General features: G+C 43.7%; 4 protein-coding genes across 9 annotated transcripts; 2 read left to right on the top strand and 2 right to left on the bottom strand.

Annotated features, from left to right (window-relative positions):
• Positions 1-29,880: 29,880 nt before the first annotated feature.
• On the bottom strand, positions 29,881-30,216 carry LOC140740998 (small ribosomal subunit protein uS14-like). Its single transcript, XM_073070635.1, has one exon. It carries the CDS (start codon positions 30,195-30,197, stop codon positions 30,030-30,032), a length of 168 nt encoding a protein of 55 aa, XP_072926736.1. The 5' UTR covers positions 30,198-30,216; the 3' UTR covers positions 29,881-30,029.
• Positions 30,217-47,674: 17,458 nt separating this feature from the next.
• chst6 (carbohydrate sulfotransferase 6) lies at positions 47,675-120,497 on the top strand. 2 transcript variants are annotated; one of them, XM_073070263.1, is made up of 2 exons: positions 47,675-47,981; positions 114,954-120,497. In XM_073070263.1, the coding sequence occupies exon 2, from the start codon at positions 114,983-114,985 to the stop codon at positions 116,168-116,170; it is 1,188 nt and encodes a 395-aa protein (XP_072926364.1). In that variant the 5' UTR covers positions 47,675-47,981; positions 114,954-114,982; the 3' UTR covers positions 116,171-120,497. The 2 variants fall into 2 exon arrangements, with proteins under 2 accessions (XP_072926364.1, XP_072926363.1); XM_073070262.1 differs by lacking the exon at positions 47,675-47,981 and adding an exon at positions 62,881-63,554.
• On the bottom strand, positions 74,423-201,086 carry slc10a3 (solute carrier family 10 member 3). Of its 2 annotated transcripts, XR_012101918.1 has the most exons (2): positions 198,591-201,086; positions 74,423-75,748 (listed from the first exon to the last, which is right to left on the bottom strand). XR_012101918.1 is itself a non-coding variant. In XM_073070261.1 (1 exon), exon 1 carries the CDS (start codon positions 200,396-200,398, stop codon positions 199,016-199,018), a length of 1,383 nt encoding a protein of 460 aa, XP_072926362.1. In that variant the 5' UTR covers positions 200,399-201,086; the 3' UTR covers positions 195,499-199,015. The 2 variants fall into 2 exon arrangements, 1 of the variants encoding a protein (XP_072926362.1); XM_073070261.1 differs by lacking the exon at positions 74,423-75,748 and having other exon boundaries at positions 195,499-201,086.
• Positions 201,087-211,809: 10,723 nt separating this feature from the next.
• ist1 (IST1 factor associated with ESCRT-III) lies at positions 211,810-240,851 on the top strand. 4 transcript variants are annotated; one of them, XM_073070259.1, is made up of 10 exons: positions 211,810-211,894; positions 216,997-217,110; positions 217,388-217,568; positions 219,526-219,613; positions 220,671-220,754; positions 226,579-226,689; positions 230,046-230,219; positions 233,888-234,001; positions 238,425-238,476; positions 238,587-240,851. In XM_073070259.1, exons 2-10 carry the CDS (start codon positions 217,023-217,025, stop codon positions 238,808-238,810), a joined length of 1,116 nt encoding a protein of 371 aa, XP_072926360.1. In that variant the 5' UTR covers positions 211,810-211,894; positions 216,997-217,022; the 3' UTR covers positions 238,811-240,851. The 4 variants fall into 4 exon arrangements, with proteins under 4 accessions (XP_072926360.1, XP_072926357.1, XP_072926359.1 ...); XM_073070256.1 differs by lacking the exon at positions 219,526-219,613 and adding an exon at positions 219,373-219,460; XM_073070258.1 differs by lacking the exon at positions 219,526-219,613 and adding an exon at positions 219,373-219,460 and having other exon boundaries at positions 211,847-211,889.
• Positions 240,852-278,711: the final 37,860 nt, after the last annotated feature.

The following is a 278,711-nucleotide window of genomic DNA, read 5'->3' as shown; positions in this document are numbered from 1 at the left end:
CTCTTCATCCTGTCTGAGGAGCATTGCATCGATAGTAACCTGTCGCTGAAACTGCTTCTCTGTCTCTGGATGGTGCTATGTAGAGGATGTTCAGAGTTTTCCATAATTGACCGTAGCCTACTCAGCGCCCTTCGCTCAGCTACCGATGTTAAACTCTCCAGTACTTTGCCCACGACAGAGCCCGCCTTCCTTACCAGCTTATTAAGACGTGAGGCGTCCCTCCAAGAGTCTTGCCATTAATATTATATTCTGCCATCATATTTGACCTACCAAAATGAACCACCTCTCACTTATCTGGGTTGAACTCCATCTGCCACTTCTCAGCCCAGTCTTGCATCCTATCAATGTCCTGCTGTAACCTTTGACAGCTCTCCACACTATCCACAGCACCCCCAACCTTTGTGTCATCAGCAAATTTACTAACCCATCCCTCCAATTCCTCATCCTGGTCATTTATAAAACTCATGAAGAGAAGGGGTCCAAGAACAGATTCCTGAGGGACACCACTGGTCACCAACCTCCATGCAGAATATGACCTGCCTACAACCACTCTGCTTTCTGTTGGCAAGCCAGTTATAGATCCACAAAGCAAGGTCCCCTTGGATTCCATGCCTCCTTACTTTCTCAATAAGCCTTTCATGGGCTACTTTATCAAATGTCTTGCTGAAATCCATATACACTACATCTACTGCTCTATCTTATTCAATATGTTTAGTCACATCCTCAAAAAATTCAATCAGGTTCATATGGCATGACCTGCCTTTGACAAAGCCATGCTGACTATTCCTAAACATATTATGCTTCTCTAAATGTTCATAAATCCTGCCTCTCAGGATCTTATCTATCAACTTACCAATCACTGAAGTAAGACTCACTGGTCTATAATTTCCTGGGCTATCTCCCTTTCTTGAATAAGGGAACAACATCCACATCCCTCCAATCCTCCGGAACCTCTACCATCCTCATTGATGATGCAAAGATCATCGCCAGAGGCTCAGCAATCTCCTCCCTCGCTTCCCACAGTAGTCTGGGGTACATCTCATCCAGTCCTGGAGACTTATCCAACTTAATGCTTTCCAAAAGCTCCAGCACATCCTCTTTCTTTATGTCTATATACTATATGTTTACTGGATTAATTTAATAATTTACTTTCTCCTTCTACTTTGCTTAGTCATCCTTTGCTGCTTCTAAAAGGATTCCTGATTTTCTGACCTATGCCCACAATATTGTTATGCTTTTCTTATAATTTAATGTTGTCCTTAGCTTAGCCATGGAAGGATCATTTCTTCATGTAGTTTTTATTTACCAATGGAATTTATCTGTTAAAAATAATGACATAGTCCTTAACTATGTGTTATTGCACATCATCTTACCTTTTAATTTATTTTCCCAGTCCATTATTAGCTGATTCTGCCTTCATGCTTGTGTAATTACCTTTATTTAAGATGGCAGTTAAAGACAGAAGTTTCTCACGTTCAAACTGAATCGATCTTCCTGTTAATCTCATTAGAAATTCTATCATATAATTCTTCTCCAGTGGATTGTTTACTATAAGATCAGTGATTAATCCTCCTTCATTGTATGCAGCAGAAGTAAAATAGCTATTTCCAAGACTGTTCCATACGTATTATGTTAAGAAATTTGCTTGAACACAATATGAATGTTGTCAAGGCTGCCACGCTACCATGCTAATCTGACAATTTCTGCTCTGTATGAAGATTAAGGTTGCCAAGGTGTTTTGTTCTTTCTCACAAGTCCCCAATATTTTTTTGCTTTATTGTTTGTCCTTTTTGTAGATACTGGCAGGGAGCCTGGTACTTAATCCATCTAATGACGTTTTTTATCTGTTTTGGTACTCTCTGCATGTTGATACTTAAGCCAAGATCAAATCTCTCTGTTATCTCAGACTTTCCTAAATGATTCTTCCTACTACCTCTCTATCCTGAAATGTCAGTTCTAAATCTTAGTGGCTTGAAAAGAGATATTCTAAATTGTGTGCCATTTCTTGTTTGTTTTAGTTCCCTCAACTCTTCCTCCAGTGCATAAATAGTTGAAACACCCTGGTTTCCTCAGCTGCGTAGGTCTAGGGAAGACAATTTCCAACCCCGCCAAACTTGTGAGATTGAGGCGTGAACCCACCCCAAACCCCCTGTTTGTGTGGATGCTGTGTAATTTGCTACCCTGTTACAAATTAATGCCACAAAATAACCGACAGTACACTGCATACAATTAAAGGAATTATATTTATGAATCTTAACTACAGGGTTAGTAAAGAATAACAAAAATAAAACGGCCCATTCTAATTAAACAGTCAAATGGGCACAAGTTGGGGCTCATCTTGAACTTCTCTATCACTCACACGCTGGACCCTCGGTCAACGTGAAAGCACACACCACCTTCCAAATGTCGCTTGCAATCCATCTCGAACAAACGGGTCTCCCACCAGATCGTATGCTATGACCGGTTCTCCCCAGTGTCTTCTCTTTCTGGCTCCTCTCGAACAGAAGTCCCAAACCCAACCTTAGTGTCCCTCACCAGAGAAACCTCCCCTTAATCCAATCATCCTAATTGGATGGCACACATTTCTCCTCATCTCTTATCTTCAACAATAACCCAAACATAAGCTGAAAATAAGCAGCTCACACAGAACAGCACAAAATGAAATACATACGGCATAACAGTAAAAATATGAACCAGGGCATTACATAATTATAATGATGTTAATCCCTATATTCAAAAAGAACTAAACCCACTTTGAATTCATTGCACTAAAATTGGCTTAGTTTTTTTGTTGTAATTGTGTTTTTTCTTGTAAAAATTATGTTTTTCTTTTGAATGCTGTTATAATGCTTTAAAAAGTAAAGATGAGTTTATTGTCATGTGCATAAGTACATGTTTGCACAGGTGCATGAAATGAAAGCAGCACCCCAAATGTATGGCAATATTCACACCAAAGCAAATATACATTGTACTTTACTTTTAACAAAAGGAAACAGAATAAGAACAAAAGAAAAACAAAATTAATTTTAGTACAAAGTGTTCATAGTGTTGCTGAACTGCAGTGATTAAGGGTTTGCTGCTTGGTTCAAGAAACAAATGGTTAAATGGAATTAACTGTTCTTGAACCTGGTGGTATGCGACTTCAGGCTTCTGTACCTCCTACCTGGGTATCGGGAACTTTGATGATCGATGTTGCCTTCTTTAGGCAGTGTCTCAGTAGATGCTACCAGTCGTGTGGAGGGATGTGCCTGGGACACGTTGCTAAGCTGACTCATTGCCAGCTGCGATTCGTCCAACAACAGTAGTGTTGTCGACAAATTTGAAGACGGCATTGCAGCTGTGCTTAGCCCCTCAGTGATAGGTGTACAGAGAGTAGTGTAGGGAGCTAAGTATGCAATCTCAAGGTGCACCTGTACTGATGAACAATGAAGAGGAGACTTTGTAAGCACTCTCCATTGCAAATGAGGAAGTCAAATGACATGGTGTTCAGTGATGGCCCAAGTGCAGAGGCAGAGACACAGCAGCAGAATGAACAGTTCACTAAGTATTATTAAGATCTGTACTGATCAAAAGGAAAAATAATAAATGCTAGGTCAACAGGGCCACAAACTAAAACTCTCAAACTAAAATCTAGTGTGGCTCAGAAGCTGTAACTTAATACTAAATTAATAGTGCTCCTTTGCAGCGTCAATCTAACTTGTAATCTTACCCAGACGGTGGACTAAGGTAAGCAGAGAGCATTGCAGTCACTATGTTTTGGTCAAGCCTTGGCAAGACTGAAACAAAAGGAAGTGAATTAAATACTATCATAATGAAACACTAATTGGCTGGAATGTGCATATTCATGGGCGTGATCGGCAGTCCTGTTCAGCTGCCCACCTATAAAGAGCAGCCAGACTCTGTGGCAGAGTCCATGGTTGTGACAGGCCCCACCCTCAGGTGCAACTCCTGAGGCGGTGGAGATCTGTGTCCGCTGGAAGTTCCAGATGAGGGACTTGTCCAGGATGTCATGACCCAGGACGTTCCTCAGGGCCATACCCCTCCCAATCCTGCCCCCCACCCAGCGAGATGGCAGGAAGAGCTGCACAGAATAGACCATGGACCCATCCACCAAGCGGAGAGAAAGGAGGGGGAGTGAATGGAGCAAGGGGAGAGGAAGTCATGAGCTTAAGTTGAGAAACATGGAATTTTGGGCGAATCTTCATCGATGATGACAGGCGCAGTCTTTAAGAGACTCTATTGATAGCCTTCTCCATTACGAATGGTCCTGTGCAGAATGGGGCCAACTTGCGGTTCTCATCTTTCAAAGGAAGACCTCTAGATGCGAGCCAGACTTCCTCTTTGTCACCAGAGCTGATCAGCCTGCGGGGTATATCACACCTGTGCGTGCAGCAGAGAAGCCCTGGCCGTCTTCCCCATGCATTCGTAGCGCTGGACCAACTGTTCAACACCAGGAACTCCCATGTCAATCCCTTGGTCAGGTAAGTGTGGTGATTGGAATCCTTTGTGGCATTCAAAGGAGGAAATGCCAGTAGAGGATGACTGGAAGTTATTGTGGGCAATCTCTGCCCAAACCAGTTGGGAACTCCAGGTCATGGAGATGGAAGAGACAAGGAAGTGCAGGGTTGTCTCCAGCTCCTGATTCACTCTCTCAGTCTGGTCATTAGATTGGGGGTGGAGACCAGATGAGAGGCAGGCTGTGGCTGCCAAAAGAGGACAGTGGGCCTTCCAGAACTGTGCTCCTTGTTCAGACACCATGCCCTGATGGAAGCCCTGCAGACTGAACATGTGCTGAACCATCAGAGTGGCATTTTCACAAGCTGTTGGGAGCTTGGGGAGAGCAATGAAGTGGGCAGCTTTGTAGAACCAGTCCACAACTACCAGAATGGTAGTGTTTCCATCTGACAGAGACAGACCAGTAATGTGGTGGGACTAGGGGCAGTCAGGCACTTGCAGTGGGCAGAGAAGACCAGCAGGGCCCTGAGGTGACATCTTGTTCTGGGCACAAGTGGGACAGGCAGAGATGAAGTTGGACATTGGACATCCTGGGACATTGATGGCCACCAATGTCCTTTCTTTATAAATTCCAGATTCTGTTGAATTCCTGAAGGGCAAACCAGATAGGAAGAGTGACCCCACTTTAATACTCTGGGGCACTTGGTGGTGTGGACAAATAGTTGGTTGGGCGGTCCCCCCACCTGACTGTTGGGCAGCCCTCACCTCTGCTTCCATTCCCCAGATCACCAAGACAGCCAGGCATGAGTGAGGAAGGATGGGCTCTGAAGGGGTGTTGTCCTCAGTGATGTCAAACTGGCAGGAGAGAGTATTGGTCTTAGTATTCGTACTGTCAGGATGGTAGGTGAGAGTGAAATTGAACTGAGTGAAGAAGAGAGCCCAACAGGCTTGATGAGAGCTGAGTCTCTTTGCGTCACAGATGCAGGAGAGGTTCTAGTGATCTGTCCATACCAGAAAGAGGAACTCTGCCCCCTCCAGCTAGCGTTGCCATGCCTCCAACGCCTCTGGACTGCCAGAAGTTCTTGGTTTCTGACATCATCATTATACTCTGCAGGAGTGAAGCGATGGGAAAGATTACCTACAGAAGAGCACTGGGAAAGTACAGTTCAAATGCCAACATCAACATGGTGTTGCAGCATAAAAGATGGTCTCAAGGAGTTATCTGAGAACCTGTCAGACTTGCTTGGTGTGTTCCTAACAAGAGTGTGACTAGATAAGAATGTCGTCCAAATGCACAAAAACAAACTGACTCAACATATCCACTCCCACCTCCCCTCCCTCTCCCAACCGTTTTGGTAATTTAAGTTTCTTTTGATAAACATTTCATTTTTTGCCATCGGGATTTTCGTTCCTTTTGGATGGGGAGGGAGAGAGAGTGAGGGAGGGATGAGGAATTTGGGAGGGAAGAGGTGGAGAGGGAAAGAGAGGTAACTGGGAGGGAGGAGGGTTGGGTGGTATGAAGGAAGAGTGGAGGGCGGACGTGGACAGAAGAGGCAGAAGCCACCGGTGGAGTCCAAGGCTTTGGCTTGAGAGATTTCAGCAGTGAGGCACAGGTAAGATCATGTAAGGTTTTATTTTTATAATTACTCATGATGTGCTAAGTCATATGACATAGGCGATCATGGTCTATCCACAACCCTGATTGTTCTTGCCAAATTTTTCTACGGAAGTGGTTTGCCATTGCCTTCTTCTTGGGCAGTGTCTTTACAAGATGGGTGACCCCAGCTGTTACCAATACTCTTCAGAGATTGTCTGCCTGGTGTCGGTGGTCGCATAACCAGGTCTTGCGATATGCACCAGCTGCTCCCACGGCTTCATGTGACCCTGATTGGGGGGGGGGGGGGCAAAGCAGGTGCTTCGCCTTGCCCAAAGTTGATGACTTGGAACCTGAGCTTTGAACACTGTGATGCATCAGGAGAGTTAGATGGGCACTGTGTTTCAGGAGGCGGTCACACCCATTAGATTAACTTCAGAATCAGTCTGTGGCCTGGCTCACGAGGGTGTAACTGAGAGAGAGGCAGGTGGGGGAACCCAGAAGCAGTGCTGAAAGAGACTCAGCCCTTGAGCTTGATCAACAGGTCAGAGATTGTTGCTCCCTGTGAGGATAAGAGAGGGAGCTGTAGGAAGGATGGGCAACCGAATTGTGGCACCGTGGTTCGGAGAGCCATTCAAGAAGGGGGAGAGAAGAGAAATGTAGTGGTAATTGGGGATAGTATAATCAGGATGTAGAAACAAATCTCTTTGTTTCAAGGATTGAGAGTCCTGAAGGCCATTTAGTCTGCCTGGTGCTCAGGTTTGGGACATCTCACCTGACCTGCAGAGGAATTTGGAGTGGGAGGGGAAAGATCTCGTTGTCATGGTCTATGTGGTTACCGACAATGTAGGAAGGACAGGAAAAATAGGATTCAATAGGGTCTTTGAAGAGACTTAGATAGGTACATGGAGCTTAGAAAATAGAGGGCTATGTGGTAGGGAAATTCTAGGTAGTTTCTAGAGTAGGCTGAAGGGCCTGTAATGTGCTGAAGATATGTTCTATGTTCTATATCCTAGTATATCATCATTGACCAATGTCTGGAAAACAACCAGGGTGTTATCCAGACCAAATTAAATCACAAAGTACTTACAGTGGCCAGTGGATGTGCTGAATGCTGTTTTCCACATGCCCCCTTCTCGGATGTGAACCAGGTTGTAAACATTGCGCAGATCTATCTCGGTGAATATGGTTGCTCCCTGGAGATGATCAAATGACAGAGGCAAGCAGGGGAAGAGGGCAGCAGTTCTTTGCCATGATGTCTAGTGGCTGATAATCAATGCAGGGACAGAGCTTACCACCTTTCTTGCTCACAAAAAGAAGCCCACCCCTGCTGGCAAGGTTGACGGATAGATAAATCCCAAGACCAGATCTTCCTTGATGTATTCTTTCATAGCCACTGTTTCAAGATGAGAAAGAGTAAAGATCTGGCCCCAGGGAGGATGAGTACCGGGTAAGAGGTCAATGTCACAGTCACATGGCCAGTGAGGAGGTAGGAGGTGGCCGCCTTCTTACCAAAGACCTCAAGAAAGTTACCATATCCAGTGGGAACATGAGACAGGTTCACGCTGGCAATTGGCACAGGAGGGGAAACATTGACAGGGTGTTGAGCTGGACCCAGACAAGTAGACAAGCATGCTGGTCTCCACTCTTGGAGCACCTTTAGGGACAAATAGCTCAGATTGTTGTGATAAGAGATAGCCAGGGAAGGCCAAGCACCAGTGGCAATTCAAGCGAATCAACCAAATTGAAGTAGAGCTGTTCCCTTTGGTTGCCTTATAGCACAAGTTGGAGGGGTATGGTGGAAAGGTGGATCTTTCCTGTGCCAAGAGGCCGACCATCCAGAGCCTTAACATCGATATTCTCTCAATAGTTGAGTCAGAACACCCCATCTTTGAGCCAGAGAGATATCCTTGAGGTTCCTGGCTGCCTCGGAGTCAATAAATGCCTGAAGCTCAAGGGTCTAAGACCCCACAACAAGGAAGCTGGGAGCATTATGCCATTAGGAGATGTTTGCAGTGAGAATCAATCCATCAGAATTACCCTTCCTACTGACAGGTATCATCTTTTACTGGGCGCTTGGAACATGATATCCGTAAGTGCCCCAGAGCAGAGGCGGAAATCTGTTCTTTTGCACTGATCTCATTCCTCTTGAGATAGATACATTCTCGCCACCTGCATAGTCTCCTCTGCGGACTGTGTGCCAGGTGATGAGAGAGGGGGTGAAGACAGATGGTGATCTACTGAGTTGGAATCTCAGTGCCTTTGCTCTCTGCTCCACTCAGTTGGCAGGTTGTTAATTCAACTGACCAGATTTATCAGGTCACCTAGACTGTCCTGTTCGTCACGCACTGCGATCTCATGTTGAACCCCTGTGCTCAGCCCACGCTAGAAAGCCGTGATGAGGGATCTCTCCTTTCACCCCGAGTCAACCGCAAGCGTGAAAAACTTTTCTGTGTACAGGTCCAGGAGTCTGTGGGCTGCCTCCTAACCCCGTACTGGAAGATCAAACACTCTCTAGAACTCAACCATGAATTGTTGGAAAGCCTGGGCTGCATAGGGAACCTTGTTCTCGAAGAGTGTCGAACGGGCCGAGTGAGGGGCCATCTAAGAGATTCACCATTTAAGCCAGTTTACACACATCTTCACTGAACTGACCTAGCTGGGTTTGGGAAGCCGGCTCACAATGGGTAACCATCGGAGTCATAGGAGTATCTGCTGGGTGGAGGATACTTGATTCTGATCCAGAAACTGCTGAGGGAATCTGGGTGATGCTGGCTAATGCTGTTGAGGCTGCTGAGGAGGATGTGCGAGGTGCTGGGAGCGGGACAGTCCTGGCTGAAGGCTGCTGAATTGTTGCAGCAAGGATAGCAATGGCAGGCACCTGATTCTGGATTCAGGCCGTTGTTAGGGAGCTGCTGAACCAGAGCAGTGAGAGCAGGAAAGGCTGCCACTTGATTCTGGCTGTCTGTGGAGTTGCGAATGTTGACACTTATTCTTCCTGTATGGACTCAGCTTGCTATACTGAAAGCAGTTGTCGCACTGTGCAAGCCTTTTCTGCCAGCCCAGACTCCACTGACTTCAGCTTCTCCTCCATTTGAGCAACAAACTTTGGTTTGGGCTGGGCTTGCCACTCCGAAAGTAGATGTGGCACTGCATGAGCCACTTCTGCCAACCCAGCCTCCACTGACTTTGGCTTCTCTCCTACAGCCCAACAAAATTTAGGACCAAGGTCAGCTGTTCTCTTCCCACTGGGCCTGTTTTAAAGGTCAAGTCTTGCCCAAGTGCGGAGGGAGAGATGCAGCAGCGAAATGAACAGGTCACTGCGTATCAATAAGAACTGTACAGAAGAAAAGGAAAAATAATAAATGCTAGGCTAGGCCAACAAGGCCGCTAACTAAAGCTTTCAAACTAAAATCTAATGCCATCACTGTGGCTTGGAAGCAGTAACATAATAATAAACTAATACTGCTCCTTTGCAGCATCAATTTAAATTGTAATCTTCTTTCCAGGAATGAGGACCAAGGTAAGCAGGGAGTGTTGGCATTGCTATGCTTCAGCCAAGGCTTAAAAAGACCGAAATGAAAGGAAGAGAGTTCAATATATGCAACAATGAAACACGAATTGGCTGGAATGTGTGTACTCACAAGCATAATGGCTGACTTCGTTCAACTTCCCGCTTGCGAGGGATCCCAGACTCCGCGGCAGAGTCTGTGGCTGTGATACTCAAGTAGCCAGTTGCAGAAGGAGGTACAGAGTGCCTGTAATGCTGCTACAAGTAAGTTTTTCGATGTATCTGCATATGACAATGAACTCTGACTTTAAACTTGAACTTGGACATTACTTTGGCTGCTAATATATACTCCAACACCCTAGGCCAAAGTAGCGTAATATATATTAGCAGCCAAAGTAATGAAATGTCCAAGTTCAAGGGGTTGCTGAAGAGATTGTGGAGGCATTGGTAATGATCTTTCAAGAATCACTAGATTCTGGAATGGTTCCTGAGGACTGGAAAATTACAATTGTCACTTTAAGAAGCAGAAGAAAGGACATTATAGGTCAGTTAACCTGACTCCAGCAGCTGGAAAGATGTTGGAGTCAATTGTTAAGGATGATGTTCCGAGGTACTTGGAGATGAAATCTTGCCTGACAGTCTGTTGGAATCCTTTGAGGAAATAACAGGCAGAATAGATAAAGGAGATTCAGTGAATGTTGTAGATTTAGTGGGTGTTGTTTAATTGTATTTTCAGAAGGTTTCTGGCAAGGTGTCACGCGTGAGGCATCTTAATAAGGTAAGAGCCCATGGTGTGATAGTAAGGTTACTAGCTGGAGGCAAAATGTGGGAATAAAGGAGGCCTACTCTGGTTGGATGCTGATGACTAGTGGTGTTCTGCAGAGTCGGTACTGGGACCATATCTTTTCATGTTACATGCCAACAATTTTTGATGATGGAATTGATGGCTTTGTAGCCAAGTTTGCAGATGATATAAAGATCGGTGGAGGAGCAGGTAATGTTGAGGAAGCAGGGACTCTGTAGAAGGACTTAAACACAAATTCTGCAGATGCTGGAAATCCAAAGCAACACACACAAAATGCTTGAGGATCTCAGCCAGTCAGGCAGCATCCATGGAAATAAACAAACAGTCAATGTTTTGGGCCGAGACCCTTCTTCAGGACTGGAAAGGAAGGGAGAAGATGCCAGAGAAGAAGTAAAGGATCAGAGTAGGGAATAGAGGAGTGGGGGGGGGGGGGGTGGAATTTTGTTGACCGGAAGGGGAAATCAATATTCATGCCATCAGGTTGGAGGCCATCTAGACAGAATATAAGGTGATGCTCCTCCACCCTGAGGGTGGCCTTTTCATGGCACAAGAAGTTGCCTTGGACTGACATGCTGGAACAGTAATGGAAATCTGAATTAAAATGTTTGGCCGCCAGGAAGATCCACTTTTGGCAGATGAGCAGAGGTGCTTGACGAAGTGGTCCCCCAATTTATGATGCGTATAACCAGTAGATCACATCAGATACAATAGCTGACCCCAGCAGATTCACAGGTGGAAGGTCTGTTTAGGGGCCTGAATGGAGGTGAGGGAGGAGGTGAATGGACAGGTGTAACACTTTGGCTGTTTGCAGGCGTACGTGTTGGGGAGGAGAGTAGTGGGGAGGGACAAGTGGACCAGGGAATCACAGAGGGAGCCATCCCTGAAGAAAGCAGAGCAAGGGCTGAGGTGAAGATGTGTTTGCTGATAGGGACCCTTTGGAGACGGCAGAAGTTGTGGAGAATTATGTGCACTGGGATAAGTGCTGGGAGGGACGAATGGACAGATCAGGAGAATGGGCAAAGAAATGGCAGATGGAATACAGTGTAGGGAAGTGGATGGTCATCACTTTGGTAAAGAAATAAACTGTTTCCTAACTGAGGAGAAAATCAAAAGATCAGAGGTACACAAGGACTTGGGAGTCCTTGTGCAGGATTCCCAAAAGGTTAACTTGCAGGTTGAGTCAGTGGTGAGGAAGGCAAATGCAACGTTAGGACTAGGACTAGAATGAAATAGCAAAGATGTGATGCTGAGGCTTTATAAGGCATTAGTCAGACTGCGCTTGGAGTATTATTGGCAGTTTTGGGCCCCTTGTCTAAGAAAAGTTGTGCTGGTGTTGAAGAGGGTACAGAGGAGGCTCACGAGAATGATTCCAGGAATGAAGGGGTTAATGTAAGAGGAGTATTTAATGACACTGGGCCTGTACTCACTGGAGTTTGTGAGAATGAGGGGAGATCTCATTGAAACCTACCGAATATTTAAAGGCCTCGTTAGAGTGGATGTGGAGGGGATGCTTCTTATAGTGGTGAGTCTAGGACCAAAGGGTACAGCATAAGTACAGAGGGTTGCCGATTCAGAACAGAGATTAAAATGAATTTATTTATCCAGATGGTGGAATTCATTGCCGGGGTGGCTATAAAAGCCAAGTCATTGAGTATCTTTAAAGCAGAAGTTGATACATTTTTGGTTAGTCAGGGCATTACAGGGAGAAGGCAGGAGAACGGGGTTGAGAGGTATAATAAATCAGCCATGATGGAATGGTGGAACAGACTTAATGGGACAAATAGCCTAATTCTGCTTCTATATCTTTTGGTCTTAAACGGTACAGTTATTGAACACCCTGCTTGCTCGTTGCGAGGTTCCTGAGTTAGAAGTGGATGCAACAAATACTCCTTGTGGTTATAGAACCCATTCAGACATGGAAGTTGCTTCACAAAAGTAGAAACTCTGTGAGATGAGGGATGTTGACCAAAAACATGATCACAGAGGTAGGTTTGAAAGAAGAGGGAGGAGCAGACACAATGGGCTAAATAGACTCATTCTGCTCGTATGCCTTATAGCCATTTTCTCATGGTCTATCTCTAACTTTTCCAGAACAGAACTGATGAAGGGTCTCAGCCCAAAATGTTGACATCTTTATTCCCTTCCATAGATGCTGCTTGACTTGTTGAGTCCTTCCAGTATTGTGTGTGTGTGTGTGTTGCTCAAGATTTCAAGCAGCTGCAGAATCTCTCGAATTTCTACTTTTCCCTTTCCTTTCAGGATCTCTGTCTCCATCTCAGAGAAAAGCTAAAGCAGCAAATGTCCTTTAGATAGCCACAAACCCTCACAGCTATCTCTGTCATACTTTCTCCCATCCTGACAGTTCTATCCCAGTTCCTCTGTCCCTGTTGTATCTGCTTTGAATACGAGATGATTTGCACCATTATCTTCTTCCCACGTATTGCTCTCACATCCTCTCCTCTCTGTGAGCACAATACTGTAAGATACACGTTTGTATATGAGCAGAATTAAGCCATTTGGCCCATTGAGTCTGCTCTGCCATTTCATCATGGCCGATCTAATTTTCCTCTCAGGCCCAATCTCCTGGCTTCTCCCGATATCCCTTCATGCCCTGACCAATCAAGAATCTATCAACCTCTGCCTTAAATATACCAAATAACTTGGCCTCCACAGCCACTGGTGACAACAAATTCCACAGATGTGCCACTCTCTGGCTAAAGGAATTCCTACTCATTTCCATTCTAAAAGAACACCCCTCTATTTTGAGGTTGTGTCCTCTGCTCTTAGACACTCCTACCATTGAAAACATCCTGTTCACATCCAAGGCCTTTCACCTATTCAAAAGGTTTCAATGAGGTCACCCCTGTTTCTTCTGAATTCTAGTGAATACAGGCCCAGAGCCATCAAATGCTCTTCGTATGACAAGCCATTCAATCCTGGAATTGTTTTTGTGAACCTGCTTTGAACCCTCACCATTTCAGCACATCCTTTCTGAGATAAAGGACCTAAAACTGCTCACAATACTCGTCCCAATTGGCAGGAGTGTTCAAGGAGTTTTCAACCCCTCACTGCTATGGTCATCAGTTCTCAGCTGCTTCAAATAGGCAACAATTATACCTGTGCCTAGGAACTGGAGTGTGAGCTGTCTTAATGGCTATTGCCCTGCAGCACTCACATCTACGGTGATGAATGCCTCGAGAGGTTGGACATGGCTGGAATCAACTCCTGCCTCAGCAAGGACCTGGACCCACTGCGATTTTGCCTATCGCCACAACAGGCCTACAGCAGATGCAATCTCAGTGGCTCTTTATATGACCTTAGATCACCTGAACAATACAAGCAGGATGCTATTTGTTGACTATAGCTCAGAGTTTAACACCATCCTGATCGATAAGCTACAGAACCTGGGCCTCTGTACATCCCTCTGCAAATGGATCCTTGATTTCCTAACCGGAAGACCACAATCTGTGCGGATTGGTGATAATATCTCCTCCTTTCTGATGATCAACGCTGGCGCACCTCAGGGATGAGCACATAGCCCACTGCTCCACTCTCTTTATACCCATGATGTATGGCTAGGTATAGCTCAAGTATGATCTATAAAAAAATTTGCTGATGATACAACCATTGTTGGCAGAAACTCAAATGCTATGAGAGGGCATACAGGAATGAGATATACTTGAGTGGTGTTGCAGCAACAATCTTGCACTCAATGTCAGTAAAACCAAAGTGTCGATTGTGGACTTTAAGAAGGGTAAGACAAGGGAACACAAACCAATCCTCATAGAGGGATCAGAAGTGTAGAGAGTGAGCAATTTCAGGTTCCTGCTTGTCAAGATCTCTGAGGATCTAACCTGGTCCTAACATATCAATGCAGCTATAAATAAGGCAAGACAGCGACTAGACTTCATTAGGGGTTTGAGGAGATTTGGTTTGTCACCTGCAACACTTGAAAACTTCTCCAGATATACTGTGGAGAGCATTCTGACAGGCTGCAGCACTGTCTGGTATGGGTGGGGGTGGGGGGGGGGGGAACGGCGGCTACTGCACAGGATTGAAAGAAGCTACAGAAAGTTGTCGAATTATTGGCCTCCATAATATCGTCAAGGAGCGGTGCCTCAGAAAGGCGGTGTCCATCATTAAGTCATAGCCGAAGGGTGGTAGTGGGGACGAGCTCCCACTGCTAAACAAATGCTCTTCACGGCGTGCGTCTCAAACAGCCTCTGACAACCAAGTCCAACTCCTGGCCTTCACGTGTGGCATAGTTCTTATGCCCGGCGGAGCTGTTCTCACTGACAGAAGGTGCAAAGGCGGCCCACTGCTGCCTTAAAACCCATTGCTCCGGGCAGATGGGGCTTGTTAATCATGGATGGTAGCTCATCTAGGAGAGCGCAAACTCCAATTTCAAACCTCCATTGCCTTGCAGCTATACCCGCTCACAGGAAAGGCTTTGGGAGTAAACCCCGAGGAAATATCCAGAGTTGGAGTCCAAAGGCTGCTGACTTCTGTACCCAGCACCGGCATGGCAACTCCTGCGATGCTGCTGACACCAAATTGTATCGACTTCTGTCGTTCCTTTGGACCTGTCATCAGCATGGAGAGGAGGGTCCCACTGCATGGGCAACAGACAGATCTCCATATCAACTTTGCCCTGGCTTGCGCCCTGGAGGGGCCACTCCCCAGTGACTACCAGAGGCGCAGAACCCATGGTCGACCACGACCAACAGAGGCCACGCACGCACGCACGCACGCACGCACGCACGCACGCGCACACGCACACACACACACACACACACACACACACACACACACACACACACACACACACACACACACACACACACACACACACACACACACACACACACACACACGACGTGCCCCCTTCTCATTGTTACAAGCATAAGGAAGGAGGTACAAAAGCTTGAAGGCACACACTCAGCATTTAAGGAACAGCTTTTTCCCCTCTGCCATCCGATTCCTAAATGGATATTTTACCCATGAACACTACCTCACATTTTAAAAAATATTATTTCTGTTTTTGCACTATTTTTAATTTAACTATTTAATATACATATATATGCTTACTGCAATTGATTTACTTTTTTATATATTATTATGTATTGCATTATACTGCTGCTGCTAAATTAACAAATTTCACAACATATGCAGGCGATATTAAACCTGATTCCAATTCTGATTCTGAAATGAGGCTTCACCAGTGTTTTATAAAGTCTGAACATTACATCCTTGGTTTTATATTCTAGTCCTCTTGAAATGAAAACTATCATCTCATTTGCCTTCTTCACCTCAGACTCAACCTCCAAATTAACATTTAGGGAGTCCTGCACAAGGACTCCCCAGTCCCTTTGCACCTCAGTTTTTTGTATTTTCTCTCCATTAAGAAAATAGTCAACCCTTTCATTTCTTCTACCAAAGTGCATAACCATACACTTCCCAACATTGTATTCCATCTGCCCCTCCTTTGTCCATTCTTCTAATCTCTCTAAGTCCTTCTGTAGTCTCTCTACTTCCTCAAAAACTACCTGCCCCTCCACCTATTTTCATATCGGCTGCAAACTTCACACTAAAGCCATCAATTCCATCATCCAAATCATTGGCATATAATGTAAAAAGAATTAGTTGCAACACAGGCCCCTGTAGTACACCACTCGTCACCAGCAGCCAACCGGAAAAGGCTCCCTTTATTCCCACTCTTTACATCCTGCCAATCAGCCACTGCTCTATCCATGCTTGAATCTTCTTTGTAATACCATGGGCTCATAGCTTGTGTGGCACCTAGTCAAAGCCTTCTGAAAATCCAAGTACATAATATCTAACAATTCTCCTTTGCCTATCCTGCTCTTTCTTCAAAGAATCCCAACAGATTTGTCAGGCAAGGTTTTCCCTTGAGGAAACCAAGCTGACTATGTCCTATTTTATCATGTGCCTCCAAGTGCCCAGGGATCTCATCCTTAACAATCAACTCGAACATCTTCCCGACCACTATGGTCAGTCTAAATAGCCTATAGTTTCCTTTCTTCTGTCTCTCTCCCTTCTTGAAGAGTGGAGTGACATTTGCAAATTTCCAAATTTCTAGAACCATTCCAGAATCTAGTGATTCTTAAAAGATCATTACTAATGCCTCCACAATCTCTTCAGCTACCTCTTTCAGAACTCTGGGGTGTACATCTTTGGCCCAGGTGACTTATCTACCTCAGACCTTTCAGTTTCCTAAGAACCCACTCTCTAGTTATGGTAACTTCACACACTTCATGACCCCTGACACTTGGAACTTCTACTATACTGCAGTGAAGACTGATGCAAAATACTTATTCAGTTTATCTGCCATTTCCTTATCTCCCATTACTACCTCTGTAACATGATTTTCTAACAGTTCAGTAGCCACTTTTGCCTCTTTTTTGCACTTCATGTCTCTGAAGAAACTTTTGGTTTCCTCTTTAATATTATTGGCTAGCTTACTTTTGTAATCCATCTTTATACTGAAAGGGAGTTGTTTACATTGAAAAGACATTGAAGTGAGTTGTATACAAACCCTCAAGCCAGCTAACTGTGGCTAAGGTTATTCAGGTATGCGTATATGTCAAACTCAAGGCCCGCGGGCCAAATCCGGCCCGCGATGGAATTATCTTTGGCCCGCGAGATAATATCTAATTACTATTAAAGCTGGCCCCAGTAATCGAAGCGCCTATGGCATATGATATGGCTAATGCTGAGTTTATTCAGGTACCAGGTTTTCAGGGTTTTTAGTGTTTATTCGGCAGTCTTGCTCGGCAGTCTTCTTCATAAGAAACGGAATTTGTAAAGTGAAACACTTTGTAGTTATAGCAGAGACTGAGACACATGAGAGCAGGCTGAAAAAACGGAGGCAACGAAAGCTGCGTTCGCACGCGTCCGACTGATCCGGCCCGCATGAAGCTGCATTTTGTCTCAATCCGGCCCGTGACCTAAAATGAGTTTGACACCCCTGAGGTATGGGAATCTTGCCTAGTTCTTTTCCACAGCAAAGCACCCAGACCTGGTTATTTTTCTATAATCAAACTGTTAAAACTAAATGTTGTAGAGTATATTCATTCACTAATCCACAACTTTGGCAAGTATTCTGGAAAAATATCCATTGCTATCTGCCAAAGCTATGGTCGGAACAGTAAACATAACTGAGTACAAACACTGCTGTAACTATATTTCAATTACTTAAGTGTTAATGGAATGAAGACATGAGATCATTTACAGTAGAAAATCCAGTTATTCACAACTAGTTGTTGGAAAATCTAGTCTCAGACAACAGACTGATAAATAATTTCTCTTAAAACTATACTATTTGTTGCATAACACTCAAATTTTCTCCTCAGATTTGGTTGGTTGGCATCTATCTCTCTCAAGGGACAATGGGTGATGGTGATCATCATCACAAGCCTGGGTGGAAGGTGTGGAGATCCTGAGATGCCCAGTCATCAAGGTCTCCCTCTTGGCCTCAGCAGTGTAGTCCAAAGGAAAACTTAAGAAGCAATACGTTTGGCACCAGCTTGGCTGCAGGAGCTGCTGGAAGGATGTTCAATGACGTCCAGCTGCCTAGGGGATCCACTCCGGATATGCTGTCTGTGTTTACTCCCGTAGCCTTCGTCTCCCCTGAGACTGCCTGCAAGGCAATGGGGATCCTCAAAATTAAGGGTCTATTTAATGCATAAATTAATTAATTACTGAAGTGTGAAGGGCTTTTCAGCGTATCGACCCTTATCATAAGGCTTGAAGAGCACTTGAACAAGTTATTAGCCTATCTGGCAAAAGTCCTAACTAACCCTTTTGCGTGAATAGTTGCTTCATACTGTCATTTCACTTGGTTCTACTTTATCTTGGGGTCAATATTTAATTTGAGATAGTGCCAACATTTTTACAATTTGAAGGTCCCTTTCCATCACTTTCTGAAAAGGTCTTGCTAATTCAGAATTTTCTTCAACTTGCTTTCTCCTTCAATATTTATGGGGCGTTTACTATATTGCAGCAAGAATTATGTTAGCTGTCTTGTGCAGTGGTGATAAAGGTTAAACACACCATTGTACTGATGTTGAATTCAGTTCTGCATCGGTTTGCTTTATCAATTATTCTTCTGTGAAGACTGCAGTTGGATGTGTTTCTTGTTGATTAGGTTTTTGAGCTTTTTTCATGAGTGGGAACTGCTCTGTATAAGAATTAGGTAATTTAATTCTTGGCTCTCCTGCTGAAATAAGTATGATTGATATCACAATGGGTGGGGAAGGAACTGCAATCAAACAGAAAAATATATGGGATCCAAAAGGATGATCCCTACTTTAGGTTTGATGCTTGAGGATATATGCCAATGGTGGGATGAAAAGGGAGATTTGAGACAAAATTTAACCAATGAGTTCTTGGATTTGGTGGATGCTAAAAGTGACAATATTGACTTTTTCATTTAATCCTAATTCTACAGGCCATTTTGGAGAAATGGATTGTCAAATTCTATATGTTAACAGATCACTGAGAGAGAGTTTTGAACTTATGAAAGTCCATGTTTCCAAATTTTCTGGAACTTTCAACTGGAAAACAGTAGCACTAGAGGTAGGGAGGTGAAGATTTGACAGGCCAATTAGTCAGACCTGGCTGGGAAAAGCTCGCCAATGAGCCAAATAGCTTATTTCTATCTATATCAGCACCATACATGCAGTACAGTAGTATAGATAGTATACCAGTGATTGGGGTTCAATTCTCGCCACTGTCTGTAAGGAGTTTGTACGTTCTCCCCATGACTGTGTGGACTTCCTTCAGGTGCTCTGGTTTCCTCCCACATTCTAAAAACGTACGGGTTAGTGTTAGTAAGTTGTGGGCATGCAATGTTGGTGCTCGAACCATGGCAACACTTGTAAGCTGGCCCCAGTACCTCCTACCTACAGCCTGTCCATATCCTTCTATCCTCCTTATATCCATGTGCCTATCCAAACGTCTCTTAAAAGCCTCTAATGTAATTGCCTCCACCACCATACCAAGCAGCACATTCCAGACATCCACAACTCTCTGAGTAAAAAGTTCACCCCTCACATCCCCCTTAAACCTACCCCCTCTCTCCTTGAATGCATGCCCTCTGGTATTGACCATTTCAACCCGGGGAAACAGATACTCTCTGTTCACTCTATCTATGCCTCTCATAATCTTGTAAACCTCTATGAGATCTCCCCTCAGCTTCTGAGCATCCGGAGAAAACAGCCCAAGATTATACAGCCCTTCCTGATAGCACATGCCCTCTAATCCAGGCAGCATGCTGGTGAACTTCTTCTGCACCCTCTCCAAAGCCCCAACATCCTTCCTATGGTGGGGCAACCACAACTGTATGCAATTTTCCAGATGTGGCCTAACCAGAGTTTTATAAAGTTGCAACACACCTCCTAATTTTTAAACTCAGTGCCTTGACTCATAAAAGTAAACATTCCATAAGCCTTCTTAACCACCTGATTGATCTGGGTAGCCACTTTCCAGGAGCTATGAACTTGGACCCCAAGATCTCTCTGCTCAGCAACACTGTTAAGGACTTTGCCCTAACGGTGTACTGTCTCCCTGCATTTGCCCCACCGATGTGCAACACCTCACATTTATCTGGGTTAAACTCCATCTGCCATTTCTCAGCCCATATCTGCAACTGATCTATATTGTGCTGTGGTCTTTGCCAGTCTTCTAAACTATCCACAACTCCACCAATCATGGTATCATCTGCAAACTATTAACCCACCCATCTACACTTTCATTCCAATCATTTATATACATCACAAACAGCAGAGGTCCCAGCACAGATCACTGCAGAATTCCGCTAATTATTAAAAATCGTTACTCACATTTTAATATATGTTGGTTATTGAATGTGATATATTCACCATCCAAAAAAATATCAGAGTGTATATTATCCTTAGATGCAGAAAAAGCCTTCGATAGGATTGAGTGGAATTATCTTTTTAAGACCTTAGGAAAGTTTAATTTTGGGCCTAATTTATTTGTTGGGTTAAATTAATTTACTTGTTTCCTACCCCTCAGGTTATTACTAACTCTCAAATTTCTAAGCCCTTTAAATTACAGCGGGGAACTAGACAAGGGTTGCCCTCTTAGTCCTTTACTTTTTGCTTTAGCTATAGAACCCTTAGCAATAGCATTTCGAGAATCTAAGGACATTTCTGGTATACTAAGGGAAGGTATGACTCATAAAATTTCGTTATACGCTGATGATATTTTACTTTTTATCTCTAACACTGAAACTTCTTTACCTTCGGTTCTTTCTTTAATTTCCCAGTTTAGTTTTTTTTTCAGGATATAAGCTGAACTTACATAAAAGTGAGCTATTTCCTTTAAATGACCTAACGTCATTAAATGCCAAATTTCCGTTCCAAGTTGTTACAAATCAATTTACATATCTAGGCATAACAATTACTAAAAACTTCAAGAATTTATTTAAAGAAAACTTAAACCCCTTATTGAATTATGTGAAAAAGACGCTTTCTAAATGGTCTCCTCTTTCTTTATCCCTAATTGGCTGAATTAATTCGATTAAAATGAAGATTCTTCCTAAATTTTTATATCTTTTTCAGACTTTGCCTATTTTTATTCCTAAGACCTACTTTTATTCTTTAGATTCAATTTAGTATCTTATATTTGGAATAATAAACAACCTCCACATGTCTGATGTGAACTTGCCAGAGAAAGGGTGTTCCCAATTAATGTTCTTAGTTCTTGCCTAATTCCCTCATAATTTGCCCTGCTCCAATTTAAAATTTTCCCACAAGGACCATACATATCTTTATCTATAGTTATCCTGAAAGATAAGCAGTTGCGGTCACCATTCATCTACTGAAAGGTCAGTCACCTGGCCAGTCTCATGACCCAACAGCAAGTCCAGTATGGCTCTTCCTCTTGTTGGTCTGTCCACATACTGATTCAAGAAACCTTCCTAGATAGACTAAACAAACTCAACCCCATCTAAACTCCTTACACTAGGAAGGTCCCAGTTTATATTAGGGAAGTTGAAATCTCTCAAGGCAACAACCCTCACACACAAAATTCTGGAGGAACTCAGCAAGCTAGGCAACGTCTCTGGAAAAGAGTATCGTTGACGTTTTGGACTGACACTCTTCATCAGGACTGGAGAAAATTAGCTACGGTGTCAAAGTTAGAAGGAGGGGGAGGGGAGGGTGAAGTAAAGAGTTGGAAAGTTGATTGGTGAAAGAGATACACGGCTGGAGAAGGGGGGGGGGTCTGATAGCAGAGGGCAGAAGGCCATGGAAGAAGAAATGGGGGAGGAGGACCAGAGGGAGGTGATGGGTAGGTAAGGAGATAAGGTGAGAGAGGGAAAAGGGAACAGGGAATGGTGAAATAGGGAGCAATACTGGGAGTTCAAGAAATCAATGTTCATGCCATCAGGTTGGAGGCTACCCAGCCGGTATATAAAGTGTTGCTCCTTCAGTCTGAGTGTGGCCTCATTGCAACAGTAGAGGAGGCCGTGGACTGACATGTTGGAATGGGAATGGGAAGTGGAAGTAAAATAAGTGGCCACTGGAAGGTCCCGCTATTTCTGGCAGACAGAGCAGAGGTGCCCGGCAAAGTGGTCTCCCAATCTACATCGGATCTCACCAATATACAGGAGACCACACCGGGAGCACCAGGTACAGTAGATGACCCCTAAATACTCACAGGTGATGTGTTGCCTCACCTGGAAGGACTATCTGGGACCCTGAATGGTAGTGAGGGAGGAGTTTTAGGGGCAGATGTAGCACTTGTTCAGCTTGCAAGGATAAATGCCAGGAGGGAGATCAGTGGGGAGGGGTGAACGAACAAGGGAATTGTGTAGGGAGCAACCTCTGCAGAAACTAGAAATTGCAGGGGAGGGAAAGACGTGCTTGGTGGCGGGATCCTGAAGGAAATGGAGGAAGTTGCAGAGAATTATGTGCTGGAGCTAGAGGCTGGTGGGGTGGTAGGTGAGGACAAGAGGAACCCCATCCCTGGTGGAGTGGTGGGAGGATGGGGTTGATGCACCATCAATAACTCTGAGACGTGAGGCAAGATATCGGCTTTTATTGACTGGAAGAAAGAACAAGCAACAATTGACCACCATGCTACATCCTGGGGACTGAGGGCAGGGCTCAGGCCTCAGTCGCCTTTATACCGGGGTCTGTGGGAGGAGCCACAGGAGCAGTCAGCGGGGGGGCGTGTCCAGACAGGTATATGTAGTTCACCACAGGGGTGAGGACAGACAACTGCAAAATGGAAAAGATGTGGTTGAGGGCAGTGTTGATGGTGGAGGAAAGGAAGCCCCATTCTTTGAAGAAAGAGGACATTTCCTTCATTCTGGAATGAAAAGCCTCATCCTGAGAGCATATCGGTGGTAACGGTGGAATTGAGAGAAGGAGATGTCATTTTTTACAACTAACAGGGTGGGAAGGGATATAGTCCAGGTAGTGGAGAGAGTCAGAGGGTTTATAACAGACATCAGTAGGTAAACTGTTTTCAGAGATAGAGAAAGAGAGATCGAGGAAGGGAAGGGAGGTGTCAGAGATGGACCAGGTAAATTTGAAAACAGGGTGGAAGTTACAGGCAAAATTGATGAAGTTGACAAACTCTGCATGGGTGCAGGAAGCAGCACATCGATGTAGTGTAAGAAAAGTGGAGGACAGCCACCAATGTGGGCTTGAACTGTCACTTGTAACTGACAAAAAGGCAGGCATAGCTGGGACCCATGCCAATGTCCATGGCTATGGCTTTTGTTTGAAGGAAGTTGGAGGAGCCAAAGTTGAAATCATTGAGTGTGAGGACAAGTTCCGCTATATGGAGGAGGGTGGTGGTGGAGGGGAACTGGTTGGGTCTGGTGTCCAAAAAGAAATGGAGAGCTTTGAGACCTTCCTGGCGGGGGATGGAGGTGTATAGGAACTGGATATCCATAGTGAAAATAAGATGCTTGGGGCCAAGGAGCTTGAAATCATTGAAAAGATCAAGAACGTGTGAAGTGTCACAGATGTAGATGGGAAGGGACTGAACTGGGGGGATAAAACTGAGTTGAGGTATGCAGATGTAAGTTCAGTGGGGCTGGAACAAGCAGAATTACTGGGTCTACCTGGTCAGGCAGGTTTGTGGACCTTGGGTAGGAGGTACAAACGGGTGGTGCAGGATGCAGGAACTAAGAGGTTGGTGGTAGTGGATGGTAGATCTCCAGAGTTAATGAGGTTGGTAATGGTGTGGGAGACAAGGGCCTGGTGCTCCTTAGTGGGATCTTGTTTGAGCAGCAAGTAAGAGGTGGTGTCTGAGAGTTGTCGCTGGGCCTCAGCAAGGTAGAGGTCAGACACCTCCTCTTGCTTGTTGCTGAGGGGAATGGTCACAGGGAACCCTGCACTGACTTCTTATTCCCCTAACCTCTCCTGGTGGTCACCCATCTACTGTCCAACTCATTTCACTGTTTGTTTTTATGTACATGTGACAAATTATTGTGTATATTATTATTCTACACTATTATTAGTTAAGTCTGCACACTGCTAAGTGTGCGTTTTTAAATATTGCTGCTGTAACGAAAGAATTTCCCACTTGGGATCAATAAAGTACTACTATTATTATTAATAAATAAAGCTCACCTTTTCATAATTTAAATACTTCTATTAGATTTCCTCCTCATCCCTATTTCAAGAAGAACAAGCCCGCTTCTTCAGTCCCTCTACCAGGGAATTATTTAGTGAAAACTCTTCTGCAGTTCTTCAGATTTTTTTTCTGAGGTATGGGACCAGAACTAGACCGAGTATTCCAGCATATCAAGCATATCCTTCTACCAGCTGCAACAGGTTTCCACCACCCATCTCATCTTCCCCTCTTGACCTCCCTGCACACCCCCCACTGGCCTCAAACAGCTTTCCCTATCGATAACTCTTTGTGATTCCCTGTTGTACTCATCTCCGTCCCACCCTCCCCTGGTACTTTGCCCAGTATCATGGGAGGTGCACAATAGACCCTACACATTCTCCCTCACCAGCACCCAGGGACCCAAACAGCTTTTCCAAGTTAGGCAGAGATTAGTGGAACTGTGTCTCTTGCATTGAGTAATCTTGAAATAGCCTCGCCTCAACTGGCCAAATCAAGCGTGGACTGGGACTCCCACTCTGTCTGCAATGGCCATCTTGAGCCTCTGTTGCACGTCCTTTCAACTGTCCACTCCGTTCTCACTTCAACCTCTTTTCTCAGCCTCACCACTGCCACGAAAGGGCCAAATGCAAACTAGAAAATCAACAATAACTCACGTTCCACTTGGATAGCTTACAGCCCAATGGTATATACATTGAACTTCCCAATTTCAGGTAGTACCCTCTTCCGGTGTTCCCTTCCCCTTCCTATCTGTCTGCCCAGCTTTTCTCCCCCTTTCTTCACTTTCTCCGTTACTCCTCCTTCCCCATTATCATCTCTCACCTTGTTCCTCTTCTGATCATCCACACACCCACATTGCTTTCCTCTCCCATGGTCTACCAGATAGGGTTCCTTTTGTCCCCTCCCTAGTGGTTGCTTCTGCCCATTACCCTTTCCTTACCTAGTTCCATTTATCACCTTTCAGCCTCAGTTGGTACCTTCACCTCTCCCCCCCCAAAGCCCACCTAGCTCCATCTTCCCAACATCCCTCCTGACTTGATTCCACCTATCACCTACCAGCTCTTGTCTTGTCCCTCCCTCTGCCCCTTTTTATACAGGTTAACTTCTCTCTATATCTCAGTCCTGATGCAGTGTCTCAACCTGAAATGCTAACCATCCCTTTGCCTCTGTAGATGCTGTTTGACCCACTGAGATCTTCCAGCAATATTTTTGCCTCATATTCCAGCAACTTGATTCTCTTCTGTCTCAATATTAAAAGCCACTTGTTTTTTTTAATATATAGCCATGTTTCTTTTTTTTTGTAATTTATTTTTTATTGAAGTTCATCATCAAACAAACATTTCCATAAGATGTATTTCAGACATTGTACATATATAGCATATAATCATATATATCACAAATCTCCACAAAGTATTTATCTGAGGTATACACTTATAGAAAAGAGCGGAAAGAAAAAACAAGCAAAAGGAAAAAACTATGTACAAGTAGGGAGTGATTTTTTTACAACAGATTCATTGATTTGTGAGAATAAAATCAGGCCTATGAGGCATTATGTAGTTAAACCATTTTTCCCAGTATGAATCAAATTGTTCCAGCTTATGGTTAACAGATGCTGTTATCTTCTCCATTTTGTAAATGTCCATTGTAATTTCCATCCATGCATTTAAAGTTGGGCTCTCCTGTGATAACCATTTCCTATTAAGAGTCTTTTTACTAGCCACCAACAGTGTATTCATTAAATATTTATCTCTTTTCAACCATTCTTGAGGTATATATCCAAAGTATATGGTCTTACTCTCTAAGGGTATTTCACATTTAAAGATGTCTTGTAGGGCATTGTGTATCCCCCCTCCAATAGTCTTTGATAACAGGGCAGTCCCAAAAAATATGATAATGATTTGCATTTTGATTTCTACAATTTCTCCAGCAAACAGGGAGGTTACTACCTTAATGGGATTTCTGCGAGGGTGTAATAAAATATCTTATCAAGTTTTTCCATCCAAACTCCCTCCATTTCTGTGAACTGGTACACTTCCATTGATACCTCCATATTATTGTCCATTCTTCCTCAGATATAATTATCCCTCCTTCCTTCTCCTATTTTGTTTTAATGTATGACGTTGAATGTGTTTTAAGATTTGACAACCCCTCATACATGCTTGAAATGATTCTACTACCATTATCTGAATTATATGCTTTTCTGAATAGCTCTATCAAGCATGTACTTGCCTTGATTACACTTTTAAGCGTCTTATTAACATATTGTCGCATCTGTAAATACCGATAAAAATCTTGTTTTTCTAATAAGTGTTTCTCTTTAAGCATTTCAAAACTGAACAGTGTTCCTTCTTTCATTATGTTGCAAAGAACTGTTATTCCTTTAGCTGTCCAGTCCTTAAATCTAGCATCCAATTCATTTGGTGTAAAATCCGAGTCATATGCACACCATTTAAGAATTGCAATATCTCCCTCTAGATTATATTCTTTTATAGTAGTTTTCCATATTTTAAGAGTCAATTTCACCCATGGGTTATCAATAGTATTTATGTACCTTTGCAGGTTGTTATCAGCCAAAATTGCTTGTATGAGGATGGGAAGTACCCGCTCCTCAATGTTTCTCCATTGAGTGTCATATGATGGGTTGCACCAACATATCACAGCTCTCAACTGTGCTGCAAAATAATAATCTCTAAGAGAAGGTAGGCCCCATCCCCCCTTTTCCTTTGCTAATTGCAAAGTTTTGAGACAAACTCTAGGCCTTTTACCCCACCAACTATACTTTGATAACATCTTGTTCCATTCATTGAATTGATTTTGATTAATCTCTATTGGTAGGGTCTGAAAGAGATATAACAGTCTGGGCAGTATATTCATTTTAATAGACTCAGTCCTTGAACTGAGACTGAAAAAAGGAATCAGGTTCCATCTTGCCATGTCTTTCTTAATTTTTTTTATATAAAGGCTGATAATTACATTCTGATAATTTTGCCAAACGTTTTGGCATAATGATGCCCAAATGTTTGAAAGACTCTGTTTGCCATGCCCAGGGATATCTACTTTCAATTTCTCTTGGTGGGCTATAGTAATATGAAAGTAATTGGGTTTTATCTATGTTGATATTGTGTCCTCATAATTGACCATATTGTTCAAAGGATTGCATCAATTTAGGTAAAGAGTATGTTGGTTGCCCTAGATAGATCAAAATGTCATCCGCATAACAAGCCAATTTATGCTCTGTCCCTTTAATAGTAATTCCCTTGATATCTTTATTTTGTCTGATACATTGAGCTAATGGTTCCAGATATAATGCAACGAGTAGTGGTGACCATGCACAACCCTGTCTCGTGCCCCTTTCTAGAGTAAGACTATTTGATAAATATCCATTGATTTTAATCCTAGCAGTAGGGTTGTCATATAGTGTCGTCATATAGTGTCTGTATAGTTTTAATAATTGTGTCTTGGAAACCAAATCTATGTAGAACTCTGTATAGAAAATTCCAATTAACCGAATCAAATGCCTTTTCAGCATCCACGCTTATCACTATTGCTTCGATTTTATTGTTTTGTATATGATCCATAATGCGAAGTGTCCTTCATATATTGTCTTGTGTTTGGCATTGTCGTATCATATCAGTATGGGTAGAAACTCCTCTAATTGTTTGGCCATGATGGAGGTAAATAATCTATAATCTACATTAAGAACAGATATTGGTCTAAATAACCTGCATTCCATTTTATCCTTGCCTTCTTTTGGTTTAGCTGAGATTATCGCTTCCTTCCAACTAGGTGGCTATTTGTGCCTTTTTTAGAGCCCAGTTCAGTGTGGGGAGTAAAACAGGAATTAACACATTTTTAAATTCTTTGTACCACTCTGCCGTATACCCATCTGATCCTGGTGACTTGCTTAAATTAAGCCTACTAATTGCAGCTTTTAATTCAACTTCAGTTATGTCAGCAGTCACCGTTCTATTTTGTGCTTTGCTTAAAGTGGGTAACTCTAGAGAATTCAGGAAGGTGTCATTTTGGGTTATGCTTCCCCCTGGAACTTTGGAATATAGAGTTTCGTAAAGTACTTCAAAAGCTTCTTGAATTTCACTTAGCTTATTTTTTATCACTTTTGTTCTTGGGTCCCTAATTCTATGAATTGTATTTTCTGCTATCTTTTTTTTCAGTTTCCATGCCAGTATTTTCATAAATTTTGATCCACTTTCATAATATCTTTGTTTCAGAAACATTAAATTTTTCTTGCGTAGCCAAACTATTAATTTCATTCCTAATTCTTTTAATTTCCCCTAGTGTATCCTGTGCCAAATTCAATTTGTGTTTTCTCTCTAGTTCTTTCAGCCTATTTTGTAATTCCTCTAATGTTTTATTCCTTATTTTTTCTTATATGAAGATATCGCTATAATTTTCCCTCTTAAGACCGCCTTCAGAGTATCCCATAAAATGGGAGGTGAAACCTCTCCATTATCATTAAATTCTAAGTAGAGACCAATTTCTTTTTTTAATCTGTTCCTTAAAGTACTGATCATTGAGTAGACTTGAATTTAGTTTCCAAATAGTATTCTTTGGTTGCAGGTCAAAATCAACAGATAAATATATAGGTGCATGGTCACTTACATCTATTGTCCCAATTCCACCGGTGTTTATTTTGTCTTTGTCTTTTCCAAATGCTATGAAATAGTCTATTCTTGTATATACAGAATGAGGAGCAGAATAATGAGTGTAATCCCTTCTGTTGGGGAAAAGGTCCCTCCATATATCAATTAAACCAGCATCCTCAAAAAGTGTATTAACTTTCTTATGTAAGGATTTTGTTTCATTGGTTTTTCTATTGGAAGAGTCTAAGTTTGGTTGTAATTGTAAATTTAAGTCTCCCCCACATATCAGGAGACCTTCTGTTTCCACTACCATAATATCAGTAATTTTCTGAAAGAAATCAATATCACTTCCCGGGGGTGTATATATATTCAATAGAGTAACTGAATTTCCATCTATATTCCCCCTTACCAGAATATATCTGCCCTCTTTATCTCCCATTTCGAATATTTTCAAAATTTAGCTTACTTGAGATTAGAATAACAACTCCTCTCCTATGTCCTGATTTATAAGAAAAGCAAATTAGTGAAGCCCATTCTCTTTAGTTTTCTATGCTCATTATCATTTAAATGAGTTTCCTGTAAATATACTACATGGGCTTGTTCTTTGTTCATTTTGGATAAAATTCTCTTACGTTTGATTGGATTTAATAGCCCATTTACATTAAAAGAAATGAATTTTACCTTGTCCTTAGCCATCTGTATTTATCTGTCAATGTATCCTTGAAATTAGAATAAAACTTAATCAATCTACTCCCTGAACAAATAAGAACCAAGAAACGCAAATAATAACAAAAATGGCAACGAGCGTGTGATTCCAAGGCTGAGGCCTCTAGTAGATGACCCTGCATTGAGCTAGAAGAAATGTCTAGCTGTGGGGATAACCCCTCCTACTTGTGAGTTGAGGGTCCCCATTGCAGTATTCATAAAAGTCAGTGAACAAATCCATTACACAGAAAAGATTTCCCTGTGTACTCCTATATATATATATACACACACACACACACACACACACATATATATTACATACATACACATATATGCACGCATATATATATATTCCCATTTTGGTGGGGAAAAAGGAGTAAGTGAGCGGATAAAGAATAACAACTAAGTAATATAAAATCCACATTATAATAAGTATTTCTCGAGATAGGTATATCACCGTCTACTTTTGCTTCTGTTTAGCTTCTCAACATTTTTAAAGTTAGCCAAACCTTATGGCTCTTCTGGAGGGGGTGAGGGCTGTCTTTGGAAAACTCCCTGTCTCTTCCTGATATACTTCTTTTTTTTTCTTTTTTTTTCAGCAATAACAACAAGGAACTTTATTTACAAAATTGGAGCATTACAAAACGTTTGCTTCTGTCAGATGATCACAGCTGAGTAGGTCAGGGTTCTTTTTCCTCATTGCAGTCTTGCTCCATTCGTAATTTAGTCCAACTTGATGAAGCCGATGTCCTTGGAATGTCGAAAGCATTGCCAGCACATGTTCAGACCGTACTTCCGGATCAGTCCGTGACGGTTCGTGCACACGCGGCAGGAGCAGGAGCCCTGTCCGAATTTTCGGGGGTGAGACAAGTAGAGCTGCTGATGGCCCATGTCGGCGCGGCGGTGGATCCAAAAGCCATCTTCCTGATATACTTCTCTCGGCCTCCTCCTGTCTCCTGCCTTCTCGATTCTCGCACTATTTCCCAAGCGGAGTGGGATAATTCCTCTGCCAGGCTTTACCTTGGTTTGATCACGCTGACGGGCAACCCTCTAGCCTTCATGTCTGTAGCCGCCTCTTCCACTATCTGATACTGTTGGATCCCATCTCGATAAAACACCCGAAGTTTAGCAGGGCACGGAATTTGAAATCTAATCCTTTCTTGCTTTAGTATTTGCTTTACTTATTTATTTATCTATCTATCTATCTATTTATTTATTTTAGTGTTTTTTACATTTCTGCAGGACCGCAGGGGGTTAATCTTGGTCGAAATATATTAACTTATCGTCTAAAAACACCCTCTTCTTACCCCAGGCCCTTGGTAGAATCTCCACCTTGGTACTGTACTGAAGGAATTTAATTATTATTGAGCGTGGCTTATCTGCTCTATCTTGGGTAGGCTTCGGGACAACCATGCGATGCGCTCTCTCAATTTCCAGGTCCATAGTCGAGGGAAGCACGAGGCACTGTGCTTTGGCAACTTGTATGCTCACTGCGGAACCGCTGATCAACCACTCATCAAATATGTCCAGGAAGACACGAGGGGCCTTCAATCTGGTAAGCTCCCTTTGGCCTTTCATTCCAGCACCATAGCCTGATTCACTCTCTCTATTCTCCTCCACACCCCAATGGCTCTACACGCACAGGAGACTCTGATGGATTCCAGCACAGTGGGCAACTTTCTGGACCGGACTCTGTGTGTGCAGCTTTTACTCCCTGCCAGTGATCACTCCAGTGGATGAATTCAAGCCAGCATGGGTGGCGTGTGTAATATTTGGTGACTGACCAGAGGTGAGGTCTTGGGTGCCGCCCAGTTTCATCTTGGATCCATCACTCATTGAAGAGTTCCACCAGACCCATCCAGATCACCATGGGCCATCAGATATTGGCCATAGGAGGAAGGAGGTCCCGTCGGCCTGCACAGGCAAGCACCTCCCAGTCTCCACACAGCTAACAGGAGTCACTGCCACTTGTTTCTAAATCATCACCTTTTAAATCCAGTTCTCATCCACTATACTTGTTCACTCAAATGGACCAGCCAGCCTCAACCAGTTCAAGTCAAGTCAAGTCACTTTTATTGTCATTTCGACCATAACTGCTGGTACAGCACATAGTAAAAATGAGATAACGTTTTTCAGGACCATGGTGTTACATGACACAGTACAAAAACTAGACTGAACTACGTAAAAAAAAAAACAACACAGAGAAAGCTACACTAGACTACAGACCTACACTGGACTGCATAAAGTGCACAAAAACAGTGCAGGCATTACAATAAATAATAAACAGGACAATAAGGTAAGGTGTCAGTCCAGGCTCTGGGTATTCAGGAGTCTGATAGCTTGGGGGAAGAAACTGTTACATAGTCTGGTTGTGAGAGCCCAAATGCTTCGGTGCCTTTTCCCAGACGGCAGGAGAGAGAAGAGATTGTATGAGGGGTGCATGGGGTCCTTCATAATGCTGTTTCCTTTGCGGATGCAGCGTGTAGTGTAAATGTCCGTGATGGTGGGAAGAGAGACCCCGATGATTTTCTCAGCTGACCTAACTAGCTGCTGCAGGGTCTTTGATCCGAGATGGTGCAATTTCCGAACCAGGCAGTGATGCAGCTGCTCAGGATGCTCTCAATGCAACCCCTGTAGAATGTGATGAGGATGGGGGGTGGGAGATGGACTTTCCTCAGCCTTCGCAGAAAGTTGAGACGCTGCTGGACATACTTTGCTATGGAGCTGGTGTTGCGGGACCAGGTGAGATTCTCCGTCAGGTGAACACCAAGAAATTTGGTGCTCTAGTTGTATCTAGCCTTCAGTTACCGTGTTGCCCTGTTGTGTTAAGTTTCTGTTCTCTCTTATTTTTGTGGCCCCTTGTGGGTTATTATTTTGCAGTTTATTAGTAAAATATGATTTACTGCTGAATTGTCTCTGCTGCTCTGCACCTCGTCTTCTCCTCTCTGAATCATTCACTGCGACCAGCGCGGTTCTAACTCTGAGTGTGTCAATTTTGCAGCGCGCCAGCAGGGAACATCTCTCGAGTTCATGTTGTTGTTGTTGTGGCACCACTCAGCCAGATTTTCAATCTCCCTTCTATTTGCTGATTCATCACCACCTATTTTGAAGTGGTTACTAGGAAAGTTGACGAGGGTAAAGCAGTGGATGTTGTCTATATGGACTTCAGTAAGGCCTTTGACAAGGTTCCACACAGAAGGCTAGTTAGGAAGGTGGATAAAGTGGTGGATAACTGTTTGTCAGGTTGGAGGCCGGGGACTAGTGGTGTGTCTTAGGGATCTGTACTGGGTCCAGTGTTGTTTGTCATATACATTAATGACCTGGATGATGGGGTGGTAAATTGGATTAGTAAGTATGCAGATGATACTAAGATAGGTGGCGTTGTGGATAATGAAGTAGGTTTTCAAAGCTTGCAGAGAGATTTAGGCCAGTTAGAAGAGTGGGCTGAAAGATGGCAGATGGAGTTTAATGCTGATAAGTGTGAGGTGCTACATTTTGGTAGGACTAATCAAAATAGGACGTACATGGTAAATGGTAGGGCATTGAAGAATGCAGTAGAACAGAGTGATCTAGGAATAATGGTGCATAGTTCCCTGAAGGTGGATAGGGTGGTGAAGAAAGCTTTTGGTATGCTGGCCTTTATAAATCAGAGCATTGAGTATAGGAATTGGGATGTAATGTTAAAATTGTACAAGGCATTGGTGAGGCCAAATTTGGAGTATTGTGTACAGTTCTGGTCACCGAATTATAGGAAAGATGTCAACAAAATAGAGAGAGTACAGAGGAGATTTAGTAGAATGTTACCTGGGTTTCAGTACCTAAGTTACAGAGAAAGGTTGAACAAGTTAGGTCTTTATTCTTTGGAGCGAAGAAGGTTGAGGGGGGACTTGATAGAGGTATTTAAAATTATGAGGGGGATAGATAGAGTTGATGTGGATAGGCTTTTTCCATTGAGAGTAGGGGAGATTCAAACAAGAGGACATGAATTGAGAGTTAGGGGGCAAAAGTTTAGTGGTAACATGAGGGGGAACTTCTTTACTCAGAGAGTGGTAGCTGTGTGGAATGAGCTTCCAGTAGAAGTGGTAGAGGCAGGTTTGATTTTGTCATTTAAAAAAAATTGGATAGGTATCTGGACAGGAAAGGAATGGAGGGTTATGGGCTGAGTGCAGGTAGGTGGGACTAGGTGAGAGTAAGCGTTCGGCACGTACTAGAAGGGCCGAGATGGCCTGTTTCTGTGCTGTAATTGTTATATGGTTTAGTTTGGCCAATGACAGTGTCATCAGCTAACTTAAATATGGCATTGTAGCTGTGCTTAGTCACACAATAATAAGGGTAAAGCACAAGGCTGAGCACACAGCCTTGTGATGCACCGGTGTTGATGAAGAGTGTGGAGGAGATATTGCCAATCCAAACTGATGAGGGTCAGCAAGTAAGGAAATGGAGGATCCAATTGCACAAGGAGGTATTGAGGCCAATGTCTTACAGCTTATTGGTAAGTTTTGATGGGATGATGGTATTGAATACTGAGCTGCAGTCAATAAAGAGCATTTGGATGAAAGCACCTTTGCTGGCTAGATGTTCTAAGGTCGAGTGAAGAGCCAACGAAATGTCATCTGTTGTGGACCTCTTGTGTTGGTAGGCAAATTGGAGAAGATCCAAATCAATTCTTAGGCAGGAGTTGATATGTTTCCTCACCAACCTCTCAAAACACTTCATCACTATGGATGTAAGTGCTACTGGACAATAATCATTGAGGCAGGTTACCATTTTCTTCTTAGCCACCGGAGAAATTGAAACCTCCTTGAAGGTTCTGAGGAGACAATGGGGTGAAGTATTATTATAGATAGATGAGAAAGTGGAGTTGATATTACAGTTAAATCAGCCATGAACTTACGAAATAGCTGACCCATATTTCTAATTTGCTTGTTGGTATGAAATGGTAAGACATTGAACAGATTAAAGGCAGCCTAGTGTTGTGACTGTGACAGTAGTCACTGTAGAGATATAGATTGTGTCAAGAGATCCCAGGGGTGCAGGTGAAATACAAATAAGATTGTGAACCAATCAGAATAGACCCAATTAGAACAGAAGAACCACAAAGGTGTGGACTAAAGGATAGTCCGATAGGATCAGTTGTTCTAAAAAAGGACAGATTGTCCACCACTGTAAGACAAATAGATCATAATATCAGAATTCTACCTATCGGGTATTTGAATTTGAGTAAGTTTCAGAGCTGTTGGAGTTTTGATTGATGTGGGGATGGTTGAAGATTTGCTTCTCCATAACCAATAATCTGCAGCATTTTTTATTTCAAAGCTTTAAGGCTTAAGATTCTGGAAGGTGGTTATGAGTGAATGTGCATTTTAAGATTTTCTGCTGACCTAAGACACGAATGGTATGAGTTCGAAAAATGGTTTATGAGCCATGACCACATGTAGGACATGAGAAAGAGAGGGAGGGAGGGAGAGAGAGAGAGAAAATATATGAGTGAGTGTAAAATCTGTTATGTGTTTGAATTGAGGTTCCCACATCTGGAAATAAACAGGCATTTTGGGAAATTGGCAATTTATGTATACTCACACTGGGAATTTAAAATTTATGTTTTTGGAAAGAGATTGGAATTCTTAGGGAGTGATGTGAAACATTGCTTTTCTTAGCAAGAGAAGACTAACATATATGTGCAATTCTGTTCTGGTCACCTAACTATAGGAAGGATATCAGTAAGATTGAAAGAGTGCAGAGAAGATTTACTTGGATGTTGCTGGGTCTTCAGGAGTTGAGTTACAGGGAAAGATTGAACAGGTTAGGACTTTATTCCTTGGAGCATAGAAGAATGAGGGGGGATTTGACAGAGGTTTTGTCATGGTCCCTTCTGGCACTTGGCTGTCTTACTCAGGAATTGGGCCTTTAACACCTCATTTAGTTCCCAATCTATTCCCAGGTTCCAATAATTACGAACACCTGTATTCCATCAGAGTAGTATAAGAATCCTGTGACCACTACTAAGAGGTGCCAGTTCATTGGTTGACTCGTGTATGAGTAATCTCACTCCATGGTGTTTAGGACTATCAGTTCTAAGTCTAGCCTTGTTCCTGAATTATGGACCAAGACCCTGGGTAAACCCCCCCCCCCCCCCGGAACCCTTCCCATGCTTGCTATGATGGTGGTGTCTCCCTACTTGGCCTCCATGCCCATGTTCAGCACTTGGGTTCATTCCACTGCCACATCCTTGCAATAGGTTTACAAAATTATGAGGGGTATAGACAGAGTAAATGCGAGTAGGCTCTTTCCACTTAGACTAGGAGAGAAAATACTAGAGGACATGGCTTTGGGGTGAAAGGGGAAAGGTTTAGGGGGAACATTAGGAGGAACTTCTTCACTCAGAGAGTGGTGGGATTGTTGAACAAGCTGCCATCTGACATGATAAATGTGGGCTCACTCAAGTTTTAAGAATAAATTGGATAGATGCATGGATGGGAGAGGTCTGGACAGTTATGGACTGGGTGCAGGTCAATGGGACTAGCGGAATAAAGTTTCGGCACAGACTAGAAGGGCCGAACAGCCTGTTTTCTGAGCTGTAGTGTTCTATGATTCTATGTAAATTGCAAGCAGGAAATTGAAGGTAGAAGGACACTTTGCAAGTAAACAGACTGGCATTTAGACAAAGAGATCTGAGTTGCAGAATGAGATATTTGCATATGTATCAACCAAACAACAGATAATAGGCTGTTAATTAACCTGCATCACATCAGGCAACATGGGCCAAGTTATTTGCACTATGGCATGACATAAATGTGCATGACATAAAATGAGCACTGTTTTATTTCTCTTCCTCTAATTAGCTTTTCCACCACTGCTATTGTTCCTCTAGTGTTAGTGTGTGGCCAAGTGGCTAAGGTGTTGGTCTAGTGATCTGAAGGTCGGTTGAGCACGGCACTCAACGACACATTGCTCTGTGATGACACTGGTGCCAAGTTGTATCAGCCTAGTGCCCTTCCCTTGGACAACATCGGTGGTGTGGAGAGGGGAGACTTGCAGCATGGGTAACTGCCGGTCTTCCACGAACCTTGCCCGGGCCTCAGTCAACATCGAAATCGATGGACAGCCGAAGAGAAGAAAGAGCTTGTTCCTCTGGGCTCCAGGTCTTTGTCCACTCACCTTTGTCCATTCCCTGTTCAACTTCTCAAGTTTATGGAGAATATACTCGGTGAGTTCTCCCCTTTTCATAATTAAGCCCATGATGTTGTTGTATCTCTTTTAGGTAGAAAATTAGATATTTCTGCACTATCATTCCTCATAGGCATTAATTCTCAGGTTTATATCTCTCTCTCTCTCATATATATATATGAGTGTAAAGTCTTTTGTGTGTCTGTTAAATCTGTATTGGAGGGTGTTTCAATTGCCAGTGTTGGGAAATGTACAATAATGCATTTTGCTAAAAGGAACAATAGTGTGGACTATTATCTAAACGGGGAGAAAGTTCAAACATCAGAGGTGCAGAGGGACTTGGGAGTCCTTGTGCAAGACTCCCAGAAGGTTAATTTACAGGCTGAGTCTGTGGTAAAGAAGGCAAATGCAATGTTGGCATTTATTTCAAGGGGTTTGGAACATAAAAGCAAGGAGATAATACTGAGCCTTTATAAGACACTAGTCAGGCTGCACTTGGAATATTGTCAACAGTCTGGGTCCCTTACTCAAAAAGGATGTGTTGACATTGGAGAGAGTCCAGAGGTGGGTCACAAGGATGTTTTCAGGAAAGAAGGGGTTAACATATGAGCAATGCTTTTCAGGTTTGGGCCTGTACTCACTGACATTTAGAAGAATGCAGGGGGATCTCATTGAAACCTACCGAATGTTGAAAGGACTAGAGAGGGCGGATATGGAGAGAATGTTCCCTATGGTGGGGGTATCCAGAACTAGATGGCACAGCCTCAAAGTGAGGCATGACCTTTTAGAACAGAGGTAAGAATGAAGTTTTTTAGCCAGAGAGTAAAAAATCTGTGGAATGCTCTGCCACAGACTGCAGTGGAGACCAAGTCTGTGCATATATTTAAGTCAGAAGTTGACAGTTTTCTGATTGGTCAGGGCATCAAAGGATATGGTGAGAAGGCAGGTGTATGGGGTTGAGTGGGATCCAGGATCAGTCATGATGGAATGGCGGAGAAGACTCGATAGGCTGAATGGCCCAATTCTGCTCCTATGTCTTATGGTCTTACGTTGTTCAACTTAGGAATGTTGCGTCAGCCAATCAGGATTGTGGAATTGGGAGAAAGTTCTAGTGAATGCTGGGCGGAGAGGTTTTACTGACGGACACTGGTGTGGGTTGAGGCCTCTGACGGGAGCTGGGAGAAGGAGGGAACACAGCTGAAGATGCCATCCCTGTTTCACATGGTGCTTTATGCAGGTGAATGGCTTCAGGAAGGAAGGACCAATGCTTTGGTGGGGGAGCCCGTTTGTTTGAGGTGGATTTCAAGCGATATTTGGAAGGGGGTGTGTGTTTCATGCAGACCCTGGGTTCAGTGTGTGAGTTAAAGACAACTTCAAGATGAGCTCCAGCTTATGTGCACACTTGGACTAGATTAACTGTAATGGGCCCTTTTTTTTCTTTTCTTTTTCCTACTAAATGCTCGATAAAGCTGAAATTTGTAAGTACACTTTCTTTATAACGGTATGCGGTGTATGATCTGTTATTTCTTGCTGATGGCTAATTGCACAAGGGGACAGTATTTACTCAATATTTGCACAGATTGGGTTTGGGTGGTCGAAGCATCCCAGCTTCCCGAGTCATACCAACCCTAAATGTATGGGGCTCGAGAAAGGTGGCTTTCTCACTGCTGAGTCCAGTGGCTGTTAGCGAGGGGCTAACGAGCTGTATCTCTAGAGACAGTTAGTTATGTTGAAGCAAGCATTCAACCATCACCACAGCAACTAAAGTTCTAACACCTTCTGAGCTTTCTTAAATTCAAATCCCTGATAGGTAAAATTCTGATTATATCTATTTGTCTTACAGTCTTTGGCATTGTGTCCTATTGGCTTCATTACAACCTGTGTGATGAGTGTGTGCCGCACATACCCAAATCAAAAGCGGTGGATGCACCAGGAGGTTCGTACTCTGCTGAGGGCTAGGGCTGTAGCATTCAAGTCTGGTGATCCAGGACTACACAGGAAGGCCAGGTATGACTTATGGAGGGCTACCTCTGGAGCAAAGGGACAATTCCAAATGAGGTTAGAGGTGGAATCGGATACATGTCAACTCAGGCCATTACTTCCTACAAAGTGACACCTAACATCATGAATGGCAGCGATGCTTCACTTCCAGATGAGCTTAATGTCTTCTATGCCAACTTTGAAAGGGAGAATATAACTACAGCTGTGAAGATCCCTGCAGTGCCTGGTGACCCTGTGATCTCTGTCATGGAGGCCGATGTCAGGCTGTCTTTAAGGAGGCTGAACTCTCTCAGTGCGGCAGGCCTTGAGGGAGTACCTGGTAAGGCTCTGAAAACTTGTGCCAACCAGCTGGCGGGTGTATTCAAGGACATTTTCAACCTCTCACTGCTATGGTGGGAAATACCCACCTGCTTCAAAAAGGCAACAATTATACCAGTGTCTAGGATGAGCTGCCTAAATGACTATCATCCAGTAGCACTCACACCTATGGTGATGAAGTGCTTTGAGAGGTTGGTAATGGCTAGAATAAACTCCTGCCTAAGCAAGGACCTGGACCCACTGCTATTCACCTATCACCACAATAGGTCAACGGCAGGCGCAATCTCAATGGCTCTCCACACGACCTTAGATCACCTGGACAATACAAACACCTACGTCAGGATACTGTTTGTTGACCATAGGTCAGCATTTAACACCATCATTCCCAGAGTACCAATCAATATGCTACAGAACCTGGGCCTCTGTACCTCCCTCTGCAATTGGATCCTTGACTTCCTAACTGGAAGACACCAATCTGTGCGGATTGGTGATAATATCTCCTCCTTGTTGGTGATCAACACTGACTCCCCTCAGATGAGTGTACCTAGCTCTCTGCTCTACTCCCTCTATACCCATGACTGTGTGGCTAGGTATAGCTCAAATACCATCAATTAATTTGCTGATGATACAACCATTGTTGGTAGAATTTCAGATGGAGATAAAAGGATGTACAGGAGCAAGAGATACTGGCTAGCTAAGTGGTGTCACAGCAACAACCTTCACTCAATGTCAGTGAAATGAAATAGCTGATTGTGGACTTCAGGAAGGTAAGACGAGGGAACACAAACTAATCCTCATAGAGGGATCAGAAATGGAGAGAGTAAGCTATTTCAACTTCCTGACTGTTGATGCACCATCAATAACTCACGCTGAGACTTAGGAAGTGAGATATCGGCTTTTATTGACTGAAGAACAATACTACATCCTGGGAAAATGAGGGAGAGCAGCAGGCCACAGTCGCCTTTATACAGGGGTCTGTGGGAGGAGCCACAGGAGCAGTCAGCAGGGTCTGTGGGAGGAGCCACAGGAGCAGTCAGACAGGTATATCTAGTTCACCACAACTGTCAAGATCTCTGAGGATATAACCTGGTCCAAATATATTGATGTAGCTATAAAGAAAGCAAGATAGTGGCTATACTTCATAAGGAGTTTGAGGAGGTTTGGTTTGCATGGTTCAGGAGGGTTTAAACTAATTTGTCAGGGGGATGGGACCTGGAGCGATAGAGCAGTGAAAGAAGTGCATGGAGTAAATCCAGATCTAACATATATAGAGGCTTTGAGGAAAGAGAAGCAGAATAAAGGGTGTAAAGGTAGTAAGGTAGAAGGGCTAAAGTGTGTGTACTTCAATGCAAGAAGCATCAGGAACAAAGGTGATGAACTGAGAGCTTGGATACATACATGGAATTATGATGTAGTGGCCATTATGGAGACTTGGCTGGCACCAGGGCAGGAATGGATTCTCAATATTCCTGGATTTCAGTGATTTAAAAGGGATAGAGAGGGGGGGAAAGGGGAGGACGGGTGGCATTACTGGTCAGGGATACTATTACAGCTGCAGAAAGGGTGGGTAATGTAGCAGGATCCTCTTTTGAGTCAGTATGGGTGGAAGTCAGGAACAGGAAGGGAGCAGTTACTCTTCTGGGGGTATTCTATAGGCCCCCTGGTAGCAGCAGAGATACCGAGGAGCAGATTGGGAGGCAGATTTTGTAAAAATAATAGGGTTGTTATCATGGGTGACTTTAACTTCCTTAATATTGATTGGCACTTGATTAGTTCCAAGGGTTTAGATGGGGCAGAGTTTGTTAAGTGTGTTCAGAATGGATTCTTGTCACAGTATGTTGGCAGGCCGACTAGGGGTAATGCCATACTAGATCTAGTATTAGGTAACGAACTGGGTCAGGTCACAGATCTGTCAGTGGGTGAGCATCTGGGGGACAGTGATCACTGCTCCCTGACCTTTAGCATTATCATGGAAAAGGATAGAATCAGAGAGGATAAGAAAATCTTTAATTGGGCAAGGGCAAATTATGAGGCTATAAGGCTAGAACTTGCGGGTGTGGATTGGGATGATGTTTTTGCAGGGAAATGTACTATGGACATGTGGTCGATGTTTAAGAATCTCTTGCAGGATGTTAGGGATAAATTTGTCGCGGTGAGGAAGATAAAGAATGATAGGGTGAAGGAACCATGGGTGACAAGTGAAGAGGAAAATCTAGTCTGGTGGAAGAAGACAGCATACATGAGGTTTAGGAAGCAAGGATCAGATGGGTCTATTGAGGAATATAGGGTAGCAAGAAAGGAGCTTAAGAAGGGGCTGAGAAGAGCAAGATGGGGGCATGAGAAGGCCTTGGCGAGTAGGATAAAGGAAAACCCCAAGGCATTCCAATTATGTGAAGAACAAAAGGATGACAGGAGTGAAGGTAGGACCGATTAGAGATAAAAGTGGGAAGATGTGCCTGGAGGCTGTGAAGTGAGCGAGATCCTCAATGAATACTTCTCTTTGATATTCACCAATGAGAGGGAACCTGATGACTATGAGGACAATATGAGTGAGGTTGAAGTTCTGGAGTATGTTGTAATTAAGGGAAAGGAGGTGTTGGAGTTGTTAAAATACATTAGGATGGATAAGTCCCCGGGGCCTGATGGAATATTCCCCAGGCTGCTCCACAAGGCAAGGTAAGAGATTGCTGAACCTCTGGCTAGGATCTTTATGTTGTCCACGGGAGTGGTACCGGAGGATTGGAGGGAGGCAAATGTTGTCCCCTTGTTCAAGAAAGGTAGTAGGGATAGTCCAGATAATTATAGACCAGTGAGCCTTACGTCTGTGGTGGGAAAGCTGTTGGAAAAGATTCTTAGAGATAGGATCTATAGGCATTTAGAGAATCATGGTCTGATCAGGGATAGTCAGCATGGATTTGTGAAGGGCAGATCATGCCTAACAAGCCTGATAGAGTTCTTTGAGGAGGTGACCAGGCATATAGATGAGGGTAGGGCAGTGGATGTGATCTACATGGATTTTAATAAGGCATTTGACAAGGTTCCACATGGTAGGCTTATTCAGAAAGTCAGAAGGCATGGGATCCAGGGAAGTTTGGCCAGGTGGATTCAGAATTGGCTTGCCTGTAGAAGGTAGAGGGTCGTGGTGGAGGGAGTACATTCAGATTGGAGGGTTGTGACTAGTGGTGTCCCACAAGGATCTGTTCTGGGACCTCTACTTCTTGTGATTTTTATTAACGACCTGGATGTGGGGGTAGAAGGGTGGGTTGGCAAGCTTGCAGACAACACAAAGGTTGGTGGTGTTGTAGATAGTGTAGAGGATTGTCAAAGATTGCAGAGAGACATTGATAGGATGCAGAAGTGGGCTGAGAAGTGGCAGATGGAGTTCAACCCGGAGAAGTGTGAGGTGGTACACTTTGGAAGGACAAACTCCAAGGCAGAGTACAAAGTAAATGGCAGGATACTTGGTAGTGTGGAAGAGCAGAGGGATCTGGGGGTACATGTCATGTCCACAGATCCCTGGAAGTTGCCTCACAGGTAGATAGGGTAGTTAAGAAAGCTTATGGGCTGTTAGCTTTCATAAGTCGAGGGATAAAGAGACGCGATGTAATGATGCAGCTCTATTAAACTCTGGTTAGGCCACACTTGGAGTACTGTGTCCTGTTCTGGTTGCCTCACTATAGGAAGGATGTGGAAGCATTGGAAAGGGTACAGAGGAGATTTACCAGGATGCTGCCTGGTTTAGAGAGTATGGATTATGATCAGAGATTAAGGGAGCTAGGGTTTTACTCTTTGGAGAGAAGGAGGATGAGAGGAGTCATGATAGAGGTGTACAAGATATTAAGAAGAATAGATAGAGTGGATAGCCAGTGCCTCTTCCCCAGGGCACCACTGCTCAGTACAAGAGGACTTGTCTTTAAGGTAAGGGGAGGGAAGTTCAAGGGGGATATTAGAGGAAGGTTTTTCACTCAGAGAGTGGTTGGTGCGTGGAATGCACTGCCTGAGTCAGTGGTGGAGGCAGATACACTAGTGAAGTTTAAGAGACTACTAGACAGGTATATGGAGGAATTTAAGGTGGGGGGTTATATGGGAGGCAGGGTTTGAGGGTCGGCACAACATTGTGGGCCGAAGGGCCTGTAATGTGCTGTACTATTCTATGTTCTATATTATTTGTTTTTGCATGATTTTAAATCTAAATACACACACACACATACATACACAGACATGCTGCAATTTATTTATTTATTTATCTTTCTATATTATCATGTATTACATTGAACTGCTGCTGCTAAGTTAACAAATTTCATGACACATGCTAGTGATAATCAACTTGATTCTGATTCTGAAGTGCTTCGAGAGGTCGGTAATGGCTTGAATCAACACCTGTCCCAGTAAGGAGCTGGATGCACTGTGACTAACTATAATAGGTCTACAGTAGATGCAACCTTATTGATTTTTCATGCAACCTTGGATCACCTGGACAATATTAACATTTACTTCAGGTAGTTATTTATTAACTACACCTCAGCGTTTAATATGATCATTCCTACAGGTCTAATAAAATAGTTGCAAAACCTGGTTCTCTGTATCTCCCTCTGCAACTGGATTCTTGATTTCCTCACTGGAAGATCACAGTCTGTGCAGATCGGAAATAACATCTCCATCTCACTGATAATTAACACAGGTTATCAGGATGGGTGCATAGCCCACTGCTCTACTCTCCCTACATCCATGAATGTATCGCTAGGCACAACTCAAATGTAATCTATAAAATTGCTGATGACACAACTATTATTGGCAGAATTTCAGATGGTAATGCGAAGGCGTACAGGAACTAAGTATATCAGCTAGTTGCCAGTTAAACGGTGTAAATAATTTACAATATAAAAGGTTTTACTAAATGTAATTGTGTTGAAATAAGCTTTATGAATTCATAAGCTTTATAAGTGACTACTCTGTGAGGAATATCTGTACACCTGTTCGTTAATACACATATCTTATTAGCAAATCATGTGGCAACAACTCAATGAATGCAAAAAGGCATGCAGACATAGTCAAGAAGCTCAGTTGTTGTTCAGACCAGATATCAGAATGAGGAAGCAATGTGATCTAAGTGACCTAGACAGTGGAATGATTGTTGGTGCCAGAAGGGGTGGTTTCAGTATCTCAGAAACTGCTGATCTTCTTGGATTTTCATGCACAACGGTCTTTAAAGTTTACAAAGAAAGGTGAAACAACAACAACAAAAAAACAGTGAATGGCAGTTTTCTGGGCAAAAAAGTCTTGCTAATGAGAGTGGTCAGAAGAGAATGGCCAGACTGGGTCTCTCTCTCTCTCTCTCGGCCACTTATTGTGATTTTGGTGAAACCCTGCTAATCTGTGCATCAAGTCAGTCCAGCCATACGAAATGCAAGATTTTAGGTGAAAAATCTTTCTGATATACCACAAGAAAACCAAGATCTACTTGATCAAGAAGGCACATCCAAAATTGACAGTGTGCAGTACAGCCCAATGAAGAACATGACTTTCTGAAGGTGCCTCTTTACTCAAGAAAGTACAGCAGCGTCTCTACTTCCTGAGGGGATTGATGTTTTGGGTTGAGATCCCTCTTGAGTCCTGAAGAAGGGTCTTGGACAGAAACGTCAACTGTTCACTCTTTTCTGTAAATACTGTCTGACCTGCTGACTTCCTCTGGCATTTTGTATGTGTTGCTTTGGATTTCCAGCATCTTCAGAATTTGTCATGTTTGTTCAGATGGGATACAGCTTCTACCCCCAGGCTGTGAGTTTACTGAATTCCCTGCCACCACCCAGGTCTCATTGCATATGAAGGGCCAGTGGCTTTTACTTTTTAACATGTTTTACATGTTATGTGTGAGTTAAGTGTAATGTGTTGTGCACCTTGGTCTGTAGGAACATTGTTTCATTCAGTGGTACACATGTATATAGTTGAATGACAATGAACTTGAACTTGATTATAAAGAGGAGGTTTATTCGTCACATGTACATCATCGAAACATACAGTGAAGTGTGGCATCTGTGTCATTGGTTGCGATGTGCTGGGGGCAGCATGCTCACAACGCAGTAACCCTAACAGTATATCTTCGAAACTTGGGAGGAAACTGCAGCACCCAGAGGAAACCCACATGGTCATCAGGAGGATGTACAAGCACCTTACAGAGAGCGGTGGGAATCAAACCCTAATCGATGATTACTCGTGCTGTAAAGAGATTGTGCTAACAATTATGCTAACTTGCAGCCCTTAGGCTTTTAAGCTAAAGCAGCTCCTGAAGGAGTAACAGTAACAAGAATCATGGAGCTGTTGGAAACAATACTCACTCTCTACTTACGAACCAGGTGAGATCTGGTTTTTAAAATTTCTGCAGCTTCTGTTAGACATTAAAGAGGAAGTTGGAACATACTGTGCTGGGCATGTATTCCACAGATAAGATAATAGTCTGTATCAAGTCAAGTCACTTTTTATTGACATTTCGACCATAACTGCTGGTATAGTACACAGTAAAAACGAGACAACATTTTTCAGGACCATGGTGTTACATGAAACAATACAAAAACTACACTGAACTACGTGAAAACAACACAGAAAAAAAACTACACTAGATGACAGACCTACCCAGGACTGCATAAAGTGCACAAAACAGTGCAGGCATTACAATAGATAATAGACAAGACAATAGGCACAGTAGAGGGCAGTAAGTTGGTGTCAGTCCAGGCTCTGGGTAGTGAGGAGTCTGATAGCTTGGGGAAAGAAACTATTACATAGTCTGGTCGTGAGAGCCCGAATGCTTCGGAGCCTTTTCCCAGATGGCAGGAGGGAGAAGAGATTGTATGAGGGGTGCATGGGGTCCTTCATAATGCTGTTTCCTTTGCGGATGCAGCGTGTAGTGTAAATGTCTGTAATGGAGGGAAGAGAGACCCTGATGGTCTTCTCAGCTGACCTCATTATCCGCTACAGAGTCTTGCGATCGGAGATTATGCAATTTCCGTACCAGGCAGTGATGCAGTTGCTCAGGATGCTCTCAATACAACCTCTGTAGAATGTGATGAGGATGGGGGGTGGGAGATGGACTTTCCTCAGTCGTTGCAGAAAGTAGAGTTGCTGTTGGGCTTTCTTTGCTATGGATATGGTGTTGAGGGACCAGGTGAGATTCTCCGCCAGCTGAACACCAGGAAATTCGGTACTCTTAACGATCTCTACCAACGAGCCATCGATGTTCAGCGGAGAGTGGTTGCTCCGTGCCCTCCTGAAGTCAACAACCATCTCTTTTGTTTTGTTCAAGTTCAGAGACAGGTTGTTGGCTTTGCACCAGTCCGTTAGCTGCTGCACCTCCTCTCTGTATGCTGACTCATCGTACTTGCTGATGAGACCCACCACGGTGGTGTCATCAGTGAACTTGATGATATGGTTCGAGCTGTGTGTTGCAGCACAGTCATGGGTCAGCAGAGTGAACAGCAGTGGACTGAGCACACAGCCCTGGGGGCCCCCATGCTCGGTGTGATGGTGTTGGAGATGCTGCCTCCAATCTGGACAGACTGGGGTCCCCCAGTCAGGAAGTCTAGAATCCAGTTGCAGAGGGAGGTGTTCAGGCCCAGTAGGCTCAGCTTTCCAATCAATTTCTGAGGGATGATTGTGTTGAATGCTGCACTGACTGCTGTGGCTTGGGAAAGAGAAAATAAACTGTATTTGCCACTGTCAGACAAGTGTAAAGTAGAAGGGCAAAGCACTTCAGCACCAGTCTTGCCACTTCCTTAAATTTTGTAATTAAAATAAAACATGGAAAGGATGAAATAAACACTAGAGATTCTGCAGATGCTGGAAATCCAGAGTAACACACACAAAATGATCATAACACAAAACACCTAAATACTGTCAATTTACATTGCTGAACTCAAATTACTGTTCAATTTCATATGCAGAAGTAACTTTGGAATTCGCAGAACAACTTCATAAAATCATTCCAGAGAGGAGCAGACTTTTCAAATATCAAACCTGAGAGTCAGCAGAAAATGTTTGTTCACACCGTCTGCAGCTCCCCACCCACTCAAAGGAGTTGGTGTTGACTGTGCTGAAGATGAAGCAATCCTTGGTTTGTTGATGGGATGATTTTTACATGAAATTATTTCAGACAGCATTGACCAGGCTTTTTGCAATGTTATCTTCAACGTGGTATAAATTGTCAACCCCAAACTACCCGGAGAGGTGGTGGAAGCAGATAGAGAAACAACATTTAAGCTTTATTTAGGCAAACACAGGAACAGGCAATGTCTGGAAGGATATAGACCACATGCAATTTAAATTGCCATCATGGTCAGCACAGACACTGTGGGCCAAAGGGTCTGGCCCTCTGCTGTACTCTCCTATTCTCTGTGTTCTATGTTACCAGAGTCTTCGTACAAGTATGTGTCAGTGTAGGCGAGCCCTGTTGCTGAAGCACTACAGTAAGTCACGTTTCCTTTAAAGATCAGTCCAGCTCGCAATGGGAAGCTCATGGTTAGTGTTACACTCAGTGTTAGAAAAACCAGAGAAGTACATCTGAAGAGTTGTGCTGCTACATAGAGAAAGTAAACTTGACTGGTTCAGGATATCAAAGCAAAAAAAAAACTCACTAGCAATTAGTGTACTTAACACTTAAAACAGGAGGCTGTTTTCATTTTCATATTTGGAACGCCTTACACGGAACTATTTTACGAAAAACATTATGGTGCTTAATTGCTGGTATTAGGTTTCAAAACTGTAAACAAATTCCTTTTCCTCTTACAAGCACCAACATTCTTTTCATGAACAATACAAAATTATATGGAGCTCTCACACATATCTAGAAATACTTACAGATTTTGAAGGGCGCAGCTACAGAGATAATTTGGGCAGGAGCAACAAGCTTTTTTTAAAATAGTAAACTTGTAAGTTGCAAAATATCAATAAGTTTCCCCATCTCAGTGTGCTTTGCACCTCTCCTAAACACTAAAACAATGTTTTGCAGTGTTTTCCTCTCATTCAGTAATTGAAAACCTTTCAGACTTAATGTCCGCCCCCCAACTTCCCTGACTCATGAGCAACAGAGCCACGTCTGAAAGCTGCTCATTGTTTCAATTTGAGTCTGCTGGACTCCTTAAAGAAATACAGTCACTCAACGTTCAAACTTTTGCAGTTGAAATCAGCAAGATTTCTGAGGTAAGTTTTTTTTTACAATATTTCTAAATCCTATAGCTTCAAAAAGGTCTTAAAAAATTATACAGCCTCTCAGAAATTCCACTTGTTTGCTGTATTTTTGAGTTGAAACACAACTGCAAACCAACCATTACACTGAAGTCTGCTTGTGTTGCAAAACCGTGCGCTGTTAAGTAGTGTAAATTAGCACAGCACAGTATTTCGGTTTTTGGACAACTATTACAAGTGCTGGTCAAGTATCATGTCAGTATAAGGGCAACGACAGAATCATTTATTTAAATTGATTTTCCACTGTGTCAAAAGAATGAGAAAGGTGATTTGCTCTCGTCACTTGTAGATGATACAACACTTGCTGTCATAGCTTGATGATATTGTTACAATATGTGGTTGAAACATTGTAATCTGTTATTATAATATGTTTTGGAAAAAAAAGATATTCCAAGAATTTCATCCAGCCGATCTGGATCCTCTTTGAGGCAACAATACTCTTAAAATTCCCTCAAAATATATAAAGTTAATGAATATAAGACATATTATAAGAGATTATTTTATTATGTTGATGCTTTGAGATATATAACGTATAGGGATTCTTTGGTTCATATGTAGATTCATGATTTTCATAACAAATAAAGGTTGATATATTAAACTTTGAATATGTAGGCGAATATCCAACAGATTCTAGATAGAGGAATTCTGAGACCTGAGATAACATCTGCTGGGTGTGGCATCTGTATCTCGTGTGTATATGAAGAGGAATGCAGCTAAGGGGCAATCAGTTATTCGTGAAGTACTATTTCAGGAAGCTCTTTAACTGAATCAACAAACTATGGCCTGTGATCAAGATAGAAGTAATACAGGTAATGGCCGATCTGGCGTTTCTGCGATCTCTTGGGGGGCTTTGATATGGAGTTCAGCTACGGCTGTCACAGGGGTTTACGCTGCGTCGATTCCTCATGGTCCGAAACCCCTGGTCGGCTCCATTACTCCTCACTAATTAGAGTGTCCAGCAAGATTAAAATGGACAAGACAAGAGCAGAAAACGAACGGGTGTTCAGTGCCGTCTCCCCACGTTTGACCGGTTGCCCTGGCTACTGCCGGCGGAAGGTGAAGGAGTCTTGTCGCCTTGGCAGTTCGTAGTTGTGTACTCACTTTGTGCTGTGGTCTAATATTATTATCTTCAGGCTGAGCGCGCTTCACTATCTGCACAATTTGATTGAGACTGTATCTACGACTGCAACCTTCGACACGACGCTGAACTGGACCGATTCGTGGCTGTGGTCCTGGCATCGGCCCTGGGACCGGCTTCACTCACCTCATCACCGTGGACTTACTTTTGGGGACTCTGTAGTTTGATGTTTAAAGTTCTGTGTGTTATTTGTTCACTTTTTTGTTGCTTGCGCGGTTTGTTCTTTTGCGTGCTTGATGGCTCGGTTGTGTGGGGTTTTCTATCTTTGTTTTGTGGCTACTTGTCAGAAGACGAGTCTCAAGCTTGTAAGCTGCGTACATACTTCGAACATTGAATATTATATGGTAAGCAGTTTCACCCACACATAATCACTTTGAGGAGGAGTCATTGGCAGTTAGTGCTGAGGGAGACAAGTACCACTTCTCTCACATTTGTCCTGTTAATCCCCATCAGAATCTTTTATTCACTGATATCCTAGGAGTACAGGCCTAATTCCTCTTCATACACCAATTCCTTCATTCTAAAACCATCTTTGCATTGTCTCCAATATATGAATCTTCTTCTTCTTCTTCATGCTTGGGCGATCATGGCTCTCCACATTGAACAATCCCAAGCCGCATCATTGATATCTCGCACACTTAGATCTGTTAGTTCCTTCAGAGTGTCCATATATTTTCTTCTTGCCTTCCTCTTCCACGTTTCCCAGGCACATGGCCTTGTAATGTAAGGCATTCTATTTCTCCCTTTCTGATGACATGGCCCAGGAATTTAAGTTTCCTCTCATTTAACGTTCTCATTAAAGATCTTTTTCTTTATATGAATATAGAGACCAAAACCCAATAACTTGTTGGGGCTGCTGAAAGAGCCTAAATCTGATAAATTACACAACTCTGTCAGAAACCAACAGAATATCCTCATCTTTGGAAATCTGGGCTCTCACCAACCTACACTGAAATCCTCAGGCCTTAAGCAAGTAACATCTTCCTGCATGTAAAGAGATAAATGTCTTGTTGAATAATTGTATCTGTTTCTTGATCATTTGGAGTGACAGAATACCTTTGCCTGTGGCAGAAGTAAAGGAATATATTACACATTTTTGGATCCATTCTGAATGTTGTCTCAGGTGTTTGTTACCACTCCTGTAAGTGTTCCAAGTGTCAGACATTCAGACGTGTGCCTAGAATGTCTAATTGTACTTCGGCTTAATTTACAAACGAACCATAAAAAAAACCTACTTACCGCAATGAGTTGAACTTTATTTCATTACTAATAACATTGCCAGAGATCCCCTGATCTCCCATTGTTATTTGCATTGATTGCTGAAGAGTGGGACAGCCTATTGTGTGTCAAGTTGTCAGGTGAACAGTAGTTTTTGTTGGACTGCAGAACATGGAGGGCTTTGCTATTGCTTGCCTGATGGGCGGTGGATGCTGATGCTCCCTGGTGAAGTAAGTGGGGGAGTGGGAGGGGGAGGATCGGTGCTTTGCTGCTGTTTGTGCATGGGAGGGGGAAGAGGAGACTTTTGGGGTTCTAACATTTTTCTGCCATTCTTTCTTTGGGGTTCTATTCTGTTTCCGTGAATATCTGTGAAGAATAAGAATTTCAGGTTGTATACTGTATACATTCTCTGATTTTAAATGGATCATTGAAATGAAAGTAGTCGCACTTGCATCCTCTCTGGAGTGTCTGTCAATTGGACTCCAAAGCTATGGCAGGAGGTTGGGAAATCTTTACAACAATGTGAGACAGCGCATGTTTCGCACATATGAGGTCTCAGGTTCAATCTCCAGCATCTTCACACTACTGACTGTAAATTTTGGCCTACCACAATAGCACATTGGTTAGCTTAATGCTGTAACAGCACGACTGCTGTTACAGTCGTTAGTTTCTACATCCCCCTCCCCCCCCCATGACTGTGTGGGTGTTCCCTCCCACTTTCTAAAGATATATGGGTTGGTAGATTGATTGTTCACATGGGTGTAATTGGGTGAGTGGATTCACTGGGCTTGAAGAGCCTGTTTCCATCTTGCCTCTATAAATAAACAAAAAAATCCATATCTGCTGACTTCTATGATCGGTTTAAAGGTGAACTGAAGCAATCACTTGTCAAACTGCATTATTTCAAAATTTGTGCCGAGTTTATACTTGAATGAAACTGTCCTCACGGTGATTTTGAAGGTATTATGATTTATAACCAGATTAGAATCTAAAACCAAGAACTTATTTCCCATTTTTACAAACTATGAAATTAAACACACGTAAATTGGAAATGAACTGTAAATGGTTGATTCTCCCTCCCTCCCTGGAGAAGTCAGTGGGAGCAGCCAGCATTCTCAACCAAAAAATCTGAAACTTTGAGAGAAATTGTTCAGTGTTTTCATATGTTATGCAGACAGCAACAGTTGGCAAACTCTAACAGAGCAGCTTGCCAGCAGCAAAAGGCTTCCAGCATCTAAAAAGTTGCAGCTGCAGAGTAAATCAAAGAATAGTAGAATGGTAGGGAACTGAAATGTGGCCATTTGGCCCATTATGCTTGTGATAGACAAGCATATCTCTGGTAGACAAATCTAAAGTCTCCAGCCTTTACTCTTTTTTTAGAATCCTGTTTTTTTTGTGGTCTTCCTGTCTTTAACTAAATTTCATTTGAATTTCTTCCAATGTGCTGTCAAAGAGCACCCAAAACATACAAAAATGCTTCTTTGTGCGGCAACTCGTCAATCATTTTTATTGTGTACTCTGGTTACTAATCCTTCTGTTGTCAGTAATTAACTGAAATCTTGAGCAATGTGCACAAAATGGGGGAGAAACTCTGCAAGTCAGGCAGCATCTATGGAGGGGAATTAACAGTCGATGTCTCGGACTGAGACCCGTCATCAGGATATTCCTCCAGAATTTTGTGTGTGTCATCTACTTCTAGATGGTTGTTTGGTCTTGAAGGTTTGATCACGTAGAGGACTGATTTTTAGATTTGAGGCCTATAACCAGCGTAGCATAGCTAATCTGCTTTTATGTATGATTCCGTTTAATAAGAGTAAAAGTTTCCTTTTTTTAAAAAAAAAATCTGTTTGTTCAGCTACTATTGAAGATTTCCATAAAATTCCAGGGTACCCTATACATATAAATTCTTTAAACCTGTGCTATTTATTTCTTCTGTAGCATTTGATATTTTTCTAATTTAATTTTCATTTAAAAAGAATATGCAACAAGACACAAAATGCTAGAGGAACTCAGCAGACCAGGTAGCCTCAATGAGGGTAAATGGACAGTCCATGTTTCAGGTTGATACCCTTCATCTGGTTTGACATTTATGTAGCACCTTTGACGGCCTCATAATATTCCAGTTGATGAAGTACTTTGAAGTGCTGGCACGGTTGCAATGCGAAGGTCTCTGTATGTCTGCTGTGGGGAACGATGCTGGTATAGGTTCTGGTCTCCCAACCTAAGGAGTGCAACAAAGTTTCACCATTTCATTTTCGGGGGCAAAAAGGCTTCCCATATGAATTAAATCAAATTTAGCATACTAAATATTATATTAGAAAATAGGCAGGTTTTATTATTTCAACAACATTATATATTGTTGACACAAGAGATACTGCAGATGCTGGATATCCAGAGCAACGCACACAAAATACTGGAGGAACTCATCAGGTCAGGCAGCATCTGTGGAAGAAAATAAACATTTCTCTTTCTGATGAAGGGTCTCAGCCTGAAACTTCAAATGTATATTTTCCTGACCTGCTGAATTCCTCCAGTATTTGGTGCATGTTACATTATCTATTGCTTGCAGGCCTGCTGAACCAGCACATACCCACCAACCAATACCCAAACTTTCTGGTTTATGTTTGTGTGTAGTTTTTCATAAATGCTATTATATTTCTTAATTTTTCTGTAACAGGAATCTCAAGGTAGCATATGGTAATAAACACTTACTGGTCACTTATTAGGTACACTTATCAATGCAAATACAATTATCTAATCAGCCAATCATGTGGCAGCAACTCAGTGCATAAAAGCATGCTGACATGGTCAAAGAGATTCAGTTGCTGCTCAGACCAAACATCAGAATAGGGAAGAAAGGTGATCAAAATAATTTGACCTTGGAATGACTGTTGGTGCTAGTCATGATAGTTTGAGTATCTCAGAAACTGTTGATCTTCTGGGATTTTCACACACAACGGTCTTTAGAGTTTACGGAGAATGGTGTGAAAAACAAAAAAAACCCCATCCCTTTAAAGGCAGTTCTGTGTGCAAAAGCGACTTGTTAATAATAACGTCAGAGGGGAATGGCCAAACTAGTTCAAGCTGACAGGAAGGCAACAGTAACTCAAATAATCACCTGTTACAGCAGTGGTATGCAGAAGTGCATCTCTTAATGCACAGCACATTAAACCTTGAAGTGAATAGGCCACAGCAGCAGAAGTCCATGAACACACAATCAGTGACTTCTTTATTGGGTACAGAGATACTAATAAAGTGGCCACTATGTGTCTGTACTGTGATAAAAAATTTTACTTTCATTTGGACTTTGGTTTTGACTTTAGCTCGGTTTCTCATTCCACAGGTGCTGCCTGAGTTTTTGTAGTAGCTTTAGTTTTTATTTCAGGCTTCAAGCATCTGTAGCTTATTCTTTTGTAAATAACTAATTACATTAAGAAACACGAGCCTGCCAAAAACCAGTCAGCAACTAGACAAGATTCCCTGTTGTAAACAATTACAACTTAACTGTATTCCATACCCTTCTCTTCCCCTCAAACTGATTCATCATTAACCTTCCTGCAATACAGATTCTTGTACAATCAAAGATTCTACACTATCCAATACAATCATTCAAACCCACTGAAGAATTCCTCTACAAGCACAAGAAAATATGCAGATGCTCTAAAACCAAGCAACACACACAAAATGCTGGATGAACTCAACAGGTCAGGCAGCATCTACAGAAAAGAGTAAACAGCCGACATTTTGGGCCGAGACCCTTCATCAGGACCTCAAAGTCTCAGCCTGAAACATCGACTGTTTACTCTTTTCTATAGATGCTGCCTGGCCTGCTGAGTCTGTCCAGCACTCTGTGCGTGAAGATTTTCTCTCTCTGCCAGACTGTCTGACCTTCAAAGGTAGCACAGAATCTCTTGCTCCTCACTGATTCATTTGCACAATGCTCACACGGAAAGTTCAGATGATTCATCATCAGCACATGGCTCCATTTCCTTCATTAGTAGTCATCTCTGATACCAGAAGGTGGCCAAGAGCATCTGTGTTTCCATGATATTTCTCTGTTCTGGAAACAATAATGTATTCATCTGCTCTCAAGCTCAAAGCTCTTCTGAGACACTGACTTCATTTTATGGAACAGGGAAATTAGAGGCTTTTGTTACATCCATAAATGTACTTATATGTGAACATAATAGATAGACCTCTTATCTAGCTGCTGTTTGCTTTCTTGTTCAATTTTTCATTTTTTCATATTTCCTTCTGGCAGAAGAGAAAGCCCTTCTGTCCACTAGCTGTCAGAGCAATCTCATCTATCCCACTCCTCACTTATTTCTCTCCACCTATGCTTTCACACATTCCTCCAATTTTCCTATCCCCTACCTCTTCCAATAAAGATAAAGACAATCAGCCTAACGGTCTGTAAGCAGAAACCAGTGCACCCCTGAAAACCTACAAGATCACAACAGCATGCAAAATCCATACGAGAAAAAGGAGCCAAGATTCAGGTCACTGGAGTACTTAGACAACAAATCCACCAGTTAAGCCACTGTTTCAAAATGTTTGTCGTTGATGCTCGTTCCTACAAGCCTTCGTTTACTTTTTGAAAGTGATGTTTGGTTTGCTGGTCCCTAGTTCATGTTGTTACATGAAAGACAGTCTAACTTTCAAGTCCTGAATAGTTTTGTTATGTTTTATAACTCCAAAAATTAACACTAATGAAAGAAGAACATAGGGAGCCTGGGGATAAATCTCTGTACTTTGTTTTACTTTCAGTGAGGGACGTACATATGACACAATGGCATAATTGTTAAAATCGAATCTGAATAAAACTTGGGAGACCAGCTTCTTATAGTTACAACAGTTTATTGTGCACCCTCCTGCAGGAGTTTGAGACCCAGCTGTCAAAGGGAAGGCACGTAAGTACTGCCACCATCCGACAAGTGGGCCCACTCTCTCCAGTTACAGCCATATACTTATACATAGTAAACCCCATTCACAACTGTTGCACAAGTCATTTGAACTGGTAAGCCCACCAAGTCTGTTGGTGCGAAATTTAGTTACAGATAAGAGAGTCTGTTAGATCAAGGCCTAATTACAGATGGATGTGCTGTCCAGTCTTTATCAGTTATTCCATTTGCTAGCCCTGACTTAATTACAGATGGATGTGCTGTCCAGACTTTATCAGTATTCCATTTGCTAGCCCTGACTTAATTACAGATGGATGTTCATTCCTGTCCTTATCAGTGAGTCCTCCTCCTACACAAACGAGGGTACAATGTACAATGTTATCAAACTCTCAATGTCTCTCTGCAAACCAAGGGAGAATTAGTATAAGCTGGTTTTAGCTAACTGCTGAAGACAGACTTTACTTCAGTTCAAAAATTCCTATTCAGTCCCATTTATTCTTTTAACCAGAGGTTACATAGGTTTAAAATGATTTTTTATATCCTCAATTCCTCATAATGAGGAATGCCATTCACATACTTTTACATATAATCCACAATGAATTATATAAATAACAAAGAATGTTTACTCAAGCAATATATTTACAATATTACTCAAGTATTACACAACAGTCCTCCCTGCTTAGCTATAAACCCCAACCCAGTATAGGGTTGCAACTTATATGCAGTATATATATAAACCGGTAAGTATAGATAACATAGAGGATTTCTTACCCTCGTGGAATATGCCTTTCTTGACAAGGGGGTTCACTTTGCTTGGCATGTGAAACTTGTGGCTAGGAAACAACCTCAGGTTCTAGGGCCTCCTCCATGGTGGTTGTAGAGTTGACTCTGGGATTGCAGGAAGTGGTTGACGATCAGTATTTGGGTAAATTCTGTAAACTCTCTCCCACATAAGTACTTGTTGAAATGTTTCACACCCCAAACCAGACTCAAGGCCTCTCTGTCAATCTGTGTGTGATTTCTCTCTGCAGGGGTAAGAGAACGTGATGCAAAGGTGTTCACTTCCGTCACTCATGACACGTGACATGACTGCACCTATACCATAAGGAGAGGCATCACAGGGCAGCTTCACGGGACAACGTGGCTCATGATGTGTGATTTCCTTTGCCTTTTGGAAAGCCACCTCACACTGCTTTGTCCATGGCCACGTCGTCCCAATCTGTAGTAATGAGCTCAAGGAGTGGAGCACAGTAGCCAGGTTTGACAGGAACCTGCTATAGTAATTGCCAAATCCTAAAAGGGACTGCAACTGTGACATGTCCTTTGGCCTCGGGGCATCCACCACTGCTTAAATATTCTCAGCACACTTGTGTAATATTTGTGCATCAATGGTGTGACCACAGTGAGTGATGCTTGGTTTAAAGAAATCAGACTTGTTGCGTTGTGCTCTGAGCCCACAATCTTCTATTTTTTTAACACAGTCTTGAGAATTTGGAGATGATCCTTGTCACCCTTATCAGTAACAATGATGTAATTCAGGTAACACTGAGAGCCTGGGCAGCCTCGCGGCACCTGCTCCATAGCTTTCTCCCAGAGTGCAGGTGCTGGTGCAACTCCAAAAATATGCCTGTTATAGCAATAAAGCCCTTTATGAGTGTTTATGGAGTGAAATACTTTGGACTCTTCTTCCATCTTCATCTCTTGTGGGCCTCAGCTAAGTCCTCTTTGATATATTTTCCCTCAGAAAGGTTTGCAAATATATCCATTATCCTGATCAGAGGGTACTGATCTGCTTTCACTACTGTGTTGATAGTGACTTTAAAATTACCACTGGCCCTGACAGACCCATTCTTCTTGGCTACTGGGACCATTGGTGTTGTCCGTGGACTTCACTGAACCTTTGAAAGAAATCCTTTAGCCTCACTGGCTACTTTATCATAGGTGGTATAAGGAAACAGATGGGCTTTGTAGTACTTGGGTGTGGCATTTTCACTTAACACTACCCTACCCTTCATATGTTCGAGTTTTCCAATTCCATCCCTGAGTACAGCTACAATATCATCCAGTACCTACCTTGATTCATTTTCAGTTGACTGTGGCAGGGTGTCCGGCATGCAAATTGCCAATTAATTTGTAATTGTCTCAGCCAATCACAGCCCAACAATGCTGGCCCTCCTGTTTTCAGTCTTCTGAAATTTCTTATTTCACATCGATGTAGTAGCTTGCATGTTTGTTTCAGTAGCAGACCATGTAATTCAAATTAGTTTGCAAATGTGAAGTGGTTGCAATGAAAGGAAAGAATGTGACAGCTTCACTTGCAATCCTATATAATTGTGAGCTTCAGTGTGACTGAACACTGAACTGTACACAACAACAGGCCCAGTTGTTGTGCTGTACAGTATCCTTCCCTTTTTGACTGTTAGCAAAATATTCCATCACCCAAAATCCCTGAACTTTGCCATACTCATCTTTCTCCCTCAGAGGAACATAAGAACATAGGAGCAGGAATAGGCCATTTGACCTGTCGAGCCTGCTCCACCACTCAATAAGATCATGGCTGATTTGGCCATGGACTCATCTCCACCTACCTGCCTTTTTCCCCATAACCCTTAATTCCTCTACAATGCATAAATATATCCAACCTTGTCTTAAATATATTTACTGAGGTAGCCTCCACTGCTTCATTGGGCAGCGAATTCCACAGATTCACCACTCTCTAGGAAAAGCAGTTCCACCTCATCTCCATTCTAAATCTACTCCGCTGAATCTTGAGGCTACGTCCCATAGTTCTAGTCTCACCTACCAGTGGAAACAATTCTCCTGCCTCTATCTTATCTATCCCTTCCATAATGTTATAGTTTCTATAAGATCTCTTATTCTTCTGAATTCCACCGAACAGTACAGTCCCAGGCAACTCTAACTCCCCTCATCGTCTCTCCCTGAGCTCTGACCAGCTGGCCTTTAAATGATTCAGATGACGATGACTCCTAAATGGTTCTCTCCACCTCCTACATAAAACTGTTGCAATTAGTCTTTCTCCAATTTAGCACGTTTTTCCTGAGGCCCAGACTTATCCTTAACTACCTGAAAACTTATGATCACAGTTTCCAAAATGCTCTCCCACAGAAACTCCAATTGCCTGGACATTTTTTCATATTTCATCATACATATATCTGATATGCATTAAAGTAATACACTTCAGCCTACTAACCAAAGCATCTTCATTAACCTGGCCCTCTCTGTCCTATCCTTCAGACTTAATTGACCTAACCTACAGCTTCCCCTCAATCCCTGCTGTGCTGGTTTCTACCAACCAATCCCTACCTTTAATGCTTGCTGCGCTAGTTTAAACTCTCCCAGGTCTACACAAGCAAACCTCTCTTCTACGAAATTGGTACCTCTCTAGGTCGGGGTATAGCCATTCTTCTTGCCCTGGGAGAGGATGCAATAATCCAAGAACTTGAAGACCTCCATCCTTCTCCAGCTGGAAACATGGCAAGAGGACCTGAAGTGCAGAAAAACAAAGAGAAGGTTACTGGGATACTTTAGCTGGCAGTGTCCACATCCTGAAGGAGCAGTATATCTGGAGTAATGATTCCTTAAGGAGATGGTCACAGAGAAATGTACTTACTACCAGCAGACCTTCGGCTAAAGATCTGTACCAGGACCATAGACCATTAAAAAAAACTAGGAGCTGAATTAGGCCATTTAGCCCGTCAAGTCTGCTCCACCATTTGATCATGGCTGATTTCTCTCTCAACCCCATTCTCCTGCCTTCTCACGTAATCTTTGACACCTCCAGTAATCAAGAACCTATCACCCTTTGCTTCAAATATACCCGATGCCTTGGCCTCCACGACTGTCTGTGGTAATGGCTTCCACAGGTTTACCACCCCTGGTTAATGCTCCACATTTCTGTTCTAAAGGGAAGTCCTTCTATTCTGAGGCTGTGTCTTCTGGTTTTAGAGCCCCCTACTTTCCATTAGGACAATCCTACTTGTAGCAGTCAAAACCACAGAGGTTCTGAAAACAGCCTCTGATGGGATTCTTGTATTAGAAAGCCTAGCATGCAGACATCTACAATCTTATCAACATGCACAACTATGTAATACATTAGACATTGGCTACTTTTATTACAAATTTAAACAAAATGCTCCAGAGCAAACAGTGCATCAGTTATCCACTGTTAATGGAGGCTTGTCAATGTGCAACTCTAGAACTGGAAGGCAGTAAACACTTCTGTTTGAAGAAGACTAATTGTTGCTTCAATCAGCATTAAATATCTTTGGTGGGTGTTACTAGTTACAAAATCACATCCTGACTTCATACTACATTGTTAAGCAGTGATATTGTTGCTAGAATTTCACTAAATTATAATGAGATGTTAATGGCACTAGGACCAACAAGCACAGGCACCTGGAACAGCACCCTCTTTGAATTTCTTGGCCATTGGTTATACGAACCCTTCCTGTGCCTCTTTCTCTCTGAGTGAATGTTTTCAGTACTATTCCTGGCTCTCGCACAATAAAAGTCATTTTCTGATTTCTGAAATCTAAAGGTATTAAATAATCCAGATCCACTTATGAGTAAAGAAGCAGACAATGGAAATGGAAGTGCCGAGCAGTAATAGCCTAAAGGCTGGGCATTGAAGGTGAAATCTTAGGACAAATAGCCCAATTAGTAGTTTTATAAAAATAAATTTATCTTAGTTTTTAAATTAGTAAACTGGTTAAATATTAAAGTGGCAGCTTTTTAGGGTCAGTCTGTATAAATTGGTTAATCTTGTCATAATGGTTAGAATGACCTTAGTTGCAGTAATCACACTTTGGGAATGAAACCAGTTTTATAGAATTTCAAACATGCTTCAGCAAGTTGATCCACAGCAGACTGTCCAAATGGATTATTATGGTCTCAGTTTAGATTAATTGCTTATCGTGGGTGAGCCAACCAGAGAAAAGAGTTAACAGATTCAAGAGGCCTGCTGAAGGGTCTCGGTCTGAAACGTCGACTGTACTCTTTTCCATAGATGCTCCCTGGCCTTCTGAGTTCCTCCAGCATTTTGTGTGTGTCTCAAGATACTCAAACCTGATTTATGTTAGGAACGTGTTGGAAAGCCCAGGGAACAATGGGGCAACCATCACGCTAGAACAAATATTTAAACTGACTTCCCCCCCACCCCCAAATTACACTTTATTGTTAAAATCTGCAATTACAAGTTTAGGGGAGTCAAATGCCATTGCTTGCTTCTTTCTAGGCAGTCCCTAGGATGAAGCAACACACACAAAATGCTGGTGGAACACAGCAGGCGAGGCAGCTTCTATAGGAAGAAGCACTGCTGACGTTTTGGGTCGAGATCCTTCGTCAGGACTAACTGAAAGAAAAGATAGTAAGAGATTTGAAAGTAGGAGGGGGAGGGGGAAATCGGAAATGATAGGAGAAGACCTCCTCCTGTCTTCTGCGCATTCCACCTGCATTTTGTGTGTGTTGCTTGAATTTCCAGTGTCTGCAGATTTCCTCGTGTTTGCCCTAGTATGAAGGATGGCTTGCTTCCACTCTGATGTTATGGGTTATGTGGTAGCTGATGAGCAACTGCAGATTCTTCCACAGGTGACACGGAGGGTGCCAACAGGATGGCAGGTGGCAGTAGGGGGGTAGTTTGTGAGGTGCTGCATTCCTTTTGCCACTTGCACAGAACCTCTGGGTGCTCCTGATGCATGGATTTGACGTTCCCAATACCACTGCAAATGCTCCTTCTCTGCTTTCTGCAATTATAGAGCAGAAATTCGCAGGAGATCGTGTGTGTGTGTGTGTGTGTGTGTGTGTGTGTGTGTGTGTGTGTGTGTGTGTGTGTGTGTGTGTGTGTGTGTGTGTGTGTGTGTGTGTGTGTGTGTGTGTGTGTGTGTGTGTGTGTGTGTGTGTGTGTGTGTTTGTTTGTTTGTTTTAGGAAGGTTTGAACAGATTCATGAATCTTTCCCTCAATCCAGCCGGAAATCTGTTCCCAGGACTAAATTCAGCCAAATCAAAGGTTAACATATTGAAGGCAATGTTGAATTTCATCATCGATGTCTACCTTCACTTTGAAGACATGGGAGGGTCTCATAATTTCATGGATCTTTACTGTTGGTGGGCAGTATGTAGGAGGGGTTTACTGTGTGTAGGAGGCAAGTCTTGATAGAGGACCTTTGGTTTGGGGATACTGGGTAGAAGGCCCACACAGAAGCATAGAAGGCCTATGCTTTTATGAATAAATGAAGAATGACTTTGAGTTCGGCTTCCATTTCCACAAATACACTAGCATCCAACATTTCCAAAATTAGTTCTGCTGACACAAGCAAGACTGCAATGTTGCCCTGGAATTCCGTTTAATCTTTCCCTCAGCAGCTTGGCACCCCATCTTCAACAAACTTGTGAAATTTGTTGTCTTGTGGCAGCAGTGCAGTGCAAAGGCATGTTGTAAAAATTACTATAACTTGCAAAATAAATAAACAGTGCAAAAAATGACACAAAAATACTGGAGGAGCCCAGAGGTCAGGCAGTATTTATGGAAGGGACTAAGTAGTCGACACTCCGGGCTATGACCCTTCATCAGGACCAGAAAGGAAAGGGGAGAAAACAGATTAAAAATGTGTGGGGAGGGAGGGGAAGGAATTCAAGCTGGGAAGTGATAGATGAGTCAAAGTGAGGGATAAGGTGGGGGTGATGAAGTGAGAAGCTGGGAGGTGAGAGGTGGAAGATCTAAAGAACTGTGGAAGAAGGAGTCACATAAGAGAGGAGAGCTGACCATGGGAGAAAGGAAAGGAAGAGGGGCATCGGAGGGAGGTGATGGGCAGGTGGAGAAGGGGAGCTAGAATGGAGAATGGAAACAGAGAAGGGGGAGGAGGGAGAATTTACCAGGAATTAGAAAAATCGCTGTTCATGCCACTAAGTTGGAGGCCGTCCAGGTAGAATATGAGGTGTTGCTCCTCCACCCTGAGAGTGGCCTCTCTGAGGCATTAGAGGAAGCAAAATGAGGTAGTATTCAAGGGCCTTTTAGACAGTTGTTGGCAGAGAGGATATTTCTGAATAGTTGGCATGGGTCTTCAGGATTCCGTACTGCCGTACAGAAATCAATATTCTCTACTGATGGTAGTGACCCGGGAGGATTATGGCATGGAACTAATCTAATAGTAATAAATTAAAAATAATAAACTAATCTTTAGGACTAATAGGAAAGATTTAAACCTACACCATCTCTTCTCCAGATGAAAGGCCACACCAACCTGGCCTTGCTGTAATATACTTGCAATATTTAGATAATATGCATTTGGAGGCTGAACTCCAACCAAGTCATAATCAACTCACAACATAGTTACTCAGGCTCAACCCTGAGAAAGAAAACCTGTTTCTCAAGGAAATAGTAAATGTCATTCATTTTAAAACTTTTGAAAGTTCAGCCTCGATTATTTTACCAGTAATTATTTTTTTTTAAATTGCTTAATAACTTTGAATTTATTAATTGAAATGTGTTTGATTATTCCTGCACAATTTTCCTAAATGCCTTGTTGGGGAGGGTGGTAGTGGGCGGGGGAGATGCGTGGAGTTAAATGCAGACTTTGTGAAATCGTAGAGCATTTCCGAAACCATCTGAGTTAAAGAGAGCGAACACATCAATAATTTTCAAATTACGCACCAGCGAGAACCTTCAATGGAAAGTAGTCAGTAAATAGCTGGCGACTGAAGCTGCAATAGCGTTTTAGAGTCAAAGACTTTCTGGCAAGTTACAAACAAGACATGAAGAAATTACAGAACAGTAGTTGATTGCATCATGCTGTTCTTAAAGTAGCAAAATTCACTTTATATGTGACACAAAATTAAAGAAAATGGAAAATACAGGAAGCTTGGCAGCGTGTATAGAAAGACACAATAATTCAGACTGCAGACTTGTACACAGTGCAAGGTTAAAAATACAAATAGATCTCCATTAAGAAGATTTCAGATTCTAGAAGTAAAATTCCTAGAGCTACTTTGACACCGAGACAGAATCAGAACACCCATCGTTTCTTGCTTGCCAATACCCTCTCATTGACGCACGACTCCGTAAAAGAGCCGGCGCGCCGTGGGCAGTGTTAGTGTGTGGTTCGACGAGCAGCGTGCAATTTGCCGAAGCGTGGTTGGATCCTGGGCCACTGGGTGTGCAGTGTGTCGGTGCTCGGTGGATGGGACTTTCAAACAAATTCCAGTTTAGGCTGAGCTCAATTTGACGGAACCAGGGATAAATTCCTTCACAGCCAGGCGAGTACCCTTAGATTTCTTCTTAAAACTATTTCGTACTTCCTGATTTTGCCTGTCGAAACCTGCTTCATTTTTGTTTTGTTTTATATCGCATTGTTTGTAAGAACATATATGTTATAAATCAAAAGGTAGCTTTCCTTTTCCATGAGCGGGGGATGATGACCTCGCTTAAAATCATTCTAACAAGGCGTCGGAAACTTGCCCAACGGTATCCTTCTCTGAACCGCCACATGTAACTATCTATCGGAACGGGGGAAATCGTATACAGTACGTCAATTTTCAAATGTAGCCGCTTGTATTCCCTTAATTCGATCATCATCAGCTTTAACAAGTCAAAATTGGAGGTGATTACAAAAGTTGGTTTGAATAAAAAGATCGCAGGGCAATATTTATGTTAGAAATATTAGAAGTTATCTCAGTTGGGGTTCAAAAGTGTGCAGCCTCTGTCGCCCCGAGAAGTCAATATGATCGTAAGGGGACGTGCGATCTGAGTGGAGGGGGAAATTCAAATAAACTGGATAAACTGATTTCGTCAGCTGTGTAATCGCCATTTAAAATTTGCATCCCTAAATTATGAATAATGTAACTCTCCCTTCGCCCAGCGGCTTGATATAGGGGGTGATACCTCCTGCCCGGCCAATTTTGGCTGGATGATGCGCGATGTGTCCCTTGTTACAAATCAGTACCCCGAAATAACAAACGGTACACAAGATGCGATTACTGTAAACGACTAAGCTTTATAACTCTTACTTTGACTATATGGTTAGTAGAGAAACAAAATTTTTAAAAGGGCCAAATTCTTATTAAACAGTCTGTGCGCAAAGTTGAAGCTCACTCATGGGCCGATCGCTGCCCATCGACCTCCTCGGATTGTCGCTGCGCTTCGGACCCTCGCTCCGAGTCCACCCCGCCCGGCGGTCTGCCAAATCTCTCCATTCGCGTCTTCTCTGCTCATCTCTCTCTCTCTCACTCTCGCTCTCTCTCTGGCAAAAGCCCGCGAAATCCACTGCTTCCAGATTCACAAAACAGGGCAACAAAATCCTGATTGGCTAACATGCATCCCACAGTCCTGTTATCTCCAGCCTTAACCCAAACATTGTTGCTACAGAGAAACCATTGCTTCAGCAGTGAACATTACAAAAAAAAAGCCATTACATTAGCAGTGAAACCTTACAGAGTGTTACAGTAAGTTATTGGTATAATATGCTGTTAGTGATCTAGTTAAGCAAGTTGTCCCAGTGGTCAAGATGTTTGGAGACAATGCTGCCTCTTCTGGTAGTTTTAATAACGTTCAACTGACGGGAGTTGCAGCCAAGCCCTGTTCAGTTCACCTAACAATATGGGCATGGCCTCTGTTTGCGATGATCAAACTTTCCACGTTTAGGACAAGTCTGATTCATTAAATTACCTGTTGATCAGTCTTCCCTTTAATCATGTGAGTGTTGGACGGTAATGGACCATTATTGCACCTGTTATTAGTGTATGGTTTTAGTTCCACCTGGTCATTTAGTTTCAGATATTTTTACACCAAACATGAACAGAATTCCAGATGTGAGACACTCCAGAGCATGGGGCCACTGAACCCTAGGAAAACCGCAGTCTGGTAATCTCTCCATTGGTCTTTATGCTGTATATCAATGATTTAGATGACAGAATAGATGTCTTTGTTGCCAAGTTTGCAGATGATGCAAAGATTGGTGGAGGGGCAGTAGTGTTGAGGAGACAGTTAGGATGCAGAGGGACGTGGACAGATTAGGAGAATGGGCAAGAAAGTGGCAAATACAATGTTGGAAAATGCACGGTCATGCACTTTGGTAGCAGGAATAAATGTGTGGACTATTTTCTAAATGGGGAGAAAATCCAGCAATCTGAGATGCAGAGGGACTTGGGAGTCCTTGTGCAGAGCACCTTGAAGATTAACTTGTAGGTTGAACTGGTGGTGAGGAAGGCAAATGCCACGTTAGCATTCATTTCAAGAGGTCTAGAATACAAGAGCAAGGATGTGATGTTGAGGCTTTATAAGGCATTGGTGAGGCCTCACCTTGAGTATTGTGAACAGTTTTGGGCCCCTCATCTTAGAAGAGATGTGCTGGCATTGGAGAGGGTCCAGAGGAGGTTCACAAGATTGATTCCAGGAATGGAAGGGTTATCATACCAGGAACGTTTGATGTCTTAGGGTCTGTACTCACTGGAATTCAGAAGGATAAGGGAGGATCTCATTGAAACCTTTTGAATGTTGAAAGGCCTAGACAGAATAGATGTGGAAAGAGTGTTTCCCATGGTGGAAGAGTCTAGGACAAGAGGGCACAGCCTCAGGATAGAGGGGCACCCTTTCAAAACAGAGATGCAGAGAAATTTCATGAGCCAAAGGGTGGTGAATTTCTGGAATTTGTTGCCACATGCAGCTGTGGAGGCCAGGTCATTGGGTGTATTTAAAGCAGAGATTGACAGGTTCTTGATTGGACATGGCATCTAAAGTTATGGGGAGAAGGCTGGGAACTGGGGTAAAGGAGGAGAAAAAAAAGATCAGCCATGATTGAATGGCGGAGCAGACTCAATGGAAGAGATGGCCTAATTCTGCTCCTATGTCTTATGGTCTCATGGCTGGAATCAAAGGAAAATGATAGATAGCAGGTGGCAGCTAATCATCTCCTTCCAGGGAATTGCTGCAGGAGTTCCTCACAGCAGCACGAGGCTCAAACATGTTCAGCTATGCTATTAATGGCATTTAATCCATCATTAGATTGAAAGTGGAGATTACATAGCTTTCAATTGCATGGAGTGATTCATAAGATAATGAGGCCCTGCATATAAGTATATTGTTTTTATTATTAAGTGCAATCGTGAACAATAGCCAGATCAGAAACGCTGATCAAGTGAACTAGTTCCCAAAGAGAACTCTGATAGGGTAATCAGATGGTTCACTGCTGTTCAGCGGAAGAACATAAAAAAATCATATGTACAATTAAGAAACAATAAAAAATAGTAGAAATACTGGAGTCATGATGATCATGATGAAGTCTGCTGGAGAGAGACATTTATACACGTGCTGTCCTCCATAATTCAGGGTTGAAGGGTATGCCTTTCAATCCTTCTTGACCTCAATTTGTTTTTGGGAGCTTACAGACCTTTAAGGATTGCATTAATCCTTAAGAAATTAGTCTATGATTCAGGAAAAAAACGAAAGTTAAGAAAATGCAGAATTTTGACACTTTTAACTAAAACAGTAGAGAAAAAAATAATAATTTGCTGTGTTTACAACCCCATAATTCTATGCTGTGTTCATTAACATAAATGTATATTGACATTAAAAAAGTAATACATAATCATGCAGATTGGGTAGAATTTTAATCACACAGTCAAACTGTAAAATAATATCTATCCTGTATGTTTGGCCCATAGGAAAATGTTTTAGTTTAATCAGATATTCTGTTCAAATGTAAGTTTGCTCGTACCTCCATAACTGCCTCCAGTCTGCTTACTGTCAGATCTTAGCATTCCTTCAGTTTTGTCCCCTTGTGCATTCCTGGTTTCCCTGGCCCAAGAACCCTACTGTCAGGAAGCCTTGTTAAACACAATCCTAATATTGTCAAGTAAGGAGTTTGCTTTGTATGAGGTAGTTCTTAGAGAGGGTAATGTTTGAGATGTTGCTTGATGGCAATTATCCCACAGAAGCATTGTGAACATTTATTGTTCTGAATCCTGTTCTTGGCTGTTGGTATACACAATTACTTGATCTGCCCATAACAGATTGAGAAGTCTAGATTTGGACAAGCTTATCATCTCCCATCAGAAGTTGTCATATATAATAAATAAAATTTTAAAATTTAGGTTGCTTAGGACTTTTGCACAGTACTGTATTTGTCGATGTGAAGCTGAGAGTGAGTTTGTAAACTCGGCGGGAGCAACGAATGTTGGGAATGGTGAGGGTGGAGCGCAGTGTGAGGAATGTGGGACAGGTGGCGGGGAGGGGAGGTTGCAGGTGCAGATTCACCCAACTCTGAGATGCCAGGCAAGGTCGTTTGATTAAAACAATTGGCTACAAACCAATTTCAAACCAATGTTCAAACAAACATTTCAAAATGTCTCTCTGGTGCTTCCTGCTCTCTCTCCGCTTTGTTCTCCTTTTCCCAACTATGATTCCCCTCTCAAGCTCCTTTTCCACTCTCAGTCCACAACAGAGACACATATTAGGTTTATCATCACTCACATCTGTTATGAAGCTTATTGTTCTCTTTTGAGGCAGCAGTACAGTGCGATACATACAATTACTACAGTACTGTGCAAAATTCTTAGGCTATATATGTGTTGTTAGGGAATCTTATTATTTTAAGGTCATCAGATTCAAATGTCAAAAAAACATGAAACACACCTTAAGATGTCATTTTATTTATGTGATAAATTAGCATTCCTGACTGACAGAGCAGGTCATACCTTGAGAATTTCATAGTGGCTTCTTGAATCCTATGATGTATGGGGCAGGAATGTGATAGTGAAGGATAAGATGACCCTTTGACATTAAGACTTGCTTTACTGATTGAGGCACCTATGTTAATCTCTTTCTGTTCATAACCATTCTTTAGGATAAATAGAAATTCTTTCTATTGTTAATTTCCTTCGGGCCATAACAAGTACTATGGCAACATGTCTTTAAGGAGAGAAGAGGGAAATAGTTGTGAAAAACAATTACGCATAAATTCAATGTTATTTAGCAATATCCATTTAACTTCAATTTCTGGAACTGCTTTGAGCTATTTGTGGTAAAAGGCTAAAATCAGGTGTATTATCCTTCTAGAGAAAAGTGTTTTTGTGTTTTGACTGGAGCATTTGTGCAAAGAAGTCGGCAGATGGTGTAGTGGCATCAGCACCAGACTTTGAGGTGAATGGTCCTGAGTACCTTGCACATTTTCCATCCGTACTGGGTTGAGCAACTCCACCTCATAGAAACCAGATGGAAACGGCAAAAATGCTACCCACTGAGCCACAAGGCGTGGAAAGGAACAGCAACAATTTGCGCTGAGAGTTGCCAATGACTTGGAGCTCAGCCTCAGAATTCATGCAGATGTGAGCATCGTACTGCACAGCCTCTGGGGTTGAGGTGGCCATATTTCTGGTGAGGAGGAGATATGATGTAGGCTTGAAACATTTGCTGTTTATCTTGTGGGTTCCCCCTCCAGCAGCAGGCCTGTTGGTGGGGCAGTGCAGCTTTGCAGTGAGATTGAAAAGGGTGTGGCATAGTGAAGCAGCCTTTCTTGGCTCTGGAGAGAACTGATGACGAACTGGTGTCAAGGTGTCATCTATGAAATTCACTATAAACTTCAGTGCTCTTAATTGTTTCAGATTAAGATATGAAATCCAGGAGAAAGTCCAGGTCTAACAAAAGCTTTATTCCCCACTTTCCTATATGCCTTGGGACTAGGATATCTATGAAACACTTAAGCGGACTGGCAGGATAATAACAACAATGTGTCTGCAAAATCCTTCGTAATTACTGTAGCAAGGGTAAGTCTATAACTATGTCTCTCCTAGGACAATACACCCAAGGTTTGAGGCTCCCTCGGGCAAGGCACATCACTGCTAAACCATCTGATTCAATTCAAGTTTAATTGTCATTTAATCATACATGAATATAGCCAAACAAGACAGTGTTATTCTGGGGTCAAGGTCCAAAGACACTTTACCAATGGACACACACAGTAAGCACACCCAAAACACAATCTTGTAATGAGTTCCAACGCCATCCCACCTCCCCTCATGACGCTGTGGCTTGATGCCCAGGCCTTGCACGTACAAGCCAACAAAACCATAAAACCATACAGAATATCAGTAAAAATACAACAACGCAGAACATGACCCCTCCTGCACAGTGATATCATCTGTCAACCTGTCCCTGACACTCACTAGGCAAATCCACAGCATTGAGGCCTAGTCCTTCATATAGTCAAGCACATATTAGTAAAAACACAACCAAATAAATATGGATATAGTCCAGACCTCTCGGTCTATTTGAAATCTTCAGTCGCCACAACTGCAAAACCTTCATGGGAAGAGATTATCAGGTGCATAGAGAAAAGATTCAAGAATGTCCTCAAAAGTTGCTTGAAAAAATTGCAGCATTTCTACTTGTTCCTGGGAATCATTGGTGCTTGACTGCTTAAGTGCGAAGGAGCATTTAGAATAGTACTGAGAAACTTGACTTAGTGCGTCTGAGGCACAGAGAAGCTCAGAGTAAATCACCTCAGCAGGCCAGGCAGCATCTATGGAAAAGAGTAAACAGTCAACGTTTCGGGCCAAGACCCTTCAGCAGGATTGTAGAAAAAATATGGGCGTAAGAAGGTGGGGGCAGGGGGAGAGGAGGAAGAAACACAGGGTGATAGGTGAAACTCGGGGGGAGGGGTGAAGTACAGAGCTGGGAAGTCTGTTGGTGAAAGAGATACAGGGCTGGAGACAGGGAAATCTGATAGGGGAGGACAGAAGGCTATGGATGAATGAAAAGTGAGCAGGAGACCAGAGGGAAGTGATGGGCAGGTAAGGAGACAAGGTGAGAGAGGGAAATGGGAATGGTGAAGGGGGGGAGGGGGAAGTTCTGGAAATTGATGCCTGTGCCGTCAGGTTGCGGGCTACCCAGATGGAATATAAGGTGTTGCTCCTCCAACCTGAGTGTGGCCTCATCACGATAGTAGAGGAGGTCATGGATTGACATGTTGGAATAGGAATGGGAAGTGGAATTAAAATGGGAGGCTACTGGGAGATCCCGCTTTTTTGCTTCATCGAGCACCTACGCTTCATTGTTCAGCGCGTAATTCTGTGTAACTTCTGCCATCCCCAGCGTGATCCCACCACCAAGCACATCTTTCCCTCCTCCCCACAACCCTCCCCCACCACACGTTCTGCTTTCTGCAGGGATCTTGTCCATTCATCTCTCCCCACTGATCTCTCTCCTGGCACTTATCCTTGCAAGTGGAACAAGTGCTACATCTGCCCCTACACCTCCTCCCTCACTACCATTCAGGGCCCCAAACAATCCTTACAGGTGAGGTCGCAGCTCACGTATGAGTCTGTTGGGGGTCATCTATTGTATCCAGTGCTCTTGGTGTGGCCTTCTGTCTATTGGTGAGATGTGACATAAATTGGGAGACTGCTTCATCGAGCACCTACGCTCCATCCACCAGAAAAAGCGGGATCTCCCTGTGGCCACCCATTTTAATTCCACTTTCCATTCCTATTCCGACATGTCCATCCATGACCTCCATAACCGTCACGAGGAAGTCACACCTAGGTTGGAGGAACAACGCCTTATATTCCACAGGGTAGCCTCCAACCTGATAGTATGAACATTGATTTCTTGAACTTCCGGTAATGCCCCTCATCTCTCCTTCACCATTCCCCATTCTCTTTTCCCTCTCTCACCATATCTCCTTACCTGCTCATCAGCTCCCTCTGGTGTTCCTCCTACTTCCCTTTCTCCCATGGCCTTCTGTCCTTTCCTATCAGATTCCCCTTCTTTAGCTCTTTCATGGATTGACTTCCCAGCTCTTTACTTCACTCTTCCCTCCCTCCTGGTTTCACCTCTCACCTTGTGTTTCTTCCTCCCCTCCCCCCACCTTCTTACTCTTAGGTTACAATAGACAATAGACAATAGGTGCAGAAGTAGACCATTCGGCCCTTTGAGCCTGCACCACCATTTTGAGATCATGGCTGATCAATTCCTATCAATACCCGGTTCCTGCCTTGTCCCCATATCCCTTGATTCCCCTACCCATAAGATACCTATCTAGCTCCTTCTTGAAAGCATCCAGAGAATTGGCCTCCACTACCTTCCAAGGCAGTGCATTCCAGACCCCCACAACTCTCTGGGAGAAGAAGTTTTTCCTTAACTCTGTCCTAAATGACCTACCCCTTATTCTCAAACCATGCCCTCTGGTACTGGACTCTCCCAGCATCTGGAACATATTTCCTGCTTCTATCTTGTCCAATCCCTTAATAATCTTATATGTTGCAATCAGATCCCCTCTCAATCTCCTTAATTCCAGCGTGTACAAGCCCAGTCTCTCTAACCTCTCTGCGTAAGACAGTCCAGACATCCCAGGAATTAACCTCGTGAATCTACGCTGCACTTCCTCTACAGCCAGGATGTCCTTCCTTAACCCTGGAGACCAAAACTGTACACAATACTCCAGGTGTGGTCTCACCAGGGCTCTGTACAAATGCAAAAGGATTCCCTTGCTCTTGTACTCAATTCCCTTTGTAATAAAGGCCAACATTCCATTAGCCTTCTTCACTGCCTGCTGCACTTGCTCATTCACCTTCAGTGACTGATGAACAAGGACTCCGAGATCTCGTTGTATTTCTCCCTTAGTCCACACTACACCGGATAAATCCATAACCGAAGCTTTTTCTCTTCATTTTTACCCTCTGTCCACACTAAAATGGTGCTTTTGTCCCCTGAAACCGGAGATTTTCAGAAACGCTCTCCAGAGCGTGTAATTTTGAAAACACCGCTTGGCCGGAGCAGTGTGGACGGGGTAACTGGAGAAATCTAAAAATGTTGTCGTGATGTGCCGGAACAGATGGTGACGGCAGCGCACCATTTCATTGTTTTCTTGAATGCAACCTAACAATTTCAGAACAGACGGCAACGAGACTGAAGCCAGAAGAGTTAGAAATGTACTCACCAAATACTTTGACCCATAACTTACTGAATAAATAAGTATACTCAGTTTGCCCTGTTCTCTGTCCTTGCTCGTGCGAAGGTGGTTTACCTATTTATGCAAGTACTTCTCTGACAGTAGATGTGTAACAGCCTAATGTAACATTGTATGGAAATACAAGATAATACTGAGCAGACATGTTTTACACATTTAACAAGGGACTTTATTAATGCACCAGAGTTCGTCAGTTTTTTAATGTTCGTTGTCAGCTGGGTCATAATGTCCATGAACTCCCTGTCGGTTGCCTCCATACGCTCCAGTATTTGTTTTTTAAAATTTTAAGTCCTCCTGCGCGAGAACCAACAGCTGTCCATTGTTTAAGTTTTTCTAGTCTGTAACTGAACAAACGTGCACCAAGTCTTTCATGGTGAGATTCGACACCAAACATGTCTCTTGTTCTCAGTAGATGTATCCTGTGCATGCACAGTAGGAGGAGATTTGCTGAAATATCCATTCTAACGTGGACAGAGATACTTTTAAAAATGCCTGGTGTGGATGCCTATCGTTTTTATGTGAAACCGGTGTTTTCGAAATCATCCGATCTAGTGTGGATGTAGCCTGAGTCCTCATCTTTTTTCTCCAGTCAGTCCTGATGAAGGGTCTCAGCTGGAAATGTCGACTGTACTCTTTCCGTAAATGCTGCCTGAGCTGCTGAGTTCCTCCAGTAGTGTGTGTGTGTGTGTGTGTGTGTGTGTGTGTGTGTGTGTGTGTGTGTGTGTGTGTGTGTGTGTGTGTGTGTGTGTGTGTGTGAGAGACAGAGTGAGATAATCAAGCTGGTGGCCGAGTTACACTGTGGTGTCAGAGTGACAATGCTCATGCAGTCCAGTGGATCACATGGTTTTCACCAGAATAGTGCCATGCACTTGTTGTGGTGCCACAGCTGTGGAATCTGCCTGCAGGATTTCCTAGGTAATGGATGTTTTGATGCCATGTTCAGAGCCAATGCTGAAAGCTTGGTGCGGCTGCCTTTCAGTGAAAAGAGGAGTGAGGTGTCACTGTTGGTTTGGAAGGCAGAGGCTCTGTGTGCCTCCCTCACAGAGACAGGACCCTGAGAGTATCCAAGCTTCACTCTCAGATTTTGCTTGTGAGTGTGTAGAACTGACTTGCAGATACATCAGAGGAACAGGAGAGCACACTGACATTAACACCTTCTGTGAGATCCGGACAAACAACACTGTTACTGAAGACATCGGTGTGACGCAAAGAGAGACAGTTTCAGAATTGCAGAAGATTCTGGCTATAAAAGACTCTGCACATATAACAAACTGGGACATATGGTGGCCACCTGTGCAGCTGAAATATGCAGATATTGCAAACAGGAAGGTCAAAGGCCAGACATTGCTGGACAGTAAGAACTGTAATCTGTGTGTTGAGTTTATCAGCTTTATGGAGTCAACCCCGAACAATTGTTCACCTCAATGGAGTCTACCCTGAACACTCTGATCACCTCAATGGAGTCTACCCTGAACACTCCGATCACCTCAATGGAGTCAACCCCGAACACTCTGATCACCTCAATGGAGTCTACCCTGAACACTCTGATCACCTCAATGGAGTCTACCCTGAACACTCCAATCACCTCAATGGAGTCTACCCCGAACACTCTGATCACCTCAATGGAGTCTACCCTGAACACTCCGATCACCTCAATGGAGTCTACCCCGAACACTCTGATCACCTCAATGGAGTCTACCCTGAACACTCCGATCACCTTGATGGAGTCTACCCCGAACACTCTGATCACCTCAATGGAGTCTACCCTGACACTCTGCAACTCTAAATGTGCAATTGGAGGAGAGATTGACAACAAGCCCTTCGATCCTCACTCTGAGAATACTAGAGTTACACAGTATCCTCTACTTCCCAGCTTTGGAAAACTGGGAATATTGCAGGATCAAATACTCTTCAGCTGTGTGATGCACCATCAATAACTCACTCTGAGACGTAAGAAGTGAGATATCGGCTTTTATTGACTGGAAGAATGAACAACACAACATCCTGGAGAATGAGGGCCGGCCTCAGGCCTCATTCGCCTTTATACAGGGGTTTGTGGGAGGAGCCACAGGAGCAGTCAGCAGAGGTCTGTTGGGAGCAAACCACACTGGTATATGTAGTTCACCACACTGTGAAAATTTGAAAGCAATGTGGCACCAAAAGCTATTCATGACCATAAGTGGCAGACTGTCGTTTTTCAAGGTACAGCATCAGACACTGAAGATTAGTGCAGCTAAGGAGAAATTTTACAGTTAAGGGTCCACCCATAATTTCTGCAATGAAATATTAGTAAGATAAAATTACAGTACAGTCAAATAAAGGGTTTAGCTCTAACCTATCATTGTTATTTCACCCAGACAAAAGACATGTAATAGTACTAAGAACTTTAACTCATTAATTCACCAATTCTTAAAGACTGTATGAAGTAGAGGAGCATTTCCCTTGATCCACTGTGGTAAGCATGAGATTTACAAATGTATGTACATACTGCATCACTGCTTGTGGTTTTGCAGATGTGAAATCAAAGTTAAATTTAGCTATCAATGATGTCCTAAGATGGAAACTAACTGGTCTCAGATATGAAATTTTAGCTCACTTTTAAAGTTACATATTTTTCATTAATCTAACATTGATGTTATATTATTTGTGGTGAAACAGCACAATTTGGGAAGAAGACTTCTTGGAGTTTAGAAATTTGCTGCTTTATGAACCAAGGAGTTATTTGATGCTGGTAGAAGCACGTATCTTCAGAGTAACAAAGTCCATTTTTGTCAGAGCAATTAGAATGGGAAATTCCACATCAAAGTATGACAACCACTAATTAAGTGAAACAGGAAACACCGTAAATAAAGGTTTTAAGATAAGTTTAATATTTAACTTCTGGTGGCAATAAAATGCCATACATTATTACTGTAATCACGAACTTCCTGCTTGGGTCACTTTTGACTGATTAGCCACATTAACCAGTGGAATGAGACATGGACTTATCCTTTCTGTGACAAGAGGCTCATCAGACCATGTAACCCATTTCCATCATCTGCAGAACTGAATTCTGTAAGACTTCTGACCTGCTGCATGGAATCAGCAACAGACAAGAAATGTGACATCCAACTCACAGGTGTTTTCTCCAAATAGACCCTACCACTGGGCTCTGTATCCTGGTCTCCTAGTTTGACCCACTATGGTTACGATATGAGTGATTCAGAGGCCAAACAAAAAAAACCTTCAAGTTTACTTTGGAAGCACATCCTTACTTTGTGATGTGCTGTATACACCACCAAGGTAGACAAGAGTGGCAGTGCTGAGAAAACGATACCATTTGCAAGGTTCCCTTGAAGTCCCTCATGGCCTTGAATTTCATTGTTCCAGATTGGCTTCTTTAATTTCCTCCATAACATGGCCGTGGAGAAAACCAGCATCACGGGGTGGCTCCTCTTCACGGAAAAGACCCCACCACCTTAAAGGCAGCAATTGCAATAAACATGCTCACTGGTGAACAAGAACAATAAGAAAATACATCATTAGAATGTTTACATATATAACTTACAAGCTGATTTAGAAAGAAATATCTGAAGATTTCTCATATAAACTTCAGTGATGTTCTAGTATGTTGAATTTCTGTTTTCTGCTTTCTTTACAAAGGGCCCAGTATTAGTACAGGAACATTGTTCCACAGGTATACAGGGTTCTGAAGAAGATGGTTGACATGCCTGCCTTCATCAGTCAGCGTACTGAGTACAAAAGCGGCCATATTGTGTGGCAACTGTATAAGTTGTTGTGAGACACACTTGGAGTACTGTGCGCAGTTCTGGTCATCCAGTGATAAGAAGAATGCCATTAAGCTGGAAAGGATGCAGAAAGGATTGCAAGAGTTCTACCAGGACTGGAAGGCTTCAGCTTCACTGGGAAGCTGGATAGGTTTATCTTGCAGTGTTGGATTCTGAGGAGTAATCTTTTAGGTTATAAAGTCATTTAGGTTTAGTTTATAAAATCATGATGGACATAAATAAGGTGTTTTTTTCCCCCAGGTAGGGAAGTCTAAAACTAGAGGACATAGATTTAAGGTGAGAGGGAACAAATTTAAAAGGATCCTGAGGGTCAACATTTTTCATACAAGAGTTGATGAATAGATGAAATGAGCTTCCAAAAGAAACTGCAGAGGAGGGTACAACTACAATGTTTAAAAGAGATTTGGACTGAATGAAATGGTTTAGGGGTAAATGAGTTAGGAGCAAGCAAATGGTGCTAGCCTAAATAGATATCCTGGTCAGAAGGGATGAGTTGGGTTGAAGGGCCTGTGTACCCATGCTGAACACTCTCTATGACTCGAACCTGAAGCTTTGCTGATCCTAGCATCCTGTAAAAATCACTATTTGATACAGTTTTATTCCTCACAAATAATTTCAAGCTCTCCCTGAAAAATTTAGCCACCATAACCTTTCACTGGAATTGAAATCAGGGTGAGGATTTTACCTTGTCTGGTGCTTAGATTTGGTTATCTGATCTTATTGCTCTTACTTTCATTCATCTCCGCATTATTGCAGCCATTTCAGAAGGCAGAACAAAGGTACCTATATTATTTTAAATCTGGATTTATATATAGGTCAGATTGGTTAAGTAGGAATGAACTATGTGCTGGAATGCAGGCACAGACCTCTTTCCAATGAATACTATGTGTGGTAAGACCATGTGGAAGTATCTGGTAGCTTAATCAAATGTTTTGTCAATTGATTAGGAGATAAAATTAATTTAATAATCTTTCTATGTACAAACGTTTGTAATTAGAAGGCTAGTGGTGACAGCAGTATTTCACCTACATTTTGAAAGCACTATGAAAGGATGAAAACTCACTAGTGGTGACAGCAGTATTTCACCTACATTTTGAAAGCACTATGAAAGGATGAAAACTCACTAGTGGTTGCTGAGCATCCACCCTCTGGTGACATTTCAGAATGTATTGGCCAATATATTATTTTGCTGATCAAGTAGCAGTAGCTTTTAAAGATCAAGCACTGTTGAACCCTAAGGCCTTGTAGAATCTTTAGGATGGCACATTCAGGCTGTAAGAGTCAAAATTTGCCAGGAACTGAAATAGCCCCCGAAGCCCTCTCTCACACATTGTACATAGATTCTCGAGACACAGTGTAGGCCAGGACATTATTTTTGTGTTCCTCTGCCATCAGCTTTCTAAACCATCAGTTCATGAACTTACGAACACAACCTTGCAATTCCTCTTTCACACTTTATTTATTTATTGATTGATTTATGAGATATAGCGTGAAGTAGGCCCTTCCGGGCCTTCAAGCCGTGCCTCCCAGCAATCCCCCAATTTAATCCTCACCTACTCATGGGATGATTCGCAATGATCAATTAATTTACCAATCTTTGGATTGTGGGAGGAAACCAGAGCATCCCGGATGAAACCCACGCAGTCACGGGGAAAACGTAGAAACTTCTCACAGGAGTTCAATTCAATCAGTGTCTCAGCTGGAAAGGGTCCCAACTGTGTGGGAAACATCATGTGTGTTCCCAGTACCCAAGGAAGGCCAACTGAAAGTCTTGAGTGACTACCATCCAGTGGCCCTGACCTTACATATCATGTAAGTCCCAGAGAGGCTGGCCCTGACTCACCTCCGACCCCCGGTCAGATCAGCCCTTGATCCCCTGCAGTTTGCCTACCAGGAGCACACTGGAGCCAACGATGCTGTCATCTACCTGCTGGAGGGAGCTATTTGGATTAGCAGGGCAGCACTGTGAGGATTATGTTTTTGATTTCTGAAGTGTCTTTAATATCATACAGCCCTCATTGCTGAGGGAAAGCTCTGTTCAACGCAGGATAATGGACTACCTGAATGGCAGACCACAGTTTGTGCGACTTCAGAGCTGTGTGTCTGTGGTAAACTATGTGTATACCTGTCTGGACACGCTCCTCTGCTGACTGCTCCTGTGGCTCCTCCCACAGACCCCCCACTGACTGCTCCTGTGCCCCCTCCCACAGAACCCCTGCTGACTGCTCCTGTGGCTCCTCCCAATGACCCCTGCTGACTGCTCCTGTGGCTCCTCCCACAGACCCCCCCCGCTGACTGCTCCTGTGGCTCCTCCCAATGACCCCCACTGACTGCTCCTGTGGCTCCTCCCACAGACCCCCGCTGACTGCTCCTGTGGCTCCTCCCACAGACCCCCTGTCTGGACTGCTCCTGTGGCTCCTCCCACAGACCCCTGCTGACTGCTCCTGTGGCTCCTCCCACAGACCCCCCCCGCTGACTGCTCCTGTGGCTCCTCCCACTGACCCCCCCCGCTGACTGCTCCTGTGGCTCCTCCCACAGACCCCCCACTGACTGCTCCTGTGGCTCCTCCCACAGACCCCCCGCTGACTGCTCCTGTGGCTCCTCCCAATGACCCCTGCTGACTGCTCCTGTGGCTCCTCCCACAGACCCCCTGCTGACTGCTCCTGTGGCTCCTCCCACAGACCCCCTGCTGACTGCTCCTGTGACCCCTCCCACAGACCCCTGCTGACTGCTCCTGTGGCTCCTCCCACAGACCCCTGCTGACTGCTCCTGTGGCTCCTCCCACAGACCCCCTGCTGACTGCTCCTGTGGCTCCTCCCACAGACCCCCTGCTGACTGCTCCTGTGGCTCCTCCCACAGACCCCCTGCTGACTGCTCCTGTGACCCCTCCCACAGACCCCCGCTGACTGCTCCTGTGACTCCTCCCACTGACCCCCTGCTGACTGCTCCTGTGGCTCCTCCCACATACCCAGCTGACTGCTCCTGTGGCTCCTCCCACAGACCCCCTGCTGACTGCTCCTGTGGCTCCTCCCACAGACCCCCTGCTGACTGCTCCTGTGCCCCCTCCCACAGACCCCCGCTGACTGCTCCTGTGACTCCTCCCACTGACCCCCTGCTGACTGCTCCTGTGGCTCCTCCCACATACCCAGCTGACTGCTCCTGTGGCTCCTCCCACAGACCCCCTGCTGACTGCTCCTGTGGCTCCTCCCACAGACCCCTGCTGACTGCTCCTGTGGCTCCTCCCACAGACCCCCTGCTGACTGCTCCTGTGGCTCCTCCCACAGACCCCCTGCTGACAGCTCCTGTGGCTCCTCCCACAGACCCCCTGCTGACTGCTCCTGTGGCTCCTCCCACAGACCCCCTGCTGACTGCTCCTGTGCCCCCTCCCACAGACCCCCGCTGACTGCCCCTGTGGCTCCTCCCACAGACCCCCCCCCCCGCTGACTGCTCCTGTGACTCCTCCCACTGACCCCCTGCTGACTGCTCCTGTGGCCCCTCCCACAGACCCTGCTGACTGCTCCTGTGGCTCCTCCCACAGACCCCCCCCCCCCCCCCGCTGACTGCTCCTGTGGCTCCTCCCACAGACCCCTGCTGACTGCTCCTGTGGCCCCTCCCACAGACCCCTGCTGACTGCTCCTGTGGCTCCTCCCACAGACCCCTGCTGACTGCTCCTGTGACTCCTCCCACAGACCCCCTGCTGACTGCTCCTGTGGCTCCTCCCACAGACCCCCGCTGACTGCTCCTGTGGCTCCTCCCACAGACCCCCTGCTGACTGCTCCTGTGGCTCCTCCCACAGACCCCTGCTGACTGCTCCTGTGACTCCTCCCACAGACCCCCTGCTGACTGCTCCTGTGGCTCCTCCCACAGACCCCCGCTGACTGCTCCTGTGGCTCCTCCCACAGACCCCCTGCTGACTGCTCCTGTGGCTCCTCCCACAGACCCCCGCTGACTGCTCCTGTGGCTCCTCCCACAGACCCCCGCTGACTGTGGCTCCTCCCACAGACCCCTGCTGACTGCTCCTGTGGCTCCTCCCACAGACCCCCTCCTGCTGACTGCTCCTGTGGCTCCTCCCACAGACCCCCGCTGACTGCTCCTGTGGCTCCTCCCACAGACCCCCGCTGACTGCTCCTGTGGCTCCTCCCACAGACCCCCTCCTGCTGACTGCTCCTGTGGCTCCTCCCACAGACCCCCGCTGACTGCTCCTGTGGCTCCTCCCACAGACCCCCGCTGACTGTGGCTCCTCCCACAGACCCCTGCTGACTGCTCCTGTGGCTCCTCCCACAGACCCCCTCCTGCTGACTGTTCCTGTGGCTCCTCCCACAGACCCCCGCTGACTGCTCCTGTGGCTCCTCCCACAGACCCCTGCTGACTGCTCCTGTGGCTCCTCCCACTGACCCCCTGCTGACTGCTCCTGTGGCTCCTCCCACTGACCCCCCGCTGACTGCTCCTGTGGCTCCTCCCACTGACCCCCTGCTGACTGCTCCTGTGGCCCCTCCCACAGACCCCCCCCCCGCTGACTGCTCCTGTGGCTCCTCCCACAGACCCCCCGCTGACTGCTCCTGTGGCTCCTCCCACAGACCCCTGCTGACTGCTCCTGTGACTCCTCCCACAGACCCCCCACTGACTGCTCCTGTGGCTCCTCCCGCAGACCCCCTGCTGACTGTTCCTGCTGGCTCCTCCCACAGACCCCCGCTGACTGCTCCTGTGGCCCCTCCCACAGACCCTGCTGACTGCTCCTGTGGCTCCTCCCACAGACCCCTGCTGACTGTTCCTGTGGCCCCTCCCACAGACCCCCTGCTGACTGCTCCTGTGGCTCCTCCCACAGACCCCTGCTGACTGCTCCTGTGGCTCCTCCCACAGACCCCTGCTGACTGCTCCTGTGGCTCCTCCCACAGACCCCCCCCCCCGCTGACTGCTCCTGTGGCTCCTCCCACAGACCCCTGCTGACTGCTCCTGTGGCTCCTCCCACAGACCCCCCCCCGCTGACTGCTCCTGTGGCTCCTCCCACAGACCCCCCCCCCCGCTGACTGCTCCTGTGGCTCCTCCCACAGACCCCTGCTGACTGCTCCTGTGGCTCCTCCCACAGACCCCCCCCCTGCTGACTGCTCCTGTGGCTCCTCCCACAGACCCCCCCCCCCGCTGACTGCTCCTGTGGCTCCTCCCACAGACCCCTGCTGACTGCTCCTGTGGCTCCTCCCACAGACCCCTGCTGACTGCTCCTGTGGCTCCTCCCACAGACCCCCTGCTGACTGCTCCTGTGGCTCCTCCCACAGACCCCCCCCCCGCTGACTGCTCCTGTGGCTCCTCCCACAGACCCCTGCTGACTGCTCCTGTGGCTCCTCCCACTGACCCCCTGCTGACTGCTCCTGTGGCTCCTCCCACAGACCCCTGCTGACTGCTCCTGTGGCTCCTCCCACAGACCCCTGCTGACTGCTCCTGTGGCTCCTCCCACTGACCCCCTGCTGACTGCTCCTGTGGCTCCTCCCACAGACCCCCTGCTGACTGCTCCTGTGGCTCCTCCCACAGACCCCCTGCTGACTGCTCCTGTGGCTCCTCCCACAGACCCCCCCCCCGCTGACTGCTCCTGTGGCTCCTCCCACAGACCCCTGCTGACTGCTCCTGTGGCTCCTCCCACTGACCCCCTGCTGACTGCTCCTGTGGCTCCTCCCACAGACCCCTGCTGACTGCTCCTGTGGCTCCTCCCACAGACCCCTGCTGACTGCTCCTGTGGCTCCTCCCACTGACCCCCTGCTGACTGCTCCTGTGGCTCCTCCCACAGACCCCCTGCTGACTGCTCCTGTGGCTCCTCCCACAGACCCCCTGCTGACTGCTCCTGTGGCTCCTCCCACAGACCCCCTGCTGACTGTTCCTGTGGCTCCTCCCACTGACCCCCTGCTCACTGCTCCTGTGGCTCCTCCCACTGACCCCCCCCCCGCTGACTGCTCCTGTGGCTCCTCCCACTGACCCCCTGCTGACTGCTCCTGTGGCTCCTCCCACAGACCCCCTGCTGACTGCTCCTGTGGCTCCTCCCACAGACCCCCTGCTGACTGCTCCTGTGGCTCCTCCCACTGACCCCCTGCTGACTGCTCCTGTGACTCCTCCCACAGACCCCTGCTGACTGCTCCTGTGACTCCTCCCACAGACCCCTGCTGACTGCTCCTGTGACTCCTCCCACAGACCCCTGCTGACTGCTCCTGTGGCTCCTCCCACTGACCCCCTGCTGACTGCTCCTGTGACTCCTCCCACAGACCCCCCACTGACTGCTCCTGTGGCTCCTCCCACAGACCCCCTGCTGACTGCTCCTGTGGCTCCTCCCACAGACCCCCCCCTGCTGACTGCTCCTGTGGCTCCTCCCACAGACCCCCCCCCTGCTGACTGCTCCTGTGACTCCTCCCACAGACCCCCCACTGACTGCTCCTGTGGCTCCTCCCACAGACCCCCCCTGCTGACTGCTCCTGTGACTCCTCCCACAGACCCCCCACTGACTGCTCCTGTGGCTCCTCCCACAGACCCCCTGCTGACTGCTCCTGTGGCTCCTCCCACAGACCCCCCCCCTGCTGACTGCTCCTGTGGCTCCTCCCACAGACCCCCCCCTGCTGACTGCTCCTGTGGCTCCTCCCACAGACCCCCTGCTGACTGCTCCTGTGGCTCCTCCCACTGACCCCCCCCCGCTGACTGCTCCTGTGGCTCCTCCCACAGACCCCTGCTGACAGCTCCTGTGGCTCCTCCCACTGACCCCCTGCTGACTGCTCCTGTGGCTCCTCCCACAGACCCCCCCCTGCTGACTGCTCCTGTGACTCCTCCCACAGACCCCCCACTGACTGCTCCTGTGGCTCCTCCCACAGACCCCCCACTGACAGCTCCTGTGGCCCCTCCCACAGACCGCCTGCTGACTGCTCCTGTGACTCCTCCCACAGACCCCCCACTGACTGCTCCTGTGGCTCCTCCCACAGACCCCCTGCTGACTGCTCCTGTGGCTCCTCCCACAGACCCCCCCCTGCTGACTGCTCCTGTGGCCCCTCCCACAGACCCCCTGCTGACTGCTCAAGTGACTCCTCCCACAGACCCCCCCACTGACTGCTCCTGTGGCTCCTCCCACAGACCCCCTGCTGACTGCTCCTGTGGCTCCTCCCACAGACCCCCCACTGACTGCTCCTGTGGCTCCTCCCACAGACCCCCTGCTGACTGCTCCTGTGGCTCCTCCCACAGACCCCCTGCTGACTGCTCCTGTGGCTCCTCCCACAGACCCCCTGCTGACTGCTCCTGTGGCTCCTCCCACAGACCCCCCACTGACTGCTCCTGTGGCTCCTCCCGCAGACCCCCCCCCGCTGACTGCTCCTGTGGCTCCTCCCACTGACCCCTGCTGACTGCTCCTGTGGCTCCTCCCACAGACCCCCTGCTGACTGCTCCTGTGGCTCCTCCCACAGACCCCCCACTGACTGCTCCTGTGGCTCCTCCCACAGACCCCCCCCGCTGACTGCTCCTGTGGCTCCTCCCACTGACCCCTGCTGACTGCTCCTGTGGCTCCTCCCACTGACCCCCCCCGCTGACTGCTCCTGTGGCTCCTCCCACTGACCCCTGCTGACTGCTCCTGTGGCTCCTCCCACAGACCCTGCTGACTGCTCCTGTGACTCCTCCCACTGACCCCCTGCTGACTGCTCCTGTGGCTCCTCCCACAGACCCCCCCCGCTGACTGCTCCTGTGGCTCCTCCCACTGACCCCTGCTGACTGCTCCTGTGGCTCCTCCCACAGACCCCCTGCTGACTGCTCCTGTGGCTCCTCCCACAGACCCCCCCCGCTGACTGCTCCTGTGGCTCCTCCCACTGACCCCTGCTGACTGCTCCTGTGGCTCCTCCCACTGACCCCTGCTGACTGCTCCTGTGGCTCCTCCCACAGACCCTGCTGACTGCTCCTGTGGCTCCTCCCACAGACCCCCCGCTGACTGCTCCTGTGACTCCTCCCACTGACCCCCTGCTGACTGCTCCTGTGACTCCTCCCACAGACCCCCCACTGACTGCTCCTGTGCCCCCTCCCACAGACCCCCGCTGACTGCTCCTGTGGCTCCTCCCAATGACCCCTGCTGACTGCTCCTGTGGCTCCTCCCACAGACCCCTGCTGACTGCTCCTGTGACTCCTCCCACAGACCCCCCACTGACTGCTCCTGTGGCTCCTCCCACAGACCCCCGCTGACTGCTCCTGTGGCTCCTCCCAATGACCCCTGCTGACTGCTCCTGTGGCTCCTCCCACAGACCCCCTGCTGACTGCTCCTGTGGCTCCTCCCACAGACCCCCCCCCCGCTGACTGCTCCTGTGGCTCCTCCCAATGACCCCTGCTGACTGCTCCTGTGGCTCCTCCCACAGACCCCCCCCCCCCCCCGCTGACTGCTCCTGTGGCTCCTCCCAATGACCCCTGCTGACTGCTCCTGTGGCTCCTCCCACTGACCCCTGCTGACAGCTCCTGTGGCTCCTCCCACAGACCCCTGCTGACAGCTCCTGTGGCTCCTCCCACAGACCCCCTGCTGACTGCTCCTGTGGCTCCTCCCACAGACCCCTGCTGACTGCTCCTGTGGCTCCTCCCACAGACCCCTGCTGACTGCTCCTGTGGCTCCTCCCACAGACCCCTGCTGACTGCTCCTGTGGCTCCTCCCACAGACCCCTGCTGACTGCTCCTGTGGCTCCTCCCACAGACCCCTGCTGACTGCTCCTGTGGCTCCTCCCACAGAACCCTGCTGACTGCTCCTGTGGCTCCTCCCACAGACCCCCTGCTGACTGCTCCTGTGGCTCCTCCCACAGACCCCCCCCCGCTGACTGCTCCTGTGGCTCCTCCCAATGACCCCTGCTGACTGCTCCTGTGGCTCCTCCCACAGACCCCCCCCCGCTGACTGCTCCTGTGGCTCCTCCCACAGACCCCCCACTGACTGCTCCTGTGGCTCCTCCCACAGACCCCCCCCCCGCTGACTGCTCCTGTGGCTCCTCCCACTGACCCCTGCTGACTGCTCCTGTGGCTCCTCCCACTGACCCCTGCTGACTGCTCCTGTGGCTCCTCCCACAGACCCCTGCTGACTGCTCCTGTGGCTCCTCCCACTGACCCCTGCTGACTGCTCCTGTGGCTCCTCCCACAGACCCCTGCTGACTGCTCCTGTGGCTCCTCCCACAGACCCTGCTGACTGCTCCTGTGACTCCTCCCACTGACCCCCTGCTGACTGCTCCTGTGACTCCTCCCACAGACCCCCTGCTGACTGCTCCTGTGGCTCCTCCCACAGACCCCCTGCTGACTGCTCCTGTGGCTCCTCCCACAGACCCCCTGCTGACTGCTCCTGTGGCTCCTCCCACAGACCCCCCCCGCTGACTGCTCCTGTGGCTCCTCCCAATGATCCCTGCTGACTGCTCCTGTGGCTCCTCCCACAGACCCCCCCCCCCCGCTGACTGCTCCTGTGGCTCCTCCCATTGACCCCTGCTGACAGCTCCTGTGGCTCCTCCCACAGACCCCTGCTGACTGCTCCTGTGGCTCCTCCCACAGACCCCTGCTGACAGCTCCTGTGGCTCCTCCCACAGACCCCTGTATAAAGGCGACTGTGGCTCCTCCCACAGACCCCTGTATAAAGGCGACTGTGGCTCCTCCCACAGACCCCTGCTGACTGCTCCTGTGGCTCCTCCCACAGACCCCCCCCCCCGCTGACTGCTCCTGTGGCTCCTCCCACAGACCCCCCGCTGACTGCTCCTGTGGCCCCTCCCACTGACCCCCTGCTGACTGTTCCCGTGGCTCCTCCCACAGACCCCCTGCTGACTGCTCCTGTGGCTCCTCCCACAGACCCCCTGCTGACTGCTCCTGTGGCTCCTCCCACAGACCCCCCGCTGACTGCTCCTGTGGCTCCTCCCACAGACCCCTGCTGACTGCTCCTGTGGCTCCTCCCACAGACCCCTGCTGACTGCTCCTGTGGCTCCTCCCACAGACCCCCCCCCCGCTGACTGCTCCTGTGGCTCCTCCCACAGACCCCCCCCCCCTGCTGACTGCTCCTGTGGCTCCTCCCACTGACCCCCGCTGACTGCTCCTGTGGCTCCTCCCACAGACCCCTGCTGACTGCTCCTGTGGCTCCTCCCACAGACCCCCCCCCCCGCTGACTGCTCCTGTGGCTCCTCCCACAGACCCCCCCCCCCGCTGACTGCTCCTGTGGCTCCTCCCACTGACCCCTGCTGACTGCTCCTGTGGCTCCTCCCACAGACCCCTGCTGACAGCTCCTGTGGCTCCTCCCACAGACCCCTGCTGACTGCTCCTGTGGCTCCTCCCACTGACCCCCTGCTGACTGCTCCTGTGGCTCCTCCCACAGACCCCCCCCTGCTGACTGCTCCTGTGACTCCTCCCACAGACCCCCCACTGACTGCTCCTGTGGCTCCTCCCACAGACCCCTGCTGACTGCTCCTGTGACTCCTCCCACAGACCCCCCCACTGACTGCTCCTGTGGCTCCTCCCACAGACCCCCTGCTGACTGCTCCTGTGGCTCCTCCCACAGACCCCCCCCGCTGACTGCTCCTGTGGCTCCTCCCAATGATCCCTGCTGACTGCTCCTGTGGCTCCTCCCACAGACCCCCCCCCCCGCTGACTGCTCCTGTGGCTCCTCCCACAGACCCCTGCTGACTGCTCCTGTGGCTCCTCCCACAGACCCCCTGCTGACTGCTCCTGTGGCTCCTCCCACAGACCCCTGCTGACAGCTCCTGTGGCTCCTCCCACAGACCCCTGTATAAAGGCGACTGTGGCTCCTCCCACAGACCCCTGTATAAAGGCGACTGTGGCTCCTCCCACAGACCCCTGCTGACTGCTCCTGTGGCTCCTCCCACAGACCCCTGCTGACAGCTCCTGTGGCTCCTCCCACAGACCCCTGTATAAAGGCGACTGTGGCTCCTCCCACAGACCCCTGTATAAAGGCGACTGTGGCTCCTCCCACAGACCCCTGCTGACTGCTCCTGTGGCTCCTCCCACTGACCCCCTGCTGACTGCTCCTGTGACTCCTCCCACAGACCCCCCACTGACTGCTCCTGTGGCTCCTCCCACAGACCCCCTGCTGACTGCTCCTGTGGCTCCTCCCACAGACCCCCCCCTGCTGACTGCTCCTGTGGCTCCTCCCACAGACCCCCCCCTGCTGACTGCTCCTGTGACTCCTCCCACAGACCCCCCACTGACTGCTCCTGTGGCTCCTCCCACAGACCCCCTGCTGACTGCTCCTGTGGCTCCTCCCACTGACCCCCCCCGCTGACTGCTCCTGTGGCTCCTCCCACAGACCCCTGCTGACAGCTCCTGTGGCTCCTCCCACTGACCCCCTGCTGACTGCTCCTGTGGCTCCTCCCACAGACCCCCCCCTGCTGACTGCTCCTGTGACTCCTCCCACAGACCCCCCACTGACTGCTCCTGTGGCTCCTCCCACAGACCCCTGCTGACTGCTCCTGTGGCCCCTCCCACAGACCGCCTGCTGACTGCTCCTGTGACTCCTCCCACAGACCCCCCACTGACTGCTCCTGTGGCTCCTCCCACAGACCCCCTGCTGACTGCTCCTGTGGCTCCTCCCACAGACCCCCCCCTGCTGACTGCTCCTGTGGCCCCTCCCACAGACCCCCTGCTGACTGCTCAAGTGACTCCTCCCACAGACCCCCCCACTGACTGCTCCTGTGGCTCCTCCCACAGACCCCCTGCTGACTGCTCCTGTGGCTCCTCCCACAGACCCCCCACTGACTGCTCCTGTGGCTCCTCCCGCAGACCCCCCCCCGCTGACTGCTCCTGTGGCTCCTCCCACTGACCCCTGCTGACTGCTCCTGTGGCTCCTCCCACAGACCCCCCACTGACTGCTCCTGTGGCTCCTCCCACAGACCCCCCCCGCTGACTGCTCCTGTGGCTCCTCCACTGACCCCTGCTGACTGCTCCTGTGGCTCCTCCCACTGACCCCCCCCCGCTGACTGCTCCTGTGGCTCCTCCCACTGACCCCTGCTGACTGCTCCTGTGGCTCCTCCCACAGACCCTGCTGACTGCTCCTGTGACTCCTCCCACTGACCCCCTGCTGACTGCTCCTGTGGCTCCTCCCACAGACCCCCCCCGCTGACTGCTCCTTGTGGCTCCTCCCACTGACCCCTGCTGACTGCTCCTGTGGCTCCTCCCACAGACCCCCCTGCTGACTGCTCCTGTGGCTCCTCCCACAGACCCCCCCCGCTGACTGCTCCTGTGGCTCCTCCCACTGACCCCTGCTGACTGCTCCTGTGGCTCCTCCCACTGACCCCCTGCTGACTGCTCCTGTGGCTCCTCCCACAGACCCTGCTGACTGCTCCTGTGGCTCCTCCCACAGACCCCCGCTGACTGCTCCTGTGACTCCTCCCACTGACCCCCTGCTGACTGCTCCTGTGACTCCTCCACAGACCCCCCACTGACTGCTCCTGTGCCCCCTCCCACAGACCCCCGCTGACTGCTCCTGTGGCTCCTCCCAATGACCCCTGCTGACTGCTCCTGTGGCTCCTCCCACAGACCCCTGCTGACTGCTCCTGTGACTCCTCCCACAGACCCCCCACTGACTGCTCCTGTGCCCCCTCCCACAGACCCCCGCTGACTGCTCCTGTGGCTCCTCCAATGACCCCTGCTGACTGCTCCTGTGGCTCCTCCCACAGACCCCCTGCTGACTGCTCCTGTGGCTCCTCCCACAGACCCCCCCCCCGCTGACTGCTCCTGTGGCTCCTCCCAATGACCCCTGCTGACTGCTCCTGTGGCTCCTCCCACAGACCCCCCCCCCCCGCTGACTGCTCCTGTGGCTCCTCCCAATGACCCCTGCTGACTGCTCCTGTGGCTCCTCCCACTGACCCCTGCTGACAGCTCCTGTGGCTCCTCCCACAGACCCCTGCTGACTGCTCCTGTGGCTCCTCCCACAGACCCCCTGCTGACTGCTCCTGTGGCTCCCTCCCACAGACCCCTGCTGACTGCTCCTGTGGCTCCTCCCACAGACCCCTGCTGACTGCTCCTGTGGCTCCTCCCACAGACCCCTGCTGACTGCTCCTGTGGCTCCTCCCACAGACCCCTGCTGACTGCTCCTGTGGCTCCTCCCACAGACCCCCTGCTGACTGCTCCTGTGGCTCCTCCCACAGACCCCCTGCTGACTGCTCCTGTGGCTCCTCCCACAGACCCCCCCCCGCTGACTGCTCCTGTGGCTCCTCCAATGACCCCTGCTGACTGCTCCTGTGGCTCCTCCCACAGACCCCCCCCCGCTGACTGCTCCTGTGGCTCCTCCCACAGACCCCCCACTGACTGCTCCTGTGGCTCCTCCCACAGACCCCCCCCCCGCTGACTGCTCCTGTGGCTCCTCCCACTGACCCCTGCTGACTGCTCCTGTGGCTCCTCCCACTGACCCCTGCTGACTGCTCCTGTGGCTCCTCCCACAGACCCCTGCTGACTGCTCCTGTGGCTCCTCCCACTGACCCCTGCTGACTGCTCCTGTGGCTCCTCCCACAGACCCCTGCTGACTGCTCCTGTGGCTCCTCCCACAGACCCTGCTGACTGCTCCTGTGACTCCTCCCACTGACCCCCTGCTGACTGCTCCTGTGACTCCTCCCACAGACCCCCTGCTGACTGCTCCTGTGGCTCCTCCCACAGACCCCCTGCTGACTGCTCCTGTGGCTCCTCCCACAGACCCCCCCCCCGCTGACTGCTCCTGTGGCTCCTCCCATTGACCCCTGCTGACAGCTCCTGTGGCTCCTCCCACAGACCCCTGCTGACTGCTCCTGTGGCTCCTCCCACAGACCCCTGCTGACAGCTCCTGTGGCTCCTCCCACAGACCCCTGTATAAAGGCGACTGTGGCTCCTCCCACAGACCCCTGCTGACTGCTCCTGTGGCTCCTCCCACAGACCCCCCCCCCGCCTGACTGCTCCTGTGGCTCCTCCCACAGACCCCTGCTGACTGCTCCTGTGGCTCCTCCCACAGACCCCTGCTGACTGCTCCTGTGGCTCCTCCCACAGACCCCCCCCCCCGCTGACTGCTCCTGTGGCTCCTCCCACAGACCCCCCCCCCTGCTGACTGCTCCTGTGGCTCCTCCCACTGACCCCCGCTGACTGCTCCTGTGGCTCCTCCCACAGACCCCTGCTGACTGCTCCTGTGGCTCCTCCCACAGACCCCCCCCCCGCTGACTGCTCCTGTGGCTCCTCCACTGACCCCTGCTGACTGCTCCTGTGGCTCCTCCCACAGGACCCCTGCTGACAGCTCCTGTGGCTCCTCCCACAGACCCCTGCTGACTGCTCCCTGTGGCTCCTCCCACTGACCCCCTGCTGACTGCTCCTGTGGCGTCCTCCCACAGACCCCCCCCCCTGCTGACTGCTCCTGTGACTCCTCCCACAGACCCCCCACTGACTGCTCCTGTGGCTCCTCCCACAGACCCCTGCTGACTGCTCCTGTGACTCCTCCCACAGACCCCCCACTGACTGCTCCTGTGGCTCCTCCCACAGACCCCCTGCTGACTGCTCCTGTGGCTCCTCCCACAGACCCCCCCCGCTGACTGCTCCTGTGGCTCCTCCCAATGATCCCTGCTGACTGCTCCTGTGGCTCCTCCCACAGACCCCCCCCCCGCTGACTGCTCCTGTGGCTCCTCCCATTGACCCCTGCTGACAGCTCCTGTGGCTCCTCCCACAGACCCCTGCTGACTGCTCCTGTGGCTCCTCCCACAGACCCCTGCTGACAGCTCCTGTGGCTCCTCCCACAGACCCCTGTATAAAGGCGACTGTGGCTCCTCCCACAGACCCCTGTATAAAGGCGACTGTGGCTCCTCCCACAGACCCCTGCTGACTGCTCCTGTGGCTCCTCCCACAGACCCCCCCCCGCTGACTGCTCCTGTGGCTCCTCCCACAGACCCCCCGCTGACTGCTCCTGTGGCCCCCTCCCACTGACCCCCCTGCTGACTGTTCCCGTGGCTCCTCCCACAGACCCCCTGCTGACTGCTCCTGTGGCTCCTCCCACAGACCCCTGCTGACTGCTCCTGTGGCTCCTCCCACAGACCCCTGCTGACTGCTCCTGTGGCTCCTCCCACAGACCCCCCCCCCGCTGACTGCTCCTGTGGCTCCTCCCACAGACCCCCCCCCCCGCTGACTGCTCCTGTGGCTCCTCCCACTGACCCCTGCTGACTGCTCCTGTGGCTCCTCCCACAGACCCCTGCTGACTGCTCCTGTGGCTCCTCCCACAGACCCCTGCTGACTGCTCCTGTGGCTCCTCCCACTGACCCCCGCTGACTGCTCCTGTGGCTCCTCCCACAGACCCCTGCTGACTGCTCCTGTGGCTCCTCCCACTGACCCCTGCTGACTGCTCCTGTGGCTCCTCCCACTGACCCCTGCTGACTGCTCCTGTGGCTCCTCCCACAGACCCCTGCTGACTGCTCCTGTGGCTCCTCCCACTGACCCCTGCTGACTGCTCCTGTGGCTCCTCCCACAGACCCCTGCTGACTGCTCCTGTGGCTCCTCCCACTGACCCCTGCTGACTGCTCCTGTGGCTCCTCCCACAGACCCCTGCTGACTGCTCCTGTGGCTCCTCCCACTGACCCCCGCTGACTGCTCCTGTGGCTCCTCCCACTGACCCCTGCTGACTGCTCCTGTGGCTCCTCCCACAGACCCCTGCTGACTGCTCCTGTGGCTCCTCCCACTGACCCCCGCTGACTGCTCCTGTGGCTCCTCCCACAGACCCCTGCTGACTGCTCCTGTGGCTCCTCCCACAGACCCCCCCCCCCCGCTGACTGCTCCTGTGGCTCCTCCCACTGACCCCTGCTGACTGCTCCTGTGGCTCCTCCCACAGACCCCTGCTGACAGCTCCTGTGGCTCCTCCCACAGACCCCTGCTGACTGCTCCTGTGGCTCCTCCCACTGACCCCCTGCTGACTGCTCCTGTGGCTCCTCCCCACAGACCCCCCCCTGCTGACTGCTCCTGTGACTCCTCCCACAGACCCCCCACTGACTGCTCTGTGGCTCCTCCCACAGACCCCTGCTGACTGCTCCTGTGACTCCTCCCACAGACCCCCCACTGACTGCTCTGTGGCTCCTCCCACAGACCCCCTGCTGACTGCTCCTGTGGCTCCTCCCACAGACCCCCCCCTGCTGACTGCTCCTGTGGCCCCTCCCACAGACCCCCTGCTGACTGCTCAAGTGACTCCTCCCACAGACCCCCCGCTGACTGCTCCTGTGGCTCCTCCCATAGACCCCTGCTGACTGCTCCTGTGGCTCCTCCCACAGACCCTGCTGACTGCTCCTGTGGCTCCTCCCACAGACCCCCCCTGCTGACTGCTCCTGTGGCTCCTCCCACAGACCCCCCCCGCTGACTGCTCCTGTGGGCTCCTCCCACTGACCCCTGCTGACTGCTCTGTGGCTCCTCCCACAGACCCCCCCGCTGACTGCTCCTGTGGCTCCTCCCCACTGACCCCTGCTGACTGCTCCTGTGGCTCCTCCCACAGACCCCCTGCTGACTGCTCCTGTGGCTCCTCCCACAGACCCCCCACTGACTGCTCCTGTGGCTCCTCCCACAGACCCTGCTGACTGCTCCTGTGACTCCTCCCACTGACCCCCTGCTGACTGCTCCTGTGCCCCCTCCCACAGACCCCCGCTGACTGCTCCTGTGGCTCCTCCCAATGACCCCTGCTGACTGCTCCTGTGGCTCCTCCCACAGACCCCCTGCTGACTGCTCCTGTGGCTCCTCCCACAACCCCCCCCCCCCGCTGACTGCTCCTGTGGCTCCTCCCAATGACCCCTGCTGACTGCTCCTGTGGCTCCTCCCACAGACCCCCACCCCCCCCCCCCGCTGACTGCTCCTGTGGCTCCTCCCAATGACCCCTGCTGACTGCTCCTGTGGCTCCTCCCACAGACCCCTGCTGACTGCTCCTGTGGCTCCTCCCACAGACCCCCTGCTGACTGCTCCTGTGGCTCCTCCCACAGACCCCTGCTGACTGCTCCTGTGACTCCTCCCACAGACCCCCTGCTGACTGCTCCTGTGGCTCCTCCCACAGACCCCCTGCTGACTGCTCCTGTGGCTCCTCCCACAGACCCCTGCTGACTGCTCCTGTGGCTCCTCCCACAGACCCCCTGCTGACTGCTCCTGTGGCTCCTCCCACTGACCCCTGCTGACTGCTCCTGTGGCTCCTCCCACTGACCCCTGCTGACTGCTCCTGTGGCTCCTCCCACAGACCCCTGCTGACTGCTCCTGTGACTCCTCCCCACTGACCCCCCCCTGCTGACTGCTCCTGTGACTCCTCCCACAGACCCCCTGCTGACTGCTCCTGTGGCTCCTCCCACAGACCCCCCCCCCGCTGACTGCTCCTGTGGCTCCTCCCAATGATCCCTGCTGACTGCTCCTGTGGCTCCTCCCACAGACCCCCCCCCCGCTGACTGCTCCTGTGGCTCCTCCCAATGACCCCTGCTGACTGCTCCTGTGGCTCCTCCCACTGACCCCTGCTGACAGCTCCTGTGGCTCCTCCCACAGACCCCCTGCTGACTGCTCCTGTGGCTCCTCCCACAGACCCCTGCTGACTGCTCCTGTGGCTCCTCCCACAGACCCCTGCTGACAGCTCCTGTGGCTCCTCCCACTGACCCCCTGCTGACTGCTCCTGTGGCTCCTCCCACTGACCCCTGTATAAAGGCGACTGTGGCTCCTCCCACAGACCCCTGTATAAAGGCGACTGTGGCTCCTCCCACAGACCCCCCCCCCGCTGACTGCTCCTGTGGCTCCTCCCACTGACCCCCTGCTGACTGCTCCTGTGGCTCCTCCCACTGACCCCTGCTGACTGCTCCTGTGGCTCCTCCCACAGACCCCTGCTGACTGCTCCTGTGGCTCCTCCCACAGACCCCCCCCCCGCTGACTGCTCCTGTGGCTCCTCCCACAGACCCCCCCCTGCTGACTGCTCCTGTGGCTCCTCCCACTGACCCCCGCTGACTGCTCCTGTGGCTCCTCCCACAGACCCCTGCTGACTGCTCCTGTGGCTCCTCCCACAGACCCCCCCCCGCTGACTGCTCCTGTGGCTCCTCCCACAGACCCCTGCTGACTGCTCCTGTGGCTCCTCCCACAGACCCCCCCCCCCGCTGACTGCTCCTGTGGCTCCTCCCACTGACCCCTGCTGACTGCTCCTGTGGCTCCTCCCACAGACCCCCCCCCCGCTGATTGCTCCTGTGGCTCCTCCCACAGACCCCCTGCTGACTGCTCCTGTGGCTCCTCCCACTGACCCCTGCTGACTGCTCCTGTGGCTCCTCCCACAGACCCCTGCTGACTGCTCCTGTGGCTCCTCCCACTGACCCCCTGCTGACTGCTCCTGTGGCTCCTCCCACTGACCCCTGCTGACTGCTCCTGTGGCTCCTCCCACAGACCCCCCCCCGCTGACTGCTCCTGTGGCCCCTCCCACAGACCCCCCCCCCGCTGACTGCTCCTGTGGCTCCTCCCACAGACCCCCTGCTGACTGTTCCTGTGGCTCCTCCCACTGACCCCTGCTGACAGCTCCTGTGGCTCCTCCCACAGACCCCCTGCTGACTGCTCCTGTGGCTCCTCCCACAGACCCCCTGCTGACAGCTCCTGTGGCTCCTCCCACAGACCCCCTGCTGACTGCTCCTGTGGCTCCTCCCACAGACCCCCTGCTGACTGCTCCTGTGGCTCCTCCCACAGACCCCTGCTGACTGCTCCTGTGACTCCTCCCAATGACCCCTGCTGACTGATCCTGTGGCTCCTCCCACAGACCCTGCTGACTGCTCCTGTGGCTCCTCCCACAGACCCCCCCCCCCCCTGCTGACTGCTCCTGTGGCTCCTCCCAATGACCCCTGCTGACTGCTCCTGTGGCTCCTCCCACTGACCCCTGCTGACAGCTCCTGTGGCTCCTCCCACAGACCCCCCCCCGCTGACTGCTCCTGTGGCTCCTCCCACAGACCCCCTGCTGACTGCTCCTGTGGCTCCTCCCACTGACCCCCCCCTGCTGACTGCTCCTGTGGCTCTACGTGGTCTTACCTGATGGGCGGGAGGACACGGTCTCTGTCCGTGACCTGGCGCCCGCAGGAGCACCAGACCCCTACCCCGGACACTCCACGGTGACTATGAACCCCGTACCCACCGATGTATATATATATATACCCACGAGACCCTGCGCACGCTCCCCTCTCAGCCTGTCGTTTGCCTCCTGTCTCTGAGAGTTATTGATGGTGCATCAGTGTCAGACATAGCTATAAGCAGCACTGGGGCCTCACAGGGGACTGTATTGACTCTCTTCCTGTTTATCCTGTACACCTTGGACTCTAGATACAACACTGTCGTGTTACCTGCGGAAATTCTCTGATGACTCAGCAATAGTTGGTGTGTAAAGGGAGGATGAATACAGGGTCCTCGCAATTCTGGACAATGTTTCTCACCCTCTACATGCCACCTTAGCTAAACAGAGGAGCATTTTTAGTGATAGACTAAGACAACTGCGCTCCTCCGAAGAGGGCTATATGAGGTCATTTTTACCCTTGGCCATTAGGCTGTATAATGAATCAACCTATAGCCAGGGAAATGATGACCCTCCCTCCTGTTAGACTGTTTGAGTCACTTATTTTTTATTTTTTCTACTTCTCTTCCAATATTTGTATATCTGTGCACTTGTACACTACTGTGACACTGCAATTTCCTTTGGGGTCAATAAAGTATCTATCTACAAGCAGCGATGGGAATTGAACTCAGGTTGGCTGTACTGTAAAATGTTGTGCTAACCAGGCCACTAAGCCGCTTGATTGTAATTTATGTCTTGCATTGTCCTGTTGCCTCAAAACAACAAATTTCATTAAATTTCATTAAATTTCATTAAATGAAGTGGTCCCACAGCATGGGATGAGTTATTAACTTCAAACTTTCTGCATAATCACTCAAAGAGTTGAACTGCACGTGCATGTAACGAGAGCTGTATATCTCATCTCCTTCTACCTTAGGCCACAAACTTATCAATCACCCCTGTGTGGACCACCTGGAGGTCCAAGACGCCAGCTTCTACAAAGAAGGATCCGTATGCTCCACGACCGCTGGACTAAGTGTGTCAATGTAGGAGGGGACTATGTTGAAAAATAAATGTGCTTGGTTTTCTAAAATTGACTGCTTCTACCTTAGGCCATAAACTTATCAATCACCCCTCTTATAAAAGAAAATGCATGCAGATATTTTTGTCTCATGACACACCCTTAATTCTGATTTAAGCATGCCTTTTTGCCTAGTTCCTGGTGACTCTGGCTGACATTAGAGAATGGCTGTCACACCTATTGTAATTTTGAACCAAATAGATACTGGAGCTGAAAAAGATCATGCAACACTAGCAGACGTTTAGAAGGAGGCCTGGTGTACAGACAGACAGACATACTTTATTAATCCTGAGGGAAATTGGGTTTCGTTACAGCCGCACCAACCAAGAATAGTGAAGGAATATAGCAATATAAAAACCACAAATAATTAAATAATAACAAGTTAATCATGCCAAGTGGAAATAAGTCCAGGACCAGCCTATTTGCTCAGGGTGTCTGACACTCCCAGAAAGGAGTTGTAAACTTTGATGGCCACAGGTAGGAATGACTTCCTGTGATGCCCAGTGTTACATCTCGGTGGAATGAGTCTCCTGGTGAATCTCCTAGTAGAATAAGAAGAATTTCCCTGAACTCCAAGTACTTGAGTTTTTATATTTCTTTACCACAAAGGTAAAAACAGAAAATTAGTGTTTCAATGGTTTCACTCCTATGGTTTGCTTTAATATATTGCTGAATTCTATATAAAGACATATTTACAATAGGAGTACATGTCAACAGGACCATCCTGGAATACTCAAACATCTTTATGAGAAAATTAAACATTTTTTTTGGATCAACACAAATACTGACTGATAGAACAAATGTCTCCATAATCATGGGTTACATGGCAAGTTGCCGGTCTGGACTCATCTGAGTCTCATCCTGGCTATTTCCATTAGTCCAATTGCATAAACATTTATATATATCGTGTTTCCTGTCTGATTTTCAATGGTGCCAAGTGCTGGATGCCCCTTGCCTTGTAACTACATTTGAACAGTTTAATGATGAGTTTTATTTGTCAAACGTACATCAAATTATTCAGTGAAATGTGTCATCTGTGTCAAATCAAATCAGCGACAGTTGGGCAAGTGTCACTGTGTTTCCGATGCCAACTTACCATAACCATACGATTTTGGAATGTGTAAGGAAACCAGAGCACCCAGAGGAAACCCGTGCGGTCACGGGGAGAACGTACAAACTCCCTACAGGCAGCAGTGGGAATTGAACCCCAGTCAGTGAAAGCTGGTGCTGTAAAGTGATGTGCTAATTGCTGTAACACAGTACCACCCAAAGACTGGTTCTAAGACCAGTTCTTGTTTGTATTGCTTAATTCCTATTTACTGTCCTACCTCCGTTGATGAACTATTGCTCTTATACCATAACATCCTGGAGCAGAATTAGGTCATTTGGCCCATCAGGTCTGCTCTGCCATTTCATCATGGCTGATTCATTTCCCTCTTAGCCCCAGTCTCCTGCCTTCTCCTCAAATCCCTTCATGCCCTGACTAATCAAGAACCTATCAACCTTCGCCATAAATATACCCAATGACTTGGCCTCCGCAGCCGTCTGTGGCAACAAATTCCACAGATTCGCTCCTCTCTGGCTAAAGAAATTCCTCCTCACCTCTGTTCTAAATGGACACCCTTCGATTCTGAGACTGTGTCCTCTGGTGCTAGACTGCCCCACCATAGGAAACATCCTCTACTGGGCCCATAAGACCGATTAAATTAACAACACAGAGCAAACACCGAAAGTAACAGGGACAATGGAAAATACTCTGGGTGGGAACTTCAATAGCAGTCAATTAGAATGGTCTTGTCGCACCACCATAGACTTTGCTGATGAAGTCCATAGTTGCCAGAGTGGATCTAACACAAGGGATAAATCTACTTAACCTTATTCTTGGCAGACTATCAAGCTATAGTACTACTGGTGGCAGTAACCGTCACATAATCTACGTGGGAGAGAAACAAGCCCCTTGTCATGCCCCAAGAACATCCTCCAGCCTGTGTGACGCAATCATCATAGTACAAGGGATAGGCTTAGAGACAGACCAATGGAAGGCTGTGGACCATCATAAGCAGCAGAGCACACCACTATCCCTTTTGGTAATTAATAGCTGGATGATTCCTTCACTGCACCATTATAATCAAACCAAGGGATAACCCCCTAGTTCATTGAGAAGTACAGAAATGTATATTGTGACAAGAATGTGACAAATGTATATTGTGAACAAAAAAATGGCGGCGCACATGGACGCAGTGGCCCCTCGGGGAGCGATAAGTGTATCTAGTGTTTGCTCTGTTTGTTCTAGATGCATAACATACAGTCAAAATATGCTCGTTAACATCATAACTATGTCAGAAAAACTGATGAGTTCTGGTGTGACATGGACGTTTACGCCGCTACAGACTACTATCTGCTACCAAGCCGGCTACTTCCCGAGGGAGGAGGAAGCGAAAGCACTGTGAGAGAAGACAGGAGGGGTAAGAGGGCCAGCATCCATGCTAGGCTAAAAGCTAACCCCACCAGCCAGCGGTACCGTCCCTCCTGCTCTTAAATGTCCGCTCCATCGACAAGCTGGATGAGCTGCGTCTGCTGAGAGAAACACCCAAGGAGTTTAAAGACTGCTGTGTGTATGTTTTCACGGAATCCTGGCTCCACGACAACATACCGGACGTGGCGATACAGCTAGAGGGAATGACATCGTTTCGTGCAGACAGAGAGGCAGCTACCTCCGGTAAGAGCCAGGGAGGGGATCTGTGTATTTACATCAACAAAGACTGGTGTGTGAACGCTACGGTAGCTGCTAAACACTGCTCACCGCTGGCTGAATTTCTCATTGTGAAATGCCGGCCATTCTATCTGCCGAAGGAATTCACCATCGTGCTTGTGGCAGCTGTTCACGTAGCTCCCAGTGCCAGTGCTGAGGCTAATGCTAACGAAGCACTGGGAGGCCTACATGAAGCCATCAGTGAGCTACTGACTACACATCCTGACACCTCTGTGGTGATTGCTGGGGACTTTAACCACACCAGCTGAAAGACTGTGTTCCCCAAATTCCTGCAATGTGTGGATTTCAAAACCAGGGGAGACAACACACTGGACTTGGTTTATACAAACATCCCACAGGCATACAAAGCAGTCCTCCGCCCCCATCTTGGCCACTCTGACCACATATCTGTCATGTTAACACCAGCAGGTAAACCACTGCTTAAACGTGTGAGAGCAAAGACAGATCAGGGTCTGGCCAAAAGGAGCAGCCTCAGCACTACAAGACTGTTATTTGCACACAGACTGGGACATATTCAGGACAGCAGCCTCCTATGATGACCGTACAGACATTGAGGAGAATGCTGAGGCAGTAATCAGCTACATAGCCAAATGCACGGAGGATGTCACTGTGATGAGAACCTTCACTGCACGTGGTTATAAAAAGTCATGGATGACAACAGAGGTGCGTTCACTACTGAAGGCCCGTGACACAGCCTACAGTGCGCTTCGCTCAGCCAGGTCTGCGCTTTCACTAGGGATCAGGAAAGTGAAAAGGGCCTATGCGGGCAAAGTACTTGGACACTTCTGTGACACAGTTGACACCAGACGGATGTGGCAGGGAATTAAAGCTCTGACAGACTACAAGATCAGGCAGAAAACTGATGACACCGATGCCTCTCTTCCATACAAGCTCAACAATTTCTTTGCACGCTTCAAAGCATCAAAAACTACAGCAAGGGGGAGAGCCAGTCCCTTCTTACCATCTGACCAGCCGGCTCCAATCATTGATTCAGAGCACACACGGAGGACCCTTGCCAGGGTCAATCCACGAAAAGCAGCAGGTTCCGACAACATCCCTGGATGTGTGCTCAAGGAATGTGCTGATGTATTAGCAGATGTCCTGACAGACATTTTAAACATCTCTCTTAGTCAAACCATTGTCCCCAGATGCTTCAAAACCTCCACAATCATCCCTGTAACAAAGAAATCAGTTTTAGCCTATCTGAATGATTACCGTCCCGTCACCCTGACCCCCATAGTGATGAAATGTTTTGAACAGCTTGTCAAGCCTCATATCACAGCCAGCCTCCCCTCATCGCTGGATCCTCTACAGTTTGCTTATCGTCCAAATCGCTCTATGGAGGATGCAATATCCACCACACTGCACACAGTTCTCTCTCACTTGGACAACAAAGACACTTATGCCAGAATCCTGTACATTGATTTCAGTTCAGCGTTCAATACCATCATCCCGCAGAGACTAGTGGAGAAACTGTCGCTGCTTGGCCTTAACACTGCCATGTGTCGCTGGATTCTGGATTTCTTGACAGAGAGACCACAGTCAGTCCGTGTTGGCAGGAACATCTCTGACTCCATCACACTGAGCACTGGATCCCCTCAAAGCTGTGTGCTCAGCCCATTGCTGTTTACACTGCTAACAAATGACTGTGCAGCCAGATTCAAGGAGAACCTGATCATTAAATTTGCTGATGATACCACAGTGGTGGGTCTCATCAGCAAAAATGATGAAACAATGTACAGGGAGGAGGTCAAACACCTAGAGAGCTGGTGCAATGACAACAACTTGATGCTTAATGTCACCAAAACCAAGGAGATGATCGTCGGTTTCAGACGGTCTCAGCCTGAGCACACACCCCTCAGCATCAGCGGCTCCACAGTGGAGAGAGTGGAAAACATCAAGTTCCTTGGGGTGCAGATCTCGGACAATCTCACCAGGTCCAGGAACACCACTGGGATTGTGAAACGAGCCCAGCAGAGATTGCACTTTCTGAGGAACTTAAACAAGCATCACTCCCCACTAACATCTTAACTACATTCTACAGAGGCGTGGTCAAGAGTGTGCTGACCTTTTGCATCACAACCTGGTACTCCAGCTGCAGTGCTGCCGACTAAAAAGCCTTGCAGAAGGTGGTTAGGGGAGCAGAAAAGGTTATTGGGGTCTCCCTACCTTCTGTCCAAGACCTCTTTCAGAGTCGATGCCTCCAGAAGACATGGTACTATGGTGAACTACATATACCTGTCTGGACTGCTCCTGTGGCTCTGATGCACCATCAATAACTCACGCTGAGACTTAGGAAGCGAGATATCGGCTTTTATTGACTGGAAGAATAAACAACACTACATCCTGGGGAAAATGAGGGAGAGCAGCAGCCCACAGTCGCCTTTATACAGGGGTCTGTGGGAGGAGCCACAGGAGCAGTCAGACAGGTATATCTAGTTCACCACAGGCTCCTCCCACAGACCCCTGTATAAAGGCAATTGAGGCCTGAGCCCGGCCTCATTCTCCAGGATGTAGTGTTGTTCATTCTTCCAGTCAATAAAAGCCGATACCTCGCTTCTTACGTCTCAGAGTGAGTTATTGATGGTGCATCAGGTACATCATTCAAGACCCCTCACACCCTCTCCATAAGCTGTTTGTTCTTCTGCCATCAGGTAAACGTTACAGGAGCATCAGAACAAAAACCACAAGGCTACTAAACAGCTTCCTCCCACAGGCAGTCAGACTGCTAAATAGTTGCTCTACCTGACTCTGCTTTGGACACTTTTAACTTGCACTGGACACTTATAACTTGATTTTAACTGACATTTGGCTGTTGTGTTTTACTATTTATTGTTGTGTTTATTATTTAGTGTTGCATTTGTTATGTTATGATTGCACTGCTCCTGGGAAACGCTGTCTCATTCTGCCCTGCAGAGCTGATGTATGGTTGGAATGACAATAAAGTTTTTGAATCTTGAATCTTGAATCTTGTGACCAGCTCCTGGTGTATGCCTGAATATCAGGCTTTAACCCAGTGAACACAGAATTACTTTGCATTTATGAGCAAAAACAACACCCAGTAGACAGAGCTAAATGGTCTCACAATTCAGGTATAAATGTTTTAGTCCTGCCACATCTATTTGCGCATGATGGTGTGGATTGGGAGAATTTCAGAATGCAGCACAGGGTGTTCATTCATTCATCATTTAATAAAGGGAAGGCAGACTAGAACTAGGGGACATTGCCTCAAGATTCAGGGAGTAGATTTAGGACGGAGATGAGGAGGAACTGCTTTTCCCAGAGAGTGGTGAATCTGTAGAATTCTCTGCCCAGTGAAGCAGTGGAGGCTACCTCAGTAAATATATTGAAGACAAGGTTGGATAGATTTTTGCATTGTAGGGGAATTAATGGTTATGGGGAAAAGGCAGTTAGGCAGAGATGAGTTCATGGCCAGATGAGCCATGATCTGATTGAATGGCGGAGCAGGCTTGACAGGCAGCTGGCCTACTCCTGCTCCTGTTCCTTATGTTCTTATGCAAAAGGGGGCTAGCAAGAAATATGGGACTTGTAGGAATTCTATAGATATGTAAAAGATTAACAACGGAAATTGTATTGTGGAAATAAGGAAATGGCAGAGAAGGTATACAAAGAACTTGTGTAACACCTACAAAGTGTTAGAGGAACTCGGTAGGTCAGGCAGCATTGATGGAGAGAAATAAACAGTCAACATTTCAGGTCGAGAACCTTTTTCAGAAGCTGATGGAGAAATGGTGAAGGCTGGATGTGGAGAATAGTGGGGTGAAAGATCAAGACCAAGGGAGGGAAGGTGAAAGCCAACACCCATGAAACTTGATGAAAGTAGAAGGAATCAAACACAAGTTATTGAGACTAAGTACGTTCTGCCAGTCAGATAACTGTGTTAGTATGCAGAACACCCCTGTGGCCATTCCCCTCGATAATAAGTATACCATTTTGGATACTGTTGTGGGGGATGACCTTTTAGAGAAAGCCACAGAGACCGGGTTACTGGCACTGAGCGTGGGTCCGTGGTGCAGAAGGGGAAGAGGGAGAAGAGGGGAGTGGTCGTGATAGGGGACTTAATAGTCAGAGGAACGTACAGGAGATTCTGTGGACGTGAACAAGACATATGATAGATAGATAGATAGATACTTTATTCATCCCCATGGGGAAATTCAACATTTTTTTCCCAATGTCCCATACACTTATTGTAGCAAAACTAATTACATACAATACTTAACTCAGTAAAAATATGATATGCATCTAAAATCACCCTCTCAAAAAGCATTAATAATAGCTTTTAAAAAGTTCTTAAGTAGTTTACTTAAATACATTGAGTCCTAACCCCGGCACTTTAACATATCTTACTCCTGGCGGTTGAATTGTAAAGCCGAATGGCATTGGGGAGTATTGATCTCTTCATCCTGTCTGAGGAGCATTGCATCGATAGCAACCTGTCGCTGAAACTGCTTCTCTGTCTCTGGATGGTGCTATGTAGAGGATGTTCAGGGTTTTCCATAATTGACCGTAGCCTACTCAGCGCCCTTCGCTCAGCTACCGATGTTAAACTCTCCAGTACTTTGCCCACGACAGAGCCCGCCTTCCTTACCAGCTTATTAAGACGTGAGGCGTCCCTCTTCTTAATGCTGCCTCCCCAACACGCCACCACAAAGAAGAGGGCGCTCTCCACAAATGACCTATAGAACATCTTCAGCATCTCACTACAAACATTGAATGACGCCAACCTTCTAAGGAAGTACAGTCGACTCTGTGCCTTCCTGCACAAGGCATCTGTGTTGGCAGTCCAGTCTATCTTCTCGTCTAACTGTACTCCCAGATACTTGTAGGTCTTAACCTGCTCCACACATTCTCCATTAATGATCACTGGCTCCATATGGATGGTATGTTGCCTCCCTGGTGTCAGCGATGTCTTGAATCGCGTCCACAGGATTTTGGAGGGGGACGGAGAGCAGCCTGATGCCTTAGTACATATTGGTACCAATGACATAGAAAGAAAAATCAAAGAGGTCCTGAAGAGAGAATTTAGAGAGCTAGGCAGAATGCTGAGAAGCAGGACCTCCAGGGAAGTAATTTCTGGATTGCTGCCTGTGCCACGCGCCAGTGACGGTAGAAACAGGATGAAACACACACAAAATGCTAGAGGACCTCAGCAGGCCAGGCAGCATCTGTGCACAAAAGTACAGTCGACGATTCTGGCCGAAACCCTTCATCAGGACTGGAGAGAAAAAGCTGAGGAGTAGATTTGAAAGGTGGGGGGGAGCGGAGAGAGAAACGCCAGGTGATTGGTGAAATTTGGAGGGGGAGGGATGAAGCAAAGAGCTAGGAAGTTGATTGGTGAAAGAGACAGAAAGTCATGGAAGAAAGAAGAAAGGGGAGAGAGGAGCAGCAGAGGGAGGCGATGGGTGGGCAAGGAAATAACATGAGGGAGGGACAAGGGGATGGGAAATGGTGAGGGGGGCAGCTTGGAGGCATTACTCTAAGTCTGAGAAATTGATGTTCACACCATCAAATTTGAAGCTATGCAAATGGAATATAAGGTGCTGTTCCTCCAACCTAAGTATGACTTTATCATGATAGTGGAGGAGGCCATGGATGGATGTATCGGAATGGGAATGTAAAGTGGAATTAAAGTGGATGACCACTGGGAGATCCTGCTTGATCTGGTGGACGGAGCGTACATAGGTTCTCGGTGAAACAATCTCCCAATCTGCGTCATGTCTCATCAATATACAAGAGGCCACACTGGGAGCATCGAGCACAGTACACAACCCCAAAAGACTCACAGGTGAAGAGTCGCCTCACCTGGAAGGACTATTTAGGGCCTGAATGGTAGTGAGGGAGGAGGTCTAGGGGTAGGTGAAGCACTTGTTCCGCTTGCAAGGGTAAGTGCCATGAGGGAGAACAGTGGGGAAGGATGAATGGACAAGGGAGTCACATAGGGAGCGATCCCTGCGGAAAGCAGAAAGTGGGATGCAGGGGGAGAGATGTGCTTGGTGATGGTGGTGGAAGTTTCGGAGAATTGTGTGCTGGACGCGGAGGCTGGTGGTGTGGTAGGTGAGGACAAGAGGAACCCTATCCCTGGTAGCGTGGTGGGAGGATGGGGTAAGAGCAGGTGTGCATGAAACGGAAGGGATGCAGTTGAGGGCAGTGGTGATGGTGGAGGAAGGGAAGCCTCTTTCTTTGACAAAGGAGGACATCTCCTTTGTTCTGGAATGAAAGTCTCATCCTGAGAGCATCTGCAGCGGAAATGGAGGAATTGAGAAAAGGGGGTGATGTTTTTATAAGTGGCAGGGTGGGCCGAGGTATAGTCCAGGTAGCTGTGAGAATCCGTTGGTTTATAATGGATATCGCTGGATAAGCTGTCTCTGGAGATAGAGGCAGTGAGATCGAGAAAGGGTAGGGCAGTGTTGGAAATGGAGCAGGGTGGAAGTTGGGGGCAAAGTGAATGAAATGGACGAGTTCAGCAAGGGTGCAGGAGGCTGCACCCATGCAGTCGTCGATGATAGGCTTGCAACATAGACTGTTCCATGTAGCCAACAAACAGGCAGGCATAGCTGGCACTCATTGCCCATGGCTACCCCTTTTGTTTGAAGGCAGCAGGAGGACCCAAAGGAGAAATTATTTCTAGTGAGGACAAGTTCTGCTAGGCAGTGGAGAGTGGTGATAGAGGGGAACTGGTTGGGTCTGGAGTCCAGAAAGAAACGGAGAGCTTTGAGGCCATCCTGGTGGGGAATGGAGGTGTATAAGGACTGGACATCCATAGTCAAAATAAGATGATGTGGGCCAGGGAACCTGAAATCCCTGGAAAGCTCAAGAGTGTGTGAGGTATCACAGATGTAGGTAGGAAGGGACTGAACTAGGGCAGATGTAACTGAGTTGAGGTGTTCAGGTATGAGCTCAGTGAGGTAGGAAGAAGCAGAAACAATGGGTCTACCTGGACAAGTGGGTTTGTGGATTTTGGGTAGGAGGTAGAAATGGGAGGTGCAGGGTGCGGGAACAATGAATTTGGTGGCAGTGGATGGGAGATCCTCAAAGTTGACAGGTTTGATGATGGTGTGGGAGACAATAGCCTGGTGTTTCTCAGTGGGGTCCTGTTTGAGGGGTAAGTAAGAGGAGGTGTCTGAGAGTTGGCACTGGGCCTCAGCAAGGTGGAGGTCATTTTGCCAGACTACTACAGCACCTCCCTTATCTACAGGTTTGATGGTGAGGTTAGGATTAGTGCGGAGGGAGTGGAGAGGCGAGCGTTGGAAGGAGTGAGGTTGGAGTAGGAGAGAGGAGTGTTAAAGTCTAAACATTTAATGTCCCGTCGGTAGTTGGCAATGAAAAGGTCCAAAACAGCCAGAAGACCAGGGCGGGGTGTCCAGGAAGAGCAGGAGGGTTGAAGACGGGAGAAGGGAACACGGGTTCGGGGTGGAGAGTCCTTTCCAAAGAAATAGGCTCGGAAACGAAGGTAGAGGAAGAAGAGCTCAGGGTTGTGGTGGGCACGGAGCTCACTGAGGTGTGGGCGCAGGGGAACAAAAGTGAGGCCCTGACTGAGGACAGAAGGTTCTGTCTCAGAGAGGGGAAGGTCGGAGGGAATGGTGAAAATCCGGCATGGATGAGAGCTGGGATCAGAGGGGGGAAGGGGGTTGGTGGTGTCTGAGGAACAGGGAGGTTTGAAGTGTTCAGGGACAGTGGGGTGAGAGGAAGATGGCATCTCCAAGGACCCAGGAGCTGATGATGGCCTTGAGAGAGAAAGGATTGTGGAATGGTGGTGGGGGAAGAGGAGACGGTGGTCCCAGCGGCAGTGCGTGAATATCCGGTTTGGAGATCAAGGCCGGAGACAGAGTTGGAAGTTGCACAATTGGCGATGTCCGAGGTCGTTGGAACCCGCATTGATGGCGGAGGAGTCCGGGTTTTAAGTCTGCTCTGGATTGTTAGAGCTGTTGAGATAAACAGCTGTGAGACCTTGTCCCACCCTCCTACTTGGAAAAACGCCACCCCTTCTCTCAATTCCTTCGTCTCCGCCGCATCTGCTCTCAGGATGAGGCTTTTCATTCTACAACGAAGGAGATGTTCTCCTTTTTCAAAGAAAGGGGCTTCCCTTCCTCCACCACCGATGCTGCCCTCAACTGCATCCCTTCCATTTCATGCGCGTCTGCTCTTACCCCGTCCTCCCGCCACGCTACCAGGGATAGGGTTCCTCTTGTCCTCACCTACCAGCGTCTGCATCCAGCGCGTAATTCTCCAAAACTTCCACCAACTCCAACTGGATCCCACCACCAAACACATTCCCCCATCCCCTCCCCGACTTTCTGCTTTCCACAGGGATCAATCCCTACGTGACTTCCTTGTCCATTCATCCCTCCCCACGGATCTCCCTCTTGGCATTTATCCTTGCAAATGGAACAAGTGCTTCACCTGCCGGACTAGTATTTGAATCAGCAGACTGACATAGATAAAGGGATGCAGTGGATGTTTCAGAAAACCTTTGACAAGGTGCCACACATGAGGCTGCTTACCAAATTAAGAGACCATGATATTACAGGAAAGTTTCTGGCATGGTTAGAGCATTAGTTGATTGGTAGGAGGCAGCGTGGTGTTCTGCAGGGGTCAGTGTGAGGACTGCTTTTTAAATTTTGTATATCAATGATTTAGATGATGGAATAGATGGCTTTGTTGCCAAGTTTGCAGATGATACAAAGATTGGTGGAGGGGCAGGTAGTGTTGAGGAAACAGGGAGGCTGCAGAAGGATTTAGACAGATTAGGAGAATGGACAAGAGAGTGGCAAATGAAATACAATGTTAGAAGATGCATGGTCATACACTTTGGTAGTAGAAATAAATGTGCAGACTGTTTTCTAAACAGGGAGAAAATCCAAAAATCAGAGATACAAGGAGACTTGGGAGTCCTTGTGCAGAAAACTCTAAAGGTTGACTTGCAGATTGAGTTGGTGGTGAGGAAAGTAAATGCAATGTTAGCATTTATTTCAAGAGGTTTGGAATACAAGAGCAGGGATGTGACATTGAGGCTTTATAAGGCATTGGTGAAGCCTCACCTTGAGTATTAGATGTGCTGGCATTGGAGAAGGTTCAGAGGAGGTTCACAAGGATAATTCCAGGAATGAAAGGGTTATCATATGAGAAATGTTTGATAGCTCTGGGTCTGTACTCGCTAGAATTTAGGATGGGGAGGGGATCTCATTGAAATCTTTCAAATGTTGAAAGGCCTAGACAAGTAGATGTGGAAAGGATGTTTCCTATGGTGGGGGAGTCTAGGACATGAGGGCACAGCCTCAGGATAGAGGGGTGTCCATTTAAATCAGAGATGTGGAAAAATTTCTTTAGCCAGAAGATATTGAATTTGTGGAATTTATTACTACAGGCAACTGTGCAGGTCAGATCATTGGGTATATTTGAGGCAGAGCTTGACAGGTTCTTGACTGGAAATGGTATCAAAGGTTACGGTGAGAAGCTTGAGGATTGGGGCTGAGGAAGGGATAAAAGGATTAGTAGCCATGTTTGAATGGTGGAGTAGACTCCATGGACTAAATGGCCTAATTCTGCTCCTATGTCCTATGTTGTGTCTTTGTTCTGGAAAGAACTAGAGCACCTTAAGATAGGGGATGGAATTGCGTAAAGTCTGAAGGTCCGTGATGAAGGTAAGGTAGCGGGGGAATTGTTAGTTACAAAATAGTGGATGATGTGAGAGGTGTCCCAGTGTGAAGGGTGAATTCCAGTGAGAAGTATTCATTTAGAATCCCAATCATAAATTCTGGCTCAATATTTAGATTTTCCTTTTAGTCCCCAAGTTGTTCTGCTCTTTTCCTTGCTGCCCTCTTGCTTCTATTTGTAAAAGGTTGGGATTCTCTTTAATCCTACTTTCCAATGCCAATTCATGTCCAATTCATGCCCTCCTGATTTTTCTTCACTCCTGTGTCTCCTGTAAGCTTCAAAAGACTCAAATGAAACCCAATGCCTAAACCTAGCATATGCATATCAAGCTTCTATTTCCTTTGTAAATCAAAGTGCCCTAATTTTGCGATCTTTGTTTGTAACTCTTATAGGGACATGCTGAATCTGAATCTGAGATCTCAATATAACCATATAACAATTACAGCACAGAAACATGCCATCTTGGTCCTTCTAGTCCATGCCGAATGCTTACTCTCACCTAATCCCATTGACCCGCACTCAGCCCATAACCCTCCATTCCTTTCCTGTACATATACCTATCCAATTTTGCTTTAAATGACAGTACCGAACCTGCCTCTACCACTTCTATTGGAAGCTCATTCCACCCAGCTACCACTCTCTGAGTAAATAAATTCCCCCTCATGTTACCCTTAAACTTTTGCCCCCTTGTTTACCCCCATGTCCTCTTGTTTGAATCTCCCCTACTATATAACAACTATAATATAACAATGCTCCCTCCCCACCCCCACTTACTGTATGTTTGTTCCCCATTCAGCTGCTCACAATCTTCTTTCACAAGGTCTGTTGTGGTAAAATCAGCCCTCTGCCAATTTATGACCTAAACTCTAGGACCAACCTTTTCCAGAAACCAATTTCAGTTTTACTCCAGTCCACTCTTAAACATCAACAAAATGATGGAAGATGTGGACAATAGTACTAACAATTAACACTTGCTCTTCACCTTGACATTATCGGTCTTTAGCCAAGGAGTGGTGAACCTGCAGAATTTGTTGCCACGAGCGGCTGTGGAAGCCAAGTCATTGGGTGTATTTAAGGCAGAGGTTGATAGATTCTTGATTAGTCAGGGCATGAAGGAATACGGGGAGAATGCAAGAGATCAGAGCTGAGAGAGAATTGGATCAGCCATGATGAAATGATGGAGCAGACTGAAGGGCCAAATTCTTTTCTCCTATATCTTTTGCTTTAAAAGCCGGCTCGCCAATGCCCAGTTTGGACTTTGCAGGATAATTAGTTTAGTGTATTCATGGACTGCGGAGATGAAAGTCAGAAATGAAATGATAATGGTTATTCTGACATTATTGGTATTGGTTTGTGATTGTCCCATGTACCAAAATACAGTGTCTTGCATACTGTTCGTCACACAGTGTATTGAGCTAGATTAAGGTAAAGCAATGCAGAATGAAGAGTAAAAGCTAACAAAAATAGTACATTGCACGTAAGCAATAAAGTGAAAGATAGTAACAAAGTAGATTGTGAGGCCAAAAGTCCATTGTCCATCTTGTTATACAAGAGATTGGTTCGAGTCTGATGACAGTGGGGTAGAAGCTGACCTTGAGTCTGGTGCTACGTGCTTTCAGGCTTTTGTATCTGCTGCCTGATGGAAGAGAGGGGAGAGAACACGTCCGGGGCAGTGGTGGCTAGAGTCTTAAATTATACTGAATGCTTTAGTGAGGCAGGGAGAGATATAGACATAGCATATGGTGTATTGTCCTTCATCAATCGTTGAATTGAATTTAGGAGCCGAGAGGTAATGTTGCAGCTATATAGGACCCTGGTCAGACCCCACTTGGAGTACTGTGCTCAGTTCTGGTTGCCTCACTACAGGAAGGATGTGGAAGCCATAGAAAGGGTGTAGAGGAGATTTATCAGGATGTTGCCTGGATTGGGGAGCATGCCTTATGAGAATAGGTTGAGTGAACTCGGCCTTTTCTCCTTGGAGCGACGGAGGATGAGAGGTGACCTGATAGAGGCATTGATCATGTGGATAGTCAGAGGCTTTTTCCCAGGGCTGAAATGGTTGCCACAAGAGGACACAGGTTTAAGGTGCTGGGGAGTGGGTACAGAGGTGATGTCAGGGGTAATTTTTTTACTCAGAGAGTGGTGAGTGCGTGGAATGGGCTGCTGGCAACGGTAGTGGAGGCGGATATGAGAGGGTCTTTTAAGAGGCTTTTAGATAGGTACATGGAGGTTAGTAAAATAGAGGGCTATAGGTAAACCTGGTAATTTCTAAGGTAGGGACATGTTCGGCACAGCTTTGTGGGTCGAAGGGCCTGTATTGTGCTGTAGGTTTTCAATGTTTCTATAGAGGGGAGGCTGGTTCCTGTGACATGCTGAACTGTGTCCACAACTCTGATAAAACAAATGTCTCCATAATCATGTGTTAAGTGGAAAGTTGCCGGTCTGGACTCATCTGAGTCTCATCCTGGTTATTTCCATTAGTCCAATTACATAAACATTTATATATATCGTGTTTCCTGTCTGATTTTCAATGGTGCCAAGTGTTGGATGCCCCTTGCCTTGTAACTACATTTGAACAGTTTAATGATGAGTTTTATTTGTCAAACGTACATCAAATTATTCAGTGAAATGTGTCATCTGTGTCAAATCAAATCAGCAACAGTTGGGCAAGTGTCACTGTGCTTTCAATGCCAAAATAGCATCACCATGCCAACTTACCCTAAACATGCAATTTTGGAATGTGTAAGGAAACCAGAGCACCCAGGGGAAACCTGTGCAGTCACGGGGAGAACGTACAAACTTCCTAAAGGCGGCGGTGGGAATTGAACCCCAATCAGTGAAAGTTCTGCTCAATTCTCTGCAGTTTCTTGTGGTCATATGCAGAGGCCATACTGAGTCATTATGTATCCAGTCAGAATACTTTTTATAGTGCATCAATAAAAAAATATTAAGAGTTAATGGGGGCATGCTGAATTTCTTTAGGCTGCTGAAGAAGTGAAGGCATTAATGAGCTTTCTTGGCTGTGATTGGACCAGGACAGGTGATTGACAATGTTCAAACCAAATAGGAACTCGAGGGTTTCAACCTGCTCTGCCCCAACAGCGTGGATGTAGTCAGGAACATGTGTACCCCGCCCCTTTCTGAAGTCAATGACCAGCTCTTTTGTTTTGCTGAGACCAGGAAAAGGTTGTTGTCATAACACCATGTCACTAACAACATTCCCTCTCATTTTGTTATTGCTCTGAGCAGGAAATTGTTGCATGGCCTGAAAACTGTGCTGCTCTTTTTGTCATATGCACACCATGAATATTTAGAATGACAACAGAAAAAATACATACTTTTAAAATTTATTAATTGAAATACAGTACAACAAAGAAAATCTTTTACATTTTGTAAACTTTTTTCAGCTGCGTGGCAACAAAGGCTATGTGCACAGGAGCATTGGGGTTGATTGAAACATATAAGATTATTAAGGGATTGGACACGCTAGAGGCAGGAAACATGTTCCTGATGTTGGGGGAGTCCAGAACCAGAGGCCACAGTTTAAGAATAAGGGGTAGGCCATTTAGAACGGAGTTCAGGAAAAACTTTTTCACCCAGAGAGTTGTGGATCTATGGAATGCTCTGCCTCAGAAGGCAGTGGAGGCCAATTCTCTGGATGCTTTCAAGAAAGAGTTAGATAGAGCTCTTAAAGATAGTGGAGTCAGGGGAGAAGGCAGGAACAGGGTACTGATTGTGGATGATCATCCATAATCACATTGAATGGCGGTGCTGGCTCCAAATGGCCGAATGGCCTACCCCTGCACTTATTGTCTATTGTCTATCCTGCGCTGCCACGCACCCGTGCAGCTTAGAGGGAACAATGGTCACTAAGATGTCCATCTCCTTCCTGTACTCTGACTCATCATTATTTGAGATGTGGCATTAAGGTTTGACATTATGGAGCCCTGGTAAAAGTGAAGTGAAAAGGGATCGTCAGATTAACAATAGGAATATTCACTGATGTTCAAATCTATTAGCAAGGGAAGAATTCCATATCTCTGTGCAGCAAAACCTAGATAGTGTTCAAGCATGTACTTATAATTTACAATTAATAATGGAACCTCATAAGAGCCAGATAATGGCTATTATTTTCTAAGGCAGGGTTTAATTACCTATGTCTTTGTATTCATAAGTGTTACAATTCCAATGCACCACACAATCAACATCCTGAGCTGCCACTGACCTGAAGCTCAATTAGATCTACCACATATATACCCTGCTTAGGAAAGCAGGTCAGAGACGACAGTGGCATGCAAAAGTTTGGGCACCCTTGGTCAAAATTTCTGTTGTTGTGAATAGCTAAGTGAGTAAAACATGACCTGGTTTCCAAATGGCATAAAGTTAAAAGATGACACATTTCTTTAATATTTTCAGCAAGATTACTTTTTTACTTCCATCTTTTACAGTTTCAAAATAACGAAAAAGGAAAAGGGCCCGAAGCAAAAATTTGAGCATCCTGCACAGTCAGTACTTGTAATACCCCCTTTGGCAAGTATCACAGCTTGTAAACGCTTTCTGTAGCCAGCTAAGAGTCTTTCAACTCTTGTTTGGGGGATTTTTGCCCATTCTTCCTTGCAAAAGGCTTCTAGTTCTGTGAGGTTCTTGGGCTGTCTTGCATGCACTGCTCTTTTGAGGCCTATCCACAGATTTTCGATGATGTTTAGGTCGGGGGGCTCTGAGGGCCATGGCAAAACCTTCAGCTTGTGCCTCTTGAGGTCGTTCATTGTGAATTTTTAGGTGCGTTTAGGTTCATTATCCTGTACTTTTCTCCAAACATACCTTTGCTCATTGCGGCCCAAAAGTTCTATTTTAACTTCATCAGTCCACAGGACTTGTTTCCAACATGTATCTGGCTTGTTTAGATGTTCCTTTGCAAACTTCTGAAGCTGAATTTTGGCTGCAATGGGCAAAGGTATGTTTGGAGAAAAAAGAGTGCAGAATTTCATGAAAAGTACACCTCTCCAACTGTTAAGCATGGGGGTGGATCGATCATGCTTTGGGCTTGTGTTGCAGCCAGTGGCATGGAGAAGAATGAATTCAATTGAATACCAGCAAATTCTGGAATCAAACATCACACCGTCTGTAAAAAAAAACTGGCTGTGAAAAGAGGATGGCTTCTACAACAGGACAATGATCCTAAACATACCTCAAAATCCAGAATGGACTACCTCAAGAGGCGCAATCTGAAGGTTTTGCCATGGCCCTCACAGTCCTCTGACCTAAACATCATTGAAAATCTGTGGATAGACCGCAAAAGAGCAGTGCATGCAAGACGGCCGAAGAATCTCACAGAACTAGAAGCCTTTTGCATGGAAGAATGGGCGAAAATCCCCCAAACAAGAATCGAAACACTCTTATCTGGCTACAAAAAGCATTTACAAGCTGTGATACTTGCCAAAGGGGGTGTTACTAAGTACTGACCATGCAGGGTGCCCAAACTTTTGCTTTAGGTTTTCCTTTTTTTTATTTTGAAACTGTAAAAGATGGAAATAAAACAGTGATCTTACTTAAAATAGTAAAGAAATGTGTCATCTTTAACTTTATGCCTTTTGGAAATCAGGTAATCTTTTTGTCACTAAGCTATTCACAGTAACAGAAATTTTGACCAGGTGTACCCAAACTTTTGCATACCACTGTATCTTTTGACAAGTGATTTATTATGTGTTATGGAAATGATGGAACACCACAGACAGGACAGGAAATGCCTGGCTGGGCTGGCAAGTGGGTCATTGTGGAAGGTGGTGCATATCCTATATAATTCAGTCTTCTGAATCCTGGAAATACCCCGACAGCAGAGGTACTTCTTCTTCCAGGTAATGTATACTGTAAAACTATTTTCTTTTGTTGCAGGTTTACAACATCAGCAATTTTTGTTTTCAGTTAGAAAGCTTACCTGTTCCTTGGCTGGTTACATTTGTTGCTTCCGGCTTTGGACTGAGCCAAGTTGTCAATCTGGTTAGCTGCTAGCTGTTGAAGGAAAACAAAACATGCATGCTTCCTTTAGAACCTGATCCAGGAAGGATCTGGGCCACGAGCTTATCAACAAGACACCTTATATGTGATGTCTTTCACTACAGGAAATACCTTGCTTGTGAAGATAATTTTACTAATGATATTCCCTTGAGCGGCCTTGGTTTTCAGTTGCAATAAGGAAATTACAAGTGTTCATCCCAAAATAATAAGAACTTTATATAACTTCAAATGTCTAAACCAAGGAAAATTGAGTCTGAATATGGCTCTTTCCTCTGCTGTCTTGCAATTCCCTTTCAGTTTTAGCACATCTTTGATTAATAACTGAATGGCTTTGAGATAAGTTGTAACCTGTCTGTTTTATCTTACAGATTGATACTGAATTGCAACCATTGCCACGATGAGGTTGACTTGCTTTTCTACCAGCATTATCGCACTTATGGCAATTCAGGTTCTGGCTCTTTTCTTCTTGTATTCCAAACAAAGCGTGACTGTATATCCATCGAGTGAACAGAAAAACAAAGTTCACATCCTCATTCTTTCTTCCTGGAGATCAGGCTCCTCCTTTGTAGGACAAGTGTTTAGTCAACATCCTGATGTCTTTTATTTAATGGAGCCTGCCTGGCATGTGTGGGTACAAATGAATCACAACAGTGCAAAGGTCTTGAAAATGGCTGTTAGGGATCTCATACGATCCGTATTTTTGTGTGACATGTCAGCATTTGATTCATACATGTCTGAAGACAGACTTGTATCTCACTTATTCCAGTGGGAAGTCAGCCGAGCCCTCTGCTCACCACCGATGTGTAACCGCTATGCAAGAACTGACCTCAGCAATGATTTAATCTGTAAGAAACACTGCAACAGGACCAATTTTTTCAAAATGGAAGATGCCTGTAAAACCTACAGTCATGTTGTCATCAAAGAAGTGAGATTCTTTGAATTAAAGTCACTCTTCCCTCTCTTCACAGACCCCCAGCTGAACCTCAAAATCATCCATCTTGTTAGAGACCCAAGAGCTGTCCTTAAATCTCGTGAAAAGTCACTTTATGCTCTGGTACGAGACAATGGTATTATTCTAGACACTGCCGGTAAACAGTTAGCAAAGGAAAAAGCAGAGGCTTCAAACTATGATGTCATGAAAGAGATTTGTAAAAGTCACATACTGATTCATGAGCTTGCAAATGAAAATACTCCTGAATTCCTAAAACAACGCTATATGATGGTACGGTATGAAGACGTAGTAAGAGATCCACTTAAGGAGATATCAGCAATGTATAAATTCACTGGTTTAAATCTGACTCCAAAACTTGAGTCTTGGGTATATAATATCACACATGGGGAAGGAACTGGAGCTGCTTTCAAAATAACATCTAGAAATGCCAGAAGCATATCAGAGGCATGGAGGACTGCAATGCCATATGAAAAAGTTTCAAAAGTACAGAAAATCTGTGGGAGAGCTATGGACATGCTTGGATATGTACAGGTTCATTCAGAGTATGAACAGAAACTCTTATCCCGGGACCTTCTGCTTCCACAGAGAAAATATCAGTTCACCTGGTTGAATTCTGATGAGGATGCCAGGTAGTCAAGACCAACTTTAAGGCATCCAATATATTTTTATCAATTTGTATTTATCTGTTACTTCTGATTTTAACCTTCTGAAATTTGTATGGAATACAGAATTCCTTACATGAATAATTTTGGACAAATACATTCAAAAATTGTAACTGGCTTTGAAAGTAGGGCAGGAAGTATTTCTATGTTTAACCTTCGAGATGATTTAAAGAAGAGCTTAGGTGTAGTACTGTAGTTGTAAGGTAAACAAGTGGAAGGTAATAATTCATGATATGCTTTGCAAATTATTTTTCAGTAGGGTAATTCATTTTTGGGAGGATTATATATCCATTAAAGTCTATTTAATATTATTATTTCTTCAGATTAATTAAGATAATTTGTCTTTTTCAAAGTCTGATTTTAACTTTGATGTGAAGCCATAAGAAGTCTCATTTATTTTACACTGCCTGAATACTTCTGATTTTATGTCACTGAATTTTCGACTGGACTTCATTATTGAAAATTACTGGCACATATGCGAGGGTGTTCTAACCTTAAAACAGGCATAAAAGTGCATTAATAGATTCCCATTATACATGTGCAACCAGAAAAGCTTATTCTTTTAATTGCAGAGTTGAATTTAAAGTTTACAGTTATACTGGCTTTTACCTTGAAAATAAGATACAGTATTTGCCAAGTTCTTAGAAACCTTTGGTTCTACAGGTTCAAAGAGAGAAAGAATATATAATTCAATATTTTGTTTTGCTTCTTAATGGGAGTGAAGCACCATGATCCAGACATGAAGAAACATTTCCACTTTGGGTGCCCGGTGCCAGTAGAACACACTATGTCATCAGCACAGCTTGGCCAATCCAAAGGAAAACTCCTTTTTCTTTGCGCAATATTGTGAATTACTTCATGTTAAAAAGGAAATCTCATAATGCAGTTTGCCTTCATACTTTTTCACTGCAACAAATGCTCTTACAGCATAGGACCATAGATGTAGAAGTATAATTACAGCCATTTGGCCCTTGAACCTACACCTTTCTGTCATGGCTGATTATCTTCCCTTTCAACCTCGTTCTTCCCTCTGCCTGTAACCTTTGACACCCTTACTAATCAAGAGCCTATCAACTTTCACTTTAAATATACCCAATGACTTGGCCTCCACGGCCGTCTGTGGCAATTCACCACCCTTTGGCTAAACTCTGGCTAAAGAAATTGCTTCTCATTTCTGTTCTAAAGGGACATCCTTGTATTCTGAGGCTGTGCCCTCTGATCCTAGGCCTTCTGAATATCTAAGTAAGCAATATCCACTCGTTGAGCACCTCCGCACTCCCTCCACCTAAAATGTAACCATTTTAATTTCAATTCACATTCCCAATCTGACATCTCGGTCCACAGCCTCCTCTTATGCCATGATGAGGCCACCCTCAGAGTGAAGGAGAAGGAGCAACTCCTTGTATTCCATCTGGGTAGCCTCCAACATGATGGCATGAATATTGATTTCTCTCCCCCTTCCCTCTTCTTCTAAACCCACTCAGGCCTCTTACTTCTTCTCACCCCTCTAACACCTTTCCCTGGTATACCTTCACCTTCCCTTTCTCCTGTGATCTACTCCTCTCTATCAGATTCCTTCATCTCCAGCCCTTTACCTTTCCACCTGCCTGGCTTCACCTATCACCTTCTAGCTATCCTCCTTCCTCTCCCCTCACCTTATTATTCTGACATCTTACCCTTTCCTTTCCAGTCCTGGAAAAGGATCTCAGCACAAAGTATTCACTGTTTGTTCATTTCTATTCATGCTGCCTGTCCTGCTGAGTTCCTCCAGCATTTTATGTGTGTTGTTTTGGATTTCTAGCATCTGCAGAATCTCTTCTGTTTAACATACACTAGCTCTCCATTGCTTCTCCTGCCTTTTATTTCCTCAAACAATTCCAACAGATCTGTTGGGCAATATGTCCCCTGGAAACCAAGCTGACTTCGGCCTATTTTATCATGTGCTCCAAAGTACCCTGAAATGGACTTAGTAATGGACCCCAACATCTTCCCAACCACTGAGGTTAGGCTAACTGGCCTATAACTCCTGTTTGTGTCTCCCTCCCTTCTTAAAGAGTGGAATGACATTTGCAAATTTCCAGTCCTCAGAAGGTAGAAATTCTTGAAAGATCATTATTAATTCCCTCAGAATCTCCTTATTTACCTCATTCAGAACCCTGGGGTGTAGTCCATCTAGTCCAGGTGACTTATCTACCTTAAGCTTTCCAGGCTTCCCAAGCACCTTCACCTTTGTAATACTGACTCTGGTATACTTTTGGCATCTTCCACAGTGAAAAGTGACACAAAATACTGGTTGAGTTCGTCCAGCATCTCTTTGTCCACCATTACTATCTCTCAGGCGTCATTTTCCAATGATCCAATATCCGCTCTTGCCTCTCTTTTACTCTTCATGTATATGAAAAACATTTGCTTTCCTATTCTAGATTATTAGCCATCCTACCTACATATTTCATCTTCTTCTTCCTTATCCCTTTTTTAGTTGCCTTCTGTTGGTTTTTAAAAGCTTCCCAATCCTCTGTAGTTCTCTTTACTCCACTATAATACTGTTACATCTGATTTTAGCTTCTCCCTCTCAACTGCAGGGTGAATTCTATGACCACTGCCTCTAGATCTTCTGCAGACTGCACTCACAAAACCAGTTAAACTTCTGAAAGGACACTGGGATACCTGAAAATAATAAAGGCAGCAATTTATATCCTAAACGCTTCTCAGAGTTAGATCCCACTTAATGGTGAAAGATTTACAGAAAAGGACACAACTATGGTTAGGAGAGGATCTCAAGAAAAGTCAAAACGAAAAGAAGTAGCTAGCTGTGATAATTTATAGCTTCAGATTATCAAGACAGTTTTGAAGTTTTGATTATGGAGAAGTAGAGGAATACAGGTATATATAGACACCAGTGTGAGATAAGCTAGAAATACTGAGTGAACACAGCCACAAAGAAGAGGATGCAAAGAACAGAAACCCAGAGTTCACTTATATAAGATTCAAAAGTTGGCTGACGCACTGAAGATGAGGTAGTGAATTGGATTGGATATTGCCTTTGTGGGAGAAACCAGAGAGTGGTAGTAGACGATTGCCTCTCTGACTGGAGGCCTTTGACTAGTGGAGCACTGCGGGGTTCAGTGCTGGGTCCATTGTTGTGCGCCATCTGTATCAACAGTCTGGATGGTCATGTAGTAAACTGGATCAGCAGATTCGTGGATGACACCAAGACTAGGGGTGTAGTGGACAGAGAGGAGGTTTGCAGCAGAATCCGGACCAGCTGGAAAAATGGACTGAAAAATGGCAGATGGAAATTAAAGTAGACAAACGTGAGGTGTTGCACTTTGGTTGGGGGAAACTCACTGTAGAACTTGTGTGGTGAGCAGAAAGGCCCTGAAGAGTGTGGTAGAACAGAGAGGTATGGCAATACAGGTCCATAATCCTTTGAAAGTGGAGTCACAAGTAGATATGGTCGTAAAGAAAGCTTTTGGCACACTGGCATTCATGAATCATAGTACTGAATACAGGAGGTGAGATGTTTTGCTGAAGTTGGATAAGACATTGGTGAAGACTAATTTGGAGTATTGGTTTCCGTTTTGGTCACCTACCTACAGGAGTAGGTCAATGAGATTGAAAGAGTGCAGAGTAAATGTATAAGGATGCTGCCAGGGCTTGACTTCATTCTCTGGAGCATTGAAGAATGAGGGGATATTTGATAGACGTATACAAAGTTATGAGGGGGCATAGATTAGGGTAAGTGCAATCAGGCTTTTTGTATTGAAGTTGGGTGAAACTAGAACTTCTAAGTTCTCCTATAGAGGGTGTGGCTTATTTTGGTCGAAAGCCAATTCCATTATGCTGATTGGTTCATTTAAAGTCAGTGATGCTCTTTACCCATTGGTTAGTTCATGTGCCATGGTGCCCATTTCCGGTTCCGGGCACCCTGGGGGTATAAAAGGTAGCACATGCGGAGGGTACACCCTCCTTCTTTCCTGCCATCCATGGGGCCCACTTCAGGCTGAGCGTTGTGACCAGCACCGAAGAACCACTGCAAAAGAGCACTGCAGACGTAGTCGTGCTCTCCACCCCCACTCCCCCCGTGTTTTTCTAGTTAGGTATCTGTTCATAGCAGGCTTACGTCTTGTGTTTTTATGAATCAGGGAGGTTTAGCAGAGTATTCATTCATTTAAAGGGTAACTGAATATACAGTGTAGTGGTTTTGAGTTGCTTAGATGAATACTTGCTAAGATAGACACCGACTTAGTGTTTCACTGTTCATTTTTAAATAAATACCTGACATACCCATTTTTAAATCTATGTCTCCTGTTTCACTTATTGGATCCTCAAATCTGTTCTTTTAGGTCACAAGAAGTCATGGGTTAAGGGTGAAAGGAGAAATGTTTAAGGGCTACGTGAAGGGGAACCTCTTCACTCAGAGGGTGGTGAGAGGAAGGGATGAACTGCCAGCAGAAGTGGTGGATTTGAGTTCAATTTCAACATTTAAGAGAAATTGAATAGGTACATGGATAGGTACATGGTACATAGGTGGGAAGGATATGGAGGGCTATGGTTTGGTTGCAGGTCGATGGCACTGGGCATATTAATCCTTTGGCTGGGGCTGTTTCTGTGCTGTGGGCTCTGACTCTATAGCTCTATAATCAAGTTGATCAATTTGTATTCTGAACAAAATAAATACGACACATAATGTTTGGTGTTTTCCCCACTGCATGCAGCTCAAGTTTCCTTGGTGAAAACACAAGAACATAAGAAAAAGGAGCAAGAGTAGGCTATCTGGCCCAATGTGCCTGCTCCACCATAACTAATCTGGCTATGGACACAGCTCCACTCAAGATTGTTTAATGCCATTTCCTGAGTGCAAGTGTAAATGAAAATGAGGGAATTGTTACTCTAGATCTAACGCAGCACAGAGAAACATGAAAGATAAAGAAAACAATAATTGTCTTACTCTGCAAAAAAAAATCTAATGCTGTCTTAAATATATTTAATGAGGTAGTTCTATGGTTTCCTTGGACAGAGAATTCCACAGATCCCTCATTCTTTGGGAAAAACAGTTCCTCCTCATCCCCATCCTAAATCTACTTCTCCAAATCGTGAGGCTATCAGTGAAAATGACTTTCCTGCCTCTATCTTATCCACCTCTTTCATAATTTTATGTATTTCTACAAGATTCCCTCTCATTCTTCTGAATTCCAATGAGTGTAGGTCCCAGGTACCTCAGCATCCCCTTCTCCAGAATCAACTTAATAGAAGTTGTCCACACCACCTCCAAAGCCAGTACATCTTCTCTAGTAAGTAGACCAGAACTGCCGTCGGTACTCCAGGTGCAGCCTCACCAGTATCTTGTACCGTTGAAGTATAACCTCGCTGCTTTTAAAGTGAATCCTTTAGCGATGAAGGCCAAAGTTACATTTCCATTCCTGTTTTACCAGTACTCCCAAGCTGCTCTGCTTAACACCATAGTGCAATCTTTCACCATTTAAATAATAATACAATCTTCTATTTTTTCCTTTCAAAGTGAATGACCTCGTATTGACTAGTGTTTTACTCCATATGCCAAATTGTTGTCCACTCACTTACCCCGTCTATATCTCTCTGCAGACTGCCTGCTTCCTTCGCACAATTTGCTTATCCGCTCAATTTAATGTCATCAGCAAACTTAGATATGCTATACTTGGTCCCCTCTTCCGGATTGCTAATGTACTGTATATCATGAACAGTTCCAGGCCCAGCACTGATCCCCATGGTACCTCACTCACCACTAATTACCACAGGAAGCAACCATTTACCCCAACCCTTTGCCTTTTCCCCAACCCCATGCATCCTTATTTTATGGATCAATTTTTCATGCGGCACCTTATTGAATGACTTCTGGAAATTCAAAGATACAACATCCACTGCAGTTGTTATATACGTAAAGAACTCCGGTAAGTTTGCTGAATAGAACTTGCCCTTCCTGAATCCACTAGGCCAGGCAGCATTTATGGAAAAGAGTACAGTCAACATTATGAGCTGAGACCCTTCAGAATGTCCTGCCGAGGGATCTCAGCCTGAAACGTTGACTGTTTATTCTTTTCCATAGATGCTGCCTGGCCTGCTGAGATCCTCCAGCATTTTGTGTGTGTTGCTCAGATTTCCAGCATCTGCATATTTTCTCTTGTTTGTGCTTCCTGAGTCCATGCTGTGTCTGCCTGACGGATCCATTTCCATGCAGGTTTCTTCCTTACGCAGCACGGTAGTGTAGTGGTTAGCACAACGCTTTACAGTACAGGCAACCCAGGTTCAATTCCTGCCGCTGCCTGTAGGAGTTTGAACGTTCTCCCCATGTGGGTTTCCTCCCACTGTCCAAAGATGTACCTGTTGGTAGGTTAAGTGATCATTGTAAGTTGTCCTGTGATTAGGCTACAATTGGAGGGCTGGTAGCAGTGCGGCTCAAAGGGCTGGAAGGAGTTACTCAGCTCTACGTCTCAATAAATAATACAGATGTTAAGCTAACCAGTCTATGGGGGCGGCATAGCAGTTTGCGTAATGCTAGTACAGCACCAGTGACACACGTTCAATTGCACTACTGACTATAAGGAGTTTGTACGCTCTCCCTGTGACTGCATGGATATACCTCCACATTGCTAAGACATATGGGTTAGAATAATTGATCACATAGGTGCACTAGGGAAGTTGCCAGTGAAGCCACTGGAAGTTGCCTATCTTGATATTGGATGATGCTGTGTCTGGAGGTCCCAACATCGACAATTATGGAGTTCGAGACTTGAAGTTCAGGGTCCTCATTTGTCATCATCGGCAAGTCCTGGGTTGATATATTGGAAAATCCAGATCGAAGACCGAGGGTCGATCGGAAGTCCAGATGTTGAGGCCTAATGGCCAAAGACTGCAAATCTTTGCAGGTCCACTGGGGACTGAAAGCAAAAGAAGGCGGCCTGCCCTGTGTTAGATGAGTGTGGATATACATGGGTGGGAGATTGGAAGGGAGCAATGGGGTCTACTTTTGCTGTTGTTGCTTTGCTGCTTCTTGTGTTCTGTTTTGTTCTGCCAAGCATGGAAGGCAGCCTATGTTGGCAATAGAATGTGTGACAACACTTGAGGGGTGTCTTGGGCATATCTCTGAGAGCATTGGTTGTTAACACAATTGGTGCATTTCACTGTGCATTTCAATGTACACATGAAAAATGAGGACATAAGAAATAGGAGCAGGAGTAGGCCATCCAGCCCGTTGAGCCTGCCCCACCATGCAATAAGATCATGGCTGATCTGTCTGTAAACTCAGCTCCATCTACCTGCCTTTTCTCTATAACTCTTAATTCCCTTACTATGTAAAAGCCTATCTAACTGTATCTTAAATATATTTAGTGAAGAAGCCTCAACTGCTTCCCTGGGCAGAGAATTCCACAGATTCACCACTCTCTGGGAAATGCAGTTTCTCCTCATCTCCGTCCTAAATCTTCTTCCCTGAATCTTGAGGCAATGTCCCCTAGTTCTAGTCTCACCTACCAATAGAAACAACTTTCCTTCTTATATATTTATCCCTTTCAAAATTTTGTATGTTTCTATAAGATCCCCTCTCATTCTGCTGAATTCCAGAGAGTATAGTCCCAGGCAACTCAATCTCTCCTCATAGGTTAACCCTTCATCCCTGGAATCAACCTGGTGAACCTCCTCTGCACTGCCTCCAAAGCCTTCCTCAAGTATGGAGTCCAGAACTGCACACAGTACTCCAGGTGTGGCCTCAACGGTACCCTGTATAATTGCAGGATAACCTTCCTGCTCTTGAATTCAATCCCTCTAACAATGAAGGCCAACATTCCGTTTGCCTTCTTAATAACCTGTTATACCTGCAAGCTAACTTTTAGTGATTCATGAACAAACACTCCCAAGTCCCTCTGCACAACAGCATGCTGCAATCTTTCACCATTTAAATAATAATCTGCTCTTCTATTATTCTTTCCAAAGTGGATGATCTTGCATTCACCAACATTGTATTCCATCTGCCAGACCTTGACCCATTCACTTAACCTATCTACAAACGTTTGTATATGCCTCTGCAGACTCTCCACTCAGTTTAGTGTCATCAGCAAATTTTGCTCTGCTACACTCAGTCCCCTCTTCCAAATCATCAATGTAAATGGTAAACAGCTGCAGGCCCAGCACCAACCCCTGCAGTACCCCACTCACCACCAACTGCCAACCAGAGAAACACCAATTTATACTAACTCTCTGCCTTCTATTGGTTAACCAATCTACTATCCATGCCAATACACTTCCTCCGACTCTATGCAGCCGTATCTTATTTATAAGTCTCTTGTGTGGCACCTTATCGAATGCCTTCTGGAAATCCAAGTGTACGACATCCATCTGTTCCCTTCTATCCACTGCACTCATTATGTCCTCAAATAACTCCAGTATCTGAACCTGAATCCGGTCTGAATCTCTGAGAAAGAATTCATAGAACTATAGGTGTATACAGCTCTGGAGAAATCATTCAGTCTTGTAGTCAAAGCAGCCAAGCAGAACTACTTAGAATAATGTGGGTTATCAGTTCTCTGCCAATGGTCTTCCAAGTTATGGCTCATTAGGTAGTCAGGAGTCAAGTTTGAAAGTTTTTGCACATTATCCTTTCAAGTACTGAATTTCTAACCCTCACTATTCTTTAGACTAAAAGCATTATTCTCCACGCCCTTCTAAGACAATGCTTTACATGAGACTGCAAGGAACCACAGAGAGTTGTTAGCATGGCTCAGCACATCACAGAAACCAGCTTCCTCTCTGTGGTCTCTGCTTACACTTCTTATTGCCTTGGTAATGCAGCTACCATCATCAAAGATCCCTCCCACAGCACACATTCTCTCCTTTCACCCCTCACATTGGGCCAAAGATCCAAAAGCTCGAGAGCTCATACCACCAGGCTCAAGAACAGCTTTGATTCCACCATCATAAAACTATTGACTATTTCCCTTAGTACAATAAGGTGGTCTCTTGATCTTACAATCTATCTCATTATGATTTGTACCTTATTGTATGTTTGCATTGCACTTCTTCTATAACTGTGAGACTTTATTCTGCATTCTGTTATTGCTTTTCCTTGTACTCACTCAAAGCACCGTTGTAGTGAAATGATCTGAATGAATGGTGTGCAAAACCACGTTTTTCACTGTACCTCGGTTTGTGTGACAACAATAAACCAATTTATCAATTTACTATCAGAACACGGAACAGTACAGCCCAGTACAGGATCTTCGATCTACAATGTTGGACTGATCTTTTAACCTACTGCACGATGTTTTCAGAAACTGCAAGTAGAAAGGTGAACCAGCAGCTGCAGCAGGAGTACATGGTGAGGTGTTAGGTCACATCCACAGCGGTAATCATCAGAATCGGAATCAGGTTTATAATCACTGACATATGTCCAGAATCAGAATCTGAATCACTGGCATATCACTGTTTAATATCACTGGCATATGTTGTGAGATTGTTGTAATTACGGCAGCAGTACAAAGCAATACATAGTAATAGAGAAACATGCAAATTACAGTAAGTATATATGTATTAAATAGCTACATTTTAAAAAGTAGCACAAAAATAGAAATAAAAATGTAGTTCATGGGTTCAATGTCCATTTGGAAATCAAATGGCAGAGGAGAGGAAGCTGTTCCTGAATTGTCGATTGTGTGTCTTCAGGCTTCTCCTCCTCGCTGATGGTAGCGATGAGAACAAGGCATGACCAGGGTGATGGGGGCCCTTTATGATGGATGGCACTGCTCCTTAAAGAAGTTTTGGATTCTATGGAGGTTAGTGCCCATGATGGAGCTGACTAAGTTTACAACTCTCTGCAGCTTGTTTCGATTCTGTGCAGTGTCCCCTCCATACCAGACGGTGATGCAGCCATGTTGTGAAACGTGTTGCTTTGCAGCAGCAGTACAGTGCAATGCATTAGAATTACTACAAATTACAATAAAATATATAAAAATAAATTAATAGTGTAAAAAGAGAGCAAAATTAGGAGGTAGTGCTCGTGGTTTCATGGATCGTTCAGAAATTTGATGGTGGAGAGGAAGCATTTGTTCCTAAAATGTTGAGTGTGCATCTTCAGTCTCCTGTACCCACTTCCTGATGGAAGTAATGAGAATAGAGCTTGAACCAAGTGGCGGGCATCCTTCATGATGGATATCACCATCTTGAGGGATCGGCTTTTGAAGATATCTTCGATGACGAGGAGGCTAGTGCTCTTGCTGGAGCTGGCTGAGTCTACAACTCTGCAGTATTTTCCGACTCTGCGTTGGCGCCTCCGTTCCAAATGTTACTCTCGTTATGCATCGGCAACAAGAGACACAGCTGGCTGCAAGTGCTCCACAGGGGTTAGAGGACCAACAGCAAGCTGCCAGGCCCCAAAGTGTCAGCCCCCAGCTTCTACCTCAGCTGAGAGATCAGTGCAAGTGTCAGTACACAGCAGGGCAACTGGCAATGGTGAAATGGAAAAATTGGCTCCAAGACAATTGCTGAGAATTGCTTTTGTGGTAACTTCCCTGAAACGTTCTATAAGGTTGGTTAGACATGATCTACCACGCATGAAGCCATGTGGTCCTTTGGAAGAGCAGAACGGTAATTCATGTGTGGAGCCAGAACAGATGGGGGAAGATCTTAAATAAACTTTTTGCATCTATATTTACTCAGGAGATGGACACAGAGTCTATAGAAGTGAGGCAATGTAGAAGTGAGGTCATGGACCCTGTACAGATTACAGAAGGGGAGGTGTTTGCTATCCTGCAACAAATCAGGGTGGATAAATCCTCAGGGCCAGGGTCCTAGCAGAGATACTTAAACATTCTCAGTGACAGGTAAGCTACCATAGGATTGGAGGAGGGCTAATGTTGCTCCGTTGTTCAAAAAAGGCTCTAAACATAAACCAGGAAATTACAGACCAGTGAGCCTGACATCAGTTGTGGGAAAGTTACTGGAAGATATTCTAAGGGACGGGATATAGAAGTATTTGGTTAGACATGGACTGATTAAGGATAGTTAGCATGGCTTCAGGCATGGTAGATCATGTTTAACCAGTCTTACTGAGTTTTTCAAGGAAGTTACCAGGAAATGGATGAAGGCAATAGACAATAGACAATAGATGTTGTTCACATGAACTTTAGCAAGGCATTTGACAAGGTCCTGCATGAGAGGTTGATCAAGGAGGTTAAGTTGCTCAGCATTCAAGATGGAGGTAGTAAATTGGATTACACATTGCCTATGTGGGAGAAGCCAGAGAGGAGTAATAGATGGTTGCCTCTCTGACTGGAGGCCTGTGACTAGTGATGTGCCGCAGGGATCTGTGCTGGGTCCATTGTTGTTTGTCATCAATATCAATGATCTGGATGTTAATGTGGTTAGCCGGATCAGCAATTTTGTGGATGACACCAAGACTGGGGGTATAGTGGCCAACAAGGAAGGTTATCATGGCTTGCAAAGGGATCTGCACCAGCTGGAAAAATGGGCTGAAAAATGGCAGATGGAATTTAATGCAGACAGATGTGAGGTTTTGCACTTCAGTAGGACCAACCAGGGTAGGTCTTACACAGTAAACAATAGGGCACTGAGGAGTGTGATAGAACAAAGGGATCTGGGAATACGGATCCATAATTTGTTGAAAGTAGTGTTGCACTAAGATAGGGTCATAAAGAAAACGTTTTGTACATCAGCCTTCATAAATCAATGTATTGAGTACAGGAGATAGGATGTTATGTTGTAGCTGTAGAAGACGTTGGTGAGGCCTAATTTGGAGTATTGTGTGCAGTTTTGGTCACCTACCTACAGGAAAGATGTAAACAAGCTGAAAGAATACAGGGAAAATTTACAAGGATGTTGCCGGGTCTGGAGGCTTAGGTCTGTATTCCTTAGAATGTAGAAGATTAAGAGTAGAATAGATAGAGGTATACAAAATTATGAGGGGTATAGATAGGGTAAATGCAAGCAGGCTTTTTCCATTGAGGTTGGGTGGGACCACAACCAGAGGTCATAGGTTAAGGGTGAAAGGTTTAAAAGGAACATGAGGGGAAACTTCTTCACTCAGACAGTTGTGAGAGTGTGGAATGAGCTGCCAGCACACGTACTGCATGCAAGCTCGATTTCGATGTTTAAGAGGTTTGGATAGGTACATGGATGGTAGGGGTATACTGGGCTATGGTCCTGGTGCGGTTGTTTGGGAAGGCAGTTTAAATGGTTTTCAAATGGACTAGATGGGCCAAATGGCCTGTTTCTGTGCTGTACTTTTCCAAGACTCTATGACTACCCCAATGTCCTGATTAGCAGCTCTCTTAACTGAATATTTAAGAGAGCAGAATAGTGAAGTAGTGTTGATTGGTTCACAGACCGTTCTGAAATACTTGGCATTCAATTGCTCCCAGAGATGGAGAGCAGTTTGTGCTATACTGCTCCCAGTTTCCAGTTTCCTGCAAGATGCAGTAGACACTGCGTGCAGGAGATGGGATTTTCACAATGGGTGCAGAAGAGACATTTCCTTTTTGGGCTTTTGGAACTGGACGTAGAGATTCTGCTGCACGGGGGATCTCAGAGCCAAGCTGCACCAGACCTCACCAGAGGTCCATGGCTGGGATGTATCTATCTATTTCACTTCTCTTCCTTTTGTTTTTCCATTTATTTTGCTGGTGGTGCTGAATTTCTTGTGTTACTTTGCCATCAGACAGGGAACGGCCAATTTCTAACTGTGCCGTTCCCCACCCTTCTTTTCAATCTTGTCTCCAAGCTGTCTTATCACTTTCTAAATTATTTCTTATTCTTTATTCTGGAGAATTCAGTAACCTCTCCTGCACTCCTTTGTCCCCTTACTTTATCCATACCTTGCCAGAATTCTAGCCCCAGCATGGCTCAGGTGGAGCCAGTCCCATTGGAACAGCTCTATCCTTCCCCAACACTGGTGCCAATGTCCAACAAATTCAAACTCATGCCAGATCATTAGCTATATATTATTATCTGATCTTGTTAACTCAATATCCAGGAATTATTACTTTTTTGGTCTGCATTTTAATTTAGCCCGTACCTGCTCAAATTTCATGAACAGAACCTCTTTCCTTGTTCCTCCTACTTCATTAGTACCCAAATGGATTATGATAACTTAATCTATCCCCTCCCACTTCAAATTCTTCTGCAGGTCAAATGAGACAGGCACCAGGCAGACAACACAGAACTTCAGGACTCTTGATCCTTGCCACAGAGAATTTTGTCTGTTTACTTGACTATAATATCCCCAATTACAACTTAATTTCTCTTCTCCTCCGCCACCTTTTGATTGGTTCCCTGAATCACAGTGCTGTGGTTTGGTTGGTCATACTTCCTATTGACCCCACTCTCACCCATACAGGGAGCCACACTCCCAAACCTGTTTGGTAAGTTCAAGGGCTGAGGCTCCTCCAGCACTACCTCTTTGGTCGCCCTTAACTGCCTCACCCTCTTGTCCCTGGCCAGAGATCAAATTTGAAGTAGTTAATCTAATGGGTGTGACTGCCTCCTGAAACACAGTATCCAGGTAATTCTCCCCCCCTCCCCCCCCCCCAATGAATCACAGTGCTCGAAGCTCAGATTCCAGGTCAGCGACTTGGAGGTTAAGTTCCTCAAGCAACCAACACTTGATGTTGAAGTGGTCGCCAGGAACCACATTGGGGTTCACCAGCTCCCACACCGTGCAGCTACAACATATCGCCTCTCTTGCATCCCTACTTTAATTAATTAGTTGTAATTTGGTATAATTTTAGTTAATTACTATAAACAACATTACCTGTTCTTCTTACTGCTTTTCACCTTTGCTTCCTTGCCAAAGGCTCATACCTTAGACTTCTACACTGGGCCACACACACAAAAACTCACATGGAAGCTGCATTTCAATTATTTGGGGACCTTGTATCTGTGTATCGAAATGAAATATACAAATCTCCCACAGAGAGGGAGAAAAATATACCCAGTGTGCCCAAACATCACGTCACTAGGTTCCTTCAGTTCCTGCTAGTTACGTTGCTGTTGAATGGTTCATTCAGTTGGATCGTGCTGTAGCCCCCATTCCTTTGCAGAAACCTGATGCAGAAGAATACCTTTGACCACAAGTCAATCAGGCAGTGGCTTGCACAAACTGTTCTCTACACCTGACAGGTAGAGAACACAAGAAAACAGGAGTGAGGGTAGGCTACCTGCTCACTCAAGCCAGTCTCACCATTCCATATGATTCATGGCTGATCTGCCCAGCCTTCAACTACCTCTGTGCCAGTTCACCAAAGTCCTTAATTCCTTGAACTTCAACAATCTACCTTCCCTGAAATGCCACCAGTAAACCAGCCTTCAAAACTTTCTGGTCAAAGAATTCCAGATTTTATCTCACACCACCCATGTGATAAATTCTTATAAATTCATCTTTAAATTTCTGAACCGTGAAGGGCAATTTCTAAGTTATAAAGATCTAGAAATGTTTATTTGCAAGAGGGTTCATGGTAGATAGGAAACACCTCAATTGTCTGATTATTTTGCCCGGAGATCATATCCATTGAATTATAAATGTTATACTGTCCTTTACTTCTAAATTGTCTAATTGCAATCCAAAAGGTGTAACAAGATAAGATCTGTGTGTCAACACGATACATAACAGTAGCTGAGAGAAAATGCTGGGGGCGCACGTATCATTTTACAAAATAGTTCTGATTGCTTTGACACAGAAAATTAGAATTGAAAGAACATTGTTTTTGCAAATGCATAACATTGGCAATATTGAATCACTTTTAAAAAGTACTGCATTGAGTTACGTTGCTGTTAAATATGTTTAATACCTTATTAACCTTTAATATGTATGCACATGCATTCTTTTCAAAAGTAGTATTTATTTATTTGTTTTGTATGTCTTTCCTTCACAAGAACATGTATAGTTTCTAAATATTTATATCTTTTTTTTTACGGAAGAAGATATTTTGGAAGATATGATCAAACAGCAATACGTTGTCACATACTCCTTTTATAGTTCTCATGTCACTGATATTTAATTGTGTCAGTCGAACCATCAAGTCATTCTCATACTGATATTGTTCATCTATATAGAATGTGTCTTAGGTTAGATTCCTCTGTCTGGGTTGTGTTACAATGATTCTTAAAGGTGAAACCTGATTTATTTATAACACACCCTACAGTGCACAAAGCAAGTATGCTGGAAAAATTTTTGACTGAAATATTCCCCCTGAACCAAATGAAGAACATGTGTTGAGTGACTAGCAATTCCATAAAGTCTTTTTTTGCAACAGTAGAATTTTTTATTTTAAAGTTTTGATATAGAAAATTTGCAATTTCAATTCCTATACAAAATAGTATAAAGCGGCCAGTGAGTGAGTGGGCCAGTGAAGGAGTGGAGCTCTGAGGCTTTGACTCGAGAGATTCTGGCAGTTTTGGCAGTTGGACTGTGCAATCAAGTCAATCAAGATTTGAATAGCTCAGACTCAGCAGAAAGCAGCTGATTGGGCAATCAAGGTCAGGTGACCAAGCAGTTTGAAAAGCTCAAACAAATAAATAGAAGGGTAGCTCAAGCGGAGCGGCCAGTGAAGGAGTGGAGCATTGAGGCTTTGACTCGAAAGGCTTCGACAAGACAAGACGGAGGACAAGTTTGTTCCCAGTTACTCTTTACAATGCCTCCTGAGACGGTGATATGCCTCTCCTGTGAGATGTGGCAGTCTTGGGGGAGCTCCCCTCTCCCGCAAAGTCACATCTGCCAGAAGTGCTTGCGGCTGGGTGATCTGGAAGACCGTGTGAGGAGTCTGGAGCAGCAGCTGGATGACCTTCGACTCATAAGGGAAAATGAGGCAGTCATAGATGAGAGCTACAGGGAGGTAGTCACACCTAGGCTGCCGGAAGCAGGTCGTTGGGTGACAGTCTGGGGGGGGGGGAAGCAAAGGAGAGTAGACAGGTAGTGCAGAGCACCCCTGTAGCCATTCCGCTGAATAATAAGTTTACCGTCCTGGATACTGTTGGCAGGGATGACTGACCAGGTGTGAGCCACGGTGGCAGGGCCTCTGGCACTGAGTCTGACCCTGTGGTGCAGAAGGATGGGACAGAGAAGAGGAGAGCTATCGTCATTGGACACTCTATAATCAGGGGAGCAGACAAGAGATTTTGTGGACGTGAGAAGGACACCCGCATGTTTTGTTGCCTCCTGGGTGCCAGGGTCCGGGATGTCTCTGACCGGGTGCACGACATCTTGGCACAAGAGGGAAAGCAACCAGAAGTCGTGATACATGTTGGGACCAATGACATAGGCAGGAAGAAGGATGAGGTCCTGAAGTGTGAGTTTCGGGAACTAGGCAGAAGGCTGAAGAACAGGACCTCAAGGGTGGCGTTCTCAGAATTGCTGCCAGTGCTACGTGATAGTGATGGTAAGAATTGGAGGAGATGGCAGTTGAATGCATGGCTGAGGAGTTGGTGCAAGGGGCAGGGTTTTAGATTTTTGGATCATTGGAATCTCTTCTGGGGAAGGTGGGACCTGTACAGATTGGATGGGTTGCACCTGAACTTGAGGGGGAGCAATATCCTTGCTGGTAGGTTTGCTAGCATGGTTCAGGAGGGGTTAAACTAATTTGTCAGGGGGATGGGACCTGGAGCGATAGAGCTGTGAAAGAAGTGCATGGAGTAAATCCAGATCTAACATATATAGAGGCTTTGAGGAAAGAGAAGCAGAATAAAGGGTGTAAAGGTAGTAAGGTAGAAGGGCTAAAGTGTGTGTACTTCAATGCAAGAAGCATCAGGAACAAAGGTGATGAACTGAGAGTTTGGATACATACATGGAATTATAATGTAGTGGCCATTACGGAGACTTGGCTGGCACCGGGGCAGGAATGGATTCTCAATATTCCTGGATTTCAGTGCTTTAAAAGGGATGGGGGGGAAGGGGAGGAGGGATGGCATTACTGGTCAGGGATACTATTACAGCTACAGAAAGGGTGGGTAATGTAGCAGGACCCTCTTTTGAGTCAGTATGGGTGGAAGTCAAGAAAAGGAAGGGAGCAGTTACTCTACTGGGGGTATTCTATAGGCCCCCTGGTAGCAGCAGAGATACCGAGGAGCAGATTGGGAGGCAGATTTTAGAAAGGTGCAAAATAACAGGGTTGTTATCATGGGTGACTTTAACTTCCCTAATATTGATTGGCACCTGATTAGTTCCAAGGGTTTAGATGGGGCAGAGTTTAAGTGTGTCAAGGATGGATTCCTGTCACAGTATGTTGGCAGGCCGACTAGGGGGAACGCCATACTAGATCTAGTATTAGGTAACGAACCAGGTCAGGTCACAGATCTGTCAGTGGGTGAGCATCTGGGGGACAGTGATCACCGCTCCCCGGCCTTTAGCATTATCATGGAAAAGGATAGAATCAGAGAGGACAGGAAAATTTTTAATTGGGGAAGGGCAAATTATGAGGCTATAAGGCTAGAACTTGCTGGTATGAATTGGGATGATGTTTTTGCAGGGAAATGTACTATGGACAAGTGGTCAATGTTTAAGGATCTCTTGCAGGATGTTAGGGATAAATTTGTCCCGGTGAGGAAGATAAAGAATGGTAGGGTGAAGGAACCATGGATGACAGGTGAAGTGGAAAATCTAGTCAGGTGGAAGAAGGCAGCATACATGAGGTTTAGGAAGCAAGGATCAGATGGGTCTATTGAAGAATATAGGGTAGCAAGAAAGGAGCTTAAGAAGGGGCTGAGAAGAGCAAGAAGAGGGCATGAGAAGGCCTTGGCGAGTAGGGTAAAGGAAAACCCCAAGGCATTCTTCAATTATGTGAAGAACAAAAGGATGACAGCAGTGAAGGTAGGACCAATTAGAGATAAAGGTGGGAAGATGTGCCTGGAGGCTGTGAAAGTGAGCGAGGTCCTCAATGAATACTTCTCTTTGGTATTCACCAATGAGAGGGAACCTGATGACTATGAGGACAATATGAGTGAGGTTGAAGTTCTGGAGTATGTTGTAATTAAGGGAAAGGAGCTGTTGGAGTTGTTAAAATACATTAGGACTGATAAGTCCCCGGGGCCTGATGGAATATTCCCCAGGCTGCTCCATGAGGTGAGGGAAGAGATTGCTGAGCCTCTGGCTAGGATCTTTATGTCTTCGTTGTCCATGGGAATGGTACCGGAGGACTGGAGGGAGGTGAATATTGTCCCCTTGTTCAAAAAAGGTAGTAGGGATAGTCCGGGTAATTATACACCAGTGAGCTTTACATCTGTGGTGGGAAAGCTGTTGGAAAAGATTCTTAGAGATAGAATCTATGGGCATTTAGAGAACTATGGTGTGATCAGGGACAGTCAGCATGGCTTTGTGAAGGGCAGATCATGTCTAATAAGCCTGATAGAGTTCTTTGAGGAGGTGACCAGGCATATAGATGAGGGTAGTGCAGTGGATGTGATCTACATGGATTTTAGTAAGGCATTTGACAAGGTTCCACATGGTAGGCTTATTCAGAAAGTCAGAAGGCATGGAATCCAGGGAAGTTTGGCCAGGTGGATTCAGAATTGGCTTGCCTGCAGAAGGTAGAGGGTCGTGGTGGAGGGAGTACATTCAGATTGGAGGGTTGTGACTAGTGGTGTCCCACAAGGATCTGCTCTGGGACCTCGACTTCTCGAGATTTTTATTAACGACCTGGATGTGGGGGTAGAAGGGTGGGTTGGCAAGTTTGCAGACAACACAAAGGTTGGTGGCGTTGTAGATAGTGTAGAGCAGTGGTTCCCAACGTGGGGCGTACGCCCCACAGGGGGGTAATTTGATTTTAAGGGGGGCAATTCGAGAATGAGTTATTAACAGTGAATTTTTTCTAGTAAGTCTGTGTGAGTATGAGTGTGTGTGCGAGTTAATACATATGTGTATATACAGTATGTATACATAAAAATACTTGTGTGTATGTACATGTGTAATTGCGTATGTACTGTATATATAGTGTATCACCATCATTACAACCATCAAATGGCTTTCATAATTAAATTAATGAATTGACTGATGTAGGAAGGAACGAATGAACAAGTCCAAACGCGTAAGAAACTCGTACGAGGTCGCGCCAATGCTGCTTTTTGCAGTAGCTTTCGGTTCTTGGTGGTGTGAAGGTGTGTACATTGCGTCATCTCTTTTAAACGGTGTATCTGTCTTTGTATGCTGTAGAAACGAATCGGCATTGTTTTATTTATTTATTATTATTATTTTAATATCACTTAATGTTCTTTTTTTTACAATTTCTTAGTAATTTCTTCCTCAGAACTTTAACAGTCCTTTGGTTCTTTTATTTTTCTCTTTCATGAATGCCATGTTCTTTGGAAGCTTGTTTAAACCAAGTTAATGGTCTTTTAGGCTTCCTCCAGGTGAATAGGAGTTCACTTTTTGAATAATAAGAATTATACATCGCCACAGGGGGCATCAGGATTTTAGAGGTGATTAGGTGGGGCATGGCCAAAAAAAGGTTGGGAACCACTGGTGTAGAGGATTGTCGAAGATTGCAGAGAGACATTGATAGGATGCAGAAGTGGGCTGAGAAGTGGCAGATGGAGTTCAACCTGGAGAAGTGTGAGGTGGTACACTTTGGAAGGACAAACTGCAAGGCAGAGTACAATGTAAATGGCAGGATACTTGGTAGTGTGGAGAAGCAGAGGGATCTGGGGGTACACGTCCACAGATCCCTGAAAGTTGCCTCACAGGTAGATAGGGTAGTTAAGAAAGCTTATGGAGTGTTAGCTTTCATAAGTTGAGGGATAGAGTTTAAGAGTCACGATATAATGATGCAGCTCTATAAAACTCTGGTTAGGCCACACTTAGAGTACTGTGTCCAGTTCTGGTCGCCTCACTATAGGAAGGATGTGGAAGCAATGGAAAGGGTACAGAGGAGATTTACCAGGATGCTACCTGGTTTAGAGAGTATGGATTATGATCAGAGATTAAGAGAGCTAGGGCTTTACTCTTTGGAGAGAAGGAGGATGAGAGGAGACATGATAGAGGTGTACAAGATATTAAGAGGAATAGATAGAGTGGATAGCCAGCGCCTCTTCCCCAGGGCACCACTGCTCAGTACAAGAGGACATGGCTTTAAGGTAAGGGGAGGGAAGTTCAAGGGGGATATTAGAGGAAGGTTTTTTACTCAGAGAGTGGTTGATGTGTGGAATGCACTGCCTGAGTCAGTGGTGGAGGCAGATACACTAGTGAAGTTTAAGAGACTACTAGACAGGTATATGGAGGAATTTAAGGTTGGGTGTCATATGGGAGGCAAGGTTTGAGGGTCGGCACAATATTGTGGACTGAAGGGCCTGTAATGTGCTGTACTATTCTATGTTCTATATAATACATAAGAACATAAGAAATAGGAGCACAATTAAACCACTTGGCCTGCCAATCCTACGCAACCATTTATTATCACAATGCCATTTTCCATGACTATTCCTATATCCATAAATATCCAAACATTTATTGACCTCTATTTTGTTGCAATCAGTGGCTGGATAGTCTTCTTAGATGGGAATTCCAAACATTCACTGCCTTATCCATGGAGAATGTTACCTCACCTCTGTTATCTGAGCCCTTATTCTGTGACAGTTACCTTTTTTATGTTTCTTGAGGGAAATTTCTCCTCTGCACCAATCTGTCATTCTCCTTTATAAATCTGTAAATTTCTGTGAGGTCACTTCTCATTCTTCTGAACTGTGGAGAAAACATGTTTATTCTGCTCAGTCTCTCCTTATCCTGAAACGGTCTGGTGAATCATTTTTATATTCTCTCTACGTTAAGTATATCCTTTTATATAAACGGAGACCGAAGCTGTCCACGTTATGCCAGATTCACCTAGCCCATATATTTTCAATCCTGTACTCAAACTTGCTGTAATAAGTGTCAACATACCCTTTGTCTTCCTAATACATTGTTGTGCCTGCACTTCAGCTTCAATGACTTGTGTACAAAATAACTCAAAGTTCACAGTAAATTTATCACCCTGGCATTTATATATATATGCCTAAGACTTGTGCAGTACTGCATATTATGACTTTCCAGTTACCAAATAACATTTAATATTACTGAGCTAATAAAATACTTTTTTATATTTCTGTTTCCCAACCACCTTCTTATTTTAACCAATATACAGTGCAAAAATCTTAGACACCTGAATTATATATATATGTGACTAAAACTTTTGCAAAGTACTGTATACCATATATAAGCTTGAGATACATCTTTTTGCCAGCATCCACAAAACAAAGAAACACAATTGAATCCTTACAATATTGATATTACCCAATTTCTGAAAATTTTAAATATACCTTTCTTTTCTGTTTTGGGCACCAAAATGGATAACTTCAGTTTTCCCCACACAATATTGCATCTGCCATCTTCCTGTCCATTCCCTAACTTATCCATATCTCCTGGAATCCTTCTTCCTACTTACACTTTTACCTAGTTCTTCATCATCAGTACACTTGCAAATAAACATTTGGTTCACTTATCCAAATTATTGAAAGAGATTGTGAATAGCCAGGGCCCAAGCATTGAGCATGGCATTCTCAATAAGCTGTTGGTTCTCTGGAACGTTCGGCAGGTACTTACCTTCTCCTTATGTGGGGACAGATAAAAAGTAGTTGTTTAATTCCTCTTCCATTTTCTTAGCTCCCATTACTAATTTTCTGGTCATTATCTGCAAAGAACCTGCATCTGCTCTAACTGGACAACAACTATTACCTGTGATGCACCATCAATAACTCTTGGAGACGTGAGTTAAGGTAGGCTTTTATTGGCTGGAAGAAAGCACAAGCAGCAAGTGACCATCACACAACATCCTGGAGACTGAGGAAGGGTCTGTGCCTCCAATCGCCTTTATACCGGGGTCTGTGGGAGGAGCCACAGGAGCAGTCAGCGGGGGGGCGTGTCCAGACAGGTATATGTAGTTCATCACAGAGACGAGAGGAGCATACAGGAGCAGTCAGCGGGGTGGGTGGGGGCTGTCCAGACAGGTATATGTAGTTCATCACAGAGACGAGAGGAGCCACAGGAGCAGTCGGCGGGGGGGCGTGTCCAGACAGGTATATGTAGTTCATCACAGAGACGAGAGGAGCATACAGGAGCAGTCGGCGGGGGGGCGTGTCCAGACAGGTATATGTAGTTCACCACAACCTGCTAATTTGCTATCTGTTGTGTTATATTTCTTTGTAATTTAAGTTGGTTATTTATTACTTCTGTATTAAATTACTGTAAATATTTAACATTCCCTTTCCATCTTAACATAGTTTTCAAGCTATGTATAGTTTACAATGATGCACATAAAATTATATATTGGGAAAACATGTATACCTTTATCATCTGGTCCTGATCTATTATTTATCAAAGGATGTGTCATTAAGAATTTTTATTTTGTATCAATCAATTCACTATCTGTATTTATCAACCTTTACCATGTACTGATAAGAATACAGAAATCTTTTTGTCTGATCACCTACCATTAGATTGTGTTGGCTAGAAGATCTTTTGTTCAATTCCTGTCAGTATAAGTGATGCACCATCAATAACTCTGAGACGTGGGTTAAGGCAGGCTTTTATTGGCTAGAAGAAAGCACAAGCAGCAAGTGACCATCACACAACATCCTGGAGACTGAGGAAGGGTCTATGCCTCCAATCGCCTTTATACCGGGGTCTGTGGGAGGAGCCACAGGAGCAGTCAGCAGGGGGCGGGGGGCGTGTCCAGACAGGTATACGTAGTTCACCACAATAAGTAATCAAGTTCCACAGCTTCACAGTAGAAAGCATTTGGCATCAACTGCACTGAACATTAATGAGTAATAGTTAAGCATTTGTTGCTGTTAACTTTCTAAAGGTATTTGCAGACAAGGATCAGGTGCTTGCTGATTGACATTCAAAGTATTGCCTAAAACTTTATCTTGGGATCTGCAAGTAGAACACATCAAGTGTGTACTTTAGAAACTTGAAAGCATACTTAATGTACTTGCACAATTATAAAATAAAGGGACAATGATAAAAACTAGTCTCCACCTTTAAGAATTGTGGTACGTGGCCTAGTGGTTAAAGCATTGGACTAGCGATCTGAAGGTCATGAGTTCGATCCCCAGCTGAGGCAGCGTGTTGTGTCCTTGAGCAAGGCACTTAACCACACAGTCCACCTCCAGTCCACCTAGCTGAAAATGGGTACGGGAAAAATGCTAGGGGTTAACCTCGCAATAGACCGGGGGCGAGACTCATACTCTCAGTCGCTTCACACCATGGAAACCGGCATAAGCACTGGCCTGATGACAGACCTTAACTTTAACTACCTTTATGAATGGAGTGGAACATAATGAGCTATACACATGATTGTATGCAATATGTGAGGGAGGTCTGAAGTGCCAATGATTGATAAGAAGGAATGTAGAGCTCCTGCCAGATGGAATAACAAGTTATTAATTTGAATAGAATTCATGGATAGAGGGTATTTCCTTTTAGTTCCCCTTCTGAATAATTACTGTTTCCCTGAATTATGTTTGAGGCTCATTTCTTTTGAATTCATTCTTTTAAACCAATTTTCTTCATCCCTCTTCTGGACTTTGCTGTCTCTACATGTGCTTGCAGGAAGTTCAGCCAAGTAAATCCCCACCATTGAGCATATCTACAATAAGCACTGCCACAAGAAAGCAGCATCTGTCATCAAGGATCCCCATTATCCAGGCCATGCTCTCTTCTCACTACTGCCATCAGGAAGGAGGTACAGGAACCTTAGTGTTTCACACAACCAGGTTCAGGAACAGTTATTACCCTTCAGCCATCAGACTCATGAACCTCAACACTGAAATGATTCCACAACCTTTCAAGATCTCTACAATGCATGTCCTCAATGGTATTAATTCATTAATTATTCTTAATTGCATTTTCACAGTTTGTCTTCTTTTGCACATTGGTTGTTTGCCCATCATTGTTTGTGAGTGGTTTCTCATTGATTCCATTGTATTTATTTGTAACTACTGTGAATGCCTGTAAGAAAATTAATCTGTTAGCATATGGTAACACATATCTACTTTGATAATAAATTTACTTTGTACTTTTAAGTATTCACGACAGTTAGCACGGACATGTAGATTGCTGCCCTCAGTTCTAACAATGATATGTTGGACGGGGATTGCTGAATCATGACTGGGAGCAGAATTTTTGGTCAAATTCCTACTCCAGGGGAACAGAGGGCAATTATTACATTGCTTTAGTTGCAACTGCTTAACATAGGAAATTCAGGGAATGAAACACTCATCCATCTTTCTTTGTGCAAGGGGGATATTTACTCTATGCTGTTCAAACTTTGTATGTGCATGACTCAACTAAAATGACTGCCTTCCCTTACAAGTTGCTTTAAAATCCCAGTGAGTTGTTATTTTGGCAGCATCACTATCTTCTGAAAAGTCTGAACAGATTTGCAACTTTGCTATTTGCTATTTTTAAGGAAACAGGCTATAAAGTACTTTAGCTTTTAGAATATCTGGAGGCCAAGAACATGGCACCTCTTTTGGGAAACTATACAGTTTGCTGTTAGCCATTTCTCACCACACAAAGTACCACATTGTTTATATTCACAGTTTGTTGCTTATCTTGGATGTTCTCATGGCTGCAAATCTAAACACCATGTCTAGTATAGAGAACTTTCACTGTGTATGGCAAACAGTAAAAATAATTAACTAGGACACAGACATCACTGTGTGCAGTCTGCCTCAGCACATAAATCAGAAGAAAATTTTCCCAGGGCTTCACTGAAAATACTCAGAAATCATTAGTTGTACTTCTTTCGCACATTAACACAAGAGATTCTGCAGCTACTGGAATGCGACAGTGTTGTGTGCAACATGCTGGAGGAACTCAGTAGGTCAAGGCAGCATCTATAGAGAAGAGTAAACTGTCGATGTTTCAGATCAAAACCCAGTCTCAAAAATACAACCAAATAAGCAAGTCCACTTAGTAGTCAGAATGTACTCCAAGAAACAAGAGCACTGATGGAATAAGCTTTAAAAAGGTCCATTTCAACATTATAAACACTATTTGGACATGAAAGATTTTTTTTCATATTTGTAGAGCAGCAACTGAATTCTCATTGCATCAGCTAATGTTTATCCTTTATCTAATAATAGTTCATGACGCTCACAGGATTAGAACCTGTAAGAGCAATTAAATTTGGTTACCTTGGGATAGGCATGTCCACCCATTAAATCATATTAACTTAAGTAAATACTTCACGGCCAGAGGGGTTCAGTGGGGCTGGCACGGTAGCCAAGTGGTTAGCACAACGCTTTACAGTACCAGCAACCCGGGTTCAATTCCCATCACTGCCTGTAAGGAATTTGTACGTTCTCCCCGTGACCAGGGGGGTTTCCTCTGGGTGCTCTGGTTTGCTCCCACAGGCCAAAGACTGGTTGGTAGGCTAATTGGTCATTGTAGATTGTCCTATTAGGCTAGTTCAGCATGGCTCAATGGGCTGGAAGGACCTGTACCATGGAGAACCCTCGTTAGTTCAATGTTGAAAGCAAGCACCATGACTGCACCTGAATAAAGCACAAATCCGTGGCTACCTTTCCTTCACTAGCTCTGTCACTGCTGACCCAGCAAACATAGTCAGATAGCTCAGAGGTCACTTGGTCAACACTTGAGTCCCAAGAGGGGGTGGAGTTTAAGAGGGTCAGAGCTTCAGTCTGAGGTGTGATGAGGGCAAAATTGGGACCAAGAGGATTACTTTGACAATAAAGACCATAAGATCATAAAGCATAGGAGCAGAATTAGGCCATCTGGCTCATCGAATCTGCTCCGCCATTCAATCATGGCTGATTCTTTTTTTTTCTCCTCCTCCTCATCCCCAGTTCCTGGCCTTCTCCCCATAACCTTTGATGCCATGTTCAATCAAGAACCTATCAATCTCTGCCTTAAATGCATCCAACGACCCAGCCTCCACAGCTGCACGTGACAACAAATTCCACATATATACCACCCTCTGGCTAAAGAAATTTCTCTGCATCTGTTTTGAAAGGACGCCCCCTATCCTGAGGCTCTGCCCTCTTGTCCTAAACTCTCCCACTATGGGAAACATCCTTTCTACATCTACTCTGTCTCAGCCTTTCAATATTTGAAAGGTTTCAATGAGATCCCCCCCTCATCCTTCTGAATTCCAGCGAGTGTAGACCCAGAGCCATCAAACATTCCTCATATGATAACCCTTTCATTCCTGGAATCATCCTTGTGAACCTCTTCTGGACCCTCTCCAATGCCAGCACATCTTTTCTAAGATGAGGGGCCCAAAACCATTTACAATACTCCAGGTGAGGCCTCACCAGTGCCTTATAAAGCCTCAGCATCACATCCCTGCTCTTGTATTCTAGACCTCTTCAAATGAATGTTAACATAGCATTTGCCTTCCTCACCACCGACTCAACCTGGAAGTTAACCTTATGGTGTTCTGCACAAGGACACCCATGTTCCTTATCATCTCAGATTTTTGGATTTTCTCCCTGTTTACAAAATAGTCTGCACATGTATTTCTACTAACAAAATGCATGATCATGCATTTTCCAAATTGTATTTCATTTGCCACTTTCTTGTCCATTCTCCTAATCTGTCTAAGTCCTTCTGCATCCTACCTGTTTCCTCAATACTACCTGCCCCTCCACCAATCTTTGTATCATCTGCAAACTTGGCAACAAAGCCATCTATTCCATCATCTAAATCACTCATATACAGCACTAAAAGTGGTCCCAACATTGACCCCTGCAGAACACCACTAGTGACTGGCAGCCAACCAGAAAAGGATCTGTCTATTCCCACTCGCTGCCTCCTACCAATCAGCCAATGCTCTAACCATGTTAGTAACTTTCTTGTAATACCATGGGCACTTAACTTGGCAAGCAGCCTCATGTGTGGCACCTTGTCAAAGGCCTTCTGAAAATCTAAATATACAACATCCACTGCATCCCCTTTATCTACTTGTAATCCCCTCAAAGAATTCCAACAGGTTTGTCAGTCAGGATTTTCCATGAAAGAAACCATGCTGACTTTGTACTATCTTGTCCTGTGTCACCAAGTACTCCATCACCTCATCCTTAACAATTGGCTCTAACATCTTCCCAACCACTGAGGTCAGGCTAACTGGTCTATAATTTCCTTTCTGCTGCCTTCCTCCTTTCATAAAGAGTGGAGTGACATTTGCTTTGCTTTATTTGGGGGAGGTAATAACTTGCAGGATGCTGTTTGGCATATAATTAGGTTGGCTTTCAATGCAGTAGGATCAGAGAGATTAGAAGTTTAAAAGTTAGTGGTGGGCAGGGGAAAAGTTGGGTGAGAAATGTAGGGGATTGATGGGAGGGAGACTTAAGCACATCTTAAAGGAGACCTTCCTGTGGGGAAACTATGCACGGGATTGGAATCCACAGACAAGTGACATACTGTCTTTGTGGGCTCCCCCCAAGTGCTTTGGGTTTATCCAACAAAGTCATGCTGGTGGGCAAGGTGATTGGCCACAATGTTTCCTTTAGTGGAGCTGAATGGTAGGAGTAGTGGGAGGTGTTAGTGATGATTCTAGGCTTAAGTATTTTCAGTCACAATGTGAGCAACAAGAAAGATTAATGCATTGCTTTTTACTGACCTTGACTTTCATCTCTTTCTCTTATTAAAGTTCCCTTATTCAAAGGGTGCACATACAAAAGTGAATTCCTATTTAAATGTGCTTGGTATAAACACAAAACAATAGTCAAGAGCATGTTGACCTGTTCCCCACATAGAACTGTAACCAATGTGCTGTTTCAGAAGGGCCTCTCCTATTGACCAGCTTGGCCTGAGTGGAGACAGTCTGCTGGAGAGGGTATGACAAAGTTCCCACTGCACACCATCTTCAGAGACTTCTAAAAATGATACATGCTGAAGTAGATAATTCAGAAAATCAATTGTTTTAAACATTTTTAAAGATAAAAAAATAAATTAATTTAAAACATGATTAATAACTAAAATCATTCATCTAAAGCAAAACAAATCACTCATCTTCTACACAAAAGTACAACTGCAGATGCTGTGGATCAAAGAATATGTACACAATGCTGGAAGAACTCAGCAGGTCAGGCAGCATTGTGTACGTATTCACTCATCTTCTACTTTGCCTCTTTTTGAGAAAAGTAGGCTCGAGGATGTCCTGTGGAAGGTTTTGGTAAGGGAGCGTGCAGAGAAAATATTTTTGCTTATGGAGAAGAGTACATGTAAAGGTCAGAAAATATGAAAGTCACCAAGAAATCTAAAAGTTCATTCAGAAGAGGATCACCCTGCTAGTAATTTTCAAGTGTCAATTTTAAAGTAAAAATCAATAGAAATGTTCATGTTGAGTGAGAGCCATTTCTAGCCCATGAAAACAGCTTCCATAGCAGGAGTGACTCATTAAGTGCACACAGCATGAAGGAGGACTGCTTCTTTGTCAGTCTGTGATTGAACCAATGTGCCTTAAAGTGTTACATTTCCTGTATAGAAAACATGTAGCGGTGTGCTACACGCAGCGCTAAAATAACGACATGGAGTCGGTAAACTGCAGGTAAAGAAGATTTTATTCGAACTTCACAGCCTTGCTTTAAAGCCTCCCTGATCCCGCCCTCCCCGGGCGTGGATGCTGTAGGGGGCACGTACTCACATTCCCGCGCAGGCTTTTCCCTTTGTTGGTGAAGCAGACCTGGCGCCCTTTTGGGACTGGTCTTTGTGCCGGCACGCTGGCTATTTGTGAGCCAGTTCGAGTGCGCTAGGAAGTGGGTCGCCACATAACCCCCCCCCCCCCCAGAACCAGCAATACACCCCCTAATGTCCACAGTCTGGGCCGGACCCTGTTTGGGAGGTCTGCCTCTGCGCCACGGTGCTGGAAACTCGACCGGTTGCACCAAGTCCACATGGGCTGGTTTGAGTCGGTCCACCATGAAAACCTCCTCTCTCCCCCCAACGTCCAGCACGAACGTGGACCCGTTGTTCCTGAGCACCGTGAACGGCCCCTCGTAGGGCCGTTGTGGCGGTGGCTGATGCCCGCCCCTTCGTACAAACACCAACTTATAGTTCTGCAGGTCTTTGGGTACGCAGGTCAGGTTCTGCCCATGCTGCGAAGTGGGTATGGGGGCCAGGTCACCGAGCCTCTCGCGTAGTCTGCCCAGGACTGCTGCGGGTTCTTCCTCATGCCCCCTTGGGGCTGGTATGAACTCCCCTGGGACGGCCAGGGGTGCGCCGTACACCAACTCGGCCGATGAGGCGTGCAGATCGTCTTTGGGCGCCGTGCGGATGCCGAGTAGGACCCAGGGAAGCTTGTCTACCCGTTAGCTCCTCGCAGGCAGGCCATGAGAGCAGACTTCAGGTGACGGTGGAAACGTTTCACTAGTCCGTTCGACTGTGGGTGGTAGGTAGTGGTGTGGTGCAGCTGTGTCCCCAAAAGGCTGGCCATAGCTGACCACAGGCTGGAGGTGAACTGGGCGCCTCTGTCGGAGGTAATGTGGGCCGGTACACCAAAGCGGGACACCCAGGTGGCGATCAGTGCCCGGGCGCAAGATTCGGAGGTGGTGTTGGTGAGCAGGATTGCCTCTGGCCATCTTGTGAACCGGTCCACGATAGTCAGGAGGTGCCGCACTCTGCGCGACACTAGCAGGGGGCCCACGATATCCACATGAATGTGGTCGAAACGCCGGTGGATGGGGTGGAACTGCTGTGGCAGAGCTTTGGTGTGCCGCTGCACCTTGGCCCCCTGGCAGTGCATGCACGTTCTGGCCCATTCACGGACCTGCTTGCGGAGTCCGTGCCAAACGAACCTGCTGGAGACCAGCCGGACGGTTGTCCTGATGGAGGGGTGTGCTAAGTTATGAATGGAATTGAAAACGCGCCGCCGCCAGGCTGCCGGGATGACGGGACGGGGTTGGCCGGTGGTGACGTCACAGAGTAGGGTCCTCTCACCTGGGCCTACGGGGAGGTTCTGGAGCTGCAAACTGGAGACTGCGGTTCTGTAACTTGGGATCTCCTCGTCTGCCTGCTGCGCCTCTGCCAGCGCCTCAAAGTCTACCCCTTGGGAAAGGGCATGAATGTTAGGGCGAGAGAGCGCGTCCGCCACGACATTGTCCTTACCTGAGACATGCCGGACATCCGTCATGTATTCAGAGATGTAGGACAGATGGCGCTGCTGGCGGGACGATCAGGGATCAGACACCTTCGTGAACGTAAAGGTAAGCGGCTTATGGTCCGTGAACGCGGTGAAGGGCCTACCTTCTAAGAAGTACCTGAAATGCCGGATTGCCAGGTATAGCGCCAATAGTTCCCGGTCGAAAGCACTGTATTTGAGCTCGGGTGGTCGCAGGTGTTTGCTGAAAAAGGCCGGGGGTTGCCAACGTCCCGCGATGAGCTGCTCCAGTACCCCACCGACTGCTGTGTTAGATGCGTCCACTGTGAGGGCGGTAGGGACATCCATTCTGGGGTGCACTAGCATCGCGGCATTTGCTAAGGCTTCTTTCATTTTAATGAAAGCGGCGGCGGACTCCTTGTCCCAGGTAACGTCCTTGCCCAGACCCGACATCAGGGCTAACAGGGGGCGCATGATTCGGGCAGCTGAAGGGAGGAAGCGGTGGTAGAAATTTACCATACCCACGAATTCCTGAAGGCCTTTGATTGTGGTGGGTCGGGGGAAATGGCGGACTGCGTCAACCTTAGCGGGCAGAGGGGTTGCCCCGTCTTTAGTAATCCTGTGGCCCAGGAAGTCGATGGTGTCGAGCCCGAACTGGCATTTGGCCGGGTTGATTGTTAGACCGTATTCACTCAGTCAGGCGTAGAGTTGACGGAGGAGGGACACATGCTCCTGACGACTGCTGCTTGCTATGAGGATGTCGTCCAAATAGATGAAAGCGAAGTCCAGGTTGCGTCCCACCGCATCCATTAACCGCTGGAATGTCTGTGCGGCATTCTTTAGGCTGAACGGCATGCAGAGGAACTCGAAAAGGCTCATCCACTCGATGAGTGCCGTTTTGGGGACGTCGTCCGGATGCATCGGGATTTGATGGTATCCCCTGACGAGGTCTACCTTGGAGAAGATCCGTGCGCTGTGCAGGTTTGCTGCAAAATCCTGAATGTGCGGCACAGGGTAGCGGTCCGGTGTTGTAGCCTCGTTCAGCCTGCGGTAGTCGCCGCATGGTCTCCAGCCCCCTGTCGCTTTGGGCACCATGTGCAGGGGGAAGGCCCATGGGCTGTCGGACCGCCGTATGATCCCCAATTCCTCCATCCTCTTGAACTCCTCCTTCACCAGTCGGAGCTTCTCCGGGGGAAGCCTTCGAGCATGGGCGTGGAGGGGTGGTCCCTGGGTCGGGATGTGGTGCTGTACGCCGTGTCGGGGCATGGCTGCCGTGAACTGCGGTGCCAGAACCGATGGGAAATCCGCCAGGACCCTGGTGAAGTCGTTGTCGGACAGCATGATGGAGTCGAGGTGAGGGGCTGGCAACTGGGCTGCACCAGGGAGAACGTCTGAAAGGTCTCGGCGTGGACCAGTCTCTGCCTCGGCAGGTCGACCAGCAGGCTGTGAGCCTGCAAAAATTCCGCACCCAGAAACGGTTGGGCTACGGCGGCCAGTGTGAAGTCCCACGTGAACCGGCTGGAGCCGAACTGTAGCTGCACCGTACGGGTGCTGTAGGTCCTTACTGTGCTGCCATTCATGGCTCTCAGGGGGGGACCCGGTGCCCTGTTGCGAGTGTCGTAACTCGTCGGAGGTAAGACGCTGATCTCGGCACCGGTATCGACCAAAAAACGGCGTCCCGACCTCTTGTCCCACACATACAGGAGGCTATCCCAATGGCCAGCCATCGTAGCCATCAGCGGCGGCTGGCCCTGGCATTTCCCGGGAACTTGCAGGGCGGGCTTCTGCGCCCCACCGCTGGTGGTAGAAGCACCATTGTTCGTTGGGCTCCTCACCCCTGCCTCTGGGGTTAGCGGGCTCTGTGGCCGGGCCTGGTCTGGTTTGCTGCTGGGGGCATGGCCTGGTGATCTGTGCGACGGACACCCTACTCACCTTCTTGGCGTTCCACAGCAAGTCCACCCGGGCTGCCACCTTCTGGGGGTTGCTGAAATCCGCGTCGGACAGCAGCAGGCGTATGTCCTCGGGCAGCTGCTCCAGGAATGCCTGCTCAAACATGAAGCAGGGCTTGTGTCCGCCGGCCAGAGACAACATCTCATTCATTAAAGCCGATGGAGGTCTGTCCCCCAAACCATCCAGGTGCAGTAAACGGGCAGCCTGCTTGCGCGTGAGAGTCCGAAAGTCCTTATGAGTAGGGCTTTGAAGTCCGTGTATTTGCCGTCCTCCGGGGGTGACTGTATGAACTCCTCAACCTGGGCCGCTGTGTCCTGGTCGAGGGAGCTCACCACGGAGTAGTAACGTGTGTCCTCTGAGGTTATCTGCCGAACGTGGAATTGGGCTTCTGCTTGCTGGAACCATAGGTGAGGTCGCAGCGTCCAGAAGCTTGGCAGTTTCAACGAAACCGCATGAACAGATGCGGCGTCGTTCATCTTTGGCTCAAATATCGTTTGGACCGTCGGGGTCACCAATTGTAGCGGTGTGCTACACGCAGCGCTAAAATAATGACACAGAGTCGGTAAACTGCAGGTAAAGAAGATTTTATTCGAACTTCACAGCCTTGCTTTAAAGCCTCCCTGATCCCGCCCTCCCCGGGCGCGGATGCTGTAGGGGGCACGTACTCACAATCCCCCTCAGGCTTTTCCCTTTGTTGGTGAAACAGACCTGGCGCCCTTTTGGGACTGGCCTTTGTGCCGGCGCGCTGGCTATTTGTGAGCAGGTTCGAGTGCGCTAGGAAGTGGGTCGCCACAAACACACCATTCTATGAGGACTAACGTCATTTGATGTGCTTCTGAAACTGAGGCGCCAGTGGATTTACCGACCTGATGCACTTGGTTGAATTTCTGAAATGGAACATTGCAATGTCCACACTCATGCTCCATTGCAGCTTGAATCATTGCCCATTGCACTGTGCTGAGCAAAAAAGGGTTTTAGGGGCCAGTGGTAAAAAAAGACAAAGGAGAATAAATTGATTCACTAAAATACGAATGCCTCAAAATTTACCCATTGTGACTGTCTTACAGTAATGGCCCTTAGACTTGCTCTACCCCACAAATGGAATTATTTTCTCCATATTCACTCAGTCAAAACCTTTCAGAAATTAAAAAAAAACTTCTATTAGGTTATCTGCTAATTTCATTTCTCGAGAAAGAAAGGAGCTCCCTGCAGTCCAACCTGCACCTTCTACCTCTTCCAAAATATATTTATAAGAAGAGATAGTATCTGTTTGTGAAACTCGGATACAAACTAAAGAACTGGAAAAGCCAGCTAGTCAAAGGAAGCACTGTGTTCCTCTTTCTACGCACCTGCTGAATGATTTGAACAGTTCCTGATCTTATTTCAGCTTCCCAACAGCTGCATTTTTTGTTGTTTTATTTTGTTTATCAGATAAACGTTGCATTAGGACCCGGCGGCAGAGCTCTGAATCCGCAGTGTTTCTGTTCACAAAAATAATCATTATCACGATTGAAAATAAAGTGGAAATAATAAAGCGATCGGGAAAAGTTGAAATGCCATCGGTCATTGTAAAAGCATTAGGCTACGTCGGTCAACAGTTGGAACAATTTTAAAGGATAAAGTAAGAAAGGTCCTGCCCTGATGAAAGCTACAATTATTACTAAGCAACGCAGCGGTTTAATTATTGGGTTTTGTGTTTTTGATCCTCCACATCAACCTGGCCGGATGGGGAGTGCACTCAAAAGCAGTCTGTCACTGGCTCGCACTCGGGAATTTCCATTCCCGAGCCCAGCGCTGAAACATATGTTCTTAAGTTTTCTATATGCATAGAAAGGTAAAACATGTACTATATACTAAGACAAACATTTGACTAACTGACGCTAAATAATACTGGATGTACCTGTTCTGACTTACTTAGTAAGAGAACTTCCAATTTTTTCGATCCCGATCCACAATAACCCACGCACATCCTCCCGTATACTTTAAATCATTTCTAGATTACTTATAACACCTAATACAATGTAAATGCTATGTAAAATAGTTGTTATACTGCATTGTTTGAGGAATAATGAGAAGAAAACAAGTCTGTACATGCTCAAACAACAAGTGCTGGAAGAGCACTTCTGGGTTTTCTTGATTCACGGTTGGTTAAATTCGTGGATGCGGGACTCGCGGATAAGGAGGGCCTACTATAGTTGACTTCAATATAATATAGTAGCAATAAACTTCCTCTAATAAAAGGAACAAATAAACATATCCAAGGATGTTATCCAATTTATAGCTGCATGACAAGTCATCTAATGAATTGAACTGAAAATACACTTGGATCAAGACGTTAACTGTCCTGTGCTATCATCAGTGGGATCATCAGTTGATCTGCCACCTGTCTTCAGGATTTTCGACCCGCTTATGATCAAGACTCCCTCGAGGTGGTGAGACAGCAGTGCTAAAGCATCACCTCCCACTGGTGAGCTTAACAACTTGGCATCTGCCTCTATTCGAGTTGTTGGTCGCTTCCATCCAACAGATAGTCTACTCTTCAGGTGTCTATGGAGCTGCTGAAGGGTTTGCAGAAGATGGATACACTGTCCGACTATCTGCCCCTCTGGACGTACTTGGCCCACACCCATGATGATCCTGTCTCTGCTGCCTCAGCTACAGCCCTACTGGTTGACTTGATCTCTCTTCTCGTGAAGCCAAGGTCACGCAGCCACTTCTGGAAAGTGAACGCAATAAAGCCACGGTAACCTACTTCGAATGGGTAGCACGAGGCCTTCCACCCTCTGTCTCTGCACTCTGATCTTAATTCTGCATGCTTGGTTAACTTGTGCTCATGGGCTTCATCGATGTTGTCTTCCCAGGGGATTGTGAGTTCACCAATAACCACTTCTCTACTGGTGTCAAACCAGACGATTATATCTGGACGCAATGTGGTGAAAGCTATTTGCTCCGGGAAACTGCCTTTCCCTTCCAGGTAGGCCTTGACACACCAAACTTTGGCTGAAGAAAGTATGCTTGATTGTGAGCTTGCGCTGTACACCCTTGTCTTGGAGCATCCTTTCACAAATCATATGTGATGTTCTGTGCAGCATGGGGCATGAGATAAGTTGTGCTGCAGTACTCTCTGCTCAACTGCTTTGGTTACAACTTTGAGAACATTGTTATGTCTCCAAGTGTACGTGCCGCTGGAAATTAGACTTCCTGACTAGGAGACTTCAGTAAGTCCTGATCAGAATCAGCATCTCCAACACCACAACACTGAGAACGGGGGCTCCCCAGGGCTGTGTGCTCAGTCCACTGCTGTTCACTCTGCTGACCCACGACTGTGCTGCAACACACAGCTCGAACTACATCATCAAGTACGATGAGTCAGTATACAGAAAGGAGGTGCAGTGGCTAATGGACTGGTGCAAAGCCAACAACCTGTCTCTGAATGTGAGCAAAACAAAAGAGATGGTTGTTGACTTCAGGAGGGCACGGAGCGACCACTCCCTGCTGAACATCAAATGCTCCTTGGTAGAGATCGTTAAGAGCACCAAATTTCTTGGTGTTCACCTGGCGGAGAATCTCACCTGGTCCCTCAACACCAGCTCCATAGCGAAGAAAGCCCAGCAGCGTCTCTACTTTCTGTGAAGGCTGAGGAAAATTCATCTCCCACCCCCCATCTTCATCACATTCTACAGAGGTTGTATTGAGAGCATCCTGAGCAGGTGCATCACTGCCTGGTTCGGAAATTGCACCATCTCGGATCGCAAGACCCTGCAGCAGACAGTGAGGTCAGCTGAGAAGATCATCGGGGTCTCTCTGCCCGCTATTACAGACATTTACACTACACGCTGCATCTGCAAAGCAAATAGCATTATGAAGGACCCCACGCACCCCTCATACAATCTCTTCTCCCTCCTGCCATCTGGGAAAAGGCACCAAAGCATTCGGGCGCTCATGACCAGACTATGTAACAGTTTCTTCCTCCAAGCCATTTGACTCCTCAATACCCAGAGTCTGGACTGACACCAACTTACTGCCCTCTGCTGTGCCTATTGTCTTGTTTATTATTTATTGTAATGCCTGCACTGTTTTGTGCACTTTATGCAGTCCCGGGTAGGTCAGTAGTCTAGTGTAGTCTTTTTCTGTGTTGTTTTTACGTAGTTCAGTGTAGTTTTTGTATTGTTTCATGTAGCACCATAGTCCTGAAAAATGCTGTCTCGTTTTTACTGTGTACTGTACCAGCAGTTATGGTCAAAACGACAATAAAAATTGACTTGACTTGAAAGATTGACTCTGCATGCACTCAAAATATGTTGAAGTGTTCCCTTCTCGCCACAAGCAGCAGACCAGTCTGTCTTATCTTCATACCAGGTGCTGAGGTTGGCAGGTGTTGGAAGCAGGTCGTACGCTGCTCTGCATAGAAAAGAAATGTGGAGCGGTTCCATCTGCCACAGATCATTCCAAGATAGATGTCGTTGTTCAACACTTTCCCACCAGGTCCAAGCCCCTTGTTTGGCCAGGCCAGCTGTTTTAGCTAACCTCTTCTCTTCTACCTCTCGTATTTCTTTCGTTACAAGCTCATGGTGTTCCTCACCTGTAGAAGATGACCACCACTTGTGGGTTGTCCATCTAAGTCCCTGGCAGCCTAGCTGGGCAGCCTCAACTGTCTCCTTGTGCTTCAATCTAGACTCTGCCTTATCAACTGCTGCCCGGGCTGACCACTTCCTGCCTAATCTCACATCCGGCTGGGTGTTCTTGATGACAGGGTCTTTTGAGTCTCGAAGCATCAAGAATGATCTTACCTTGGCTACCTTGACCTCTTCAGCAAGGGATTGCACTGGGGTGGCAAGCCTTGTCTGGCTACTGTGGATTGCAACATTGGTGAGGCTGCTCAGTACTCCAAGCCACTTACTCACATACTTATAGATCTTCCGTTCCATTGCCTCAACATGGGACATTACCATTTCATAGACAGTTATGAGCAATGAGAATTAATTAAGTTAATTGCTTGGATAAACATACAAATCTAAAGTCTGTAATTCATTGAGGGCAAACCATCTAGAGGTTGATGAATTACATGGCAATTATATTGCCGGACAATGGAAGAAAGCTGGATTAAAGGCCCCAGAACAGATTTATTCATTGAGTTATTGATAATGAGTGTTATAGGAATCATTTTGTTTATCTGGCTGGTAATTAGCAATTATAGAGAAAATCTGATTGACTGAATACATATATAGTGCAATCAGCAAATTGATGTCAAAAGGCAGCTATTAATTTTGCAATTTCTGCAATTGCACATGAATCCTAAAATTATTGACACTCATGCACCTTATCATAACATTGTTGGTGTTGCCCAGCAGGTCTGACCTATTACCATGTGGAGTTATAGCAATAAATTGATTGAATCTTGCTGAGCATTATAGTTGTGGAAGCAGAATCAGAGTTTTTTTTTCAAAAGAGTCATCCTGATAGGCTGCAAAGAATTACCTAAGCTTTCAACAATAAAATTTACTCAAGTATGACTACAGGAAATTCTTTAACACTTTACAATAGAGAATATACTGCAGGAACTTCAGAGGGTATCTTCTGCCTCTAGGTTGTGCAAAGGATTTTGACTGCCATCTTGAGGCAAGTTGGATCAGAAGGCAAGTATTATGCCTATAGTCCAATTTTTTAAATCAGTCTATATAACATTTAAAGTATTAATCTGAAAGATCTGCATTTGCACCCAAGGTTGCTGTCTGTGAAAATTCTTAAACATGATTGTTTACTCAGCCAGCTTGAAGACCTCATAGCTGCTGGAGGCCAGGGACTTTCTTGAATTGATAACTGACACTAACTAATGTGAGACAAGTGGAAGTCCTTGCCAAATATGTATATCATTAGGATTTTAATGACAGCTTTCTCCAAGATCTCTGTTAAGTGGACCTTGCCTATACTTCTGATAACCACTCTCTTCTGTTAACAATCCACTCCACCAATATCCTTGCAGGAAGGTTTGCTAGAGTTGTTCGAGAGGGTTTAAACTAATTTGGCATAGGGTTGGGAATCAGAGTGATAGTGCTGAGGATGGGGCAGTGTGTAGTGAGACTGCTAGCAAGGACAGGCTGGTGATGTGGCGCAATTGCAGTCAATGGGATGAGCTGCAATGTAAAAGGGAAACAAAATCAAAAAAGGTGATGAATATAGTACTGACGGTGTTATTTTTGAATGCACACAGTATACAGAATAAGGTAGATGAACTTCTGGCACAGTTACAGATTGGCATGTATGACGTTGTGGGCAAAACATGGCTGAAAGATGATTATAGCTGGAAGCTTAATGCCCAAGGATACACATTGTATTGAAAAAATGGACAGGTCAGCAGCAGGTGGCTCTGTTGGTTAAAAATAAAATAAAATCATTAGAACAAGGTGACATAAGAGATTGTGGAGGCATTAGAATGATCTTTCAAGACTCAATATATTCTAGCATGGTTCTGGACTAGAAAATTGCAAATGCCACTCCACTCTTCAAGAAGGGAGAAAGACAGAAGAAAAAAAGTTATAGGCCAGTTGTCTGATGTCAGTTGTTGGGAAGATGCTGGATTGATTGTTAATGATGTGGTTTTGGGGAACTTGGAGACATGTGATAAAATAGGCCATAGTCAGTATGGCTTCCTTTAGGGAAAATTATGCCTGACATACCTGTTGGAATGCTATGAGGAAATAACAAGCAGGATAAACAAAGGAGAATGGGTGGATGTTCAGTACTTGGACTTTCAGATGTCCTTTGTTGTGGTGCCACACAAGAGCCCACTGTATTACAGGAAAGATACCAGAATGGACAGAGCATTGGCTGATTGGCAGGAGGCAAAGACTTGGAATAAAGGGAGCCTATTCTGGTTGGCTGCCAGTGACTTGCTGTGTTCCAAGAGGTCTGTGTTGTGACCACTTCTTGTTATATTATATGTCAATGGTTTAGATGTTGGAATTGATAGCTTTGTGGCCAAGTTTGCAGATGAAACCAAGAAAGGTGGAGGGGTAGCTAGTGTTGAGGAAGTAGAGAGGCCACTGAAGGACTTAGACAGATTAGGAGAATGGGCAAAGAAGTGGCAGATGGACTACAGTGCTGGGAAGTGTATGAACATGCACTTCGGTAGAAGAAATAAAAGTGTAAACCATTTTCTAAGTGGAGAGAAAATCCAAAAATCTGAGGTGCAAAGGGCTGAGTCCTCCTGCAGGATTCCCAAAAGGTTAATTTGTGGGTTGAATTGATGGTGACGAAGGCAAATGGGATGTTAGCATTCATTTCAAGAGAAACAGAATATGATAGCAAAAAACATCTTTGACCACTGGACATTGGAAGTTTTGAGAGGAGGGGACTTCAATCAGGCTCACTGCCTGAGAATAAAAGGCAGCAGTCGGTGTTTAGGATTGATTAGCAAGAGCAAATTAAAGTAAGGCAGGGGCAAGTGCAGCAGCCATCATTGGAGTGGATATAGTCAGGGAGGTGACTTTGAGGCTTCAGAGAAAGCAAAGGAAAGCTCAATTTTTTTTTCCTTTTCTTTTTATCTGCTCAGCTAGGACAGTAGGGATGACAGGCAGGGTGGTGGAATGCTCCTCTTGAGGGATGTGGGAAGGCAGGGAGACCTCTAGTACCTCTGAAGACTACAACTATGAGAAGCGTATCCAGCTGCAGCTTCTAACAAACTGCATTAAGGAGTTGGAGCTGAAGCTGGATAAATTCTGGGTCATTTGGGAAGCTCAGGTGGTGACAGATAAGTCATATAAAGAGGTAGTCACACCCAGTGTGCCGAACACTGGAAACTGGGTGGCAGTCAGGAAGGGGAAAAGGGTTAAGGAGCCAGTGCAAGAGTAACCCTGTGACCATCCCCCTCAACAACAGGTATATCACTTTAGTTACTGTTGGGGGCATTGAAAATTACAGTGGGCAAGTCTGTGCTTCTGTGACTCAGAAGGGAAGGGGTAGAAGAGGCATGCTGTGGTGATAGAGGATTCATTAGTCAGGAGAACGGACAGGAGATTGTGTGGGCCAGAATGAGATTCCTGGATGATATGTTGCCTCCTGGGTGCCAAGGCCTGGGATATCTTACATTGAATCCTCAGCATTCTTAAGTGGGGGAGGGGTGTGAATAGCCAGAAGTTGTGGCCCATGTAGGTACCAATGACATGGTAGGACGAGTGAGGAGGTTCTGCATAAGGAGTTCAGGGAATTAGGTGCTAAGTTAAAGGGCAGGACCTCCAGGGTTGTGATCTCAGGATTGCTACCCATGCCACAGGTTAGTGAGGCCAGAACAAGGATGATTATACAGTTTAATATGTGGCTAAGGAGTTAGTGTACGAGGGAGGGCATAAGAGTTTTGGATCATTGGGCTCTCTTTCAGGGAAGTTGGGACCTGTACAGAAGGTGTGGTGTGCACCTGAACTGGAGGGGGACTAATATTCGAGAGGGAAGTTTTGTTAATGCTACACAGGGGGTTTAAACTAGGTTTGCAGAGGGATGGGAACCAGAGTGCCAGAACAGTTAGTGGAGAGGTTGTGGAGGCAGATGGTGGTAAGACCTCAGACAAAGTTAGGAATCAAAAGGTTGAGCATGGTGCAGAGAGTGCCCTGAGCTGCACATGTTTCAATGCAAGTAATTTCATAGGATAGGCGGATAATAATGCTAAAGATGAGGTAGCTGGTTTAAAAGCAGAGGAAATGTGTAGTGAGGAGGGTCTGTGGACGGGGCAAAATTGCAGTCAATAGGTTGCAATGTAAAAGGTGGACAAAATCGAAAAGGGTGAATACAGAATTGAAGGTGTATTTGAATGCACACTGTACATGAAATAAGGTAGGTGAACTTGCAGCACAGTTGCAGGTTGGCAGGTATGATGTTGTAGGCATCCCTGAATCATGGCTGAAAGAAGATTGTAGCTGGGAACTTAATGTCCAAGGATAGACATTGTATCAAAAGAATAGGCAGGAAGACAGAGGGGTTGGCGCTGCTCTTTTGGTAAAAAATGAAATCAAATCATTAGAAAGAGGTGACATAGGGTTGGAAGGTGTTGAATCATTGTAGATAGAGCTAAGGAACTGCAAGTGTAAAAAGACCCTGATGGGAGTTGTGTACAAACCTTCAAACAGTAATAAGGATGTGGTCTACAAGTTACAACAGGAGATAGAAAATGTATGCCAAAAGGGCAATGTTACAATAGTCATGCGGAACTTCAATATGCAGGTAGTTTGGGATAAGCAGTTTGGTGCTGGATTCCAGCAGGGGGATTTCTAGAGAGCCTACAGGATGGCTTTTTAGAGCAGGTTGTAGTTGAGCCCACTAGAGGATCAGCTATTCTGGATTGGTACTGTGCATTAAACCAGAATTAATTAGAGAGCTTAAGCTAAAGAACCCTGAGGCGAAAATGATCATAATGTGCTCAAATTCACCCTGAAATCTGAGATAAAGCCAATGGAATAAAGGGAATTACAGATGCATGAGAAGAGAGCTGGCCAAAATTGATTGGAAGCAAAAACTAGCAGGAATACTGGCAGGGATGATGGCAGAGCAGCAATGGCTGGAATTTCTGGAAACAATTCAGAGGGCACAGGATATACTGTATACAGCCCAAAGAGGAACAAGCATTCTAAAGGAAAGATGACACAGCTGTGGCTAAGAAGAGAAATCAAAGCCAAGGGGAGGGCATAAAATGGAGCAAAAATTGGTGGGAAGTTAGAGGATTGGAAAGCTTTCAAAAGCCATCAGAAGGCAACTAAAAAAGTAATTAACGAGGTAAAGCTAGCCAATAATATTAAAGAGGATACCAAAAGTTTCTTCAGATACATAAAGTATAAAAGAGAGGCAAGAGTGGAGACTGGACCACTGGAAAATCGTGCTGGAGAGGTAATAATGGGGGACAAGGAAATGGCTGACAAATGGTAAGTATTTTGCATCAGTCTTCACGGTGGAAGACACTAGCAGCATAGTGGAAGTTCCTGTTATCAGGGGTCATGAAACGTATGAAGTTACGATAACTAGAGAGAAGCTTCTTGGGAAACTGAAAGGTCTGAAGGTAGATAAGTCAACTGAACCAGATGGTATAACCCCCAGAGTTCTGAAAGAGGTGGCTGAAGAGATCGTGGAGGCATTAGTAATGAACTTTCATGAATCACTAGATTCTGGAATGGTTCCAGAAGACTAGAAAATTGTAAACGTCATTCTACTCTTCAAGAAAGGAGAGAGGCAGAAGAAAGGAAGCTGTGGGCCAGTTAGTCTGACCTCAGAGATTGGGAAGATGTTGGAGTCAATTATTAAGGATGAGGTCTCAGGGTACTTTTAGGCAAATGATAAAATAACCGTAGTCAGCATGGTTTCCTCAAGTGAAAATCTTGCCTGTTGGAATTCTTTGAAGGAATAACAAGCAGGATAGACATAGGAGGATCAGTTGATGTTTTATACTTGGATTTTCAGAAGGCCTTTGACAAGGTGCCACACGTGAGACTGCTTAACATGCTACGAGCCCATGGTGTTGTTATAGGACAGATTCTAGCATGGATAAAGCAGTGGTTGATTGGCAGAAGGCAAAGAGTGGGAATTAAGGAAGCCTCTTCTGGCTGGCTGCCATTAACTAGTGGTGTTCCACAGGGGTCTATGTTGGAAACAATTTTTTTTTACATTATGTGTCAATGATTTGGATGGTGGAATTGATGACTTTGTTGCAAAGTTTGCAGATGATATGAAGATAGGTGGAGAGGCAGATGGTTTGAAGAAGTAGAGAGGCTACAGAAGAACATAGACAGAATAGGAGAATTGGCAAAGCAATGGCAGTTGGAATACAGTGTCAGGATATGTATGGTCATGCACTTTGGTGGACGAAATGAAAGGGTTGAATATTTTCTAAGTGAAGGGAAAATACAAAAAAACTGAAGTGCAAAGGGACCTGGGAGGATTCCCTAAAGGTTAATTTGCAAGTTGACTTTAGTCTATGGTGAGGAAGACAAATGCAATATGTATTAGTATTAATTTCAAGAGGACAAGTTTATAAAAGCAAGGCTGTAATGTTGAGACTTTGTAAAGCACTGGTGAGGCCTCACTTGTAATATTGTAAGCAGTTTTTAGCCCCTTATCTTGGAAAAGATGTGCTGAAGCTGGAGAGGGTTCAAAGGAGGTTCATGAAAATGATTCCAGGATTGAATGACTTGTATATGAAGAGTGTTTGATGGCTCTGGGCCTGTATTCACTAGAATTCAGAAGAATGAGGTGTGACCTCATTGAAACCTATCGAATGGTGACAGGCCTTGATAGAGTGGTTCGGAGAGGATGTTTCCTATGGTGGGAGAGGCTAAGACTAGAGGACAGAGACTCAGAATAGAGGGGTGTCCTTTTAGAATGGAAATGAGGAAGAATTTCTTTAGCCAGAGCGTTTGGCATCTGTGGAATTCTTTGCCACAGGCAGCTGTGGAGGCCAAATCTGTATGTGCATTTAGGGTAGAGGTTGATGGATTCTTGATTGGTCAGGGCATGAAGGGATATGAGGAGAAGGTAGGAGATTAGGGCTGAGAGAAAAAACTTGGATCAGTCATGTTGAAATGGTGAAGCAGACTCAATGGGCCAAATGGCCTAATTCTGTTCATGTAAATTTTGGTCTTATGGTCTTTATTTCATGGTCTACAGCCCTCTTCTGTCAGATACCTTGTTCTTCTTGTCATATGAGGAGTGTTTGATGGCTCTGGGTGTGTACTCACTGAAATTCAGAAGAATGAGGAGTAATTGCATTAACACCTATCGAATGTTGAAAGACCTCGATAGAGTGGATGTTTCGTATGCTGAGGAGTCTAAGACCAGAAGACATAGCCTCTGAATAGAGGGAGATTCATTTAGAAAGGAGATTATAGGAATTTCTTTAGCCAGAAGATGATGAATCTGTGGAATTTGTTGCCACAGACAGCTGTAGAGGCCAAGTCATTGGGTATGTGTAAGGCAGAGGTTGATTAGTCAGGGCATGAAGGGATATGGGGAGAAGGCAGGAGACTGGGACTGAGAGAGAAATGGATTAGCCATGATGAAATGGCAGAACTGACTCAATGGGCCAAATGGCCTAATTCTGTTCCTGTAAATTTTGGTCTTATGGTCTTTATTTCATGGTCTACAGCCCTCTCCTGTCAGATACCTTGTTCTTCAGCCCTTGCCTCTCTCATACATCATTTCCCAGCTTCTCACAGTTATCCCTCCCCCTCCACCCTCTTGCCTTCCCCCTCCACATTTGTCCTCTCCCCTTCCAGTCCCGATAAAGGGTCTCACCTGAAACATCAACTGGTCATTTCTCTCAATAGAGGCTGCCCGACCTGCAGTGTTCCTCCAGTATTTGTTCCCTTAATAAAGTTTTCTAAAGTCTTCCAAAGGGTGAAAGGCTCATGAGATTCAAAAGCTGATATATGCATGGAAACAGGGCCATTGATAAAATACCCAGTGTTTACATTCACCAGGAAAGGGAATGCTGCCAAAGTCCCAGAAAAAATGAGGCAGCAAGGATATTGGATGGGATGAAAATTCATAAGGCATGGGGACCAGAAAAGAGCATAAGACAAAGGAGCAGAATTAGGCCATTCAGCCCACGAGTCTGCTCTGCCATTCCATTATGGCTGATCCCAGATCCCACTCAACCCCATACACCTGCCTTTCCGCCATATTCTTTGATGCCTTGACTGATCAGGAAACTATCAACTTCCAACTTAAATATACCCATGGACTTGGCCTCTACTGCAGTCTGTGGCAGAGCATTTCACATATTCACCACTCTTTGGCTAAAAAAATTCCTCCTTACTTCTGTTCTAAAAGGTCTCCCCTCAATTTTGAGGCTGTGCCCTCTAGTTCTGGGTAACCCCACCAGAGGGAACATCCTCTCCACATCCACCTTCTCTAGTCCTTTCAACATTCAGTAGGTTTCACTGAGATCCCCAGGCATTCTTCTAAATTCCAGTGAGTACAGGCCCATAGTTGCCAAACATTCCTCATATGTTAACCCCTTCATTCCCGGAATCGTCCTTGTGAACTTCCGCTGGATTCTCTCCAATGAAAATACATCCTTCCTGAAATATGTGGCCCAAAACTGTTGACAATACTGCGAGTGGAGCCTGACTAGTGTCTTATAAAGCTTCAGCTTTATCTCCTTACTTTTATATTCTATTCCCCTTGAAATAAATGCCAACATTGCATTGACCTTCTTTACTCACAGATTTAACTGTAAATTAACCTTCTGGGAATCTTGCACAAGGACTTCTAAGTCCCTCTGCACCTCTGATGTTTGAACTTTCTCCCCACTTAGATAACAGTCCGCATCACTGTTCCTTTTACCAAAATGCATTATCATACATTTCCCAGCATTGTATTCCATCTGCCACTTTTTTGCCCTTTCTTCCAATGTCTAAGTCCTGCTGCAATCGCATTGCTTCTTCAGCACTACCTAGCCCTCCACCTCTCTTCATATCATCTGCAAATTGCCACAAAACCAACAATTCCATTATCAAAATCATTTACAAACAATGTGAAAAGTAGTAGTCCCAAAACTGACCCTAGAGGAACGCCACTAGTCACTGGCAACCAACCAGGAAAGGTCCCCATTATTCCCACTCACCGCCTCCTGCCTGTCAGCCATTATCCATGCCAAAGGATTTTATCTTGTTAAATAGCCTCATGTGTGGTACCTTATCAGATGCCTTCTGAAAATCCAAGTAAATGACATCCACCGTCTCTCCTTTGTCCACCCTCCTTGTTACTTCCTCGAAGAACTCTAACAGATTTGTCAGGCAAACTTTCCCTTTACAGAAACCATGCTGACTTTGACTTATTTTATCATTAGTCTCGAAGTACCTCGAAACCTTATTTTCAATAATGGACTCCAACACTTGCCCAGCCACTGAGGTTAGGCTAACTGGCTGATAATTTCTTTTCTTTTGCTTTCCCCCCACAAAGGTAGCAATTCTTTATGGAAATATCACATAATCTGAAAGGAATGCACTTAGACTGTATCTCTGAACTGGCAGGAATCTTCCAATCCTCCAAGTCACAGGGGCAGTACCTCAGGAATAAACAACAGCAAATTTGATATATCCAAACAAAAAAAAGGACAAATCTTACAACTTGATGGAGTTTTCAAATAAGAATCAGAGGGAAAAGATAGTAGTTACCTAGAGGACACTGAATAACATGGTGATTGATTGGTTGTCCATCGTATTCAATGATGACAGTCTTAAGCAGTTCTTCTTTACATGTGAACTGCACAAAGAAACCTCTGCAAAAGAGTTTTAAAGTGGAAAAGCTGTTGCATTGGTGCAGTTCTACTCTCTTGATCTCGGAAGTCTGGATCCAGTGGCACAAGTATCCGTCACAGCTGCAGAATTCTTTGACTGTTGTGGATGACCATGACTTCACTTTCAACAAAGCCTTGCAGAACTGCATTCCTGGCCATTAAATATGATCGACCTCTTGAGAATAAATGAAGCTTGTTTGAGTCTCTGGATAAGCTAACAGATGAAGGCAAGGCAGTAAGTGGAAATCCAGAGTAACACACTCAAAATGCTGGAGGAACACAGCAGGTCAGGCAGTATCAATGGAATAAACAGTTAACATTTCAGGCCGCCGCCCTTCATCAGGACTGAAAAGAAAGGGGGAAGAGGTCAGAATAAGAAGGTGTGGGGAGGAGAAGGAGGACAAGCTAGAAGGTGATGGGTGAAACCAGGTGAATGGGAGAGGGGTTTGAAGTGAGAAGCTGAGAGGTGATAGGTGGAAAAGGTAAAGTGCTGAAGTACGAATCTGATAGGCGAGGAGAGTGGACTATGGGAGAAAGGAAAGGGGACACTAGGGGAGGAGATAGACAGTAAATATGTTTTAATGCATTTTCAGAAGTGTTTTATACAGTCTCAACAGCTGATTATCAAAATTGAAACCAACTAAACAAAAGTATTGACAGAAGCTCAGAATAAAATTGGTTTAGAGACTGAAAGCAAAATTTCATGCAACTAGTTGGGGAGGTAGACATTAATAGTCTCTGGGGTTAGTGCTAAGGCCTCTGCAATTTTTGATATAAACAAGTGACTTTAATGTGGTTATGTAGCAAAGCCATTCAACATTTATGGATGGCAACACTTGGTGGTGCAGAAACTGTTGACAAACTTGGGAACGACTCCAAACAAATGTTGCAAGGCTGGCAGAAAAACAGATTAAGTGTAATGAAGACGAGTGTAAATTGATACATTTTAGGCAGGAAGAACAAAGTATAATATAGGGAAAATGAAACATTTCTAAAGGGGTCACAGACACTGTGCAACGTGTGAGAGTGTATGTATATAAATGTTTAAAGATAACAGGACAGATTGGTTCCGGAAAGTTTGTGCCGCGCTCGGTCACAACGGCCTCTCTGGGTCCAAATAAAAGTGTAATTGTTCATCCTTTACACCTTTTTACAGGGTTGCCTGGTGCAGCCTCCCAGGAGAGGAGACGTGAAAACTGGTGAGGCACGATGGGTGTCCATGCTGGCCCCTCTCACTGGTGCTTCCCGCCAGTGTTCACTCAGTGGAAGACAGACTGGATTGCAATTGTCTACAGCTGCACTAGCTTGTGATGATTGGACTGCTGTGTGCATGTCCTTGTAGAAATGTGGCTCCTGGACAACATCCCATGCACCGTCAATCCACAGAGCATGATACTCAGGGACTTTGCTTATACAGGTTGAGCACCCCTTATCCGAAATGCTTGGAGTTGGAAGGGTTTTGGATTTAGGATCTTTTCCAGATGTTGGAATATTTATGTCTATATAATGAGATACCTTGGGGATGGGACCCAAGTCTACACATTACAATTTACGTACAGCTAGTGTGAAACTCACGGACAGAACAGTCCACAGTCAGAGCCAGTCTGATGTGATCGAGCTGTGTTCTCCACAGACTGTCAGAGTTGATTGACCGTACCTGAGAATGTCTATTACCGGATTCCAGTGCTGCGATTGGCTCCATATTCGCCATTGATTTCAAATAGTCATCCGTCCACCGCAACTATTGGAGGGGGTAGTTTTATATATTTTTTATAATATTAAGAACCTACCAGTTTAAGAAGCTGCTACTGAACGTGGGTGGTAGTTTACCTGTGGATCTCAAAGCAAGAAATTCGACTAAATACTCTATGAATAACACTTTTATATGGAGATTTGTGGTAGAAGATCACCACAAACAATGAAATGCTGACTGAAGTTGAGGCTGGTCCGAGGGTCGAGGCATGCCAGCGTGAGACGGAATCAGAGCGAGGATGATGCATGCTCCAGGAGAAGAAGTTGAAGGAGAGTTGTTTCGGAGCCCGTCCAACTAAACCTGGAGTGAGGTTTGATCCACCTAAGCACTGCACCGACTTGGAAAAGTTGAGTAAGGGCCAGAAGCGGCCCATAGCGTATCGCTGCAGTGGGGCCCGGGTTCGAATGCCGGGGATGATCCAGTGCTTGGACAGCTTCATCACCAGGCAAATGGACTGCAAAGGCATGGTGTTGGGACCAGAGGTGATGGTCCAGTCAGTCCTGCTCCATGACATATTACTCCGCTTTCCTTGGCGCTAAGGCTGAGACTGTGAGTCTGCTCCGACTACTGCACGCTTTGCAGCAATTTGCCCCACTATATGATGAACTGAAACTGAAACTAAGGGCGTACTACTGCTGCTTCGGGATTCCGGTTTATGGACTCAAATTGGTTTAGAATGCTGTTGCTTCTTTTATTGTTTGCATGATTTGTGTTATTTTCCCCTCTTTCTCTGTTGTTGGTCTTTTTTTAATTGGGTTCTTTCAGTTTCTTACTTTGTGGCTGCCTGTAAGCAGACAAATCTGAAGGTTGTATAATTTATACATACTTTGAACTTAGTAATTTTGTGCATTAATCAATTGCCTTCAATTTTCAATTTGTCTTGATAAATCTTTGCTTGTTTTATGATCAGTATAGCGTTAAGTGGCATATGTTCATTTCAACACTGATAAATCCACATTTTCAATACATGATTGAGATCTTAATTGCTTTTCTATTTTTCTATTAACTTCTGTTCATTACATAATTTAGGTCACTTATCAGAATTGTCTGTGGTGCACAGAAACCTACGCATTGCCTGGGAAACTTCCCAGAACAAAGAATTTGCAGATGTTCTCCTTAGACCAGAGAAATTTGAGAAATATATTTGTAGAAGTCCACAAAGTCCAGAGCAGCTTATTTAGGCAAGGAAAGAACTGCAAATTCCCTATATCAAGGAGGATAAAGATGGAAAGTAATTAGCAGGTCTATTGTTATTGTTTATTGTCAGAAGAGCTCCAGGGAGGCAGTAATACCTAATTTACAGAGCTCTCCTGCTGCTGTTCTCCTCAAAAACAAATATACTGCTTTGGATATTGTTGGTGGAAGGAATGACCTACCAGGGAAAGCCTCAGTGACCAAGTCTCTGGCTCTGTAGGTAGAGGGGAAGATGATGAGAGCAGCAGTGATAGGGGATTCAATAGTTAGAGGAACAGACAGGAGATTTTGTGGATGTGAGAGAGACTCCCAGGTGCAGGATCAGATGTCTCAGGATTGGGTCCACAGGATTCTCAAGGAACAGGGTGAGCAGCCAGAAGTTGTGGTACATATTGATACCAACTACATGGATAGGAACAAAAATGAAGTCCTTAAGAGAATGTAGGTAAGAAGCTGCAAAGCAGGTCCTCAAGGCTAGAAATCTCTTCTGCTATGCACCAGTGAGGGTAAGAACAGGATGATTTGGCAGATGAATGTGTGGCTGAAGAATTGGTGTAGGGGGTAGGTTTTCAAATTTGTTGATCATTGGGATGTATTCTGGGGAAAGTATGAACTGTACAAAAGAGAGGTTTGCAGGAGGTTTGCTAGGGCTGTTGGTGAGAATTTAAGCTAGTTTGGTAGGGGGATGGGAACTAGAATGAGAGGTCAGAAGGTGAAGCATTTGGTGTAAAGATAGATGCAGTATGTAGAGAGAGACTTTGAGGAAGGATAGGCAGGCAAATGGGCAGAAATGTAGTCATTGGAAGGGTTGAAATGTGTCTATTTTAACGCAAGAAGTATCAGAAACAAGGGAAATGAATTTAAAGCATGGATCAGTAAAGCGTCGTTCTTTTTATCTACCACGGGAGTTCTCTGGGGTCATTCTGGTAGCAGTTTACATTCCACCTCAGGCCAATGTTAAGCAGGCTTTAGATGATCTGAGCAATGGGATCAACATGCATGAAACAGTGCACCCTAACACCTTCACCATCATTTTGGGAGATTTTGATAAGGCCAGTCTGAAAAAATCACTAAGCAACTACCATTAACAGATCACTTGCACTACCAGAGGAAACAACACACTGGACCATTGCTACCCCACCATCAACAATGCCTACCGTGCTATTCCACGCCCTCACTTCGGGAAGTCTGATCACCTGGCTGTACTTCTACTCCCCGAGTATAGGCAGAGACTGAAGACTGCAGCACCAGTAGTGAGGACCAAGAAGGTATGGACAAGGGAAGCACAGGAGCACCTACAAGACTGCTTTGAATCGGTGGACTGGACTGTATTCAGGGATTCATCTTTGAATCTGGATGAGTATGCTGTAGTTGTTACCGACTTCATTAAAACCTGTGTGGATGAGTGTGTGCCCACAAGGACTTACTTCCCAAAGCAAAAGCCGTGGATGAACCAGGAGGTACGTCGTCTGCTGAAGGCTGGATCTGTGGCATTCAGGTCTAGCAACCCAGGTGTGTACCAGAAAACCAGGTATGATCTGCGGAGAGCTATTTCAGGGGCGAAGGAGCAATTTTGAATGAGGTTGGAGGTGATGCCAGATGCACGGCAACTCCGGCAGGGTCTGCAAGACATTACTTCCTACAAAGCGAAATCCAATAGTATGAATGGCATCTACCAGATGAGCTCAACGCCTTCTATGCACACTTTGAAAGGGAAACACAACTACAGCTGTTAAGATCCCTGCTGCACCTGATGATCCTGTGATCTCCGTCTCAGAAGACGATGTTAGGCTGTCTTTAAAGAGAGTGAACCATCACAAGGCAGAAGATCCCGATGTAGTACCTGGTAATGCTCTGAAAACCTGTGCCAACCAACTAGTGGGAGTATTCAAGGACATTTTCAACCTCTCACTGCTATGGGTGGAAGTTCCCACTTGCTTCAAAAAGGCAACAATTATACCATGTGCCTTAGAAGAATAATGTGGGCTGCCTTAATGACTATTGCCCGCTAGCACTCACATCGACAGTGATGAAATGCTTTGAGAGGTTGGTCATGGCTCGACTGAACTCCTGCCTCAGCAAGGACCTGGACCCATTGCGATTTGCCTATCACCACAATAGGTCAACGGCAGATGCAACCTCAATGGCTCTCCACACAGCTTTAGACCACTTGGACAACACAAACACCTATGTCAGGATGCTGTTCATCAACTATAGCTCAGCCTTTAATACCATCATTGCCACAATCCTGATTGAGAAGTTGCAAAACCTGGGCCTCTGTACCTCTCTCTGCAATGGGATCCTAGACTTTCTAACCGGAAGGCCACAGTCTGTGCGGGTTGGTGATAACATATCCTTCTCGCTGATGATCAACACTGGTGCACCTCAGGGGTGTGTGCTTAGCCACTGCTGTGCTCTCAATATACACATGACTGTGTGGCTAGGAATAGCTCAAATACCATCTATAAATTTGCTGATGATACAGCCATTGTTGGTAGAATCTTAGTTGGTAACGACAGCGGCTATGTTTTATTAGGAGTTTCAAGAGATTTGGCATGTCAACAAATACACTCCAAAACTTCTATAGTTGTACCATGTAGAACATTCTGACAGGCTGCGTCACTATCTGGTATGGAGGGGCTACTGCACAGGACCGAAAGAAGCTGCAGAAGGTTGTAAATCTAGTCCGCTCCATCTTGGGTACTAGCCTACAAAGTACCCAGAACATCTTTAGGGAGCAGTGTCTCAGAAAGGCTGCATCCATTATTAAGGACCTCCAGCACCCAGGGCATGCCCTTTTCTCATTGTTACCATCAGGTAGGAGGTATAGAAGCCTGAAGGCCCACGCTCAGTGATTCAGGAACAGCTTCTTCCCCTGTGCCATCCAATGCCTAAATAGACATTGAACCTTTGGACACTACCTCACTTTTTTTTAATATACAGTATTTCTGTTTTTGCGCATTAAAATCTATTCAATATACATAATTGATTTACTTATTATTATTGTTTTATTTTATTATTATTATTTTTCTCTCTGCTAGATTATGTACTGCATTGAATCTGCTGAGTTAAGTTAAGAAATTTCACATCACATGCCGGTGATAATAAACCTGATTCTGATTCTGAACTATGACATTGTGGCCATTACAGAGACATGACTGCTACTAGGGTAGGAATGGCTGCTGGATGTTCCTGTGTTTAGATGTTTCAAAAGGGACTGGGAGGGACGGAAAAGAGGTGGGGGAGTGGCATTGCTAATCAGGGACAACATCACAGCTGCAGAACGAGAGGATGTCATGGAGGGATCATCTACTGAGTCAGAATGGGTGGAGTCAGAAAAAGAAAAGGAGCGATCACTCTATTGAGAGTATTCTATAGACACCCTAATAGTAGTGGTCGCCAACCAGTCGATCGCGATCGACCGGTCGATCTTTGAGACTTTCCCAGTAGATCATGAAAGAAAAGAAAAATAAATACACAAATACATTATGCCTGATAAACCTTTTGATGCAAATATTTAGTAACTTCTACTTTGAAAAAGGACCACTGGACAACTTCATGCCCAAAAGGAACAACATTATCTAGGATGGTAAAACGATATTTGCATACAGAGGATATTTGCACTACTGCGCACCGGGCTGAAAAGACCGGAAGGAAAACCCCACAACCCCGAAACAATCTCCCTTTACAAACAGCTTTCCGTAGTGGGAGTATTGCTATATTACCATGATCGTAATTGGTATTAACTTATCTTTATAATGCTCATGTTACAACACTTCTCCCCCTTTAAATTCCAACATTCCCCAAATGTAAAAGAAATGGGAAACAAAAACAGTGGTGTCAATAGCTTACGTACCCCTTGATGGACCATCAATAACTCTCTGAGACGTGAGGCGAGATATTGGCTTTTATTGGCTGGAAGAAAGAACAAGCAGCAATTGACCACCACACTGCATCCTGGAGACTGAGACCGGGGTGGAGTCCCCAATCGCCTTTATACTGGGGTCCGTGGGAGGAGCCACAGTCAGTGGGAGGAGCCACAGGAGCAGTCAGCGGGGGGGGCATGTCCAGACAGGTATATGTAGTTCACCATACCCCTGAAACTTATACTAGTGTCTCAGTAACAGTTTACCAATACCACGAAAGTTGAGGAGCTGAAACTGGGGTTGAAGGCCCAGCAAACATGCTGCTCAGAGGACGTGGATCGACAAGTGTTAAAGGACTTGTCACTCTGTGAATATTTTTCACGACAGTTCGATGAATCCCTGGATGTAATGCAAACAGCTCAGCTTGTTATAGTTATCAGAATGGCTTTCCAGGATTTTACAATAAAGGAGGACTTCCTCTCTCTTTTGCATTTAGAGCAGACAACGAGAGGTGAGGATATTTACAATGAGTTAAAAAAAAAGTCCATGAAAATGACATCCCCATTCATAAACTGGTGGCAATTACTACTGATGGGGCCCCAGCAATGTGCGGTGTGCACATTGGTTGTATAGCACTGTGCTGTAATGACTCTGAATTTCCCAACTTCCTGGATTCATCAGCAGGCCTTGGCTGGGATGGTTGTGGACTTTTCTCATGTAATGACACTGGTGGTCAGACTGATAAACTTGATTCGAGCAAAAGTGCTTCGGCATCGCTTGTTCAAGGCATTATTGGATGAGCACGATGCCACTATGGCCTGTTTGATATGCTAGTTGCAGTGTTTTCTTGGTTGAATTAATTTGAAAGTTTGACGAAAGCATTTTATGTAATTAAAATACAATTAGCCCAAATAAAGGGCCTCAAGTTGGAAGTAAAATCTGAGCTGTTTTTTCTCTAAACGATTTAGTATATCGATCTTGTCTTTCACTAAGGCCGAGATAAGGGATCTTGGGCTTATAAAGGTTGGTGACTACTACTAATAGCAACAGAAATACTAATCTCTGTTGCTATTAGCAACAGATGGGGGTGGGGCAGATTTTTAAAAGGTGCAAAAATAACAGGATGGTTGTCATGGGTAACTTCAACTTCCTTTAATATTGATTGGTGCTGCCTGAGTGCAAAAGGTTTAGATGGGACAGAATTTGTAAAGTGTGTACAGGAAGGATTCCTGACAAAATATGTAGGCACGTCAATGAGAGAAGAGGCCATACTAGATCTGGTACTAGGCAATGAACATAAGATCATAAGAAATAGGAGCAGTAGTAGGCCATCCGGCCCATCGAGCCTGCCTTGCTATTCAATAAGATCATGGCTGATCTGTCCATAAACTCAACTCCATCTACCTACCTTTTCCCCATAACCCTTAATTCCCTTACTATGTAAAAACCTATCTAACTGTACTTTAAATATATTTAATGAAGAAGCCTCAACTGCTTCCCTGGGCAGAGAATTCCACAGATCCACCACTCTCTGGGAAAAACAGTTTCTCCTCATCTCTGTCCTAAATCTTCTCCCCTGAATCTTGAGGTAATGCCCCCTAGTTCTAATCTCACTTACCAATGGAAACAACTTTCCTACTTCTATCTTATCTATCCCTTTCAAAATTTTGTATGTTTCTATAAGATTCCCTCTCATTCTTCTGAATTCCAGAGAGTATAGTCCCAGGCGACTCAATCACTCCTCATAGGTTAACCTCTTCATCCCTGGAATCAACCTGGTGAACCTCCTCTGCACTGCCTCCAAAGCCAGTATATCCTTCCTCAAGTATGGAGACCAGAAATGCACACAGTACTCTGGGTGTGGCCTCACCAGTACCCTGTATAATTGCAGCATGACCTCCCTGCTCTTGAATTCAATCCCTCTAGCAATGAAGGCCAACATTCCATTTGCCTTCTTAATAACCTGTTGTACCTGCAAGCCAACTTTTTGCGAATCATGAACAAGCACTCCCAAGTCCCTCCGCACAACAGCATGCTGCAATCTTTCACCATTTAAATAATAATCTGCTCTCTATTATTCCTTCCAAAGTAGATGATCTCACATTTACCAACATTGTATTCCATCTGCCAGACCTTGGCCCACTCACTTAATCTATCTATATCCCTCTACAGACTCTCCACATCCACTGTACAATTTGCTTTTCCACTCAGTTTAGTGTCATCAGCAAATTTTGCTATGCTACACTCAGTCCCCTCTTCCAAATCATCAATGTAAATGGTAAACAGCTGTGGGCCCAGCACCGACCTCTGCGGCACCCAATTAACCACTGACTGCCAACCGGAGAAACACCCATTTTTCTGCCTTCTATTGGTTAATCAATCCACTATCCATGCCAATACACTTCCTCTGAGTCCATGCATCTGTATCTTATTTATAAGTTTCTTGTGCGGCACCTTGTGCACCTTCTGGAAATCCAAGTATACGACATCTACCTGTTCCCTTCTATCCACTGCACTCATTATGTCTTCAAAGGACTCCAGTAAGTTTGTCAAACAGGACCTGCCCTTTCTGAATTCACGCTGCGTCTGTCTAATGGAACCACTCCTTTCTAAATGTTTTGCTATTTCTTCCTTAATGACAGCTTCAAGCATTTTCCTGACTACAGATGTTAAGCTAACTGGCATATAGTTGCCCGTCTTTTGCCTACATCCTTTTTTAAAAAGTGGCGTGACATTTGCTGTCTTCAAATCTGCCAGGACCTGCCCAGAGTCTAGAAAGTTTTGATAAATGATTACCAACGTGTCTACTATAACGTCCGCCAATTCACTCAGCACCCTGGGATGCATCCCATCAGGACCAGGGGACTTATCTATCTTCAGGCCCTCTAGTTTGCTCATCACTATCTCTTTAGTGACAGTGATTTTATCGAGGTCCTCTCCTCCCATTTCGTCTATAACATCCTTCTTTGACATATTAGACATGTCCTCCACTGTGAAGACCAACACAAAATAGTTATTCAATGCCTCAGCCATTTCCTTATCACCGAAAGCAATTTCCCCTTCTTGTCTTCCAAGGGACCTACGTTAACTTTAGCCACCCTCTTCCGCTTTATATATTTATAAAAATTTTTGCTATCTGTTTTTATATTTTGTGCTAATTTACTTTCATACTCTATCTTTCCTTTCCTTTTTTCTTGTTTAGTTGTTCTCTGTTGCTTTTTAAAGTTTTCCCATTCCTCCAGTCTCCCACTACTCTTTGCGACTTTGTACACGAGCTTTTAGTTTGATACTATCTTTTATTTCCTTAGTTATCCAAGGCTGGCTCTCCCCTCATTTACCGTCCTTACTTTTGACTGGAATATACTTCTGTTGAGCACTGTGAAAAATCTCTTTGAAAGCATTCCACTGTTCCTCAAATGTCCTACCAAATAGTTTGTGGTCCCAATGCACATTTGCCAACTCCTCCCTCATCCCGTTGTAGTCTCCCTTGTTCAAGCATAATACACTAGTTTTAGATCTAACTATTTCATCCTCCATCTGCATGTGAAATTCAATCATACTATGATCACTCTTTCCACGAGGATCCCTGACTACAAGATCGTTAATCTTACCTGTCTCATTACACAGGACTAGTTCTAAGATAGCATTTTCCCTTGTAGGTTCACAAACATGCTGCTCAAGAAAGCCATTATGGATGCATTCTGATAAGTCCTCCTCAAGACCTCCTTGACCAATTTGATTCACCCAATCTATGTGGAAGTTAAAATCCCCCATGACAACTGTGATTCCGTTCTTACAAGCCTCAGTTATTTCTTGGTTAATCACCTCTGCCATTGCAATATTTTTATTAGGTGGCCTATAGACAACTCCCACCAGTAATTTTTTCCCCTTTACTATTCCTAACCTCTACTCAGATGGACTCAACATTCTGCTCTGTAGATCTTATATCATCTCGCACAATTGCCCTGATCTCATCCTTAATTAAGAGCACCACCCCTCCTCCTTTGCTTTCCTGCCTATCTTCCGTATTACCTGATACCCTTGAATATTTCATTCCCAGTCATCTCCATCTTGCAACCAGGTTTCTGTAATGGCCACTAAATCATATGCCTTGGTACTAATCTGTGCCACAAGTTCACTAACCTTGTTTCTAATACTACGGGCATTTAGATAAAGTGCCCTTATACTCGTTGTCCTTTTAGAATCTAGTGACCTATGCCATGTTTGCTTTTTACTTTTATGCACTCTACTCTTACTTTTTTCTTCACTAACTCTAGCTTTGGTCTCTGCATCACTTCCCTCTTCTTTTCTGTGTGGGTTCCCATCCTCCTGCCATACTAGTTCAAAACCTCCCCAACGGCACTAGCAAACAATCTCCCTAGGACATTGATCCCGGCCCTGCCCAGATGTAGACCATCCGGACAGTACTTGTCCCACCTCCCCCAGAAGTGGTTCCAATGCCCCAAGAATCTGAAACCCTCCCTCCTGCACCACTGCTCAAGCCACATATTCATTCTAGCTTACCTGCTATTCCAACTCTGGCTAGCACGTGGTAATAATCCTGAGATTGTCCTACTCTTTTATTTATCTCCTAGCTCCCTAAATTCAGCTTGTAGGAATCTGGTCAGGAAACAAATCTTTCAGTGGGTGTGTAATTTGGAAACAGTGACTACAGATCCCTGACCTTTACTATCAGCTTGGACAGGGATAGGAGCAGACAGCATGGGAAAGTATTTAATTGGGGGAAGGGTGTATAATGATGCTAATAGGCAAGAACTTGGGACAAACTGGGAAAAGATGTGCTTAGGGAAATACATAATGGAAATGTGGAAGTTGTTTAGGGAGTAGTGCATGGGGGTTCTGGATAGGTTTCTCCCTTTGAGCTAGGGAAAGGATATTAGGGTGAAGTAATCATGGTTGTCAAGATATGTGGAACACCAGGTCAAGAGGAAGAAAGAAGCTGACTTAAGGTTTAGGAAGCAAGGATCAGATAGGGTTTTGAGAGTTACAAGGTAGTCAGAGAAGAACTTAGGAATTGATTTACGAGAGCTAGAAGGGGTATGGGAAGGTCTTGGCAAGTAGGATTAATGAAAATCCCAAGGCAATCTACATGCATGTGAATAACACAAGGATGACTAGAATGAGGGTAGGACCAACCAGAGATAAAAGAGGGAGCATGTCTGGAGTTGGAGAAGGTAGGGGATGTCCTTAATGAATACTTGCCTTTAGTATTCACCAGTGAGAGGAACTTTAAAGAATGTGAGGTCATGGTAGAACAGGCTGAACACATTAAGAAAGAGCGCGTGTTGGAAGTTTTGAAAAACATTAGGATAGATAAGTTCCTGGGGATGGTCAGGATATACCACAGGTTAATATGGGAAGCAAATGAAGAGAATGCCTTTGGCAATAATCTTTGCATCCTCACTAGCCGCAGGAATAGTGTAAAGATTGGAGGGTGACAAATGTTATTCCTTTGTTCAAGAAAGGGAATAGGGATAACCTTGGGAATTACAGGCCAGCAATTCTTATATCAATAGGCAAAATATTGGAGAGAATTATTAGTGACAAATTTACAAAGCATAACCTGATTAGGGATAGTGAACATGGTTTTGTGAGGGGCAGGAAAGTTGTGCTGCTTAAGCCTGATTGTATTATTTGAGGATCCGATAAAACTTATCTCTGAAGGCACAGCAATGGATGTGGTGTATATGGTTCTCTAAGGCGTTCAACAAGGTTCTCCAATGGCAGGTTCATTCAGAAAGTCAGGAGGCATGGGATCCAGGGAAACTGGCTGCGTGTATTCAGAATTGACTTGCCCACAGAAGGCAGAGTGTCATGGTCAGGTCCGTTGACTCCTCATTTTCTGTTAATTCCCTTTTCCCAGTGTTTTACCAGGCTCCTGATTCTCGTCCAAACCGGCAGCATAAAGGCTCCGGCTGTGAAGGTGAGAGGGGAGGGGGATCTTTTCAGGGCTGGACTGTCATCTCAGCCATTGCGGCAACGCACGTTCCGGCTGCCGAGAATGGTGGATTCTAAGCAGCTTCGGTGCCTGGGGTTGCTTTGGGAATTCTGTCTCTTCGTGTCCAGCTGAGTATTGCCGGCTGTTTGCTGCTTCATGTGCTACTCTGAGTTAAGATATGAATTGTCTGTCGTTGTTTGGTTTTATCGTTTCGTGTCCAGATGAGTATTGCCGATCGTTTGCTGCAACTCTGAGTCAAGATACCAATTCTCTGCCGTTGTTTGGTTTTGTCGTTTCGTGTTCAGCTAAGTGCTACTTCGTGTCAAGATAAGAATTGCCTGCTGTTTGTCTGCGTTATTCTGTATCGAAATAAGGATTGTCAGCCATTTACCTTTCCAGTTGATGCTCCATGGCAAGAGGAGTGTCACCTGCTGCCTGTCTACAGTTATGAGTCCAGCTCCACCAATGCCCGGGGTCAAGAAGAGATTGGTCTACCTACTGCTCCTCTGTCCACTGGTGCTGTTTGCCTGTGTTTATGCTGTCTCTCGACTGCTGAGTGTTCTGTATTCTAAGTTCCGTTCTCACGCCAGTTGCATGTGTTAATTTCCCCCCATGTTAATAAGAGTAGGGCATTCTGCCCTCTGTTCTTTCCTGGCCACGCTCATCCCCTGGTTCATATCCCTGCTCTGCCTAAGTCCCGCCACTAAACGCCAGAGTCTTGCTGTAGTGACCCGGGTTCGATCCCCGGTCCAGCTTCACTCACTCCTTGGCTCCCCTTGGCCTCATCCTCGCTCCCTGGCCTTCCTTGCAACTATTAATAAATACACTTCTGTTAATACTACCTATGTGCACTTGGGATCACTTCCAATGTCCTTGTAACACAGGGTGGTAGTAGATGGAGCACATTCTGTATGGAGGTCAGTGATCAGTGGTGTTCTGCAGGGATCTGTTCTGGGACTCCTGCTCTTTGTGATTTTTATAAATGACTTGGATAAGACAATAGACAATAGATAATAGGTGCAGAAGTTGACCATTCGGCCCTTCGAGCCTGCACCGCCATTTTGAGATCATGACTGATCAATTACTATCAATACCCGGTTCCTGCCTTGTACCCATATCCCTTGATTCCCCTATCCATAAGATACCTATCTAGCTCCTTCTTGAAAGCATCCAGAGAATTGGCCTCCACTACCTTCCGAGGCAGTGCATTCCAGACCCCCACAACTCTCTGGGAGAAGAAGTTTTTCCTTAACTTTGTCCTAAATGACCTACCCCTTATTCTCAAACCATGCCTTCTGGTACTGGACTCTCCCAGCATCTGGAACATATTTCCTGCCTCTATCTTGTCCAATCCCTTAATAATCTTATATGTTTCAATCAGATCCCCTCTCAATCTCCTTAATTCCAGTGTGTACAAGCCCAGTCTCTCTAACCTCTCTGCATAAGACAGTCCAGACATCCCAGGAATTAACCTCGTGAATCTACGCTGCACTTCCTCTACAGCCAGGATGTCCTTCCTTAACCCTGGAGACCAAAACTGTACACAATACTCCAGGTGTGGTCTCACCAGGGCTCTGTACAAATGCAAGAGGATTTCCTTGCTCTTGTACTCAATTCCCTTTGTAATAAAGGCCAACATTCCATTAGCCTTCTTCACTGCCTGCTGCACTTGCTCATTCACCTTCAGTGACTGATGAACAAGGACTCCGAGATCTCTTTGTATTTCTCCCTTACCCAACTCTACCCCATTCAGATAATAATCTGCCTTCCTGTTCTTACTCCCAAAGTGGATAACCTCACACTTATTCACATTAAACACCAAGTGGAAGGGTGTATTAGTAAATTTGCAGATGACATAAAGGTTGGTGGTGTTATGGACAGTGATGAAAATTGTCGTAGGTTACAATGGGACATTGTTAGGTTGGATAGCTGGGTTGAGACGTGGCAAATGAGGTTCAATAGGAAAACTGTTAAGTGATGCAATTTAGAAGGTTGAATTTGAGGGCAGAATACAAGGCTAATGGCAGGATTCTTAACATGAGGAGGAGCAGAGGGATCTTGGGGTCCATGTCTGAATATCTCTTAAAGTTGCAGCTCAAGTTGATAGGGTGGGTAAGAAGGCATCTGGTGTGTTGCCCTTCATTTGTCAGGAGATGTGGCAGCTCTATGGAACTCTAGTTAGACTGCACTTGGAACGCTGTATTCAGTTCTAGTCTCCTCATTATAGGAACGATGTGGAAGCTCTAGAGAGGGTGCGGAGAAAATTTACCAGGATCCTGCCCAGATTAGAGAGCATGTCTTACAAGGATAGGTTGAGCAAGCTAAGGCTTTTCTCCTTGGAGTGAAGAAGAATGAGAAGTGACTTGATGTAGGTGTATAAGATGATAAGAAGCACTGATAGAGTCGACAGCTAGTGCCTTTTTCTAACATTCTTCCTTATATAAGAGGACAGAACTTTGGAGAAAAGTATTGGGGGATGTCAAAGGTAGGTTTGTTACACAGAGAGTGGTAGGTACATGGAGCATGCTGCCAGAGGCAGTGGTAGAGGCTGATACACTACAGACATTCAAGAGACTCTTGGATATTAAGATGCATAGCAACAAATGTACTTTCTGCATATATTTGAGAGATTGGTCATGAAACATATAAACTCTTGGCTGAGGAGTGACTTAGATCCACTCCAGTTTGCCTGCTTTCACAACAGATGTCATTTAATTGGCTTTTCACTCCGTTCTGGAACATCTGGACAGTGGAGATACACATGTAAGGATGCTCTTCATTTAGTACTGCTCTGCATCCCCTTGCTTGGTAATGGAAAGGCCCAGAAAAAGGAATGGAAACAGCCCAATCCATCAGCAGGAAAGTCCCCCTCACCATTGAGCACATCCATAAGGAGTGCTGGCAAAAGAAACCAGCATCCATCAGCAAGGATCCCCACCATCTTGCTCTCTTCTCGCTGTTGCAATCAGGAAGGAAGTACAGGGGTCTTTGGTCCCACACTACCAGGTTCAGGAACAGTTATTACCCTTCAACCATCAGGTTCCTGAACTAGTGTGGATAACTTCTCGCACCTTGACACTGAACTTATTTCACAACGTATGGACTCACTTTTAAGGACTCTACGACTCGCATTCTCAATGTTATGTATTTATTTTGTATTTGCACAGTTAGCATTTTGCAGATTGGTTGTTTGTCCATCTTCATTTATGTGTAGTTTTTCATTCATTCTATTGTATTTTTTTATGTCTACTGTGAATGCTCGCAGGGAAATTAATCTCAGGGTAGTATATGGTGACCTATACATAATTTGACAATGTATTTGAACTTTACATACCAGCTCATTTATTAATGTTATCAGCATGACCAATACATCTCCTAGACAGACACATGGATGAAAAGAAAATAGAGGAGGGAAGGTTTAGATTGATGTTAGAACAGGTTAAAAGGTTGGCACAACATAGTGGGCTGAAGGGCCTGTACTGTGCTATATTGTTCTCTGAAGTGGGAGCAGAACATCAGCTCCATCCTGAAGAAGGCCCAGCAGCGGATGTATTTCCTGCGGCTCTTGAGGAAATACGGTCTGCCTCAGGAATTGCTGCTGCAGTTCTACACTGCAGTCATTGAGTCTGTCCTGTGCACCTCCATCATTGTGTGGTTTGGAGCCGCCACCAAGCAGGATAGAACCAGACTACAGCGCACAGTGAGGACTGCCGAGCACATCATTGGAGCCTCCCTGCCCTCTATTGTGGACCTGTACTCTTCCAGGTTGAAGAAGAGGGTGGGGAACATCATAAAGGACTCCTCCCATCCTGCGCATGGACTGTTTGATCTGCTTCTGTCTGGTAGGTGCTTCAGATCCCTCCAGACTAAGACTAATAGGCGCTGGAGAAGTTTTTTCCCTACTGTGGTCACTTTGCTGAACAGTTAACTTCCGGTTAACTGCCAGTTAACTGTCGGCTAACTATTACTTGGATTGCACTACTTGTATGTATAATCTATATTTTCATTTATATTTATCATTATTATTGTTATGAGCAGAGAGACAACATCTGCCGGAAGTAAATTCCTTGTATGTGCATAGGTACTTGGTGATTAAAGTCTGATTCTGATTCTGATTCTGATTCTATGTTCCAAGTTCTAAAATAGAAGATGCACAATGCAGACTCTCCCTAAAAGTACAGTGAATATAGTTTCATTAGTGTTTAAGAGAATTTGCTCAACATTTGAAGATAAAATATTTATGATATTAAAAAAAGTATTAGCTCGAGTCAGATTGGTCCTCTCTACTGTATGATTCTATGATTAACTTGTTATGTTGTAAACATACAGTATAGTAAATTGCTCATAGCAATATCAATATCATTGGGCAATGAATATAATATATATTCCATAAGTATATACAGTGGTTTTGAAAATGCTCCATCAAAACTGATATCCTTGAAAATACATAATAATAACGAATCCTTAAATGTTCTAGTGATAGACTATTGAATTGTGGTAAACTGATTACTCAGTGTATGTTTCCTGTACCCAGTGCAGTGGTGAGAGATGAATACAGTACTCTTGGTTGAAAATACATGCTATTTTACCTATAATGCATCTGTGGAAGTGAACTTCCCACTATTCAGGATGTTTACAGTGACAGGTGCAAAAAAAAAGGGCCTGAAGGATTATTGGGGACCTGAGTCACCCCAACCACAAACTGTTCCAGCTGCTACCATCCAAAAAGCAGTACCACAGCATTAAAGCCAAGACCAACAGGCTCCAGGACAGCTTCTTTCACCAAGCCATCAGGCTGATTAATTCACGCTGACACAATTATATTTCTAATCTATATTGACTGTTCTGTTGTATAAACAATTTATTACAAATTACTATAATCTGTACATTGCACATTCAGACAGAGGTGTAAAGATTTTTATTCCTCACGTATGTGAAAGGTGTAAGAAATAAAGTCAATTCAATAATTGTGTGTGGGAGAAAATAAATGAATAGAGATTACATATTTTGTCCGGCTTTGGGAAAAGTACAGATGTTGCAAGTGATGCATGAACTAGAACAGAGAACAGCACAGCACAGGTAAGGGTGCTTCTGTGAAACATGATGTTTGTTTAAACTAATTGCCCTCTGTATGCGCATTATCCATATCCCTCCATCCTTGTATAGTCGTGCATCTATCTACGGCCTCTTAAACACCACTACTGCATCTGTTTCCCTGGCAACCCATTCCAAGCACCAATGGCTGCTATATAAAAACTTGTCTTGTACATAGTCTTTGAACTTTCTCCCTCTCACCTTAAAAGCCCATACTCTAGTACTTGGATCCTTGACTTCCTCATTGGGAGACCACAGTCAGTGCAGATCGGTAATAACATCTTCTCCTCACTGACGATTAGCCCAGGCACACAAGAATGCATGCTTAGCTCACAGCTCTCCTCTCTCTACACTCATGACACCACTGTTGTAGTGTAGGCAGAATCTCAGGTGGTGATGAGGAGGCGTACAGGAATGAGATCAGATCAGCTGGTTGAGTGATGTCGCAACAACAAACTTGCACTCAAAGTCAGCAAGACCAAAGAATTGAATGTGGACTTCAAGAAGGGGAAGTCAGAACACACACCAGTCCTCATTTAAGAAACTGAAGATAAAGATTAGCTTGTTATGTCACACGTACATCGAAACATACAGTGAAATGTGTTGCTTGCATCAACAACCAATACAGTACAGGCATGTGCCGGTGGCAGCCTGATAGAGTTGCCATGCTATTGGCACTAACATGATATTCACACAACTTACTAACCCTAACTCCTATGTCTTTTGGAATGTGGAAGGAAACCAGAGCATCTGGGGGAAACCCACATGGTCACAGGGAGAACATACAAACTCTTTACGGGCAGCGGTGAGAATTGAACCCCAATCTTCCGATTGCTGGCATTGTAAAGTGTTATGCTGACCACTACACATCTGTGCTGTCCTCAGGGGTCAGCAGTGGAAAGGCGAGCAGTTTCAAGTTCCTGAGCATCAACATCTCAGAGGATCTATCCTGGGGCCAATAGGTTGATGTAATATAGCCAGCGGCTATATTTCATTAGGAGTTTGAAGAGATTTGGTATGTCATCAAAGACTCTAGAAAATTTCCACAGATGTATGGGGGAAGTACTCTGACTGATTGCATCACTATTTGGTGTGGAGGTTCCAATAAGCAAGATCAAAATCAAGATCAACCAACTCCATCACAGGCACATCCCTCCCCACAATAAAGGACATCCATCATTAAGGACCCTCACCATCAGAACTTCCCTTTTCTCATTACTACCATCAAGGAGTCTGAAGACCCATTCCTTTTAGGAGCAGCTTCTTCCTCTCCACAATCAGATTCCTGAATGGTCCATGAACACTACCTCGTCATCCCTCCTTTGCACTTTTTTTTTGTAACTTATAGTAACTTCTATGTCTTACTGCCACAAGACCACAAATTTTACAGCCTATGCCAGTGATAGTAAACAGTCTGATTCTAGCTTGAAAAAAGATTCTATCTACCCTATCTATGCCTCTGTTATTCTCATAAACTTACGTTAAGTTTACCCTCAGCCTCTGAATTGTATTACTTCGATCATCTTGCCGTCTCCAAAGTTGCTGACTAACCTGTTTGACCTTTATCAGTATGTACTTGTGAGGCCAAATTGGGGTCGACCATAGATGTTGTGTCCCAGCTGTCTATCAGTGATACGCAAGCCAGGGCAGTATGATATGGAGAGTATGTTCTATTTTGAAGGTTTTCAGAAGTTTTGCTTTTTTATTTAAAATTGTGTCATACCTTTTACATTTCTTCCAGTACATTACCATTTCATTTAGTAAATCATTTTAAAATAACTTTTAGCCCTCGCACTTTTAAAGATTAAAATATGTGCCATAAGCCATTTCTACCTTGCAATTTTAGCAACAAAAGTTCCCTTTGTCTGAAAAACTTTCCATTATTTATTACACCATTGCACTAGCTGTTTGACTCAGCCAAGCTAATCTGATTTGCCTGCCTCTGGGCTTTTCAAGTCATTTTATGACTGTGGAACGAATAATTCTTTCTATGCCATGATACTGTCATCAACTGTTTTGTTTGAAGTGATCTGTAGTTTTGAGAATTTAATCTTCCAAGCTGTCTGTCTTTGGGCTAGAAGGAAATAAATCCCTGAGGAGATATAATTTAAGAACTGGTGGTTGGCATCTGTCTGTCTCGTAGGACAATGGGTGATGAACATCATCACCACAAGCCTGGATGGAAAGTTTGGAGATCCCAGTCGTCAAGATCCCCCTCTCGGCCTCACCAGTGTAGTCCGAAGGAAAGCTTATGAAGCAATATGTTTGGCACCAGCTTGGCTGCAGGAGCTGCCGGAAGGATGTTCCAGGCACCTTAGCGGCTCCACTCCGGATTTGCTGTCTGGGTTTACTCCCGTAGCCTTCGTCTCTCCCAAGGCTGCCCATAGGGCAGTGGGGCTATTCATAGCTGAGGATCTGGTTCAAGAACATCAGGGCATGTCCACACGCCGGTGGGCCTGCATGCTAAGTGTGCAGGGACAAGACCTCCTCCCTGTCCTCTACAGTTCAGCCTGAGTCCGAAACGAGTTCAGTTTCTTGTATCACCAGCGAGGAGGCTACTATATGAGGCTACTAGCCAGCGGTGGAAGTTGAAAGCGAGAGCGACAAGCACTTGCCGCTACACTACTACACTAGACACATCATAACAACCATAATAGTTGAAAACTCTCAAAAAGTAATGAATAAAAGGCTTGGGTAGGCACATCAGAGAAAAAAATAATCAAAAGTAAGAAAAGTTTTAGTTGTGCTGAATACAGGAAGAGTGACAGTGGTATTAACAGTTTATTTAGTAGTACCATTTTATTCCAATTTATTTGGTAACTACACTGCGGCAGACAGGGGGCTCTACAATGGTTTCAAAGGCGCATTTAATGTCAGAGAAATGTATACAATATACATCCTGAAATTCTTTTTCTTCACAACCATTCACAAATCAGAGGAGTGCCCTAAAGAATGAATGACAGTTAAATGTTAGAACCCCAAAGCCCCCCCAGCTCCTCCTTCCCACCCGTAAGCAGTAGCAAAGCATCAATCCCCCCTCCCCCACCAGAAAAAAAAGCATTGGCGCCCTCCACAGAACACTCAAGCATGCAGCAAAGCATCAGTAAAGACGCAGACTTGCAGTACCCCAAAGACTATTCGTTCACCTGGTAATTCAACATACCACAGGCTCTCTCTCCCTCTCTCTCTCTCTCTCTCTCTCTCTCCCCCCCTAATAAGGGAAAAAAGAGGTGTCCCCATTTCACAGTTAAATCTGCCCAACACCACCAGTACCAGCCTACCTAGCACCATCAAGGACATGTATACAGAAAGGTGGTGGAAAAGGGTCTGTAATATCATGAAGGATCACATCCAACCTACTCATGGGCTGTTTGTGCCACCCCCATCAAGGAAGAGGCTATCTAGCATCCACGTCAGGACTACCAGATTCAAATAAAAACTGTTAACCCACCACACCACCACTACTTTACCATTTCCTGTTAGATACACCTCATGTACAGATACTCCTTTACCTAATGGAATACCAACAATGTGCCAGAGAAGTTCAGCAGCTCAGGCAGCATCCATGAAAATTCCATGCATATATGGATGGGAATAAACAGTCGATGTTTCAGTATTGCTGTAGATTTCCAGCATCTGCAGTACCTCTCCTGTCTCCTGTACCAAGTGTCATTTTATGTACATTTAATCAATTTATGCATATAAGCTAATCTTATGTATTCTGTGTTCTTTATGTCTGTTGTTTTTTGATGCTGCATTGGATCTGGAGTAACAATCGTTCTCCTTCACACTTGTATACTGATGAATGATGACAAACAATATTGAATCTTGAACTTATTTCATTCGTTAGTATCAAATCTTCTACTTTTTAAGTACTGTTTGCAAGGAGTTGTAAAATGCTGTCTGACTTGCTGATTAGCTCAAGCAATTTTTATGTTGCCATTATTGCTGTTGTAACCATCCACCAACTTACATGCATGTAGTTTCTTAAAACATTGGAAAGAGGCATTAATTTCTCAGTTTTCTGTCAAATGAGTCTCTAATGCTTGGTTAGTCTGGCTAAACAAGCGTGAGGATTTGTTTGATTGCTGGCTTCCTTAAATTCAAGGTACTATTGAAAGTGCATCCAGTGCTTTATGTGCTCTGCCCTCTTCTGGTGCTCACAGGGATTCCACATGTTGTGGCAGTCGATTCGTCTTATATCTTAGGTTGCAGTAAAATTCCCTGTCCGCGTGAAACTCGGAAGAATTATGGTAATTGTAAATACTATTAAATCCAATGACAGAAATGGAACAGTGCAAAGATTGTCTGAAGCAGTAGCATGGAGCATTTCGAACTGGACTTGAACTCCTGCCCAGACTTTACATTTACTGCCCCTGACCACTAACTCCCCATTATCCTGGTTCCTAAGCCCTAACCTGACCCTAAACTCACTGTGCTGTCCTCAAAACCATCCGTATGAACCTAAAAAAACAACAAAGTCTGAGCCATGTACTCAAAAGCAATGCCCTCTCAAGATCAATCACGTTTGACTATGACAACGTACCCAATCCTAGCAACCTATAATATCAGTATATTTTTAACTTTTAATCATTTAATTTCAATTAATTACACTCAGACATTCAGACATATGCAGAGTCACAGTTACATGGCATGAAACAGGCCTTTTACCCATCTAGTCCATGCCAACCCGGATACTTATCCAAGATAGTCCTATATATCTGCACTTGGCCTCTAAACATTTTCTATCTAATTACCTGACCAAATATTCTTTAAACATTATAATTGTACCGCCCTCTATAGCTTCCTCAAAGATCAAAGTAAAATTTATTATCAGAGTACGTACATTTCACCACATACAACCCTGAGATTCTTTTTCTGCGGGCATTCTTAGCAAATTTGTAGAACAGTAACTGTGAACATCAGGAACTGTTCATTGTAACCAACTGTGCAAATACTGGTATAAATAAATAGCAATAAATAATAAGCATGAGATAGCAATATAACAGAGTCCTTAAGTGAGTGTAGTTATCTCCTTTTTGTTCAAAAGCTTGATGGTTGAGGGGTAGAAATTGTTCTTGAACCTGGTGGTGCAAGTCCCGAGGCTCTTGTACCTTCTACCTGATGGCAGTAGCGAGAAAAGAGCATGGCCTAGGTAGAGCTCTGGCAGCTTATTCCATTATACCCCATTTTCTATATGAAAATTGATCTTCAGGTCCCATTTAATTATTTCCCATCTCATCTTAAATTTATATCCTCTAGTTGTAGACTTCTTTACCCGAGGAAAAAGACAATGACCATTCACTTCAACTATACCTTTTATATACCTCTGTAAGATCACCTCCTCAGCCTTCTAAGAAAAAAAAGTGTCAACCCATCCAATCTCCCAAAATCACAGACCCTTTGGCCCAACCAGTGTAACTGGGCGACTGTCGAATCTTATTCAGTATTGTTAAAAGTGTTCTTAGGCATTCATCCGGGTAATGCTCGAACGGTTGTCTGTGCCTTTAAGTGGAGATGGTGACGTCATTACACACGCGCGGGATAGTGGGGAGACCATTTTGTTTTCTGCTGCAGAAGCTGGTGGGGCTTTGGAACTGAGTTCCTCCCAGGGATGCTAGGCATGGTGAGGAAAGGTGAGCATTAATTTACAATATCCATGTGAATTAATTTATGCTTGCTGGCGAATCGAGAATATTGGTAATTTGACGTTTTACATGTGGATGCTTCAGATTTTCATGAGTAAAGAACTCGACGCCGGATAGCGTGGCTTGCAAAGTTCCTCACCGGCCAAGTAGGTCAGTCTTCCTGTAATTTAACTACCAGGCAATATCTTGTAAGCGTTGTGCCAAAGTGTACCTTTTGTCTAACTTTATTCTATCATGACTGATTGTGCATGTAACAGCGTAAGGTGAATGTTTAGTCTCTGTTCGGGCGTTTAGCGCGTGTGTACTAAAAAGTAATAGACATCTTAGATGAGATGCTTTCCCATAACAGGGTGACCAAGTTCTGTAAGTACAGCCTAACCAACAATATATACAACTGTTATACTCAGTGCCCTGACTGAAAACCAGCACAGTAAATACCTTTTTCATGTCCTATTTGTGATGTCACTTTCAATGAACTATGTACCCCTAGTCTCTCTGTTCCATTATGCTCTTTAATGTCCTATGATTCTGAGTGTCCTACGCTGGTTTGACTTTCCTTAACCGATCAAGATCCCTCTGTAATCAATAATAACCCTTCTTACTATCAACAACACTTCTTAATTTTGTGTCAACAGCAAACTTGCTGATTAAGTCTTATGAATTCACATCCAAATCATTTATAGAAATAATGAATAACAAAGATCCCATCATCAGCCTCTGTGGCACCACCATTCTGAGAAACAACCTTCGATCACCACTTTCTGCTTCCTGCCTTTGACCTAATTTTGAAACCATCTATAACATATATGTCAAACTCAAGGCCCGCGGGCCAAATCCGGCCCGCGGTGGAATTATCTTTGGCCCGCGAGATAATATCTAATTACTATTAAAGCTGGCCCCAGTAATCAAAGCGCCTATGGCGTATGATATGGCTAATGCTGAGTTTATTCAGGTACCAGGTTTTCAGGGTTTTTAGTGTTTATTCGGCAGTCTTGCTCGGCAGTTTTCTTCATAAGAAACGGAATTTGTAAAGTGAAAGACTTTGTAGCTATAGCAGAGACTGAGACACATGAGAGCAGGCTGAAAAAACAGAGGCAACGAAAGCTGCGTTCGCACGCGTCCGACTGATCTGGCCCACATGAAGCTGCATTTTGCTCAATCCGGCCCGTGACCTAAAATGAGTTTGACACCCTTGATCTATAACATAAACACAAGAAATTGTGCAGATGCTGGTAATCTTGAAAAACACACAAAATTTTGGAGAAACTCAGCAAGTCAGGCAGCAGGGGAATAAACAGTTGACATTCTTCTTCTTCAGCCCCGTATCTCTTCCACCTATCACCTCCCAGCTTCTTCCTTCTTCACCCTCCCCCTCTCACGCACTTCCTTCCTCACCTGCCAGCATGTACTCCTTCCCCTCCCCACTTCTTATTCTGGCTTCTGTCCCCTTCCAGCCCTGATAAAGGGTCTCCCCCAAAGTATCAACTGCTTATTCCCCTTCATAGATGCTGCCTGACTTGCTGAGTTCCTCCAGCATTTTGTATGTGTCTTTCAATCTATCAAACTAGCTCTCCCTGGATTCCATGGGACCTACCCTTCCAGCCCAGCCTGCTATGTTGCATTTAAAAACCTTGCTTAAGTTTATATAGACAATATCCACTGTCATATCCTTATTTATCTATCTATCCATTTATTTAATCAGAATCAAATCAAGTTTATTATCACTGGCAAGTGATGTGAAATTTGTTAAATTCATAGCAGCAGTTCAATGCAATACATAATATAGAAGAAAAAAATAAGTAAATCTTATTCAGTATACTTTATACAGTGTATGTACATTGAATAGATTAAAATCATGCAAAAAACATAAATACTGTATGTTAAGAAAGTGAGGTAGTGTCCAAGGGTTCAATGTCCATTTAGGAATCAGATGGCTGAGGAGAAGAAGCTGTTCCTGAATTGCTGAGTGTGTGCCTTCAGGCTTCTGTACCTCCTACCTGATGGTAACAATGAGAATAGGGCATGCCCTGGATGCTAGGGGTGCCTTAATAATGGACATTGCCTTTCTGAGACATCGCTCCTTGAAGACATCCTGGGTATTTTGAAGGCTAGTACCCAAGATGGAGCTGACTAAATTTACAACCCTCTGCTGCTTCTTTCGGTCCTGTGCAGTAGCCCCCACCCCCATACCAGACAGTGATGTAGCTTGTCAGAATGCTCTCCATGGTACATCTATCGAAGTTTTTGAGTGTATTTGTTGACATAGCAAATCTCTTCAAACATCTCAATGTATAAACACTGTCTTGTCTTCTTTATAATTGCATATCTAATATGTTGGGACCAGATTAGATACTCAGAGATCTTGACACCCAGAAACTTGAAACTGCTCACTCTCTCCACTTCTGATCCCACTATAAGTACTGGTATGTGTTCCTTTGTCTTACCCTTCCTGAAGTCCACAATCATCTTTTTCATCTTACTGACGTTGAGTGCCAGGTTGTTGCTGTAGCACCACTCCACTAGTTGGCATATCTCACTCCTGTATGCCCTTTCATCACCAACTGAGATTCTACCAACAATGGTTGTATCATCAGCAAATTTATAGATGGTATTTGAGCTATGCCTAGCCACACAGTCTTGGGTATATAGAAAGTAGAGCAGTGGGCTAAGCACACACCCAAGGTGCACCAATGTTGATCATCAGCGAGGAGGAGATGTTATCACCAATCCGCACAGATTGTGGGCTTCCAGTTAGGATGACAAGGATCCAATTGCAGAGGGAGGTACAGAGGCCCAGGTTCTGCAACTTCTCAGCCAGGATTGTGGGAATGATAGTATTAAATGCTGAGCTATTGTCAATGAACATCTTGACATAGATGTTTGTGTTGTCCAACTGGTCTAAACCCATGTGGAGAGCCATTGAGATTTCATCTGCTGTTGACCTATTGTGGTGATAAGTGAATTGCAATGTTCCAGGTCCTTGCTGAGGCAGGAGTTCAATCTAGTCATGACCAACCTCTCAAAGCTTTTCATCACTGTAGATGTGAATGCTACTGGGTAATAGTCATTAAGGCAACTCACGTAATTCTTCTTCGGCACTGGTATAATTGTTGCCTTTTTGAAGCAAGTAGGCAATGAGAGGTTGAAAATGTCCTTGAATACTCCTGCCAGTTGGTTGGCACAGGTTTTCAGAGCCTTGCCAGGTATTCCATCGAAACCTTCTGCCGTGTGAGGGTTCACTCTCTTTAAAGACAGCCTAACATCGGCCTCTGAGACAGAGATCACAGGGTCATCAGGTGCAGCAGGGATCTTCACAGCTGTAATTGTATTCTCCCTTTCAAACAGGGCATAGAAGGCATCAAGTTCATCTGGTAGTGAAGCATCACTGCCATTCATGCTATTGGGTTTCACTTTGTAGGAAATAATGTCTTGTAACCCCTACCAAAGTTGTCATGCATCCGATGTTGCCTCCAACCTCATTTGAAATTGTCTTTTCGCCCTTGAAATAGCCCTCACAGATCATACCTGGTTTTCTGGGTACAGGCCTGGATCACCAGATTTGAACGCCACAATTCTAGCCTTCAGCAGACGACATAACTCCTGGCTCATCTGGCTCATTTAGCAAGGAGCCTTCTGACCCTTCGAGCCACACCACCCCAATAACCCCACAACCCCAATTAACTCCAACCTGATCATGGGACAATTTATAATAACCAATTTGACTGTGTCTTCAAAAATCATCCTGGTGAATCTTTCTTACACCCTTTCTAGGTTATTGATATCCTTCCTATAGCTGGATGAGCACAACTGTACACTTGCAACATGATGCTGCAACTTTTGTACTCTATGTCTTGGCTGATGAAGGCAACCATTCTTCACCAGTGTCTTTGTTCATCACCACTTTCAGAGAACTATGTATCTTTTGTCTCTATGTTCTACAACACTCTCCAGGGCCCTGCCATTTTCTGTGCAATTCCCGAATTTGGAAACCCTGGGCTTTGAAAGTAAAAGGGAGAAAACAAATTTTAGGCTGACAAAGGTCAGACATTAGGGTGGTTGTGTATAGTTTCTTGCATAGAGACTCACTGTAGGAAATATGCATTTCCTCAACTCTATATGCAGCAGTAGCCTCTGTTTAACTGCTACACCATCATGGTTCTTCCCATAACTCTTTCCTCTAATCATCCCTTTTCCACTTCTCTCACTCTCTTTCTCTTTTGCTACCTCCTCCAATCTTACCAACACCCTGTTTTCCATCATTTTTCCCATCTCCCTCTCCCCTTTTCCTTTCTTTCCCACACCTTTTCCTCCCCAGCACCCTCACCTCACCACATTACCCTTTTCTGACCCTCTCCTGCTCATTCCACCATCCCTCTTCCTGCTTCCCTTTCCCACTTCAACCTCCATTCATTTCCACTTCGCCTCCACTTACTCCAGTCCTGGTCTACCTTCTGCTCTTGTCTCTCCTTCACCTCTCCATCCTTCCACTCTCTATTTGACTTCTTCTCCTCCTTCCCCTCCTCCTACCTTTCCTCTTCCCCTCAATCTAAAGTGGTTATTTCCAGCTGTAACACTTTTAAAATCAGTATTTGTTCTCAAGACTATGTTGTCTATGGACAGTATCAGGTGGTTGACTGCTCTCTTAAGATGCATCATTGTTTGCAGGAACTTCCAAAGTCAATCTTGAGAAATAACCAGTCTAGTTTATTCAACTTCCTCGATCTTGGTGAGACTGTTCAACACATCATGCCGTAACAAAGAGGAGACCCAGATACAACCTGATGCCAAAGAATAAGTTTGCAGACTCTCAATTTAAGCAAACCATCTGCAGAACAAAATGCAGACTGTGTAAGTTGCATTTTCTACCATTGATTGAAAAAGGCAAACAGGAAATTCCAGAAATATCTCACAGGGCAGGTAGCATCTCTGAAAATTCAACTTTAAAGTGGGTATTATGTGAGTAGGGAATTGTGAGGGCAGAACTGAGAAAACAAACTGGTTTCAGGGAAGGGTGAGGAAAGAAGAGAACAAATGGAATGTGTGTGCGAGGGCGAGGCCAGAGAGGTTATGCAATAGAGTGAGGAAGAGGAGAGCAAGAAGCAGTGTTGTCTGCTGGGAAAGGCTGGTAAGGCATTGTTAATCACATATGATTTCCCTATCGGAGGTTGAAGTAGGCGGCAAAGAATGAAGAAAAAAAACTGCTATTATGCAAGAGACCAACAACACAAGATACTGGAAATCAAAAATAAAAGCAGAAGATGCCAGAAATACTCAGCAGGTTCTGCATTATCTGCGAATAGTGAAACAGAAACTGGCAAAAATTGGAGAATGGAATGGATTCATTGCAGGATACAGAAGGGAGAAGGACTTTTCATAATAACCCTGGAAGTCCATGGACCTTTTAAATGGCTATTGGTTATTAATCTATCCAAAAATAGAGATAGACCAGTCAAGACAGGGAACAGAGATGGGCCATGTGGAAGTAAGAGTGGGATGGTAGTTGCTAGCAAAAAGAACTAAAACAGAATTTTGTATTGAGGTTAGAAAGCTGGCATCACTGTATCAGAAAAAAGGAAGGGATTAGAGTAGTGCTATAACAATAATGGTTGCAGATACCCCACAGTGTATCTTGGACCCTTGTAAGTTGCCGAAGTAAACCAGATTTGAAAAAGACAAAGAAAATGTTGTGCAATCTCTGAACAATTAGATTGGTGAAGGACGGTGATGGTGGAGGAAGACTTACTTGGCCTCTATTTCAAGGAGGAAGTGTAAAACCCTCTGGTCATTGTGATGTGAAGATGAGCTGGTTAGATTAAGCAAATCGGAAACTGCTGAATCATCATAGAGCATCAGAAGTGCCACAGATGTAAAATGGAAGAGATTGGGTGAGGGGAGAAACAAGATGCAAGTCTTATAGACAAAAAACAGGTTGAAATAATAGGCCTGCCAGGACAGTCCCACAAGAGCTTGGAATTCAGTGAAATGGGGAGATAAACAGATGAATCTGAGGCCCCAAATGAGGAGTGGGATCAGAGATGGGACAGTTGAAACATGGCAAGGGAAAAGGTGTGGAAAGTGAAGAAGATAAAAGAGGCAGCATTACTGAACCCTATTGTATCTGTTTTAATAACAGCATTTTGGTTCCGAGATGCTGTCTTTTGCAACTGTGGTTTTCCTGTGTGGTTAACAGGAATGTTAACCATATCTGCTCCAGTTCCAGTACTTCTGTTGTCACTCTTCTTCTCACTTAGAAGGAGAACAGAGTTTGCCTTGTCTTTGCCTTCTACCAATGATTACCCTCAGTTATTTCCACCATCTTCAATATATCACCACCAGACACATCTTCCTTTTCCTTCTCCTTTCACATTTTAAGCAAATGCTTGCTGCACATTAGTGATTTACTTCTTGTCACCACCAGTAATCAACCTCTTCTCATATCACCCTGTCATGCAAATATATCTGATACAACACCTACCCTTTTGCCTTTTCCCTTCCACCATAAAGAGCCTAAACACTTCCTCTTATTCAGGGGATATTGCTACGCACTTGTGTCCCTGCCAATTTAATGTATTTCACACCTTTTTCCTTGCTGTGTTCCAATGGTCCCATCTCACTCTGCTTTGCCTCTGAGGATCTAACCTAGTCCCAACATATTGATGCAGCTATAAAGAATGCAAAGCAGTGGCTATATTTCATTAGAGGTTTGAGATTTGTTTTGTCACCTAAAACAGATGTAGTGTGGAGAGCATTCAGACAGGCTGCATCACTGTCTGGTATTGGTGGGGGTGGGGTGCTACTGCTCAGGATCAAAAGTTGTTACAGAAAGTTATAAAATCAGTTAGCTCCATCGTGAGCATAAGCCACTTACGTACTGAAGACACTTTCAAGGAGCAGTGCCTCAGAAACATGGCATCCATTATTAGGGACCCCACCCTCCCCCCATCACCCAGGACATGCCCTCTTCTCATTGTTACTATCAGGAAGGAGGTCCAGAAGCCTGAAGGCACACACACAGCGATTCAGGAACAGCTTCTTCCCCTCTGCCATCCGATTCTTAAATGGACATTGAACACATGAACACTACCTCCCTTTTTTCATTAGTGCTGTTTTTCCACTATATTTTAAATTTAACATTTAATATTCAGTATACATTTACAGTAATTCAGTTTTTTCCTATATTTATAATGTATTGCATTGTAATGCTGCCACTAAGTTAACAAATTTCACAACACAGGCCAGTGATATTAAACCTGGTTCAGATCGTGATGCCAATCCAAATGACATTGCTTTGCAGAACTCCTTACAGAGCACGATGGAATTGAACCTGGGTCGCTGGTGCTGTAATAGCATTATACTAACGGGAATGCCATTGAGCTGCTCTTAAATCATTTGTACTCAGGAAGCCCCTGTGTTGGAGATTCACTCAATGACAGCTAATCATTGTCTCATTTAATGAGCTTGTCAAAGTATCGCAGTGTCAATCATTGGTAAATTCACTCACTGCAGTCAAAACCCTGGAGAAGTGACTGATTATATCATTCGTGTAACACATTTGTTGTGGCACTGTAGTCATGGGATGTTTCCAGACCATAAATTGAAGCATGGATGTATTTTAAAAATGAGTACTTCCAGGTTTTTAGACAGACAATGCTTCATATCAATAAGGCATGCCAGATTGCTATTGCCATGGAAATGGTGAAGAATCTGAAAGTTTAATCAGGGCAGGTACAAGCAGCGTTTTCCCTGATGGATGAAGTAACAGTGGGATTTCTACATCAAAAGTAAATTACCCTGCTCTTATTATACCAGATTGATCTGGCTGAAGGTGTAAATTTGTAAATCTTGTTTTACTAGTGTGTGCCATTAAAGGGAACTTTTACAGCCCATGTTATCTATAATCACTACTTTACATTTCAGTTAGTGTTATAATATTGTAGAATCTCCCAGTCATTACAGAGAGTCCATTACAGAGTCACTTTTTTTGCTTTTGGAACTGCTGGATCTGGTTGAGTTCTTTTACTCACATTATAGTGGAACAGAAGACCCAGCACCCATTCAATAACCTTGCCACTCAAGTAGGTCCCATTTACCCCTGCTGAGTGTCCTGTCAGCCAAATTTCAATCTATACTAGTATATTACCCCAGTCCCACATGCTTTACTTTTACACAATACTCTCAAAGGCTTTCTGAAAACCTAAATACCTCCCACTGGTGATTTCTCCCTCCCTTTTGAGGTAATGGAGTCACACTTGGCACCATCCAATTTGTAAGTTTTGATTTTGAGGCAGGAAACTAGTTTCCAGTTTAGTAAACCATAAATATATTGAACTTTAGATCAGACCTGGCAGGAGAATTGAACCTGGGTTGCTGGCACTGTAATACAACTATGCTAACCACTAAGCTACTGGGCCACCCTGCCAATGTGCCAATATCACACACAAGCAATCCTTACATTATGAAGGAGTTGCATTTCTAAAATCCATTCACTTTGTGGTTTGCTGCAACACGATTGATTGGCTTGGTAATCAGACGAGTTCCTCCATTGCATGCCCTCTCCGGTCACGCAAACGGACACCTCAGAGTGCAGCACAGCTACCCTCATCTGTGAGTCATTTTCTCTGGAATCCGGGTCTCGTGTATTAGCAAAGGGTCTTGATTATTTTTTTTAGGGAAAAGAACAGAATCTGAAGGTCAAACCATGCTCAGTGAGTCCTAGGGTCAATATCCAGAGATCAGCAAAGGTTGGACGGCAAAGCCCAAGTTGAAGTCCAAAGCTCAGTGAGTCCTGAGGTAGAAAACCCAAAAGGTAGAAGACTGAAGCTGGGAGTCCAGAGGTAAGGGGCAAGACCAGGCCAGAAACTGGAGGCTGAAGGCCAATGTTTGCAGGTCTGGGAGCCTGGACCAGAGACTAGAGTCCCAAAGTCAATATCCTGGGGTTGGTGGCCTGCGTGCATGCGGTGGGAAAGATGTTTGTTTTGCTGTTGCTGTGTTGGTCCCGGAAAGTGCAGTGACACTTTCAGGCTGTCCTCAGCACAGCTTTGGGTGCAGTGGTTGTTATACAAATAATCCATTTCACTGTATGTTTTGAAGTAGATGTGATAAATGAATGTAAACCTGAACTTTAGGATTGGGGTTCAGCGAGGTGGTGAAGGAGATCATGGGAGTAAGAGGTTAAAACACAGTAACTTAGTAGTAATGCCAATGGCTACTGCAGCCTCCCACAATACAGTACATCAGATAAAATGCCTTGCAGATGAAGAGGATGGTAGGTAGCACTATACTGAGACACCTATTTAAATGGTCCAGGAGCAGAGAGCCAAGGCCATGAAGGGACTGGGCTCTGACTGCCATCCCAATTGACATGGTGACATTATATTCAAATTGGTTTGCACTAGTATCAAGTGATTAAAAATACATTTTCACCACCAATTTTCTAAGAGTGACTTTTATTCTGTATCTCAAATTTTAATGTGGTGTTTTATGATTTCAGTAATAGTGAATCTCTGTAACCTGAAAAGGCATAACACAGGGGACATCTCTAAATGCTTACCAAACGCAAGACACTGAGTTTAACAATAATTGTACACATCCCCAGCTGATCCAGTAGTCAAATCACATTCATAAAATGAACACAGATAAAACCTCCAAAGATGGCATTAGATAAATGGTTATTAATCAAAGACATGGAGTTTTCCCAAAATTACACATAAATCACTCAAAAGCAAAGGCTTTTATTTATTTGAACAGTTTGGTTATAGAAGGTAATGGATTCAATCTTCTCAGCAAAAAAAAAACATAAATCAATACACAATATGTTATCTAGGGCGTACTTCCCCATGAGCCTTCATCTTAGTAAAATTATTTGCATTATGAATCAGGAAATGCTGGAAATATTCAGCAGGTCAGGTAGCTTCTGCAGACAGAAGTTTGATCAGTGTTTTCAGCATTTCCTGATTTTATTTTGAAATGTCAGAATTTACAGTATCTGCTGTTATAACTGGCATATTATGTTAATAATTACATTAAAAAAGATCGGCTACTACTTGGACAGAGACACAGAGAATTTCAGATATCCTGTCAACCACTCTTCCCTCAAGCAATATTCTTCAAAGCTACTGAATCGGTCAAGGCAAGGCAGAAAGCACAAACACATTAAAAAATGGTATGCTCCAATCTGCAGAGCAAAGGAAATTGTTATTACAGGAAGTTGTGGTGTAGAATACTAAAAAATGGTAAACCCCCTAAAAATTGATGGTCTGGCAAACAGTATTTTCCCCACCCACAACTCAGTTACTGCAATACTGAGTTTTGTTTACTGCTAATATACAAAAAATGCATTTATTTTAAAAATGCCTATTTCAATGTTTCTTTCTAAATTAAGTACAGTGAAAGGCAACATATTTTTAAATGAAGACAGAATGAAACAACTGAATGGATAGACTTTTGTGTGACAATACTAATGAATTTAGTTGTTAAATTATACTGATTTTTAAAAATATTAGTAATTTCACTAATATTATTTTGTTAAATGATTCAAGGTTGACTGGAAATAGCATATTCAAAATGAGATTATCAAAACTATTGGGTAAACTAAGTCCCTCATGCTAAAGGTCTCCAGTAAATGGGAAAGAATGGTGATTGTGCAACAAACACTGTACTCATGGCTGAAGTGTTTCTGCAGTTCTTTTTAACTGCTTTAATAAATTGTATCAACCTCTACCACCCTTTGCAGAGAAGTGGAACAATTTATTTGAGAAAAGCCTTCATGTCATTCAATAAAATGATGGGGGTTTTGTCTTAGTTGGCTGAATTGCAATGGCCCACAAAATATAGAAATATGATGACTGTATGTATGAAACCTACTTTAATTACTGATCCCTCTGAACAGTAGAAAACATACAATGAGATATTGCAGAGCAACTTGATAGTTAATTGTACAGTAACCTTTTTCCAGCAACCCATTTTATCTGCCAACTCTGCTCATCTATTATGTAAACTCATTGCCAGCAAACTGAATACATACACAGAATTTGCATCAATGTATTCTGTTATAGACTTCCACATTAAAAGTAAGAACATTCCTGGCAAATGAAGTGTTCTCAAGGCATTTGTACCTAGATTGAGGAAAATTCAGTTATTTTACTAATAAACCAATTTAGACTGACACAAAGAACAAGAGACCATTATGCCTTTGTCAATTTCTTTTAAAAAATGTATGATTTCCAATTCTTTTCCCATAGCCAATCAAATTTTCCCTCAAGTTATTGGAAGTTATACAGTTTACATTGAACACTCTTATGAAATTTTCTCCATATCGTGATGATTTAAAGCTCCTTTCGCATCTTTTGATTCTTTTGCCAATTACCTTTAGTTTATCTTATGTTTACTCAGACATCCACAGAGTATTTTTTATTTCATCTTGAAATTGCTAAAGTAGCTGGCATATCTTTATAACATCCCAGATGTATTTCAGAAGACTTGTTTCTCAGCACAACTACTTAAGTAACAATGCATGAACATGGCAACTGCAGACTGCACAAAACAGATTATGAATTGCAGTTTTCATAATGAAATACCAGCTGAAAAGAAATCATTGCAATCTATTTAAAGCTGTCTTCAGCAGAGAAAGAATACTGAAAAAACCCCAAATTAGACTATCTGGAATAGGTGTAATTCTTCCTATTAATGGTAAAAGTGCATTTGTATAATATACCTGGTGTTCAAGATTTTTCTTCCATTTCAAAATACTTTGTTTCCCCACAAAAAAAATCAAAAGCAATTTTGTCAACCTCTCTACAACCATGTAACAATCTAAACACTTATGACAAATTGCTAGCTAATTAAATCAATATCAAATGGACTGCACGAGTTAACCTGACAGCAGATACTGAATCATTACAATTCTATGCCCAAATTTTAAATCTATTTTTTAAATTTCTTTTTGTTTGAATGCAGAACTAAACTTAAAGAAAAAGCCTAATTGTAACTTTTCAAGTTAAAGATATGTAATTTCCCTTGTAGTCTTTGGCAAGGTGCTGATCTCAGTAGTGACGGTGGCAATGACAACTAGTTCCCGAACTCTTGGGCTCGTGAAGTGCTTAGATAGAGGTGATAAAGGAGTCCTGTGCGTTCAGCGAGTTTTAATGGGAAGCTCTCATGCAAGGATATGATTGGACTTGATAGTGGTGTGCAGAATAAAATCTAGCTGCTTAATACCCCTCACAATCACCGACTTTTGAAATACTGCCTAGAAACATGGGATTGGAAGACTGTCAATAAAGGTGGTGGGGTGAAGAGGGAAAATTTTCTTCAGAAGAAAAATCAAAGATTTTTTAAAATAGCACAGTGCAAATTAAAGCTCAGACTCCCACCATTGAGAATTTGATCACTGGAAAACTTATGCAGTCCAACTTGAGGAGTATGTTTACACATGTTTCAGAGAATGTTGCCAATTACCAAAGCAGAAAACACTGACAAGTACCATTCTAGACAATACTAAAATCATAGAATTCTCATTATACCTGTGGCAATGGCTTGAATACTGCATGCCTTTGACATCTCAGATATTGACAGGGGACAAGAACTGTCATTGCACATAGCACAAACTGTTGCCTAAAAAGAAATTGTCACAGCTATTTTAAAGCAATACAATTTAAAATTATTTAAGACTTTTCCTAAAGCAACAAAATCTTACAATTGTCAATTCAACTGAAATTAGATACTAGATTATACCGGAGTTCCTATTTTAAGACAGCAGTTTTCCAAATACAGACTTTTTGTGCTTACAACAAAAACATGAAAGTGGCTCATTTCAGAATGCCATGTAAACAAATCAAGTTACTGCAGTAGCTATATACTCTCATTTTAGAAAATGCGTCAGTAGAAAAATATTTCAAATACATTTGCAGTGCAACAACTTTTCTTTAGAGGAACCAATCCAGAAAGTTTAGGATTTAAAGCCATTTTCTTCAGAGACTGGGTTGGCCTTGAGACTTTTGTATAGGAAGTGAACAATCACAAGCAGCAGCATTTCTGAAGTGCTACTCAGGGCCACTATGAAAGGAGCCTGCGAGGCAAAATCTGCTTCAATGCGGCGGAAGGACAACTGGAGCACGGCAAGAGCTAGCAGACTATTTTGGACTCCAATTTCTATACTGACTGTTTTGCACACAGGCACAGGTAATTTCAAACAATAGGCCATAAGATATCCAATGAACAGTCCAAAGACAGGAACAGCAACTCCAGCAAGAATTATTTCTTTGTGCACATTATGAAGTATGGTAGCTCCCATTTGATAGGCCATGAAGAGTCCTCCAATGATCAACAGTAAACTGAGGGGTCGAATAAACAAAAGCAAGAACTTACTGACCCGTGGCAATTTATACTTGATTAACATTCCTGTGGAAATGGGAATAGCTATAAACAGTAATGTCACCAAAATCTTGGTAAATGGCACATGGAGTGTTTCATGAACATTGAGAATGTGGCTATAGATAGTGGATGAAAGTGGCATCATACCAGTGGCGACCAGAGTGGAGATCAAGGTCATGGAAATCGCAAGGGTAACATCCCCTCCGAGAAGAAGACTGTAGAGGTAACCTCCTCCCCCTCCTGGGGCAGAGCAGGTAATTGCCAGCCCAAGAGAAAGAGCTTTGGGCAGGGAGAAGATCCTGGACATAATATATGCATACAAGGGCATGACAACAAACTGCCCTATCACCCCGAGAATAACAGGATGTGGCTGCTTCAGAATACCTCGAAGTACCGCTATCTCCACCTTACAACCAAAAGCACATTTGTTAATAAATATCAACGGCAAAAGAAAATAAAGTATAGGGGTTTGAGAGAAATGCGCCAGTCCGTTGTAACCTAAAACATCATCAGTGGGCGATACTTTAATGATGTAATCTTTTCGCTCTTCCACGGTCAATGGCTTAACCCTGGCGACATCCAACAGTCTGATTAAGAGTGGTGCGGTACCGGCCAGTCGGGATTTAATGCTGACGATGTAACTTTTCACCAAGCCAATGGTTTCGGCGTCGGTAACGTTGATTATTTTGAGGACATCCGGATCCAGAGACTCAACTATCAGCCTGGTACAGCCCTTTTCCGTGGCCGCTCGATACCGGCTGGAAACCACAATAATACCGTCGGTGTTTTCGGGAAAGTCGAATTGAGTCGAAGTGCCATCGCCAATGTTTACGTAGTAGGGTGGCGGGGTGGTATGGCTCTGGTTCGAGTCCGACAAGCAGTAGACCCCACCGACGATGGCCACAAGCAGCAGCGCCTTCTTCATGCCGGCTGTCCACAACTTCCAGACATCAGCCATTCCGCAACAACTTTTTACTGCGTCAATTCAGTGGAAAGAGGGAACCAGGAAGGCAAGGGACATACACAAACTGCAGTTACCCCGCACTTCTTCGTGCCCCTACGTTTACCTGCAGGAGGCTTAGCCCGCCGAATCAGCGCCAGCGCAGGGGGTTCGCAGCCCGGCCATGGCTGGGAGTCCGCAGTGAATCACGCCAAATCCTTGGGACTTCCCACCTCCTTCCTTCCGGCACAGCTCAAAATAATGCCGTCAGTGTGTGTTGGTCGGTTGGCAGCAACAGAGGGAACGCCAGCCACTCTCCCGTTCCACCACTCCTGACGTCAGCCCGGGAACTGATGGTTCACCCCAGCAGATCAGTGCGGGAGGAGGGGGTTCACTCCGTTTACCAGCCGCGCCGCCTCGCACCGTTCACTGCATCCCCCTTCCTGCCATCCTCTAACGTGATCAGTCGCCACCTATCAACTGCACGGGCGGTACAGCCCAATTAGATCAAAGCCTTTCAAATGCATCTGCAGCCGACGTTTCCGGACTGACTTTTTTCCGGTTTATTGTTTTTAAACACTACGCCCTTCTCCCAGTCTTTTAGTGCATTCTGTGGTACGACCTGTAGACCTTGGTCACGCCTCGTCTTCTGTGGAGACTTTGAATGGGTTCTTTATAATTCAGCCTACTCATTGCCGTTATATTTCATGCTGCCGGCAGAGCAACTGTCAGGGATCCTATCTAAGGAACCAGCCCTCGATTTTGTGCTGCGTTTGGAAGATTACTTTTATTTATACGAACCAGACAACTTGATGAAATAAACACAAACCGAGATGTTGACGGCATAATCGAGTCCCTATTCATAGCTCAGAAGGCATTTTGGATCCCCGATGTAAATTGTTTATTTGATGTGGATTACTAATGAGCGTGAGGACATCCCTCCTTCAGCGGACTGGAGATTTTTGCTTCCTACTTCGGTTGCAATTTTCCCGACGGGCTACTAGCCTTCACCAAAGTGACATGCCTGGCATTTCCCACCTTGGCCTATTTTCACTCCTTTCCCCTTCCACCATGATCTGCGTATGATTTCAGCCCAGACAGGTGGCATGGAAGGAAGGCTACCTTTTGCCGGTTATAGTGGTCCTTTTAAGCTAAGTTTGGAATCAGAATCTGGGGGATTCTGATACTTGAATTTTGCGCACTTCAGCTTGAAATATTAGCTCATGACGCAGCACACGGAACTTTCTATGTACAAGTTACAAGAACAGCCGTTCTTTAGCCTAAGACGTTCCAATTGAATGGCCAATTAGAATAATTTGTATTAATATAGGTTCTCATCTTGGTAAAACATCCCAAGGCATTTCATAGGATTTGGCACCAGGCTAACTGAGAGCATGGAAAACATGTTCTCAATGATTATTTTAAAAGAGGAGAGATAAAGTGATCTTGTTAGAGAATTCCAGTGCTCAGAGACTTGAAAGTTGAGACGACTGCCAGTGTTGCTGGCAATTAACTCAAGAAGTGAGATTTAGTAGTAATCGGATACCTCAGAGCGTTGTGCATTACATTGAGAGTAAATGGCAGGGATGCTTTTGACTGATCTGGATGACCTCTGGGTTGTTTATGAAACTGCTCCAGGAAGCATACACTGTCACAGGGAGAATGTTTAAACTCCACAAGGGTAGCACCTGACGACCTGAAGCAGGGTCTCTGGTGCTGTGAGACAGTGGCTTCAATAGTTCTGCAAGGTGTTGCACCACAGATAGTTTCATCCCTCAGTTCCAATTTTATGAAATTATTTGAAATGAATTCCCCAAGCAATTTGAACTCATGTTTCTGGGTTAGTGATCCAGATCTCTGGATATCATTCCAGTATTTAAATTGTATGCTGCTGTGCCCACAGTCAGATGACCAACTAGTAAGAGATCAAAGTATAAATTATAAATATAATTTATAATAACTAGAAATCTAAAATTAAAATGTTGTCTTTCTATTCCTCTAAAACAACTCTACTTTTCATTCAGATTCAGAGGATTCTAACTGCTGCCAGTTCAAGTTGAAAAGGCACCAATCTTCACCCATACATAGAATGCAGTATGTTGAAATACTTTGATTCCTGATGCTAACCTTATTTATTGAAAAAGTTAGCTCAGCACCACTAGCGTAGAAAGTAGAACTTGTGTTGTCCAGTATTCCTATTACTCTTCCCCATCTGTATTACCTCTCCACAGTTACAAGTCCAGCTCTTTCTATTTATGAACTTCTGTATGTTCTTCTGTATCAATTCCATATATTCAACAAACTATAATGAATGAAATATAATGGACTAGGCTGCAGATGAGGATTGAGTGAATTGACAAGTTTTGAAAAATTTTTCATGATAGCTTCACATCAATCTACACCCTCAATAATATACTTCAGACAAATTTCTCAGACTAAACCATAACTCACTACCGAGAAGACTAACGACGCAAAAGGGCATAGGTTGTCACCTCTCCACTCACATTAACTGTGAGTACCTTTTAGATATCAGCCAGAATTGTAAGATATTGTCATAGTTTGTAAGTATTGTCCTCCTATTCATGCCTTATGTCTTGAGGGTTTTGTTCCGACTGGATGTGAAAATCTGATTTAATGTATTGACAAATTTTAAATTATCATCTTTACTTACAGGCATCACCTGGAATAGAGCTCAGTCCAATAACTTTCCAACTCAGGAGTGAGCAGACTGCCAATGAGTGACAAATACTCTGATATTCCTCCTTTGTCAATACTGCTACATGCAGTATGTGATAGTGGCTGCATGTTTTACTCTGCTTCTGAAAGTTGATTCTATTGACTTCAACTTATCACTAATAACTAGAGATAAATTTCTAGATAAGGTTAACTTGCAGGTAGAGTCGGTGGTGAGGAAGGCAAATAGAATGTTAGCATTCATTTCAACCGGTCTGGAATATAAGAGCAAGGATGTGATGCTGAGGCTTTGTAAGGTGCTAGTGAGGCCTCACCTTGACTATTATGAACAGTTTTGGGCTCCTTATCTAAGAAAATATGTGCTGGTATTGGAGAGGGTTCAGAAGGATGATGCTGGGAATGAAGAGTTTATCATATGAGGAACGTTTGATGGCTCTGGGTCTGTATTCACTGGAATTTAGAAGAATGGGGGGTGTCATTGAAACTTTTCGAATGTTGAAAGGCCTAGAGTAGATGTGGAAAGAATGTCTCCCAAGGTGGGGGAGTCTAGGACAAGATGGCATAGCCTCAGGATTGAGGAGTGTCCATTTAAAACAGAGATGTGGAGAATTCTTTTTAGCTGGATGGTGGTGATTTTGTGGAATTTATTACCACAGGCAGCTATGGAGGCCAGATCATTGGGTGTATTTAAGGTAGAGCTTGGTAAGTTCTTGATTGGACATGGCATCAAAGGTTACGAGAAGGCTGGGAGTGGGGCTGAGAAGGGGATAATGATTGAATGGCGGAGCAGACTCGATGGGCCAAATGGCCTACTTTTGTATTTATGTCTATGGTCTTATAATATACTGTAGTGCCTTTCAGAAGTGGTTTTGATGTGAAAGAGCAATCGGTTGATTACAACAGCATGCATCTTGCCACTCTCCCTTACTCTGGCTGTACTCCTATGGCATACAAAGTGTGACTAAACATTGAAGGGATGATCAGTTTATGCTGTGGGTGCTAAATCATTTGTTCTTGAGATCACACTTGCTTTTTTCACACAATTAGGCTGAACTTGCTTTTACTTCATAATTTATTTGCATAATTTTGACATTATGTTTTGAATAATATCTAAAATGTATATTAAACTTTTTTACCACATAACTACAAAGTGTTTTTTTATCATAACTCTAATGTTTTATGTTCCATATGTAGCTGACAGGTTTCCATTTTGGAACAAAACAAAATACTGAAAGTTCTCTTGCTGAAGGGAATATTTGTCCTGTGTTCCAAGGACTAAAAAGAAAAAAAGATGGATTTATATGGTCCATTTTTGCAACTTTGGATGTTCTGAATACTTTTGAAATACAATCATTGCTGTAATGCAGGAACTATGCAAACCAACAAGTTCCAATAAGATCACACAGTAAGATCCTACAAAAGTTGTTGTGACATAGATTTTAATATCATATTCAGTGGATTCAGGTTAACTGGATCATTGGTTAATCAGGCCAGCCATTTATTTTGAACAACTTTTAAAGACCACAAACTAAATCGAGAAAATAGTCAGGATTCGCTTTGTTTATTTGGAACATTATGCTGCTTAATTGGAGCAGGAGACTGCTGCCAAACGGTTTCAAACTAGCGTCTGTCATGTGCACTTGTGTGGCAGTTAGACACTACACCATGCTTAGAGCGATTAGATTTTAAATAGCATTAGTTGCATGTGTTCTGTACAAAAAGCTGTGATTTTTTTCATTGATACTTGGTGAGAAATAAGTAGTAAGACAATTCAGAACTGTTTTGCTTACTGCAGTTTCGAGCATTCTTGGAGGCTTGGAGATGCCATAACTGGCCAGGAGTGAAAATGAAACGATTTTACTACTTCAATAAGTTAGGAATTATGAAGGTATTGACAATCATCTTGAATGTTAGAATGAAAATGAATATTTGGAGGATGCAATCATCTAAAGCACTGTATGAAGGCAGTCCATTATCTGCACCAGGTATCTGCATTGATTTTGGTCATTTACAGTCAATCAAAGGACATGACAGATGAATTCCTCAGTTGATAACTATTAGAAACTAATACACAGTTTTATGGTACTGTAAAGGTATTGGTAATGTTCTAATTTGTTCTGTATTTCAATTAAATACATAAATTGTTACTCCATTAAATAGTAGTTTGTCTTTTTTTAAAATAAAATTTAACTATTTCCATGAAACTTAAGCTAATTGGGGTAGCTGCTTAATTGGGCCAAAACGTACTGGTCCAGATGTGTCCCAATTAACCAGAATCCACTGTATTCTGGACCGCCAATCTGGTTGGTGTAGCACTAACGTAACTGAACGTAACTTAATTTCCATTTGAGCAAATGTCTTAAATAATATAAGCACATTATGAACTACTGCAGCACCAATAATTAATGGAAGTGTTGAATTTTTAATACCGGAATCTTAAATGTTTAATAACATTACAAAATGACAACATAGAAATAAATTACTTGCTTTCACTGAAGACTGTTGCCTTCTAGAAAAAGAGATTTTCTGGCTTTTTCAACAGTGTTAGCATACACACCAGAAACTGTGTAAGTGATGTATTATCCCAACATATCAGTAGTTTAATCAAAGAGTAAACAAGATTATAGAACCATGTTTAACAGAAACACAAACATTTCGGTGCAGCTACATGTAGTTTCAATTCAAGGTTCAAAGTAACATTTATAATCAGAGTACATACATGTCACCACATACAACTCTGAGATTCTTCTTCTGTGAGCATACTTAGCAAATCTATAGAACAATTGTATAGTAGTTGTAGTATATGTGGTACTTGAAGCTGCAAGAATATTTTTAATGCCAGTGAGGGAAGAAGTGTAGAAATATGATTTTAGAGTACTCCTATAGATATGAACAGGATGTATTTGTCAAGGTGCAGTTCTTACCTTCCCAATTTTGTCTGCAGCCAGCTTCCCAAGGACATGCATGTGGCTGGCCAGGTTCCCAATTGCTCACTTGCTTCACGTGATGTGTCATTTGTAGCAAATACTCACTGAAGTTTAGATGTGGTACCATTCAAACCTGTAGATGAAACTCATTTTTTATTAAAACATTCCTGGTTTGAATATCAATTCATACGGGATTTTTCTAATACTGAATTATGTGATAATGTTCCTTCTATGACTTGTTTCCAATAAGGTACCTGCTCAATGTATGATTTGAATATTAGTCCTTCCTATGATCCTCCACTAAAACAAATATAAACATTAAGTTACAGGGGTGATTCAGTATTAATAATTTATTACATCCTTTTAACCATAATGTTACCATTGCAAGTTCATAGCCATTAACTATGACATAATTTATAATTAAGATAGAATCAATATTGAGCAGTTATTATTATCTTTAAATTTACACCACAATATTCATCGGATAATGGGAAAGAATTACTGTTGGATCCGTTGAAGAGCCTTGCATGGCCATGACTCTTACAGGAACAAATAAAAAAGTTTTCTTTCTTAGAGATGTTTTGAATTATAGAAACATAGAAAATAGGTGCAGGAGTAGGCCATTCAGCCCTTTGAGCCTGCACCGCCATTCAGTATGATCATATTTGATCATCCAACTCAGAACCCTGTACCTGCTTTCTCTCCATACCCCCAACCCCTTTAGCAACAAGGGCCATATCTAACTCCCTCTTAAATATAGCCAATGAACTGGCCTCAACTGTTTACTGTGGCAGAGAATTCCACAGATTCACCACTCTCTGTGTGAAGAAGTTTTTCCTCATCTCGGTCCTAAAAGGCTTCCCCTTTATCCTTAAACTGTGACCCCTCATTCTGGACTCGCCCAACATCGGAAACAATCTTCCTGCATCTAGCCTGTCCAATCCCTTTAGAATTTTATACATTTCAATAAGATCCCCTCCCCCCCCCCCCCCCCCCCCCCGTAAGCCATTGGGCTCTTCAAATCTCCTCTGCCAATTAATTAAATAATAAATGATCTGATCTTGGCCTCAGGTACATTTTGCTCCCTATTCACCATGACCTTGAGAATCAAATCTCTGTCTGTCTTAGCCTTAAATGACTTAAATCCTTAAATAACTCAGTCTGCTCTCTAGTGTAGAAAATGCTAAAGATTCACAATGCTCAGAAAGAAGTAATTCTTTCAACTTTCCACCTTTGATAATTGATACAGTACTTTATTTTTAAATAATTCCTTCTTGTTTTAGATTCTGCTGTAGGGTCAACGTCTTCTCAGCATCCACTATGATCATCTCTCCCCTGAATCTTATGTTTTTGACTCTTTTTATTAAAGTGGATAGCCTCACATTTCCCTGCATTATACCCCATCTGCTAAATCTTTGCACACTCATTTATACATTATAGATGCTATTTACTTACATCTGCATTTGCACAGTTTGCAGTCCATTAATCCTGTTTACAGCTAGATTTGTTAAGTTTGGCCACAGAAAAAGAATTTCAGGGTTGTATGTGGTGACATGTATGTACTTTGATGACAAATTTTAATTTGACTTTGAACTTGTTTATAACCTTTCACAGACTCATTGAGTCCTCCTCATGACCCCATTTCCCATTTCTGTTTCTATTGTCAGCAAATATAGATATGATGTATGATCTCCTTGGCTGTCATTATTATAGATTGAATAGATGAAGGCCCAGTAATGAACACTGTGGCATCCCACCAACCTGAAAATGATCAATTTAACAGTATTCTGTTTGCAGTTATTTCCTGTTATCTATCCCCCGCAACCACATTACCTAAATGTCTGCTGAGTGGCCCTGCTAAAACTTGTTCCAATGAAATAGGCTGGATTGGTTGGATTGGTTGGATGCACTCACAGTGAAGATGCCACCTAACTTTGTATTTCACTAATCTTTGAATTGTTCAAAAGTAAAATTGAATTTCACCATTGCAGAAACCAATCAGAATGCTCACCACAATACATCTGTAGAAATTTGCTATGTTTTATGAGACCTCCTCATAATTATACAGTATTACAATGGCAGCCTAGAGTACAACCCAAATTGGCATTTGAATCCATGATATTTTTGAAATGTTTTGACCAATTTGACCTGACTAAGCTGGTCCAGTTATTATCAAATAACCAAACTCAGATTGATCTACACTTCATTGGCCTAAGGCAAGAACTTGAACAAATTTGGAATCCAACCAAATCCATCTTAATCAAGATCAAGTTTATTATCTTCAACACGTTGTGGGGTTTGCTATTCTGCAGTAGCAACACAACGCAATATATAAAAATACTATGTATTACAATAAATAATGTGAAAAGAGTGCCAAATAGAGAGGTAGTGTCTATAGGTTTATGGACTGTTCAGAAATCTGATGGTGGAGGGAAAGAAGTTGTTCTTAAAACATTGAATGTGTGTCTCAAGTCTCCTCCATTTCCTCCCTGGTGGAAGTAATGACAAGAGGGTAAGTCCTGAATGCTGAAGGCCCTTAATGATGGATGCTGCCTTTTGGAGACATTGTCTTTGCAGATGCCCTCTACAGTGCCTATAATGGAGCTGGCTCCACAGCTTTTTCGATCCTGTGTATTTGAGCATCCATACCAAAACAGTCAGAATGCTTCACCACCATATATCTGTAGAGATCTGCTAGATTTATGGGACCTCCTCATAATTATGAACAGAGTCCTCCCTCTGCTGATCAATTAGTCTTCAAGATGTTCAATAACATTTGCAAGATGCACTGACAGCAACAAAGCCACAGAGTGTATTTTTGATGAGGGATCTCAATGTTCATCACTAGGAATGGCTTGCTATTAACACCATAGATCAAACTGGCTTATTTCCTGAAGGATCTAGCTAGCAGGCTGAGTTTGTACAGGTAGTGAGTGAACCTGCTTAAATTCAGCTTCAGCAATTTATCTGTGGCAAGTGTGTCTGCCTGTGATAGTACTGACAGAAGTGAACACACTGAAGATACACTCTACTGCATTGTGTGGCACTACAAACATGCTAAATGGGATAGGCTGAGGACAAATTTGCCAGTTCTAAGTTGTGTATGAGATTCTGTGGATCATGTTTGGCAGTACAAAAAGTACGCTACTGCAATCTGTAACCTCGTGCCCCTGTTTAGCCCTCATCTCAACGTTACAGTCAAGCTAGGGAATCAATCCTTCAAGAGGAATGCAGAAAGGCAAGCCAAGATGTGCAGCAGGCATACTTAACTTGCTGAACTGCCGGCCCAGTGAAGCTGCGATAAAGCGTTATTGAGTGATCAATAGATAATGCATAGGCAGAGCTAAGTGATCTCAAAAGAAATGCATCAGGTCAAAGCTCTGTAGTCCTATAGAATGGTATGGACAATCAAATGGAAGGAGTAAGTACAAAAACATTTTCCTTCTCAGTGAGTGGGGACCAGCACTGTAAATGCTGAAGAGCGAAGTATTTACAATCATGTTCTTCTATAGGTGTTAAAGAGGTGATGCAGTTTAGCTTCTCTTTGAAATCTCCACCACCATAGCTAGTTCAATTTACTCCACACAATATCTAAACATGGCTGACAGAACCGGATACTGCAAAGGTTACAAGAACAGACAGCATCACAACTGTACTGCTAAAGACCTGGATTCCAGAACAAACTAAAGTTGGTTCCACTACAATGAACAACCTGAATCTACCCACAAAGTGGAAATTCGCACAGACATGTTTTGTTCACAAAAAAAGAAAGACCCAGTAAGATCCAGTGCTGCGAATCAGTCTACTGTCAGTCACCTGCAGAGTGATGGAAGCTGTCATTTAAAGTGCTGTCAACTGGCTCTTACTCATCAACAACATATTCACTGATGCTCCTTTTGGAGTTTGCTCGTGTGTGAGTGACTGACCTTGACATAAGTGCAACAATTGATTTAGCATGACATCATGTAAAACATGTCAATGTGCTTTAAAGGAAAACCACTCCAGGAGTTGGAACCATCCTTTTCATAAAGGTAAATTAGGATTAAGCCAACCCTAAAACATTTTAGAAGTTCTATCTAATCATCTTCAGTTGCTTCATATAATGATGTTCATTCCATAATAAGGCTAAAAGTGCACGTTTGCTGATGAGGGCACAATTTTCAATTGTCTCGACAAATGAATCAGTCCCTGCCTGCATACAGCTCAAACTGGACAACAGTCAATGACAAATAACGTTTGTACAGAAAGCTGCCTGGTAATGACCACGACATTCAATGGCATTGCTGTCACTGGGACCCCACCAGATCAATATCCTCAGCAGGACCCATCTCGTAAATACCGTGGCAGCAAGAGCAGGTCAGAGGCTGGGAATTCTATTATGAATGATCTACACCTGGAATCACAAGTCAGGACGTGATTGAAACTCCCCCTTTGCCTTGGTGAGTGCAGCACCAACAACTCTCAAGATGTTCAACATTTACAACAAGGCAGCCAGGTTGACTGTAACCCCATGATCCACCCTCTCTATATCCATTCTCTCTATAACTGGAGCACAGTGGCTGCAGTGCGAACCATCTACAAAACACATTGCAATTACTCACCCATGCTATTTGAACCGCTCAAAACTCCAAAACTCACTCCCTCTACCACCAGGGACACAGACAGAAGATGCATGGCACCACCACCACTTTCATGTACTCCTTCCTCCAAGCTGTAGATCAGTGTGACTTGGAAATCTATCACCCTCCTCAATATTCAAAGTTGTTTGTCATTCCTTAGTACACAAATGTAAATGAGAATGAATTGAGTGTTACTTCAGATTCAATGTAGCATAAAAATCACAAGGGCAAAGGTTAAATTGAGAATGGAATGGAATCTTTAGAGTAGCACAATGAATAATATAAATTTGTAGAATTAGCTATTTGGTCTGTTCTGTTTGTCCAGGCTCTGTGAAAGAGCAATCAAGTCAGCGCCAGAGCCCAGTTTTTCTGCCCTTAAGTTTGCAGATTGAATTCTTCAAGTACATGTTTAATTGCTCTTGAAATATTATTGTGAGGCAAATGTTAATTTGGGTGAATACTTTGGCAGGAGTTGAAATATTGGAAAAAGAAAGACCACATGGATTCCCAGTCAAACCCATTTATTTCCATATTTCAAACCAATATGTGGGCTATTTGGACCTACCAGCTCAGCTGGAGTGCAATTTCAATTCCAATGAACTTATTGCTCAATTAGAGCGATTTCCACATGAATTTTGTAAGTGAATTTTGACTCCATGTGTTTCTTGAGAACTTCCCCATGAAAGTAAGGTGACAGGGTTGTAGACAATTTCTGGACTTGCGGTTTAACCAGGAACACTAAATGATTCCACTTTAAATTCCACTTCAAAATTTCAGCAAGGGGTTTTCAAGAATTTCAAACAAGAGAAAATCTGCGGATGTTGAAAATCCAAGGCGACACAGACAAAATGCTGGAGAAACTCAGCAGACCAGGCAGCATCTATGGAAACAGTCGACGTTTCAGGCAGGAACCCTTCATCAGGATCGTCTCATCTTTTTCCCCCGGTCCTGATGAAAGGTCTCGGCCCGAAAGGTAAAACGTGTACTAGGAAGTTATTTGGTGCGGTGCATCATATTTCATTCACGCTCTTCTCCTACTCGACCAAATCAATGCTATTACGCCACAATGTTTGCTCCAGTCGAGACCTACAAAAAACAGAGCGGAATCTCCACAAATGCTGATCTTTGACAATTGCTGGTGTCCTAGCAACAACAATAATCTTGCGCTGTCACGGGATTCCTGACGTCATTTCCGCCGGGTTCGCCTGTGACAGGTGACGTCACCGGGAGTTTCGTCGGCGGCGGTGGGGATATTGAATCGCCGAGACGGTGAGGTGAGACTGGCATGGCGGTGAGGGGATGCGGGGGTCTCAGTACCCGCGTACGATGCCTTTCCCTGACCCGATTAAAAGGGCACTGGGCCCCGATAGCGCATTTTCGACGGCTTTATTGACTGCGGTTTGTTTATGTTTCTGAACCCACTTCCGTGTTTCGGTACTTCCATGGCCTCTGAGGCCTAAAATCGGAAATCAAGGAAGCCTATCGCTTTTGTGTAAAGTTTGAACATTGCGCCGAGTTTGATGTTTCACCCTTCCAGAATAAGTGATAAACTTACGAGAGTAAACAGTTCAACTTTGAAGCTCAATTTGGTGTTTATCCCGATCGAGCTTGCGAAACTTCTCATTCCTTTGTTAGAGTAGAGATTGTCTTTAAAGTGGAGGTTTTAAGTTGAGACTTCGCAGAATTGTTTACTTGTGATGGTAAATTTCTAACGGTAGGGAGCTTTGTGTACGCGGTTCTTTCATCAAAGTTTTGTGCTTCTATTTTCAGAGACCTGAGCACAAAATATAGCTTGGCACAGCCTTTAAAATGAGATGTAAAGTTGTAGATGGGGATGAAGCTAATATTGTGAGGAGTAGCACTGTCCAGGCATGCTTTCAGCTTTTGGAGCTCAATATTGAATTCAGCATTTTGATATAATCAGTCATCCTATTTGTTTTGTTTGAAACATGCCAATTGTAATGCAAGGTCATCATTAGTAAGCGTTCACCTTAGATGACGTCATCCGGATTTTGGTTCCCACTCTATCACGGATATTCCTTTATTCTTTTCACCTCTCCCACTTGTTTTCACCTGAAAACTTCTCCAGTTCTAATAAAAGTTTTAACTGCAGAACCTTCCACAGACAGTGGCTGATCTGGTGGTCTTTGTTTTGTATTTCAAGTTGCTAGCATTACAAAAATTACAACTACTTTTGTAAAAAACACAAAATGCTGGCAGAACTCAGCAGGCCAGACAGCATCTATGGGAGGAGGTAGTGATGACATTTTGGGCCGAAACCCTTCATCAGGAGGAGATTTGTAATCTTCATCAGAAGATTACAAACTACTTTTGTAATCTTAGTTTACGGGAAAGGTATTTCATTCCTGCTTGTAGGACTTTGCTGTTTTCCCCACCTTTGTAATAGCAGTGGCTAAAGTTGTATGGTGGTTATGCAGTGGGTCCATAAAGAGAAAGAGCTACTTTGTTCTGATATAGAGTTTAGTGGTCAGAAGTCATCTGTGCATCTTGTAGACATCTGATATCATGTACATCCACTAAGCCATGTGGATGCACATGGTTAACTGTCCATACTGGGTATTTTTTCAACCTACATTTATCAAGCATGCAACTCTGAGATTTGTGTCTCTCTTCCCCCCCCTCCCCCCCCCCATCCCCTCTGCGGGTGGCCACGAAACAAAGAAATGCCATGGAACCCATTCAAGAAAACATCAGGCACCCAACATGCGAAAAGAGAACAAATTGTGCAAAGAGCAAGCGAGCAACACAGAATATCAAACATCAAACCAGGAGTTCTGTAGCATTCTGTCTCGTTCAACTGAGTGCTGCACTGCAGGGCCATTCCTTCACTGAAGGCGCCCTAGTCTGCATCAGTTGCCCCGATCAAACCATTTGAAAATGGCAAAAAAAACGGTAACCAAAATCCAGAAACACATGCAACATGAAGCTCAAAGTCTCCCAAAACTAGTCCACAGCCTCGCTGATAAATCCTCGCAATGTGGATCCTGCACTTTCCCCTGACAGCAGCCAGCAAGAGGAAGACTGGCCAAATGCAGGCAGGCAGTACCAAACATCCACCCGTCCTCCACTCTCCTTGTTAGCTCGATGCCTCAATCAAAGAGAAGCAGTGGAATTGATCACGGGGTTGTGCCCCATCTGCAGTTCGCACACTCTGCTCCAGACCTCACTGAAGTCCCTTGAAGACAGCAAAGCACTAAATCCCTCAATCATTCACGTGGAGCTGTGGGCAGTTTTCTGGAGTTAGGGTATAAAGCAAATATTAAGTTCAACGGCAGCCATTCTTCAGACATGAACATGGATTGTAGATTAAGTTTAAAATGCAGCCCTGAACAATGGTTTGGAGCTGTGGACGCCAGTTGATTGAAAACCAGACATTGCTGATTAGCATTCATTTTGGGTGTCTGGAGTATGGGTGTAAAGAAGGTGTATGAAAACTATATGTAACTGAAAGGAAGCATTGTACATACATTGTAACTATATAGAATTGTCCAGTTTTTACCTTTGATCTTTAGCATGTAAAATGTCATATAATATTAATTGAACAAGCCTCCTCTTCCAAGAGTGTTTGCTGCTCGATTTTGTTGAATAAAACACTTCTGTATCCACTAGCTTCAGTGTGTGTCTGGTGACTTTACACAACATGGGCCATCATAAGCAGAAATTGCCTTGTATATGTAGTAGCTCTTTGGGAATTATTTGATAGGCTGTTGTATCATCATGTTTTTGTTTTCAAAGGGATTGCATGGCAAGCACATTTATCATTTATATTAACGATCAATTGATAAGTAATTTGATGAAATTGGGTGGCAGAGGCTTTGCTGTTAGTTCCTTTACCACCTGCCATGGGTTTAGTCTGATAGAAATGCCTTTCAAAGATTGGTTACTGGCATCTGCCCTAACTTCACAATGTAATTCCAAGGAATTTAAATTATGGAGTTGTATTAAATTATTGGTTAGACATTGATGTTACTAAATTACAGCGAGCAGAAAATTTGCATCGACCTTGATTGACTAAAGACAAAGTGATCATTAAAAAGTTGTATCCTACCACTAGTCCAGTGTGCTGCTCAGACAGGATTTTAGCTGGAATCATTATTGGTGGCAATAGTAGTTAAAATCATGCAATCAATAGCACAGATGCCAATAACATTGTTGAATGCAGAATAAGAGTTAGTGTTTGAAATAGTGGCATTGTTAGTGCTTAGTAATAGATTCAGTAGATTGTGGAAATACAGGTGGATCCCGAGATGAAGGTAGATAAAATAGACACCTGCATGATTAAAATTGTACGTCTTCCTCAGCTTATGAACGCCCAGTTTATTCAGCCGTGTAAATAAGTGGAGGCCAGTGGGATTGATTTGCTGACTGCTATGGGACTGTAGGCATCCTGTCTGTGTGAGGAATTAGTTTGTGGCTTCATCTCAGACTTGTAACATTTCAAGGAACTGTACCCCACTGTAATCTGGGAAGGTGCATGGACCTTGTTTTCCCTTCTCCCATTTTGTATTTTTCTGTATATTTGCAACTTTGTGCTTTCTGTGTACTTTAGAATGTTTAAAAGGGTGGTAGCATACATTTCGTCCTCCAAAAGTGGGTAAAATTCGTGGGAGGGTGAAGAATTTGTTGCTTTTGTGAATATTGTTAAACTTAGAGCAATGTGGCAAAGACTGAAGAGGATGGTGATAATAAGCATAAGGTTTAAAGGCAAAAATGGTTCAGCAGAGTTAGATAAGGTGACAAAGTTAGTCATATGCAATGCTTGCAGCATAGTATTTGATTAGTTTTTCCAGCAAGGAAATAGAATAAACAGCACAGAAACGTAACAAAAATGTTTTACTTTTCTATGTAGAACAGTCTGTGTTCTAAGCCTTCCCTGGTAATGTTCTGCAACTCTTCCTTCACACATCATGGACTGCTACTTCACGCACACATGCTGCGTTCGTCAAATTCATCAACTTCCACCCTGTCCTTAAATTCACTTGGTTCATCTCTGATACTTCCCTTCCCTTTCTCGATATCTCTCCATCTCTGGAGACAAACTGTCGACCGACATCATTTATAAACCTACCGATTCCCATGGCTATCTTGACTATATCTCTTCACACCCTGTAAAAATGCAATTCCCTTTTCTCACTTCCTTCGTCTCCACTGCATCTGTTCCCAGAATGTGTGTTTTCTTTCCAGGACATCAGAGATATTCTCCTTGTTCAGAGAATGAGGTTTCCCTTCCTCCGCCATTGATGCTGCCATCACCCACATCTCCTCCGTTACCTGGACATCCGCGCTGTCTCAACGAGGCTAGAATTTTTGGAGTCCTTGCCTCCACATCCAACAAGTCATTCTTTGCAACTTCCACCATCTTCAAAGAGATCCTACCACCAAAAACATTTACTCCCACACCACCCCTCACTCTTCACTTTCTGCAGGAATCACTTCCTTTGTGATTCCATTGTCCATTCTTCCCTCTCCACTAATCTCTCTCCTGGCACTTATCCCTGTAAGTGCTATACCTGTCCATCACCTCCTCCCTCACCTCCATTCAGGGCACCAAACCTCCATCCAGGTGAGGCAACACGCCACCTGCGAATCTGTTGGGGCTGTCTGTTGTGCTTCCAGTGCTGCCTCCTGTACATTGGTGAGACCACTTTGTCGAACAGCTCTGCTCCATTTGCCAACAGCAGAATTTCCTGGTTCCAGCCATTTTAATTCCTATTCTCATTCCTGTTCCGACATGTTGATCCATGGCCACTTTTTGTGCCACCATGAGGTCACTCTCAGGTTGGACGAGCAACACCTCATATTCCATGTAGCCTCCAACCCAATGGCATGAATATTGATTTCTGCTTCCATTAGAATAATATTGCTCCCCTTTCCCTCTTCTTCTATCATATGCTCTGGCTACTAACCTCTTCTCACCTGCCTATCACCTCCTTCTGATGCCCCTTCTCTTTCTCCTATGGTCCATTCTCCTTTTGTATCAGATTCATTCTTCTCTAGCCCTTTATCTTTCCCACCCATGTGGCTTCACCTGTCACCTAGCTAGTCCTCCTTCCCCACTCCCACCTTTTTATTCTAGCATCTTCCCCCTTCCTCTCCAGTTCGGATGAAGGGTCTTGGCCCAAAATGTCCACTGTTCATTCATTTCCATAGATGCTGCTGACTTGCTGAATTCCTTCAGCATTTTGTGTGTTGCATTGGATTTCCAGCATCAGCAGAATTTCTCGTGTTTATATGAATGTTGTAACTACTTTACATTTAATATAAATTGTTTTCATAGAAATAACTCAGATTAAAACTGGATAAAGGAACTTAGGCAACTTTTTGTGACTTGTGCCTCTCTTTATATTTTTGCTAGATTGATTCAATTTTAGTGATAGAATCATGCTGCGATCGGGATTTAGACCGGAACGTTTGCGGGTGAACCTGCGACTTGTTATCAATAGGCTTAAGCTGCTGGAGAAAAAGAAAAGTAGGTGATTTTAATTAAATTATGACAAATTTGATGAATTCATTTGTAATAAACTTTATCTTCATAATCATAATACTTAATTTAAATAAACATTTTGTATAGTTGGTGGAGCTGGAGTATCAAAACCTTTGTGTTTCTGACTTGCTGCATAATTATCCAGCTCTTTAACACTATATTGTGTGTTCCTTACATACCATACAAAATAATAAATATTATGCAAAATGTTGCATTCTTTAAAAACATTGCTGTATTTGATATTGTTTAATTATTCTCTTAGCTGAATTAGCTCAAAAAGCCAGGAAAGAAATCGCAGATTATCTTGCAGCTGGGAAGGATGAACGGGCTCGAATCCGTGTTGAGCATATCATTCGGGAGGACTACTTGGTGGAAGCCATGGAAATTCTGGAGCTGTACTGTGATTTATTGCTTGCAAGATTTGGCATGATCCAGTCGATGAAGTATGTAAACATGACACTTGTTGTCTCAGTCTTGTGCACATTTTAGCATATTATTGTTTGTAATGATTGTAAAATAGCTAACCAGCAAAATCTTAGTGTGTTCCAGAAATGAGAAATTAAGTTTACAAAGCCAGTAGGGAGAACTTGAGTAACAGAAAAATTGCAGCAGCTTTAAATTTGTAAGAGAGGAACAAACAAGATATTAAATAACATACACAAAAAGCAGGAGGAACTCAGCAAGCCAGGCAGCATCTATGGAGAAGGGTAAACAGCCGACATTTTGGGCTGAAGCAGCGACTGTTTACTCTTTTCCATAGATGCTGCCTGGCCTGCTGAGTTCCTCTTGCATTTTGTGTTTGTTGCTTTGGATTTCCAGCATCTGCAAATTTTCTCCTGTTTGTGATGATATTAAATAACAAGCTTCTGTAAATAACAAGCTTCTGCCCACCTGGGTCCCCTGGTTGTCATATCAACGATTGTAGTGAACATTTTCATACCACAATTAATGCCACTCCACTATGAACTATTTCTGTCCAAATTAATTTAAACTTTTTAGGTTAAATCCATCATTTATGGATCCTTTCTGGTAAATCTCTTCTGCACCTTTTTGAGCTACTGTTTTTTCTAAAGTACATAATTTGCGTAACATTGAAATCTTCAGTGTTTGCTGTCAGACTGAGAAATAGACAATAACTTCTGAAGTCTGCTCGGCCATAATTAAACCCTTTGAAATTAGAAATCCAGGAGTTGCTGCCAGTGATATCCTGCTAGCTTCATGATGCAATATCAAAGTACTTGCAGAAGGAAATGAAATCTCTGATTTCAATTTTTGATTCATCTATAAAAGCTGAGTAAGTAGCACTTTGAATGTGGAGCTTAAAAAAACCCTTCAGAATATAAACAGAAAATTGCTGGGAAAACTCAACAGATTAGGCAATATTCATGGAAAGAGTACGGTAAATATATTACTACAGGCTCCTTCATCAGAATTCTCTTTTTGAAATGTCCATGATATTGAAATAAGGTTATTGAAATCATTTTGTATAATATTTCAATTTTCTGAAATCATCCATGTCCAAATGTATCTTCACTCTAAGAAGTTTAAAAAAAAGTTTCCCACACCCATGAGAATTTTTGAAGCATTCATATTTGGTGTGCCTGATATCACTGTTGTTGGATTTTCTGCAGCTTAGGCTGGAGTGATATCCAGAGCTAGAAAAGAAGTCCATGCAGTGGAAAGAGGTTTTTTGAGGTGAATGGCAATTACCTATTGTCCTAAACTTCGAGCATTCTTCTGCGGATGTAATTGCAAAGTCAGGGAAGGAGTGACAAACTTTGATATCAAATATTTTAGATGCCTATGCTTTATTATGACTAACAATTAAACAAATGATCTGCACCAATAATGGCATCAGTAATGTTAGTTGTCAAATACATCTTGGATTACTTTATTCTAATATTTCCATGATCTTGCAACCTGAATCCCAGTGAAAAACATTGCAGGTTGATTAAGTAGTTCTGTTATAGCTCCCTATGGTTATTCTAAGTAGACTAGTTCATACACTTGTAGGTGTAAGAGTAGGTCCTAAGCATTCCCTTCGTTCAGTGGATTTGAGGTGAGTGTATGCTTCATCAGACTGAGATCTAAATGTAGGTTTCTCAGGATTGACTTTACTTACATTGTGACTTGTAACTGAAAAAAATATCTGAAGCATTAATTAGTTTAACTGGTGAGCCCAATATATACAATACATGATGTTTTATTTGTAACCTACATTCTCTTCTTCTGTGTGTGTGTGTTTAGAGAACTTGACACAGGTCTCAGTGAGTCAATATCCACTCTGATTTGGGCTGCCCCACGGCTTCAGAATGAAGTGGTTGAACTCAGAACTGTAAGTATTATTTCTCTTAGTGGATTACAGATTTACAATTTCTGTCTACCCACTTTTTCATTCAGGGAACTGGACGCAGGCCTGGCAGAGGCAGTCTCAACAATAATCTGGGCTGCCCCAAGGTTGCCAACAGATGTAATAGAGTTGAAAATAGTAAGTAACAGCAAATGGGGATAGTGCAACTGCAGTTTAGTCCTCTGTATTTGTGTGTATTTCACATGCCTGAGTTCAAAGTGAAATATTTGTGCTGCTGGATTTGTGCTTCTTAATTTCTTTTTAAATTTGATGTTTTAGGTTTGATTGATGTTAGCTTATCTAGATAAATGTATTAGCATTAGCAAATACAACTCAGCTGCATATAGCTTTTACTTCTCATTTTAAGCTTATGTAGAAAACACTTCCATTATTTACTATTTGACAAAATCTGTAATTCCAATCAGTGCTAAACTTTTCAACAGCTTATTACAGTGTTTAAGAACTAGTTCCATTTCAGATTTCTCTCCAAGTGAAGTGCAGTAGTTGCTCACCAATATTTCAACCGGATATCTTGCTGTCTCATATCTCTTCACTAATGGTTTAACTTATCCACAAAACTATATGTCTGCTTTGGTGAATGGTTCTCAAATCTTTGCAAGGTGGTATTTATGTTTTCTCATCAAATACTGATTATTGCATTTTAGGTAGAAACAATATTTTAAATTTTAGTTTTCCATTCTTGGCTTCTACAGCAAATCTTTTGAGCTTGGCAGGTTATTGTTCAAACTTTTCCCATACTGAAATATACAAATATTCCAGGATAGAATTATCTGTGGAAGAAGGTAGACTTTAGGAGAATGTAAAATTGTAACTTCTTTATTACTCTGAAGTTTCTTTATTGAAATATAATGATCATACTACTAAATCTTTTTGGAAAGGGATCTCAACCTATGTCTGGAATATTTGAAATTGTACCTTGTACTCTTTAATATATCTTCACTGTGGAAACCTCAAGCAATCTCCCAATGTGAATTAACTAGTGTAAATAAACTATTTTCTACAAAGTTATGATTATAAAATCATTCCATATTTTACAAAAGTATAGATAGTTCAAAATGAAAACAACTACTGTTCCATTTGCTTCTTGATCTATATAGTCCAGGATACCTCATTTTCCTGCTTTACTGGAGCTTGGGTCCACAGCGATATTTCATAATCGCTTTTTCTCTTGTAGGTTTCAGATCAGCTCTGTGCCAAATACAGCAAGGAGTATGGAAAACTTTGCAGAACAAACCAAATCGGGACTGTGAATGAGAGGGTAAATGCAGTGTGGTTTTTTTTTTAATGTTTCATTGCTGTAAAAAGGGAGTGTCAAGAGCACTAGCCTCTCTAAGTTGGAATTAGAATGTTATAGGAAGAAAATACTAATTCATGCCTTTCATGAGCATGACCTGCCAGTACAATTTTGGATTGTCATTGATATAATATGGGAAGACTAATTTACTCACACCAACAACCTAAAAAATACAATGCCCCAAATAAGCACATACAGCAATCAGTTTTTAGTGACCAGGACATTGTTCTTGAAGATAGATAGATAGATAGATACTTTATTCATCTCCATGGGGAAATTCAACTTTTTTTTCCAATGTCCCATACACTTGTTGTAGCAAAACTAATAACATACAATACTTAACTCAGTGAAAAATATGATATGCATCTAAATCACTATCTCAAAAAGCATTAATAATAGCTTTTAAAAAGTTCTTAAGTCCTGGCGGTTGAATTGTAAAGCCTAATGGCATTGGGGAGTATTGACCTCTTCATCCTGTCTGAGGAGCATTGCATCGATAGTAACCTGTCGCTGAAACTGCTTCTCTGTCTCTGGATGGTGCTATGTAGAGGATGTTCAGAGTTTTCCATAATTGACCGTAGCCTACTCAGCGCCCTTCGCTCAGCTACCGATGTTAAACTCTCCAGTACTTTGCCCACGACAGAGCCCGCCTTCCTTACCAGCTTATTAAGACGTGAGGCGTCCCTCTTCTTAATGCTTCCTCCCCAACACGCCACCACAAAGAAGAGGGCGCTCTCCACAACTGACCTATAGAACATCTTCAGCATCTCACTACAGACATTGAATGACGCCAACCTTCTAAGGAAGTACAGTCGACTCTGTGCCTTCCTGCACAAGGCATCTGTGTTGGCAGTCCAGTCTAGCTTCTCGTCTAACTGTACTCCCAGATACTTGTAGGTCTTAACCTGCTCCACACATTCTCCATTAATGATCACTGGCTCCATATGAGGCCTAGATCTCCTAAAGTCCACCACCATCTCCTTGGTCTTGAACAATTCTGCCATTAACCATATAACCATATAACAATCACAGCACGGAAACAGGCCATTCCGGCCCTCCTAGTCCGTGCCGAACTCTTAATCTCACCTAGTCCCACCTACCCGCACTCAGCCCATAACCCTCCACTCCTTTCCTATCCATATACCTATCCAATTTTACCTTAAATGACACAACTGATCTGGCCTCTACTACTTCTACAGGAAGCTCATTCCACACAGCTATCACTCTCTGAGTAAAGAAATACCCCCTCGTGTTTCCCTTAAACTTTTGCCCCCTAACTCTCAAATCATGTCCTCTCGTTTGAATCTCCCCTACTCTCAATGGAAACAGCCTATTCACGTCAACTCTATCTATCCCTCTCAACATTTTAAATACCTCGATCAAATCCCCCCTCAACCTTCTACGCTCCAATGAATAGAGACCTAACTTGTTCAACCTTTCTCTGTAACTTAAGTGCTGAAACCCTGGTAACATCCTAGTAAATCGTCTCTGCACTCTCTCTAATTTATTGATATCTTTCCTATAATTCGGTGACCAGAACTGTACACAATATTCCAAATTTGGCCTTACCAATGCCTTGTACAATTTTAACATTACATCCCAACTTCTGTACTCAATGCTCTGATTTATAAAGGCCAGCGTTCCAAAAGCCTTCTTCACCACCCTATCTACATGAGACTCCACCTTCAGGGAACTATGCACTGTTATTCCTAGATCTCTCTGTTCCACTGCATTCCTCAATGCCCTACCATTTACCCTGTATGTTCTATTTGGATTATTCCTGCCAAAATGTAGAACCTCACACTTCTCAGCATTAAACTCCATCTGCCAACGTTCAGCCCATTCTTCTAACCGGCATAAATCTCCCTGCAAGCTTTGAAAACCCACCTCATTATCCACAACACCTCCTACCTTAGTATCATCAGCATACTTACTAATCCAATTTACCACCCCATCATCCAGATCATTTATGTATATTACAAACAACATTGGGCCCAAAACAGATCCCTGAGGCACCCCGCTAGTCACCGGCCTCCATCCCGATAAACAATTATCCACCACTACTCTCTGGCATCTCCCATCTAGCCACTGTTGAATCCATTTTATTACTCCAGCACTAATACCTAACGACTGAACCTTCTTAACTAACCTTCCATGTGGAACTTTGTCAAAGGCCTTGCTGAAGTCCATATAGACTACATCCACTGCCTTACCCTCGTCAACATTCCTCGTAACTACTTCAAAAAATTCAATAAGGTTTGTCAAACATGACCTTCCACGCACAAATCCATGCTGGCTACTCCTAATCAGATCCTGTCTATCCAGATAATTATAAATACTATCTCTAAGAATACTTTCCATTAATTTACCCACCACTGATGTCAAACTGACAGGTCTATAATTGCCAGGCTTACTTCTAGAACCCTTTTTAAACAATGGAACCACATGAGCAATACGCCAATCCTCCGGCACAATCCCTGTTTCTAATGACATCTGAAAGATCTCCGTCAGAGCTCCTGCTATCTCTACACAAACTTCCCTCAAGGTCCTGGGGAATATCCGGTCAGGACCCGGAGATTTATCCACTTTTAAATTTCTTAAAAGCGCCAGTACTTCCACCTCTTTAATTGTCATAGGTTCCATAACTTCCTTACTTGTTTCCCACACCTTACACCATTCGATATCCTTCTCCTTAGTGAATACCGAAGAGAAGAAATCGTTCAAAATCTCTCCCATCTCCCTCGGCTCCACACATAGCTGACCACCCTGATTCTCTAAGGGACCAATTTTATCCCTCACTATCCTCTTGCTTTTAATATAACTGTAGAAGCCTTTCGGATTTACTTCCACCTTATTTGCCAAACCAAACTCGTAACTTCTTTTAGCTTTTCTAATCTCTTTCTTAAGTTTCCTTTTACATTCTTTATATTCCTCGAGCAATTCCTTTACTCCATGCTGCCTATATCTATTGTAGACATCCCTCTTTTTTCGAACCAAGTTTCTAATATCCCTTGAAAACCATGGCGCTTTCAAACCTTTAATCTTTCCTTTCAACCGAACAGGAACATAAAGATTCTGTACCCTCATAATTTCACCCTTAAATGACCTCCATTTCTCTATTACATCCTTCCCATAAAACAACTTGACCCATTCCACTCTCTCTAAATCCCTGCGCATCTCCTCAAAGTTAGCCTTTCTCCAATCAAAAATCTCAACTCTAGGTCCAGTCCTGTCCTTCTCCATAATTATATTGAAGCTAATGCTATTGTGATCACTGGACCCGAAGTGCTCCCCAACACATACATCTGTCAGCTGACCTATCGCATTCCCTAACAGGAGATCCAACACTGCCCCATCTCTAGTCGGTACTTCTATGTATTGTTGCAAAAAGCTATCCTGCACACATTTCACAAACTCTAAACCATCCAGCCCTTTTACAGAATGAGCTTCCCAATCTATGTGTGGAAAATTAAAATCTCCCACAATCACCACCTTGTGTTTACTACAAATATCTGCTATCTCCTTACACATTTGCTCTTCCAACTCACGCTCCCCATTAGGTGGCCTATAATACACTCCTATCAGTGTTACTACACCTTTCCCATTCCTCAATTCCACCCAAATAGCCTCCCTAGAGGAGCTCTGTAATCTATCCTTCCAAAGCACCGCCATAAGATTTTCTCGGACAAGCAATGCAACACCTCCTCCTCTGGCCCCTCCTACTCTATCACACCTGAAGCAACTAAATCCAGGAATATTTAGTTGCCAATCACACCCTTCCTGCAACCATGTTTCACTAATAGCTACAACATCATAATTCCATGTATCAATCCACACTTTAAGCTCATCCACCTTTCTTACAATGCTCCTAGCATTAAAATAGATACATTTAAGATACTCTCCACCTCCTCCTCTCTTTTCATCCCTAGCAATGCATTCAAATTTATTATCCTTTTCTTTCTTCTCCCCTACAACTTCGGGCTGAGCGCATCCCTCCTCCATCACCTGCCTGTCCTCCCTCACACACGGTCTACTTACTTGCTCTACTGGTGAACTAACCTCCTCTCCCATAGTTTCCTCAAATTGATTTCCGCCCCCCCATCTTACTAGTTTAAAGTCTGCCCCGTAGCCCTAGCAAACCTCCCCGCTAGGATATTGGTCCCCCCAGGATTCAAGTGTAACCCGTCCTTCTTGAACAGGTCACGCCTGCCCCAGAAGAGGTCCCAATGATCCAGAAACTTGAATCCCTGCCCCCTGCTCCAATCCCTCAACCACGCATTCATCCTCCACCTAATTCCATTCCTACTCTCACTGTCGCGTGGTACAGGCAGTAATCCCGAGATTACTACCTTTGCGGTCCTTCTTCTTAACTGCCTTCCTAACTCCCTATACTCTCGTTTCAGGACCTCTTCCCCTTTCCTACCTATGTCATTGGTACCTACATGTACCACGACCTCTGGCTCCTCACCCTCCCACTTCAGGATATCTTGGACGCGATCAGAAACGTCCCGGACCCTGGCACCAGGGAGGCAAACTACCATCCGGGACTCCCGATCACCTCCACAGAACCGCCTGTCTGAACCCCTGACTATCGAGTCCCCTATTACTATGGTCCTCTTTCTTCTATCCCTACCCTTCTGAGCTACAGGGCCGTCCTCTGTGCCGGAGGCCCGGCCACTGTCACTTCCTCCAGGTAGGCTGTCCCCCCCAACAGTACTCAAACATGAGTACTTATTGTCAAGGGGTACAGCCACTGGGGTACTCTCTAGTACCTGCCCCTTCCCCTTCCTGATCGTGACCCACCTATCTGCCTCCCGTGGCCCCGGAGTGACCACCTGCCTGTAACTCCTCTCTATCACCTCCTCACTCTCCCTGACCAGGCGAAGGTCATCGAGCTGCAGCTCCAGTTCCCCAATTCGGTCCCTCAGGAGCTGCAGTTCGGCGCACCATTGTTCAATATTGATCCCTGAGATCTTTAGAGTCCACTTGAAGGAGCATCTGAACATACATCTGTGTAACAGAATGGAACTCCAAAATAGCATTATACCAGAATGCTTAGTCCTCTCTTTGTTTACAACCTGACAAATAAGAAGCAGTTAAAATTAAGACACCACAGATTTATTTTATTTAGAGATAAAGCACAATAGCAGGCCCTTCTGGCCCAGCGAGCCCACACTGCCCAGTTGCACACCTGTGACCAATTAAAGTTCTAGCCTGTATGTGAAGGGACTGGAACACCTGGAAGAAACTCATGCTGTCACCGGTAGAACGTACAAGCTCCTTACAGATGGCAGCAGAATTGAACCTGGGTTGCTAGTGCTGTAATAGTGTTACACTAATGTGCTGCCCCTAAATAAAGTCATACAGCACGGAAGCCAGGCACTCTGGTCTGTGCAGACCATCATTCCCATTAAGCTAGTCGCACTTGTTCGTGTTTGGCTGATAACCCTCGAAATCTTTCCTATCCATTACTTATCCAAATACTTTTTAAATGTTCATGTACTTGTCTCAACCATTGCCTCTGGCAGTTCATTCCATACACTGACTGTTCTCTGGCTGGAAAAGTTGTCCCTCAGGTTCCTATCAAATCTCTCCCCCTTCATCTCAAACCTGTACCCTCTAGTACTTAATAACTCAACCAGTTTGTGTATAGTTGAATTACATGATGGATAGTAACTAATTTCTGTCCTGAGTTAGTAGTTTCTAATGTGTTGTTATAGTTATTTGTAATTTCTATGCTTTCATTCTCGTTGCATGGTTTTCTAATACTAGCTGCATTCCCTTTCAGCTTATGCTCAAACTAAGTGTTGAAGCACCACCCAAAATCCTAGTGGAGAGATATTTAATTGAGATAGCAAAGAACTACAATGTTCCCTACGAGCCTGATGCAGTTGTCATGGTATGTATATATAAAGTTTATCTGCTGCAAATGCTGTCTCTTGTAAAGCATTTGGGATGTCCCTGTGGGTTCAGTTTTACAGACATTCTTTTATCTGTAAGTTGGAAACCATATCACCTCAGTTATTCCACTGATTAGTATCAAATGACTGACGAGAACAATCAACAATAATAGAGGGTAAGGTAATTCTGCAGTTCATAGGAATGAGTATATGTTCAAAGTACATTTATTATCAAAGTATGCCTAAATTATCCAGCCTTGAGATTTGTTTGCTTACAGGCAGCCACAAAAGCAAGAAACCCAGAATAACCCAATTTTTTAAAAAAGACCAACACCCAGTGCACAGAGAAAGTGCACAGTACACGTGCAGTGTGTACAGTACTATGCATACATATACAAGCAACCAACACCCAGTGCACAGAGAAAGTGCACAGTACACGTGCAGTGTGTACAGTACTATGCATACATATACAAGCAACCAACACCCAGTGCACAGAGAAAGTGCACAGTACACGTGCAGTGTGTACAGTACTATGCATACATATACAAGCAACCAACACCCAGTGCACAGAGAAAGTGCACAGTACACGTGCAGTGTGTACAGTACTATGCATACATATACAAGCAACCAACACCCAGTGCACAGAGAAAGTGCACAGTACGCGTGCAGTGTGTACAGTACTATGCATACATATACAAGCAACCAACACCCAGTGCACAGAGAAAGTGCACAGTACGCGTGCAGTGTGTACAGTACTATGCATACATATACAAGCAACCAACACCCAGTGCACAGAGAAAGTGCACAGTACGCGTGCAGTGTGTACAGTACTATGCATACATATACAAGCAACCAACACCCAGTGCACAGAGAAAGTGCACAGTACACGTGCAGTGTGTACAGTACTATGCATACATATACAAGCAACCAACACCCAGTGCACAGAGAAAGTGCACAGTACACGTGCAGTGTGTACAGTACTATGCATACATATACAAGCAACCAACACCCAGTGCACAGAGAAAGTGCACAGTACGCGTGCAGTGTGTACAGTACTATGCATACATATACAAGCAACCAACACCCAGTGCACAGAGAAAGTGCACAGTACGCGTGCAGTGTGTACAGTACTATGCATACATATACAAGCAACCAACACCCAGTGCACAGAGAAAGTGCACAGTACACGTGCAGTGTGTACAGTACTATGCATACATATACAAGCAACCAACACCCAGTGCACAGAGAAAGTGCACAGTACACGTGCAGTGTGTACAGTACTATGCATACATATACAAGCAACCAACACCCAGTGCACAGAGAAAGTGCACAGTATGCGTGCAGTGTGTACAGTACTATGCATACATATACAAGCATCCTAGATTTTTAAATAAATTTTGTTAGATATTTTTTGTCTTATGCATTAGTGTGTCAGTAGAAGAGAGCAAATCAAACAGTTATTTTCCAAAATATGAAATGTTAGAGAATTTTTTGCATTTCGTTAAAGAAAGTAACTTATTAAGTTACAGACCATTTTTCATATAAAACTTGATAACTTTGTAAAAAGCCAACAAACAGGTGCTAATGATCAGTGATAATAGTTGAATGAACTAAACTGATTAACTGAAACAGAAACTGGTGTAGAAGAAATCAAACTGGGTGAAGGACAACCCAAACTAAAAGGTGAGGGTATGGCAGATGTGACAGTATAACCTTCAAATCATCAGTTTTAACACCATGGAAAGAATGAGCACAGCAACAAGACACAAGGTGGTCATTCTGCATCAGCACGGTCTCTTCCCAAGTGGAAATTTCAGAGCAGGCAGGAGTTTTCAAACTCTTCTGAAGAAGCACAAAGAAACAGGCAAGGCTGAGGACTAAAAACACAGTAGTCAGCCACAGAAACTGAGTGCAACAGATGAGAGAGACGTCAAGCTGACATCCCTTCTAAATCAGAAGAAGTCCAGCACAGCTAACAGCTCTGAACTCTCAGAAGTCACTGGATCCAAGTACACCTCTTTACAGTCTGGAGATGTCTTGTCAGAAATGGCCTTTGTGGAAGAGCTGCTGCCAATAAGCAGGTCCCCCGAAGTGAAAACAAAGCCAGGAGATTCACCCATGCACAAAACACAAGGACTTGCTGAACAATGGCAGCAAGTGCTCTGACTGACGAGTCAAAAGTTTTAAATTTTTGCCTCAAACAGGAGTTAGTTTGTCTGTAGAAGAGCTGGAATGAGTGTCATAGGATGAGTGTCTGCAGCCAACAGTGAAACATGGTGGAGGTTCCCTGCAGGTTTGGGGCTGCATTTCTGCAATTGGAATTAGTGACCTGGTCGGAATTAATGGAATCCTCAACACAAGGTATAAATAGATTATATCCATTAGGCAATACCATCAGGGAGGGTCCCATCTTCAGTGATCCCCAACACACAGTCAAGGTCATAAAGAACTTTCTTCAGCAAAAAGAAGAACAAGGAGTTCTGCAACAGATTGTATGGCCTCCACAGAAAAGTCTGCCGAAGAATTAAACAGCAGTGTACCTAAGAGAATTGAGGCAGTTTTAAAGGCTAAGGGCGGTCACACCAAATATTGATTTGATCTAGGTTTTTACTGTTTACTGCTCTTTATAGTAATTATTTTAATATTTAGATGCTTCTCATTTCTTTATTTTTGAAAGCATCTTCACTTTACAGATTTTTTTTTAACAGACTTCTAAGTTGAGTAATGTTACAGGAGCACATTCATATGTTGGGGTGTCCATAAGTCAGGTATTCTTAAACTGTAATCAAAAATGAAGCTTCAGCTTAGATGTATCCAGTTGATTAATGATTGGAAAAGTAAATAGTCATCAATGTGATGTAGTTTATTTTTGAATCAAGTTTAACCCTTTAATTGTTTACTTCGTATTAACCTTAGCATTCTGTGTGGCACAGTGTCTTAACCAACAAATTATCACCATGGCAATCCTGGCCTCATCTCATCAGAGATATTCCCTTTCACATTGGCTGTCACTCCCCTATACTGTCTCTTTCTGTTCTCCACTTCTGATTAAGAGTCTTTGATGTAAAGTGTAACTCTTATTTCGCTTTCAGTAGATGTTGAGTTTCCAGTATTTTTTCATTTTCAAAGTACTTCTGAAGTCTTAGCGGTTGTCTGATATTGTTCAGTTATCTCTGATAGCATTCTGAATGCTTTCCAAGATGTATGGGTACCAAATTGCACCAGTCTAACAAATATAGTATTATTTTTTTTTCTGCTGGGGTACAATACCTTTAAATTGGTGATGTTTCAGAAAGCCTTTTTTGAATGAAATTGTATACTGAATCACCAATTAAAGGTGCTTTTTTATTTCAAGGGTGAAGCTCCAGTAGGGGTTGAAGCAGATTTGATTGATGTTGATAATGGAGACAAGAAGGGTGGACCTGGTGAAGGTGGTGGTGGAGGATTTACAGCGCCCAATCCAGGCTTTTTGCCAATGGCAATGCCTACACCATCCGTACCATTTTCATACCCTCCAAGAAAGGGACCAGTAAGTATTTTATTTTTAAACAGTGAATATATCAGATTTTAATTCCTCATTTAAATTTCTGCAATACTGCATGCAGTGCATTAAAATAGCACCTGGACAGATAACATGACCATACATTGTTAAAAAAGAGGCAGAGATGCTAAAAAAATAAGACAATGAAGAACTTACGAAAAATGAATTATGTTTATTAACAACGTGGGCTAGAAAAGCAAATCGTATTGTGATTGAAGATATTCAGCAGCAGAATTTTGCATGAGATAGAGTAGAAAACTAACCAACAAAGTATCAGTTGTGATTTTGATCATTCAAATCTAGAACATTACCTCCTATTATCTCTGTGGTTCTAAACCAATTCAAGTTGTGTTCTAATGATAGGGTTGATACATGTTTGGAATGAATTATAAAGACCCCAGAGTTTAGATGAATATTAACAATAACTGTATCTAATTACTTACTGCTTGTTATACAGCTGGCATTTAGGGCAGCAATGTAGGTCTTCCATCTCAGTCTGTGTAGAAGGATTCTTCATTAATGTTCTTGTAACAACTGTTTATTGACCAGTCAGGGTTGTTAGCCCTGAGCTGAACTCCGAACCTGGAGGACCAGTGGACCACTCATAGTCTGATCTCTACCCTTTGACCTGTTTGTACGGGTGACCTTACCACGAGCCAAAGCACAAGGCCCAGCCAACTTAGCTCTCAAGGCCATTAAGTTACTCAAAACTCCAAACCCTACGGCAAGGTTGTCCTCTTGGAGGATATCTAATTACAGCTTGTAAAGATTTTCTTCAGATGCATGTGGAGGTGTGAACACTGTGGAGCTTTTGTTTTGATGAAGTGTAAGCTTCTGAATTCTTGTTAATTAATGAAACATCACTGCTTCATAAATGATACTGCTTCCACAGTTGTGAACTATTTGTTCTTTCACTTTGTCTGAGCTAGGTTTTGTAGTTGTAAATCTAGGTAATGAAGGTTAATCATTTGACATGTTAGGGCTTTAATTTCCCTTGAATTAATGCTTCTGTTACTCAAACTGACAACTTGATAAATGCGATTAGCTTCAAACTCCTGAATCTCCAACCTGTTTGTCTTCTATCCTGGACATTGTATACCATTAACTCCCACTGTCTTGACAATGAGAATGAATTAGATGAACAAGAAATTATTGACAAACACAAGAAAAGCTGTAGGTGCTGGAAATCCAAGCAACACACACAAATCCAGAACATTGCATCCTATTGTCTCTTTGTGATTCAAGTTGTGTTCTCATGATAGAGTCAATGCATGTTTAGAATGAACTATAAGGACCCCAAATGTTAGCTGAATATTAACAGTAACTATCTAATTACTTGTAAAGATTTCTTGTATTCCGCCTGGGTAGCCTCCAATGAGATGGCATGAATATTGATTTCTCAAACTTCCGGTATTTGCCCCCCACCCCCCGCTCTCCTTCACCATTCCCCATTCCAGTTTTCCTCTATAACTCTTGCCCATCACCTCCCTCCAGTGCTCCCCCCCATCCCTTTCTTCCATGGTTTTCTACCCTCTCCTATCAGATTCCCCCTTTTCTAGCATTTATCTCTTTCACCAATCAACTTCCCAGCTCTTTACTTCACCCCTTCCCCTCTCCCGGTTTCACCTATCATCTGCCACCTTGTACTTCTTCCTCCCCTCCCCCACCTTCTTACTCTGACTTCTTATCTTTTTTTTCCCCAGTCCCGATGAAAGGTCTCTGCCCGAAACGTTAACATTTTACTCTTTTTCCATAGATGTTGTCTGGCCTGCATTTTGAGTTCCTTCAGCATTTTGTGTATGTTGCCAAGAAATTAATTAAATTGGGTCTAATTTCTAATTAAATTGGATGCCACAGTTCTTGCAAAAAAAAACTGCAAGGTAATCAGGCATGTAGAGTAATAATTTTAAATGAGCTTAATCCAATTTAAATTTGCTGAAAGTATCCGAAATGCGTATCAAAAATATTTATCAAGCATATCTTGCAATTTTCATGCCTTTTTAAAATTCTGAGCTACAGTTTTGGCACAGGATTGATGAAAATTGAAGAGGCACATTTTTCTGGAAAAGTAATTCCCTTACCAAGCTAGTTTTGAAGTATAGTTAGTGTTGAATTACTAAAGTCTTGTTATTTCATTGATTTCTGGGTTTGAGGTGAGGCCAGGCCAATAATAGTTATCGCCTATTCCTTTTTGGTGTGGTGGTGAGCTGCCTCCTGGAACTTCTGCAGTTATTCCAGTGAAGATGTGCTATTACAGAGCTGGTTCCAGGATCTGGATCCAGTGAAAATAAAGGACCAGTGATATTGGTGTCTGACATGTTTCCTATGCACCTTCTGCTGTATTCTCTTTGCACTATCATTACTTACTCACAATAACCACAGCCACTGCACGCTGGTGATAGAGGGAACAGATGTTCAGTGTGACTGATGCGGTGCCTTTCAAGTAGACTGCTTTACTCTGATTGTGCTAGGGTTCCCAAGAGTTTGTGCTGTGCCCACTTATCCAGGCACCCCGGATGTGTCATATTGATGGTCGGAAGCGTTAGAATGTGAGGAACTGAATTTTTCTTGGGGTACTGAGCCTGTGATCTGCTCTAGTGACCATGTTATTGTGATTAGTCCAGTTAAGATCCTGATCAGTAGTGAATCCCCTATATTAATTAAAAGAGTCTTGGAGATGATAATACCATTGAATGTCAAGGATATGTTTTAAGACTTGCTCTTGTTGAAGTAGTTCACTGCCTGGCACTTCTGTTGGGTCAGTGGTACTTGCAGCTTACCAATTGATGCCTGCTCAGCAACATTGTTCAGGACTTTGCCCCTAGCAGTGTACTGTCTCCTTGCATTTACCCTGCCACATTTATCTGGGTTAAGCTCCACCTGCCACTTCTCAGCCCATACCTGCAACTAATCTGTATTGTCCTGTAATTTTTGCCAGTCTTCTACGCTATCCACAACTCCACGAATCTTAGTATCATCTCCACCAATCTTGGTATCATCTGCAAATTTACTAACCCACCCGTCTACATTTTCATCCAGGTCATTTATATACATCAAACAGCAGGGGTCCCAGCACAGATCCCTACGGAACTCCGCTAATTCCAGGCCTCCAATCTGAATAATTTGACCTTCAACCACTACCCTCTGTCTTCCATGCACAAGCAATTTCTGAATCCAACTAGTCAATTCGCTGCGGATCCCATGCATCTTAACCCTGTGGATTAGCCTCCCATGAGGGACTTTGTCAAATGACTTACTAAAATCCATGTAGACAGCATCCACTGTCAAAAAAACTCAAATAAGCTGGTATGGCATTACCTGCCACTCTCAAAACCATGCTGTCTCTCCCTAATTAGGCCATGGGTTTCCAGATGCTCATATAGCCTAGCCTTAAGAATTTTCTCCAGCAATTTCGCTACAACTGACGTGGGACTTGGTGGTATATAGTTCCCAGGATTTTTCTTTGTTTAGTTGCTTGCACCTTATTACTGACTGGATGTTAGAGCACTCCATTGGCTGTGAGATCGCCTAGTTCTGGTTACTGCTTTTTTCATTTGCATTCCTGTTTGACTTGATCGAGACATTAAATGTTGGTCTAATGGGTTAGCAGTAAATGCTTAGCATTTGGGTGAATCCTCTCTTTTTGTTTCTCCTAGGATAATTTTAATGGTCTTCCAGTAGACACTTATCAGCCATTCAACAACTTCCAGCCAACAAACTTTGGAGGCAATCCACCTCCAATTCCAACACAGCCACCGACATATGAAACTGTAAGTTGCTGAGGTTCTTTGGCAAGGATAGACTCCAGTGCGGACAATAGGAAGAGTGGATATTCAGGAAAGATGTTTCAATTGTACCTGTGCTTTCAGTCGTGCATTAACCCTTTTAATAACCATTGCCTGTCATACGTGATGTTTGAACTATTAACCTTGCATGATGTTACGGCGTTATTACCCTTTCTGTTGTGCTTAAGAGAAACTTCAAATGCTTGTCAGCATGACTTCATGTCCGCGCTCAATTTCTGTCAATTTGTTTGCAAGTGGCCTCTCTAGTACTTCAAATTAGAATATTTACCTATACACATAACTGAAAATTGAGAATCATTTTACCTCTCCTCAAAATGGTGATTTCCTCATGTATAAATCAAAAGTAATATTTATACATTTATTTCGTGGAGATGTCGGTGCATTCAGAATGCTTAGAAACAATGGTACTTTATTCATAGAAATTTCTGATTTGAATGATTTAAGAAAATCTTGGAGCTTTGTTTTCTTGGTAATATTTGACTTCTAGGTTTTCTGTAAGCTTATGTTTATACAGAAGTAAATTGTTTTACTAGTGAAACTTAGGAATCTATATGGCTACATTCATATTTTTACTGTTCTTAACATCAACATTCAAAAAGTACAGTTGCTTAGCAAAATGGTGACATGAGTCAGCTTTCTGCATTAGGATGCTTTGGAGATTGGTAGAATACTCTCAGTTCTGGCCTCCCACCAAATAATTTGTCAGGAGGATAGAATATGAAGGTGAAACAGCTGTCTAGAAGGAGATTGGAGGAGGCTTGGTGTGCGGGCACTGTTGTGTACCATAGAGCTTAAGATGCCGCAGGTGCTGAAGTCTGGGACAGCAAAGACTGCAGAAGAATTCAGTGAGGCAGTTTTTTTAAAATTTGCTGCCATGTGAATTGTCTTTTGAATCATAGTAATTTCATATACAGTGGATTCTGGTTAACTGGGCCATTAGTTAATCAAGGCAGTCGTTTATTTGGGACAACTTTTAAAGAGCCAAACTATTCAAGAAAGTTGATGGGTTCCCTTCATTTATTTGGGGCACTCTAGACACAATGCCACTTATTTGGGGCAGGAGTCTTGCCAAACAGGTTTTAACTAGCATTGGTCTCGCTCACTTGTGTTTTTTTTTAAAAGTGATTTTTGTCACTAGTTGGCAAGAAATAAGCAATAAGGCAATTTGGAACTATTTTGCTCACTTTGGTTTCAAGCATTCAGGCTTGGAGATGCCAGAAATGGCCAGGATTGAAAATGAAACAATTTCACTACTTCAACAAATTAAGAACTATGAAGAATTTGAAGGCAGTAACAATCATCTTGAATGTTACAATGAAATGAAGATTTGTGGGATACAATCATCAATAGCATTGTATGAAGGCAGTCCATTATCTTCACTAGGTGGTGGGGAAGATGCTGGAGTCAATTATAAAAGATGAAATAGCGGCACATTTGGATAGCAGTAACAGGATCGGTCCGAGTCAGCATGGATTTATGAAGGGGAAGTCATGCTTGACTAATCTTCTGGAATTTTTTGAGAATGTAACTATAAAAATGGAGAAGGGAGAGCCAGTGGATGTAGTGTACCTGGACTTTCAGAAAGCCTTTGATAAGGTCCCACATAGGAGATTAGTGGGCAAAATTAGAGCACATGGTATTGGGGGTAGGGTACTAACATGGATAGAAAATTGGTTGGCAGACAGGAAACAAAGAGTAGGGATTAACGGGTCTTTTTCAGAATGGCAGGCAGTGACTAGTGGGGTGCCGCAAGGCTCAGTGCTGGGACCACAGCTATTTACAATATACATTAATGATTTAGATGAAGGGATTAAAAGTAACATTAGCAAATTTGCAAATGACACAAAGTTGGGTGGCAGTGTGAAATGTGAGGAGGATGTTAGGAGAAAGCAGGGTGACTTGGACAGGTTGGGTGAGTGGGCAGATGCATGGCAGATGTAGTTTAATGTGGATAAATGTGAGGTTACCCACTTTGGTGGCAAGAACAGGAGGCCAGATTACTATCTGAATGGTGTTAAGTTAGGAAAAGGGGAAGTACAACGAGATCTAGGTGTCCTTGTTCATCAGTCACTGAAAGTAAGCATGCAGGTACAGCAGGCAGTGAAGAAAGCTAATGGCATGTTGGCCTTCATAACAAGAGGAGTTGAGTATAGGAGCAAAGAGGTCCTTCTGCAGTTGTACAGGGCCCTGGTGAGACTACACCTGGAGTATTGTGTTCAGTTTTTGCCTCCAAATTTGAGGAAAGACATTTTTGCTATTGAGAGAGTGCAGCATAGGTTCACGAGGTTAATTTCCAGAATGGCGGGACTGTCATATGTTGAAAGATTGGTGCGACTGGGCTTGTATACACTGGAATTTAGAAGGATGAGAGGGGATCCGATTGAAACATATAAGATTATTAAGGGATTGGACACACTAGAGGCAGGAAACATATTCCCGATGTTGGCAAAGTCTAGAACCAGAGGCCACAGTTTAAGAATAAGGGGTAGGCCATTTAGAACGGAGTTCAGGAAAAACTTTTTCACCCAGGGAGTTGTGGATCTATGGAATGCTCTGCCTCAGAAGGCAGTGGAGGCCAATTCTCTGGATGCTTTCAAGAAAGAGTTAGATGGAGCTCTTAAAGATAATGGAGTCAAGGGATATGGGGAGAAGGCAGGAATGGGGTACTGATTGTGGATGATCAGCCATGATCACATTAAATGGTGGTGCTGGCTCGAAGGGCCGAATGGCCTATCCCTGCACCTATTATCTAATGTCTATTGTGTCTGTGCTGATATTGTTCATTGTGCACATTGGGTGAATTCCTCTGTCAGTAGCTATCAAACTAATGTGCAGTTTTATAGTACTGTAGAACTATTGGTAGTGTTTCATTTAAATACATAATTTGTTACTCATTTTGTCTCTTTTATACCTTTTTTATCTACTTCCATGAAATTAGCTAATTGAGGCAGCCACCGAATTGGGAAAATTGTACTGATCCCAATGTGTCCCAGTTAGCCGGAATCCACTGTATTTATAAATGAAGTTAGAAGGAAAATGTTGACTGGATGTTTAATGACCCTTCGTAATTCCATATGTTGCCTGGAATTTGCTAATTTTGTTAATGATTTTGACATCTTGCCAGTAATGTGGGAAAACCTGTTAAAATGTATTAGGGAAGTAAGTGAAAGTTTGGTTGAAAGCTATCGTTTTGAGGCTTTGCTAGGTCAGAAGGAGGGTTTTACAAGGCTTTTGTTGCCATTAAAAGATATTTGGTTAAAGGTTAATTATTTAAGTTGGAATTGGTAGATGGGTGGAGAGTACAACAATATTGAAAAATCAGCACTGGAACTCATTGGACAAGAACCATGCCTAGAGCAATTTATATTAAGAGCAAATACATTTGTTTTGTTAACTTTGAGGAGAATTTTGAATGTTATTGATGTTGCTTGAACAGAGAACGTGGTGTCTGTATTTTAGTTACAGCAGCAATCCGAGGACTTTGGTCCTTGCTTTCATTGTGTAGATCTATCAATGTGAACTGCTTGGATAAATTTGCCTCTAATTATAATGGAATTGTATTTGCATGCCGACTTTTGGTTTAACAGGCTGTCCAAAATAATAGATGTTTTTTTTCTAGCAGTTGGATACATTCAAAAACATTGCAAACCATGATTAGTCAATCTGTTCATAGACCCAAATCCCTCTGCCTAATCAAGTTTGTTGATGCTTCTTCATTTTTTTTAAAGATATGGTTCTGTCCTTTTCTATTTCTTAAGTTGAAGGATTGTGTCAGTGAACACTGGCTTCTGTCTTGGCCTTTCTGGCCTTTCACTGATGAGATGGTAGATGAGAAACGCTGAGGTGTGCGTGAGCTAGAGTCTCAGGAGATGTGTTCTTAAAGAATGTAGGCTTTGGGATGCTGTTTGAAGGTTAAAATAGAAGATGAAACTTAAGATGATCGTTGAAGTTGAAACTTCAATCATCTGCAACTACGAAGTGTGCAAGGCTTGCAACTTGCATTTTATCTAGATTACCCTTACCATCTGTAGAACCATTAATAAATCAGGCTGATTGGTTAATTCAAGGTGAAATATTATGGACTAATTTCCTCGGATGGTAGATTGGAAAATATTTAACAGGTGATTTGGATCTGTGCTTCTGTCAACAAAATCAAACGTAACTTGGCTTAAAATATCACCAGCCACTTAATATGAGCACTCGAGTAAGACTCAAAGCATGCCATGTTGAAATTAATTTCTCATTCCAGACATACTGATGCAGATCACAGCTGCTAGCTAGGCATGTGCTTCCCTGTTGCCTACCTCACAGCATGCAATTGGCAGTGATTTTAATGCTGTTAAAATTTGACTTGACAAAATTAGTGATAATTGATTTTGTTTAATAGATTGGTGATGCTAACAGTGCTGACACTCATTTGCCTTCTTCCAAGCTTCCTGGTAAGCAATAGATATATTTGTCTTAATAGTTTTTGAAATAGAAATGTTTCTGTGATTAGCATCAGCAGAGGTGAAGTTACATTCTACATATTTTTGTCACCATTGTTTAGGTCCTTCAGCACCAGTTGCTGCACCTCGGAAGATGCAAGGACCTGCTCCTCCTGCTGCTCCTGGCCCAAGCGACTTTATCTTTGATAACTCAACACTACCAGAGTTGCCCTCTGTGCCGGACACCTTACCTGCAACATCTGTGGGTGGCACCTCTACAGCTTCAGAAGACATTGATTTTGATGATCTCTCTCGTAGATTTGAGGATTTGAAGAAAAAAACCTAACTGTATTGATGATTATATTATTTACTTTTCAGATTAATTCTAAATTCACCAATGTTTCTCTGCTGGAACCTGAAAGCTTTATAATGGAACCAGATGCTGTGTATGCTGGAATATTAACACTCCTTGAAAACATTTTTGGCTTTTTTTGAGTTGATGCAATACTGCTTTCAGATATTATTCTATCGGATGATGTTTGTATTTATGGGGGAGTTATTAAACTAAATGGAGTGCAATGGTTTAAATCCAGTTTTGGCTGTGGCTTCACATCTTCTATACTTGGTTGAATGCTTCTCTCTCTCTCATACACTTGAGCAGGACTGTTGAGGGCATGTGGAAACAGCGTACATTGCATTGACAGCTGACATTTGACCCTGTCATGTCAAATTGCGTTGGAGAAAGCAAAATGCTTATCCTGACAAAATGAGTTGTCAGTACCATTTGGTAATATTGTAAATACTTTTCATGTAGTTATTTATGCAGTATCTTGTGTACTCCAAAAAAACCAACAATGTGGTTTCTATTTATGGGTGGGTAATCCTTGTATAATTTAGTCTATCTTGAACTTAATCCATTATAAATATTCTTTCACTTGTTTTATCTCAGCCTTTTAAAAATTAAATTTGGGATTTTCAGCATTTGAAATAATCATACTTTATGTCCATGAAGTAATTCTTAACAAACAATAAGTGCATTTTGAACATAATAAAGCTTCCTTAATCAACAAAATCTAACATATTTTCTGATTCACATTGCACAGATTATATTTTTTGGTCACTTTAAATCGTCCTTGGTCTGAGAAAACTTTTACTGCAGTAGTATGTGCTAATTTTGAGTGGAGTACTGAAGTCTAATAACTGACCTATCAAGTTATTCAAATGCCATTCTCTTTTTATGCTACTATATAGTATAAATGTACAAAACCATCAAGTCATTGTTTTACTTATCAGTTAATTCCTTAAAATGTATATTACTTCATCACTTAATGCTCTGAAGGTGGACTACATTTCTGTTGAGGCCACCCAATGCTAAAAACTCTGGAAAGACTACTGCGGTTTATCCCTCTGCCCCAGCTAGGGTTGTCTAAGAATGTAATGTTCATTCAGTTTTACAATCAGTTTCTCAATCTTAGTGGGGTAATCTTTGGTGAAGTAACTCGTTATTAGCAACTTGTCTATGGCAGCGGTGACACTCTTACTGGGAGTTCACTGTCCTATGCCTGTTTTTTTCATTGAGAAATATGCAATGCAGCAAGATTACTGAAGATAAGGTGAAGAAAATGCATTACCTTCTAGAAACTTAAGAGTGGCTGTTGGACCCCCAGACTCTTTTTCTTACTCCTGTACTTCTCAGTAATTCCACTAATTGATGATTGGAATTGGTCACTACAGCAAAATCCAATAAATGGTGTGGGCTGAGATGGCCTCTGTGTATAAACTGATAATTGTTCCAAGTTTGACCTGCCAATTTGTGTCCTGAGTTTTCTACTTCCTGCACAGTCATGCATATTTTGTTCATCAAGTCATTGAAATTCTTCTCAGGCAACATACTCATCCTTCATACCAGTTTGAAATGATGATTGTTTAACTTGTATATTTTCTTTCCAACTGGAATGGTTTCTTATAACTGCCAATAGAATGGATGAAGCAAAAATATTAATGAACTCTGATTTTCCAGAGTTAATTTGTGCATGCATGCATCAATGATTGATGTGTACAAGGTTGTAAAATAGCCTTCAAACATTGAGTAGCTAACCAACAGTCAGGTGGCAGGTTCATTTGTTTAACATCTACTGTTGAGTGGAAGTGCTGAATAGAGAATAAACAATGAATTATTATAAAAGTTCTTTTAATAAGACTACTCGTGATTTCTCCTTGTAATCCATTGATTAATTTGATTTCCTACAGTATATTCTGATTATTCTTGACAAATGAAGTTTTGAAGGCCTTATTAGTGTCAAACTTTACAAGAAAGTGTAGATGGTGTACATTATTCTGTTGATTATATGTTTAAACATTACTAAATAAAAGTTTAAAAAGCTGCCGATGGTTGTAATTGTTCAGTTAGTTGTATTTAAGAGTGCATATTTTCCAGTCCATTTAAACACTTGTGCAGAATTACAACTTGAACTATATTCAGTTTGGACAGTGGCATTACCCTACATGTGCTTTGGTCAACACCTACCGTCTGGCTTCTAGTTTCAGATTTCAGGAAAGGCTGTATTAAAATTACTTTTGAAGTGACCAGTCTGGGAGTGGGTCATTGTAGGAGTGGGAGTCTGAGGCTCTGGTGAGGAGGCACAGGTGAGTACCAGATAAGAACAGGTCAGATTTTTAAATATATTTATAAATATATATATATATATAAATATATTTATTATAATATATTTGTTATATATGTGGTTCCTGGTGACCCCACCTTCAGCATGTTTTGGTTACTCGATGAACCCGGGCTCAAAGCTGATGACCTAGAACCTGAGCACCAGGGAGGGGGGAGAGTTATCTACACTCTTTCAGGAGGCAGTCACACTCGTTAGATTAACTACTTCAGATTCAGTCTGTGATCAGGGACACTAGGGTGTGACTACGAGTTAGGCAGGTATGGGTATCCAAGAGATGGTGCTGGAGGAGTCTCAGCCCTTGAGCTTTTCTAACGGGTCTGAGATTCTTGCTCCCTGTGAGGATGAGAGTGGGAGTTGTACCAATGGTGACCAATTGCGTTGTGGTTCAGAGCCATACAAGAGGGGGAGAAAGAGAGAGAGAAGAGAAATTTGGAATAGCATTGTCAGGGGATGAGACGGAATTCTCTGTCACAAGAGTTGAGCGTCTCAAAGGCTGTGTTGCCTGCCTGATGCTCCAGGTTCAGGACATCTCATCTGAGCTGCTGAGGAATTTGGAATGGGACTGAAAAGATCCAGTTGTCAACCATGTGGGTACCAATGATACAGGAAGAACAAGGAAAAAAGTTCTCGAGGGAATTTGAGCAGCTAAGGACTAAGTTTAAAAACAGAAAGAAAAAGGTAATAATCGCTGGATTGTTACCTGAGCCGTGTACAAATTGGTACAGGGTTAATAAGATCAGAGGGTGAAATGTTTAGCTCAAAAGATCAGTGTGGGAGAGGTGGGTTTGAATTTGTGGGACATTGGCACCAGTATTGAGAAAGGAGGGAGCTGTTTCAATGGGAAGCAGTCTGGCTGAACCATGCTGGGACCAGGATCCTGGAGGACTGCATAACTAGGGCTTTAAATATTGAGGCAGGAGGAAATGGGGTGGGTTCAACAGCTCGGAGAAGTATGGATAAAGTAAAAGGGCAGGTGAGGTTACTGAAGTCTTCAGAATAAGAAATATGACAAAAGTTGAGAGAGAAGAATTTAACTTGAGGCACCAGGGAGACAAAATTAAGAAGAATGGTGGTGAATACAGGACTGAAGGTGTTGTATTTGAATGTACACAATATATTAAATGCATTCAAGAAAACACATCTTTTCAAAAGGATAGGTAGGTGGACAGAAGGGTTAGTAAAAATAAATGAAATCAAATCCTTAAAGTGATATGGGCTCAGAAGATGCAGAAACCATGTGGGTAGTTAAGAGACTGCAAGGGTAAAAAGACCCAGATGGAATTTATATACAGGCCTCCAAACTGTAGCCTGAATGTGGGGTACCAATTACAATGGGAGAGAGAGAAAAGGCATGTAAAAAGGGGGTAGGTAATTTCAATATTCAGGTAGATTGGGTAAATCGGGTAGGTACAGAAACCCAAGAACAGAAATTTGTAGAAAGCCTACAGTGTGACTCTTTAGAGCAACTTGTGGTTAACCCCACTAAAGAAAAGCATTTCTGGATTTTGTGTTGTGCAGTGAACCATATTTGTAAGGAACCCTTAGGAGTAATGAGCATAATATAGGATTCACCATGTAATTTCAGATGGAGAGCTAAAATCAGATGTATCAGTATTGAGTAAAGTTAACTACAGAGGTATGAGAGAAGAGCCGGTCAAAATTGATTGGAAGAGGATGCCAACAGGTATGATGGTAGAGAAGCAATGGCTGGGGTTTCTGGAAGTAATTTAGAAGACAGGATCAGTTCATCCCAAAGAAGAAGCATTCTAAAGGCTGGTTGAGGCAACCATGACTGTCAAAGGAAATCAGATACAGTATAAAAGCAGAAGAAAGGCATACAATATAGCAAGAAAAAAGTGGAAGCAAGAGGATTAGGAGGATTTTAAAAACCGTTCAAATGCAATAATGAGAGAAAAGATGAAATATGAAGGTAAGCTATCTGATAATATAAAATATAATACCAAAAGTTTTTTCAGGTATGCTGTATAAAGGATAAAAGAGAGTGCACATTGGACCACTGGAAAAGAAATGGTGGATGAATTGAATAAGTATTTTGCATTAGCCTTCACTGTGGAACACACCAGTAACATGCCAGAAATTCAAAACGGTTAGATAAGTCACCTGGATCAGATGGGTTACACCCCAGCATTTCTGAAAGTGTAGTTAAAAGATTGTATAAGCACCATTAGTGATCTTTCAAGAATCACTAGATCTGGAATGGTTCCAGAGGACTAAGAAGGGAGGGAGGCAAAAGACAGGAAAATTAGATCAGTTGGCCTGACTTCATGGTTGGTAAGATGTTAGAGTCTATTATTAAGAATGAAGTTTCATGGTACTTGGAGGCACACAATAAAATAGGCCAATACCAGCATGATTTCCTTAAAGAAATATCTTCTCTGACTAATCTGTTGGAATTCTTCGAGGAAGTAACAGAGAGGACAGACAAAGGAGGGTTAGTGGATGGTGTTTACTTGGATTTTCAGAAGGCCTTTGACATGAGGTTGCTAAACAAGATACTAGCATGGACAGAAAGCAAAGAGTGGGAATAAAGGGGACTGATCTGGTTGATAAGCAGTGCTCCACAGAGGTCGGTGTTAATTCTGCTACTTTTCACGCTACATGTTAATATTCTGGATGACAGAAATGTTAGCTTTGCAGATGATGCAAAGGGAGGTGGAGGGGCAGGTTGAAGCAGGGAATATGCTGAAAGACTTGAACAGATTAGGGAATGGGCAAAAACCTGGCAGGCAGAATATAGTGTAGGGAAGTGTATGGTTAAGCTGTTTACTAGGAGGAATAAAGGCATAGACTATTTTTTAAATGGGGTGTAAATTCAGAAATCAAGGAGCAAAGGGGTTTGGAAGTCCTAGTGCAGTATTCCCTAAAGGTTAACTTGCAAGTTGAGTCGGTGGTGAGGAAGGCAAATACAATGTTAGCATTCATTTTGAGAGGACTAGAATATAAAAGCAAGGATGTAATGCTGAGGCTTTATAAGACATTTATCAGACTATATTGTGCCCCATATCTAAGAAAGGATGTGCAGAGGAAGAGAAGGACCAGAGGAGGATCACAAGTATAATATATGAGGAGCATTTGATGGCTCTGGGCCTGTACTCAACCTAGATAGAGTGGACATCCCTATAGCATAGACCATCAGTTTAAAACTATACAATGTTGGGTCAGATTGTCTGACTTGACATCAATCTCCCAGTCACCCTTTAGATGACCAAGGCTGTAGTACACACTTGGCGACACTTGGGGAGCTGAACTCTTGCATTCAGTCAACTGACACAATGACAGTTAGTGCCTCTAACTGATTATTGGTATCCAGTGAGGCCATGTGTCTGATTATGCCAACTTTAAAACCACTTCCTCACTCCAAATAAGCCTGTTTTCAGCTTTCAATGAGGTTTCGAGGTTACTTTTGTCTAACTTTATAACTGGAAACATTTTAAGATTTGAATGGGATATTTTGGGTTCTGATGACATAAATAAACATAAATAAATTCCCCTGGATAACCAGGTACATTCAACGTCCCAAGTAAGAATTCTTTAAGGTGTTATGTTTTCAAAACTAATCATGGGGTTGTGTTTAAGGCCTTTTCAGAGGAAGAGGCAGCAGGGTAATGACTTAATCAATCAAGCCTATTTGTAGGAGTTCAAATAACTACTGAAGGTAATTCATATATACGAGGGGTGATTGATAAGTTCATGGCCTAAGGTAGAAGGCGTCAATTTTAGAAAGCCTAGCACATTTATTTTACAACATAGTCCCCTCCTACATTTACACACTTAGTCCAGCGGTCGTGGAGCATATGGATCCCTTCTTTGCAGAAAGTTTGAAGTTAATAACTCATCAGGGGTGATTGATGAGTACGTGGCCTAAGGTAGAAGGAGATGAGTTATTAACTTTAAACTTACTGCATAATCACTCAGAGTTGACCTGCATGTGCATATAAAGAGAGCTGTATAACTCATCTCCTTCTACCTTAAGCCACAAACTTATCAATCACCCCTGCTGTGGACACTTTCCGGAGGTCCAAGATCCGTATGCTCCATGACTGCTGGACTAAATGTGTAAATGTAGGAGGGGACTATGTTGAAAAATAAATGTGCTAGGTTTTCTAAAATTGACTCCTACCTTGGGCCACGACTTATCCATCACCCCTTGTATATCTTTTCTGGAAGTTTTTCTAGCTTTAATCAGTTTTGGGGCAATATTCTGCTGCTTCTACTGTCTTACTGTCTTCTTAGATCATTTGAAAGCAAAGATACCACAAGGAATTAAATGCCTCCATTGGTCGGGGTTGATCTTGGATTTTGCATATCTATGTGGTATGCAAGCCAGAGCAGTACCACATGGAGAGCAAAGAGCAGACTCTCTCTCTCCACTCCGCCGATGAATCCAAAGGAACGGCAGCGACCAATACGGTTTGGCACCAGCAGAGTTGCCAGTCAGTGCTGAACTCAACATTGAACTGCTTTAGGGACTCCAGCTCTGAATTTTTCTTTAGGTTTTACTTTCAAAGTCTTCTCCTTGCGTGGGTATAGCCACGAGGCAGTGGAGGTTTGAGATCAGAGTTTTCCTTCCAGAAGAGCTGCTAACCACAGCTGGTGAGCCCCATCTGCCCAAAGCAACTGGGTTTAAAGTGCCAGTAACCCACCTTTGCCCCACCTTTAGAAGAAATAGCTTTGCTGGTCTTCGTTGCTAAGCCACATGCTGGACTTGGTTGTCAGAGGGTATGTGAAACACATGCCATTGGGAGAATTTAATAAGTAGTGGGAGCTTATCCCCACTATCTCCACTGATTATGACAACCTTAAGGAACCATTATCATTATCCTACAGAGCAAACTGAAATTAGTTTAGACTTCTCAACCATGGAATAGAGAAACTAAACTACTGTTAAGTTGTTATCAATTATTCTTAATTGGGTTATTTCTTTGTTACTAATGTCATTCTTCATCCCCTACATGTCTACTATTCTCTGCACCTGAAACATATTTAATGAGATAAGATAATGATATATTTACTTGTAATTTTAAAAGAAGTTGCATTATCATAAAAGCATGGAAATAGGATACCTGCTGGAATAATTCAAGTTCTTTCATAATTTCAAGAATATTCATTGTTTTCTCATATTGTCTAAGCCACTTGATCCTTTTATGCTCAATGATCTTTCTTTAGTCTTTATTGTGTTTTATTCTATTGTACTTGTTTGAAAATCTAAATTATTTAAATTCATTTTCTGTGCTCACCTGCTTTGTTAGATGTACTGTAGTTATACTCACAATATACGTAGAAAAAACAAATATGACTTAAGATATTTGCTTTGTCTTCAACTTGACTGGTAAGAAATCAGTGAGAAACTTTTCATCCTACCTTTGCAGGGTATGATCAGATTTCTGATTGGTTTATTCCAATTGATCCATTAACAACTTACTTTTGGAAATTTTCCCTGAAGCAACATTAATTGTAATAGAAAATATGGAATTTTGTAGGGATGCTGTAGTATTAAGTTCATGAATGAATGCTGTGCCTAAATAAATCTAGCAACTATAGTTGTTTTGTTAATTCTAGTAATTTAACCTGTGTGAGACTTTTCTATCTGATGCGTTGGGCAAAAGTGCTTAACTTGCATAACAACCTACAGGTGTTGTTATCAGCAAAACCTGTGATAGGATACAAAGTCGTAAATAGCCTGTTTTCATTGAAGCCTGTTTCTCTGAAGGTTATCAGAATCCATGTTCCAAGTTTTTGAGAAGGAAGTTGATGACAAATTCACTTCCTGGTGATAAGCCAAGAAGATGCAAATGAAAGGGAAAGGCAGAGATACCGAACAAAAATATGGTGATTTAAAAAAAATTCTATTGATGCTAGAAAACTGAAACAAAATAGAAAATGCTAGAAATACTGTATGCAGAAGGTCTAGTGAAATTTTGTAAAAATTTTGTTCTGTGTTTTAACTGAATTTATCATTCTGGGCTATCATCACTTATGAATGTGAACAGGAATTTTAAGAGTTTTTTCCACTATGTGAACAGCAAACTTTGTTGGGCCGAATGGCCTGTTCTTGTCAAAAAATTTCTAATGTTCAAATGTTATTCACTTATGGAACAAGCAATGACTAAGTAGTTACTGTGTAAATGCAGACTCAGTCAAAAGCTAAATGGGCAGAATACTTTTTAAACAATACAAGTATATGTTCTAGGGACCAGGGTAGGTTGTGGGAGTAACTTGTGTGGCTAAAGAATGCACATAATATACATAGGTGGATAGCTTAACAGCTATGTTCCTAAATTTATGCTCTCATCCAGTAGGACAACAGCAATCAGATTAGTTTAATCTCTTATTTTGGAATAAAGTTTCATAACATGTTGTGTTAGTGATGCATTCTAAGAGAGAAGTAGAATGTCACAATAGTAAAGCTTTGCTTTATTCACTCATGTAAAGTGATAGTTAATGTTGTCCTCATGGTTTTGCACTGCCATGCTAGAACTTTCAGAATTCTATTACCGGTAGATTGAAGTAAAAGTAACACAGAGCCAAGGGAGATCACTCATTGCAATTCCCTGATTTAACCATATTCCTGGAAACATTTCTGAAAATGAAATTTTGTATGTCGAAAAGGCTGGGCAAAATTCATTTTACTTATTTCAGTATGGTGCATTTCTACCTCTCAGAATGAAAAATAGCTTCACAAACTGAAGGCACATAACCCAGAGTCCGAGGCACTACCACAGAAATCTGTACATTGGATGTTTGTAAATGGGGGAATTACCCTGACTGATTGGATTATACTTCAAATCTCACAGATTCTGTAATGTGTTGGCCAGTTGCTGTCTTGAGATTTTCCAGTGTTTCTGGTGCTATAATCCTTTCAAACCTTTATGTTAGGAGTGCTGTTTTACGTCAGAGCCAAACTTTGACTAATGCCGCCTCTCTAAATGAACTTAAAGATCATTTGTTGAAATGGTGACTATTTCTCTTGCCACAGATGCAGACTGACTTCACAGCTGTTTAAAGCATTTTCAGTTTTATTTCTTTATGTACATTAGGTTCGGTCTAATAAATCCAGAAATGACTTAATATTAAATATCTGTTAATACACAGCTGTAAAATTGTGAAAAAGAGGAAGTTGATAATATCTCTGTGATAAGTACCACAAACCAAATATTTATCATTGACTAGTGATTCCCTTATATTTCCTGCCACAGTAGCTCATCCCAATGCACTGGATGTAAATTTCAGAAACCTGATCTACTGTTGTGTGGTTAAGGGGAATGGCTCACCAAAGAGGTGGAGACACATGTCTTATATAACTAAAAGTTCAGAGCTTGCTTTAGATGCTCTGGCTTTGCTGAAGTTTAAAATATGGGGTTTCAAATGGTTTTTGTCATAGCCTTTTGTATTTATTATCAGGTTGATGCTGAACCCTGTCTCCAACATCAGAAGCAGTTTCAAACTTCTTGCTATGAGTTTGTGGAAGTGCAACTGAACTTCTCAAGTGCCCAGGGGTGGTGCAGAGGTGCTGGGGCTGGTGGGCATCTTGCTTTTATTAAAAGTGAAGGGGTTCACCAGTTTCTGATTAGTCACACTCAAGATGTCAGCAACAGGTGGATTGGCCTGTCTTATGCCGTACACGACTTAATCCCTGAATCAAATGCTAAAGGTAAGATCTGAATTCTGCTTTAAAATCAGTGTATATTGGATGTATAGTAGCTTAAAGTAAGAGAGAGAAATATATACAAGGAATTTAACAAAAATGTTGACATCTATTGTGCAAGTTTTTAATTCCAGTATTTGGTTATCACCAGGATACTGAAGCTAACTTTCTTATTTGCCCCTTCACAGACCAGTTGAAGGATCTCAGCCCAAAATGTCGACTGTTTATTTCCCTCTGTGGATGTTGCCTAGCTTGCTGAGTTCCTAAAGCATTTTGTGTGTTCTTTTCTCCCCTCTCCGCACCTTGTGGTGCATCAGCCGGCAATTGCTGTTTCCTAAGCATTTGTCTGCTGTTTACAAAGCTGAGTTGCTAGCTAGACTCTCAGCCCAGCACGGACAGAAAGCGTACAAGGAACTGGCTGGATTTGAACCCGGGACTACTCACCTTGAAGTCCACAGCAATGCCATGATACCACTGACTTGTTTTATGTGTGTTGCTCAAGATTTCCAGCATATGGAGAATCTCTTGTGTTTATGTGATAGCTCTGATAGTCTAAGGCAGAGGTTCCCAACCTGGGGTCCATGGACCCTTTGGTTAACGGTAAAGCTCCATGGCATAAAAAAAGGTTGGGAAATCCTGGTTTCAGGAATGGTTGAAAACTCAACAACTATATCAGAGAAAAAGGGTTAACAAAGGAATCAGATCATCTGGGCTAATGTCACAGATAAAGTTATCTGAAGTTATGAAGTTCAATATTTTAGTTTGAAGTTGGGAACATGGCAGTTCTGGACAGATACAAAATTAGCATCAACTTTCTATAGTTGAAATGCTCATTCTTATACATTTGGTTATGGTGAAAAGAAATAAATTAATGGATTATGCCAATCAATAAATTCCTTAACTGTTATTTCATAATAGTTTTGGACACTTGTTGCTTATATAACAAACTATTGTTAAAAGTCTAGAAATCTCCAACCACAGTTATTTCAAAGACATTCTGCTAACATTCAGAAACATCTCTCAGCATCTGTTTTTCCTGTTATGTCTAACATCATTTTGCCATATTTTAACACACAAAAATGACGGCAGGTGAAGTTTAATCATTTAGCAAGTCTGTTTATTTTCTTCATACCTACAAATATAAAATCTTACAGAAATCAACCACATTGACAACCACCAAAGAATAAAACAGTGATGCAAAATAAGCCCCCAAAGCACCATGCAATTGATGCCACTCACTACAATACTGTGAAGGTGTGGTTATCATACTGAGTGATTTTTGCATACTTTCTGGCTCATGGACAAAATCAAATTGCACAAAGATGGAACCTATTGTCTCCCGGAGATGGCCTGTACGTGATACTTTCAACGGCCTCATATCATCTTAAAGCTGAGCATTCAATTATGTAATTGATTGTCTATGTTATGTAGATCATGATGAAGTAGTGGAGTCTGTAAGAATTCTTTGATTTGTTTGTTTTCAGCTCTTGCTTGGTTGGACGGATCTGCGTTAAATTACAGTAACTGGGAATTCGGCCAGCCATCCACTTCTCCAGCAGATTGTACTTACGTTCACAAGCAGTCTGGCTATCTAATGTGGGCCATGATGAACTGCAACAACATACTTCCCTTCATTTGTGAATTTGGTATGATCATTTTATTAATTGATAAAATTCATTAGACTGTCATTCAACAAGTGTCTTGTGAATGACCAGCAAGACCCTTGGGTCCGTTTCCTCATTAAGTCCCAATGTGATTGCAACTCAATGGTTCAATGGTTCAATTTAATAACAGAGAATGTATACAGTAAACAACCTAAAATCCTTACTCTTCGCAGACATCCACAAAACAGAATAAAAACCCCAAACATTAGAACCCCAAAGCCCCCACTCCCCCTCCTATGCACAAGCAGCAGCAAAGCATCAACCACTTGTTCCAGCAAAAAGCATCAGCCCCCCAACACCTACCATGCAAGCTATAGCAGGGCCCCAAATAATATGATCTATAGTTCACCACAAACTACTGTTCATCCCAACACCTTGACATCTCACCATGCCCTCTCTCTCACTAGTAAGGGAGAGAGAGATATTTCAAGTAATAACTAATACATTTTGTGAAGATAATGACTTGGGTTCTTGGACAGGCCTTTATTAGGTTGTGAATGCATGACTTATGGACATTCGTAGTTACAAGCAAGCTCCAATACTATTATTTAATTCAAAAGTCTAGCATACACATGTAAATTCATTCCTGTGAATGGCAGAACTAATTTCCTTGCTCTCTGTCCACTTTAGTGATCATCCTTCCTTACCAGTCTTATTTGCTGTTAAGGCCATTCATTCTTTCTCCTTCTTCGGCTGTCCATCGATTTTCGATGTCGACTGAGGCCTGGGCAAGGTTGTATGGAAGACCTCCAGTTGCCAATGCTGCAAGTCTCCCCTCTCCACGTCACCGATGTTGTCCAAGTGAAGGGCATTAGGACCCATACAGCTTGGCACCGGTGTCGTCGCAGAGCAATGTGTGGTTAAGTGCCTTGGTCAAGGTCACAACATGCTTACTCAGTTGAGGAACTAGCGACCTTCAGATCACCAGATTGACGCCTTATCCATTTGGCCATGCGCCAAAATTCAACAAGTATTCATTACAATACTGTGGAGTGGCCTTTGTATATTTTCCAGCTTATAAACAAAATTGACCTAGAGGGACTTGTACAAATGGAATTCATTCATTTCTCAGGGACAGCCTGTAAATGGTACTTTTCACATCCTCATGAAATCATAAAGCTTTTTACAGAAAATAAGTACTTTTGAAATGTAGGAGAGTAGCGGTCATTTTCCATGGTCAACATCTCATAACAACTTACCAGGGCTGTGGTGAGTATGGAATGCTTGTGTCTCAATCTGCAATCTTTTCAATTAAGATTGAAGCATGCAAAATAATGGTGGAATATTGCTGCTGTCTGAGATTATATTTACCAGAAGTGCTTGGGGAAGGGAAGAGAGCTAAATTGAAACTGGTTTTGGATGAACATAATCAGAGACTGCTTGGTCTAGGTAGAGGATCTGTAATAACAACACACCCAACTCCTAAACCCATAGGCAAGCCATGAAAATTCAACAATAGATACATATTCAGATAGCAAAGGCTTTCCATATTATATGATCCATTTTAGCTAATTATTGAAGTTGTTTCATTAGAAACAAACGATGATATAAGGACTATATGGAAAACACAGGTAGGTAGTTTGGATCTATCAAACAACTATCACAAACATAATAATCTAAATAGTAATCCTCTGTACTTAAATGTGCTAACTATGTGCTAGTTCCATATTTTTGCTTTACAAATGTAACATAAATCGATCATTATAACATTGTCATGTATGTGTCTTCACAAATATAACAGCCTAAATATAAATTAATTAAAGCCTGTTGACTCCAATAACAATAGTAATTAGTCCAACTTTTCTTAGTGATGGTAAAGAACTTTTGGTTTTGTGATTGATGTTTAATTTGATATCATACTTTGTAAAGACTCACAGGTGCCATCTGTCAATAGCTATTCAATTTTCCACATAATCATCCCACTTGAATGGCAACTTAATCCATACTTGGAAAAGTTTTCATGCACAGTTTCCGCAGGAGATGGCAAAATGTATTACTTTAATCGCCAAAAACAGTGAGTAAACATCAACTAATTAAAATTTGCTTTTCTTTGTCTTAATAGAATAATGCTTGTAAAGACAAATCAAATAATGTTGTTTCTGTGAAAGATGCTTCTTGTTTTTATTATTAGATGTGTGAGAGACTCTCTGTTTTTAAAAAAAATCTTCATTTAATTTCTATGTGGCAACCCGAAGCTGAGGGATTTGACGGAAGGGACAATTTTAATGCTATGAAAGAGCAGAGTGAGAAGTATGAGGATAAGGGGAAAAGGCCAGGAAGGACAAACCAAAGGTGATGACAGAGACTGCAGCAAGGGAGGAGTGAGACAACTTAGAGGCGAGAACGACTGTGAGGAAACAAGAGTAGTGAGAAAATTATGAAACTAGGAGAACCAGAGAGAAATCAAGGTTGCCAAGTAGGAGAGTGAAGATTAGGGATTGAAAGCGGAAAATGTGTGATATTTGTGTGATTCCACCTTTGATTATTTTTCTGTTTGAGTAAGATCACCTTTGAAGATTGAAAATGAACAAATGAAACCTGTGTACTTAAGTTTAATCACCTGAGTTATGAATATATAGGGGATGATATAGCTGTGATCAACACATTCAGATTAAATTGTTCACACACATTTGCTTTTAAATGCTTTGCCTGTCAGTGAACTGAATAACTAAGTAAATTTGATGAAATTGATCGTGGTCTCATTTAGTTTCTCCTTTGTTCTGTTTTGTGTTCCATTAAGATCTTTCACAGCAGCACATTTATACAAAGCTGCAGGTGTTTATACCATCTCCATTGAATGTCAGAGCAGCAGAGGGCACTGGGCTGTTGACAAGAGTGAAATTATACATCAGCCATACAATCAAATGGATGGTTTGCAGTGTTTCAGCCCCAGTCAACTGGACACAATTCTTGATTGCACAGTGCGATATGGAGACACATTGTGGATTCAGACAAAACGTGGTACATTTATGCCTGTATTACAAACTGAAATTATTAGGTTTGTTAGATTAGCACTCTTCAATTTAAGATTTTACATTTGGATTCTAACTTGCAGTAAAACATTAAAAATAATATTTTATTGTTGTATTAACATAAAGGACTATACAGTACACTGAGAATCAGAATTGGGTTGATTATCTCTGACATACCATGAAATTTGTTATTTTATGGCAGCAGTATAGTGCAATACATAAAAGGTTACAATAAGAAATACATTAAAAAATTAGATAAATAGTGCAAAAAGAGAGCAAGAGAGTTCACGGGTTCCTGGACCATTCAGAAATCTGCTGGTGGAGGGCAAGAAGGTTTACCTAAAGTGTTGAGCGTATATCCTTCTTCCTGATGATAGTAACGAGAAGAGGGCACGTCCCAGATGGTGAGGATCCTTAATGGTGTTTGCCGCCGCCTTAAGGCACCACCTTCTGAAGATATTCTCGATGCTGCAGTGGCTAGTGCCCACAACAGAGCTGGCTGGGTCTACAAGACTCTGAAGTTGTGTTTGATCCTGTGCATTGGAGTCTTTGCACCTGACGGTGATGCAGCCAGTCAGAATGATCTCCACAGTACATCTGTAGAAATTTGCTGGAGTCTTTGGTGACATACCAAATCTCCTCAAGCTCCAAATGAAGTATGGACACTGGCATACCTTCTTAGTGCTTGCATCAGTATGTTGGAGGAACCATAGACCCTCCGAGATGTTGACACCCAGGAATGTGAAGCTGCTCACCCTTATCACTGCTGACCCCTTGATGAGGACTGGTGTTCTCCCAAACAGCCCCTTCCCGAAGTTTAGAAATATAAAATGGCTGCATCCATTTATGTATTTTTGTACATTGTTATAATTAACTAAATTTAAGTACTTTTCTCTTGTAGATGTTGATATGATCTACACTGCGTCTGTTGGAAATACTGTTCTTCAGGCATCCACTCTAATACAAGGGGTCATCCCTATAGACCAAACCTCTCAGTTGCTTATTGGGCCAGGCCAACATAATGTGACTGTAACCGCAACAAATGATTCTGTAGAGATATATCAGAATTTGACAATTTATCTTCTCGTTGAGATCAACGGTCTGGAAGCAGTGTTAGAGCCTTCAGTCCTGAGTCCAGGCAGTAATATCACCATACACGTGTCTGTATCTGAAGGTGCACCGATAAACTTACAGTTTGATTTCATTAGTTCTTACAATATTTCAACCTATGCACTGGAGAGTTCCAATGGAAAGCTTTCAGTTTATACATTTCCAATGAACGAGGAAGGTAAAACTTTCACCAGTGACGGATTTAATATTTTTGACCTCTGTTGTCTTGTTGTAACACCAGAATAATTATCTGTGTTTAATTACTTGCCGATCCAATTATATAAATGTAAATGGTAATGGCCAATGAGTGTAATGTTATACTTGTTAATACCTTTAAAAAAAACATAAGAAGAAATTAGTTTACCTCTGGAGCTGACTATACCCATGAATCCCCAACTGGACTCCTTAGTTCAAACCTTCACAACCTTGAGTTCATTTAATTTTTGCTGTCCAATAGGTCATTTGCACCCATCATTACTGTTTTATTTATCTATATTGGCTCACATTTAAGCAATATCTTGATATTACAATTCTCATTATTGTTTTAAATCCAATCATGACTTTAAACCATAACGTCCTTCAGCCCTTTGGTTTGAAATGTTTGGCTTGTCTATTTCTGGCTTCCAGAGCATCCTTGAATATAATTGTTCCACTATCAGCCATGCCTTCAGCTGCCAGAACAATTCTATCCCTAATTCTGTCTCTTTAACCTTTCTACTTTCTTTACTTAAGATGCCACTTAAGAACAAAATTTTGGTTATCTGTGCAAAAGTATCCCTTTATGTGTTTGATATCAATTTTTCTTTGAAATGATATAGGAAGTGTATGAATTTGTTAAAGGAATGACATAAATATAAACTATTGATTTTTATTTTCCTTAAATATTAAAGCAATTGAAGTCTGACTTTGCATCCAATGCAGAAAAGAAACAATGGTGGAGACCTGCTTTGCCCAACAGATACTATTTGACCACTGTTGTTCAATGTTAGGATTTTTGTTCCAGATTCCAATATCTGTAGCCTCTGTTGACTTCTCTTGTACCCAATTAGTTTAATTTGTCAATGAATTATTCACAGATCTATATGTATGGATGGGCTCTATCCATGTCAAAAGGGGAATGAATAAGGAAAATGGTGAAGGCCCTCCTTGACCTTAGATCGGCTCTCTCCTCCCATCATCTCTTGATATCCTGCTTTAATAATGAGTTTACAATAGGAAGGAAGAGAAATTAAAAAAACAATGTTTAATTTTGAAGACTCAGTGATGCATACTGATTTTAAAGTTGCTATATCCATTTTTCTCCTCTCTGATTACAGGCACATTTCTTGTGACTGTCACTGCTTGGAATTTCTTATCCATTAAGCAATATGTAGCTGGGCATGTCATTGTCACAAATAATCCTTCCAAAAGGAGCATTGGAATGAAGAAAGGTAAGGAGAGTGACAACTTTCAGAATACGTTACTATTGAAATTTAAGATTCCGTTTTTCAGATTCGAATGTTTAGCAAGTGGAAAAACTACATTCCATCATCAGTAAAATTAAATTCTCCTGCCAGCCAGACTGCACCCAGTTCAGATGTGTGGTAACTGGACAAGTTGATCATGAAGGTCACCAGACCATCGACAATATTACTGGAGATTCAGCCTTCAATGCTCAGCACCTAGAGACTAAAACGTGGGCAAGGAGGATCCTGTCTGTCAGAACTGCCAATGTTTTGTAACTGACTTTGAATGATATTTAGAGATTTTAAACTATGATCGTGGTATAAAATAATTAAACATAAAAAATAAACAAAGCATTTTCGAACAATAATTTGTATCAACACATTAAAGCACTAAGAAATAATTAAGTTAAATAAAGGAAGACAAGTTAATTAAATAACTGCACATAACTTTCCCCATCCAATCTGCAAAGGCAGGAATCCTGTTTCAAACCTGTAGGTCTGTGTGCATCTAGACTACATTACGTGGGATCATCTGTGCACTGGCAAAGACCTCTTGGAATCATTAGCCATTGCATTTGTAGAACATGCAGCTATTCTTGCATTGAGGCCGTTTAGAAAGAGTGAGTTTGATTCTCAATGTGATATATTCTTAAAGGAATAAAGAGTGACACTCGTTTATGATCAGGAATCATTGACCTGAAACAGTACCTCAGCTTGTCACTCTGAGAATTTCCAACATTTTTGCTTCTATTTCAGAATTCTATATCTTTGTTATAGTCTGCTTCCACCATTCCAAAGTAAATATAATTATTGCAAAAAAGAGCAGAAAATAATTGGAATATATACAACTTTATGTGCAGAGAGGCAGCATATTAATATGTTGGGTGTATAATCCTCCTTAAATTAAATATCACAAATGATCACCTATGTTTTCTTTTTACTTACCTTGTTTACATTTATTTTAATACAATCTACTTCCCTTATTTACATTTCTTTTAATTCATGAAGTCGCTCTTCATGAAGTATTACCTGTGAACAGTAAATATTTGTACACTGTATAGTAAGACTTTGCTGAATGTTTGGTTTTATCAATAGGATTAATTTGTGCACATTCAGAACAGTCATTTGATATGTGCACTTGCATGAACTACACAAAGTCAAGTAGCGTCCTGCTGAAGTCACATCTTTGCACAGATCTCAATTAGAAAATCAAAGGCAGCGTTGATTTTTCAAAATTGAGTTCTGAAGAATGAAATCTACATTACAACAGTGCATTTAATATATTACATTATTAGAACATGAAATTTTTTAATGGTTTTTAATTTTCAAGGATTTATATCTTTAACAGATTCACAAAATGTAAAGAGTGGTGCCAGAAGAAAAAGAGCTTTGCCTGAAGTGAGTGATTATCGCTGATTACATATTTAGTTCCAAGATCAAATGCACTTATGGACATAATTACTAATGTACCAGCTATTGGTTTCTGGCGGTCTATTTAATGACTGTTGATATTCTACAGTTGAGTGCTGTTCTGCACAAACAGGAGTTCATTCGCAGTATTTCCAGTGCTTTAGAGAATGGATGTGACAAGCCATCTGCTGTGAAGTGTTTCACTTTCCATAAGAGTCTTTCAGTTACTGCTGCAAAAGCCCGAGGTACCAGTCGAAGAAAGTTTCACTCAGGGTTCTGAGGTTGGAAGCTCAGTTTCAGGAGAGCCATAGTTTGATCTTGTTAGGTCTTTTTCAACTCCGGTTGATGGCCAATGCTAGAATTGGTGGCATTGACTGGAATGAATGAATGATGGCATCTTGTTTACCAGCAATATACCAGGCTGCTGTTTAGAATTGTCTAACTAGAATGAAAAGCCATGTTGGTCTTGAAGTGGATTTTAATGCAACATTGCAGTTCACTACTGTCACTACAAATGCACCCAATTCAAGTACCAGCAAAGATTACAAACACATTGTTCATTATTTGCATCAAAGAAGCTCCATAATTAGTTACATGGACAATTTGGTTTACTGTTGACAATAATGTTGTGCATACTGATGCTGTTTTTTGTAAAAGTCTTTAAATTGTCTTCAGCTGATTGATCAGTAAACTCCAAGACCTGGGCCTCAATACCCCCTTGTGCAATTGGATCCTGGATTTCCTCACTTGTAGACCCTGGTCAGTTCGGATCGGCAAAAACATTTCCTCTGCCATCTCCATTAGCACAGGAGCACCACAGGGCCGTGTACCTAGCCTCTGCTCTACTCACTTTACACCCACGACTGTGTGGCTAAGTCCAGCTCCAACACCATGTACAAGTTTGCTGATGACACCACTGTGCGGCTGTATCAAAGGGGCTGATGAATCAACATACAGGAGGGAGACTGAAAACTTGGCTGAGTGGTGTCATCTCACTCATTGTCAACAAGACCAAGGAACTGATTGTAGATTTCAGGAGAGGGAAACCAAATGTCCATGATCCAGTAATCAGAGGTGGAGAGGATCAGTAACTTTAAGTTCCTGGGTGTCACTATCACAGTAGACCTGACGACCCATTACATTAATATAATTGCAAAGAAAGCAGGAGAACTTCTACTTCCAGGGAGTTCAGCATGTCATCCAAAACCTTGATAGACTTCTATAGATGTGTGGTGTAAAGTGTGCTGACTGGCTGCGTTACGGCCTGGTACGGGAACACCAATGCCTCTGAGTGGAAAATCCTACAAAAGGTTGTGGATTCGGCCCAGTACCTACCAAGTCCACAGCACATTTTGAGTTCTGATCTCTGATTCCCAGCAACAGCAGTAGTTTGATTTTGTATTAGTGTTTCTGCCTGGGTAAGACTCTCCACAGTAACCAGTAGTAATTTACCCTCTGTTCCTAGTAATTTGCTGCCTTTTTCCGTTTGGTACACCAGCCTGTCCTGGCCTTCCTTCCTACTCTGATGAGATTCTTTACAAAGCAATGCCATGGGAAGTCATTAAAAGGATGAGAGAGTTTGATAGGTCAGATAACTTCACTGCCTTAGGAAGAGAAAATGTTTAAGGCATCAGTGTGAGCCAGTCACTGTTAGAATGCATAAGGGACTTCACCCGCGAGTGATTAGATTATGGTACCTTGCTCCTTCAGGGAGTAATTGTGTTGACAGGTTCATAAGGGGGAAAGAGATAGAAGAGTATATTTACATGTGAAGTATAATCACCAGCATTAATCAGTTGGCTAGAAGTCAGGTTTTTGTGCTCTAGCTCTCTGTAATTTTATAGTCACAGACAGCAGACTAAAGCAAGTTCTTCAACCCACTGGGTTTGCGCTAGTAACTCAGCATCAAGCACTAGTGACCCAAGTGGAGTAACCCTACTCTAAATCATTTTATTCAGTTTGAAGTTTGTGATTCTGAGCCAGTTGTTCTTTCTTTAACATAGTTTTGATATCAGAATGATAATAAAGGCTATTTCCGTGTTATAGCTATTCGGGTAATGGAAATTTGACTTTGCACAGAACTGCTCAAAAATTTGAAATATACATTAACTCTCAAGGAATTTTAGTGAGGCGAAAAGTAAATTAATTAACACTTTAAAAAACTCGTGTTTCTTGACACCCACGCAGATGATGCAATTTGCATTTCGGAAAATCATGACATGATCCCCTCCCAGCGTTTCTCTGTAATGTTAGGATGATAAAATACAAGAAGCTTCATGCAAAAATGTCTACAGATCTATGAGGAGCTGCAGAGGAAAGCTTCCATTTTGCTCAGCCTTTGCAATGGCACAACTGATGTGAGATGCAAATGCTTCACTTCAGCAGATACTGGTGATGGTAGCATCCATTCTTCCCAACAATTCCAAAGTTGGAAGATAAACAGATAACATGAATAAACTCTATAGAACCATGAAATGGGTGTAGGAATCGCCAGACCACTACTGATAATTTATGTGCCCAATTAACTCTCCCTTGAATCTGGTAAGTTTTGGAGTAACTTTTTAAAACATGCAGACTAGCTATTAAATAAAATTTATTGCTTCAAAATGCAAATTGTTCACAAGAATTTTACTTGTTTAAAGCATACTCCAAAGTTAAACTCTGATTATAAAACCATTAGTTAGTTGTTTTGTTAAATTGGGGGAGGGTTTTGTTGAGCACCGCTGCTCCATCCGCCAAAAGTGGAGTTTTCCGGTGGCCAAACATTTTAATTCCTATCCCCATTCCCCTTCTGACACGTCAGTCTATGGCCTTCACTTCTGCAATGGGACTATTCTCAAGGTGGAAGAGCAACTCCTCACATTCCATCGGGGAAATTTTTTTCTCTTTGTTTTCCTTTCCCCTCCCCCTTCCCTCATCACCTCTTCTCTTTACTTTCTATCACCTTCCCCTGGTGCCCTCCTTCCCTTTCTCCCATGATCCACACTCCTCTCCTATCAGATTCCTTCTTCACCAGCCCTTTACCTTGCCCACCCACTTGCCTTCACCTATCACCTTCCAGCTTGTCCTCCCTCCTCTCCCCTCACCTTTTTATTCTGGCATTTTCCCCCTTCCTTTCCAATCCTCATGAAGGGTGTTAGCCTGAAATGTCAACTGTTTATTCTTTTCTGTAGATGTTGCATGACCTGTCGAGTTCCTCCAGCATTTTGTGTGTGCTGCTCTTGATTTTCAGCCACTGCAGACCTTCTTGTGTTTATATTGTTTTGCAGAATTCAAGAATTTGCACATCAAGGTGCCCAACACCAGATTCAGATCTAACAGAGAGTTTACTGAAAAGCCTTCCGGACTCTGAGGACGTGTTCACTGATGTTTCTGTAAGTGAGATAATGCAGGTAAAGTGATTAGAATAACTTCTCTTCTGTGTTTGAGAACAATCTTCCACAAGGACAAAATGAATGGCAAGTATAAACAATAAAAGATACCCACTCCCTTGATAACAAAATATCATTAATAGAGTGTTGTATTTCACAACAACATGAATATATGTATTTTGAATGCACTGGTGACATTTCAGTACACTTTGGACACAGGAGAAATCAGATAACGGATCTGTGAACACTGGTGAAGTAATAGGATTCTTCACATACACAAAAATTCTGTGAGGAAGGAGGTGATTTTTGTTAATATATCTACATTATGCAATTACAGTGGGTTCCAGTTAATTGGGATGCATCAAAACCAGTACAATTTGTCCCAATTGTACAACTGCACAAATCATCCAAAATTTCATGGAAATAGTAAAATAGGTACCAAAAAAAGACAAAGTATTGTTTAACTGAGAGATAAACTATGCATCTAAATGAAATACAGAACAAATTAGAACACTAACAATACTTCTGCAGCACTATAAAGCTGTATTATTTCCTAATTGTTATCAATGGAGAATTCATCCAGTGTATGCTGCCACGTTCTTTTGATTAACTGAAAAAGAACAAAATCAGCACAGACACCTAGTGTAGATAATGCACTGCTTTACATACAATGCTATTGATGGTTGCATCCTCCAAATGTTCGTTTTGATTTTGTAATATTCAATAACCTTGAATGTTACAGTGAAGTTCATTGTAGTTCCTAACTTGTTGAAGTAGTGAAATCATTTCATTTTCACTCTTTGCTCTTTCTGGCATCTCCAAGCCTGAAGGCTTGAAATCGTGGCGAGCAAAATTGTTCTGACTTGTCTTACTGTTTACTTCTCACCAACTATCAGTAACAAAAAAATCACTGCTTTTTGAACATAAGTGCACAAAACGGTAGTGTCTAATTGCCACACAGGTGCACGTGACTGACGCTAATTAGAAACTGTTTGGTAACAGTTTCCGGCCCCAATTAATTGGCATAGTGTTCCAAATAAACGATGGGAATCACAACTATTTTCTTAATCTTGTTCTTTAAGAGTTGTCCCAAATATGTGGCTGCTCTGATTAACCGATAGCCCAATTAACCGAAATCCAATGTATATCCATAAAATGAAGTTCATAAATCATCGTATTTATAAAAAATCATTTGTTCCCATATTAGCAATACAGTACCGCAAACAATTATTGCTATTCTCACTGAAAATCATTTCAAAGGGTTTAGAAAGCAAAGGTGCATTTAACCACACAACCATTGATACTAAAACTGCAGAATTATAGCTGATAATGTATAGACTAACAGATACACAGAGTAATAAAAACTCTCAAAAGCTGAACAGAAAAATGTAACCAGCCTGACAGAAATGCTCAGTGTACATCTGATAATTCAATCTAATATTAATACTTTGATTCATAAAATGAAACTAACAGCTTTGATAAAATGTAAACCTAGCTTTCATTAGTAATCACATGGATATCAATTTTACTTTCAGTTAAAACAAAATATCAAAGAAAATTCACAATTATTTCAGAATCTCACTAAATGCATACTTACTCAAGGTAATTGATCTTAAATGTAATATAAGGTAAGTAATTAATCAAAATACTGGATTTAAAATATTTGCAGAGAACTAGAAGCAATTCATGATTTAAACTGTTGCAAAATGTATCCACATTTAAAGATATACACTGTTTTTCAAAGATACATGATGTCTAGTTTGAGCACAAACAAGATGCTGGAAATCCAAGTAACACGCACACAAAGCTAGGGGAATTTAGCAAGCCAGGTAGCATCAGGACTGGAGAAAAATAGATGAGGAGTCAGAGTTAGATATGTAGCGTGGGGAGGGGAGGAAGAAACACAAGGTGATAGGTGAAACCGGGAGGAGGGAGGGGTGAAGTAAAGAGCTGGGAAGTTGATTGGTGAAAGAGATACAGGGCTGGAGAAGGAGGAATCTGATAGGAGAGGACAGAAGGACATGGAAGAAAGAAAACAAGGAGGAGGTCCAGAGGGAGGTGATGGGCAGGTAAGGAGATAATGTGAGAGAGGGAAAAGGGAATGGGGAATGGTGGGTGGCAGGGGGGTGGGTGCAGAAATTACCGAAAGTTCGAGAAATCGATGTTCATGCCATCAGATTGGAGGATACCCAGACGGAATATAAGGTGTTGCTCCTCCTCGAAGGGAGAATTTGGCTTTACATAAATTGGGAGACATCTTATCTCATGCATACGTAACCCTGATCCCTTGCGATAATCAAGTCAGGTCAAGTCAAGTCAAGTCACTTTTTATTGTCATTTCGACCATAACTGCTGGTACAGTACACAGTAAAAATAAGACGTTTTTCAGGACCAGAATCCAAATCAGAATCCAAACTTCAATATGAAATCAAACAGGAGCGACAAAGGTTCCAATGAAAAGTCATATCAAAGTACTTCAATCAAAGTAGAAGTGTTTGCTGATGTATGTTTGTTTACATACTATTGTCACCATAAAATCTTGCTTAAGTTTTCATGGCATCATAGAAAAGTACAACACAGAAATAGGCCCTTCAGCCCATCTAGTCCATGTTCAACCACTTAAACTGCCTAGTCCCATCGACATGCACCTGGAGCATAGCACTCCATACCCTGCTATCCAAACTTCTCTTAAACGTTGAATTCGAGTTCATGTGGACCACTTGCACTGGCAGCTCATGACCTCTGAGTGACCCTCCATTGCTTTTATAACATCTATTCTGATATTAACCGTTTTATTTTCTGCTTATACGAGTCTGGAAACACTAATCAGAAGTTCATCTTCTCAAATCTTTTTCTGTTTTATTTTTATCAGGCAATTGAGAATATTGTACAGAACTTTTCTCTGATAGCAATGAATTCATCCTCAGCGAGGGGAATAACAAAAGCAAATGATTACCTTGATTTTATTACTTCCCAACCTGACAAACTGACGGTCACATCACAGGTAGGATGAACTTGCTTTACTGTTAACTCTAATTTTTCAATAGTTCATCATAAATGAGACATAATATTTAGTTTTAGCTGCAAATCATGTATTTCTTTCAGCATTTTACAGTTTTTTTCAAACATTTTGCCTGATCTATGTACATCTGACAAGCCTAGTATTTATTCTTGATTTCTAATTGGTCATCTACATTTGACTGGCTAGCTGACCCATTTCAGAGACACCATAATGCTGTGGGGCTGGTGTCATATGTAGGCTAGACCAGGCAAGGACAGTAGACGTTCTTCCCTGAATTATTCTCGTGAACCAAATAAGTTCTTTTTCCAGTGAGTGGTTCACGGTCACCATTTTCTTAAACTTCTGGATTTCCTAATTCTTGTGTAATCGAATTTAAATCACACAACTGCTGGGATTCAGGATCATTATCCCAGGCCTGTATATTGGTCATCAGTGTAAGATTCTGGAAAAGTAGGTTTCAATTCTGTGGTGAACTAGATATACCTGTCTGACTGCTCCTGTGGCTCCTCCCACAGACCCCTGTATAAAGGCGACTGTGGGCTGCTGCTCTCTCTCATTTTCCCCAGGATGTAGTGCTGTTTATTCTTCCAGTCAATAAAAGCCGATATCTCGTTTCCTAAGTCTCAGCGTGAGTTATTGATGGTGCATCAAATTCTTTATACTTTCAGCTCATGAAAAGGAAATAATTTGTCTCTAATTCAGGATCCTGCTCAGTGACAAGCTTGCTTTCTTAAAAGTGGGTTTTATATTTGTTACAAACATAAAAAGCACAATGCCTAGTGTGTGTTCATTATACAAGTCTAGTAAGCTCCTGAAGGCAGACCTAATTTAATCACAGAGACAATGGTGCAGGAGAGCCAGCATTATGTCACTGCTGATTGAAAATTTTCTGTTAAGACTAATCCTCTTTTCCAGCTCTCTGTTTGCCCTCCCCCCTTTCAGGAAACTGCACATCCTGTGCTTATCTCTACCTACTTTGTAAATATGATGTTGGCTCTAGGTCCTGACCATATTTGAGATTTTCCTTTCCTTTAATCCCTCTACCTATTGCCTTAAATCTCAGATAGCACTTCATCTTCCTGTTAGGGAAAATAGACCTTTATATCTTATCTGGAATTCCTGTAATTTTTCAATCATCTACGGTATCATGTTAGTTTCTTAGCTGTCTTTGTTCTAAAGAATGTTCCCAGCCTAAACTACAGACACCCTATTGTACTACGGACACCTCATTAGTCATTGGGACATTGAGAAACAGATATCCAGGCAGATTAGGACAACATGAAAAAGCACCAGGTTTACTTTATGCACACTTTGATAGGAAGAATAAAACACACTGGGGTGAATCTCCGCAGCGTCTGGCAACCCCGTGATCTCTGACTCAGGAGGCTGATGTCAGAACATCTTTCAAGGTGGTGAATCCTCACGAGGAGTCGGCCTCCAATAGTGTACCTTGCACAGTGTTGAGAACCTGATGCACCATCAATAACTCTCCGAGATGTGAAGCGAGATATTGTCTTTTATTGACTGGAAGAAAGAACAAGCAGCAATTGACCACCATGCTACATCCTGGAGACTGAGAGGCAGGGCTCAGGCTCCAATCGCCTTTATACCGGGGTCTGTGGGAGGAGCCACGGTCAGTGGGAGGAGCCACAGGAGCAGTCAGCGGGGGGCGTGTCCAGACAGGTATATGTAGTTCACCACAGAACCTGTGCCAAACAACTAGCTGGAATGTTCAAGAATATCTTCACTATCAGAATTAAATCACTGGCAAGAGAAAATCTGCAGATGCTGAAGGAGCTCAGCAGGCCAGGCAGCATCTATGGAAAATAGCAAGCAGTTGACGTTTCAGGCTGAGACCCTTCAGCAGGACCGGAGAGAGAAAGATGAGGAGTAGAGTTTAAACGTGGGGGGAGGGGAGGGAGAAGCACAAGGTGAAACTGGGAGGAGGAGGGATGAAGTAAAGAGATGTGAAGTTGATTGGTGAAGGAGAAAAAGGGCTATAGAAGGGGAGTCTGACAGGAGAGCACAGAAGGCCATGGAAGAAAGAAAAGGGGTGAGGAGCACCAGAAGGAGGAGATGGGCAGGCAAGGAGATGAGGGAAGAGAGGGGAAAAGGGGTGGTGATTGGTGAAAGGCATTATCGAAAGTTTGACAAATCGATGTTCATACCATCAGGTTGGAGGCTACCCAGACGGAATACAAAATGGTGTTCCTGAGTGTGGCCTCATGGCGACAGTAAAGGAGCCATGGATGGACATATCAGAATGTGAAGTGGAATTGAAATGGGTGACCACTGGGAGATCCCACTGGTATCGCTGGCATATGTTGTAAAGTTAGTTTTTTTTTGTGACAGCAGTATCTTCAATACATAATAATAAAATCTATACGTTACAATTAGAAATATATTTAAAAAAGAAAATTAAGTTAAATAGTGCAAAAAAGAGATTTAAAAAAAGGGAAAAAGACTACTGAGGTAGTGTTCATGGGTTCTTTGTTCATTCTGAAATCTGATGGCAGAGGGCAAGAAGCTATTCCTGAAATGTTGAGTGTGTGTCTTTGATCTTCTGTACCTCCTCCTTGATGGTAGCAATGAGAAGAGGACATGAACTGGGTGATGCGGGTCCTTCATGACGGGTGCTGTCTTTTTGAGGTACCACCTTCTGAAGGCATCCTGGATGCTAGGAAGGCCAGTGCCCATGATGGACCTGGCTGGGTTTACAACTTTCTGCAGCTTTTTCCAATCCTGTGCAGAGATCCCTCCATACCAGATGGTGATGCAACCAGTTATTTTGCTCTCAACTAGAATCCAGTTAGAAATCTTTCACAGGTGCAGCTGGAATTTCCCACCTGCTTCAGGAGGGGAGCAATCATACCAGTGCCCAAGAAAAGCATAAGAACATAAGGAATAGGAGCAGGAGTAGACCATCTGGCCCATCGAGCCTGCTCCGCCATTCAATAAGATCATGACTGACTCAACTCCACCTACCTGCCTATTTGCCATAACCTTTAATTCCCTACTATGCAAAAATCTGTCTAACCTTCCTTAAATATATTTACTGAGGTAGCCTCCATTGCTTCATTGGGCAGAGAATTCCACCAATTCACCACTATTTGGGAAAAGCAGTTCCTCCTCATCTCTAAACTAAGTATACTCCCCTGAATCTTGTGGTTATGTCCCCCTAGTTCTAGTTTCACCTATCAATGGAAACAACTTTCCTGCCTCCATCTTTCATAATTTTATCTGTTTCTATAAGATCTCCTCTCATTCTTCAGAATTCCTGCGAGTACAGTCCCAGGCGACTCAATCTCTCCTCATAGTCTAACCCCCTCATCTCCAGAGTCAACCAGGTGAACCTCCTCTGCACTGCCTCCTAAGCCAGTATATCCTTCCTCAAGTAAAGAGACCAGAACTGCACACAGTACTCCTGATGTGGCCTCACCAATTCCCTATACAGTTAACCTCCCTGCTCTTAAATTCAATCCCTCTAGCAAGGTGAACTGTCTCGATGACTATTGCCCAGTAGCAGTCACCTGTACAGTGATGAAGTTCTTTGAGAGGTCAGCCATGCTAGAATTAACTCCTTCCTGAACCTGGATGAAGATGGACTTGCTGCTATTTGCCTCTGACAGGTCTACAGTGAATGCAATCTCACTGGCTCTCTGGTCGGCCTTGTGTCACCTGACAGCAGCAATACCTATGTCAGGGGGCTGTTTATTGATTACAGTGAGGCCTTCAACACCATCATCCCCTCCCTACTAATCACAAAGTCTTAAAAACTGGGCTTCTGTACCTCCCTCTGTAACTGGATCCTTGACTTTCTCATCGGGAGACCACAGTCAGAGCAGATCAGTAATAACATTTCCTCCTTGCTGATAGTCAACACAGGAGCACCTCAAGGATCCATGCTTGGCCCACTGCTCTACACTCATGACTGTGTGCCTAGGCACAGCTCAAATTCCACCTGCCAATGACTTCACAAAATCTCAGATGGTAATGAGGAGGTGTACAGGAGTGAGATAGGTCAACTGCTTGAGTGGCATCACAGTAACAACCTTCATTTAATGTCTGCAAAACCAAGGAATTGGTTGTGGACTTCAAGATGGGAAAGTTGGGAGAATACACACCCATTTTCATCGAGGGGTCAACAGTGGAAAGGGTGAGCAGCTTCAAGTACCTGGGCATCAACATCTTAGAGTACTTCCCCTGGGCCCAACATATTGATGCAATCACAAAGAAGTCAAGCCAGTGGTTACGTCTAATTAGGAGTAATGTCACTGAATTACTCTTGTAATGTGGAGAGCATTATGACCTCCAACCTGGTTTGGAGGTTCAAATGCACAAGATTGAAAGAGGTTGCAGAGGGTTGTTGCCTCAGCCAGCTCTATCACAGCACAAGCCTCCCCACCATCAAGAACATCTTGATAAGGTGGTACCTCCAGAAGGTGGCATCTGTTGTTCAGGACCCTCACCATCCGGGACTTGCCCACTTCTCATTAGTACTATCAGGGAGGGGGTACAGGATCCTGAAGGCACACAGTTAATGTTTTAGGAGCAACCTCTTCCCCTTCACCATCAGATTTCTGAACTGTCTACAGATCTATGAATATAATCTCACTATTCTTCTTTTGCACAATTTATCTATTTTGCTTTTTATTGTAACTCTTAGTAATTTTTTCTCGCACTTCTATTGCTGCAAAAATTACATATTTCCTGACAAACAGTATATCAGTGGTAATAAACCTGATTTTGACTCTTATAGTGGGTGACTTCAATGTTCCTAATACAGACTCGGACATCCTTGCGGCAAGAATGTGTTAGATGCATCCAGGAGGGTTTCTTAAATGAATGTGTAGATAGTCCAGTAAGAGGAGGGGCCCTGCTGGATGTGGTGTTGGGTAATGAGCCTGGTCAGGTGACTGGCCTTACAGTGGGCGAGCAGTAAGGGAGCAGTCATCATAGCTCCTTAAGCTTAATGATAGATAACCACAGATATGAATCTTGCGGAAAACTATTAAATTGTACCAGGGCAAATTATGAGAGTATTCGATAGGAACTCAAGAGTTCGTTGGGAACAACTGTTTTTGGGCAAGTGCACATCTGACATGAGGAAGGTGTTTATAGACCAACCTCACGGAGTACAGGACAGGTATGCTCCAGTCAGAAAGAAGGACAAGGTAAGAGAACCTTGGATGTTGAGGGAGGTGATGAATATAGTCAAGAAGGGAAAAAAGTGTGTAAAGCTTCAGGAGCTAGAATGTTGTGAGTGGTGATGAATTTAGTCATAGGAAAAGGAACCTTATGAACAGTTTGGTAAACGGAGCCTTTGAATATTATAAACAATTGAGAAGAGAACTCGAGTGGGGTATTAAGAAAGCCAGGAGGGGCCATGAAATATCCTTGAAAAGTAGGATCAAAGGGCACTCTATACATATATCAGGAGCAAGAGCATAACTAGAGAGAGGGTAAGACAACTCAAGGATTAAAAAAAGGGAATATTTTCTTGCAGGCAGTGGGTGAGGTTCTAAATGAGTACTTTGCATTAGTATATGTCAAGGAGAAGGATGTGGAGGATCGGGAGATCTGTTTGGAATGTATTAATATGCTAAGGCATTTTGAAGTAGAGAAGGAGGTCATGCTGGCTCTCCTAAAGAGCATTAGGGTGGATAACCTGATGGGTCATACCCCAGGTTATTGAGTGAGGCAAGAGATGAGATTGCTGGTACCTTGATTAATATTTTTGTGTCATCCCTAAGGTTCCAGAGACTGGCAAGCAGCTAATTCTGTTAGATTATTCAAGGTAAGAAATAGGGGTAATCCTGGAACCAACGGACTCGTGTCAGTGTTAGGACTGTTACTAGAGAGAATTCTTAGGGATAGGATTTATGAACATTTAGAAAACCATGGCCTAATTAGGTAGGCATGGCTTTGTGTGGGGCAAATTGTGTCTTACTAACTTGATAAGGTATTTCAAGGAAGTGATGAATGTAAAGCTACACGGATTTTAGGAAGGAGTTTGCTAGCATTCCTCATGGGAGTCTCATGGTATGGTATCCACAGTGAATTGGCCGCTTGGATTCAGAATTGGCTCCCCTGTAGAAGACAGATATGGGATATGCTCTGGCTGGTGGTCTGTAAATAGTGCTGTTCTGCAGGGATCCATAGTGGGACTTTGCATAACCTGGATGAAGATGTAGACGGTGTCTTTATACGTTTCCAGATGATATATTTGGTGGCATTATGGATAGCGTAGAAGACTGCCAAAAGATACATTGTGATACAGACCTGTCACATTTGTGGGTGGAGAAATGGCAGATGGAGATTACTGTTAGTGGCAAGACCCTTAACAGAGCTGATGTACAGAGGGATCTTGGTGTCCAAGTCCATAGCTTTCTAAAAGATGGGGTGATGGGGTGGTAAAGAAATCATAAGGCGTGTTTGTTTTTATTCATGGAGGAATTGAGTTCAAGGAAGTTATGCTGCAGCTTTATAGAATTTCATTTATGTTCCATATGGAATATTGCATTCAGTTCAGACCATTCCTTTATAGGAAAAATATCAAGGTTCTGGAGAGAATGATGAAGGTGTTTATCAGGATGTTGCCTGGATTAGAGGACATGTGCTCCAATAAGGAGAGGGTGGACAAACTTGGGCTGTTTTCTCTGGAGTGATGGAGACCAAGAAGAAAATTGACCAATATTTATAAGAGTATGAGATGAATTGATAAAGTAGACAGCTGGAATCTTTTCCTATCCCCGGCTGAAATCTAATAACCATATAACCATATAACAATCACAGCATGGAAACAGCCCATTCCGGCCCTCCTAGTCCGTGCCGAACTCTTAATCTCACCTAGTCCCACCTACCCGCACTCAGCCCATAACCCTCCACTCCTTTCCTGTCCATATACCTATCCAATTTTACCTTAAATGACACAACTGAACTGGCCTCTACTACTTCTACAGGAAGCTCATTCCACACAGAGAGAGTATTTAATGCGAGAGGGATGAGGAGATGTTCAAGCCACAGCCACATGTTGAGAGAAGATGTGTAGCAGGTTTTCTTTGTCCACAGAGGGTGAGGTGCCTGGAATGCATTGCCTGGTGTGGTGGTGGACATTTCGAAGAGCTCTTAGATAGGATCATGAATGTGCTGGGAATGGAAAAGATATAAATATTGAGTAGGCAAAAGGGGTTGGTTTAGTTGGGCATTTGATTGCTAATTTAATTAGTTCAGCACAACATTGTGGGCTGAAGAGCCTGTTCCTGTGCTATACTATTGTACATTCTATGCAGACAATTTCTCATAATTCAGCTCTGTTCCTGCTAACCTCTGGTGCCATCACTTCCAGCATTGTGGTGACCAGAACAAATGATGGTTCTCCAGTAGTGAGACATAATTCTGTCAAAATCCTCGCCACCCCACTGCCGCATTACGGTCTATGCTTCCTTTTCTGTTCTGTGATGTTCTTGGTAACTCGCAAAAAGGATTTTAGGGTAATTTATTACAGTGGTTGAACTATATTGCTATAAAAACCAATATGAGCATTGTATTTTCAGTTCAATTTTCATGATTGTGAGTAATATTTACATTTAAGTACCTATTCTTAAGTTTCAACATTGAGCTCTCATTTTGTGTGGTCTGTGTTTCCACTATTGCCTTACTGGATTGGATTCTAAAAGAGTATAATGATGTGAACACAAAAATTCCTGTGCTCCAGATCTTCTTTAAAGCCATGAGTGTGGTTGGTATATCAAATGGCCTACCTTCAGCAGTTATGGAGCCCACAAAAGGTTACAGACTGGAATGACAAACTGAAACCTTCAGGCTTTTATTTAACGTTGTGAATTGTTACTCAGAAGACAAAGTTGTGGTTCCAAAAATCACAATGCAAAAGCTATTTTCAAAGGGCTTGCCAACTTCACTACAATAAAAGCATCCCAACGTGTCCCCAGTGGAATAATTGACAATTGTAGAATTTATTTTGAACTTTATGACTTTTGAGTTTCTAGCAGTCAAGATTATGAACAGTTACCCTCAGCATGAATTTTTTGTCCTTTGGAAATTCTGTTCAGTTGCTGTGATTTGTAGGTGAGGATGGCAATGCTATGGTAGGTTATTCTGTTGAATATCCATTATTAAATGGGCTTGGAAACAACAGCTACGTTTGCTCTACAGTACTTGGTGAACATTACCTGTATTTTTTCTCCACTCAGGACATTGCCAGTAACTCGCTTCTGATCCTGAGCGACAAGTTGGAAAATACTCCTGTTGTGAAGCCAAGTGACATCATGTGGAAGCTGTCTGCAGCTAAGTCAGGACTTTACGGGGTCAGCAATCTCATAAACGCTACGATGATAGTAAAGGATTTGGATGTGGAGAAAGGAAAGGTAAAAGTCCTTGGATGTTTGGGACTGAATGGCGTGGAAAATACAAGTTTGCTGAAAGGCAGAAGGTTTCCTTCCTTCCAGAGGCATCTATGTTTAGGAACGTCGTTCAGGTTTCCTGTAAAACTTAGAGATGCAAGAGACTGCTATCCTGACACAGGGTTTCAATCGTTGACTATCCCTTTGCCTCCACAGATGCCATCTGACCCACTGAGCTCCTCCAGAGCTCATTTTTGTTTCACGTAAAGCTCAATCTTCAGGAGAAAATGCATGCAACTTTATTTATGGTACTACACTAATCAGACTATCCCATAGACTGCCAGCTAGTAGGAAGGCTATTGAGAGTGAAACCTGCATGTTTGGAAAGCTCAGGGAGTGGCTATAATGGAGGACTTCAGCTATATGGTCTGTGAGACCATAAGGAGCAAAATGTTTCCTAGGCAAGCTCTTTGCTGTCTGCATTGGACAACAAAATGCCAGAAGATTGTTTTCCTCCATAAAATTCAAGGCAATATCAACCATACAGAATTATAATTTCATTCATTGTGTTTAGGAATGTCACATGACCTTCAAGCTTTTTAATAGACTGTTGAACAATCCAATTTGTGGCATAATGGTGGAAAGGACCAGGGCAGAAACAGTGTGAAAAACCCACTTTTATTGGGGCATCTGCTCATCAGTTTTGTGCCAAGTTACAGCCAGTGCATCATTTCAATTCTCTAGAGTTCTATGGCTGTACGGGTGCAAAGTAGTCATTTATAGTTTTTACATAGAAACATAGAAAACCTACAGCACAATACAGGCCCTTCAGCCCACAATGCTGTGCTGAACATGTACTTCCTTTAGAAATCACCTAGGGTTGCCCATGGATCCACTGTTTTTCTAAGCTCCATGTACCTATCCAGGAGTTTCCTAAGAGACCTATCGTATCCGCCTCCACCACCACCATCGCTGGCAGCCCATTCTATGCACTCACCACTCTCTGAGTAAAAAACATACCCCTGACATCTCCCCTGTACCTACTTCCAAGCACCTTAAAACTGTGCTCTCTCGTGTTAGCCATTTCAGCCCTGGGAAAAAGCCTCTGACTATCCACACAATCGATCTCTTTGCTGTTTGTTTTTTTTATGCATACCCACTGTAGGTTTACATTATTGATTATTTTTGAACATATTAATTACTTGTTTCATTTTTAATTCTGTAAAGGGGAGCCATATAACTAAATGCAAGACCTTCCTGGGAAGTGACAATCCAGCAGCTGAGTCAATGTATGTTAATGAGGTCAAGAATAGCTAGGCATGTACTAAACTGTATGGTGATTGATGATAAATGGGGTTGTGATTCCCAGAGGTGTATGATACTGTTACTTGGCAATATCAACAAGGAGTAATATAAAGAGAATATATAGGAGATTATTTGAAGCTAGCGATTTGCATTGCTGACCTATTCAGTTAACTGCCAACAGGAGTGTATATTTATTTCAATGCAGGCCAGAAATTAAAAATTAATTACATAATGGTGGCAGCAGAATACCAGGAAAGAAGAAATAGGTTCTGCAAAATAAACTTGGAAAGCAAAGTAAATGGCTGAGCATGGGATAACACCAGGGTGCGATGCGCTGAAGTGAAGGATAGCCTTCACAGTATAAACAATTAGAGTTCAGAATATCTTGTAGATAATTACTTGGCATTTTCACTGCAATGGGAACGTTAGTGATCCTTGACAGCAAGCAGTTCACATGAAGAATGAGAGATGGTGTGAGTTTGAAATATGCTGGTGTTCAAGGCAACCTGGGAGTTCTGTACTTAAGTCACTGGAAGTTTGCACAAGTTTGTCATGAAGACAAATGGCATGTTGATCTTCAATGCAGGAGATTTTAACTACAAGAATAAAGAGGTCTTATTATAATTCTATAGGGCTTTGGTGATTCTTCACCAGAAATATTCCATGGTGGTCCTTAGGAATGATATACATGTACGAATAAACCCTTCTCAGGCATCCAGCCAGTCACAGTTATCGGTTTTAACCAACATTTTGATGACAAACTCTGCCAAATTTAGGGATGATGCCTAGGCATGTCTAGTCTGGAGTCTAGTCTAGATGCCGTCATCTGTCCCTCCTGATTGGTTAGTCCTCATCCAATCATGTTTCCACTGTCCCACCTTGTTTACAATTGAATTCCAGTTCTTACTTAGAGCGAGGATTTAATCTTTATTTTAAAAAATCTCCAGTTGAAACCCCTTTTTATTGGGCGTCTCTCGTTAGCCCCTCGCTAGCGGCCACTGGACTCCATGGCGAGAAACCCACCTTTCTCAAGCTTCGTATGTCTAGGGTACATAGAACTTTGGTCCCGCCAAATCCCTGAATTTGAGATGTCTTGCCCACCCAAACCATGGTTTGTGTGAATGCTGTGTAATTTACAGCCTAGCAATTGCCTGGTGGCAAGAAATAACAGATTGTACTCTCCATACAGTTAGAAAGAAGTATATTTAAGAATGTTAACTTAAGCAGTTATTGAAGGAAAGAAAGAAAAAAAAGACAAGAAGGGCCCATAATTCTTAACAAGTCAAATGTGCACTTAAGTTGGAGCTTATCTTCAACTTAGTATACCATTCATGCACTGGACCCTCAGTCTGCGTGAAATGCCGCTCGAAATCCATCTCGAACAAACGGGTCTCCCACAAGAGTTTTGGTCCTTCCTCCTTGAAGCCATTTATCTGCACAGAGCACTTCTTACAAGAGGGATGGCATCCTCAGCCATTTCCCCTCCTATTCTTCTCCCAGCTCCCACAAAAAAAGACCTCCCAACACCAGTGTTCTCCAGAACCTCCTGTCAATTCCACTGTCCTGATTGGCGGACACCACATTCCTAAGTTGAACAATAAAGCCTCTTCTTATTTCAGTTCAAACCCAAACAAGCTGAAGGCAGAACAGACTTCTCTTACAGAACTGCTAAAATGAAATACCTACAGCATAGCAGGAAAAATATTAACCTGGGTGTTATGTAGTTTCATTTCAATGGCTTCCTTCACCATGTGGCCTCAAAAGCCATTGGCCCGGCACTGTAGTTTTGTGCCGTTGAAATCAATCCAATGGTCATTGCGTATGCAATGTTTTGCTTCCGTGATGTCTCCAGGTAACCCAAAGGGATAACATAAGACTAAAGTAGTTTCTCCGCATCTCTGTTCTAAATGGACATCCTTCAATCCTGAAGTCGTGCCCTCTTGTCCGAGACTCCCCTACCATGGGAACTAACTTTGCCATATCTAATCTGTTCAGGCCTTTTAACATTTGAAATGTTTCTATGAGATCCCCCCCTCATTCTCCTGAACTCCAGGGAATACAGCCCAAGAGCTGCCAGATGTTCCTCATACAGTAACCCTTTCATTCCTGGAATCATTCTCGTGTATCTTCTCTGAACACTCTCCAATATCAGTATGTCCTTTCTAAAATGAGGAGCCCAAAACTGCACACAATACTCCAAGTGTGGTCTCACGAGTGCCTTACAGAGCCTCAACATCACATCCCTGCTCTTATATTCTATACCTCTAGAAATGAATGCTAACATTGTATTTGCCTTCTTCACAACCGACTCAACCTGGAGGTTAACCTTTAGGGTATCCTGCACAAGGACTCCCAAGTCCCTTTGCATGTCTGCATTTTGAATTCTCTCTCCATCTAAATCAAAGTCTGCCCATTTATTTCTTCCACCAAAGTTAATGAACATACACTTTCCAACATTGTATTTCATTTGCCACTTCTTTGCCCATTCCCCTAAACTAACTAAGTCTCTCTGCAGGCTCTCTGTTTCCTCAACACTACCCGCTCCTCCACCTATTTTTGTATCATCAGCAAATTTAGCCACAAATCCATTAATCCCATCGTCCAAATCATTGACATGCATCGTAAAAAGCAGCAGTCCCAACACCGACCCCTCTGGAGCTCCACTGGTAACCGGCAGCCAGCCAGAATAGGATCCCTTTATTCCCACTCTCTGTTTTCTGCTGACCAGCCAATGCTCCACCCACACTAGTAACTCCCCTGTAATTCCATGGGCCCTTATTTTGCTAAGTAGCCTCATGTGCAGCACTCTGTCAAAAGCCTTCTGAAAATCCAAGTACACCACGTCTACTACATCTCCCTTGTCTACCCTGCTTGTAATTTTCTCAAAAAATTGCAGTAGGTTAGTCAGGCAGGATTTTCCTTTCAGGAAACCATACTGGCTTTGGCCTGTCTTGTCATGTGCCTTCAGGTACTCTGTAATCTCATTCCTAACAATTGATCCCAACAACTTCCTAACCACTGATGTCAGGCTAACAGGTCTATAGTTTCCTTCTGCTGCCTCCCACTCCTCTTAAATAGCAGAGTAACATTTACAATTTTCCAGTCATCTGGTACAATGCCAGAATCTACCGAATCTTGAAAGATCATTGTTAATGCCTTCGCAATCTCTCCAGCTACTTCCTTCAGAACGCAAGGGTGCATTCCATCAGGTCCAGCAGAGATATCCACCCTCAGACCATTAAGCTTCCTGAGCACCTTCTCAGTCGTAATTTTCACTGCACAAACTTCACTTCCCTGACACTCTTGAATGTCTGGTATACTGCAGATGTCTTCCGCTGTGAAGACGATGCAAAATACACATTCGGTTCCTCTGCCATCTCTGTGTCTCTCATTACAATATCTCCAGCATCATTTTGTATTGATCCTATATCTACCCTCAACTCTCTTTTACTCTTTATATACTTAAAAAAGCTTTTTGTATCTTCTTTGATATTAGTCACCAGCTTCCTTTCATAACTCATCTTTTCCTTCCTAATGACCTTCTTAGTTTCCTTCTGCAAGTTTTTTAAAGCTTCCCAATCCTCTATCTTCCCACTAACTCTGGCTTCCTCGTATGTCCTCTCTTTTGCTTTTTACTTTGGCTCTGACTTCACTTGTCAGCCATGGTAGTGCCTTTCTTCCATTGGAAAATTTCTTCTTATTTGGAATATATCTGTCTTGCACTTCCCTCATTTTTTGAAGGAACTCCAGCCATTGCTGCTCTGCTGTCCTTCCTGCAAACGTCCCTTTCCAGTCAATTTTGGCCAATTCCCCTTTCATGCCATTGTCATTTCCTTTATTCTACTGAAATACCAACACATTGGAATTTAGTTTCTCCTTCTCAAATTTCAAGGTGAACTCGATCATATTGTGATCACTGTTCCCTAAGGGTTCCTTAACCTTACGCTCTCTTATCATCTTCAAATCATTGCACAACACCCAATCCAGCACAGCCAATCCCCTAGTGGGCTCAACGACAAGCTGTTCTAAAAAGCCATCATTTAGACATTCTACAAATTCTCTCTCTTGAGGTCCAGTACTGGCTTGGTTTTCCCAATCCACTTTCATGTTAAAATCCCCAACAATTATCATGACATTGACCTTCTGACATGCTTTTTCTATCTCCTGCTGTAATTTGTAATCCACATTCCGGCTTCTGTTTGGAGGCCTGTATACAACTGCCATTAGAGTCCTTTTACCCTTGCTATTTCTTAGCTCAACCCATAGAGATTCTACACCGTCCAATCCTATGTCATCCCTTTCTAATGATTTAATATTATTTCTTATACACCGAGCCACACCACCCCCTCTGCCTACTAACCTATCTCGCTGATACACTGTATATCCTTGGACATTCAGCTCCCAATGGCAGCCATCCTTTAGCCAAGTTTCAGAGATGACCACAGCATCATACTTGCCAATCTGTAGCTGAATTTCAAGATCGTCCATTTAATTTCTTATGCTGTATACATTCAAATATAACACTATCAGTCCAGTATTTGTTGCTTTCTGTTGTAAATCATCCCACAGGCTGCGATTATGCCTCATCTCCTGCCCATCCTTTCTACCATCACTGTTTTACGCTATCTTTGATTTACTTGTTTTCCCCTTCTTCAGCCCTATCACTCCGGTTCCCATCCCATTGCCAAATTAGTTTAAACCCTCCCTACTAGCTCTATTAAACATGCCTGCTAGGATATTGGACCCCTTTTTGTACAGGTCGTACCTCTCCTAGAAGAGGCCCCAATGATCCAGGAACCTGAAGCCCTGCCCCCTACACCAGTCTCTCAGCCATGCATTAATATGCATGATCATGCTATTCTTGCGCTCGTTAGCACGTGGCACAGGCAGCAATCCTGAGATTACTACCCTGGAGGTCCTGCTTTTCAGCTTCCTACCCAACTCCCCGAATTCTCTCTTCAGGATCTCTTCCTTTTTCTACCTATGTCATTGGTACCAAGGTGTACAAAGACTTCTGGCTGTTCACCCTCTCCCTTCAGAATACTCTGCACCCGATCCGAGACATCCTGTACCCTGGCACCTGGGAGGCAACACACTATGCGGATATCTCTATCAGGCTAACAGAACCTCCTGTCTGTTCCCCTCGCTATGGAATCCCCTATGACTATCGCATTCCTCATCTTCTTCTCTCCCTTCTGCACCACAGAACCAGGCTCAGTGCCAGAGACCCGATCA

Source organism: Hemitrygon akajei, chromosome 17 (assembly GCF_048418815.1).
Source record: "Hemitrygon akajei chromosome 17, sHemAka1.3, whole genome shotgun sequence".
In the NCBI taxonomy this organism is placed as follows: Eukaryota; Metazoa; Chordata; class Chondrichthyes; order Myliobatiformes; family Dasyatidae; genus Hemitrygon; species Hemitrygon akajei.
Note: the sequence above shows the minus strand (reverse complement) of the source record. Positions and strands in the feature narration are given on the sequence as shown.

What these genes read in the sequence shown, in the direction of transcription:
- ist1 (XM_073070259.1), top strand. Translation starts at nt 217,023, where the DNA reads ATGCTGCGATCGGGATTTAGACCGGAACGTTTGCGGGTGAACCTGCGA. An exon ending in AGCCTGATGCAGTTGTCATG is followed by an intron (nt 226,690 to 230,045) that starts GTATGTATATAT and finishes TTTTATTTCAAG; the next exon opens with GGTGAAGCTCCAGTAGGGGT. An exon ending in ACCCTCCAAGAAAGGGACCA is followed by an intron (nt 230,220 to 233,887) that starts GTAAGTATTTTA and finishes TGTTTCTCCTAG; the next exon opens with GATAATTTTAATGGTCTTCC.
- chst6 (XM_073070263.1), top strand. Translation starts at nt 114,983, where the DNA reads ATGAGGTTGACTTGCTTTTCTACCAGCATTATCGCACTTATGGCAATT.
- LOC140740998 (XM_073070635.1), bottom strand. Translation starts at nt 30,197, where the DNA reads ATGGGCCATCAGCAGCTCTACTTGTCTCACCCCCGAAAATTCGGACAG.
- slc10a3 (XM_073070261.1), bottom strand. Translation starts at nt 200,398, where the DNA reads ATGGCTGATGTCTGGAAGTTGTGGACAGCCGGCATGAAGAAGGCGCTG.